Here is a 286,977-nt window from a genome sequence, read left to right on the forward strand (position 1 = left end):
CCAACATCCTGGGCCCATTTTTAGCCACCCAGCTCTCTTAAAAAAGCAACCACAAGAGGCAGCTGTGGGGCCCACTGGCCTGCTTTAGTCCAAGCCCTGGGGGCAGGGGGACAGCCGAAGCCTGGAGTGCCTGGGGCTGTATTTACTTAAGGAGAAAAATAGCTTGGAGATCGAAGGCTGGTAAACAGCCAGTCGCCCAAAAACCAGCCCTGTCCGTTAGAGGGAGACTAAAAATACCCCCTATGATTATGCTATTAAAACTACCAACACACACAAAAAATTACCCAGCCCTACTCAACAGAAATCTTTCAAGCAAGGCTAGGAGGTGGGGGTGGGTGGGGGATGGGGATGGGGGTAGGGGGTAGGGGGAGAGAGGGCTGGAGGCCCAGGCTATAGGGCTCCTGTTGTGTACCGGGAGGGCACAGAGCAGGCCAGAACCCGGCGGGCACTGACTGACCAGAAGGAGAAGCCCAGCCTTTCTGCACTTAGGACCCAGTGACTTCTGTGACTCAGTTCCTCTTCCTCCAAAGCCCAGCTAGTCCAGGCTAATCCCAAAGGGCTTCCACAAGTCAAGAGTCAGGAGGATGAGCTTAACCACCAGCCCCTCAGCTCAGTTTCCCTTCCCCCTGTGTGTTGGGGTCCTGCCAACTCCATCCCACTTCGGATCAGGCCCTTCCTCCCTCTCTCCCTCCCAAAGTGGAAGGTGCCTAGCTACCTCCGGACCTGAAGAGGAAGGAAGTCAGGCTGATTATGCAGAGGCCTTATGCCAGGGGGCTACCAGAGTCACCCCTCCCTAGAAAGGTTCACCCGGACATGCTCAAAGACCTTCACTGGCTCCCTATTAATTATAGGCTTAAGTTCAAACTCTTCCTGGCAACCAAAGGAGCCAGTGTAGTGAAAACAGTGTTGGAAAACCTACATCCTGCTCTCTCTCCAACCAATGCCTCCTGCTCCCTGACTCTCAGCTCCCCACCTCCTCCCCACACTCCCCATCCAAACACAGCTTCTCCCAGAGCCCTAGCACGTGTCATGCTCAGCCCATGTCCCCCCTCTATCAAGTTTGAACCCCCAGCTCTCTCCTATCTCCCCCTTTTCTGGACTACAGCCACCTCCTGTTCAGAGTCTGCAGATAAGCATTTAATCATTCACTGACTTACATGATGGGCCACACGACTACAATAATACACGGTGCTTTCAGGTTCACACAGTCAGTTGTATATCCTTTGGCGCTTAGGACAGCCTTATGAGGAAGCTATTATGATTGTGCCCACATTACAGATGAGGGAACAGAGGCTAGGAAAGTGTCCCGTCTGGGGTCGAACAGCTAGTAAGCGTCTAAGACAAGATTCAAACTCAGGAGTCCCTGAGTCCAAGTCCAGCACTCTACCCACTGCCGCCCCTGCCCCCAGCTGCTTCCATTTGGAGGGATGAGATGTACCCAAGTAAATATACACAAAATATAATAAATATAAATATGAACAAAATACATGCCAGGTAAATGGTGGGGGAAGTCACCCCAAATCTAGGAGAGGGCCGCATCCATAGATAAGCATCCAATAAATACTTGCAATTACAGAACCACGGGATGTTGCATCTAAAAGAAATAGTCTATTAGATTCCAAACCTCTTGAGGGCAGGGTCTGGGTCCTATCTCTTTTGGCTCCCCAGTGCCTAGCTCAGAGGCTACCATACAATAGGTGGCTTGTAAATGGCAATCAAAATGAGTCCAGTACAAATCCTTAATTGTGGGGGCAGCTAGGTGGCAGAGTGGATAAAGCACCGGCCCTGGATTCAGGAGGACCTAAGTTCAAATCTGGCTTCAGACACTTGACACTTATTAGCTGTGTGACCCTGGGCAAGTCACTTAACCCTCACTGCCCCACCTAAAAAACCCCCCAAAACAACAAATCCTTAATTGTAGAGATAAGGACACTGAGATCCAGAGAGAGAATGATTCCCAAGTTCCCACAATTAATGTCAAAGGAGGATAAGAAAACAGTTGTCCTACATCCAAGCTACCTCACTGAGTAATCGAATGAATTCAGAAAAGGCCAAAGAAATGTCCTGACATGTCTAGGCAGACATCTCTATGACTAAGGAAAGTTCATGTGGAATCCTGGAGTACCGGTGGGGGACTATAGTATCCCACAGTCACCTGCCCCAGTGCTGCCAAACTTCTCTCTGGGACTTGCTAGCTGACTCCTTTCCCTCTTTTTTTTTTTTTTTTTTTGTGGGGCAATGGGGGTTAAGTGACTTGCCCAGGGTCACACAGCTAGTAAGTATTAAGTGTCTGAGGCCGGATTTGAACTCAGGTACTCCTGAATCCAGGGCTGGTGCTCTATCCACTGCGCCACCTAGCTGCCCCACTCCTTTCCCTCTTACGTCCGTGAAGCCAAGATGTGTTTCCACGGTCCTCGGGGACCAGGAAAAGACTCTTGAGCCATGTCAAACTCCCTCCACTCAGAGAGTCCCTAGCATTTGCCGCACGCCCAGGCCCCAGAGCAGATGCTGCAGCTGTTTCAGACTCAGAGGCCTTAGGGAAAGCAACATGGGAATCCTCTCCCAGTGACGACCCAGAGTCTAGCCTGTTTCCCCAAAGGGGAGGGCTCTGTCGTATGGGTGACTCAATGTCCAACAGATGAATCACCGAGAAGCCAGGGAACATGGATGAAGTATATTCATGGGTCCCTGAAGACTTCCAAGTCTTTCCTCAAGGTGGCTTTGAAACATCTTTCAAGGGTGGAAATCAGCTACATCAATCAGGAAGTCAGGAGAGAGTTTCTTTGCTCTGAGCCCAAGAAAGGAACTCCCACATTCTTAGCATCTTTTCTACGCTTGAAGGAGCAGTTACAGGCCACAGCCTCTGATCTCTAGCAACAGAGGCTGTAAGAAATGGCCCCAGTCTACCCAGAGAACATAAAAACAACACCAGGGTCTCTCCCACATGAAACCTGCCCTTTGGTCCTGCCATCAAACTTACACCTAAGGTTTTGGGGGCTGCTGAGTGCCTAGAGACCTAGGGAAGCAGCCGTGGTGCTGACCCTCCCTAGAGAGGAGAAAAAAAGGAAATGAAGCAGCCCTTCTCCTCCAGGTCTCCGAGTCAGACTTCCAGAGACTGCCAAGTGCCGAGGCGCTAGGGAGTCTGAAACTCTTAAGGACCAGTCTCCTCTGATGGGATCTTTTCCTGAAAATCAATCAAAAGACTTTTTCTTCCTAAAATCTATTTATTTATTTTTATATGCATTTATAATCTGTCCATTTCGCTCTCTCCCCCCATTGGAACAAAAAACAAAAACAAAATCTTCATCATATGCATGATGTCCAGCTAAACAGATTCCCACACTGGCCATGCCTGAAAACACAATGTCTTTGTTTTGAATTCATCACCTACTTCTCCAGCAGGAAGTGAGAAAAAAACTTATGGAGCAATTCATGAAATACAAGTCACTATTCTGGATATCATCAAGAGATGAGAAAAGAAAAGACCTGTATATGTGTGTGTGCATGTATGTATGTATGCTTTATATATATATATATATATATATATATATATATATATGGGTTGTGTATGTGTATATATATACATACACACACACATACATACACACACACACACACAGAGTCAAGGTATAATGTAAAAAATGAATGAGGGAACAGTTTCCAAGAATCCACAGAAGACTTGAATGAACTGATGCAGAGTGAAATGAACAGGACCAGGAGGACAACAGAAGACAACTATGCTAATGTGAAAGAAAACAACAAGGACTCTGATGATACAATGACCTCTCCTTATTCCAGAAGACTGATGATGACAAGTCTTGCTTTCCACTTGTCAGCAGAGGGAATGGACTAGATAAGAGATGTTAGGGGCAGCTAAGTGGCGCAGTGGATAAAGCACCAGCCCTGGAGTCAGGAGTACCTGAGTTCAAATCCAGCCTCAGACACTTAACACTTACTAGCTGTGTGACCCTGGGCAAGTCACTTAACCCCAATTGCCTCAGTAAAATATATATATATATATATATATATTTGGGAATATCTAACAAAATAAATTAAAATACAGTAGAACATAGACAATATTAATATGTTGTTTTTGAAGTCAATATACAACCTTCAGAGGTCCTTGTGCAAGGTTTAATAGCCCCCTTTTCACTGGGCTTGACACTGCAGAACAAGATTAGAGGTTCTCAACCTGGGGTCAGGCAACATGCTTTTAAACAAATATTCCAATAATTCTATTTTGATATAATTGGTTTCTATTGTAGTCCTATAAATCTTATTTTATGCATTTAAAAGTATTATTCTGGAAAGAGGGGGAAGCTAGGTGGTACAGTGGATAGAGCCCTGGACTTCAAATTAGGAAGATTCATCTTCCTGAATTCAAATTCAGCCTCAGGCACTTATTAGCTGTGTGACCCTGGGCAAGTCACTGTACCCTGTCTACCTCAGTTTCCTCATCTGTCAAATGAGCTGGAGAAGGAAATGGCAAACTACTCTAGTACCTTTGCCAAGAAAACTCCAAATGGGGTCACAAAGACCCCAAAGACACAATTTAATAACAAATTCTGGGAAGAGATCCATAGGCTTCACCAGACTACAAAAAGAGGGCATGACCAAAAAAAAAAAAAAAAGATGAAGAATCCTTGAGCTAGAGAGGTGTGTTTTCAGACATGAACAATGTGTGGATTTGTTTTGTTTGACTGCCCTTTTTTTGTAATAAAGGAGAGCTTTAATTTGGGGGCAAGGGGGAAGGAGCAAGAGGAAGGGAGTTCAGATGTGGAGTGGGTAGGAAGGGTGAGAATGATTCTGAATGAAACATTTTAAAAATACACAGAAGTCGGTAAAAGTAAGTTTAGAAAGAGACCCAGACAAGCTGGATCACGTTGATATTTCTGTGTCAAAGAAGTATATGCTTTCAGCCAAAAAGCTGAAGCTATAGTTTCATACACAATCCTCTACATGTTCTCATATATGGAAATGCTCTTGTTGGTTGGCGTTTGTAAAGTTGACTTGACAATTGGACAGATGGATAAGGCAGCACCTCTGCCTTCAACTTGCTAAGAGTCTGAATGTTGGAAGATGATAAAAATGCCAACGAGAAGATACCAGAAGAAGGCCATGGTAAGCGGGATGGATTATAAATGCTGTGCGAGCTGAGTATGGACTTTGGTGCTTAGGGAGGGCTTCCTGGAAGAGGCATTGGAGTTTGAGCTTGCTTTTGAAGGATGGGTAGGATGTAGCCAGGGAGAGAGGACAGGAAGGAGAGAGGGAAGTGAAGCCACCAAGCCATCTTTTTCTTTTTGCAGGGCAATGAGGGTTAAGGGACTTGCCCAGGGTCACCCAGCTGAGGCAAATAAGCAGCTCCTTCTGGCTGATTCCCTCCACAATCTGGCTCTAGTCCACCTTTTCAGAGTTTTTTTTTGTCACATTGCATTACTCTCCTTGTGGAACTTAAGACTCCCTAGTCTTGTAGGGGACTCTCGGATCCCAAGGGCATCCATACAGCCCTTGGCAGGCTGAGTGGGAAAGAGAAAACACACACTGGCTTTAGAGTCAGAGGACCTGGGTTCCGATTCTGCTTCTGATGCTTACTACCTACCTGACCTCAAATGCATCATGGCACTATCCCTGGGCCTCAGTTTTCTCATCTGTAAAAGGAAGAGGGTGAACTACATAGCCTTGGAGGCCACTTCTGGCTCGAAATCTGACAATCTTCCAGAATCCTCCCCTTGGAGTCCAGTTCAAATGACACTCCCTCCAAGCTTCCTTCCCCCATTACCACCCCACCCCTCGAGCTGCTAGTGCTTTGTCCCTCTTCAGTTCTTTCCACTCCCGCACAATTTAACCTATACTTGTATATATGTTGTACCCCTTACTAGTATTTCCGACTCAACAAACACTTATTAAGCACCCACTGTGTGCCATGCAACCTAATAAGAAAAGACAACATGCAAAGGGAGGCTGAGATGCAAAGGAGGGGAGGGAGATGGGACCCCAGAGAGTACCCATCCAGGAGGCATCTTGTGCCATGTAATTGAAACCAAGTAAGGCTACAAAGTAAGGATGCAAAGCAGACCGGCAAAGTCCAGTTTCTGTCCTCTATAAAGGAAGGCTGTGGGGGAGCTCAGGGCTCAGCCCTCCCATCAGAGGGGAGAGAAGGAAGAGGGACATGGGAAGGGGGGTAGATCACAGTAAGCTCCCAGAAGACAGGTCTTGCTTCCATTGTTGATTCTCCCTTTTATATTCCCAGGGTCCCCAAAGTGTGGAAGCTTGATAAAAAAAATTGCCCAGTTTTAGTTTATTGCTATTTATTTCTCAGTTTCTTTTCCTTTGAAGAAAGTGTGAATCATTTAGGGGTTTATGTATTATCTGAGTCCTTATTTTGTTTCACTTTTTAATTTTGTTGATGAACATAAGGAAATAAAGATGAAACAAGACTGAAGGCGAAATTGACCACCTTGGCATTGAAAAGGTAAAACTGGAAGGGGTCTTAGACTGTCTTCTAGTCCAACCCCTTCATTTTACAAATGAGGAAACTGAGGCCCAAAGAGGTGATGACTTGATCCCCAGTTTGGAAGCAGCAGAACTGGGGTTGGTACAGAGGCAGGTTCCCACCATGGCACACTGCCTTCCAAGTGTAGTAAGGCGTTGCCCACAATGGGAACGTGACTGCTGTTTTGCAGGAAAGGAAATGAAAGTCATCAGATTCAAAAGACAACCCTGCAGGAAGCTGCCTGCAGCTAGGGTAGTCCAGTTATCGCCTGCCCACCCCAAGCCCCCACACCTTCTTCAGTTCTTCCCTGTAAGGGCGGGACACTCACAGACCACGCTTACTTCCACACTCCTCTGCCCTCCACACCCACCTCCCATCAGCCTCCAATGGTGGGGGGAGGAGAAGTGATGAGAAGTGGGAAGTTAGGACCTCTTATGGTCAGGTGACCCATGAGGAATCTCAGAGATTAAACCCTCTCAGTGGGCGCAGAATTTTGGACTGAGAATCTGGATTCACTAAACTCTAGGTAACCTCTCTAAGAAGCAGCTAGATAATGGGATGGTTCTACATTCAGGAAGATCTGTGTTCAAATCCTGCATCTCACACTTAATAGCTGTGTGACTTTGGTTAAGTCACTTAACTGTTGTCTGTCTCAGTTTCCTCATCTTAAAAATGGGGGATAGGGGGGCAGCTAGGTGGCGCAGTGGATAGAGCACCAGCCCTGGAGTCAGGAGTACCTGGGTTCAAATCTGGCCTCAGACACTTAACACTTACTAGCTGTGTGACCCTGGGCAAGTCGCTTAACCCCAATTGCCTCACTAAAAAATAAAAAATAAAAAAAATGGGGGATAGGGGCAGCTAGGTGGCACATTGGAAAAAGCACCAGCCCTGGATTCAGGAGTACCTGAGTTCAAATCCGGCCTCAGACACTTGACACTTACTAGCTGTGTGACCCTGGGCAAGTCACTTAACCCCAATTGCCCCACCAAAAAAAAAAAAAAATGGAGGATAAAATTCGTATCTGCCTCCCAGGCTGTCATAAAGATCAAGTGAGATAGTATTTGCAAAGTGTTTAGCACCATGTCTGGTAAATAGTAGGTACTATAAAAAATGTTAGCTATTATTTAACTACTAGTTATGGGTAATTTATTTAACCTCTGCCTGCCTCGGTTTCCTCAATTGTAAAATGGGATAATAATATCACCTATTATTTCCCAGGGTGTTGTGAGGACCAAAGAGGTAATATCTGTAAAGAGCTTAGTGCAGTGTCTGGCACATAGTAGGCACTTAATAAATGCTCATATCCTACCCTACTCCTTAAGTTTCCCATAGTTCAAAGTATCTGGGGGGGGGCAGGGCAATGAGGGTTAAGTGACTTGTCCCGGGTCACACAGCTAGTGTCAAGTGTCTGAGGCCGGATTTGAACTCAGGCTCTCCTGAATCCAGTGCTGGTGCTTTATCCACTGCACCACCTAGCTGCTCCCACTTTCCCATAGTTCAAATGGGGATCCTTGTATCATTTACCTCACTCAAAGAGTAGATGCGTATAAAGTGTTTTGTAAACCGTAAAGTGTTCTCTAAATGTGGTCTGTTATTAATATCAGAAGTATGAGAACTAGTTTCTCCCTAACCACTACCTTGCTGTGTTATCTAGGGATAGTCGTTTAACTACTCTGAGTCTCTGTTTCTTTGTCTGTAAAATGGGTTAATAATACCCTGCCTACCTCTAAGGTTTCTGTGAGAATCCAAAGAGAAAATGTAACTTCAAGGACAGAAAAGGCCAACTTACGGCAGGAGGGTGTCAGATGAATGCTTTGCTGCCCCAAACGTTCCCGTGATGTGAGGAGGCATTGCAGCTGACTGAACCCATGCCTACACACCCAAGCCCCGCCCCCCTCCACACACCCCCTCCTGAAAAGCAGGAGGTGGATTTTTTACAACCCAATCTGATCTAGCCTGAGAAGTTAGTAAACAGCAGTGACAAGTGAGCAGAGCTGGGAGAACATTGTGCATAGAGATAGCAGTACTGTTCAATGAGCAATTGTGAATGATTTAACTACTCTCAGCAGTGCAATGATCCAAGACAATCCCAAGGGTCTAATGAGGAAGCTTACTATCCACCCCCATAGAAAGAACTGATAAAAAGAGCACTTGTGGATTGTACATATATAACCTGGTTGCTGTCTTGGGGAGGGGGAAGGAAAGGGAGGGAGGGAGAAAAAATTAGAATTCTAAATCTGATGAAAATGAATGTTGAAAACTACCCTTACATGCAACTGGAAAAATTAAATAAATGTTTGTTGTTGCTAAAAAACCAAATCAAAACAAAAACAAAGACTATACCTTACTCACCAAAAAAAAAAAAAAAAAAGGAAAGAAAAAAGAAACAGCAGAGATAGGCTAACTGCTTTCTAACCACTGATTTGTCTTTCCGCCCCTTAGCAAAGCTGTATTTCTGCCTACCTCACCAGTGCCCTAGTCATGTCTGTCTTTCCTATCTAGCTATTGTGGCTTTGGGGCCTGCCCCAACACAGGGAACCTGGCCCCTCTTGAGAAACGTCATTTCAGAAGATGGGTTCAAAGCCACAGGCTCCTCCAAGGGGTGGAGAGAATACTTACTCAGGTAGGACTGAAACCAGCTGGCTTAGACCAAGAGACTAGCATCCCGAATGGGCCCTAGGACCTGAGCCAGGAGCCATATTTCTCTCTTCCTTCTGATTCTTGAGTGCCCTTCGGTTCCAGATCCCTGAGTGACAGGAGCCCTGGTGAGTGGTATCAGGTGTTCTAGCACCCGCCTGCTATTAGGCAGAGATGCCTTATAGGGAGTGGAGCAAGGGCCTGCGGACTCACGGCCAAGATGAGTCAAACCTGCACCCTCAACGATTGCCTAAGCTCATGCAGTGCAAATTTTCTGACTAATATCTTCTGACTGATGGCCTCACTCAAGAAGAGTTATTCATTTCCAAAGCACTACAGTGGCCAGGAATTGTCTGAAGGGGGCGGTGATTCTAGGGGACCAGGAAAACTAGGGTGTCCAGAACAGCTACTCAACCCTTTGCTCAACCCTGCTACTTAGCAAGCATTAATCATATCGGGAACTTCCAGTCACAGACTCCTAGGTGCTAGAATTGGAATGGAAGGGATTTGGAAATAAACAAATTCAATCCCTTCATTTCTAGATGAGGAAAGTTAAGACCTAATCTAAAATGAATTGTATATGCCCCAGGCAAATGGCTTTCCTTTTCTAGGCCTCACTCTTCCTGATCTGGAAACTGGGGCAACAATAGTGGTATTACCTTCCTCCCAGAGTTATTGTGAGGAAAGCATTCTGAAAAGGAAGCTTTTTAAAGTGTCATAGAAATGGGAGTGGTCACCACCACCGCCACCACCATCATTAGGGAGAGAATCAGGTTTAGAACTCAGATGCTCTGCCTCCCAGTACAGTGCTGGCCTCCCACCGGATGCTGCCTCCACAATACTGGGGTTGATTGCAGTGTCATTAGCACCCTGTCTGTAGTACGGATTCCCATCTATCCATAATCCTTTTACAGGCTCAAGGCTTTCCCCTTCCATCTCTCCATATCGCCCCTCCCCCAGTCTAATACTGCTAGTTTCTGACACTTAAATAAACTTAGGATCCGTCAATATCTTGTCTCAAAATATAACTTCAATGATAAAGGCACCCGAGGCTTTTTTTAAAAAGAGCTCTTTATTTCCTATCCCTCAACTTAAAAACTTCCAAATGACCAGTTTTTTTTTTTCTCCAGCTTGTTTTTACCTTTTCCCCCCTCAGAAGGCAGAAAGCAAACAAGACAGCTCTGTTTACCGTCCCATTCGCCTTTTTGGTTCAGGCAAATGGTTAGTTCAGGGCTGTTCTGTCCAAAGACTAAGCAGAGGAAAGTTTTTAAAAGCCTCTCCCTCCCCTTCAATGGTCTTCAATGAGTCTTTTTTTTTCAGCACATGAAAATGTTCCCAAGGTTAGGCGAGATTTCTCTCCTACAAACCAAACCAAAGGTAGCCCTGTCTGAGGGCTAGACTGGGACACTCATCTTCCCCTACAGCCCCATTTTCTTGGGTTGCTACCCAGGACAGGTCTTAACCATTGTGCCTCAAATTCCAGCCTCATTAAAGTCAAGAAGTGTTTCTCTCTGAAAATTAAAATATTACCTTACCACTGGTGTGAATTAGTTTAATGAGTTTGCTTTCCTTAGTGGAACTTGGTTCCACTTAGAGACTGAGTGTCTGGGGTGGGGGAAAGCCTGGAGGTAGTTTTAGGGCACAGAGGAGAGAAAGGACTAGACTAGCTTGGCTTTAGGAAAGAGCATTGTAATTTGAAATCAAGGGAACTAGGATTCAAGTCACTGCCTCTGATATCTATCAGCTGGGAGACAGGACAAGGTAGGTAAGGTCTTGTAAACTTTAAAGGGCTACACAAAGGTGACTTGTTATTATCACCAGCAAGGTGGAAGAAAATGGGGTACTAAGAGTGGGAGAAGGACCCGAAAGAAAGGTGGGAAGAACCTTTTCTATTTCTACTAAGGTGGGTCCCAGAACTAGGTTAGCGCTCTAAGGACCAAGCTTTTTCTGACAACTCAAGAGGAGCAAGAGATGGAGAGTGGGGAAATTGACAAGTTCAGAGACTCAGGGCCTTCTGGGGGCAAGTCCCCATGGGAAAAGGGACTGGATTTAGGACTTAAGGCGCATGCCTCCTTTGTCTAACCAGCCAGAGAGTGAAGCCCTTTATCACTCTTGGGGCTTCCCCAAGGCTAGCTTACATCCCCTCCCCCAAGTACTGATTGCCAGAGCAGAAGCACTGCAAGACTACCCAAAGAGGCTGCTCCTACCCCACACCCTTCGCCTCCTCCGCTGACCCAACCTGCAGCAGTAGGAGGCCCTCAGGCCAGGACCGGGAGGGCTCGGGGGCAGACTTGACTGTTTTTTCCAAAGGAGGGGACACCACCAGTTCTGCATGTCCAGCTTGGGGTGGGAAGGAGCAGGGTTAGTGACGGTAGGAGCAGGCGCGGGAATAGACGTTAGTTTTGGACGGGAGGGTCCAAATTAAACAGTTCCAGGCAGGAAACCCGCCTTCTCCCAGATTGGTCAGGAAGTAGTGATGCAAGTTGGCAATTTTTTTTTAGGAGAGTGAGAAAGAAAGCCCCCCACAGAGATCCTATAATACTGGGTGCCCACCGGGCCGTTCCCCTACTCTCCAGAGAGATCCCCGCTTTAAGACCCCGGGACCGACTGAAGAGCCTCTATCGGTTTCCCCGTGGGCCTCTCAGTAGGGCGCCTCCCCCTTGGCTTGACAGCAACTCCCAGGGGATCTCAGAGGGGTGAAGACTGGGGACCCCACAGCGGCCCCAAGGGTGCAACCCTGGAATGCGGAGAGTCAGGAGCCTCACGAAAGTGCACCTCCTCCACGAGCCTTTCCGGGGACCCGTGCTGCCACCTCCCCACACCAGGAGATCTGAGTCACGCCCTGAGGAGGGGGCTGCCGAGAGCGGGGAGGGCTGCCTGGGGCTCAGAGCCTGCGGTGCATGCCGACAAGCTCTGGAGTAACTTTGCTGCCGGGGCCCCCCACCATGCTTTGTTTTATGACTCACTAAAGCACTTAGCGTGAAGGATAGTTAGCTGTGTTCGCCGAGGGTTGGGGGAAGAGAGGGAGGTCTTAGCCCCCGCCGGACAGTAAACTCTTCTGGGGCAGAAACTAGGTCTTGGCTAAACTTTGTATCTTCCCCAGTGCCTCACACACAGTAGGTGCAAAACAAACCTTTAGTTTTATTTGTCTGCTTTAGACGCAGGTTATTGGAAACGTCTCCCCCCCCCCCAAGGAAACTGGGCCCAGAGCAGGTCCCAGGGCCTAGGACCCTCCCTCCTTCTCTCTCCCACCGCCCACCTACTCTCCCCCTCCAGGGGACTCACCCGCTAGAAGGGAGAGCGGCAGCAGCAGCCAGTACAGGAATCCACAGAGCGCGTGCAACTCCATGCCGGGGCCGCCCCCGACCCTCCGGCTCCGGCGGCTAGCGAGAGGACTAGGAGGCCGCCTGAGCTCCGCGAGTCCCGAGGAGCAGGGGTGAGGGGCTAAGGATCCGGGTCTGCAGCCGGGGAGCAGCGCCCCATGGTGCGCAGGGCTCCCGGGAGCGCTCACTCCATGTGCCAGGCGCCGCTTCCAGGAAACTCAGCTCCCCGGCTTTCCCCTGCTCCTCCCGCGCTGAAAAGTAGTCGAGGGCGCCGCCCGCCGCGGTCCCGGAGACTGGGGGGGGGGGCGGGGGCTCCCCGATTTAACGAGAAGTTTGTGCACCAGGCGTTGTTCAGTGCCCGGCGGCCCTGGCCCCTGGTCCCGAGCCGAGCCGAGCCGAGCGAGCGTGTCCCGGGTGCAGCACGAGGCGCAGCGCCTAGCTCCCCGGCTGCGCTTCGGACCCCGAGGTGTCTGCTTCTCGGCTCCCCCAAGCAAGCGCCTCTTCTGCCGCCGCCGCCGCCGCCGCCTGTCGGCCGCCTCCCGCCCTCCTCGCAGCCTTTTATAGGCTCTGCCCCCTCCCGCGGCCGCCCCACCACCGCCTCTTCTGTTTCCCTGTGACAGCCCCACTGGCCAGGCTGGCTCTGCGCCCCGGCAATCCCCCGCCTTCTTTCTCTAGTGCCGCGTTCGGACGGTTCTCCAACTCCCCGAGTCTGTGTCCTCTCGGCTCGGAGCCACCCGGACGGGGCAGAGGTGGCTCGGGACGCTCGCCCTTTCCTACAACTGCCCGAGAAGAGGCAGACGCCCAGATGGCTCAGCTGCCCACCAGAGTGCGCCTGGGGAGTTCGGCGAGGCCCCGAGACCCCCTGGCACCAGCCTCTAACTCGTGGGTGGAGGAGGATCTTGCCCAGTTTCCCGCTCCTCCTCACTGGCCTAGATGCGAGCAGGTAGAGGGACTTCTATTCGTCCCGTGGGTAGATCCTAACCCCACTGGCCTGGCCCGAGTGCTAGTGTTAACCCGACACCCCAATCCAAGGCCCCCAACCCGGGGCTGGAGAAGTCAGGGCCAGGAACCGAATAACTTTCACTTTGCTCCCCGGGCTACGGAGGCGGAGAAGCAGCGCTCCCTAGAGCCGGAGGGGAGACCTACACAATTCAGCACCGGTCTACCTTCTTGCTGCCCCAAACCCTGGAATTTAGAACCGCAAGTGACCCTACAGATCACCCCCTGCAACTCCGCTTTTACAGAGAAATTATATAAGGTCCAGATGCCCCAGTATATCTGCCCAACAGGGACCCACCTGCTGGTCTCTGTTCGTCGATTTGTCCTCTGTTTTTCCGGCCCAATGGTGACTAGGAGGTACAGGGGTGTGTAGCCCCGGGGAACTCTGGGGTGACCCACAGGACCTTGGGATTTTTCTTCGAGGAAAAGCTAGACAGTGTAGTTTCCTAGGCCGACGAAGGTGTGAGTTACTTTTGCAGTGTGAGCTCCTGATCCAGCTCGGTTTCTGCCGCGGTCTGGCGACCACAAATCACTTTTCTTCATTGCTAAATTTTCTTCCATATAAGATAGGTACAATCATGACTAATTCACGAGAAAGAGGCAACAGCAATGTCATTCACTTAACATACCCTATCTGTGAAAAACATAATATCCCGGGTTCTATCTGTGTGGGTAAGCCTGCCAAATACAGCTAGTGGGGTGCCTAACTTTAGAGCCAGAAAAATCTGGGTTCAAGTCCCTTTAACAAATCGCTTCATCTCTCTTGAATCCTAGTTCCCTTGATTTCTAGCCAACACTCACATGTTACAATTCACAAGGAAGTTCAGCCTGTATCGGTAGGGGTTTCCTTCCCCTGGAGATCTTCCATCAGGGAAATCACAGGTCCACTTCCCATTCCTGTCCCTACTCCTTCCATCTCGTTGCTCCTACTCCTCCTATTCAATAGAGGCTCTTCCTGAGTTGCTGTGGCCACAACTTTCGCCATGCAGTGATCAGAATCTTCTAATGAGGAGTTTCTTCAAGCTTAGCTGGTCTGGTTCTTACCTCCGGCCCTTCCTGTTTGTACCTTTGAGAACCCAGGACCATCCCAGGACTACACAGGAACATAGAAGGACTTTGATGGAAGCTGCCTATCTTTATCTTTCCAACGACATTCTCCCCCAATTGCCTTATCATGACGTGGAGGGTTTTCTGACTACTCAGATTGTGTGTCAGCAGAAGGCAAAAGCGTACAGGTCTGGCCTCACAGGAAAGGTTCTGGGTGCAGCCAGCAATGGACAATGTGTTTGACCTCTGGAAATATCCCAGCTAAGTTTCCAAAGGCTCTTCTCCCCAAAACCTGGCCACCAGATGATTTTTCCCCCTAACTATAGCAACTTAAGAAAACTGCTACTAACAGGTTTCGATCTGTGTTGATTGAGGAAGTGAAGAAATAATGTATCCTTTAAGTACTGAAGCTGAGGGTGGTCTGGACGAGTGGATAGAGGTCAAGTCCTGAAGGTAGGAAGACCTTGTAGTTAGATGGGACCTCTGACCCTTTAACCTTGTGACTATAAACAAGTCATTAGCCTCTCAGCACTCCACACACCCCGATAAGATTACTCTCTCTTTTTCTCTCTACATAAATATGTATATATGGATATATAGCCACATCTACATCCACATCTATATCTATATCTACATATACATAATACACACTATATATGTGTTTGTTCCATTTATATTAATGGAATTTCCACACAGCATCTCCTACCTACACTGATGAACTCATGGGTTTGAACCCCTTCCCCCCCCCAAAAAAAAAGAAAAGAAAAAGAAATATAGCCTTATAAATGTCTCCTGTTTTTATTCAAAGTATGTTTGTGTATTTATATCCCAATCTTTGTGCTGACTGTCTCAAGGGCTTTCCCATGCTGTGCTAGAAGGTGCTCTGTCCAAAGGGGATCCCAAACCTAGTGTGTTCCGTGTACTCAAAACGCTATCTCCCATTGCTATGCCTTTGCACTCCAAGCCTTGAATGTACTCTCTCTCACTTCTACCTCTCATCATACCTAGCTTCCTTCAAGGCTTGACTCACATGCCAGTTCCCAGAGGAAACCTGTTCTAATGCATCCAGTTGCTTCTGCCCTTCCCCCCCAGAAATTACATTGTATTTATAAATAATAATAGCATTTATTATAGCACTTTGAGGTTTGCAAAGTGGTTTACAAACATCTGATTTTATCCTCACAACAACCCAGAGAGGTAAGTGCATTGGTTTCCCTCTTTTACAGATGAGGAAACTGAGGCAGACAGTGGTTAAGTGACTTGCCCAGGATCACACAGCTAATAAATGTCTGTGGTAGTATTTGAACTCAGGTCTTCCTGACTCCAATTTCCATGGCTTCACTTAGCTGCCCATCTAATTTATTTGTTTATCTTATACATATCTTCTTTCCACACCCCCGAAACGTAAGCTCCTTGAAGGCAGGTGCCTTCTTCGTATCTCTAGGGCCTAGCACACTGACTGCTTATAGATGCTTTATAATGTTCATTGGTGCAAGATGATTCCAAAGGACTCATGATGAAAAATGCTATCCACCTCTAGAGAAAGAACTGCTGGAGTCTGAATGCATATTGGAGTATACTTTTTTTAACTTTATTTTCTTGTTTTGTTTTATTTTATTTTTAGTCTGTATTTTCTTTTGTAATTATGGGAGTGTGTTTTACATGACTGCAGAAGTATCTAGATCAATTGCTTGCTTTCTCAAGGAGGAGGTAGGAGTGGGAGTGAGGAAGGAAATATGGAACTTAAAATTTCTTTTTTTTTGAATATTTTATTTTTCCACTTACATGTAAAAACAATTATTAACATTAGTGGTTTTTTTCAAAATTTGAGTTTGAAACTATTCCCCTACCTATATAACCTGTCCACTTCCTCAAGACAATTTTTATAGAATTTATACATTTGTAATTATATTTAAAATCATATTAATAATGGTTTTTAAAGAAAACACAGACCACGAAAGAATGAGAAAAAAAAGTGAAAAACTAGTTTCTATCTGCAGTCTTACTCCATGAGTTATTTCTCGGTAGGTGGATGGCAATTTTTCATCATGAGTCCTTGGAATTGTCTTGGATCATTGTCTTTATCAGAGTAGTTAAGTCTTTTTTTTTTTAATAGAATTTTATTTTCCAAAATACATGCAAAAACAAAATTTTAACATCAATTCTTTAAAAACTTTGTGTTCCAACTTCTCTTCCCCCCTCCATTCCCACCCCCCCCCCCACAAGAACTCAAGCAATTCAAAACAAGTTATACATGAGTAGTCATGGAGAAATTCCCATATTATCTAGTTGTGAGAGAAAACAGTAAAAAAAACCCCAAAACTTCAGATTAAGGAATTCTCAAAGAGGAAATGAAAAAAAATTTTTTTTAATGTGTTTCCATCTGTCTTCAGATACTATCAGTTCTTTCTCTGCAGATGGGCTGCAATCTTCATAAGTCTTTCAGGGTTATATTGGATCATTGCCTTGCTGAAAATAACCACATGCTTCCCAGCAGATCATCCCCCACTATTGCTGTTATTTTGTATACAGTACATTTCACTCTGCTTCAGTTCATGTAGGTCTTTCCAGGTTTTTCTGATAGTATCCTGTTCATCATAACCTTTATATAGTACCTTAAGCTTGACAGAATTTTCTTCATAAAAGCCCAGAAAAGTAGGTACCATACGTTTTGCCATTATAATCAATCATCATAACTTTTCCCCTCCATCCCACTCCCTTCCCATGACATTTACTCTATCTTCTTTTTACCTATTCCTCCTCAGAGGTGTTTTACTTCTGACTATCCTCTCCCTCACTCTGCACTCCCTTTTTTCACCCTTCCTTCCTTATCCCCTTCCCCTCCTATTTTCCTGCTGGGTTAAATAGATTGCTCCTCCCAATTGGGTATGAAAGCTATTCCCTCCATGAGCCCACTCCAATGAGATCAGGGTCCCTGAGCTAATTCTGTGTTCTAAATTTTTCTTCCTCCCTCCCTTCTTAACCCTCCCTATGAGATCAAGCAATTCAATATGTCATACTGGTGCAGTAATGCAGAACATCTTCATCTTCCTTGAAAGTGTTTTGCTTTTTACTGCTCTCTTCCCAAATGTGCCCTTTCCTCCTTCCCTTCTTCCCCCACCCCAGGGCAAAAATATATTACTATACCTACTAGAGTATGTATATTAGTGCTTCTTTGAGCCAATTCTGATGAAATTAAGGTTCACTCACTCCCCAACTCCTTCCCCCTCTTCTACTCTCCTCCATAAGCTTTCTTCTTGTTTCCTTCATGTGAACTACCTCTCCCCAGACGATCTCTCCCCTTCTCCCTCCCCCAGTTTATTCCTCCTACACCTCAACCCTATTTTAATGATGTCATCATGGATACTCAAAATTTCTTTAAAAATGTTAAAAATTAATTGATAAAAACAAAAGGGAAAATGCTCATTGAATGAGAATGAATATCACTATGGAATGATAAAGAGCCATCTCTCAACCATCCTCGCTCCTGTCTCTATAGCTGGGCTGGCTGCTCTCCTGTCCTTCCCAGTATCCTCTTTTGTTTATGTTGAAGCCACTCCAAGACTTCCGCATGTCTTTCTTCCTTGTCACCTTTCAAGGAATTGCAAAAGGAAACTTAGATGCTTGCCCCAGCTCAGGAGCAAGCTCCTACTGTGCCTTCTGCAGAGGAAAAATATGAGGCTTAGGTGTATACATAAAGAGGCCAGGCTCAGCCTGGTCCAAGCCTTCCCCAATGATGTAGGAGTTTGGACCCGGAGGTTATAATTAGAAGCATAGCATTCCAAACTGGAAGAAGTCTTAGAAATCTTTTTTGGGAGGCAATCGGGATCAAGTGACTTGCCCAGGGTCACACAGCTAGTATGAGTCTGAGGTCAGTTTTGAACTCAAGTCTTTCTGACTTCAGGGCCAGTGCTCTATCTACTATAGCACACCACCTAGAAATCATTTCTGATGGGAGAACAGAGTAGTCAGAGCTTCTGGGTTCAGCTCCCACCTCTGATGTATATTGCTCATATGACCTTGGACAAGCCAATTTCTCGGAACTTCAGCTTCCTCATCCATTAAATGAAAGGGGGAGGAGACCATTAAATTAGGTGGCTTCTGCATTTCTTTCCAGCTCTGGCTCTATGATCCTTAGCACTATTGTCTCATTGGACAGATGAGTCTCAGAGGAGGGAAGAGATTTGCCCAAGGTCATAGAGATCAATTGTAGCTAAGGCTAGAAGGTAGGTTTTCTGGCTCACATGACTCGTTGAAAAGGTAGACCTTCAGGGATCTGACAAAAGAAAAGCCAGAATGTAGAATTTCTTGTATGTCTTCTCAGCCCAGTTACTGTTCTCTGTGCTCTGCTCTGCCCATCCTTCCAATGGAGATCATAATTACATCTTCCTGTACCTTCCTCATCTTCCCCTCAGGAAGGTAGAGCTCTGACCACTCACATCCCTGTCACTCCACTCTCTTAGGGCTCCCCGGAGCATCCATACTTAGTTGCTTCCTAAGACACAACATGCTAGTTAATCTACTGACCATATCCAATTTATCCTGTCTCTATCTTCTTTGTACATAGATATTTGTGAGTGAGATCCTCAAGAGTAGAGATGTAGTTTGCCTTATCTTATACCCCCAAGGCTTAGCACAGTGTCTGGAATACAGTAGGTATATAATAAGTATTTACTGACTGATAAAACTTCACCCAGGTCTCCTTTATTTGACAAGACTTGAATAGAAATAAGAGAAATAGGGGGCAGCTAGGTGGCACAGTGGATAAAGCACCGGTCCTGGATTCAGGAGGACCTGAGTTCAAATCCAGCCTCAGACACTTGACACTTACTAGCTGTGTGACCCTGGACAAGTCACTTAACGTTCACTGCCCTGCAAAAAAAAGAAGAAGAAGAAGAAGAGAAATATGAGGTATGAATCTACCCTGAACCCTATCCCAATAACCTCAATTCCTTTAACTGACCATTTAGAGTCTGGAAGAGAGGCAGAAAAGAAGAGGAGAGGAAGGAAGAGAAGAAGATGGACTTCCAAAGAAGATGGACACTGGATAGAAAGATGGGAACAGGAGAGGGTCTATAACCACTCATGCTTCTGAAGAGGGATCTAGGGTAGGGGAGTTGCATTTTGGGGAATTAGAATTTTCAGAGTCCAAACCTAAGATTTCAACCTGTGAAAAAATCAAACAAAGAGGGAAAGGATTTTCTGTTCAATAAATGTCTAGGTAATTAGAAGCCAGCATGGAGAAAAATGCCCATGCATCTATACTTTGCATTATATATGACAATACATTCCAGATGAGTCAAAGAATTAAATCTAAAATCTATTTCATAAGGGGAAAAAACGATGGAAATGGATCAGCAAATGTATCCCAGATGTGGAGGGGTGTATGTGTGGAATATGGTTGCTGACTATGGAAAAGAATGGAAGATACCATCAAAGGCCAGATGGATATGTCTGAATATATAAAAATGAAAAAATTTCACACGATGAAATGTAATCAAATAGTCTTTTCCAAGATCTCTTTTTAGCTCTAAAAGCATGATTCTATTGAGAGGAAGAATAATAATACAGTGGAAGACTCTGGATTTAAATTCAGAGGACCTGAGTTCAAATCCCAGCCCTGCCACTTACTACTTAGTCACTGACTCTCTGAGCCTCAATTTTCTCATCTGTAAAATAAGAGGGAGGGGAGTACTCAATGACTTTTAAGATCCCTTTAAGCTCTAAGTCTATAATGCTATTCTTTCACGCTCTAAATATGTGATTCTATGACCTATACTAACCAAGATGCAGGGTAACATAGGATAACACATAGAGGGAACTCAACTCAGAGTCAAGAAAGATCAGGATTTAAGCCCTAGCTCTGATACATATTGACCTTGTGACTTTGGGCAAGCAACTCAACCACTCAGTGCCCCTAGCCAATTCTCTAAGACTCTTAAATTGCAGAGGAGGTGCTGACCAATCAGCTCTGGCAGAGGAAGTAAACTCTACCCCTCCATGCTTCCCCCCACCCCCATACACAAACAGTTGAAATCACAGGTCTTATTATTTTTAAAGTCCTTTAGGGGCAGCTAGGTGGCGAAGTGGATGAAGCACCAGCCCCGGATTCAGGAGTATCTGAGTTCAAATCTGGCCTCAGACACTTGACACTTACTAGTTGTGTGACCCTGATCAAGTCACTTAACCCCCATTGCCTCACCAAAAAAAAAAGTCCTTTATAATAATAACTGACATTCATATAATAAGTGCTTCAAAGTTTGTAAAATATTTAATGAATATTTTATCTCATCATCTCATTAGCCTGACAAAATATTTAAACTATGGCTTTAATATTTGACCTTCCAATAGATAGTCTGAATTAATTTCTTTTTTTTTTTTTTTTTTTGGTGAGGCAGTTGGGGTTAAGTGACTTGCCCAGGGTCATACCGCTAATAAGTGTCAAGTGCCTGAGGCCAGATTTGAACTCAGGTCCTCCTGACTCCAGGGCCGGTGCTCTATCCACTGCGCCACTTAGCTGCCCCATTAATTTCTTTAAGTATTGACTGAGTTGATCTCCTTGCTGTCCAAGGGACTCTCAAAAGTCTTTTCCAGCACCATAGTTAGAAAGCATCAATTCTGTGGCATTCAGCTTTCCTTATAGTCCAACTCTCATAGTCATACATTGTGACTGGAAGAAACATAGCTTTCACTAAATAGACATTTGTCAGCAAGGTGATATCTCAGCTTTTTAGTATGCTGTCCAGATTTCCCATAGCTTTCCTGCCAAGGAGTAAGCATCTTTTGATTTCATGGCTGCAGTCACTGTCAATAGTGATTTTGGAGTGCAATCTGACACTGCTTCCATTTCTTTTCCACTTGCCAGGAAGTGATGGGACCAGTTGTCAAACTCTGAAATGGGGGGGTGGGGGAGCTTAAGCTTCAAGCCAGCTTTTATACTTTCCTCTTTCACCCTCATCAAGAGCCTTCTTAATTTTTCATTTTCTATTAGCAGTGTGGTATCATATGTGTATCTGAGATTGTTGATACTTCTCCTGGCAACCTTATTTCTAGCTTTTGATTCATCTAACCCTGCAATTTTCATAATGTAATCTGCATATAAGTTAAATAAATAAGGCAACAGTATACAGCCCAGTCATACTCCTCTTCCAATCTTAAACCTCTCAGTTGTTCCTTGTTCAGTTCTCACTGTTGCTTTTGACTCACATATGGGCTCCTCAGGAGGCAAGTAAGATGATCTGGTACTCCCATCTCTGAGGATTTGCCACATCGTGTTGTGATCCACACAGTCAAAGGCTTAAATGTAGTCAATGAAGCAGAAATAGATGATTTTCTGGAACTTCTTTGCTGTCTCCATAATATAGTGAATATTGGCAATTTGGTCTCTAGTTCCTTTGCCTCTTTGAAAACCAGCCTGTTCTTCTGGTAATTCTCAGTTCTCATATTGCTGGAGCCTAGCTTGCAGAATCTTAAGCATAACTTTGTTGGCATTTGAAATGAGTGCATTTGTTCAGTAATTCAAACATTCCCTGGCATTGCCCTTCTTTAGGAATGAGATGTTATCTTTTCCAGTCCAGTGGCCATGGTTGAGTTTTCCAAATTTGCTGGCATATTGAGTATGACACTTTAACAGCATCATCTTTTAGAGTTTTAAATAGCTCATCTGGAATGCCATCACCTCCACTAGCCTTATTGTTAACAATGCTTCCAAAGGCCCACTCTACTTCATTCTTCAGGTTGTCTGGCTCTAGATCAGTAACCACACCATCATGGTTATCGGTGATATTAAGGTCTTTCTTGCCATTTTACAGATAAAGAAATTGAGGCTGAGGCTGATTTAGTGGTAAACTGAGAGATTCTTCCAGGTAGGAAGTATCAGAGACATAATAAAACCTAGGTCTTCCTGACTCCAATTCCAATGCTCTATTCATTGCCTCAAGGACAAAAGAGAGGGTTTGGGGGAAAGAGCAGGAACATGCTACAAATGTAACAGGTCAAATCTTGCTCTCTAAAATACATCAAGCATTGATACAAAGTCCACTTAATAAGTGATTAAAGAAGAACTGCCAGTTTCATAGGTGGAAATATAAACAGTTCTACCAAGAATAAATATTCAGGCTCACTAACTAAACTAACTAAAGAGAGAAAAATTAAAACTAAGCAGATGTGCCATTTTATGTTGATTAAATAAAAAGAAAATTTTTTCAATGGGAAAAAGAAGGGAATGTGGGGGGGGGGGAGCATAAAAACCTTACAGACAAATGCAGAAAGGCAGAAATATTGGACATGTTACTTATTGATCACAATGCAATAAATTATATTAAATAGATAAAAAATTAATTGGGAAATAAGCAAGTTAATCATAAAGAATTAATGGGTGAAAGAACATATCAGAATCAGTAGAACATTTTATCCAAGAAAATGAAAATAATAGGGCAGCTAGGTGGAGCAGTGGATAAAGCACCAGCCCTGGATTCAGGAAGACCTGAGTTCAAATCTGGCCTCAGACACTTACTAGCTGTGTGACCCTGGGCAAGTCACTTAACCCTCATTACCCCACAAAAAAAAAAAGAAAGAAAAGAAAATGAAAATAAGGATTTAACATACCAAAACTTATGGGATGAATCTAAAGCAGTCCTTAGGGGAGAAATTATATTTCTAAATACTTCATCAACAAAAGAGAAAGAACAGATCAATGAATGTGATTTTAAAGAAACTAGAAATTGAAAACCTAACTAGATACCAAAGTAGAAATTTTTTTTTAAAAATCAAATAATATTAATAAAATGTAAATCAACCCCCATTGAATTATTTAAATGAACCTATAAGATTTTTTAAAATTAATATAACAAACAGCGAAGAAGTTGGACTACATTGTCTCTGAGGTCCCTCCTAACTTCACCTTTAGGATTCTAGGATCCTCCCTCGCCATGGGGTCAATGTTTCAAATCCAGTTATCCTCACTTCAATATGTCCACAGATCCATGAATTCACCCATGTGGTTATTTCCTGAATAGTTCTATATCTTGGGCATCTTTTCATCCATGTTCCTCGTGCCCAACAACCTTTGCTTCCTATCCACTAAACCTTTCCCAACACTCTATAATAATAAAAATGCTAAGTCACATTTATATACCACTTTAAGGCTTGCAAATCATTTTACAAATGTTATTTCTTTTGATCCTGACAACAGCCTTGTGAGATAAATGTTGTTATTTATTATCCCCATATTACAGTTGTAGGAAACTGAGACTCAGAGAAGTTAGGTGATTTGCCTTCACTGAGGTGGTGTCTTGTCTAAAGTCAAATAACTAATGTCACATAAATCTTTGAGGATTCAAACCTAGGTCTTCCTGACTTTCAGCCCAGCAGTATATGAATTACCACATGCCCCCTTAAGAAGAAATTGATCTTAAAATCCATATGAGAAAAACTAAGTGGATGATCAACCAATGACTTGCAGATGAATGGTCAACCCATTAACTCAGTACATCAGATGGTTTTCTTAAGTAGTTCATCTGCAAAGGAGAGGAGAGACAGGATAGCTATCAGGGATGGATTAATCAAATGAGTTGAGGTGGGTTTTTTTTGTTTTTTTTTTTTGAGGATGGAGGAAACATGGCCATGATGGTAAGCCATAGGAAAGCAGCCAGTAGACAGGGAGAGATTGAAGATAAGTGAGAGGGTGGAGGTGGTAGAGGAAGCAATCTGTTTGGAAAAGTCAGGATGAAATGGAATCATGTTTGCCTTGATAAGAAGAGTCACTTGTTTTTCTTGCTTTTTCTTTTCTTTGCTTTTTTTTTTCAGGGCAATGAGAGTCAAGTGACTTGCCCAGGGTCACACAGCTAGTAAGTGTCAATTGTCTGAGGCCAGATTTGAACTCAGGTCCTCCTAAATCCAGGGCCAGTGCTTTATCTAGTGTGCCACGTAGCTGCCTCAAGAGTCACTTCTTTATGTACAACAGGGGTGATGGAAGAGATAGTGGCAAAAAACATCTGGTAAAAGTGGGTTGAGGAAGAGGGGAGTACAGGAAGCTATTGGCAAATGGCCTTAATTTTTTCAGTGAAATATGAGGCTTGACTCTCAGTTGAGAGGGTTGGGGAACAGGGAGCCCTGGGAGATTTGAAGAGGAATAAAAAGGTTTGGAAACGGTGATATAGTGAGTGAGATAATGAATCCATTATGGAAGTTTTAAAGGATTGCTTTGCTGCAGTGGGGGCCTAGCCGAGATTACATAACATTTCTTTCTAGTAGACCTGTTAAACACAGTTTTGAGATTTTCTCTAGTTTTGTTCAGTAGCATGTGAATGGGATCAAAGGTAGTAGATGGTGGGAGTAATCCAAGGCTGAGGCTTGGCAATGCAAGATTGGCAAGGGTATGAGGGGGCAAGGGACTCAAGGGAGGAGGACCATGTAGAGCTGAACTGGTTCACTGTGGGGATAAAATGGGCTAAAGAGTTGAAAGCAGCCACTGTATGGGTGATGGACTGGGGAAGAACTGTGATGTGTAGGGATTAGAGATCATGGTGAGGATGAAGAAACATGGTTTAGGGTTATAAGGTAGAGGGAGAGATAGAATGACAACAGAATGAGATCAACTAAAGGAATTTTAGAGTTCATAAACATGGAAGTGGGACACTTATGGGTGATAGCAAGGTGAAAGGTATGATCATGTCTCTGTGTAGCTGGGGTAAGGTAGAATCATAGGAAATGAATAATTTGAGGAAATGAGAAGTTAAGGTTATTGAAGGAGAATCAATATACATATTGAAGTCCCTTAGTGTGAGGGTAGGAGTTGGGGAGGAAAAACTGTGAGCAAGACATTGGTCTCATTGAGGAAAGAACGGGAGTAGTGTCCTGTAGGCTGGTAGAAAATAGCTACCAGAGGCAGCTAGGTGGCACAGTGGATAGAGCACAGGCCCTGGAGTCAGGAGGACCTGAGTTCAAATCCGACCTCAGACACTTGACACTCACTAGCTGTGTGACCCTAGGTGAGTCACTTAACCCCAATTGCCTCACACACACACACACACACACACACAAAATAGCTACCAGAATTTTGATTGGCTGAGAGATATAGATTGAGTGAATCTCAAAGGAGAGATTACTGAGTGATGATATAGAGGGTGAGTTTCAAAGTGACAAAAGGCAGCAAGGGATATATTCCAATTTCCCCACCTTGAAAGTGTAACCAGTCCTGGAAAGGGAGGCCAAGAAGTCTGTGTCATCAAGAGGAAGCCAGGTTTCAGAGAAAGAGGCAGAAAATGGAAGGAATGGGAAAGGTAAAGATTTAAGATGAAAGCATATTTGTTACTTATGGAACAAGTATTCCAAAGAGCACAGTGGAAGGGCTGAGTAGCTTTAGAGCAGGACACTGGGGAGAGTGGTAGATGGAAGGGGATAGAAATAAGGGAGCAGGAAATGGTGGTGAAGAATGAACTTTGAATAGTGACAGCTGGGAATTCAAAATCATGGGAAGTGGAGAGTATGACCAAGTGGGAGTTTGTTAATCCTTGAGGAATTAATTCAGAGTTCTGGGCTCATGCACAGACTCAGTTAAGTCCTGAGGGAGCATGGCTTCCAAAGCCAGCTTCTTTTTCATTATCCCCATCACTTCATGCCCCTTAGCCAGAGCTTTGAGGACAATGATTTAAAGCTTAGGTATAACTGTGATAGACATAACTCTTCTCAGCAATACAATGATCCAAGACAATACCAAAAGACTTATGGTAGAAAATGGTCTCCACATGCAGAACTATGGAGTCTGAATGCAGACTGAAGCATACTATTTTCACTTTTGTTGTTGCTTTTTTGTTATTGTTCTTGTCTAATCTTTCTTGCATTTTTTCCTTTTGTTCTGATTAATGTGGAAATATGTTTAATATGATAGTAATGTATAACCTATATCAAATTGCTCATTGGCCTTGGGAGGGGGAAGGAAAGGGAGGGTAGGAGAAAAATTCAGAACTCAAAAAATATCTTTACATGTAATTGAGAAAAATTAAAAATAAATAAATGAATGAAAATAAGAATGAGAGAAAAAGAAAACAACTTATGTATAACTCACGTGTAGCATCTTCCAAAAAGGAAGAGAAATGTAGATAAGGTATAGGACAGCTGTTTATTTCATCCACATACACAAAAATGCTTGCAACACAAAGGACTGACAAAAAGCACTCACTGATAAAGACTGAAAGCATGATATAATAACCTGTAACTCTTGTTATGCTCTTTCAAAAGACTGATACTTAAAACATTGAATCATGTACTATTTGTGGAACTGTGAATAGTCATTTTGCCTTCATCTCAACTTAGCACTATCTGAACATTTCCCTCAATATCTGTCTTCTAGTTTAGCAGACCAGGGCTTGGACTCATCATCCCTTCAGTTTTTTCTGAGAAGCACATAGTTCTAGAAACTTCTTCCTCCTCCTCCTGCTAGTCAACTGAGGAAGCAAGGGCTCTCAGTCTCGAAAATTGACTTCAAGGCTTTTGAAACATCCATCTCATATCACTGTTAGGTAACCTATGCTCAGGGAAAGAAACTAGCAACAGGGGCATCCATAAACACATATGTGTGTTCTGCCATGTGTAAAGAGTTGAATTCCTGGGAAGTTTGAGACAAAGACAGAGACACACACACACATACACATGTTGAGAGGGAGAGAGAGAGGGAGAGGGAGGGAGGGGGGAGAGAGAGAGAGAGAGAGAGAGAGAGAGAGAGAGAGAGAAAGAGAGAGAGAGAGAGGAGCTGTATGTTACATATTCTCACATTCTAGAAAGAAGGTTAGAACAGAAATTGCTTTTTTTTTTCCTTTTTTTTTCAGGGCAATGAGGATTAAGTGACTTGCCCAGGGTCACACAGCTGGTAAATGTCAAGTGTCTGAGGCCAGATTTGAACTGAATTTGAATGCAGGGCCAGTGCTTTATCCACTATTCCACCTAGCTGCTCCCCCCCCCCCCCCGCCCCGGAATTGCCTATTTTTAAAAAATGTATTGAGTGGGCTGTTATTTCTGGATCAAGGTTCAATCTGGGGAAGGTGGGCCCCACAAGTGTAGGAAGACTCCACATGAAAGGAGAGGGGACTATCCTGTGTGTCTTGAAGAGAGGCAGAATAGACATTTCTAGATTTTGTTCTCCCTCCACCCTTCTCCAAAGGAGACTTTTACCATCCTTATCCTATTTAACCTATTTCTCCTCACCTCCCCACTGCTGTTTTACTTTTACCCTCTATTTTGCCCTCCTATTCCTTACCCTATCCACCCCTATAAGAGTCCTTCCCTTATCTTCCCCTCTCCCTATCCCTTTTAAACCTATTCATGATGAGTTAGGTTCCATCATTATCCAACTTCCCCCCTACTAGCTTCTTCTGTATCAATTTTTCCCTTTGTGCCTCATAATTGTATAAGATAATTACTCCTTTTAATCTCTCCCTACAGAGTTTTCTTTTTTTAGAATCACCCCATCACATTCAGGTCAGTCAAAGCCTTTCTATCAAACTATCCAAATAATAATGATAATCATAAAAGTATTGCTAATATTTTCACACATAAGGAAGTAAACACTTTGTCCTTATTGAGTCCCTTATAATTGGTCTTTAATGTTTACCTTATATTTCTCCTGAATATTATATGTTGAATTTTTCCTTAAGTTCTGGTGGGTTTTGTCACAAAAAACTGAAAGCATTTCTATTTATTAAATATCCTTTTTTTGTTCAGGATTATACTTAACTTTTCTGAGTAAATTACTCTTGGTTATAACTCCAGCTCTTTTGCTTCATGGAATATAGTATTCCAAGATTTTTAGTCCTTCATTGTAGTAGCTGCTGGGTCTTGTGTAATCTTTATTGTAACTCCATAATATTTGAATTGTTTTTTCCTTCTTGCTTCCAATATTTTCTCCTTAACCTGATAACTTTGAAACTTGGCTATGTACTTTTTCTATTTCTGCTTTGCCTTCTTGTTCTAGAACTTCATAGCAATTTTCCTTGATAATTTCTTGTAATATTATATCAATCTTCCTTTTTTATCATGGTTTTCAGGTAGTCTGATTATTCTTATATTATTTCTCCTTGATCCATTCTCCAGATTAGTTGTTTTTCTGATGAGATGTTTCACTTTCTCTTCTATTTTTTCATTCTTTGGGTTTTGTTTTATTATTTCTTGTTGTCTTAGAATTTCATTATCTTCCCCTTGCTGGATTCTAATTTTCAAGGAATTATTTTCTTGGTTCTCTCTTTCAAGTTGGTTGACTTTCTTTTCATACTTTTCTTGATTTTCTTGGATTGCTCTTATTTTTTTCCCTAATTTTTCCTCAATCTCTCTTATTATTATTTTTTTTTTGGTGAGGCAATTGGGGTTAAGTGACTTGCCTAGTGTCACACAGCTAGTAATTATTAAGTGTCTGAGGCCAAATTTGAACTCAGGTCCTCCTGAATCCAAGCCTGGTGCTCTATCCACTGTGCCACCTAGCTGTCCCTCTTATTTGGTTTTTAAGTTCTTCCAAGAATTCTTTTTGTGCTTGGTCATTTGATGTTTCTAATTGAAAAAGGAGTGGCTTTTTTAGCTCCATTATCTTTCTCTGAATATGAACCCAGATCTTCTCTATCCCCATAGTAACCTTCTATGATTGAGTTCTTTCTCCTTTGCTTACTCATTTTCATTTCTTTATTTGTTGGTTTTATTTTGTTTTTAGCAGTTATTTTCTGAAGTCTGTCTCAGGACCCAACCTTGGTCTCTCTTCTTCACTCCTAAGACACGGCTAGGCCCCCCAGCCACACTGTCCTACAAATGATCTTGCTCCCTGCCATCCCTCCAGTGACTTCAAACTATAGCTGTCCTCTCTGCCCTGGAACTGAAACTAGGAACTCTGCTCTCCTGCAAGTACTCACAGTCCCCAGGGTCCCTGCCCCTCACTACTGTACTCACCAGGTGTGTGCTAGGTCCTTCTCCCCACAATCCCAGCCCCGGATGCATCTGGTCAGCACAGCTGTGCTTGGCATCTCTTGACAGTGGAAGGTCTTTCAATCTTCTCCTACTGAACTGTCAGACCCCCCACACTATTTGTGAGATGAAAGTTTCTAAGGCGAGGCTGCCTCCCCAGCAGCCTCTAAGACGTATTTGTTGATTCTGCAGAGTCAGCCTGGAGGTGTTTACACTACACTCAGGAGCAACCTCCATCCCTGGAGACTGGGTCTTTCCTGGAGTCTTCTCATATTGTTTGAGGAGGACATCTGCTTTACCCCCATGTTTATTTCTGCTGCTCTGAGGTGATATTTTATCTTTTTTGTGGAAGAAATTTGGAGAGCTAAAAGTTTTCCGACAATCTTCCCAGAATCCTCTCCCCATCTTCACTCTTAAAGCTAGAAGCCAACCCAAACACTTGAAGAAACCATGAAGCCTGACTGGTCTCTGAGGGGGGACCAGCCCCCAAGAGTCTGAAAAGGAGATCACTATTTGAAGAATCCCCAAAGCGAACCAGCCTTTGGAGGGTCCCAAAGGATATTGAAAAGGGATTTTCACTTGGAGAGTCTCCAAAGAGACTGGCTGAGAACTGGAACTCTCTCTTCTCACCAGTTTTGCACCACCCCTCACATGGGGTAGGGCCTTCATCTCTACCATACCAATGGACTTTGCGATAGGAGTTACATACAATTTCTCTCATAACTCTTTTGCTATGATTTGGATGAATGGGTTTCTTTGCTACTTGCTATGTGTTTTCATTGTGGAATTAGAATCTGGTGGGAAAGGAGTCAAGTCTTGGATATAGAACTTGGGTCCTCCTTTTCCCATTAAGAAGCAGCAATCTGCCAAATCCGGCCTAGACACTTGACACTTACTAGCTGTGTGACCCTGGGCAAGTCACTTAACTCCCATTGGTCTGCAAAAAAAAGAAAAAGCAATCTGATTGTAGTCTGAACTTTAAAATCAAATCCCCTAGACTATCCATATTTAAGGGAGCTGGGGCAGCTAGATGGTGCAGTGGATAGAGCACTGGTCCTGGAGTCAGGAGGACCTGAGTTCAAAGCCAGCCTCAGACACTTAACACTTACTAGCTGTGTGACCTTGGGCAAGTCACTTAACCCCAATTGCCTCAGCAAAAAAAACAAAAAACGAAAAACAAACAAACAAACAAAAATATTTAAGGGAGCAGACAGATAGCCCAGTCCCCCTCTCTCTGGTGAATGCAGAGTGATAAATCTCTGCCATCTACCTCCTGCTTCTCCTCTTGGCAGGAATTAAAGTCTCCCTTAGGGAAGGGTTAGAGGACAAGATGCTAGACATGTCTATTTTGCCTCCCTTCAAACCACATAATGATACCCCATACTACATGTGGGGACAGTCTTTACTACATAAATAATAACATTTATATAGCATTTTTGAATTTACAAAGGTTATATCATTTGATCCTACAAGAACCCAGTGAAGTAGGTGCTATTATTATCCCCATTTTACAGATGAGGATACTGAGGCTGAGAGGTTAAGTGATATGGGGGGGGTGTCACACAGCTAGTAAGTGTATAGGGGTAAGATTTGAACTCCAAGTCCATTAAAACACCTAGCTGTTTCTAAATGCTTGTTGGGTTGAATTGGCTTATCATTTATTACCGGAGTCTATCCTGTGCCTGGCATTGAGGGGCTGGGGGGATAGAGGAGGAAGCAAGAGGAAAAAAAGAATCTTTTCTCAGTCCCAGAAGGACTAGCAGCAGTCTAGCTGGACAGACAAAACACACACACACACACACACACACACACACACACACACACATACGTCAAACAACTGCCAAAATCTACGACTGATGATGTTGGTGATGAGTTGGAAGAGACTTTAGCCTAACTTTCCACCCAGTGCAGGAATCCCCTCTATGACAACCTTCACAAGTGTTCATTTAATTTCTGTTCAGAGCATGGTGTTATTTTCATGACCTCTTGCCAGATGCTTGATGAATTTCCTGTCTTGGTATTTTGTTCCAATACTTAGGCTGCTGAAGAGGTTTCCAGTTCTCCTCTTCTGTGAAAAAAGCAACAGAAATTCTTCCACCAGAACATAAGCATTTCCCCATGGGGAAGAAAATCTACCACTTGGCCCACTTCTGAGAAGTCTCTGCCTCCAGACTTCTAGGTTTCCCTGGATTCTTTGGGTAAACAGGTCCCTTGGCCCTGCAGAACTGAGCCGAGGCTAGTTCTAACAGAGACACTCTTTATTCAAGCGATAGATTGCTTTTCCGTGCAGACAATGGATATGTGACTCCTACCTGAGATCAGAGCCCAAGATGTTCTGAAAATCCCCTCTGCATGGTTCCTTTCTCAGCTTCAGGCCAGTTGTAGACAGGGCCCTCCCTAGGTATGGGTGCCTCTTAATCCATCGTTAAAGCAATCGTTGATGGGGAAAGGTTCCTGGCTGGATTCTGTCCAAACCCATCTTCTGCTCCAATCCTGCGGTCATCCTCAGCTAGGTATGGCTAATCCCAAAGTGCCCCACAGATTGAAATCCTGGGATTGGGGGCAGCTAGGTGGCGCAGTGCATAGAGCACTGGCCCTGGATTCAGGAGGACCTGAGTTCAAATCCGGCCCCAGACACTTAACACTTACTAGCTGTGTGACCCTGGGCAAGTCACTTAACCCCAATTGCCTCACTTAAAAAAAAAAAAAAAAGAAATCCTGGGATTGGTCCTTGACCTGGCAGGGAGTAGGAGGAGGCACCAGGCTAAGACCAAGTTTGTCTCAGGTTTGTGGTGCTGGATTCTCACTTATTGGTCCTGACTTCACTAACCTGTCTACTTGGGCTCTGACCATTTTGGTCTATCCTGACTCCCGACACTGCCTGCCTGGCCCACTGACCTCCTGTGTGTTCCCATCTCTTGCCTGGCTCTCCTGACTGTAGGATTTAGAGATACAAGGGACCCTAAAGATCAGCTGACCTCCTCACTTCACAGAGAAGGAAACTGAGAGCTGGGGAGGGGAAGTGATTTACCCAAGGTCAGTGGCCAAACCGGAATCTGACCCCAGGTCTCTGTGTTTTTGCCACTACTTTACAGCTGTCTTTTTGGAAAACTCCTTGAGGCTGGCCTTTGCCAGCGAGAGGGTTCTAAGAAATGGGTGGAGAAGGGGGGAAAACAGAAGGGAATCCAGAGATTGATGTTTTTCTTCCTAACCCTGGACGTCTTGGGAAATTCATAGAGTCTGGCTGTCAGACCCATGGAAAACTACTGCAGAAATGAGGGATGGTGCTAGAGAAAATTCACCTTCAAACTTCTCTGGCCAGAGAGTGCAGGCAGCTTCCTAAAGCGTAGGCAGAGAGAGGCTAAAGTGAGTGGACAGGGGCCTTTCGGAGTGATACAATTCTGCCTTCTTTCCCACCGGAAGACTAGGGTGTGGTGAGAGGTAGAAAAGAAGGGATGAGGGGAAGAGCCTTGGGTCTGTATTCAAAGCACCCAAGGGTACAACCCTGATTTTGCTACATGGGGCAGCTGGTGCACAATGGATAAAGCACTGATCCTGAAATCAGGAGGACCTGGGTTCAAATCTCACCTCAGACATTTACTAGCTGTGTGACCCTGGGGAAGTCACTTAACCCCAATTGCCTTAAACAGCCAGAGCCATATTTCCAGTCATGCTGATGTATATCTTGCCACTGGACCCAGATGGTTTTGGAGGAAAGAATGAGGTTGGTGACCTTGCACAGCCCTCCACTTAAATACAATTCAGAACAAGTCATGATAACCCCCTGATGTCATGGTTCTCTCTGAGAAAGAAGGACAAACAACAATAACAATTTTTGCTGCATGCTAACTATCTGACCTTGGACAGGGAACTTACCTCTCCAGGTATCAGCTTCCTTTTCTGTAAAATGTGAAAGAAGGCACTGTGCAGTGATGGACAGTCAGCAACTCAAGTCAGAAGACCCAGGCTTAATCTTATCTCTGATGTACACTAGGTGTTTGACCATGGGCAAGTCACTTAAATCTCTCAACTTCCAGCAACTCTCTAAGACTATAATTTATAAACGGTTCAGCCAATCAACTAGCATTAATTAACCACCTACTATGTGCAAATGTAGGTAAAAAGACAAAAATCAAACACTTTTGCCCTCAAGGAGTTTACCTTCTATTAGGGAAGATAAAAGCTGGCAGGAAGGAAAGGGTTGAGGGCCAGAGATTGTGCTTTTCTCATATCCCCAGGGGATCAGTCAACAGCCAATTAAAAGTGCCATTATGGCCAGTAGGAAGCAGTTCTAGGATATATCTTCTGCTGCTCTGAAATGGGATTGGGGGGAAAGGCTTCTCCATCAAACTTCTCCAAGGGGGTGTTATGTAATTATACATAAAATATATGCTTTTCATAAAAAAAAAAACTATGGTTGCCAACTTATTTAACATTCTTCCATTGTGCAAGCTTTCCAATCAGCCCAGGCTATGGTATGAAGAGAACAGAATTGGGAAGTCACATCCTGGAAGATTTCTAAACATCCTGGAAGATTTCTAAGTGACTTTCACAGAAAATAATCAGGCAATCACAAACCTTCCTGGAAGGATTTTTAGAAGGAGGCACAGGGGGCAGCTAGGTGGCTCAGTGGATAAAGCACTGGCCCTGGATTCAGGAGGACCTGAGTTCAAATCTGGTCTCAGACACTTGACACTTACTAGCTGTGTGACCCTGGGCAAGTCACTTAGCCCTCATTGCCCCACCAAAAAAAGAAAGAAAGAAATGTAACTTAAAAGGAGGCCCGATACAGCATGCTTCAACTTTTTTTTTTTTTTTAACACCAGTGGTCTCTTGGTGATACCCTGTGGCATCAATCACAGAACAATGTAATGTCAGAGGAATCATAATTACAGGTGTCTCTAAGAGCAAGGAAAGAGGTATAGTATATGTAAGTAGGCTGTGGTATTGTGGAAAAAATATTGACTCTGAAGTCAGAAGACATGAGTTCAAATTCCACCACTGATGCATACTTATGCAGCTTTGGGCAAATATTTTAACATCCTTTGGCTACAGTTTCCTTATCTATAAAGCGAAGTAGTTGGACTACCTGGCCTCTGACATCTTTTCTAGGTGGAGAAATATCTCCTAAGGGGTATAAAAGCAGGAGTGTACTAGAGCTAGCTCGGACCTCAAGAGCTAATTGTTAAATTTTCAAGATGAGCATTTACACCTTGAAAATTGGCAAATGCTACAAATCAGAGCTTGCTTTATTGTCTTCTCGATTGTCTAGATTTTAGAAAGTGACAAAGAAAATGTTAGTAATGCAAAAATAAACTTTAAAGTGTGCTGTGTGTATAGTTTTTTTTTGAGATCTAGTTGTTGGGGCAGCTAGGTGGCACAGTGGATAGAACACTGGCCCTGGATTCAGGAGGAAGTGACTTCAAATCTGGCCTCAGACCCTTGACACTAGCAGTGTGACCCTGGGCAAGTCACTTAACCCCAATTGCCTCACCAAAAAAAAAAAAAAAAGACTATTTTGCCTCCAAAACTGTGATTCATTATTGGGGTAACATCTGGGTAAATGTAACAGGGTAGTGAGGATGGTCTAAGAAGAACTTCAATCTTCAATAAGCATTTGTCTCATTGTTACAACTGTAAGGTAGCATTCTATCAGAATCAATGACTAGGTAAAAAAGTGTTTACTAAGCCATGTACCAGACACAACAGAATGTGCTGAAACTATGGACAAGAGTGAAACAATTACTGAATTAAAAGTCTACAGAGAGAGACAGTATATAACTATATGGAGTGTCCCAAAAGTCTTAGTGCAATTGTAAACTTTAACAACATCAGAAGTATAAATGCTACAAACTTAAAAAAAAATCAGTTGGGGAGGCAGCTAGGTGGTACAGTGTATAAAGCACCGGCCCTGGATTCAGGAGGACCTGAGTTCAAATCCGGCCTCAGACACTTGACACTTACTAGCTGTGTGACCCTGGGCAAGTCACTTCACCCTCATTGCCAGGTAAAAAATAAATAAATAAAAATCAGTCGAAAGTTTTGTTATTTAAATTTGTCTTATACTTATTGGGTTTAGTGAATTTTGAATAATAAATTTTTAATTTTAATTTTAATAAGAGATCTTGTCATTATGTATGTGACACTTTCTCATACCAGAAGAAGTTTTCTTGCTTGGCCATTTTGGTCACCTGATCTACCTCCATTAGACTTTTTCTTGTGGGGTCATGTCAAAATGATCATGTATACATTGAAACCTTTTTCTTTGGATCCTCTTAAGTCTAGGATTGCAAATGCAAACTTAACATTAGCTTATGAAAATTTTTCCAAAATTAAAAAATTGAGTAGACTAATATATAGGAAAAAATGGTGGTTATGATTACTTTGAATAAACAAAACACAATATTTTAAATTCATAAATAAATATAATTTTAAAATACTCAATTATTAATAATAAAACCACAATTTAAAATGTTGGATAATTATTCATTAAATTACTAAATATTTATTCATTTATAATTAAAATATATTTTTAAAATAACATCAATAATTTAACATTTTAAATAATTAACCTTTCAAAAATTTTGGTGAGTTTGTAGCATTTACACTAAAGTTATTAAAGTTTAAAACTGCTCTAAGACTTTTGGGACAGCCTGTATAGAGTTCTAGCCATCATTCCACTAGGCCCATAAGTTCTGGAGCACTCAACTCTCCTTGCCCTGCACCTAACCAAGTGGTTTAGACTGGGTTCAGTCCTGGAGATCCCACCTCTGGGGAAAGGAGGCTACTTTTTCTCACATTAATTGGCATATTAAGTCTCCCACCCTGGTGACCCTGGGGACCATTTACTTATAACTCATGTCTAGAACATTAACCCTCCCCCCAAAATAAAGAGATAATGCATAATATGAATCAGAGTATGGGACAAATGATTTATTCCTACTCACAGAATATTAGGTATAAAAGAACCACAACATGCATTAACAGAAAGATTAACACCGAATTCAGTAACAACATATAACTACTGTTGTAATCTTCTGAGAGTCAAATATTTAAACCTAAAAAAAATAATAAAGCAATTTTTCAAAGGCTAATCTGGCATTTTACATTTCACTTACTATCACTATTTCACTTACTATCATTCTACTCCAAACCAAAGCCTTCTCTGAACTTCATGCTCAGCCTCTTCCACAGCCAACCGCCCTACCCCCTGTACCCCATCTGACATTCTGATGAACACGGCCACCAGACCCGAAGATCTCTGCACCTTTCAAACTCACAAGGACACCTACTGAGGAAAGGAAACACAAAGCAGAAAAGTCCAGAGGGGATCCAGGTGCAAGCTCACCTCCTTGACTCTAATCTGCACCTGGGGTCAGCAGGGTGGGGAGAAAGAGTTCTGCCCATTTCTCTACTCCCTGCATAGGAGAGTCAGAGTGGGAGGCTGTCACAGGGGAAAAAAAACCCAAACATTGAGAAGCCAATCTGCAAGCTGGTTTTCATTTGAACAAATACAACACCTTATTTCCCCCTCCACTGTCAAGAGTTGGGGGGAGGACCAAGGGACTGCCATATTTGGCTGGTAAGTAAGCATGTTCCAAATGCCTAAGCACTGAGCACTGTCTCCTGGGAGATATAACAGTCAATAAATGTTTATTGATTATTGGAATCCCTAGAAATTTCCAAGGAATGGACCCTATAGGTCCATTCAGCTTCTGCTACCTAAGTATATATAATATTTATTTAAAATAAATACAGGGGCAGCTAGATGGTGCAGTGGATAGAGCACTGGCCCTGAAGTCAGGAGGACCTGAGTTCAAATCCAGCCTCAGACATTTAACACTTGCTAGCTGTGTGACCCTGGGCAAGTCACTTAACCCCAATTGCCTCACTAAAAAAAATAATAATAAATAAAAAATAAATACAAAGTAATTTTGAGAGGGAGGCATTAGACATTGAGGGATTGGGAAAGGAGGTAAGCTTTGAAGGAACCTGGGACTTCCAAGAGGCCTCTTTCAGTGAGGAGGGAGGACATCCCAGAGACCATCTGTGCAAAGTCATGGATGCAGGAGTATTAGCCATGAGGAACAAGCAGAAGGCCAATCTGGCTGGACCGCAGGGTACGTACAGCAAAGTGGTGTATAATAAGGCTGGGGAAGGTAGGCTGGAGCCAGGTTCTGAAAGGCTTTAAATGTAAAATAAAGGAAATCTAATCAGGGCAGTTTCCTAGTGCCATTAAAGGAAATGATTGGGTTTTCTTACTTGGGGGGGCTGGAAGCTGTTCCTGGTGATGATGGTTGATGATGACAGGTGTAGGAGAAGGTCAGCGGTCGCATTAACTTTGAAAGCTCTTGGAAAAGTTATCTCTTCCATCCTTCTGCCTAAAGAAGCCCAGACAGGCTGCGTTGCTTCTATTAGCGGAGGTCCCCTGGGAAGGAGAAGTTTGTACCAGCTCCTTCAAGAGCCCATTAAGAGCATAGAGTTTGAGCTGGAAGGGACTTTAGAAGAGAGCCAGCCCATCTATGACATAAAAGGCTTTCTGAAGGAGAGAGGAGCGCTAGGACTGGAGCCACTGAAGGCAAGGAAGCATTTTCCCCTCTCAGTTCCCATCAAGCACTAATAATAATAAGTGTGGTAGGTCAGAGTTCTATAATATTTGATGGTTTATAGAATCCAGTAACACTGAGAGGTGGATAGTGAATGGAGGAATGGATCCAAAAAGCATTTTTTGGGGGGCAGCTAGGTGGCGCTGCAGTGGATAAAGCATCTGCCCTGGATTCAGGAGGACCTGAGTTCAAATCTAACCTCAGACACTTGACACTAGCTGTGTGACCCTGAGCAAGTCACTTAACCCTCATAGCCCCACCAAAAAAAAGAAATTAAATTAAAATTTTAAAATTAAAAAAAAAATTGTTAAGCTCTTACTATATGCCAAGAACCATTCTAAACACTGGAGATACAAAGACAAAAACTAGGAACCCTGTCCTTAAGATTACGTTCTTTCTTTTCTTTTTCTTTTTTTTGGTGGGGCAATGAGGGTTAAGTGACTTGCCTAGGGTCACACAGCTAGTAAATGTCAATTGTCTGAGGCCAGATTTGAACTCAGATCCTCCTGAATCCAGGGCTGGTGCTTTATCCAGTGCACCACTAAGCTGCCCCAAGATTCCATTCTAATAGGGAAAGACAACACACATGAGGGGAATGGTAGCTAGAAGAGAAGTGTGTGCTCTGCCGGCTGATGGGGAAGAGTATATGGGCATCAGCCTGGCACGAAGATGGAAACCCACAGTTTAAGAAGCTTTGACCTAGCCCAACCACCTCATTTTACAGATGTGGAAACTGAGGTACAGGAAGGTGATGTGATTTGCAGGAAGCATTTCAAGATCCTTCGGAGAGCCAGGGTCTCCAATAAACCTAGATAAGAGGTGAGAGACTGAGATGAGGTGAATGGTGGGTTCTGGACAGCAGTGCATCCTCCTCCCTCTTCCATCTCCAACCACATGAGGAAAGAGGACCAACAAGACTAATGTGCCCACCTGCTCTGCCCGCAGGCTGACTTCACAGGGGCAAAGCAATGGAGAGGAATCTGGCTGGTGGGACAGGGGCAGTGGCAGCATGAACAAATCACTTAACTCTCCAGGCTGCTGTAAAATCAGGAGGGTGGACTGGATGACCTTGAGGTCCTGTCTCCTCCAGAATCTGTGTCTGGGTGACCTTTCCTATGAGGCAGCATTGGGCTATGGATGATGGATGGACCTGAATTTGAATCCTGCCTCTGATTGTTACTAGCTGAGTGACTTTCCTCAGGCACTTCTCTAATTCTATCTGAGGGAGAGTCCCTGAATTCAATGTTTCCATCAGATTATAAACTCCTTGAGGGCAGGCTTTGCTTTTTCCTTTTATATTCCCAATACTTAGCACAGTGCCTGGCACATAGAAGATGCTTAATAAATACACCTTGTGGGGGGCAGCGAGGTGGCACAGTGGATAGAGCACCGGCCCTAGAGTCAGGAGGAACTGAGTTCAAATCCAGCCTCAGACACTTGACACGTACTAGCTGTGAGACTCTGGACGAGCCACTTAACCCCAATTGTCCCACCTGAATGAATGAATAAATAAATAAATAAACAAACGAATGAATGAATAAATGAATAAATAAATAAGCAGAATGAATGAACAAAGAAACAAATGAATGAGTGAATAAATATAAATAAATGGATAGATAGATAGATAGATAGATAGATAGATAGATAGATAGATAGATAGATAGATAGATAGATAGATAAATGTGCCCATCTTGTTGACTATTCTCATTGGCCCCTAGAAGTAGAGGCAGCTGGGCTAACAGGGAGTGTACCTCTTGATGAAATGCCTAGCTAATAAGCTTTAAATATACCGACTGTCTGAACATCAAGAAAGGAAACTAGGGGTATGTAGCCTGTAGAAGAGAGAAATCAGGGGATTTGAGCATCTGACAATTTAGGGTGGAAACCTTCCAGACAAGTCTCTGAGAAAGAGAAAGGTGTTTGGAGAAAGAGGAGAAGGCCAAGGCAGAGACTTCCACCATGAGCCACCAGATTCTGGAATCCCTGGGTTCCAATCTGGGCTGTTATTTTATATAAAAACCTATGGTATGTGTCTGAGGCTCCCTAGCCAATACCAACGTGCTTGTCATTTCTCTTCATCCAATCACTTTCAAGGATTTCTCCCATCTACTCTAAAACCTTTGGCTGGAGGAGCAGAATTTAAGGATACCATAAAGTACCAAACTACATCAGTTGACACAGTGAATTTTTTAAAAATTCATAAGGCAAAGAAAATAGCAATAGTAGATGAATGTTTTTATTTCAAGGTAAAATTATAATATCTACTTGTAATCATTTGTATTCAAAGTGCATTTGTACAGACAGGAGAAATTATATTACTATATATTATATAGTAAATTACAGTAAAAATTATTTTTTAAAACCTCTTACCTTAATTGAGACACCTGGTTCTTCTAGTGTTAACCGATTGACTGATTCAAGAGAGAAATTCAGGTCCTCTTAAAGTCAGTCAATAAACATTTATGAAGCACCTACTGTATACCAATTGCTGTACTAAGTGCTAGGGATATAAAGAAATGCAAAAGACAGTATACTATGTTTCCTCAAGGAACTCACAGTCTAATGGAGAAAACAGCATGCAAGCATACTTAAGAAAGCTATCTACGGGATAAATTGGGGACAGCTGACAGAGGGAAGGCACCAGAATTAGGAGGAGGTGGGAAAAGCTTTTTGGAGAAGGCAAGATTTTCTCCAGGATGTGAAGGATGCCAGAGAAACCCAGAGATGGAGGAGAGAGAGCATTCCAGGCATGAGGGCTGGCTAATTTAAAGGCATAGAGAAGGAAGATGGAGTTCATTTCTCTGATGGATTCAGTCAAGAAGACTTAGCTCTCTGTAATCCAAAGGACACACCTCTTCCACAAATATTCAAGGGCTATTACAAAGAAAAGGGATTAAACATGTTCTGGCTTGGCCTTGGAGAGCTGAGTCAGGAGCAAGAAGTAGATGGTTTGTTTTGTTTTGTTTTTGTGAGGCAATGGGGGTTAAGTGACTTGCCCAGGGTCACACAGCTAGTAAGTGTCAAGGGTCTGAGGCCAGATTTGAACTCAGGTCCTCCCAAATCCAGAGTCGGTGCTCAATCCATTGCACCACCTAGCTGCCCCTTGAAGTAGATGTTTTAAAGAGGCAACTCGAAGCTTTTCCTCAAACTGTTAAAGGCAGCATCAAGGCACAGGAAGACTCCAGGGACAATTGTAGGCAGGGAGACCCCTCCCTTCCATTCCAGAGCAAGTTCTGTGCTCTTTCTCTATGAATTTGTAGATCTTTTGTGATGTGGGTTCTCTGGAAGACACACATCCTGTGCTTTTTTTTTTCTTTTTCTGTATTCTTCTCCACTTTTTTTCTTGAATAAATTAAAAGGCAAAATTCACCGGCCCAGAATATACTCCATGGAAAGAAGAAATACGTGCCCCCAAAGAGCAGAGTCCTAACTGGGGCCTGGAGCATAAACTCCACACAGTGGCGCTAAGAAGGTGTGTGTTCACACTTCAGCAGCAGGTGCAAAGCATCTAGGGACATGTGGAACTGCTGTTTTACAGCTGAGTCTGTCCCACATTCCTGCCGCCTGGCTCCTTGCCTCAATCATTGCCCCTGGAGGTTACAGCCCCATTTCTCACCTCAGACCTGGGCCAATCCCTTTCCAAATTCTCCCCCTCACTGTCACAGGCTTCTCTACCGGTACTTCCCCATCATGGACACCAGGAGTGATCATAGACAGAGGCTGGAGCCCAAGAAAGGCAAGAGTTGATCGTGCTGCACCCTTGGGTGACTTGTTATCATGAAGTGGAGGAAGATCTTCCCAAAGTAGACAGGGAATGTTCCTATGGCCAGTCTATGAAGCTGAGTTTTCAGATCAGGTCCTTGATCAGGGCCACATCGGGAGTCAAACACCAACTCTCTGGCTCCTGCCTCTAAGAGAGTAGAGGTGAGGAAGCGGCTAGAGTACTGGCCCCAGAGCCAGGAGGTCCTGAATTCAAATTTGGCCTTTTATACGTACAAGTCATGTGACCCTGGAAAAGTCACTTACCTCCATTGCCAACAGACAGAGAGAGACAGAAAGAGAGAGAGACAGAGACAGAGAGAAAGAGACAGAGACAGAGACAGAGAGGAGAGAGACAGAAACAGAGAGACAGAGAGATACAGAGAGAGACACAAACAGAGAGACAGAGAGAGTATGTGTAGAGGTAACCAACAGGTAACAAGATTGCCCTTTGCAGCAGTTTCAAGTTACAGCTTCCTCCTATCACCTTCTCTTCACTTTCTCCTCCTCTGGTTTCTTCCCCAACCCCATCTTTTATTCCCCACTCCCCGGCATCATTCCTCACCCATTCAGGACTCACTTCTGTTTATGCTTCTCCTGCTGGCTGCCTCTTTCTCCAAAGAGTCAACATTCCCAACACATACTTTCTCAATTCCACAAGCCCTGTTCCTTTCTCCCCTTTACCCACCCAGTCTTTCCCTTGTTCCGTCTTTTCTAATGAAGGAATGGCTGGATGGATGAAAAGGCACTTATTAAGCATGCTGTATGTACCTGGGAATACAAATATAAAAAGAGAGATATTCTCTGTCTTTGTGGATCTTACATTTAAAACAGGGGAAACGGAGAAGAAAGGGGGAGTAGTGAAAGTGGAGACCAGAGAAGGGAACTTCGGTCCAGAAGCAGTGGTGGTGTTGACTTGCTTCCTATATCCAAAGTGTGCCAGAGGAGTGGGAGTGGGGAAGCTGAAGGGTCCACATCTGCTGTGCACAATGATCATCCAGACGAGGAGGACTGGGTCATTGGTGGCAGACCTATGGCAAGATGGCTGCAAGGACAGCTGGACAGCTGAATGGGATGTGAAGATGTAGTAGAAGGTGCCGGGACCAACTAGTGGATATGATGAGGGGCAGCTAGGTGGTGCAGTGGATAAAGCACCAGCCCTGGATTCAGGAGGACCTGAGTTCAAATCCAGCCTCAGACACTTGACACACTTACTAGCTGTGTGACCCTGGGCAAGTCACTTAATCCTCATTGCCCCACAAAACCCCCGCAAAAAAACAAAAACAAACAAAAAACTGGTCAAGAAGATAATCCAGGAAACTGGAGGTTTATCCTTACCTTCAACATGGGGATACCATAGAAAGAACACTGGATTTGAGAAGTCTGGATTTTCTCATACTAGTTGTGCCAATAACTCAACATGAATCTAGGTAAGATACTTATTTCCCTTCTCATGTCTTCAGTTTCCTCTTTAGTAAAATGTGGGGTTTGCAGGGAGGAGGACCCACGTGTACAAAAATATTTCTAGCTGTTCTTTTTGTGGTGGCAAAGAATTGGAAATTGAGGGGATGCCCATCAACTGGGGAATGGCTGAACAAGTTGTGGTATATGAATGTAATGGAATATTATTGTGCTGTAAGAAATGATGAGCAGGAGGACTTCAGAGAAACCTGGAAAGACTGACATGAACTGATGCTGAGTGAGATGAGCAGAACCAGGAGAACTTTGTACACGGTATCAACAACATTGTGTGATGATCAACTATGACAGACTTAACTCTTCTCAGCAATACAATGGTCCAAGATAATTCGAAAGGATTCATGATGGAAAATGCTCTCCGTATCCAGAAAAAAAGAACTGTGTTATCTAGATGCAGATTGAACCATAACGTTTCTACTTTTTTTGTTTTTGTTTTTTCTTTTTTGAGGTTTTTCCCTTTTGTTCTGATTCTTCTTTCACAACATGACTAATGCAGAAGTATGTTTAATGTGATTGTTTATCTATAACTTATATCAGATTGCTTGCTGTCTTGGGGAGGGGGGAAGGAAGGAAGGGAGAGAGAAAAATTTGGAACTAGAGATCTTATAAAAACAAATAGAAAATAATAAAATACTTTTATGATTAAAAAACATGGGGTTTGGGACAGCTAGGTGGCGCAGTGGATAGAGCACCGGCCCTGGAGTCAGGAGTACCTGAGTTCAAATCTGGCCTCAGACACTTAACACTTACTAGCTGTGTGACCCTGGGCAAGTCACTTAACCCTAATTGCCTCACTAAAAAAACAAAAACAAAAACAACAAACAAAAAAAACAAAACCTGGGGTTCACACTAGGAATTAAAGTCTATTCTAGCTCTAACCTTTTTTCTAAGGCTCTGATATTCTCTACATTGGCCATAAAATACTTTGGCACTTAAAATATATTAATGGAATCTCTAAGTGCTGGTCCTGGAAGGAGCCTAGAATGCTTACTTCAATATGAGGTGGGTTGCATGTTTTTACTGGTATGGGCAAGAAACATTAACATCAGGCCAGTGGGGCTTTGTCCCTTGGTGCCAAACCCTACAAGGGCATTATTCCTTTTTGTAGAAGTTATCATTCTCATGCCTGGTCCTTTGCTGGCCCCTGTGCACACCCCTCTGCAGGTGTCCTGGTTCTGGGGGACCCCTCTCTCAGGTTCTCTCTTCTCAACTTTTCCAAGTTGCTCCTCTATTGCATAACTCCACCTGAATTTTGACTGTCTTCTTCATCAGTCCTGCCACCCAACCCACCAAACTGTTTGTGCCCCAGGTGAAAAAAATGTTCCCTTTTTCCACTGGTGAGTTTCTTTTGGGGCCTCTCTTTTAGGGATGGGCCCAACTCTCATGCTTCCTTCCTTCCTGGCTGCACTTCTGACCATAGATTTTGACACCAAGCAGTGGGTACCCATCATTCCACCCTTCCCCACTTCTGCTCCCTTTTATGTATTGTCTTTACCCCTTAGAATGTAAGTTCCTTGAGGGCAGGACTACTTTTCTTTTTGCTTGTATTTGTATCTCCAGTACTTAGCACAGTGCCTGGCACATAGTAAGTGGTTAATAGAACCTTGTTAACCTATCCATCTACCTCTTCATGTCCTTGTCTTATCTGTTAAATGGTCTACAGAAATCTCATTTCATTCTAATCCTGGACATGAAGCACTAAACTAAAGCCTGAATCGGACCTAGCCTACAACAGTCCCCAACTCCGACAAAGGCAGTGCACTCAAGAAAAATCATGTCAAGATAGCTTTTGTTGTGACCCTGGGCAAGTCACTTAACCCCAATTGCCTCGCCCCCCCCCCAAAAGATAGCTTTTGTTTCATCCCAGAGATGGTATGTTAGATGCAGAGAACCCATGGCATAGATCCAGAAACATGAAGTGTACAAATAGCCTGTTGCATTCCTCCTAGAAAGTGAGTACACGTTGAGGGAAAAACAATCTGACCTCACATTGGACCTGAACCAAAGCAGCTCATGCAATAGTGGGAGTCGGCAAGGTCCAGATCTCCTGGACCCCATAACGTGGCTCTAGTCCTCCAACTACAAGGGCTGTAATGATCATTGTTCTCATTCTCCAAAAAGCATGATATTGGGGCATTTTGCTCCTTCGAGGCCAGTTCCTAACTCTCAAACTCAGAAACTTTCAAAGTTTTGATCGCCTATGATGTAATTCCCAGGAAGAGGACTTCATATCAAAAGAGACGATTTGGAGACTGTACAACTGTATATTGCCTAATTGTGGCTTGGCCTATAGAAATGTGGATTTTGTCTTCTCTGTTTTAGAGGTGAGTTGTTTCACACAAGAGACACTGCTCAGGGTTAGTAGGGATGGTCAAGACCACACCTGTCAGTGAGTCTGAGAGACTCCTCAGAGGTGGGTCACAGAACGAGCTCAGAACCTGCACCCCTACCTGCTGTTGAGATGATCCAACTATAGAGGAAAGGTTTTTATCTCCCTTTTCTTCCATTGCTATCTATTGCCTGAGAGGTGGAGATTCCTCAGAGCACGGCCAAGAGACTAAGATGTGGGAAAGCGTTGCAGATCCTACGCTTAAGGAAACTGCTTTTGCTGAAAAAAATGTAATTGTGCCTCGGAGTCCAGAAAAAGAAGGATACTCAGAAAAGCTTTGCAGGCTTAGGGTTTCTGTTTGGGTTAAAAGAATTATTATCTCTATAGCCCAGAGGAGCAAGAGCCTCCTGTAGCTAACAGGGAAGTGGCCTCATTCATGAGGCAGACAGAGAGGTCCAAAGGAAGAATGACCTTACCCATCTGTGAACTATTTGTTCATGACTTTTCTTGAGAGGAACAAAGGATACCAAACACTATGTATATGTATAATTGAGAGTCGCTCTAGTCATGTTGCCATGCTTGCTGTGCAGTCATGTTTGACTCTTCATGAGCCTTTTTTTTGGGGGGGGGGTCTTGGAAGAGATACTAGAGTGGTTTGCCATTTCCAGCTCATTTGACAGATGAGGAAACTGAGGCAAAGAGGGTAAAGTGACTTGTCCAGGGTCATGAAGCTAGTAATTGTCTGAGACTTGATTTGCATTCAGGTCTTCTTGACTCTAGGCTTGGCGCTCCATCCACGGTGCCACCCAGCTGCCCTCCATACTGTGTGTTCTGTAAATTTGTGCCCACTTTTCCCAACAGACACTATGTCCATGGATGGGAGAATGTGTCCTAGGTTCATGGGTAGAATATTACATTTTAGTTATTCTTGCTTTGCCTTATGCTTAGTAAATATTTCTGGTTCAAAGGTAATGGTCTCACTTCAGCTGACTTAGTAAATTGAGAGTACACTAGTTGGGGGGGCAGCTAGGTGGCACAGTAGATAAAGCATTGGCCCTGGATTCAGGAGGGCCTGAGTTCAAAATCTGACCCTCAGACACTGACACTTACTAGCTGTGTGACCTTAGGCAAGTCACTTAACCCTCATTGTTCACCCCCCCCCCCCCCGCCCCAAAAAAGTACACCAGTTGGGACTCAGCAACTATAGTTAGGAGTAGAAATCTAATTCTCACACACTTCCATAATGGGTTAGTTGCAGCAATGTGGCTGCTGTCTCTAGGAAAAATAGTCAGCCCTGCTAGCATGGGTGAAAGCTGGGTCAGTGAGCCAACCTGAAGAGGGAGTTTAGAGAGAAGGTCAGGGCTGGGCATCACGACCACAGCCACACTAACTACATATAATAATCAAGTATATATCATTGCCCTCAAGGAAATAGCCATTTAAAGAGAATCACGGGGGCAGCTAAGTGGCACAGTGGATAAAGCACCGGCCTTGGATTCAGGACGACCTGAGTTCCAATCCGGCCCCACCCACTTGACACTTACTAGCTGTGTGACCCTGGGCAAGTCACTTAACCCTCATTGCCCCACAAAACAAACAAAACAAAAAAAATAAAGAGAATCACAGTGAATCTTTTGTAGAGTAAAGCATTCCTCCATCCTACCGCCCATTTTTCATGTAAAGCCAGATTTTCATCTACTGGGATTCTTGTAAAGAAAAATAAGAAGTTCCACTTCAAATTCTCTTTGAACCTATAATGATAATAACTTTGGTTTTCTATAGTGTTCCACAGTTTTCGAAGTGCTTTCATATCCATTACTCCATCTGAACTGCCCAATGACTCTTTGAGGGCATCAGATAATTAAGTACTCAATAGATGTAGAAATGGAGCCTAGGGTGGTTGAGTGGCCCCAAAGACATAGAACTGGTGAGCTGTAGATGGACAGGTACATGCTGTGTCATCCCATTCATCTTTAGTGTCTCTGAAGGTTACCTGTGGGCAGATGGATCAAATCCAGATTGATTCAGGCCAAGAGCCAAATGTATTCATGGAAGGCAACATGTGTGACCAGATGCAACCACAGAATTTCTCATTAGAGGCCAGAAGCAGCTCCCTCAAACCCACAGGAGCCTGGCAGCAGAGCCCTATCAGAGAATTAATTTACCTTGAAATTCTTTAGAGGTTTCCAGGACTGCCACCTTACCAACACCAAGAGGCCTCTTTGACAGTAATGACCTTGAAGGGGTCATTTAGGGACGGATTTCAAACCTTTTGCCTTGATACAACTTCATGTTTAATGAAATTCAATAAGTATTCATTAAGCACCTACTATATGCCAGGTATTGTGCTGGGCACTGGCAATACAAATGCAATGAATGAAAAAATCCCTACTTGCAAGGATTTTACTTTCTAGTAGGTTAAATGTGCATATATATATATATATATCTATATATCTCCCTCCCCACCTCTGTATCTTTCTCCCATTTTCTTCTCTCTCTCTGTCTCTCTCTGTCTTTCCTTTTTCTCTCTGTCTCTCTGTCTCTGTCTCTCTCTCTCTCTCTCTCCTTGGAATCAGTAAGACTCATCTTCCTGAGTCTAAATCTGACATCAAATACTGACTAGCTGTGTGACCCTGGACAAGTCACTTGACCTTGTTTGCCTCAGTTTCCTCATCTATCAAATGAACCAGAGAAGAAAATGGCAAACTACTTTAGTATCTTTGCCAAGAAAACCCCAAATGGGGTCACCAAGAGTTGGATATGACTGAGCAACAACAACAACAAAAGACAAAGTCCAGTGGAGATGTCATCGGGTGCAGCCTGGACAGGGATGAAGAAGACGTCTTTGGCCTGGTTCTTCTCCTTAAACTGGAAAGAAATAATCAGTCAGAAGGTTAGGCACCAGCTGTCGAGGAGAGCAGGAAGGGCTTCATGTAGAAACGGGTGTTTTGGGTCTAAAAGGAAGAGAGAGATTCTATGAGGCATAGGGTAGGTAGGAGAGCTTCCCAGGCCTTGAGGGGCTGCCACTGAAAAGGCATTGAATGGGGGCAGCTAGATGGCGCAGTGGATAAGCACCGGCCCTGGATTCAGGAGTACCTGAGTTCGGATCCGGCCTCAGACACTTACTGGCTATGTGACCCTGGGCAAGTCACTTAACCCCAATTGCCTCACCAAAAACCAAAAGAAACAAACAAAAAAAGAAAAGGCATTGAATGTCACATGCGGAGATGTTAGGATGAATAATAATAAGCTTGCATATTCGTATATAATTTGTATATATTTGTAAATAAGTAGGCATATTGGGTGCATTATATATATTATCTCATTTTATCCTCACAATAATGTTTGGAAGGTAAATGCTATTATTATCCCTGTTTCACAAGTGAAGAAACTGGCCTTCCTGAGTCTAGACTACCTAGGTGCTGGATTGTAAAGTGCATTGTTGCTGTTGGTCAGTTGTGTCCGACTTTTGGTGACCCCATTTGGGGGTTTCTTGGCAGAGATACTAGAGAGGTTTGCCATTTCCTTCTCCAGCTCATTTGACAGATGAAGAAACTGAGGCAAACAGGGTGAAGTGGCTCACCCAGGGTCATACAGCTAGTAAGTATCTGAGGCTAAATTTGAGCTCAGGAAGATGAGGCTTGACTCCAGACCCACCCAGCACTCTGTGCACTATGGCGCCACCTAGCTGTCCAGACTTTGTCTACTGTACCCTAGGCTTCAGACAAACTGAGACCTGGGGAAAGACCTAGGCTGGAAAAAGAAGTTAGGGTAAGGTTGTAAAAGAGGGAGTTGGGGGTTGGGGGATAATTGAGATTGCAATGTGCTGGAGGATGTGAGAGGGGATGGGATCAAGGGTTTCAGCAGAGCAGTTGGGCAAGGAGAAGGGCTACCTCATTCTCAGAGGCCGGACAAGAGAGTGAAGGGTGGTATCAAGGGGTTTTGAGGATGTGCCAAGGAGTTGAATGTCTACCACCAATATGTAGAGGGATAAGCCTAACCAGCAACTTAGAGGTAGTAGATGAAGACTGTTCTAAGGTGAAGAATTTCCCCTTTCTGCTAAATTCCTTCCCACTGCTTACCACAGTATTAAAAATTCCACCATGCATCAACTCCCTCTTTTGGGTTAAGACATCAAATGTCCCTACTAAGCCATTATCACTTAATCATGAGTTAATTGATCAGATTAGCACTAGCAGAGAATGAGGGGTCCTGACAGAATGGAAATTGGAATAAATTTGGATGAGGAGGGGGGTCAGGAAAGGATAACAAAATGGATTAGTGCCCAGGCAGGGTGCCTGATAGATGTCCAGAAGGAGAAAGGAAGTCTTGTGTTAGTGGAAATAATGCTGGACTGGGGGAATCAGGAAATGTGGGTTTGAAACCCAGACCTGCCTCTCACTAGCTGGTAACTTTGAACAATTAAATTCTTCTCTCTGGGCTTCCCTTTTTTCCTATGGAAAATGAAGAGGCTGGGTGGCAAGATTATGAACTGATAAAGAGTGTAATGAGCGGAATCAGGAGAGCAATATATGCAATGACTTGTCATTGAGTCATTTCAGTCTTGTCTTACTCTTTGTGACCCCATTCGGGGTTTTCTTGGCAAAGATACTCGAGTGGTTTTGTCATTTCCTTCTCTGACTCACTTTACAGATGAGGAAACTGAGGCAAACAGGGTAAAGTGACTTGCCCAGGGTCACACAGCTAGGAAGGCCAGTTTTGGACTCAGGAAAACGAGTCTTCCGGATTCCAAGACTAGTGCTCGATCCACTTCGCCATCTAGTGGCCCTTAACATAAATGAAAAGAACAGAAATAGAATCTGAGTGAGATGACTAGTTTTGGCACCACGGTAACAGTGAAATTAATTTCCTACTTTTTGGTAAAGAAAAGAGGGCCTAAGGATGTGGAGTGTTGCATATACTGTTATATATGGTATATGTGTTGATTGGTTTTGCTTAATGATTTCTCTTTGTTTCAAGATGCTCATTGGGAGTGTGTAGGGCATTCCCTGTTTTATACATATATTAATCAGATATAATTAATAAATAGAATTATAACTACATAAATAATAAACTACAATTACATAAATATAATTATATATTTATATCATTTTGATTATATAAACATGTTCATTTAAATTTATACTATAGGGGCAGCTAGGTGGTGCGGTGGATAGAGCACCGGCCCTGGAGTCAGGAGGACCTGAGTTCAAATCTAGCCTCAGACACTTGACACTTACTAGCTGTGTGACCCTGGACAAGTCACTTAACCTCAATTGCCTCACCAAAAAAAAATTATACTATAGACAAAATATACATAATATACAACACACACACACTCACATATAAATGACTATGATGTAAAAAGAAAAGGCAGCATTAATTTTTTAAAAATGAGGATTTTGGACTCAAGTGTCGTCTCTAAAGATCCTTCCAATTCTATCGTTCAATGACGGGAAAAAAAATAGGCTGAGGAAGAACACCCGTGATCTCATTAGGTCCCATGTATTCAATTATCATCTCTGTGCAGATGACTCCCCCATCCATATACCCAGCCCTAATCTCTCTTCTCAACCAACTGCCAGCTAGACTCTCCCATTTGGGTATTTCCTGGTCATCTTCAATATAATATGCCTGAAATGGGTCTCATATTTCCTTCCAAACCCATCTCTTCTCCAGACTTCTCTGTTTCTGTTGAGAGCCCCACCATTCTTCAGGTCCTGGACTCTTGGACTCTTTCCTTTCCCTCTCCTCAGCTCTCCCACATCTTATCAGTGGTTGAGTGTTCTCCCCTATATCTCTTCACTTCTGTCCTCTTCTCTCCAATCAAACAACCACCGAGGTCCTCAGCATTTCTGGCCTAGATGAGTGTCTCCTAATTGATCTCTACTCTAATCCATTTACCCCTAAACTACCAAACTAATATTCCCAAAACTTAGCTCTGTTCATATTGCTCTCCTACTCAAAAATCTCTAGTTGCTCTCTAGTGTATCCAAAATAAATACAAAATTCTCACCCTTTCATTTCTTTTTTATTCTTTTTTTGCTTTGTTTTGGTCAGACTGACATTTAAGGCCTTCCTCAGTCTGGTTCCCACCTACCTTTCTAAGCCATATTATTCACCTTCATGCATTTTCCATTCCGGTTAGATTAGTTTGCTAGATGTTTCCCATATGCCGTGTCCCCTCTTCTGCTTCTGCGTCTTTGGAAATGTCTGGAGGGCACTCCCTCTAAACTTTAGCATTGGGGGGGGGCAGCTAGGTGGCGCAGTGGATAAAGCACCAGCCCTGGATTCAGGAGGACCTGAGTTCAAATCCCACCTCAGACACTTGATGCTTACTAGCTGTGTGACCCTGGGCAAGTCACTTAACCCCCACTGCCCTGCCAAAATAAGAAAAGAAAAGAAACTTTAGCTTTATATAATCCATAACTTTTTTCCAAACACAGAGGAGGTGCCACCCTGTATGAAGCCTTAGCCGATTCTCCTCCTCGAGAACCCTCGTCCTCTTGAAATAACAACGATAATCACAGCTAACATTTATCTAGTGCTTCCTATGTGGCAGGCACTGTGCTCAGTAAGGACTTCACAACTATTATTTTGTTTGATTCTCACAACAGCCCTGGGAGGTAGGTGCTATTATTCCACCCATTTACAGATCAGAAAAAACTGAGGCAGACAGACAGAGGCTAAGTAACTTGCCCAGGACCACACAGCTAGTAAGTGTCAAGTGTCTGAGGCTGGATTTGAACTCAGGTTCCTCCTGACTCCAGGGCCGGTGCTTTATCTACTGAGCCACCTAGCTGCACCCCCAGGATACATGTTTTGCAATGGAAATTTAAGGCCCCTAGTACTGCAGGAACAGGAAGACCTTTCTCTCCTCCTTGTCCACATGTGGTTCCCTTTGGGTGCTGTATCCTTGCTGGATGTGTTGTTAGGCTGGGTTCCATTTCTCTCCACAGCTGGCTCTCTTCTCTACTTTCATGGGTCTCATTCCTTAATGATGTTCCCTTCCTCAAAGGATGGCCTCTCTGCATTTGTGTCCACTTAGGAAAGGGTGACCTTGCACCCTCCTGGATGCAGTATCTCTTACTCATTCTTTCTTTCTTTCTTTCTTTCTTTTTTTTTTGTGGGGCAGTGAGGGTTAAGTGACTTGCCCAGGGTCACACAGCTAGTGTCAAGTGTCTGAGGCCGGATTTGAACTCAGCTATTCCTGAATCTAGGGCTGGCGCTTTATCCACTGCACCACCTAGCTGCCCTCTCTTACTTATTGAATAACTCCATTTCAAAGTGATATGACCCAGGGGAGAAAGAGAGAACCCTCTCACCCCCATGAGCATGTCTCCCTCAGCTATAGGCTCCTCCTCCATGGCTGACTTGAACTGAGATCCTCTAACACCTCAGGGCTTACCTATTTAAAGTCACTAGCTGTAAAATTATTATTATTATTATTACTATTTTGCTTAGCCAATCAGTTTGTTTCCATCTGATTGAGATCAGACACCTGGTAAAAGGATCACTCGAAGGTAACCATTAATACCTTATTACTGTGGTCTTTGCTGTTTGTGACTATGTAACCTAAATTGGGAAGGGGGAATCATATCCACCCCCTTCCATTACACTTACTTACAAAAGGCCAAAGCTCCTTCCGCTCACCAGGAGTTCAAAAGGCTAAACTCTATAACCCTGGACCTGATCATAGTCACCTAGCCCAAATTGTAGTCAATTCTCCAGGTGATGGGGTCATGGAAGCACAGACTCTCAGTGTGGGAAGGTACCTCCAAGGATATCAAGTCCAGCTTGCATTTAGGCAACCCTTTTTCCTCTTCTCCTATGCATAATGTCTCTCAACCTTTTCTCTCATTACTTTTCCTTTGTCCTCATTATCCCTTTGCCATAAGATAGATAGCAGCTAGGTGGTGGTTAGAGCACCTGCCCCGAGTCAGGAGGAAGAGTTCAAATCTTGCCTCATACATTTACTAGTTGTATGACCCTGGACAAGTCACTTAACCCTGTTTGCCTCAGTTTCCTCATCTGTCAAATGAGTTGAAGACAGAAATGGCCAACCACTCTAGCCTCTTTGCCAAGAAAACCCCAAATGGGGTCACAGGGAGCTGGAAACGACTGAAAATGACTCAACAACAAAGTACTTTTAAAAATCACAACACTTTAAATCTTTTAAAAATACATAAACCACTTCCTCATAGCCCAGGAGAATGGTGTTTCCAGTAAATAGGGGTTGGTTTCTTTTTCGCTTTCTTTTTTTGGCTTAGGTGCTCTTAGCATTTTGTAAAGCTGCCCAAATACCAACCCCTACATTTGGCCAACAGTGCTTCCACTTTCAGGGCTAGGAAGGCAGAGAAGGGAGACACCACCCACCCAGCAGCCGGGCTGAGGATTTGAGACATTTATGAATTTTTAGAGGGAACTGAAGACACGTAGCATTTGACTTGAAGGTGCTTTTCTCATCTTACATCTTTGGATTCTCTTTTGCTTTGGTGCCTGAAAAATCCCACCCTTGATTGTATTAAAATCTGTCCTCCAAAGGGTCTCGCTTACCTTCATCATATCTGCATGCAGATTTTCCTCTTTAAAGCAATATAAGGTGGCGGCTAGATGGCACAGTGGATAAAGCACCAGCCCTGGATTCAGGATGACCAGAGTTCAAATGGTGACCTCAGACATTTGACACTAGCTGTGTGACCCTGGTCAAGTCACTTAACCCTCATTGTCCTGCAAAAAAACAACAGAAAAAACAAAAGTAATATAAGGACAAATATACACCAACAGGGCAGGGACCCTGTGAGGGGCTGGAAATACATAAATGAAACATGGCAGGCCCTGACTTCAAGGATATGACATTTTATTGCGGGGTGGGGGGTGGGGTATGGTGGTGGAAGGAGGGAGATAATGAATCAGAGTCATAAGCAGGAATTCTAGTCATGGGGACAAATTCAGTCTTGGAGGTAGGGCTGGGAGAGAGGAAGTAGCAGTTGTTCTTTAGTCATTTCAGTTGTGTTCCAGATTTTGTGACCCCATTTGGGGTTTTCTTGGCAGAGATACTGGACTGGTTTGCCATTTCCTTCTCCAGCTCATTTTACAGAGCAAACAGGGTGAAGTGACTTGCCCAGGGTCACACAGCTAGTTAGTGTCAAGTGTCTGAGGCCAGATTTGAACTCAGGTCCTTCTGAATCCAGGGCAGGTGCTTTATCCACTACACCACCTAGCTGCCCCGGAATTTGTTGTTAATAGAAGAGGGTTTGAGAGAGTGTATGGAGAAGGGAAGGGAACTTATTTAGCACCTGCTGTGTACCAGGCACTTTATCTCATTTGATTCTCACAACAACCTTGGGAAGTAAGTGCTATTATGATTCCCATTCTACAGTTTAGAAAACTGAGGCAGAGAGAGATAAAGTGAGTTACCCAGGACCATACAGCAACTAAGGTTCAAAGATGGATTTGAATTCAGTTTTTCATGACTCCAGGGATAGGATTTTATCCATGGTACCCTGGCTGTTGCCTTTTCTGATTTCTGTTTTGTTTTCAACTTGGATAAATGAATTTGTCTGCTACTTGCTATGTGTTGGTGGAAAGGGAGTCAGGCCTTGGATCTATAACTTGGGGCCCTCCTTTCCCATTAAGGAATAATAATTAATCAGGAGTATAGCTTGAACCTAAAAATTAACTTCCATAAACCAATGAGCAGCTAGGTGGTGCCAAAGTGCACAGAGTGCCTGGCCTAGAGTCGGGAAGATTCATCTTCCTGAGTTCATATCAGACCTCAGATACTAACTTTGTGACCCTAGGCAAGTCACTTCACCCTGTTTGCCTCAGTTTCCTCATCTGTAAAATGAGCTGGTGAAGGAAATGGCAAACCGTTCCAGTGTCTTTGCCAAGAAAACCCCAAATGGGGTCATGAAGGGTCAGCCGATCTAATACTCTCTGCAGAGTAGCCTCTAGCTCCATCCTCTTGCTTAGCCTCCCAGCTGGAATCAAGGTCTCCTTTGGAATAGGAGAGGGTGGACATGTTACTAGAAATATCTACACTTGCCTTTCTTTGAGCCACATGTGGACAGACCTAACCTACATGGGCAAACACAAATTCACACAAAACCCTTTATGTGCTCGGACACATATATCCCGCATAGGCAAAATAAGCAACAAAACGACCTACCCACCCCCTGCCTCCTTACATGAGTTCATATTGTAGGTTCATTCTTTTTTTTTTGGTGAGGCAATTGGGGTTAAGTGACTTCCCCAGGGTCACACAGCTAGTGTCAAGTGTCTGAAGCCGGATTTGAATTCAGGTCCTCCTGACTCCAGGGCCAGTGCTTTATCCACTGCACCACCCAGCTGCCCCCAGGTTCATTCTTTTTTTTTTTTTTTTTTTTGCTGAGGCAATTGGGGTTAAGTGACTTGCCCAAGGTCACACAGCTAGTAAGTGTTAAGTGTCTGAAGTTAGATTTGAACTCAGGTCCTCCTGACTTCAGGGCCAGTGCTTTATCCACTGCACCACCTAGCTGCCCCTCATTCTTTTTTATAACAAACGTACACAGGAGATTCACATATAATTCTCCGGTTATATCCATATGACCCTTTCCCAAAGCAAAAACACAATAAGTAAAAGAAAGGCTATTTGAGGAGGGAAAGAACATATCAACAACTGGGAAGGCTTGGGAGATTTTCCCAGAGGAAGGGGAATACCTGGGTTGAGCACAGGGCCAACCCAGTGGTTAGCATACTTCCTGCTTCCTGTGGCCACTCTTGAAGGCCTTCCTTCTGCCACTAATTACTTAGCAACCTCCCCCTCCTCCTTTAGAGTTCACTTCATAGTTTGAAGGAAGATGGGGCTCAGGAGAACATTGCAGGTCTGAGGGACTGTAGAGAAAGGAACTGGAATATTGAGTTTGGCCAACAGATCATTGCAGTCACCTCACCTCACTGGGTGTTATCGGAAGACTTAAAAACAATTATTTTTAACATTCCTTTTTTAAATTTTGAGTTCCAGGGGCAGCTAGATGGCACAGTGGATAGAGCACCGGCCCTGGAGTCAGGAGTACCTGAGTTCAAATCCGGCCTCAGACACTTAACACTTACTAGCTGTGTGACCCTGGCCAAGTCACTTAACCCCAATTGCCTCACTAAAAAAAAAAAAAATTGAGTTCCAAATTCTGTCCCTCCCTCCGGCCTCTCTCCCACCTGTTGAGAAAGCAAACACTATGAAACCCATTAAACCCAGGTGGAATCATAAAAAGTATATTTCCTTATTAGCCATGTTGTCAAAAAAAAAGGCAAGAAAAATAAAGAATGTGAAAAAATATGCTTAAATTTGAACTCAGAGTTCATCAGTTCTTTTTCTGTAGTAGATAGCATTTTTCATCATGGGTTCTGTAGAACTGTCTTGGATCATTGTCTAGATCAGGGCTTCTTAAACTATTTCCACTTGAGACCCCTTTTCTCCTGAGAAATTTTTTGTTGTTGTTTTTTGTTTGTTTTTTGCAGGGGCAACGAGGGTTAAGTGACTTACCCTGGGTCACACAGCTAGTAAGTGTTAATTGTCTGAAGCTAGATTTGAACTCAGGTCCTCCTGAATCCAGGGCTGGTGTTTTATCCACTGCTCCACCTAGCTGCCCCTTTTCCTGAGAAATTTTTATACAGCCCTGGATATATAGGTATATAAAATAGGTATACATAACCTTTTATTGTTGCCAAATTTTTTGTGACCCCCAACTTCAGGCAACCCACAGTTTAAGAAGCTAGGGTATAGGAGATAAGCCCCATGGTTGGCTAATCTGGGGGGTGGGTGGGGATTGGGATCCCCACTTTGGAGAATACTGATAGAATCTTCTAAAGTTATCCAAAGACACCTCATTGTACCGGTTTGGAAAGGTATCATAGCACAGAGAATGCTCTACAGGTACCAAGAGGCAGTGTGGGTCAAGGGACTTGGAACCAGGAAAACGTGGATTCAAAAATCCTTCCTCAAATAAACAAGATACAAACTCCCTCTCTAGGCTGCAGTCTTCTGATCTGTAAAGTGGGGATAATAATAGGCGTGTGGTCGAGCCTCAAATGACATAACGGGTATGGAGCAGTTCATACACACCAGTCGTCTTTACAACGTTGGGAAGGATTCCAGTACAGACTGAGGGTTAAAGTGTAGATCTCTTGTCCAAGGATCAGCCAAGCTAAGTTCTGAAGGGATCATTAGAAGAGGTTTGGCTGCCAGGAAATTAATTGCTTTGACCACATCTTTTTAAATTGTTCATTAAGGCAGAGAGAGAGAAAGTCTGATTCTCTTTGGAAATGCCCTCTTCACGTTTACAGAATGCGGAAAAAAGCCCAAACTGACCTTGAGAATCAATTCCACTCCAATTGTTTCCCTGCCCTACCCAAGAACTAGTCTTATGTAGTGCTTTAGAAACCATTCAACCAAACTGTCAAAGTCGGGAGTGTAGAGAAGACAGAGCAGTGAACGTGAAGTCAGGAAGACTTGAGTTCAAATCCTGTTTCAGATTGTTACCGGCCTTGTGACGTTGGGCAAGTCACTTAATCTCTCTGAGCCTCAGTTTCCTTATCTGTAAAAGGAGGTGGTTGGACTGCATTGGCCTCTCAAGTCCCTTTTAGCACTAGCCCTAGGCTCCCATATCTATTCCGTCTTCATGATTATTATTATCCCATAAGCATGAAATCCAAGGCATGTCTGCATTACTTTACTAGAATGGAATTTCCTTAGAAGGAATAACTTGTACGTTCAACACATTTAGGGAATGAATGGCCCCATGGAGAAAGCAAAGTGTGCAAGGAGCTGATGTTCGTGTCCCTAAGCACCCAAACGTAAGCATTTTAGACATTTACGTATCGCCCCAGATCTAGGAGCCACACCCGCGGTAGGATGTTCGGGAGAGGTAGGTTTCTGCCCTACGTCAGAACAAATCTCCAGATTGGAGCGATCTAAAAGAGAAACTACTCTGGGGGCGGGGTTGAGGGTTGGGGTGGGACGCGGGAGGATTCTTCGGCTTCTAGGTCGGGTCTACTTTTATCTGGTGCATGTTCTAGATGGTAGGGGTCGCTAGATAATGGAGGCATTAGATATTGAATTGCATTTGAATGAATTCGATTCCACCAATTCTGTGCCTGTTATATGAAAGGCTCTGTCAAAGGCATAATGAATATCACGTGGGATAAGTGGCTGTCCACTGGATCTTGGAAATCTTTGATGAGTGTTTGTTGTGAAGGTTTGCAGAGGGGAAGGGGTGTTGACTTTAGGGTGAGGGAGAGAGGAGATCGGCTTCAGGGAAGGCAATGATTCTCCAGGGAGGGGGAATCTGAGATTTTTGCCTGGCAACATTTCTCAGGTAAACAGGAAGGGCTGATGGGTGGAAAGAGAACATTCTGAATTCTTCCATGTACTCAGCTCCCAAGCACAGTCTTAAGGAGGAGGTTGGGGCAGATGAGAGAACGTTGGGGTTTGTCCTGCCCAGTCAGGGGTCAACCCAGGGGCACTGAGACAGAGGCAGAGGGGAATTCTGGGGAGAGCTGGAAAAACCAATTTCATCCTGGGTTCATAGCATTTAGAGCTAAAGAATAAAACACGGTAAAGTGGATAGAACGCAGGGCCTGATGCCTGGACAGACCCGGGTTAAAAGTAAAGTCTCAGTGCCTCAGTTTCCTCATCTGTAAAAAGAGGGGGTTGATTTTGATTGCTTCTAATGGCCTCTACTTCTAAAGCTTTGGTTTAGTCCAATTTGTTCATTTAAAACATAGATGAATCGGGCGCTAGGTGGCCCAGTGGATAAAGAACCGTTCAAATCCAGCCTTAGATACTTCACTAGCTGTGTGACCCTGGGCAAGTCACTTAACCCTCACTGTCCCGCAAAAACAATAGATGAATCAATAATCGGTTATTAAGCAGCTAACACGTGCAGTCGCTGCCCTCAAGGAGAGAACCAACATGTACGGATGAATATAAAATAAAGGTATATAAAAGACATATCCAGGGACAGAACTATTACCTGGGGAAGCCCATGAAACCTCATCATTGGAGCCAAATCTTGATGGAAACCGAGTTCTTCTAGGGAGGACTGGTGACCTTCCAGTCAGAGGGGGAGGGGGAAAGATTGGAACGACAAATAGGAGTCTACTCCCCCTCCTCCCCATGAGCAGTGATGAGAGCCTCAACTAGGCTGTGATGGAGAGAAACTGAGGTTCAGAGAGAGGAGACACCCCAAGTCACACAAATGTTTAACAACTTTGCTCGAACAAGTTCCAATGTCCATTTAATTTTGAAGTTTCGTTTTGTATCCGAGTTCTCCCTAGACACCAGGATTCCTTTCCTTTTGTTATGGGGGAAAATGGAGTATGGGGTAGGATTAGGGGTAGGGGTTGGGGTTCTTAGGAATTCCTCTTTAAAGAATTACACCAACCCCAATTGCCTCACAAAAAACAAACAAACAAACAAAAGAATTATACCTCTTGCACACAAAAGCAGTTAGAATAAGGTGGTAGTTTATTTGGGGGCATGGGAAGGGAAGGGGGGGAAGGGAAACCATGAAAGAAATCCTTGGATTTCTCATGGGGAGATAGGTATGGAACAAAGCACATGGCTCTGAGGTACCAATCTCAAGCAGGAGACTGGCAGGTACTTTTATAGAGGACTGATGAGGGGAGGGGGTGACCAGTTGACTGTGGAAAGTTCCTTTAGTGAGGGAGGACCATCCCCCACTGGTGGTAGCTGGGGGAATTGGGTGAGGGGTGGCTACAGATCTCTCTAGCCATCTCTCCCTTCAGGATACAAAGGCAGCAGCCACACCCAAATTTATCTCCCCAGGGGTAAGGGAGATCAGAATGAAGGGTGGAGGTCCTGAAGCTAGCTCTGTCTGATCTGGTTCCGCTCATCTCTAGGCCTATCTGTCCTCTGGTTTCGTTTCTCTAGGAGAAGATTCCTTGATGTACCCCAGAGAACTTCTGGGGTACTCTGGGCCCCATGACACTTTTAAGACAATGAGTGAGGTATTCGCTGCAGATGGTCATGTGAATTGGCTCCAGCCTCCCTCATTTTCCAAGTTTTTTTTTTTGTTTGTTTGTTTTTTGTTTTTTGGTGAGGCAATTGGGATTAAGTGACTTGCCCAGGGTCACACAGCTAGTAAGTGTTAAGTGTCTGAGGCTGGATTTGAACTCAGGTCCTCCTGAATCCAGGGCCAGTGCTCTATCCACTGCGCCACCTAGCTGCCCTCCTTCATTTTCCATGTTGAACCTGCACTGGCTAACGATTTAATGCCTGCATTCCTTTTGAAGGAGGACACCCGGGGCCAACCAAATCTTCATTCCCCTCTAGATGACACTCCTGATTCTCCGGGATTTTCTCCACTAGATTCCAGAGATCTCTTTCAATTTGGAAACTCAACTCAGTCTGGACTTTCTCCCTGCACCTTCTTCCCTCTGATTTGCCAGTTCTTCCCCCAACTCCCACTGTTTGGAGGAGGCTCAGGCCAATCCTCTCGGGCCTTTCATTACATTGCCTATTATCGAGGCTTCTTCTCTCCTCTCTCCACCCCGCCTCGATTCAGCTCCCTTTTATCTTTAAGCTTCTTTTAATCTTTTATTTGATTGTAAACTCCTAGAAGGCAGGGACTATTTTTCTTTCTGCTTTTACTTGTATTCCCTACCTTGTTAGGACTTAATATAACCAGGGCACCTTGGAGAGGAGTTCGTTTAGAGATTTGACTTTGTGTATATTCTCATTTCAATTTCAGACAACCAGTAAACATTTATTATGTGCTTACTGTTGAGAATCAAATGAGATAATGCTGTAATTGTGCTTACTACTGTGTCTGACCCATAGTGAACTCTACATAAATATGAGCTATTATTTTTAGTTATTATTTAGTTCTGGTTTGGGTTTCTTTACTGTCAGTTCAGTTTCTCTGAATTCCTTGTTATTAGGTTTGTTTTTTTTTTTTGTTTGGCAGGGCAATGGGGGTTAAGTGACTTGCCCAGGGTCACACAGCTAGTGTTAAGTGTCTGAGGCTGGATTTGAACTCAAGTACTCCTGAATCCAGGGCCGGTGTTTTATCCACTGTGCCACCTAGCCGCCCCCGTTATTAGTTTTTAAAAGGTAGTTTAATGTTACATCACAACCAATCCCCAATCCATGGGTCCTTATTTCAGGTCTTTTAAAATTTTTTGCTACTACACAAGTAAAATATATTGGTGTACACAAGCCTCACCTTTGCCTTTGACCTCTCCTTAGTGGGAGCTCTGAGTTATGGGGAATGAACCGTTTACTTAATCACTTTTCTCCAGCGACATTCCTACCGCCCCAAACTTCCTCCCCTCCTCTTCCTCCTCCCTCGGACCTATAAGAGAAACTGCCCAGACCTAAACCCAAGGGGTGGGAGGCGGAGGGGAGGGGCCAAATGGCTTCAAGGAAGCCTGGGATTGGTCTGCGTCGGTCTCCACTTCCTAATTCACCTGGCCGAGCTCGCGCCGCCGGGGGCGGGCCCTAGCCGGAAGAGGCGGGGCTCCGCGCAGTGGCGCGAAAGTGCGCGCGAGCCGAGCTGCGGCTTCCATTTAGAACGTTGTGTATCCTTTTGTATCTTTCTGTGGCCTCAGCGTTCCATCCGTGGCCCTCGGCCTGCGGTCGCAATGGCGCAGCGCCGAGTCACCGACTTCTTCGCCATGCGCAAGGGCTCGCGGACCGGAGCCTCGGCCCTCCGCGGCCCCTTGAAGCTCCGCAGCAGCCCCGCCAAGTCGGAGGGGGCCCTGGACACTGGGGCGCGCGCCCGGCCCCGACTGGTCTCCCCACGCACCCCGGCCCGGGCCCCCGGCGCCCCGGACCCGGTCCCGACAGGCACCCCGAGCGGCAGCGGCAGGAAGCGGAGCCGCCAGGTCTCGGACCCGGCCCAGGAAGCGGAGGCCCCGCCTGTGCGGCGCGCGGCCCGCAGGAGGCTGCTGCTATCCGCCGACCCCGGAGCCCCGGAGGTCACGGTGAGCGAGCTCCCGGGGGGTCGGGGCTGGAGGTTGCAGGGACCCCCGGGGTCTTCGAAACCGGGCTTTGTGGATTCAACAAGCCCTAGGTCCAAGTTGGGCTCAGCCAGCTTTGGCTCGGTTTCTCCAGATACTTACCACAGGGCATGCAGTAGGCGCTTAATAAATACATGCTTCTTGAGTGATTGATTGACTCCAAAATGGAAACCCTAAACAGTGCCTGCGGAGGTTGCTGGGTGGTTGGACCAAGTGAAGTCACTCGTCATGAGCTTTGCACACCTTAAAGCGCACCATGCGTCCTCCCTCCCAACCTCTTTTAAAGATGGGGAAAAAGTTTCCCAGGGTCACCCCCGGTGAGTTGCATGGCCTAGCCTGAAGGATTGAGCACCCCAGAGCTGGCTCAGCCTCGGGGTTCGGGCTAAGCAGCAGCCGTGGGGAGGGGCCGGCAGCTGGGGCTACTTCGGGAGGCCACGCCTTGACTTAGTCCTGGTACTGATTGGGCGCTGGGCCAAAGTCGGGGTCACCTGGTTTTGAATCCCACCCCAGAGCGGTTAGTTTTTTGTACAAGTCTCTTTTTTGTGTCTCAGATTCCTCCCTTACAAAATGAGAGGGTTGGACAGTCCCCAGGGCCCATCCTTGTCTGCCTGGCCCCAGGGGGCAGAAATGGAACCAAATAGTTAGCGGAGTCCTTTCAAAGAAGTTAATTTTAGCTTTGTCGTTTTTCTTCCATTGTTCGTTGTGGTGTCCAAAAGTGCAATGGGCTGCCTCCTCAGCTAGTAAAGTAAGTTTCCTGATACTGGAGGTCTTTGGGTTAGAGGCTGGATCAAAGGACTGGGGATCCCCCGATTGGGATTTTGCAGAATAGATTTCTGGTCACGGTGCCTTGTCCCAGAGCAGGGCAGAAGGCTTTCAAATTCAGTTTAGACTAGGCAAGCCGGCTTACACTAATGTGTTTTCCTTACAACCCCAGTGTGGGATAGACTGGGCACAGATATGTTATCTCTGTTTGACACATGAGGAAACTGAGACCCACAGAGGCGAGGTTACTAGTCCTTGATCACACAGTGTTAGGAATGGCGGCATGGCCGGGACCTGGACCTCCTGATTGCCCTTCAAGTGGTTTGTTTGTTTATTTAATACCACAGTTTCTCCCTTAAGTAAAAAGATGAGAAAGCTAAATGTGTGAACGGGGAGTGGTGGAAGGGGTAATTTACTGAGCAGATGAGCTCTTCTCCCTCTTTACAAAGGGGAGAGTGGATTTCTTGTGTTGACCTTGTGGGCGGGGAGAGGGGCCACTTCACTCCTTTATTCACCGGACTCTAAGCTCCCAGCATAGGCTCCACCCAAACTAGAGAAGTTGGCCCCAGACTAGACAGTCCGCGCTCACTGTCATAGACACAAAGAGGGGGCAGACAGTGGCTCGCAGGAACCTGGGATTGAAGGCCCGGCGCTGCCACATCTTTTGTGATTTGGGGCACATCTCTACATCTTTCCCAGCCTCAATTTTCTCATCTTCAGAATGGGGACACAAATCATCCGACAGGGTTGTTGTAGGCATGGAATGAGATGTTTGCTACCAGCCTTATAAACCAGAAGGTGGTATCCAAGGGTGAGTACTTTCTCTCTGGGTCTCATCATGCACTTGGTGTGACCCTAAGTAAGGTCCATGAGGTCAGGGAAGTGCTGTTCATCACCCCTTTCCTGCTCTCTTAGGTTTTAGGAGGAGGGCTTTGAAAATAGGGCTTGGGCCCCCCAGCCCCAGGCAGAGAAATGCTCAGCTGCTGACCTGGACTTGCCATTTTTTCCCTCCCTTATAGGTTTCTAGCTCATGTTCATCCACTTCCCCCTCTCTGGGGGAGGAGGCAAAGACTGTTCCCCTCTCACCAGCCTCGAAGCCCAGCCTGGGGTCCTCAGAGGGCATCGTAAGTAGACCCCTGCAGGGATGAGTATTTTCTGTGCACCTGATCCTCAGCCCTGGTAGTTTTGTAATCCTGCCTGTCCTGGGTGGTCCCTTCTGGCCAAGGAAGTTGAAGGACCTGTCTGTGAAAGTGGAGATAAGACTCTATAGGTGGATGTTGACATTGGACCCCCTTTCAAATTAAGTTGATTCATCCGTACAATGGAAATAATGATGCTTTTAACAACTCAGGTGTTGCTGAAATAACACCTGGGAAAGGATTTTACAAATTACATAGTGCCCTGTCTATGTGAGATATTGCATTCTATTATTATTATTATCATTATTATTATTATTATTATATCAGAATCTGTTTAAACTTGGGGAGCTGCTTGCTTTATGGAGCCCATGGGTTTTTGGTTTTGTTTTGTTTGAAAATAAGCCTTCTATAAATAAAGGCATGCCCTCCACTGATATTGTCTAAATTTGAATTTTTTTATATGGGCTCTGCCCCTCTCTACTCTCATCTGTCTGCTCAAAGCTGCTCCGTAAGCCTGTTGTTCAGCCTCTTCCTCTCATGGGGCTTAGGGAGTGTTTCTGGGTGTCTCTGGTTGTCCCTTCTCACTCTTGACCCTGTCCCCCAGGGCCACTCAAAGCCAAACCTTGTTGAACTCAAGTCTCGGCTGCAGAAGGTTCGGGAGCTGACCCACAAAGCCGCACCCCTCACCTCTACCCCAACTGCCGCAAATGCCAGCATCAACCTCAAAAACCGACTGCAGCGAGCCCGGGAACTGGGGGCCCGGATCCAGGATCGGGCTTCTGGTGGTGGGAAGAAAACTGAAGAGCCAGGTCCCCTGGAGGTCGGGGAGCCCACTGACGCTGAGCCATGGTGAGATCCTGGTGGGGAAGGGAGAAGAGGGACAAGAGCCCAAGAGGCATAGCATTCTCCAGGGTCTAACCTACCATGAAACTGGGAACCCAGCCATATACCCACCCATCCTGGTGATTTCCCGTTCCCCCCACCAAAAGAGTCTTTGTCTGCAGGGACAGAAGTTCATGGTAGGTAGAGTTGGCACCCGATTGGACATTCCCAATTTGCAGTCTCTTTTTTTAAACACGGGGTATCCCAAAAGTCTTAGTGACATTTTAAACCATTAAAACTTTAATAGCTTTTAAAATAATTTAATCAAAATAAAAACTTTAATTTTAAAACACTTAAATAGTTTTAAAAATGAAAAATGTTGAATTAAATCAAATTTTGACCTAATTATAGAAGATATTTATATAAATATATATTAAAATACATTTAAAGTGCTATTTTCATTTTTGTTAAATATTTTATTCAATTCTTTTAATTTATATAAATATGTATTTATATGAAACATTTGTGACATATACTTATATAACATAAATGCAAATAATATACTTTAAAATTTAATTAAAAACCTATTTTAATAAATAAAGCTTTAATGGCTTAAAAATGCATTAAGACTTAGGACACCCTTCTATTTTTGTTTTTTGGTTTTTTTTGGTTTTTTGCAGGGCAGTTGGGGTTAAGTGACTCCCCCAGGGTCACACAGCTAGTACATGTCAAGTATCTGAGGCCGGATTTGAACTCAGGTTCTCCTGACCAGGGCCAGTGCTTTATCCACTGAGCCACCTAGCTGCCCCCAACACCCTTCTATTTTTATTGCTGCCTTTTGTTTTTACATGGCCTGGATGCTCCCCTTACAATAAAGAATTTTTTTTTTAAGAGAAAAAAGGAAATCAGTAAATCCAGTGAACCCATTGAACAATATGACATTTAATGCAGTGTCTGCACCCATAGACTCTCTCCTGTGCAAGGAGCCACACTTTTTTTTTTTAAATCTTGAAAGTATTTTACTCTTTTTCAGTTACATGTAAAGATAGTTTACAACATTTGTTTTCATAAGATTTTTAGTTCCAAATTTTTCTCCCTCTCTTCCCCCTCCCCAAGACAGCAAGCAATCTGATATAGGTTATATATGTACAATCACATTAAACATATTTCTGCCTTAGTCATGTTGTGAAAGAAGAATCAGAACACAAGGGAAAAAACCTGAAAAAAGAAAAAACAAAAGTAGAAACAGTATGCTTCAATCTGCATCCAGATTCCACAGTTCTTTTTTCTGGATGTGGAGAACACTTTCCATCATGGGTCCTTTGGAATTGTCTTGAATCACTGTATTGCTGAGAAGAGTTTAGTCTATCACAGTTGATCATCACACAGTGTTGAAGGAGCCATACTTCTTAGGCCCCTGGCCTGGGCTGTACTCCTGGGCTTGGGCCAGAGCCGGGCCAGCCTTCAGGGGTGAGGAGGGGAGGGCGGTTCCCTTTGGAGGCTAACAGGCCTGCTTTGATTTTGCCCTAGCACCTCAAAGACCCCTGCACCTGCCTACGAGCGGTTCCACACCCTTGCCCAGGCCGGCCCCCCAGGCCTCACACTGCCCTACAAGTACAAGGTGTTGGCTGAGATGTTCCGCAGCATGGACACCATTGTGAGCATGCTCTTCAATCGGTCGCAGACGGTGACTTTTGCCAAGGTCAAGCAGGGCGTCCAGGACATGATGCGCAAGTGAGTCTCCTTAGGCTGTTGGGGTCCTTGGATGAGGGGTTCCCTAGAGGGCTGGAGCCCGGCATCCGTCCTGGTGCTCAGTTGCCGTGGACATCATCTCTCTTTGTTTTCTTCTGTTCCTCCCTGGACCCAGCCAAAACCAAAGAGGCAGCCGTCACATAGTCATTTCACTTAGATATGCACACATGAGCGAGGGGGCTACTGACTGTCATTAGTAGTGGCAGTGGAATTCTAATAAAAGGGATTGAGTGTTTATTAAGTGCCTGCCATGTGCTAGGCACAAACTAAGTGCTTTATCAATATCTTGGTTGTGTCATCTTATGATTACTAGCCTCTCTGGTGCTTTGTTTGCAAAGCGCTTTCTATGTGTTATCTTGTTTGATCCTTGTGAGGTAGGTGCTGCTATTCCCATTTCACAAATGAGGAAACTGAAGCAGTTGACTTGCCCAGGGTCACACAGCTAGTTACTGTCTGATGCCAGCTTTGAGCTCAGGTTTCCCTGACTGAGTCAATCCATTGCATTTGGCTGCCTGTTTTCTCCATCATCTCCGTTGGGTGAAACTAGAGATGTTTTGCACCCATGGTTGGCACCAGGGGTGGGTTTTCTGCAGAAGCTATTTTGATGCATGGGTGGTGCTATAATGGGGCGGGGCTTGGTGACAGATGCCCGATGACTCTCTGGTCCCAGGCCTCTCAGTCACCCAGTACCCTCTGCTTGCCTTTGCCAGGAGGTTTGAGGAGCGAAATGTGGGGCAGATCAAGACTGTCTACCCAACCTCATACCAGTTCCGGCAGGAGCGGAACATCCCCACGTTTAATGACAGCGTGAAGCGATCAGATTATCAGCTTACCATTGAGCCTCTGCTGGAGAAGGGTGGGTGAGCCCCTGGGGAAGGAGGAAGGTTGTAGGAGTCCGTGCCCATGAGCATTACCAGCCGAAGCTCAGCCCTGAGCCTTGCAAGAAACCCGTGTCTTTGGCTGAGCCGGCGTCCTAGCTACCTGCCCTGTGCATTGTCTCCGGTCCTGCCTTCACATCTGCAGCTGTTCACTCAGGCAGGATCAGTGCAGCTGGGACTTCCCTGCTGTGGATTGCAATGACGTGGAGTGGGCAGATACCCTGATTGGGGCAGGAGCCAGGGGCCCTTGGGTGGGTGGGTGGAGAGGGGGGTGCGGCTCGGAGCTAAGGGGCTACCTAGTAACAGGCTGTGGTTTCTCTCCCCAGAGGAGGGTGGGGAGGGAGCTCCCACGCTGTCAGCCTCCTGCCTTGTGCAGCGCCGTCATACCTTCAGCAGGAACTTGGTAGACACTGGTCAAGGAACACCACAAGGTGAGCGAGGAAGGATGCGTAGCGGGGAGGGTGGGCAAGGCTCTCTGACTCCATCTTGCCTAGTTCTTTTGGTGATCTATCACGGATGCCCAGAAGAGGGGTCATAGAGCTAGCGACGCCGGACAAATGGGGATTCGAACTGGAGTTTGGGACCTCTCTGTCCTTCTCTTGCAGACCCCAGGCTCTCAGTGGCTCTGCCTTTTCTGTACCCGAGTCCATGTGGCGTCTTGGTGGTGACTTGGGTCATGACCCAAGGTGACAAGGACCCAGGGTCCCTTGGAGGTGGGCATGGTGCAGAGAAGGATGCAGTTACCCAGGAGAATACGAGTTTAATCCATGGGATCATTGGCTTGGGAGGCTGGGACCAGGCTCCAGGAGAGTGGTGTAGAGCTCAAATAGAAACAGGGGTCACTCATCCATACCCCAAGTCTCTGTGGGCCGGCCCGCACAGTGGCTTAGTTTTAACATGTAATGTTATTTGTGTTTTATTACATTTTAATTTTTGGTTTAAATAATTCCCAGCTATAGTTTAATCAGGTTTCTGGTTTAAGAGATCTCATTGGTCTCTCCCTCACACCTTTCCCCTCCCTCCCCTTCATCTGATAGTCAGCAAGCTTCTCTGAGACCCTTCCTTCCTTCCTGTGTGTGGGCAAGGAGACTGAGGTCTCCAGAGAGGTCACACACGGGGGGCTGAGCTAGGCCTGGTGCCTAGCGCTGCTGGGTCATTGTTCCCTCCACATACCAGGCTCCTTGTGTTGATGTGTTTAAGACGTGTAACCCCTAAGCTGAGAGGGGCATAAGCTTGCAGCTTTGTCCCCTGTAGGACGGCAGTTGAAGCTGTATGTCTCCCCAGGAGCCTTGGGTTTGTGGTGAGCCACCTGTATTTTTTTTTCTCCTATTTTAAAAAATGTTCTACTATGAGAATTATTTTTACATGACTTCTGCTTTTGTTTCCCCCATCATTGTCCTCTTCCACCTTTTTCACAAATAGCCGTGGCATTAGTTAATATTCCTCCCACACTGGCAGCAGCCCAAATACCCAGCACTGGGGAAAGAATCTTTTTTTTCCCCCTTTAATAGGTTTTTTTTTTGGGCTGGGGCAATGAGGGTTAAGTGACTTGCCCAGGGTCACACAGCTAGTAAGTGTCAAGTGTCTGAGGCTGGATTTAAACTCAGGTCCTCCTGAATCCAGGGCTGGTGCTTTATCTACTGCACCACCTAGCTGCCCCAATAGTATTTTATTTTATTGTCCAATTACAGGTAAAGCTAGTTTTCAACATTCATTTTTGTAAGATTTTGAGTTCCAAGTGATTCTCCTTCCCTTCCTCCCCAAGATGGCAAGCATTCTGATAGAGGTTCTCTCTCTCTCTCTCTCTCTTTTTTTTTTTTTAGTGAGGCAATTGGGGTTAAGTGACTTGCCCAGGGTCACACAGCTAGTAAGTGTTAAGTGTCTGAGGTCAGATTTGAACTCAGGTCCTCCTGACTCCAGGGCCAGTGCTCTATCCACTGCACCACCTAGCTGCCCCCCATAGAGGTTCTCTATGTACAATCATGTTAAATATATTGGGGGAAGAGTCTTAATGTTGGAATATATCCGGATGAGAGAATGCTGTTGAGACCAACAAGTGAGGACAACAAGGACAGTGGATCAAACCTTTATGACATGATACTGAGTGGAAACAGAATCAGGAGGAGAGTCGAGTGCAGTGCAGGCGGGCAGGACCCTGGGGCTCTCCTGAGGCTGTGGTTGGAGGAACCTCCATTGATTGTGATCATCAGAAAGCAGGGGTGGCTCAAACAAAGGGAACGAAGAATGGGGTTGTGGGGGAAGGTGTGGCCAGACTCTGCTCCGTTAGGCAGAAACATTTCCCGTCCAGCTCTTCCCTGTCCCCCAGCTGTCGCACTCACCTCTGACACAAGCCAGCTGCCTTCATGGCTTCTTGCTTGGTGCCCTGACAGTCTTTCATCTCCCTCCTCTGTCTCCTCGGCTCTGATTTGTGGCCACTGGTTCGGAGGGTGCTTGGTCCCAGCAGCAGAGGATAGAGGGCTGTGTGGGGGGTGCTGGCCTCAGCTTCTATTCATTTCCTCCTAGGTTTTCCTCGCCTCCCTGAGCCCGCCGTTGGTGGTGCCAGACGACCAGCTAACCAGGTGGCACCCCAGATTTAATGTGGACGAGGTGCCGGACATTGTCCCCGCCGAGCTGCCGAAGCCACCTCACACAGACAAGATCACGACCGCACAGGAGATGCTGGCCAGAGCTCGGACAATGCTGACGCCTAAGGTGAGGGTGCGGCCCTTTGGGTACTCTATAGGCCCCCAGGGGGTGGAGAGAAGTGATATATGGAGGGGGGGTATCTACTTCCTAGTGGAAGCAGAGATGCCCTAATAATTGTGTGTGTTTGTCTGTTTTCATGTGTGGGCGTAGATGGAAAAGGCTTTGGCTCACCTGGCCCTGAAAACAGCTGCCAATAGCAGTCCCGCCTCGCCAGATCTCAGCAGCCCCCCCAAACCAGGGTCACCCAGTCTCAGCAGCCCCCTGAACCTAGCTTCACCCTCCAGCTCCCCCAGTGCCCTGAAGGGCGTCTCCCAGGCTCTGCTGGAGCGGGTGAGTAGTAAGCCAAGGGCACAGGTGATGGGGGGAGGGACCCCAGCCCCTTCTAGGCCTGGTGTGGCTGACCACTCGCCTCCCTCCCTCCACAGATCCGTGCCAAGGAAACTCAGAAACTGCAGGCGATGATGACCCGCAAACCCCAGCAGGAAGAGCGGTTGCTGGTGCTGTCCAGGCTGCCTGAGCTGGCACGCATCCTTCGGAGCGTCTTTGTGGCTGAGAAGAAGCCGGCGCTGACCATGGAGGTGGCCTGTGCCAGGATGTCCAGCAGCTACCGCTCGTCTATGCCACCAGGTGTGTGCGGGGCCATGTCCCTCCCCTATCCCCAGGGGTGCCCTGGGAACTCACCTGCCCTACTCTCTGTGTCTTCAGAGTTGTGACACGTCTCCCCATTGACCATGAGCTCAAGAGCAGACGGGCTGTTCTTTATCCCCTGTGCTTAGCAGTGCCTGACATAAAGTAGGCACTAATAAAGACTCATTAGCTGACAAGACAGTTGGACTGAGTCACAGCTAAGCTGACCCCTGGCCTTTTGGGGGGCTTGTCCCACTACAAGGGTTCATTCTGAGTCTTTTGTGAGACTGACACCAGTATTTACATGCTAAAACAGGAAGGAGACAACAGGAGATAAATTCCCCTTGATTAAAGTTGAGGGCTCCATTGGTAGCTGATATTTTAAGTCCTTTTATTTGCATCCTCATCTCACCCAATAGGTGCTTAATAAATGTTTGGGCAGCTAGGTGGTAGTGGGGTAGAGCCCAGACCTGAACGTAAGAAAACCCATCTTCTTGAGTTCAAATCTGGCCCGGTGGTTTTATTTCCACAAGATTGGCTTCAGAAAGAATCGTCCCTTTCCCAAGGGCAGCCGTCCCAGGGGTTGGGAGAAGCTGGCTTGTGTGTCATCTGCTGGCAGGGTCTGGGGGCTGTGGCTTTCTGGCCACTCATGCTGTCTGTCATCTCTCCCCAGGAGAAATGGAGAAGCACCTGCAGGTCCTCTCAGAGCTGCTTCCTGACTGGCTCAGTCTCCACCACATCAGGACGGACACCTACCTGAAGCTGGACAAGTCTGTGGACCTGGGGCACATTACCCAGAGACTTGCCCGAATTACCCAGGAGGAGGAGAAGCTGTAATGAATTCAGGCCCTTCCTTCGAGATGTGGCTGGACTCTGAACACTGGAGAAGGAAGTTAAGGTTTTGGGTGGAGAGAGAGAGAGAGAGAGAGAGAGAGAGAGAGAGAGAGAGAGAGTGAGAGAGAAAGACTGACTAAATCCCAGGATACGGGACCTTCTTCTATTTTATCCTCAGTGGAAAATAAAGATTTTTCTTTGTAGATGGAGGGTGTTATAAAAGTTGGACACCCTGTTCTGATCTGTTTGCAGCCTCTGGGCCATGTCTGTCCTCACCACCTCCCCCCTGGGCTTGGGGCAGATGACCAAAAAGAACCCATGAGCAAGGTTTGACTTACTACACAGGATGGGCCTCTGGCCTCACTTCCTATGCTCAGGGTGCAATCCACTACTAAAGGCCCAGCGAACGGCCTGCCACAGCCTGTGTGTCGTGTCTACTTTTGCTGGATGTTAAATGTGTTAGCATTAAACTTTTATGGAGTTTTCTTTTGTTTGTTGAATGCTAGAATTAAGCATCTCAGAGCTGCTGTGTTCTCCTTGGTGTCGGCTTGGGCCCAGAAGAAAGACAACTGCCGGGCATTTGTGAATAAATGATTTAATTATCAGATACAGATGGCATCGGGCAGGATTCCCTAGGACAGACAAGGCTACTGTTCCACAGACGTCCTCAACTCAATTCCAGGTGTAGCGTTCCCATTTTGCCACATCTGGCCAGCTGGTTCTTCCCCCTTGTACAACGGCCCCATCAGGGCCTAAATCTGTCATCTAAAGGGATCAAGACCGAGTTTTGTGACACATGAGATTGTGCGTTGCATGAAAAACGAAAATGTGTAAAAAGTTCAGGAGTTGAGCCTTGAGTGGTCTCACTTATTGGCACAGGCCCCAGGGATCTGATGTGGCACAAGTTGGGAAGAATTCCATCTGCCAGGGTTGTAGACAAGGGGAGCAGAGGCTATGGCTTTGTATGGGAGGGAGATGATCTCCCATGGCCCCTCCCACCATATTCCATTTGGGTTACAGCTCTGGGGGTTTGGGGCAGCCCCCTCTAGAGATGTAGCTCAGCCTGGGGCAAAGGGAGGTGAAGGTCATAGAGCTAGGAAACTAACTGATTGTATTCCAAATTCTAAACCATAAAACCTGCTTTTCATTGGTACCAAATTAAGAGTCTTGAGTGTCCTCAGAGCAGGAGGAAGGCGGCCCAAGCAGAGAGCCCTTCTCTGGAAGCTGGTCTCCACCCTCCAGGCAGGAGTGACAGACAATGGCAGGAAGGTCCTTGGCTACAGGGGCCAAAATGGCACCCCATGCTGCCTTCAGGCGGAAGAGGGATGGGAGCCACCGCGGGCCTTTGGAGCCCTCTGGTGGTGTGAGGAGGAAGTGCCTCTCCCCAAGGAGGGCTGGCTTACATCTCCACTTGCATAGCTGGACAGTTGGAGGCACTTGGAGTGAGACTGAGAGCCCGTCCAGGCAGGGAATACGCTGACTGCGGCCTGGCCTCAGTTGTACTGCAGCAAGGAGAAGAAGGGCACGGGGGCCACCTTCTCCCTCCCCTTCAGGGAGGTCAGCTCCACCAGGGTCAGGCACTCCAGCACCTCAGCCTTGAGGCTCTGCAGAAGTTTGCAGGCGGCTTCCATGGTACCTGTGGGTGACAAGGGCAGAGTCAGAATGGCTGCAGGGCCCCCCACCTGTCCTGGCTCACTGGAGGAGGGCCGGCCAGCACCTTCCCCCACAGCTCGAGGTGCCGGGTCAGGCCCCGGCAGACACAGGTGGCACACTGGCTGAAAGGGCGGTGTTATCTGTTTCATGGCCTCTGGGGTTCAAGAACTACTTCGCCAGGACAGTTTCATCTGCCCCCCGCTGATCTGTCCAGGACTTGGACTCTTTCCTCATTAGGACCTGATTTCCCAGCATTCCCGTGCCGAGCAGAGAGCAAGCACTTAACAAAATGACCACTGACCGACTCTCCAATGTGCCTCGTTTTACAGAGGATGCTGAGGTTTGGGAGGCTGACCAGGATGCCCATCATCACACAGATGGTCAGTGCCCGGTACCCAGAGTCATCAGCCGGGTCTGGCATCTGTGAGCAGCCTGTCTCAACTGGGTCTTAAGGGAAAGGCGGGGGGATGCCTCGGGAGCCCTTCCCAATACTGGGCATCCTGGGGATGAGGAAGAGTCAGGGTCCAGGGTGGAGGGTGATGGGACCAAGTCTGACTTGGCCACAGACAGAGCCAGAGTGATGGCAGAAAGGGCATCGGGTCAAGCCTGGCTTTGGGTGGAGAGACGGTGGGGTAGAGGGGGTATGTCATCTGTTTGGATCAACAACTTTCCTAAGTAGGAGAAAACCCAGGAGAGGCTCTGAAGGCTTCTTTCTGTCCCCCCTCCACCCCCCAGGAGGATAGGGGCTGTTTCTGCCCCTCCTCTTGTTTCCAGCACCTGGCACATAGTAGGAATTTTATAAGTGCCTGCTGACATATAGCAGCTAGCAAGCAGAGACTTCTGGGCTGCCTGTGGGGCCCATAACCCTGCTTTTATCCCCTGCACTGATACGGGCAGCTTGTTGGCACAATAGAGAGGGTACTGGGCCTGGGGTTGGGAAGACCCAACTTCAGAACCAAACTGACTCACTGTGTGACCCTGGGCAGGTCACTTAATTCCTCTCAGCCTCAGTTTCCTCATCTGTAAAGTGGAAACTACCAGCCCCTCCCTCAGAGGGTTGGTATGAAGCTCCAGAGATCCCCCAAGTGAATGCCACTTGTCCAGAACTAACCGTGGCTGCCTGGTCCAAAAGCCCAGCCACCTGTAAGCGAGGCTGACCTTCCTTATGTCTGTACCAACACCCACATACCTCCGGTGGCCAGCAGATCATCCACAATCACCACCTTCTGGCCTGGCTCAACGGCGTCTTTCTGGATCTCCAATTCTGCCTGAAGAATGAAAGGCTGGGTCACGGAGTGCAGAGGAGCAGACCCCCACCTGAGAGGAGACCACCCCGGCCCACATCAGAAGCACTGGACCCACGCTAGAGGCGGCCAAGTGGATCAAGTTCAGAAGACCGAGGTTCAAATCCTGCCTCAGACCCTTGCTAGCTGTGCAGCCCTGGCCAAGTCACTTATTTCACCACTGTCTGCCTCAGTTTCCTCATTTGTAAAATGGGGAAAATAACAGGACCTTCCTCCCAGAGTTGTTGTAAAGCACTATGTTAGGTTATTATTATTATCATCCCCAAATTTCCACTCAGGACCCCACAGCTCTCAGCAGCCACTGGCCACAAGTGAAAACATTCAACAGACGTCTGGGGACCTCTTCTGGTTGGGTCTTTCTCTGCCCGTTCTGGGCCTGCTTCTGAACTGTGGAAATGGAGAGCAAAATCAGGGAGATCAGTGCTAACGCCCATCTGGTAGAGCCCCGAGCCTGGCAGCAAGACCAAACCCCTTTCCTTGTGTCCTCACCAAGTATGAGGGGAGGAAGCGTCACTCCTGTCTCTGTCATCTGGCCTCCCCTTGAAGCCCTCAGGCCACAAGGATTGTGGTGGTCACTCAGCCTGTGCCCACAGAGCCCCGGTGCCAGGCCTTCTCTTCTTTTTTTTTGCAGGGCAATGGGGGTTAAGCGATTTGCCCAGGGTCACACAGTAAGTGTCAAGTGTCTGAGGCTAGATTAGAACTCAGGTCCTCCTGTATCCAGGGCTGGAGCTTTATCCACTGCACCACCTAGCTGCCCCCACCAGGCCCTGACTGGTGTGGCTGTCCTTGTACTATTAACTTCAAAATGTCTTTGTTTTTTCCACTACTTTCACTTCCAAATATTTATGACTTTTTTATCTCTTCACTCCTAGCCGCTCCCTCATCCCACCCCAATTCCTGTGCCAACAGACTTGATCCTTTCCCTGGTGGCCACTGGTGGGTAGGGTTGGGGGGGGCAGCTCTCTCCTGATTGGTGGTTGTCTTATTAGTCAGTCACTATATTTAGGGTCATGCTCTACTGCAGTGTCCTACCAGCTAATCACTGGTTCCTGCCTGCTTAGAATCCCCCTCCCCCCCACTAGCCATCATTGCTCCTGGAAAGCCTAGGGGACTAGTTCTCATCCCTGCACATTCCTAAACCTATGGAAGTCTACCCCTATGAGAATGTATCCAGCCCTCCCTCCCTCCCTCCCTCCCCATCTCCTACCTAGGGAACCTTCTGTCACATCAAGACCACTGACCATGTCTGACGCTTTCTGCAGCATTCAATGCCCACCCCTCTGACACTGTCTGCAGCTTTCAATGCCCACCCCTCTGACACTGTCTGCAGCATTCAATGCCCACCCCTCTGACACTGTCTGCAGTGTTCAATGCCCACCCCTTTGACACTGCAGTGTTCAATGCCCACCCATCTGACACTGTCTGCAGTGTTCAATGCCCACCCCTTTGACACTGCAGTGTTCAATGCCCACCCCTCTGACACTGTCTGCAGCGTTCAATGCCCATAGGCAGTACATCTCGTCTCCTCTAGGACTAGGTCAGTCATGATAATACCCCCATATTCAGATCTGTTTTGCTATTCTTTTCATTCACACTGTTAGGATTGCTGTGTATCAGGAAAGTGGCAGCTTTCACAAAACTCCACTGGCTCCCACAGAGATGGGATCAGTACCAAATGTGCACCGGACTGCGTCATCTGGAGGGACACACAGTGGCCTCGGGTCCGTCCTGGTTCCACCACAGACTTAGCCGTGTGGCCCAGGAGACACAGGTCATCTCACGTCTGGGCCTTGGCTTCCTGTCTCTAAAACACAGGCCGTGGGCTTGGATGATAATGGAATACGTAATTATGTATCTTCACAATTCTTACCCATGGGCCAATTGCAATTAAAGTTTATGTAAAATGAGATGATCAGTTAGTTTCCTAATGTGTAAAAGTGGGGGGCTGGGCTAGGTGACCCCCAGAAGCCCTGCATGGCTCTGAGACTCGACACACTCTGCTGCGGATGGCCCAGTGGTCCTTTGGTTTCATATGGTAGGTGGGAGCAACAACTGACCCAAGGTCTGTCCCCTTTATGGTTCTCCAAGTTTGGTTAAAACCAGTTCCCTCTTCTGAGTTTCTGTGGAGCACAGACTTTGGTAGCACTGACTACAACGAGCCATCCCTACTGCTCCTCCCAGCCCAGCCCAGCCCAGCCCAGCCCAGCCCAGCTCTGCCTGCCTCACTCTCTGCCCTCCACCCCCCAGTTGTCATGGGCACCTCCCCTGCTCTCCCACTTCCCCATTAGAATGTATGCCCTCTTGCTTGCCTCTGCATCCCCGGTGCTCAGCACACTGGCTGGCATGCAGTAAGTGCCTAATTAATGCTTCTTGACTTGACACCTAAGGTCAGTCCGATGAGCTATGCTGGAATCTTCTGTGAAAAGGTGACCCTGAGACACAAGGACTTGGGCCTGGGAGGACCCTTAGAGATTGTCTGCCGAGGCCTTCAGGAATGATGAGCAAACAGGACCAGACAAGAACAATGACCTGCCTGAGGTGGTCAAGCTTTCTGACTCAGAATGCAGAGTCCTTTCCATCAGTCTCAGAAGAGGGCCTTCCCCACCCCACGCCTGACGTACCTGACCATATTCCAGAGAGTAAGTGGTGGACACCGTGGGCCCTGGGAGCTTCCCTTGCTTCCGAATGAGCACAAACCCGATGCCAAGTTTCTGGGCCAGGGAGGGACCAAACAGGAAGCCCCGAGCATCCAAACCTGGGAGGAAGAAAACTGGAGATGTTTAAATGATCCCCCTCCCTTCCTCCTGGGGCAGTTTTTTTGACCTGCTCGCTTCAGGGGAGCAAAGCACCAGGCACTAGGGTTAGCAGCCACTATCCCACCTGGTGCCAAAGGGGAGAGGCCACACCCATCAACCTGGGCCCCAAGATGGAAAATGATTTGTCCAAGGTCAAAGAACTGGTGAGGTTGGGAGTACAAGGACAAACTCAGGTCTCCCTCAATTCCCAATCCTTTTCTTGGACTCTACCCTACCAAGAGGGTGCCAGCTTCATTAATGAGCACACGCCCGTGGAGTGCTTCCAGCTCAGTACTGAAGGTCTGAGGAATATGGCCCCCGGGGACTCCAGTGGAGGGAGACAGTCCAATTCAATACTTATTAAATATCTATAGGTCCAAGGTAATGGGAACAAACACAAAAGTGACAAAGTTCTTGCCCCTGGGGCTCGCATTTAGCTTTCTGGTGTGTTTATGTGTGCGTCTCTTCAACACGTCCCAGATAAATATGTTATAAGGTGATGGGTGGGATGGGAGCAAGGGAAAGAGGGGGACAGACCTGGAAACCGGAGGCCAAAGGAAGGCTTCCTTACACGTTGTGCCCCCATCCCAGTGCCTTTGGAACAGAGACGGAAATGCCATAGTCCTTGTTCTCAGGGACTGAGAACATTCTGGGGGAGGGAATGACGACATCCATATAGGAGGATGGAAATATACAAGACAGTAAAAGATGCAGGTAACCTGGGGGCTGGGGCAACATTAGCAGCAGGGAGATCAGTCTCATGTAGGAGGCAGAACTAAGCCAGGGAACCTAAGAGGCAAAGGTGAGAAGGGAGACCCCAGGGCAAAGGTGCAGAGATGGGGGCGGGTGGGTGGGGCAGGGCAGACTTGGGAGCTATTGTGGAGCTGGCCACCCTTTAGATGGGGGAGTGGGGAAGAGTCAATGAGGCTTCCTCTCCAACCTGGAAGTGTGGTGGTGTCCTCAGCAGGGACAGGAAGGGCTTGTGGGGAAGGAGAGGAAGCTCTGCTTTGGACATGCTGAGTTTGGAATACCTCCAGGACATCCCCTTGGAGAGGTCAAGCAGACAGCAAGTACACAAACAGATAATGAGATCAAGAGCTGTTTCCTAAACGGTTTGTGTGTGATCAAAGGACATGAACAAATACTTTTTAAAAAATCAAGTTAGGGGCAGCTAGGTGGTGCAGCGGATAAAGCACAGGCCCTGGATTCAGGAGGACCTGAGGTCAAATCCGGTCTCAGACACTTGACACTTACTAGCTGTGTGACCTTGGGCAAGTCACTTAACCCTCATTGCCCTGCCCACCCCCCCCCCCCAAAAAAAAATCAAGTTATCAATGAGTATATGATAAAATGAGATCCAAAGCAAGATGATACTGAATTTCACTGAACATCCATTTAACTGGGAAAGTGGATAATGGATGGGAGCAGTCAAAGATGGTGGACAATGGATGGGAGCAGTCAAAGATGGAAGGTAGTAGGAAGACAGGTATACCCTGTTGGTGGAAATGAGAACTAGCCCAACCATTCAGAAACAAACCGCGACAGAAATCTAACGAAACATCACTGTGCAGTAAGGAATAGCAAACGTGAAGAATTCAGAGACTTGTACAAAGTGCTGAATGTGGAGGTTGGAGGATCTGAGTCTGGTCTCTGGTTTTTCAAGTGCACCTGTGTAACCTCAGGGAGGTCGCTTTGTGAACTCTCTGTGTCTCAGTTTCCTCATCTGCCAAACTGAGGGGGCCAGACCCAGGACCCTAAATGACGCAGACGGAAAAAAGCAAAGCCAGGAGAATACTGACGAGGATTATAATAATGCAAGCGAAAGGAACGTGAGGTGACCTGGTTAAAATGTAAGGAATGCTTCAGAAAAAAACAAAAACAAAAGTAATGCAAGTTCCCAGTTTATCATACAACCTCCTTCATTTACACTGAAGTGTGTGGACGTTTATCGTTATGTACATAATAAAAATGAAATGTAATTTAAAAAATGTTAGAAGCAAGCCAAACTTTGAGTAATCATCATAATCCATCTTGGACTCAGAGAACAGAGATTGAAACATTCCTGCCCCTTGCCAGAGGAAGGGATTATGGGGCAGAATGTTATCTGCATCATCCTACTTTGGTTGCTTTTACTGTTCAGGGTTCAAGGGAGGGTTTGGCCCCTCATAATAGAGGGAGGGTTGGGGGCGGCTAGGTGGTGCAGTGGATGGAGCACCAGCCCTGGAGTCAGGAGTACCTGAGTTCAAATCCGGCCTCAGACACTTAATACTTACTAGCTGTGTGACCCTGGGCAAGTCACTTAACCCCAACTGCCTCACTTAAAAAAAAATAATAATAATAGAGGGAGGGTTTGCTACGTATCTGGAAATAACTGTGAGGCAAATACAAAAGGAATCCATAGAACTGATTTTTAAAAATGTAAATGTATTCACACGATCTAAGAAATTCCGAAGCCCTTCTGATGATCTGGGACACACCTGCTCCATTCCAGGAACTGTTGTCTACAGATATTATCTCATCTGTGACCAGGAGGGTCAGCTAGCGCTGGACTTCCCTCAATATAGGAGCAGGAGGAGAGGCAGGGGAAGCATCAGGTTGGATGGAATCAGAAGATGTGGGTGTGAATTCAGGTCCTGCTCTTTATGGCCTGGGATCAAGGTGCTTTGCCTCTGTTGGCAGGGACAGGGCCCTCCAGTGACTCCAATGGAAACACAAAAGGCATCAATTAAGTTTCTTTTTTATGTTTTTTTTTTTTTGGTGGAGCAATGGGGGTTAAGTGACTTGCCCAAGGTCACACAGCTAGTATCAAGTGTCTGAAGTGGGATTTGAACTCAGGTACTCCTGAATCCAGGGCCAGTGCTCTATCCACCTCAACACCTAGCTGCCCCTTCTATGTCACTTTCATTAAGTGCCAACAAAGGGGTACACAGAGATGAAAGCAGGCACGAAGTAGGGCTTGCTTATATTGATTGATAGGCGAAAGCTCTAGGTTAAGGTGGCAGAGAGGCAAATTTAGGGTTGGGGCACATCAAACACCTCCTAGGCCTCAGTCGTCCCAAAGTGGTTCGGGGCCTGGCCTGGAGCTCGCTCCAGGAAATGACTGCACAGTCTCTTGTGGGGGATCCTGGGGGGGTGGGGGTCGAAGGTTGAAGAGGGGATTCCTTTTGGTTAGAGGCCAGAGTGGCCAGCTGTTGTCAGGGGTTTGGCAACCAGGGCAAGAAATACTGTGGTGGAGACAAGACCCAAGACATGGAGCCAGGGCTGCAGGTGGCCGAAGGTCTCACTGTGGAAAGGGAGAGTCCAGGAAGTCAAGATGGTGCCTGAGCCATGTTGGGGCACTGACTTTTGTCTGTGCTGCTTCCCATGACCTGAAGGAAGCAGGACAGATCTGGGTTCAAATCCAGCCTCAGACTCTTACTAGTGGTTTGACCCTGGGCAAGTCCTTTAACCTGGCTGCCTCAGCGGCCTCATCTGTGAAATAGGGGTAACACACAACACATCTGGAGAGTGCTCTGCAAACCTTAAGTGAAGTGAAAAATATGATTGTCTGAATATTGAGCCAAGCAGTTCCTAGCCTGGGGGCATGTGAGCAATGTAGAGTGCTTAGCACAGTGTCTGACAGAGAGGAGGGGAGACTAATTAATGCTTATTGACAGATTGACAAGACATACTTCTTTTTTTTTTTTTTTGGTGAGGCAATTGGGGTTAAGTGACTTGCCCAGGCTCACACAGCTAGTAAGTGTTAAGTGTCTGAGGTGGGATTTGAACTCAGGTCCTTCTGAATCCAGGGCCGGTGCTTTATCCACTGCGCCACCTAGCTGCCAAGACATACTTCTTACCCCCATTTTCCACCTGGCACCAGACTTCTCTGGACCTCCCCATCCAACCCTCTTCTCTCAGGAAACTCAACATGGGGAAATCTCATTATCTGGACAAGGCTGGTTCATGGGCTTCAGGGCCTCTTTGAAAGGAGGGGGCCGCAGGGTCTTCTCCCCATCTCCCACCAGCTGCACTTCTGAGCCCCATTACCTTCTCCCCTCCCCCTCCCCACTCACCTGCAATATAATCGATCTTTGTCTTGTGATTTTCTTTCAGGTGATGGGCCAGAAGCTCAATGCTGGCCTTGAAAGCATCTGGGTCCTTCAGCAAAGGCGTGATGTCCCTAAGGTTGAAAGGACCGGATTGGCAACCAGGTCCCCAGGACACAGGCACCACAACCCCCAGGGAGCCCAGACAAAAGGGAGCCCCGCCCCCAGCAGAGACTTGGAAGGACTCCTGGGAAGAACAATGACTCCTGGCCTCCTCAGAGCACTGGCAAAGCCTGTCCCCATCGGCTACTCACAAACCCCTGGGCGATTGGCAGGGCACAGATCACCAGGATGCCTTGCTCAAGGTCACAGGCTACAGCCCTAAGCCCATAGGCAGGTGTTTCTGGCACTGGCGTAGGTGTGTGTGTGTGTGTGGGGGGTGGGGTCTGGATGGTCATCAGTGACCCACTTTGTGGATTCACCCCATAAGAGCTCAGAATTCAATGAGCAGGTATCATCGCAAAGGATCCTGGCCCTCCAGAATCTTGCTTAGCTCGGGTGATTTAGCCAGGTACTAAGAGGAACAAACAGCTGGTGATGATTCAGAGGTCCTCTGAGACCCGAGGGCTGCCAGGGGTCCTTAATCTATGGGGGAGGCACCAACAAGCTCAGGGCAGGATAACTGGACAGAATCCACAGGGGGAGGCTGTGGCATTAAGGGGGGTCACGGAGGCTTCCTGCGGAAGTGAGATCTTAGCGGGGCAGACGGGTCCCGGCACCGACACAAATAACCAGGAGGGTAAGAGATGCCAAAGGTGGGGCGCTCATGTCCTGGGTGGGGCAGGAGGGGCTAAGATCGCTTCTAGCCCCAAACCTGGGATGCTCCGGCTTACACATGGGGGGCAGGGTTAGAGTTCAGGGTTCAGGTTCAAGTTGGGCAAGCATTCAGGGAAGGCTCTGACCCATGGTCGGAGAGGCTTCCGGGAGGAGGCAGGTCGGAGGGAGTCCAGTTTGGGGAGGCTTGAGTAACTCTGCTTAGGAGGGGCGCAGGAAGGAGGGGGCTGGGGGCCAAGCCAGAGGTTGGAGGGTGGGCGGGCGGGACTGCTCCTGGCCAGTGCTGGCCCTGAGCCTGGTCAGTTGCACCAACAAGCTCGCTCGCTCGCACGCAAGGTTTGCGGGAGAGGCGGCTGCGGAGTGGGGTTCGTATCCGGCCGGGACTTCTGATCCAGCCCGCTTCGGCTTGGGGGCATAGAGGGGGACGTGGGGGGAAGGTGGGGGGCCGGGGGCGAAGTTACCCCGGTCACTTAGGCAGCAAGTGAGCAGCCGTGCCAGGGTCAGAGCAGAGCACACCAGGAGGCTCGGCAGGGGAGCTGCCAAGGACCCGCAGCTCCAACGGACCCACAGCAGTGATTTACTTTGGACTGCGGCTCTCCAGTCCTGGGTTCTAATCGGGCTCTGCAGGTTGATGTCCATGCGCCCGAAGGCATGTGACCTCCCCTCTCTGGACCTCAGTTTCCCCCTCTTTAAACTTAAAAAAAAAATCTGTGAAATCAGCTAAGGGTGTAGAGGGCAGGCATTTGGGAAGCGAGGTCCTGGGTTCGAATCCCCACTCCACAGCACCGGGCAGGTCAGAACTCGAAGCGATGCCTTCACCTAGCCCGGACCCCCCCCCCCCCCCGGCAACCTCGCCCCCCGCCCCCAGCCCCCCTCCCAGCCTCAGCTCTCACCGGAATAGAATGCCGGGTTTCGGGAAGTCAGGGAAGCTCCGGACCCGCCCGGCCACGAGCTGCAGCTGAGACTCCATGCCTGCTCTGCGAAGTGGCGCTGACTGCGCAGGCTCGGGAAGGGGCCGGGGAGAGGGAAGGAGGCCCCGCCCCCTTCGCGGGCCAAGGCTCTCGAACGTTTGGTCTTTAGCGGCTAGAAGGCGCTGTGGTCTACCCTGGGACGAGCGCTTCGCTCTCCCAGCCCCGGTGTCCCCATCTGCAAAATGGGGACAGTAATGATGATGATGATAATTAATAATAATATCAGTAAATAAAAATAACATTACAGATAGCATTATGCAGCGATAGTTTTTGCCAGGTTATGTTTATATGGCACACAAACAGCTAGCATTCATATCGCACCTACTATGTGCTGGGCACTGTAATAATAACAATAATAACAATATCCTTTATATAGCACCTACTATGTTCTAGGCACTGTCATAATAATTAATAGCAACAACAACAATAATAGCATTTATGTAGTGCCTACCATGTGCCAGGCATTACTATAATATTAATAGTTAGCATTTATAAAGCACCTACTATGTTCCAGGAACTATAATAATAAGTAAAATAGCATTTATGTAGTACCTACTATGTTTCAGGTGCTATCATAAGAATATTAATAGCACTTATAAAGCACCTACTATGTGTCAGGTGACGTTAGCTAACGTTTACATACCATGTGCCAGGCACTGAGCTAAGCATTTTACCATTATCATTTCAAAACTTGATTCTCAACAACACTGTGAAGTAGGTGCTATTACTCTCCCCATTTTATACTTAAGAAAATTAAGCAGACAGAGGTAAAGTGACTCACCCAGGGTCACTCAGCAAGTGTCTGAGACCCTTAGCTAACTCAACTCATTTTGCCCTTCCAAGCAAACATTAAGGAGCTATGTAAATGCTAGCCATTATTATTATAGGAGATGTGGGACAAAGGCTTGTTGAACCCCTTTGCCTTACAGATGAGGTGTCTGAGGCCCCCTTGTCCAAGGGCAGGCAGTTGATGAGCAGAAGAGCCAGGATGAACTCCAGGTTCTTTTTCTTTCTTTGTTTCTCTCTTTCTCTCCCTCCCTCCCTTCCTTCCTTATTTCCACATTAGTCATGTTGTAAGAGAAGAATCAAAACAAAAGGAAAAAAACGCAAGAAAGAATAAAAAAGAACAAAAAACCCCAATAAAAGTGAAACTAGTATGCTTCAATCTGCATTCAGACTCCCAGTTTTTTCTGAATGTGGAGAGCATTTCCCACCATAATTCTTTTGGCATTGTCTTGTATCATTGTATTGCTGAGAAGAGTTAAGTCTATCAGCTGATCATCACGCAATACTGTTGTTACTGTGTACAATGTTCTCTTGGTTCTGCTCATTTCACTCAGCATCAATTCGAGTAAGTCTTTCCAGGTTTTTCTGAAATCCATCTACTTATCATTTCTTACAGCACAATAGTATTCCATTACATTCATATACTATAATTTGTTCAGTCATTCCCAATTGATGGGCATCCACTCATTTTCCAATTCTTTGCTACCACAAAAAGAGCAGCTATAAACATTTTTGTACATGTGGGTCCTTTTCCCTTTATTATGATCTCTTTGGGAAAAAGACCCAATAGTGGTATTGCTGGGTCAAAGGGTATGCACAGTTTTATAGCCCTTTGGGCATGGTTCCAAATTGCTCTCCAGAATGGTTGGATCAGTTCACAGCTCCACCAACAGTGCATTAGTGTTCCAATTTCCCCACATTTTCTCCAACATTAATTTCCTTTTTTGTCATATTAGCCAATTCGATAGGTGTGAGGTGGTACCTCAGAGTAGTTTTAATTTGCATTTCTCTAATCAGTAGTGATTTGTAAAGTGCTGAGCACAATGTCTGACACACTGGCACTTTTGTTTTCATTCATTCATTCTTTCTTTCTTTCTTTCTTTTTTTTTTTAGTGAGGCAATTGGGGTTAAGTGACTTGCCCAGGGTCACACAGCTAGTAAGTGTTAAGTGTCTGAGGCCAGATTTGAACTCAGGTCCTCCTGAATCCAGGGCCAGTGCTCTATCCACACATGCATTCATTTTTGTGGGACAATGAGGGTTAAGTGACTTGCCCAGGGTCATCAGTAGTGATTGAGAACATTTTCTTATATGGCTATAGATAGCTTTAATTTTTTCACCTAAAAACTGCCTGTTCATATCCTTTGACCATTTCTCAATTGGGGAATGATTTGTATTCTTATATATTTGATTCAGTTCTCTACATATTTTAGATATGAGGCCTTTATCAGAAATACTGGTTGTAAAAATGATTTCCCGGCCTTCTAGGTTCTTTCTGCTAAGCTGTACTGACTGTTCATTCAGCAAGGTCAAAAGCTTCAACATGAAAGGTATCAGGTAACTCCCATGATGTCCTTGACTCTCTGTGGGACATAAAGGTGAATATTAAATGATTCTTGCACTCCTAACCCAGTAGGGAGGATTGGTGCAGTGGATAGAGCACCGGCCCTGGAGTCAGGCCTCAGACACTTAACACTTACTAGCTGTGTGACCCTGGGCAAGTCACTTAACCCCCAATTGCCTTAAAAAAAAATATGGAATACAAGCGCTTTCTCTTCTTCGTAAAGGGAGTTCAGATCACCCCTAGCTGTAGGTCTCAGGGAAAGCTTCTTGGAGGGAGGGGTGATTTGAAGGCTGGCACAGATGAGGCTAAAGGAGGGACAAGAGGCAAAGGTGAGTTGGGAAGCACAGTGTGGTGCCTTGTAGACTTTGTCTGGGGCACGGGTAGGCGATGTGGTAAAAATTATCGGAGTTTTAGCTGACTCATTTGGGAGGGGCCCCCCTGACCCCCCCTGAAGTTACCCATGCTACTGAGGTCAGAAGGAGAACCCTCCATAGGCAGTTTTTGAAGGACCTTCCCTTTTTTTTGGGGGGGGGGAGGAGACTGAACGCTCTCTGAAGGGAAGCAGAGGACTTCTGGTTTTGGTGAGGGAACAACAGAAAACCCTAAATTCCTTTGAATTAGCTTAATTGGAAATGATCTGGGGATTGCATAGGCTAAATTTAGAGTTAAGAGTATTTATCTGTATTTCTTTTTTTCCTATTTCCTTATCTTTGATTTTTATTAGTTTCACCTTTGTTGTTAAATTAATTCCCAAGTAATAAAATCTTATCCTTCTGTGAATTAAAGCTGACTCCTTTCTTATTGGCCTGGGAGAAATATCTAAATAGAGCAGTTCAGAGGGGAGGGTGAACCTAAAGGTCCCTCATATTTCTGGGACCCCAACATTCTGGCGAGTCACCCAATTAATGCTCTGTATATCAAATTTTGGCCTTCACAATGGTAAGGCTAGGTTTGGGAGTGTGGGCCCTATGGGGGTCTAAACCCTTGGAGAGGATTCTCAGCTCCAGGATGGCAACCCTCTTTGAGACTCAAACATTTATTAATCGGGACAGCTAGGTGGCACAGTGGATAAAACACCAGCCCTGGATTCAGGAGGACTTGAGTTGAAATCTGGCCTCAGACACTTAACACTTACTAGCTGTGTGACCCTGGGCAAGTCACTTAACCCCAATTGCCTTACCAAAACAAACAAACAAAACCATTTATTAATCACCTACTATGTGACTGTGTGACCTTGGGCAAATCACTGCATCTTCCCTGGCATCCACTTCCTCAACTCTAAAATGCGGTGTGTGTGGGGGGGGGGGGTAGGGGTTGGACCAGACATCCTCCGAGGTTTCTCCCAACCCCAACTCTAGGGTCTTGTGCTGCCATAGCTGTCCTTCAAAGAGCTGGCATTCCACTTGGGCCTAGAGATAAGGAGGGAGGGAGGCAACATGTATGCTGGGAAAGGAAGAAGGATGAGAAGGATCTGAGCAGAATCTTGAAGAAAGCTGATTCTAAGAGGCAGAGCGTAGAGGGGATGAGCTGTACAGAGACCTGGAGGCAGGGGCCCACTTGCCTGGAACATAAGAGTTTTTTGTTTTTGTTTTTTTTTTGCAGGGCAATGAGGGTTAAGTGACTTGCTCAGGGTCACACAGCTACCAAGTGTCAAGTGTCTGAGGCCGAATTTGAACTCAAGTCCTCCTGAATCCAGGGCTGGTGCTTTATCCACTGCGCCACCTAGCTGCCCCCAACATAAGAGTTTGTAAAGGGGAATCCTGGGAGTCAGACTGTGGAGGGCTTTAAGAGCTGGCTTGAGTGGTGCCCTCTGAAATTCCTGTCCTATGGTGAACTGTCCTTCCCATCAGGTCTGTTTTCTCCCTTGAAAAATGACTTTGGTTGCGCATGTTATTTCTCATCTATAAGCAGAACCCCTAAGCTCTCTGATGACCTCCAGTCTCACATCTCCAACTGGCTACGGGACGTCTGGAATAAAACGTGTCTTAAACTCAACAAGTGCCAACGGTCTTGTCTTTACTGTAGAGGGCAAGATCTCCCTCCAGTCCGACCTGGGCTCCTCACTATTTCTCATCCCCTATGTCCTGTCCATTTTACCTCAGCGACATCTCCTGAATATGCCCCCTTCTACTCCACCCCTGTAGTGTAGACCCTCATCATCACAAGCCTGGGCTGTTACAAAAGCCTGCTGGGGGGTATGTGTGTCTTCCTACCTTGTCTCCTCCCACTCCAGTCCATTCTGCCTCCAAAGTGATTTCTCCTAAAGCACAGGTGTGAATATAACACCTCCTTACTCAATAAACCCAAGTGGACCAATACAGTCTCCGGGATCAGATACAAAACGCTGTGTCTGGTGTTCAAAGCCCTTTGTAAAAATCTGGCTTCCTCCCCAGCCCCCGTTTTCTTCCACCTTTCTCCTCTGCCCCAAAGCCAAACACACTGTAACTGTAACCCAGGACCAATGGCTTCCCAGCTGCTCCTCACACAACTCTGTCTCCCACCTCCGTGCATCTCTCCCCACCCCCACCCCCCACCCACCTGGAATTCTCTTCCTCATCTTCATCTTCTAGGCTTCCTTCAATCCCAACTAAAAATCCCCCTTCTATAGAACGCCTTACTCAAGTCCCCTTAATACTCGTGCCTTATTTCAGTTGATTTCCTCCAGTTTAACCCGGCTTTATCTTGTTTGTAATTGTTTCCCTCTTTAGACTGAGTTCCCTGAGGGCAGGGACATTTAAAAAACTTTGCCTTTGGGGCAGCTAGGTGGCGCAGTGGATAGAGCACAGGCCCTGGAGTCAGGAGGACCTGGGTTCAAATCCAGCCGTAAACACTTGATACTAGCTGTGTGACCTTGGGCAAGTCACTTAACCCCAATTGCCTCACTAAAAACAAAAACAACCCCGCCGCCCCCCCCCAAAAAAAAACCTTTGCCTTTCCTTGTATCCCCAGTGCTTGCCACCTAGCAGGTGCTTAATGTTTACTGACTGTTGAAGGTAAATTCCTTGAAGCCAGGGGACCATTCTGAGTTTGTATACAGTGCTGGTACACAGCAGGCACTTAATAAATGCTTGTTGACTTGAGCTTGCATTTTATCCTAGATGTAACAGGATCTCTTTTCACTCCTGTCCTCTTCCACTGACCCACTCACTCTCCCAGTCCTTGTCTCCAAAGTTTGGATTTTATTTGGCAGGCAGTGGAGAATTCTTCAAGTTCAGTTTGGGCATTTATTAAATGTCTACTGTGGTGCTAGGGATACAATATGTTTATTGGCATCCTGGGGAGATCCCAAGGGTGGGGATAATAAGAAGTATGTACAAGATAAACACAGAGCAGGTTAACCTGAAGGTGCCAGTGGGACCGTCGGGGGGAGGGAGGCCAAGTGTCCCAGGCACAGTTGGAGATGACAATCTTATTAACCGATTCATAATCAGATGTTGCGTTGGAAAGGCCCAAGGTGGGGGGCAAGCCTGTGAAACCCTCAAATGCTACCAGAACCTGATTAAAATGTAATTGGGTGGGGCAGCTAGGTGGTGTAGTAGATAGAGCACCGGTCCTGGATTCAGGAGGACCTGAGTTCAAATTCAGCCTCAGACACTTGATACTTACTAGCTGTGTGACTCTGGACAAGTCACTTAACCCCAATTACCTATTAAAAAAACATGTAATTGGGCATTGTTTAACAGAAAAAACCAAACACACCATCCGACACAGATCATGTCAATTTGTGGTTTTCTAAGTCAAGATGGGATCCATTTCTTCTTGAGTTTGAAACCATCGATCTTGTCCAATACCATTGTTTTCAGTTGAGGCAACTGAAGCACAGAGAATCTCAGTGACTGGCCAAGGACAGCAGGGAATAATTGGCAGGACCAAGATGGGGCCCAGGTCCTGGGACCAAGCTCTGGGCTCTGAGGTGATGGGGGCTGAAAGAGGGGCATCGTACAGAGAGAAGGGGTGTGTGTGTTTCTCCCTCTTTTGATACAACCCTGGGGAAGGGCTATGATCAGAGCTGCCTTAACTGTCTTCCCCTATGAAGGAGAAAGGAAAGGCCCAGGAAGCTAGAGAAAATGATTGACCCTAACTCACAAACAACAGTCTGTTAACCTTCCCCTCCTGCCTCTCAGTCTGATGTTCCGGTCACTTCCTCCCGTGTCTGGGGCATCTTTCTGCTGTGCTAGCTCCTGTCTCCCAGGAGGCCTTCAGTTTGGGGAGAGGGGCAGGCTGCTCGAACTTCATTCTCCTCCCAGCTCTGCTTGTGATTTTCATCCCTCCCTCCCACCCCGGGGGTACTTGTCTCCCCCTCTCACCCCAGCTTTTCAGTTCCCTTTTGTGTTATTTTCTTCCATTAAAAGTGTAAGCTCCTTGAGGGAAAGGCCTGTCTTTCTTCTCGCTTGTATCTGTAACCACTGCACTTGGCACAGTGCCCAACACATAGTAAGTGCTTAATAAAAGCTCACTGCCTTGGGGAGGGAGGTGGGAAGGGAGGGAGAAAAATTTGAAACGAGAAATCTTATAAAAACAAATGTTGAAAACGATTTCTACATGTAACTGGAAAACAATAAAATACTTTTATGATAAAATAAACAAATAAACAAGTGCTCACTGCCTTGTGGTTAACCCCCAACCTTCAAATCAGACAGAAAAAAAACAAAAGACATTCAGCTAAGCAGAAGTGGCTGTTTCCTTGTGTGGTAAAAAGTATGCCAGTTTTTGAAGGACTACCCTTTGGGGAGGAGACCGTGACCAACGGCTGTGCATGGGTCACTCCACGCCGTCTGCTAAGCACTCCACTTCCGGGGTGCTAGTTTAAAAGGCAAGGAGAAAACGGAAGTGAGGTCTTTGGTCCGTTCTCCTCGTCCGCTGGTTGCGCGGCACACACAGACACTGACTGAAGTGTGATTCGGCCCGGTTAGCCGTAACAGCACGTGCTTGACGTGGCTCTCAGCTTCAGAGGTGGCCTTGGGTTTTTTGGTGAGCCCTATACGGGTTTTTGGTGAGTTTTATACGGAATATAGACTAAGCTTAGATTTAAGATTATTTGTTTGTATTTCTACTTTCCTATCTCTTTAATCAACATCACCTTGTAATTTCCAAACAATAAAAGCTCTAACTAAAGATCTGAGGCTTCTTTAACTTACTGATCTGGGAGATAAACAAGGGAAAGGCTAAAAGGGGAGGTTAATGCTCTAGTATCCAATTTTAAATCTCACACTTGGAATCATTTATTTTACATCCTGAACAGAAAATGATTATTCTTATGACCACCAAATACTGTTTTTAATCCAATACTTACTTTACACCCTTAAAAGAAGCATTATGGGTGTTTAAAAATCATTAGCTGAAATCTCTGGCAGGGCATCAGTAGTCCTGAATAACATAATGGATAAATAAATAGTGGGCGTTACTCTGGCAGAATGGGGAAGGAGTTACATATGGCAGAAACAACCAGATTTGGCAAGGGACTGACTGGCTACGTGGGGTTGACGAGAGTGAGGGGTCAAGGACCACACAAAAGGAGGGAACTTGGCCAAGGGGGAGAATGGTTTGTGGGCAAAGGCGATGCCCAGAGACCTCCCATTGGAGCTGTCTCGTAAGCAGCTGGAGATGTAGAAATGAACCCAGGAGATAGAGGTTGGGACTGAAGTTCAGACCCAGAAATTGTGGGAGCACAGAGTGAGAAGAAAGAGGGACCAAGATGGGGCATCGGGAGACCACACCAGTCGAGGGGCATGTTGGCTATGAAGAGACAGTGAAGGAGAATGAAGGGGGAGTGTCCTAGAGGTAGTAAGAGACCCCAGAGGAGGCAGTGCTGTCGTGTTATCCTACATGGTTCCTCCTGCCTCGGTGATAGTGAGGTCAGGGAGCCAGACACACACGCACCCAACAAACAGCTCCCGGTCTGTGAAGGACACCTAAGGATGGGAGGGAGGAAGGCGTGGTTCGGGGCCCTCCTAAAGTCTGGCAAGCACTGAGGACCAGCTTTGTGAGTCCCCACGGGCTACTCCAGAGCAAGGAGAGAGGAGGAGAAAGCCTGCTCTGAAGATGGGAAGCACTGCCTTTGGTGCCACCAATGTCTTTGGGAGGAGGAGATGGAAAGATCCCGGGCTCCTGCTTCCCATCCTTGAGGTCCTGCCTCTGAGGACAGAAAGCCTATCTCCCACCCAAGAGGAAACCAGGAAGCCTTGGGGCAGGATGTGCTGGGCTAGATGGCAAACGTATGCCTCTCTCTGCAATGCCCCAGGTTCCTTCCTCTATCTGCTATCTTTAGTAACCGAATCTCAAGTTTGGCAGCTGCACAGTTAGAGCTGGGATTGAAAGACAAGGGAGAAGGAAGATAGAGCTTGGTTCTCTCTCTCTCTCTCTCTCTCTCTCTCTCTCTCTCTCTCTCTCTCTCTCTCTCTCTCTCTCTCTCTCTCTCTCTCTCTCTCACAACTTGGGTTCTAGGCCCTAGAGGAAGCTTGTCAAGAAGGTAATTAGAACCACTGGGGATAATAATACCTGTTCCTTCACAGCACCAATGTGAAGATAAATGAGATTCACATGTCAGAAAGCGTTGGGAGGTTTGCAGAGGAAAAGAGAACAGAAATACAAGGTATTTGTTATTTCCTCCTTATCTATCGCCAGTTAGGGACACGGGGTGATATGGGTGTGGTGCCTTGGTGGAGGTTTCGGGGCAAGTTGCAAGTTCAAGCCCTTCCCTGCGCTCAGATGCCGGCCTTTGGGAAACATGATTTTTCAGAGGGAGAGAAGGCAGTTCCACGTTTCTCTCTCCTGGGTGGTCATTCCTCTGGGCCACTGTCCTTCACTCACTGAAGAAATGTGACGGAGGAATTTAACACTGGGCAACAGATTGCAAAGACAGGCATATGCTCCAGTCTCTCACCAGGGAGCTGACGAAAATCACTGCTGGAACCGAGGGATGTGACAACTTGTCTTTCTGCATTTAATGTTCTTGCCTTGATGATGATCCCCATCGGGCAGATGTGCTCCCCACATCTGCCGGGTGGGCTTCTGGGATCCACGAGGAGGAAGGGCAGCTAGTGGGGCCAAAAGCACTTCTTTGGTTTGGACTCTGGCGGGGTCAAGCACCTCCCCAACTTCTCACAACCAGGGGGGGCCCAGTTCTGACAAACGAAAATAGAAAGGGAGAAGATGAGATTAGTCCAGATCTACTCCCTGATTCAGCGGTAGGTAGGACCAGCACCTCTTCTCGAGGCCCATGGAAGCTGGTGGTGACTCAGGGCCGAGACCCCCTGTGATCAGCGTACCCCAACAAAGCTGGGAGGAACAGGAAAGATGAGGAAAGGTTTTGGGTCAAGTCAACAAATGAAAAGCAAGTCCTGGAGTGCACGCCACCCAGCTGGCATTGTGTTAGATGCTACCAAGTCCCATCAAGACTGACAAGGCAAGGGGCAGCTAGGTGGTGCAATGGATAAAGCACCGGCCCTGGATTCAGGAGGACCTGAGTTCAAATCCGACCTCAGACACTTGACACTTACTAGCTGTGTGACCCTGGGCAAGTCACTTAACCCCCATTGCCCCACAAAAAAAAAAAAAAAAAAAAAAAAAAAAGACTGACAAGGCATGGCCAAGATGACTTTTCTCCAAGACACATGCCTGGCTCTGTCCCTATCTTCTGTGTGTCCACGACATTTCGATGAGAGTCCAATTTTCTTCCAGAGCCTTTCAAAAATACCCTACAGGAATAATGATCCCAACAAATGAACTAGCTAAGGTCCCTAATGCATGGTAATAAGATCTCTTATTGAGTTCAAACACAGTAAGTTAAAAAAAATTCGGTTAATAAAATCTTCTTGTAAAATTGGCACTGCTGTTCAAGTGGTATTCGGAATTGAAAGTAACTAGTTACGATCAGAACAATCATTAATGTAATTTTAACTGAATTTTCAAATATTCATTAACGTCTATATTATCTCCTACCACTGTTCAAATCGATTTCTTCCCCCACTTAGGGCACTCTGCCAATGGGGAAAAAAATGGAATGACCTCCGTTGCAATGCCTTCTATAAAAGGGCCTGCCCTTTTCATTTCCTACCTTTTGTCCTAGGAATTATTTATACTCTGTCTCTGGAAACAAAGGTTCTGAAGGAGGCCTAATTCTAGAAAGGCTCCCCTCTGCTAAAACAGTCATGCTCAGGTTCACTCTCTCTCCCTTTTCTGGCTGGCCGTTCAACACACATTTATTAATCTAATTCAATCCAAGGAGCATCCATTAAGCGCCTATTAGGTTCCAGGTGGCGGGGGAGATCCAAAGTAGGACAATGACCCACTCCTCTAATACCTGCCAAACCTCAGCTATTGGTGAAATCCTCTATCAAAATACAGCAAATTCTTCCCACTGAACTGAAATACGATGGCCTAGACAATGAGGATAAAGAGTAGCACAGTCACGCTGTGGAGAGAGGGCTGGTCCCGGAGAGAGGAAGATCCAGGTTCAAATCTGGCCTCCGATACTGTATTTTGAGCCTGGGCACTTCTTGGTCTCAACTTTCTCATCTGTGAAGTGGGGCTCACAAGGGCATCTACCTCTCGGCCCAGTTGTGAGGATCAGAGGAGATATATTGCTTGCCATTATCATTATGGGTAGGGTTAAATGCAATAGAGAGGGATAGGGGTGAGACCTGTGCTTTCATTGGTACAATGTGCTCCCAGATGAGAAAACTCCCGCTCCCTGTGCAGGTCAGCACCTCCTCTGTAATTCACGTAGACTTAGAGAGCTGATGAGAGCACAGAGAGGTTAAGTACTTACTCAGGGTCACAGAGGCAGTGCCTGTCAGAGGCCAGACTTGAACCCAAGTCTCTAGCTCTGAGGCCGGTTCTCTATCCACCACCACGTATCAACTTTCAGAGACCATAAAAGTTTATTTACGGTAACTGTTTTTTTCTTAAAAAGGCCCTGGGCGGGGCGGGGAGGGGGGGCAGTGCAGCTAGGTGGTGAAGTGGATAAAGCCCTGGCCCTGGATTCAGGAAGACCTGAGTTCAAATCTGGCCTCAGACACTTGACACTTACTAGCCGTGTGACCCTGGGCAAGTCATTTAACCCTCGTTGCCCCACCAAAAATAAATTTTAAAAAAAGGCCCCGGATTATACTTTTTAATTTTGTATTTAAACAGGAGGTAGCTGTCAATGTGCAGAGAGATCATCCCATTTCCAAAAAGGTTATTTTCTGCAGCTGTGCAGTTAACATATTCATAATGAGGATTTTTCTTTTGTTGTGCAGAACATAGCACAACACAGTAGTAAACATCCTGATACTCTTTATAATCTAGATGTGCTTTAGGAGATCCACCAGCGTGCAGGAGCCTACACGCAAGTAAGTCACCGGACTGTGGGAGGAAGATGAAGTTTTATGCCAAGTGAAGTTCTTGGGGGATGGTCGGGGGGAGGGTCCAGAACTATACTATGATGAAAAAATGCAGGACACAGAAATACTTCTAAGTGTACACATGATGTCACAAACAGGAAATCTAGCGTTTAACTCGGCAGTTCAATTCTGGAGAATCTTCCCTTTAAACTCAGTTCCCCAGTTGGTGGACATCAACAGTCCACCATTTTTGAGATCTGATATGGGCAGTTCCTTCGAGAGAACAGAAGATGGCAGTGGTGGACCAGCAAAGGCCCCATCTTCCTAACGAGGGCTGTGTTTTCACATCAATGATCTGCATGACAGAAAGTAGAACTTGTCACAGAGTAGGCATTGGGTGGGGCCGCTAACACCTTGAGAGACAAAAATAGCCTTCTAAGTGACAAAGCCAAGACGTGGCCTGTCAAACATGGGATTAAGCTCCATAGGAAAAAGGGCAAGTCGGGCACCGGGAAGGGCAGGCCAGGAGGCCATGGGCTTGTACCAACGACTGGAGAGGCTGGATGAACAACGTGGCAAGGGAAGAGCACGTTGTCTCCTGACAAGCAAATGCTGCCCCAGGAAGGAGGGTGCGTGTGTGTGCGTGCATGTGTGCGGGTGTGTGTGTGTGTGTGTGTGTGTGTGTGTGTGGTGGCAGTTCTGACACAGCAGACATTTTCAGAGATGCCAAAGAGGCTGAGATCTCACGGATGCTCCAAGAACATCTCCGCCCAAGCCGAATCCCAAGGGTTAACTCTGCCACCTGAGCCTTTTATTAAAGCGAGGAAGAAAAGCGCGGGGCTAACCCGCGGCTCTCAGAGTGTTTTTGCCGCGGAACACGAATCAAAAGCACCAGACACAGCAAAGACCTATTAAGTGAGCTTGTTACTCCCCTGGCTCCCATCTAACCAAGGAAGGCTTGTTTCCTACGGCCTGTTCCTCTGGGCTTTGTCCAGTTCGGTTTTAAATGACTCAATCAGTGGGGCATCTGCCGCTACCTTGGAGGGGACTATTCCACCACCTCAGAGACCTTGCTGCTAGGAAAATATTCCTCACATTCAGCCTACATTTTCCTTTGCCCAATTTCTTCCCATTACTCCTCATTATTCACTCCTGGATTGCTCTAAACAATGATTTACCCCTTCAGTACATGTGCCCATCTGGGCTCACCCACAATACAGAGCCCAAATCTCTGGCTTTCAGGGAAGCTTAGGAGCCCTCTAAATCAGGCCCTCTCAACATAAAAGGCAGCTTGCAGTTACCAAGTCTGCAATTTAGTTTGATCCTGGAATTTGATCTTAATTTATTTCTCCTAAACAGAACCCAAGTTTAAAGAACCATGTGAACCGGACAAAGTGGGAAGGAACCCCTGGGGCCCCAGCAAGGCACTCATCCCACGGAGCCTGGCATTATGGTTATCTGTGCACAGGTCCCCTCTCTTCTGCTGCTGATAAGGGCTGAGACAGTGCCTGCATCATCTTTGGGTCCCCCAAAACACGGTTCTTTCCATCTAATAGATGCTCAGTAAATAGCTGGTGAAGGAATAAATGTTTGTCTATGGCTTAAAAAGCAGATGAAGGATCTGAGGCTGTGTTTCAGGGATATGTTGTAGCAGCCAAATGACAGAAATGCAGCTCTGTTGGTCAATGAGCATTTATTAGGCGCCTACCATGTACCATTGTGCTAAGCGCCGGGGATGATACAAAGAAAAGCAAAAGCAGTCCCCGCTCTCCAAGAGCTCACTTGCTAACCCCATGTCTCAGTCTCGAGCAGGGTAAGGTAGTGGTGCTGGAGGAGGGGAGAAGAAGGCAAAGGGGAGATGTGGAAGAAAAAAGCCACTTTGCAGAGGGAGACTCGAAGCTGGAGTCAGCGAGTCAGTCTGGGAAGAGCGAGAGGCGCCAGGTCTGAGGAAGTGGTGTCACGGGACCCTCCTATATTAGAACTGGAAAAACCTCGAGAGATCATGTGGTTCAGCCACCAGACTGCCCGGGCCCCTGCTCCCTGTGCCCTTGACAGAGGAGACACAGGCTGGGGAAATTAAGGGAGACTTGTCCAAGGTTATACAGCTCATTAGAAACAGGGTGATTAGAAAGTCAGGACAAGAAGGGAGAGTCTTGAATTGACTGGCCAGACTGAGCATGCTCTCAGGGTCTGGATGCTGGTTGTCTATGCTTTGTCAGGTGGTCCTGGGAGTCCCTGGAGCCCCAGGCTGCTTAGGCTATGTGGACAGCCTGCACAATCTATCCGAACCTCCCAGGGGCCTTTGCAACCCTAGACTTAACAGGTCTATTCTTTTTTTTTTTTTTTTTTTTTGCTGGGCAGTGGGGGTTAAGTGACTTGCCCAGGGTCACACAGCTAGTAAGTATCAAGTGTCTGAGGTCGGATTTGAACTCAGGTACTCCTGACTCCAGGACCGGTGCTTTATCCACTGCGCCATCTAGCTGCCCCCTACAGGTCTATTCTTTTAGGAAAGTTGGAAAAATTGTCTTCAAATGTACTTCTTGGTTTAAAAGTGGTATTGATTTAAATTATTTTGGATTATTTTGTGTTACTTTTATTCTAATGTTTTTCTCCTGATTTCAACATGATTGGGTTTTTACGGGGGAAAAAAAAATCCATCTTTTGAATTATTTTGAACACAGATGACAATTTATGTGAAAATGAATGGAAAAAAGGAAAGAGCTAGTGAAGCCACAGAAAAGAGAAATAGACAAACACAAAACAATTTGAAAAATTCATAACCATAACAGTGTCTGTGTGAACGGGCTGTAGCCCGGCTGAGAGGAGTCAGGCAGCTTACTCCTGGCTTTGGGTAGTTAAGAGCCAACACTAAGAGTGGGAGGAATCCAGAAAGGAACTGTCGAGTCCTGGGAAAGACACCCAGACTTTGGGGCAGAACAAAAGACAAAAGTGAATGCGCATCATGACCAGCGGGTGAACAGAATGTGGATTTCTAGTCCAGGGCTTGGCCTGGACTAGATCAGGCTTAGGTTTGTCTAATGAAGCCTGCCTGAGAAGAATACATTTACCTGAGGTTTCGATAATCTGATGAATGACGAATAATAATCAATTATTAATAATTGATACAATGAATCAGTTACAAAGAGTTATCAAAAATAAAATGATCCATAATCCGGTAATCTGATAAACGATAAAAAAGGTGGCTATCTGCCTCAGAGGAGGGTGTTTTCACATTGGGAGCTCCTTTCACTGATGAACTCTCTCTAATCTGGCCAGATGGACAGTAATATTCATGTATGACTTCTGATGCGCACACACACGAATGTACAGAGAATGAGTAACAAGCCAACCTACTGAAGCAAGAAGCTAAATTGGATCTCCTAGGCATAACTGAGGTTTGGGGGAATCAGAGCCCTATGACCATTGGCCTAAGATGTAATAAATTCCACTGATGGGGCGTCTCTGGTAGACAGCACCATGGGGCTCTGTTCTCTTTAAGGGCTTTACAATGACCTGGATGAAGGAATGGCAAGTGGACATTTACATATGGCTTTAAAGGTTACAAAAAATGGGACCCACAACAGACCTGTGAGGCAGGCAGCATAAACATTATTCTCCCCAATTTATAGTTAAGGAAACTGAAGGAGCTCAAGTGAGTTGTCATAATCACAGAGCTGTCAAGGATCAGAGCTGAGACATAAACCCCCGGATCTCTCCATGACCCCAGGCTGCAAGGGGGAGGTGACCTAAGAGATCATCTGGGGCAGCTAGGTGGCGCAGTGGATAAAGCACTGGCCCTGGATCCAGGAGGACTTGAGTTCAAATCTGGCCTCAAACACTTGACACTTACTAGCTGTGTGACCCTGGGCAAGTCACTTAACCCTCAATGCCCTGTAAAAACAAAACAAAACAAACAAACAAAAAGAAATCATCTGGTCAGGGACATGCCCAACATCATGCAGACAGGCAGTAACAGCCTCCCCATCATGCCACATTGCCCCCACACTCAACAAATCTGAGGATGGTGAAAAGCAGGGAAGAATAACTAACCCAAAAGGTGACAGAGCTGCGCCCAACTGAACAAAAATGAAATATGGATAAGGTATAATTCTATACTTGGGTTCAGAAAGCCAACTACTCAGGCACAGGGTCAGGGGGCAGGGGTGTGGCTGGACCACAGTTTGTATAGAAAAGCATCTGAATGAACTATCAAGGTCTGTGCACACCCGCTGTGTGGCATGGAAGCCAGACAAGCTGATCATCTCTTAGACTTCATTAGAGAGGCACCATGAGTTCAAATCTGGCTTCAGACACTTACCAGCGGTATGACCCTGGACAGGTCACTTAACCCTGCTTGCCTCAGTTTCCTCCTCTGTAAAATGAGCTGGAGAAGGAAATGGTAAACCACTCCAGTATCTTTGCCAAGAAAACCCCAAATTGGGTCACAAAGAGTTGGACACAACTGAAATGACTGAACAACAACATGGTGCCCACAATGAGGGAGTAATGAGAGTTCTGCCTTCTTTACTCAGCGCTTGTAGAATGAGGTTTGTTTCTACGTGCTGTATTTTGGGAAAAACTCAAGCTCGAGTACGTGTCCAATAGGCAGCTGGTGATTTGGGGCTGAAGCTCAGAAGAGAGACTGGGCCTGGATACACAGATCCAGGAATCGCCTGCATAGAGATAATGGAACACATGGGAGTTGATGAGCTCAATGAGTGAGACAGTCTAGAGGGAGAAGAGGGAGGCCCCCGAACAGAACCTTGGAAGGTGACCCCAAGTGGGAGTGACCTGGGTGAAGATCCAGAAAGGGCCACTGAGTGGTCAGGCATGTAGGAGAATCAGAGACAGCAGCTGGCCAGAGAGAGGAACACATCCAGGAGCAGGTGATCCACAGCGTCAGAGACTACAGAGAGATCCAGAAAGATGAGGACTGAGAACAGGTCATGAGACTGGGCACTTAAGAGGTAGCTGCCAACTTCAGAGAGAATGTTTCCATTTGAATGAGATCAGAAGCCCCAATGAGGGGATTTGGAAGAGACTGAGAAAAAAGGAATGAGAAGCACTTGGGAGCTGAGATGAGAAGGCGATGCTGAGAGATTAGGATAACAGTTGGTAGGCATGAGGATCTAGGGGAGATTTTCTTAAGGATGGGGGGGGGCGGGAGACATGAGCGTGCTTGTAGACTGCAAGGAAGAAGTGAGTAGATAGTGAGCAAATGAAGATGATAGGGGGCAGTCTGCTGAAGAACTTGGGAGGGGGTGGCCTTGGTAAGAAGGGTAACCTCTTCAGAAGGACGAGAGATGGGGAGAAGAGGGAGTTCTCAGGGAACGGCTTCAGTTTTTTCCAAGGAAATCTCCTGCAACAAACTGCTTTTTCCTTTAGAAAAAGTTCATGGGAGGAGCAGCTGGGTGGTGCAGTGGATAAAGTGTTGGCCCTGGATTCAGGAGGACCTGAGTTCAAGTCTGGCCTCAGACACTTGACACTAGCTGTGTGACCCTGGGAAAGTCACTTAACCCTCATTATACCCCCAAAAAACAAACACCCCCCCCAAACAAAACAAAACCAGAAAAAGTACATGGCACAAACCTTCATATCTAAGCACTTCCTAACCTAAGCTGCTGGATCTCCTCTGCGTAAATGTGTTATTTTCTTCTGACGGGTCCTAAAACCTTGGCCTCACAGTATTACTCTCTTGCTCAAGAACCTATAATGGCCATGGGTCACCTACTGGATCCAGAGCCCTAGTATTGATTGATGTTACTCCTCCACGTCCCACCTGGCCTCCAGTCAGACTGATTTACTTACTGTCCTCCCTCCTTCTGCACCCCTACCTCACAGAAGGATACTCAGCGTTGTTTCCAGGTCCTTGCTCACTTCCCTTCGTCTGCTCGGTTCATCTTAGTCTTCTGTCCCTTCTATAAACTCAGCTCCCTCCTTTCCCATGAAATCTCCTGTGAGAGAACATTCTCTATCACACAGCCAGGTTCTGGGCTATTTGTTCTGCTTCCCGAGTTTCTGTCTCGTCTCCTGCACCAACATGTTAAGCTCCTTGAGTGTGAGCGACATGTCTTAGACTGCTCTTGTACCTGCCCCCTCATTGTGCTTAGCACAGGGTGGCATACACAAACAGGTGTACTCGATAAGCACTCCCAGACTTTGTGAGTTGAGCTGTTTTGGTCTTAGAGAGGAACTGCAAGGCTTGAGGTGGGGAGGGATTCAGGGGAAGGTAAAATTACGGCTGATGGGCCGTCCAAGAACAACAGAGAAGCTGCGGAGCCCTGGTCCACTGGGTCTCTGTTGTGTATTTTCACCTTTCTGTGTCTTCTTCTAAAACTTTACTCTGGGGTCAAATGAGAGGGAGGGGAGTGAATATGTCCCAAGAAACAAAACTGGGCAGCAACTCCTACCCCCTCTTTGTATCCTTAAAACAAACACAACTGCTTTCCAGGCTTCAAGTGAGCATTTGAGAACTGGTGAGGGATGAATGAACCCGAGGGGCAGCAGCTGGGGGACCGAGCTATTGAACGCCAGAGCTTGGCCGGAAAGAGCAAGACAAATGTGTTTTGCCAACCAGAGTTTCTCAATATGGGTCAATATTACCAGTTGGTAAACCTGCTAGGTTACTTAATAGAGTGATTTACAGACTGTGGACTGAGAGAGTGATCTCTGTGCTGGATTCTCTACAGCAGGAAAATCTGTTGTTGTTCAACCCACAAAGGACTCTGCTTGAAATTGGGAAATGCCATTGGAACTGAACGGCAAGCCTTGGATCATCCTGGTGAGGTTAGAGGTCATGTAACCTGTCCTCACAGGCCACAGGGGGTCGGGTGGCCCCTGGTGAAGACAGGATGAGGCAATTGGGGTTAAGTGACTTGCCCAAGGTCACACAGCTAGTTAAGTGTTAAGTGTCTGAGGCTGGATTTGAACTCAGGTATTCCTGACTCTAGGGCCGGTGCTCTATCCACTACGCCACCTAGCTGCCCCCGAAGACCAACTTTTCAGGGCCATCTTTAATGAGTGTACCCAACAAACATGGGATAAGTTCTATTAGCCTGAGTAGGCTGGAGCTCCCATACCCATGCCTGGGAACTAAGGGAAGGAGAGAGGGAGGTGTGATGCTGGAGATTCTGTGGCATCTGCACGTAGGCAGCTACCCCCATTATCACTAACCATGGGCTGACAGATTTACCAGCATTCCTTGCTGGCCCCCTCATCCTGCCACACCCGGAAGATAGTGCTCCAAGTCTGCTACTTCAGCCTTCTTCGCTTTTTGCGGTTTCACCAAAGCCCGGAGATGGTTTGTTTTCATGCTACTCACCATGACGGCCGGGTTGCACACGTTGAGCTGAGGTTCTGCTGGTATCATGGTCTTCTTGTGTTCTTCGACCACTGGGACTATTTTAAGGAGAGCATCCTGATACTCGGGGCTGGAAACCCTGGTCACAAGAAGAACTAATGAGTAAAGGTTATTCCCACTTTATAAGATGTCTCTTGGCTGAATTCCCCCAGCCACTGGGGCCTTCATATAGTTAAAGGTCACGTTGTGTAACATTCATAGGCTTTTTGTTTTGCTTTCCAAATAGAATACACATTTTTTTATCATAAAACATCTATACATATATGAAAAATAATAATATATATATAGGTGTGATACTTTTAATGAGACTATAAGAGAGGTCTATTTGCTATAGTTCATCATTTTTAACTGAGAAAGCACCGAATAGAAATTGGAAAGATTATAACTTCCACATGGGTCACTGGGTGTTATTTTTCCAATATATTTTTATTTAACCAAATATTTCCCAATTATATGTAAAAAAAATTTAATTTTTTTTTTGGGGGGGCATGGTAATGAGGGTTAAGTGACTTGTCACACAGTTAGTAAGTGTCAAGTGTCTGAGGCCTGATTTGAACTCAGGTACTCCTGAATCCAGGGCCGGTGCTTTATCCACTGCGCCACCTAACTGCCCCCCCCCAACATTCATTCTTTAAAAATTTGGAGTTCCAAATTATCCCCTTCCATCCCACACCTCTCCCCTTCTTGAAAAGGCAAGCAATTTGATATTGATTATACATGTGAAGTAATTTCCATATTAGTGATGTTGTAAAGAAAACAGAGACAAAAAGGGAGAAAAATAAAGTTAAAAAGTTTGCTACAATCTGCATTCAGAGTTCATCAGTTTTCTCTCTGGAGGTGGAGAGCATTTTTTATCACAAGTCCTTTGGAAATGTCTTGGATCATTGTATTGCTGAGAATAGCTAAGTCATTCACAGTTGATCACCTTTACAATATTGCTATGTATGATATTCTCCTGGTTCTGTTCACTTAATTTTGCATCCGTTCATGTAAGTCTTCCTAGTTTTTTTTTTTTTACCACCCTGTCCATAGTTTCTTATAGCACAATTAGTATTCCATCATAATCATATACCACAACTTGTTCGGCCATTCCCTAGCTGATGGACATCCACCACAAAAAATGCTGCTCTAAATATTTTTGTACAAATAGGTCCTGTTCCCTTTTGGGTATCATTCTTTTTTTTTTTTTTTTTTTTTTTTTTTTTTTTTGCAGGGCAATGGGGGCTAAGTGACTTGCCCAGGGTCACACAGCTAGTAAGTGTCAAGTGTCTGAGGCCGGATTTGAACTCAGGTACTCCTGAATCCAGGGCCGGTGCTTTATCCACTGCGCCACCTAGGCGCCCCTTGGGTATCATTCTTGCTAGAGGAATCCTTAGTAAATAATAATGGGTTATGGAGGTGGCAACGAAATGTTAATACTGGAATATTAGAACACCATACAAATGGCATCGGACACTGGTATCTCTCCAGTAAAAATAATCTTCTCTCCAATGCTAATAATATCTCAGAAGAAATAAGCTAACACGTCTTTACTATGCTACCATGAAATTATGGAAGTCATTGTGAGATTTCAGTCGTCTCAGTCACATTTTCTTTACAGGAGAGTCTAGCTGGCCTTCCTGAAGTGAAATTCTCTTTTAGATAATAATTTATCACCTCAACAGTAAATTCCAGGCAGGGTAACTTGTGAGATGTAGTATATCCTTGCTAAGTCTCAAAGGAGTCAAAAGCCCATGCTACTCCTTCTCCCCAAAACTTTAGAAACACCCTAGAAATTCACTATTTGGGAACATTGGTCTTTGGTTTTTTAAAAATTTTATCAACATATTTTATTTTTCTAACACTGTCACTATGAATATATTTTTCCCCTATCTAGTGTGTTCCATCCCTTATAGTAAGAGTAAAAAGAAAAAAAATCAGTCACTGAGTATAATGCTTTTTTTTTTTAACCAATTCACTCTACCTCATTTCATGTGTTCCCATTTTTATCTGAATTCCTCAACCCGTTTCTTACAGCACAGTAATACTCCACTACATTCACGCACCCTGGCTTGCTTCACTGTTTCCCGAGCACTGAGTGTTAATCAATCAAGTATTTGGGAAGTACACATCAAGGACGAGGCACTGTGTTAGCTGCTGGGAGTACAAACATAAGGAAAAAGGGGGGTGGGAGATACAGAAAGAAGGCCAGGTTGGCTTTATCTCAGAGTGTGGAAAAAAATGCGGGGTGAAGGTGAAGGTTGAGGCCTGGCTGGAAAGGGCCTTAAAAAGCAAAATAGTTAAGATTTTATCTTAAGAGAGTTTAAGGAATCAGCAGTTGTCATATCTGCACTTAAGGAAAATCATTTCAGCAGCAGTGTAGAGGACAGACTGGAAGCCACTTCGACAGGCTGAGGGAGAGGTGAGGAGGGCTGGAATTCAGGTGGTATCTGGGTGAATATAGAGAAGGCAACACAGGTGAGAGATGCTGAATGTGGTGCCTTTGACAGAAATAGGAAAGTCTGAACGAGGGGCAGGAAGGAAAATGAAGACTTCTGTTTGGGGGTAGGAGACATCATTGGAAATGTCCAATAGGCAACTGGTAACGTGAGATGAAGCTTAGGGGAATCTGGGAATGGATGCAGACATCTGTGAATCAATGATGATAATTAAACCCATGGGAGCTGATGAGGTCATCGAGAGAGTACAGGGAAAAACGTAAAGAGGAAGGGCACTGGGATGGCACCTTGGGGAACACCTATAGTTAAGGGGTCCGATCTGGATGATGAACCAGTAAAAGAGTCTAAGAAAGAGGGAGACCAGGGGACGATATTATTGTGAGACTCCAGAGAGGAGAGAGCATCCCAGAGGAGAGAGAGGTCAACTGTAAGAAATGCAGGAGGGGCAGCTAGATGGCGCAGTGGATAGAGCACTGGCCCTGGATTCAGGAGTACCTGAGTTCAAATCCGGCCTCAGACACTTAACACTTACTAGCTGTGTGACCCTGGGCAAGTCACTTAACCCCAATTGCCTCACTAAAAAAAAAAAAAAAAGAAAAAAAAAAAAGAAATGCAGGAGACTGGTGGAGGAGAAGAACTGCAATCCTTTGCTACCTCAAAAAGGACCCCTGTGAATCCGCGTCTACATGAGACCCTTCTAGTTTCTGTCTTTTTGGTGTGTGTGTGTGTGTGTGTGTGTGTGTGTGTGTGTGTGTGTGTGTGTGTGTGTGTGTGTATGTCTCCTAGTGGGATCTCCGGGTCAAAGAGTTTGGATATCCTTGTCATTCTTGCACACTTTTGTCATTTTCAAGCATAATTCTTAGTGATTTTCTAAATTAGCAGGACCAATTCTCAGCTTCGGCAACAGTGTATTAGCGACCCTGTCAATCTGTAGCCCCTCTAACAGGAACTATTTTCAAGTTTCGCCATTTTTGCCAATCTCCTGGGTGTGAGGGGAAACCTCAGAGCTGCTTCGGACTTGTATTTCTCTTATTATTAGTGATTTTGAGCAGTCTTTTGTATTTCTATGGTTCTAAATAGTCTGTGATTCTTTTCAGCACTGTGCACATCTTCTAACTCCTTTGCCCACTGGGGAATGGCTTATATGTTGGTGTTAATTCCTTTAGATAACAGACCCTTACCCTTATCAGATGGATCTGATGCAAAGATTTCTTCCCCCCACCCCCAATCAGCCAACTTCCCTTCTTAGCCTAGTGGAGCTGATTTTGCTCATGCAAAAGCTTTTGAATTCATGTAATAGAAATTATGTATTTAATCTGTTGTGATCACCTCTATCTCTTGAATGGATAAGGATTCTCCCTTTAGCCAGAGTGGTGAAAAAAATGGCTCTCTTCTCATTTTTGTTTTGTTTTGTTTTTTTGGTCAGGGCAATGAGGGTTAAGTGACTTGCCCAGGGTCACACAGCTAGTAAGTGTCAAGTGTCTGAGGCTGGATTTGAACTCAGGTCCTCCTGAATCCAGGGCCGGTGCTCTATCCACTGCGCCACCTAGCTGCCCCAATACTTTTTTATTATACTAAAAACGACCCTTTGATGCTGGTGCTTTGTAGGGTTGATAGTATAAATACGCATTACATTTTGTCAAACACTTCTTCTGGAACATGAATTTTCAACAAAACCTTCCTAAGGGATGAGCAAGTCTTCTGAGCAGGGGGATGATCTGTTTTAGGGAGACCAATCTAGGGGCGGGGACATAAATGAGAAAGCTACCTGCACATTTCACTAAGGTCATCCAAAGAGATGCTACAAAGCACCAAGGGCACTTTGAGACGGATTGAAAATAGACTAGATGAGGGATAACAAAAGTACAAGCTAAAATCTGTATAGTCCTTAATGGTTTAAAAAGTGTCTACAGAGGGGGCAGCTAGATGGCGCAGTGGATAAAGCACCGGCCCTGAATTCAGGAGGACCTGGGTTCAAATCTGGCCTCAGACACTTGACATTTACTAGCTGTGTGACCTTAGGCAAGTCACTTAACCCTCACTGTCCTGCAAAAATAAATAAAAGTTAAAAAAAAGTGCCTACATATTAATTATTTGAGTCACACAAGAACCCTACAAAGCTCCTGTTTTCCCAATAAGGGAACTGAACTTTAAAGATTTCAACATCTTGCCTAAGGCCATATAGCCATTAATGCACAGTAGTACTTGAACCTGGGCCTCAATTCCAAACCCAAACTTCTTTTCTTTTCTTTTTTTTTTTTTTTTTTGCAGGGCAATGAGGGCTACATGACTTGTCCAGGGTCACACAGTTAATTGTCAAGTGTCTGAGGCTGGATTTGAACTCAGGTCCTCCTGAATCCAAGGCCAGTGCTTTATCCACTGTGCCATCTAGCTGCCCCCCAAACTTCTTTTCATTACATAATGTGGTCAGGGAGTGAAAGATGGTTGTGAGCCTGAGTACCTGGGTGGGGGGAGATAACTGCACCCCACTAATAGAAGTGGGAAAGTCAGGTGGAAGAGGATGAACTCCACTGTCCAAAAAGGAAACGTCCAATGTCTGGAGTTCAGGACCAGAGATATGGATCTGGAAGGTATGGAGGTGATCCCAGAAGAAAAGAGAGTAGAGAAAAGCAGAGCATGGAAGTTCGGGAGTAGAGGGAAGGAAGAAGCTAGTCTCCTTTGGGACAGATCTTGAGGATAATTTGTCATTCACTATGTGCCTGACAGTTCAGGGTCTGGTCAAGGGTATATGGTCTCTTATTGGGCCCTTCCCTTCTTATGACCCCTGTCTTCTGAGACAGTACCATCTCGGATGAAGTAGGCCTCAAGGATTCTGCTTTGGTCTGGGCCACCATGAAGAATATTCAAGGGGTCTAGGAACCCTTGTAAGTTTTGAAGATCAAATGGCTTCACTATCCCATGAGCCATGAAGGTCCAAGGCAAACAGCCTACCTTAAACCAGGTTCAGAAGCCATTTGTTTTCAAGGCCCCCTCTGGGTCTCACTATTGGTCTCCCAAGCTTAGTCAAGTCTAGTCTACTTCCTCACTCTGATGACTTAATGGGAAATGGGCTGGTTTTCTTGAAACAAAGAGTCTCATGCCATCCTCTCGCACCCAGCACAGAATGGTTGGAGAGCAGGCATTAGTCCCCAGATAGATTTAGTCTGAAGACTCAAGGCTTAAGTTTCCACTAGTTTTCACTAAGAGTAAGGGATATTTCCAACCTCATGAACCCTCTCTATTAGGCAGGTTTGTATTTACACTAATTTTGTCACGGTAATACTCCAAGCACTTCTCAGACGAGGGATTAATGATCTCACTTTGCCTATCACACTAAGTCACTGTGGGGGGAAAAATCCAAGAAATGAATTGTTTCTAAGTAAAAACAAAACTACTATTATGACACCTATTCCTGTATTGATCGTCTACAGTGGCTCCAATTCTCTGTTCAAGTCCTCCTTGACAAAAAACAAAACAAAGTAACACCCAATCTGCAGCCCAGCAATGGGCAAGCAGCTCCCAGTAAGCTTTCTAAACATCACGTCTATTAGACAGTACTCCAAGGGAAGAAGAGTGGAAAAATGGGCACACAGTAATTGGCAGAGAAAGGGGAGGGAACTTTTGGTCCTAAACACATTGAGGTTGGCTCCTGCTTCAATCTTCTGCTATCAGGTATTACTTGCACCATATAATCAATGGGGATGGGGCTACTCAGTCTCTCTGTTGGAAGCAGTCAGATATTTGCCACCATGAGCCATAGGTATGAGGAGGTATTAAAGATGAGCAAATTTGTCAAGTATATCTGGGATTGTCCCTTTTCTCTCTCTCTCTGTCTCTTTTTTTTTTTTTCGTGAGGCAATTGGGGTTAAGTGACTTGCCCAGGGTCACACAGCTAGTAAGTGTTAAGTGTCTGAGGACGGATTTGAACTCAGGTACTCCTGACTCCAGGGCCAGTGCTCTATCCACTGCGCCATTTAGCTGCCCCTGTCCCTTTTCTCTCTTTTTTTTTTTTTAATTTTTTTTTTGTCCCTTTTCTCTTAAAAAAAAAAGCTCAACTTTTTATAAAAGAGGACCCAACTCAATGCTTTTCATCCTTTAAGAAGCACAACAGTAACCTAAGCGTTCTAAAAAAATGTTAAGTTTTGTTGTAAATCCAGACAGTTCTTTGAACACTCCATGGCTCACGGCCAACTGATCTAGACACATATGACTAATTCACGTTCAGCTTCATGCTGATTTGAATGACAAGATCATGGGGTTTTAGAATTGGAAGAGAATCTGGAGCTCACTGAGCTTTGTCCCTCAGTCCTACAGCGCTGGAGTGACCTGCTCAAGGTCACAGAGGAAATCACCAGCAGCTCTCTCATCCCAGTTAAACTGTCTGCTTTATACTTTTATCTGCTTATCCAAAGTCCCTTCAAGCTCAGCATTTCCCAAACTAAATTCGCTACCTCCTGATCTCGGCCACTTCTCCTGACTTCTCTCTCTCCCAAACCCTTAGAATTTCTAGAGGGAGCACGGTGTGGCAGATCTGGGCAGCTTTGGAGTCAGGAATACCTGGGTTCAATCCCTGACTCAGATACTCATTGGTTCTGTGACGCCGGGTGAGCCATCTTTCTTAGAGTCCTTCTACCTGATAAGAATTCCCCTTGGATAGCCAAATACTCCCCTTTGAAACAGTTTCAAAGTGCACATCTGCAATGTTTCTGCTTCCTGTAGGACAGATACCTTTATTTTTTATTTATTTTTTTTGGTGAGGCAATTGGGGTTAAGTGACTTGCCCAGGGTCACACAGCTAGTGAGTATCAAGTGTCTGAGGCTGGATTTGAACTCAGGTCCTCCTGACTCCAGGGCCGGTGCTCTATCCACTGCGCCACCTAGCTGCCCTGATTCCTTTAGCTTTTTGCATTCATTCACTGGACTGCGCACTGAGTTTACTGTCGTCTCCAGCTACCTACAGAAGCTGGTTTGGCCTCCCCCGAAGTCACAACTACTTGTTGCTGCCATTTCTGATGGACAGGGGTCCCTTTTCACATGTCCCCCAAACCACAGCAATGCCACCATCTCCTTGCACATGGAGACAAGGGAATGAGAAGGAAGCTTTCTCTTCTGCTGATCCTGACGAGATAACCATTAGATTTCATTTGCTCTGTTGGAAGGGGCCATTGGGGGTAGCTAGGTGGTGCTGTGGTGGATAAAGCACCGGCCCTGGATCCAGGAGGACCTGAATCTCAGATACTTGACACTTACTAGCTGTGCGATCCTGGGCAAATCACTTAACCCTCACTGTCCCACCAAAAAAAAAAAAAAGGGTCCATGAAAGACTGGCTGGTCACTAGTACAACAGTCTTGTCTTAAACACTTCCCTACAGTACATTATGTGCTCTAAACACAAACTAAACACATTGAACAGTACATTTAAATATTCGAGCAAAACTCATTTTTACCCATGGTTCAATAGATCAGCTCTACCCAATAGCCATGTCTTGCTGGCAAACATGTGCAGACTGCTTAATAAACTATAGCAGGAACAGGGTTGGTAGGTGAAGGAGCCAGTGAGGTTTTACTCAGGTTACAGACTGAGATGTCTTCACAGAGGAGTAAACACTGATGCCTGCTAACTAACGGAAAACACAGGACACATTGGGTTCTGTATAGGTTTTCCATCAACTAGTCTAGGATGCTCTAAGGTAGCATCCCATCCCACTTCATACTTGTGTTCTTGTTCAAATGGGCACATCCATAATATAATATGATATACCATGCTAATATAATGTAAATATAACAATATAATATTTCTAGAAAACATAAAAACACATGTATTATAATATATAGATTATAGAGAAACAGAGAAAGGGAAAATAGGCTAATTAGGCCCAAATTACTTTTATTTGACTTCAGTGGGAAATGCAAGACTTTGAAGGCTTAGCAGATAAAGTCTCTTTGCAACTAAACTTAAAAGTACCAGTAAGCCTCAGGGTTCTTGGCCTTTCAAAGAGCCATCCTTCTCTGCAGAGTCGGCTTTAAAAATAATGATACATTTTCAGATCCTGAAGGTGTCTGAACCTCAATGACTAAAGATTTTCAACTACAGCTCCCCCAGGGAAAGTTGGAATTTTGTATTCTATCACAACAGCCGGCTGAAGGAGAGTCAGGAATAGCAATGAAAAAGAGAGAACCAGAGAAAAAAGGGTGAACAGGTGTTGCTGAGAGGAGTTATCGGGAAAAAAATCCCCCTGTGTACATAAAATTATTCCATGCACTGAACAGCGGAACTGAGTGGACCAAGTCCAGGGTCATTACATTAATTGACACTTTTAACCTCTAGGTACTCCCTGGAGAGCCAATCAGGCCTGGGCTGGAAGCCCTTAGTCCCAGTCCCAGGTGTGGCCTGGGCTTCGTTCATTTAATGTAATTGGGCCTTGGCAATCCACTCCGCTCCCCTCCTCCTCCAAACAACTCAATGTGGAGCCCGCTGTGTTATTAACACCGCCATCCAAGCCCTACAGTGACATTCCTGTTGGGGGAGGTTAACGAGGAGGGGAAGGGGGGCCAGGGGAAACACGGCCTTTAACACATTGCTTTTTCCTGCTCCCCCAACCTCATTTTAATCTTCCAAATCTCATCGCCATGTGGTCCTTAGCTCTGAGGTCTCCAGTGCAGGCTTGTTACTAATTGTGAGTCCTTCAAAGGGAAATTAAGATGCCTCATTGCCTCCCATTTTTCTTTACACTCACTTCTAATGGAAATGGTCACTGAGTGCCTTGGCAAAGAGAAGCAGGGTCTGTTTGATGGAGACAAAGCGGGGAAAGCCAGAAGGAAGGATGCTAAGAGAGATCTCTAAGAAGGAGGCATCCCCCAAGTGTCTTAGGACAGAGTCAGAGCTCCACATCTGGGGACATATGGCAAAGGGGCTCTCTAAAGTGGGGTCCACAGAGCCTGGAGCTCTCCAGCAAGGCTGGTGAGGGGAGCGGGTGAATCACAGCCAGGGGGACGACCAAACCAAGGACTGAGGATGGCTGGGAAAGCCCCCTCCATCCTCACTCAGAGGTCATCACTGTTCTGACTGGAGGGGCAGGCGCTGAGCCGTCCCATCCCCTTCCTTCTCTCTTGGTTTGTCCTACTAGCCCTAAGTCAGAAGGAAGGTGGGGGGGGGTTGTTCCTGCCCACCATGGGTAGTATGAACCATGGACCTGAAGCCTCTCGTTGAACAGGGGTGGCTCTCTTTACCAAAACTCAGCATTCAAACCAACAACAAAACTAGCAGGTCTCAGAATAACAAACAAGAAAAGGGTCGAATAAACTTTAGTCCATTGCGTTCCAGACATTTACAGAGTACCTGGCCTGAGGTAAAAGGTGATGAGTTTCCAAAGGGAGTGAGGAAATGCTTGGGATATCAGAACAGCTTTGGATTCTTCTGCCTGTCCCTGAAAAGGGCCAGGAGCTCAGCAATGTCCTACAGCGTCTGCATTTCTAACACCTCTGCAGGTGGGCTGCTAGGTGGCACAGTGGATAGAGCACCAGCCTTGGATTCAGGAGGACCTGAGTTCAACTCTGACCTCAGACACTTGACACTTACTTAGCTGTGTGACCCTGGGCAAGTCACTTAACCCCAATTGCCTCACCAAAAAAAAAATTATCTAACACCCCTGCAGGGACAGGACCAGCCCAGTCACGATGGGTCATTGGCAATCACAAATGTTGGATGTAGATGCCCCTCTTTATTACCCTCCCATGGAGGGTCTCTCTCGGGAGAAACCTGGTGTCCCCATTGCGCCAGAAGGCAAGTAACTCAAACAATACACACAGGAAAGACTATGAGGACCAGAGGGCTCCGTGAGGGTCATTTCCCTACTGCTAAGAGGGGTCACAACTAAGCGATGACCCGTGGCCGACAATCCTGGTTGAGCTCCTGAGGCATGAGTGATGTCCCAGCTCTCCGCAGTGCCGCATGAGCCACGGAGGGCTGCCTTTCGCCTTTCCAGTTGGTGCGCTAATTGATGGGAACTGTTTATCTGCCGCGTCTTCCTCTCAACGTTTTTTTATTGAGTCACACTCGGCTGGACCTTGTTACTGGAGCCTGGCGCCCTTCAGAGGCTTCTTCTTTTGTCCAGATCATTTGAGATTTCTCTGCTTCACTTTCCCTGTAAAGGATGGGGGCGATGCATTTGGACCTTACAGATCCAATTAACGGTCTGTGCTATGCCCCACTAGCTGCCAGAGATAGCTGTCTCAATAAGCCATCGTCATCGTTGCCATCAGACAGGGTCGACTTTGGGAAGCTCCGGCCTCTGGGAAGTGAGCTCTCTCCCCGTGCCGAGGGCACCCCGTTGGGCCGCCTTTCCAAGGCCTACTCCGAGGGACTTAGACTGGCCCTGGCCCGGGGCTCTTAGATTCATGAGCATGTTTGGTTTCCATGAAGCAGTGGTTTCTTCAACCACAGCCTCTGGCCCTGGGTTTTCCAGTTCTTACTTAAAGTCCAATTGGGACCGGGACCCAGATTTCCTGATCCAGGCCCAGGGCTCTTTCACTAGACTGTGCTTCTGTGGGGAGAGGCTGAATTCCTTGCCCCAGCCTTAATTTAGCACTCTCTCTCTCCTCTGGCTTCTGACGCCTCCGAGGAGGACCATGCCCAGTGATCGCCTCGGATAGAGGCCAGTCACTTTACCCTCAGCATCCTCATCTGTAAAATGGGGTTAGGAACACAGGTACTGCCTGCCTCACAGGGCTGTGGTGAAGAAAGCCCCTGGCAACCCCCTAAAGCACTCTACTAATGTGAGCTATTGTTATGAACCATATTAAAAGCAACAAAGGGAGAAGAATCTATCCATCAGGGCAGGTTATCCTAAAAGGATCCCAAGGACCAAAAGATAGATAAGGTTTTTCATTCCCCAAGGGGAGAAAGTAACCACAGAGACGATCCTCCTTATGCAAAGAATCCTGATGCAAGGTCCCTAAACCTTAGTTAATCACCAACAGCACAGCACATTGAACTAGTGCTTCAAGATTTGCAAAAGGTGGGCGGCTAGGTGGTGCAGTGGATAGAGCACCAGCCCTGGATTCAGGAGAACCTGAGTTCAAATCCAACCTCAGACACTTAATTACTAGCTGTGTGACCCTGGGCAAGTCACTTAACTCCAACTGCCCCCCCCCAAAAAAAAGATTTGCAAAAGGGTTCATGAGCATTATCTGATTTCATCTTCAATAAAACCATGAGAATACTGGGAATGGGAATACCATCGTTCCCATTTGACACATGAGGAGACTGAGGAGCAGTTTTTCAGTGACTTTACCAGGTCACGCAGTAAGTGTCTGCAGCAGGATTGGAACTCGGGTTTTCCTGATGCCAAGTCCAACAGTCTAGTGGCACTAACCCACCCTTCTTTGACAGCAGAAGAGTCCCAATTAATTTCCCTCTGTTGGGCCTTTTCTTTTCTTTTTTTTGTTTTGTTTTTTTTTTAGTGAGGCAATTGGGGTTAAGTGACTTACCTAAGGTCACACAGCTAGTAAGTGTTAAGTGTCTGAGGCTGGATTTGAACTCAGGTCCTCCTGATTCCAGGGCCGGTGCTCTATCCATTGCGCCACCTAGCTGCCCCTGTTGGGCCTTTTCATCATCTTCTGGAGGCAGCAGAAATGGGTTGGGAAGAAGAAGTGTCCAAGGGGGCAAAATGATGGTAGATTTAAAAAGAAATGCACTTACCGGATTGGGAATTTCTCCCCTGGGTCTCTTCCCAGGTGGAAAAGCAGCAGCAGCTTGGTATGTTCCTCTTGGCTGTGGGTGGTTACTCCAGAGACATTCTGCCCAGGGCAGAAATCAATGCCCTGCAAGAGAGACAACAGGTTGAAGGGAGGATGCTGACTCTACTGTGCCCAATTACCCGGGAAAAGACAAAAGACGCTGCCCAGTCCCACAGCTGATTGGGAAAAAAAAGAGATACCTGACCTGCGCCAAGGCCTTTCCTGTCTATCCCCCAGCACCCAGAAGGCAGAGAGGACGGGGCAGAGGGAACTGGGACAGCGGAACCAGACAGACATCATTCACTTCAGAAATTAAGACCATCCCAAAGTGAGCTAATCAGCCCCATTGGCACAAGCCTGGACAAAGGACAACCTCACCAGTCCTTTGGAAATGTTTTGTTTTCTGGAACTCAGGGTCCTCCTTCTTCATCCTTACCTGTTTCCCTAGATACCCACAGAGAGTAGGTTCTAAAGAGAGAGAAAGAGAGAGACAGAGACAGGGACAGAAAGACAGAGAAACAGAGAGACAGAGATAGAGACAGAGACAGAGAGAACTTGAAGGAGAATGGAACACTGGTCCCAGTGATGAGGCAGAGGGACAGAAGGTGCCTGGGGGCTTCAGTTGGGAATCAAGTCCTCTTGTATGTATGGGGAAAGGAAAGAAGGCAGAGGTCTGTAAAGATGTGACAAGAAAGAAATCCAGGCACTGGAGAATGAGGGACCAGAATCCTAAGGACCAGGCCCGCCCTCTATGCATGAGACTCCAAAAGCAGTCTGGAAATGTGAATAAAGGCGTGTATGGCTGAGCACTGGAAAGCCCCAATGCTTAATTCCAAATTGGAGATTTGCTTTGAAACTAACTCCTTGGAATTCTGCTGAGGAGAATGAAAGCCCACGAGCTAGTCTTTCTATTAGGGATTTTGTACGGCAAGAGTGCTGGACCTGGGAGTCGGGAAGCCCTGAATTCAAATTACTTACTTACTGTGTGACTCTGGGCAAGTCCCTTTAACTCTCTCAACCTCAGTTTCCTCCTCTGTAAAATGGGGTAATACTAGCACCCCCTCCCTGGCTTGTTGTGAGGGTCACTTGGCACAGTGTCTGGCACATAGTGCGATATTATTGCTGTCGGAGCCTATATCCACATTTATTAGGACTCAGCAGAAAAGAAACACCAAGGCCTTTGGGCATACGGCCAGAGAGGCACCCAGACTTCTCAGGCCCCAGAAAATCAGCCGCCTGCCCCACAGAAGGAGACCCCATGAACCTTGGATCTTTCTGCTATGGGACCCTTCTGCCTGCCGGGGAGGTGCTGATGCCTGACCTTGTGCAGGCCCTGCCTGCTTCTGGGATCTGTTCTTACTCACTCTGTGTGTCACTCACGACACGGCCTCTGGGGCACGGTCCTGCTGGGGACCAGTAGATCGGGTAATTGTTATGGGCTCCGTGCCGGCCTTAAAAGCCACAGAGGGGGGGGCTCCTCAACAAAGCTGTGGGGTGGGGAGAGTGGGAGTTCTTGGGGACACCTGGAAAAAGGCACTGGGGCCAGGCGGAGGGGGAGGGGCCGCTGTTGGGGGAAGAAGAAATCACTCCCACCAGCTGGCACCAAAAAGACAATCTCAGTTTCAAGGACACATAACATCAACCCAGAACCGGGGTCCCCCCTGTCTGCCCCATTAATCATCAAGGCAAGGCAGGGAGCAAAAATCCCCTGCTCCCCAGCTGTCTGTTGGCCTTCACCCCTTGAGGTAACCCTGGGTGGTTTCCCTTGTAGTAAAAATATTTGGGGTAGGTGACAGAGGAACCAGGGTGGAAAAGAGATTGAGTCTGGTTTGGTCTGAGCCCCACGTGGCTCTGGAACCCACGTGCCCCTTGGGACCAATCTGTCTAATGGGGGGTCCGAGGCTCCTTAATGCCATCCTAGGGGGTAAAGGGCGGGCTCGATATGTTTTTTAACCTCTGAGCTCACAGGTGTAGGAGAATGATACTTATTCTAGGAAAGGGGAAAAGCCCCCCAGAAATGCAAGCCCACTCATACATTGGAAGGGAGATGATGATGCAAAAAGTGGTCCCCAGGCTCACCAGGAATTAGCAAGTCAAAGAGGTTTTTTTAAGCCATCCTTTAAAAAACCAAACCAAACCAAACCCAAAAACCAATTTCAGCTAACACAGTGAACTATTTATTATAGTCGGTTACCCCAAGAGGGAATGAACTGCCAGCCTGACATGTGGCGAGTAGTAATGTTTAAATGGGGGGTTTGGGGTGACGGGGGTGAAGCAGCTGGGGCACGTACTCACTGAGCAAAACCCACCACAAATGCTTTCTGCGGACCTGGGCGGGATGTGATTGGCAAACGATTTTCTAAAATATCCTGTGTTTTTAAATGGACAGCTGGTCAGTGGAGCAGTTAATATTCTGCTTTTCAATAAAGCAAGAAGGTGAAAAGCCTGTGAAATCCCATTTATCTGCACTGAGCTATGGATTCCTGAATCAGTGGCTGGAAAAATCAGGGGGCCGGCTTGATTGGTTGGACAGGGGGGCCAGTGATGGATTTTAAATGGATACAAAAACAGATGCCCTTTTCCCCTCTTGGTAGTTGGGGTCCTTGGAGACCAAATAAAGATTGAATGGTGTGGGGAAATAGCAGAATTTAATGTAAAAGGTAAGCTGAGCAGTTAACAGAGAGATATCAAAGCCAAGGCTCAATGTACAAATTATAATTTGGATGCAAATCAAATAAGCTATTTAATTAAGATGCCTGCTAATTGGTACAGGATTTCTCTCTCACAAATACGGTAGTCTGAGGGAAGACCTTGTCCTCTGGGGTATTAGTGTCTGATCCGTTTCTGTTTACAGTACCTTCCCCTCCCCCCACACCCCCTCACTTGTCATGTAAGGAAAGTCACACAAGCGGTTCCAGATCATTTCACCATTGTCCTGGTGGCTAAAGAGCAGGAAGGGGGAAGGGGGGAAGACCTCGGGGAAAGTCTCTGTTCCTCTTAGAACCTCAGTCTCCTCATCAGTAACAGGATGATGATGCACCATCTAAAGATGGCAGTGTCTTCCAGGCCACAATTTCCAAGAACCCCAAAGGGGCTCAGGAGCATAAGCTCCCTACAGTTTCTGAGAACTCTAAGAGAGCGTCCGGGTCAAAAATCACAATTTACTGAGAATTTACAGAGAAGGGAACGATCGGCCCTTGGCCACGCCAGTACTGGTGTCCAAACTGGCATCCAAACTGGCGTCCTCTCCTTTCAAACCCATCATAATCTCCACAACTTCACGCCGACTGTCAGAGCTCAGCTCTCCTGGGCATAGAGGAATGTGTGGGACGGAAAAGCAAGATCATTTGGCCTAATTGGCTTGTATTTTAATTAACAAACTAGGAAGGAAGGAAAAGAAAAAGGGAGGGAGGGAGGGAATAAGGAAAAGAGAGGAAGAGAGAAAGGAAAAAAGGAGGCAGGAAGGGAGAAAAGAAGGGAGGGAGGAAGGAAAGAAATAAACATTACATGCCTTCTGTGTGCTAGGCACTGGGCTGAGTGCTTTACAAAGATTATTCACCAGATCCTCACGACTTTGGCGGTAGGTGCTATCATGAATAGCAACATTAATAGCTAGCATTGAGCTAGTCCCTACTATGTGTCACACACTTTATAAATATTGTTTCATTTTGTCCGCATAATAGTCACATGGCATAATAGTCTTGGGAGGTGGGTCCTATTAGAACCCCCACTTTAGAGATGAGGAAATAGATGCAGGTGGAGGTGTCAAGTGACTTGTCCAGGGTGACACAGCTACTTCTATAGTAGTTCAGAGGAGGAGAGGACTAATGTGGGGTGGGTAAGGAAAGTCTCTTAAAAGAGATGGGGTTTGACTTAAGACTTTGAAGCACGGGCAGCACTTGCAGACAGAGGGAAGAAGAAAAGCTATTTGAGAGGGAAGAGAAGAGGTAGTGGAGGCTTATGGTCAAGAACAAACCCACTGAGGAAACAAGCCTCGTTGGAGCAAGGGGTTCACCTTAGGGAGTCACGGTAGATGACACTGGACATGAGATGGGGCTGCCCTGGACGTTTCTGCATGGCAGAGCAGCGTGATGAAATATGGGGTTTTTTTGTTTTGTTATTTTTTGGTGGGGCAATAGGGGTTAAGTGGCTTGCCCAGGGTCACACAACTAGTAAGTGTCAAGTGTCTGAGGCTGGATTTGAACTCAGGTCCTCCTGAATCCAGGGTCAGTGCTTTATCCACTGCGCCACCTAGCTGCCCCATGAAATATGTTTTAAAGAAGATCCAACCATTCAACACCCGGGCCTTGTTTCCTCGCCTGTAAAGGAGAGGGTGGGCCAAGATGCCCCAAGTACCTTGCGATTCTCTTTCCTGAGCAGCTCCCCTATGCGGGGCCCTCTGCCGGGCATCAGCACTGGCGTGAAAGCAGATGAAAGCTCTGTCTTGCCCAGGGCTGACGACGCAGACAGATATTAATAACCGAAATGCTGAGCAGAACGAGGAAGTATGATGACAAGAGGCAGCAGGAGATGTGGAAGGAATGTGGGATTTTTGGATCCAGGGAGCCTGGGGTTCAAATGCCAGCTCTGTCCTTTACTGTGCTATCTTGAAGAAGCCATTGGAACTTGGCCGGAACTCAGTGTCCCCAAGTGTTGAATGAAGGGAGGAGTTGGGTCTAGTTGGCTTCTGAGGTCCCCAAGTGCACAAATTCTAGGTGGGGTATCAGAGGACATTCGGGTAAGGGGGAGGTCATTTTTGGTGAGGGGTAGTAGGGAAGCAAAGGTGGCATTTGAGAGATGATGTGGGGAGAGATCTGGAGCCGGAGTCACAGAGACCTGGTGTGAACCTCGCATCTAGGACTTGGCAGCCATGTGACCAAACCTTTCGCTATCTCCGAGCCTATTTCTTTATCTGCAAATGGAGATATAAATGCCCCCAGTGCATCGATGATCTTCCAGGGCTGGCTTTCACACTCAAATGAGATAATGCACATAGAGTGTATGGGAGATTTGAAGTTACTGTTGTTACTAATAAGCAGGAAGCAGCTAGGTGACTCAATGGATAGAGCACAAGGTCAGTCATGTGTGACTCTTTTGACCCCATTTGGGGTTTTCTGGGCAAAGACACTGGAGCGGTTTGCCATTTCCTTCTCCAGCTCATTTGGCAAATGAGGAAACTGAGGCAAACCGGGTGAAGTGACTTGCCCAGGGTCATATAACTGTCTGAGGCTGGGTTTGAATTCAGGAAGATGAGTCTTTCTGATTCCAAACCCAGTGCTCTTCCCACTATGCCATCTAGCTGACTGGAGTCAGAAAGACCCGAGTTCAAATCCTGCCTCATACACTACCTGTGTGGCTCTGGGCATGTCATTTAACCTCTGTTTGCCTTAATCCATTGCAGAAGGAAATGGCAAGCCACTCCAGTATCTTTGCCAAGAAAACCCCATGGGCAGCATGATCCACAGGTTCAGAAAGAGTCGGACATGAATGAATGACTGAGAAAAACAAAGAAAGGTTTTAACAAGGTGTTTTCACCAGACCTTGAAGGATGGTGTGGATCACAACAGGAGGAAACTAGGGGTGTGGGAGAGGGTATTCTAGGCAAAAGAAAGAGTCTGAGCAAAGGCTCTGAGGGAGTGGGCTGAGTCTGAAGAAGATCTGTCCTCCTTCTTCCATCCCTGTGACAGGAGGGACCACATAGAAAGTCATGGGTATGCAGAGATGGTCCCATAAGCCCAGGGCCTGAAAACAGGTGTTCAGACAGACTCAGGACATTGGCCACTTTCACATGACAATGGTCTGATCATCTGGTCCAATCCCTTCATGCTGCTGATGGGGAGGGATGTGAGTTGCCCAAGGTCATGCAGGTAAGCGACAGAGGGAGACAGGAGAAAAAGGACAAAGACTCACTCAGTGCCTGGCACATCATGGGCACTGAACAATGCCAGCCAATCGGCGAGATACCCCTGAACCGTTGAGATCCACGTCAGAGAATGCCAACCAGAGGCACGAGAGAAAGTTCATGGGTGACTCGGAGACAAGCCTGAAGCCAGTCTAGTGTCGAGAGGCTGTCCAAGATGTCCTGGTTATTACACAAGAGCACCCTCCTCAAGCCTCTCCCCCTCAGACAAAACTACTGCTCTGGGCCCATGGAATGTGGCTCCCTCATCTCTGGAGAGAAGAACCATTAATACCTGGATGCCAAGACAGACATGAGGCCCGACAGCCCCACAGGTTCTCGAGTGTCACTGGGAGGGGAGAGGGGCCCAACACTGGACCCTGTGTATGGGTCAGTGTCTCCAGGCATCAAAGGGAAGTTGACATACCCCGGGAAGGAGGATCCTCCTGGGACAGGAGGTGATGCCACAGGACCAGGAAGCCCACCCTCCCCCACTGCTGCCCTTTGCAGCAGGGCCGGACATGAGAAAGTGCTTCAGTTAGTCAGCCTTGGCAGCCGCGTCAGCCCCACTGAACAAAAATCGCTTCTAATGTGTTAACTGTCTGGAAGGGCCTGGAAAAAGGGGGCGAATCGAAAAGTCTCTATCGGCTCTCAAGCAGAAGGGATCGATGGCTGCCTGGCAGGCTCGGAGGACCACAATCAAATGTCATTATTTGTGTGGCTGTACTTGACTTCACAGCTCCCTCCTCTCCACTCCCCCACCTCCCCTCTTCTAGTTTATTGATCCCTGGATGCAGAGGAGAAGGGCAATCAAAATAGACTGGAGCAGGAATAACCCCGTTGGCATTTTACATGAGAACAATGGTGTCTTCAGAAGGAGGGAGGGGGCCGAGCAGACTGGCGGGCGATGGTGGGAAGAGAGGAACCTTGTAGGGACACAGCAGCCTTTCTGCAAACTGGAGATCTGGAGAATCAGACCTAGTGCCTACCGGACATTCCAAGGCTTGTCTTTCTCTTGGATTGAAGATGCTCTCTCACATGGCCAACCGTACAGATGCAATTTTATTAAAAAACAAAACAACAAAAAACCCCTCCTAGTCATTTGGCCTCACTGGAAGCTTGGTATAGCAAACATTCAACAAATGCTTATTATTAGTAAGCACCTACTCGCCTCTAGCTTCCTCCCACGCTAGCTCAGGTGCCTACTATTAGAAACATGTCGACCAAACACGCAATCATTTCTACAAGACCTTTGAGGCTCCTTCCTCTTAAAACTCATTTTGCTATGCGTTTGCTTAAAAAACATTTTTTTTTTTTACTTATTTCATTAGATATTTCCTAAATAGGGCAGCTAGGTGGCACAGTGGATAAAGCACGGCCCCGGATTCAGGAGTACCTGAGTTCAAATCCAGCCTCAGATACTTGACACTTACTAGCTATGTGACCCTGGGCAAGTCACTTAACCCCACCATTGCCCCACCAAAAAAAAAAAAAGATATTTTCTAAGTACATGTAAAAAAAAATTTAAACACTTAAAAAAAACCGTTGAGTTCGTAATTCTCTCCCACCCCTCATTCTTTTTTTTCTTTTTTTTTTTAGTGAGGCAATTGGGGTTAAGTGACTTGCCCAGGGTCACACCGCTAGTGAGCGTTAAGTGTCTGAGGCCGGATTTGAACTCAGGTACTCCTGACTCCAGGGCCGGTGCTATATGCACTGCTCCATCTAGCTGCCCCACCCCCCACCCCTCATTCTTGAGAAGACAAGCAATGTGATTTCGATTGCACATGTCAGGTCTTGCCAAACAAATTTCCACGGTACCCACGTAAACTACTCATTATATACTCTGGGTTTTCTTGTCTATGTACACAGTGGATTCCCCTCACCCCAAGAGAACACAGGTCCCTTGAGGGCTGTGACTATTTTCTGTCCTCACATCCCTAGCACCTAGAATAACAAACACCTTGCGCGTAGTAGGTGCTTAATAAATAGTTCAATTCGATTGAACAAGCAATGGGGAGAAATAGCTGTGGTGAACTGACAAGAGAAATAAACTTGTAGTCAGAAAACCCTCCTTTAAATCCCAAGTTTGATTCACCCTCTCAGACTTCAGTTTCCTCCTTCAGAAAATGGGCAGGATAATACTTTGCACTATCAACTCAATGGACTAGTAAGAGGAAAATTAGGATGTAAACCTCAAAGCATTATCTAATTCTGGGCTGTGATTATCCATTGCAAATGGAACGATATTCAATAGGGTTCATTATAAAGTGCTCTCCTCTAGTTCCCCAAATCATCCTCCGAAGTACAGAAAGACAGAAATGCGGCCAAAAAAAGGCGCCTACAAAGACAACCTGGAGCTGGTTCATACTCTGCCCTAACCTGATCACACCTGGAACACAACACCTGGTTTTGGGCAGCACATCTTAGGACTGACGAGGCAGGCCATAAAGTGACTCTTAAAGTTACTAGGGATGTGTAGCCCAAAGATAACAGTTACTGGAAAATAAAAGCAGTCACTTAACAAGCATTTATTAGGCACTTACTGTGTACCAGGCATTAAGCAAAACAAAAGTCCCCCCCCAAAAAGCAAAACAAAACAACTCTGCCCTCAAGGGTCTTAGTTTTCCAATGGGGTAGATAGGGCCCAAAGGAGGCAAAGAAAACGTAGGTACTTTCAGTCATTTGTCGATTCCCAGATAGAAAAAGAAAAGAAATCCCCTCTCTTCCCTCCCGGTCTTCTGCTGCTCTCTCTGGTTTTTCCTGCTCTCCCCAAGGCACTGCCCCTGATGTTCTCATCTCCATCCCCCATTTCACCCCCAGCTATTCCTGTCCCCTTACCTGGTCTTCCTTAAGGTCTTGGGAAATGCTTCCCAGGCATCTCCTTTCTCTTATCCCATTAAGGACAAGGGAAGTCAAAGTTCAAAAGGGTTTCTGAAAACCTATGTAATTAAGCTGATGATGGCTCAGGTTTCCTTCTGGCTAACTGGTCCCCTGGCCGGGGATACAGAGTCAGAGTGTGTACTTTGTCTTCTTAAAAAAAATAAAATAAAACAAAGTTTTCCAGGTCACAGCCCTGATGTCCCACAAAAGCAGGCTCTGGGCTTCCCTTGTAATGAGATCGGCTTGTGAAACCGGTCACTCGGGATCGGCTAGGATAATGCAAGCCCCATCAATAATATTGATAACAGACCCACCAGTAACAAGGATGGGAGTCAGCAGCAATTAAGTCTGGTGAAAGCGGGGGAAAAGGAGGAAAATGGGGGGGGGGAAGGAGCAGAATGGTGAAATAGCCAGTGTTCTGAAATCTTTTCCATGTAAGAGCTGTAATTAATGTCTGGGAGACATGAGAAGAATTGGAACAAATTTCAGCTCCTGCCTCCTCTGCGTGTTGTTAATGGCTATTTTGTCCACTAATGTGTTCCAATTTTACCCCCATCAACCACATGTGATACAAACTGCAGGAAATCAAATGAATTTTTAATCATTTCTCTGATGTACAGTATAATTGCTGACTTTTATCAGCCAGTAGTTAAACAAAGACTTGGAAAGAAATAAATATTGCTTAATTGCACAACTGCCACCGCTCACAGTGGGAGAATCTTTGAAATGAATAACTGGCCCCGGTTATTGTACTTCTGTATGGATTCAGATGGATATGGGCAGGCTTATGCTGATTTTTGTCTTCTGAAGGGTGTTTAGGTAGAAAAATATTCTCATTTTATTTTTTTCATGCTATGCAGAGAAATAAAATGCATTTCTGAAACAAGTCTGCCCTCTGACATGTAAACAACTTTATCCTGGTGAGAAGAGAGAGGGGAACAAGACAAATTTCCTTCATTCTTTGTTTGCCCAAGATCGGAGGTTAACTTGTAGGCTGCAGTTTGAATGCATTAATTCATCCTTGCAGAACACAAATGCGACTCTACCTCATATTTCTGCATCACTGGCACATAACGAATCAGAACCTTTGTGCTAAACCAGCTACCCCTAAACCCCCATATCCTGTCTGGGCCCAGTGACCTAAAGAACCACTGCTCTCCAATACACTTCTTCCTTCTTTCCAATCTATTCCCAACTGTGGAAGTTATACGTTTGTTTTCATATTAACAGATGCCGCTGGCGTTTAAAAAAATAGATTTTGCCCCGAGGGCTTACCGGTTCTAATAAAAAATATAACATAGTTGTAATAATTATGGTCACAATGACCTTGCAGCACCAATTACCCTGCCATAGAAATTATTCCAAGCGGTCCCCTAACACGCCGGCTTCATTTCTGAGAATATAATCATCTCGGTGTACTTACAGTTCAACCTTAATGGCGAGAAGGCCTGCAAATTAGTCACCAAATATACAAGTGAGAAATGTACCGATGCAAGGCACGAGCAGCATGTGGCTTACAACCCATGACCTAGGAAAACATGTGGAAATGGAAATGGAAAAGATTTTTTTTTTTGTGAAGAACTCTCAAAACTCAGAAATGTTTGGACCCAAGATTTACAAAATAATAGTGTGTCCTTCTAAATAAGTAAAGAGGAAACTGAGACAAAGCATCTGGGGAATTTTTTGCCATCTCTAAGGAAGTCTAGGTAATTTTTCAGCTCGAGGGATCGGGCAGGTTTCCTGGACCAAGCAGTACCGGGCTGGGTTGTGGGAGGAGGATGAAGAGTTTAGTGGGGAGAGAGGAGGACAGAAAGCGTTTCAAGCAATGGCCCGACCAGGTGGGCGGAAGAAGGGGCAGGCGGGCTGAGGTTAGGGGACCCTTTGTCTGGAATACAGAATCAGTGAGGGGAATAGGTTGGGACCAGACTGAGGGATATAACACGTTTGGAAAAGTTGTGCTTTTTATCCCTCAGATCGGCACCAGGGAACCACCAAACTCGTTTTAAGCCCAGGTCAGAGCAGTGCATCACAAAGATTATTCTGGTAGCGGGGCTCAGTGAGGACAGACAGGAGAAGGGAGATACTGGAGGGAGGGAGCCCAGTTAGGAGGTCACAGGTGGCGAAGGCCGAGAATAGGGAAGGTGGCGGCGATATGCAGGACGAGAGAATGATGGGGAAGAGACGGTGAAGACAGAATGGACAGGACATGGTGAAGGACCACGTGTGCAGGGTGAAGGGGATGGAGGTGTCCTGGATGACTTAGGGTTTACCCCGGAGTGTCAACCATCAATGGAGAGGGGGAAGTTGTAAGGAGGGTCAGTTGGGGTCAGAGAGAAGAGCCCCAGGTCAGTTATGGGCAGAGGCTCCTTAGTGCAATAGTTATTATGGCCTGTTTGGAGGTACTAGAGACACAAAGGCAAAGCCCAAACGGCCTGTGCCAGGGGAGCGGCCCTACCCTCTTTTGCATTTCTTTCCCTTTGTCACAAGCTTAAACATCCATCACGACGACGTATCTCACATCCTCAGTTACTGAGTGGCGGGAAAATACCCACACCAACAAAATGAAGAAACCTGGGGTGCTGAGCCCACTCACCGCCGGGCTGGAACCATGCATGGCATTGTTCTCATTTTAAAGATGGCAGGGCAGTGTCGAGGAGAGAAAGGCTGAGGACCGGCGCCCTACTAGGAGGCTGGAGGCGGAGGATGAATGAGGGAAGGAGGCTGAGGGAGAGAGCAAAGTCACTGCGAGCGAGGGCAGAAAAAGTATCTGGAAGGAGGGGGAGGCCAAGTGTTAAACGCTACAGAAATATCAGAAGGGGAGATTAAGAAAAGGTTGGATTTAGCCATCAGGCCCTCAGAGACCCGTCCCCACCTACACCACGACCACCCGAGGTGACTATCTCGAGAAGGTTAGCAGAAAAGACGATGTGACAACATGTCCAGGAACATTCTGTTTCGGAACAGGGAAGACAGGAGCATGTTTGTAGGCAGTGGAGAGAGAAGGAGATTGTGGGAGGGATGGGGTCAAGGGTCCAATGGAATAGTTTGGCCTTGGCAGAGAGAGAGGCCTCGTGTCCCCCTGCCCCAGAACAAGCAAGATGGAGAACATGCCGCAAGGGCGTCATGGGGGAATCAAGGAAAACAATTAGCTTGCAATGTGTAATCTTCATACCTCTCTCAGGGAGAGGCCCGGTCACCTGACGGGAGAGATAAACGAGGGTACGACTGGAACCAAACAGGGTTCAAGCTCACGAGAGAACCCACAGGGCCCCCACGTTCTTGCAGGGAGGGCATTTCCGGGGTGTCTGAGAAGACAAATGCTCTGTTCAGCTGCTGATGACCAGCACTAGCCAGGAGGGTTGACACTCAGCCTGGTGGCAAAGAATGCCACCAGCACTGGGCTACCTCTTCTCCCAAGGTCTCTGAGGCAAAAATGGGCCACCCACGAGGATCGAGGACTGAGGACTGAGGACTGAGGACTGAAGATCGAGAATTTCAGATTCTCTACTCCTGGCTCCGGGAAGTGAAGTTCTGGGTCCCAGAGCTTTCATCCATTAAAATGGCCTTTTCCCCCAATTAGGCCAAAAGAATGAAGTTTCATTGTATGTAAGAACCTTCAAGCCAGCAAAAAACCCCAGAGAGACTCTGCTGAGGAGCACTAAAAACACTGAGGGAAAGAAGGAAACGTAGGGGGAGATCAGGAGGAGAAAGGGAAGAGCAGGGGGAATCAAGGGGGGCAAAGAGAGAAGGAAGGAGGGAGAGAAAGCAAGGGAGAGGAGAGGTAGACATTGAGAAAGACAAAGAGAGAGAGAGAGGTCAGGAGGAAGAGGTCAGAGCAAGAATGAGCAAAGCTGAGAGGAGGCAGGGAGAGGCAAGACAACAAGATGAGACAGCAATGAGGAATGTGTCTGTGCTAGACCCGGTGCCTGGAAGGCCTGGGTTCTCTGCCCCAGGAAAAATGAGGGAGAAGCCGGGATGAGACACAGCTCTGGGCTGCAGCTAGGGCTGAAGAAAGGAGACCCCTCAGCAGGGTCAGACACAACCAGTGTCTCTGAGTGAGTGAGAGAGGCAGAGATGCTTCTGAGCCAAGGAAGGGAGGGGACGCCTTGGGGGTGAGCTAAGGGACAGAAAGGAGACCTCAGAAGGCTTCGCTCGACCAGGGTTCCCTGACAGGGACTCCCCGGCCTGAGAACCACATGAGTGACCCATATGGATGAGGTGGGGACACCTTCTGAGGAGGCAGCTCCCTGGGGTGGGGGCCCAGATAATCATCACTGACCAGGCTGAGAGCCCTCTGGCCCTTCGTCCCAGGATGAAGCTCTTTCCCATTGGTATCGGGTGACCGAGCCCAGGCTTCATAATCGCTCTAGCTGCCTGGTCGGGACAGGCACCCCCAGCAGGGGGGTTTTCCATTCAATTAAGGACAGACCCGAGACAAGACTCATCTGCTCAGCCATTTTACCAAAGGCTCTCCCGGTCTGTCTGTCCAGATCTTCAAGCGCCTGATTGTGGTGTTCGGGGAGTCCCCCAACCCAGGGGCAAGCACCCAGACCCCAAACAGCGGGAGGCTACCTGGGTGAACTCTTCCCACGAGTTGCTCCAAGTCCAGTAGTGAGCCTTGTACTGCCCCACTCTGACTGCCATCATTTCATTGCCGCGGTAATAGAAGATGGGCCTGTCACAGAAAGAGAGTGGGATGGGGATGGGGGAGGGCAGGGGGAAGACACCGTGTCTACACAAGAGGCTTCAGGAGGCGGTACCTCAATGGAAGCTGCCTCCTGGGTCAAAGACAGAGTAGGGCCAGGCCGCCTGCTAACAGTTAGCAATACAACAAACATTTTGGAAATCCGTTCATTAAGTTGGGATCATCTTGGGCTATGACCCACTGGGGCTGTGAGTGACTGCTGGGCTCGGTGCCCCCCGTCTGGCACTCTTAACTAAACGGGGAACGACGTCTCACAAGAGAGAGGGGTCCGTGGTCAAGGCCAGCAGAGATGGTCATACAAACTAGAGGAAGCCCAGCCTCCCATGGGTGGCAGCAGCACATGGGTGAGCTGAGGAAAGGAAGATCCAGGCAGAATGAGTCAGGAGACCAAACTGCTTATGTGTCTCCACCCAATTAAATGAGGAATTGTGGGACTCCCCACTCCCCCTGAACCAGGAATTTTGACAGAGGGTAAACAAGCATTTCAGAAACTGCAAAATCCTTCCCAGGCCACACGGTCAGTGAAAGTCGTCTAATTTCCCTTACTAAGAACTGGCTCTCTGCCCCATCTCATCCTCAGCTCTCAAATTCCTCCAAAAGCTGCCTAGGAATTTCGATTCTCTGTTTAAATAATTCCTGCCGGGCAAATGAGCAGGGTCTCCCAGGTCCTAAGGAGAGAAAGGCTTTGGGCAAATAAAAATTCAGACAAAAGCGCCAAACCCTGTATGAGGAGGTGGTATTTGAGGGATTTTGGGGAATGGCAGGGCCTTTGGAAGCCCCCATCACCAGGCTGCTTGAACTCGGTGGTTTCCCTTAGGCCTCTCTCATATTTACAGCAAAGAGGCGAGTCTAAACGCCCGCCCAGAGTGAAGCAGAACCCGGGGGTGCTGGGGGTGCCTGGCCTGGACCAGGCAGCCAGAGGGATAACAAAGGCTGGGCTCAGTCACCCAGACTCCAATGGGGCTTTCCCGGACATCACAGGCAGACGAGGTCCAAGAGCACGTGGCGCACTTTCCTCCTGCCCCACTGCGGTTGGGAGACTTCCCTACTTAAGCTCGACTCTTACACACTCCGCCAGGTTTGCACACAACCCCAATGCCGCCAACAGCCCAGGGACTCATTACTGCCAATATGTTTTGTGCCTGAAAATCCCAGCGCTCTCATTGTGTCCCCCCCCCCCCCCCCATTCATCTGCCCGGGGAACGAACAGCTTCTCGCTCCCAAGTCACAATCAGCAGGCAGGGTTTTAAAGCCTTGGTTCTGTACAGCTTCAGGAGCTGGGGCAGGGGCTGGCAGGGGGAGGGGATGTGCACGGGGGCTCCGGAGCGCCCCTCTGCCTCTAACTAACCTGTCAATCAGCTCGCCCCGCACAATGGCTGGGAGAAGGTCAATGCCGTCAATCTCGCGGTCGCTGGGAGGCTTCAGGCCCGCTAGGGACAGGCTGGTGGTGAAGAGATCCATCACGCTGCCCAGCTGGTAACTCACCTGTAATCGACCCACAAACATCGTGAGCAGCCCAAGGGCACGCGGCCCTGACCCCCCCCCCCCCACTATCCCAACATCTCGGCCTGTTATGGCCAAGCACACACACGCGCGCGCGCACACACACACACACACACAGCCTCCTCTCCACGTTCCAAGCTGCCTCTAGCCCTGAGCCGGCATGTATGAAGCACTTCTCTTCCCCACACCACGCTGAGGGTCAGCACACAGAACATCTTACCCCACCGTCTCACCCTCCTCCAGAGACCAGCCCTCCTTTGGCCCAGGCGTAGGGGAAGAGTCTGGCTTCAAAGCGCTCCCCTCCCCCATCCCAAGCCTGGCCTGGTCCCCAGGATCTGAACAGGACCCCTGAGTGCCACCGGGTTCCCAAGTGTGGGTCTCTTTCAAGGGGAGCGAGAACTGGCCCTCTGGATGCTGGAAGGCATCGCTGGCCCTGCCCTGCTGAGGGCCAACCAACATTCCTCAGGACTCGCCTGCACAGGGAGCCGTGCAGGACAGTTACCTCCACGTCAGGGGGACCCTTGGCACTCTGGACTTTGGAGGCTGGGATGAAAAGGCCCAGTTTCGGGGCAGCTAGGTGGCACAGTGGATAGAGCACCGGCCCTGGATTCAGGAGGACCTGAGTTCAAATCCGGCCTCAGACACTTGACATTTACTAGCTGTGTGACCCTGGGCAAGTCACTTAACCCCAATTGCCTCACTAAAAAAAAAAAAAAAAGGCCCAGTTTCTTGGGATAAGACTCACGTTTCATTACACTTCCCCCCCTCTCCCCCTTGCCTACCCTTCTGGCGCCCCACCCTGCCTAACTGCAGGTTTCCACAGTCTCCTAGCTCCCCCCTCCCAGGGGGGCACAGGGGGCAAGAGGGAGAGTGCCGGGTGAGTCTTTAGAAGCCGAGTCATCAGTAGAGACAGAGAGAGAAGGGCCTTCCCATCAGGCCTACGATGCAGCCTCAGAAAGCCTGATGGGCATCAGTCCCTGCACAAGGAGGGGAAGGAGATGATTTGACACAAGTGTGAGTGTGACATATATTGGCCAGCGGCCAATATTTTCTAATGAAATGACCATCCATGGCTGAGCTCTGTCCATTAAGCCACCTGCAGTCTGACTGGCGGACAGAGGTTGATAATTTAAACAAGGTAGCGACCTCACCGGGGTTGATATTTCCTACAACCCAGGCTTGGCCACACCCAGCTTTCTGCTTCCAAGGTGAGGTTAGAGGCCTGGACAGTCATCCAGCTAACAAAGGGGACACTGAGGCAAGGTCACAAGAATGTAAAGTCACCGACTTAAAATGGGAATCTGTCAGTGACTGACCACATCCCACCTTTATCCCTAAAGCTCCAAGGGAACTGCTGCTGTTTAAAAAATTTCTGCTGCTAAGAAATCTTTTTTTTTTTTTTTGGTGGGGCAATGAGGGTTAAGTGACTTGCCCAGGGTCACACAGCTAGTAAATGTCAAGTGTCTGAGGCCAGATTTGAACTCAGGTCCTCCTGAATCTAGGGCCAGTGCTTAAAAATCCTCTGTGACCCTGGGCAACTCACTTAACCCTCACTGCTCTGCAAAAAAAAAAAAAAAAAGAAAAAGAGAAATCATCATTTGTTTTTTTCCAAGAAAGCAGAACAAACTCCCTCTCCATGGCAAAGACAGGCCACAGGAGTCAGTCACGCTGATGGGCCCCGTTTGCCCCAGAAGAATCCTTTTGAACATGGGCTTATTTAAAGCCCCTGCCAACAGTCGGCCCCAGGAGGCCTGGGGAGCCAGGGAACACTCTCACCTCTCGGCTTTGGAAAACAAGATACAAAGCCACAAGCAGGAGGGGCCCGTGCAGAGCTGGGCTGGTGGCTGGCCTGGGTGCTCACCCCTCCACCAGGCCTGATTACTGCACCAAGGCCGGCCTGGAAAGGGCCCGGAGAAGCTGGCCAGCCCAGCCTCGATGCCACAACTAACTGCCCAATGCCAAGCCTCCAGGCCTAAAACCTGAACACTTTGGACAATGCCATCAGCCACAGCTTCTGTACTTGAATGAATTCTGAGAAACAAAGAGGACGGCAGCTCCCTTGTAGGGCTGGAATCGTTCCTGCATGATGCCTCATGGCGAAACCAAGCCCTGTGTATCCTAGCGGGCCCTTGGAGGACGTTTGCCAATGCTCTGAAACACAGAGAGGCAAAAAGGGACTTCCGTCTGTCTGAAAACTCCTCCTGTGCTGGAATTCCTCAGTGGCCAGACATAATCCTCTGATCGACTTTTTCCCCTCTGGGAGGTGGGTGAGGTCTGATGGATGTGCCCTCCTCCAAGAGCCAGGGCTTCCCTTTCGAGCAGGGCTGATCCCTCTCTGCTCCCCCATTCGGAGGATCAGAGAGAAGGTAGCCCCACTGGGGAAGCCCCCTAGTGAAAGGGAGTCATGGCCCAGAAACCAATCCTGGTTTGTTATTCATCAGAGCCCCCCCCCCCCCCCCCCCCCCCCCCCCCCCCCCCGTCTTGTCCTTTCCCATCTCGAGCTCTAACAGGTAGGGTCCGCCCAAAGACCCCGCATTCACAAAACCATTCTTAGCAGCCAGGCCGGGGCTATTATCTAATTTATACAATGCGCTGTGACAGTCCTGTGGGGCCATCACCGATTCCTTGTCCTGGCCCTCATTAAACATAACCAGATGGCCATCGCCGGTTTTAATCATCTAGTTACGTCCCTGGTCTCTGATGAACATTCCTCTACACAGAGGAGAAACTTCTTAAGGAAATTAAATGCACATGCCACAGTCACTTAGATTTATCTGCGTGTTGCAGCACCCTGTGGAGGAGGGGGAAATAGAGGCAACTGCATTAAAAAAAAAAGTAAATAAATAGTATTTCAAGGAAAAAAAATTAAATCCCTATGTTTTTGGTCAACCTCTTACCTAAACTTTTTTTTAAAGGGGAAAAAATCCAGATAATATCGGTGCAAGAAAAAAAAAATAAAGAAAGAACGAGAGATTGGGGGGGAGGAGGGGAGGAAAGAAGGAGAGAGAGGGAGGGTGGGGAGGAGAGGGAGAGAGAGATCAGATATTCCTCATATCAGGACGGAACAGCTGGTAGTACTCACGTAAGAACCTCTCTTTTTTTAATACAAACTCTCAGTGTACACATCACATCTTTAAGAAAATGAAATCCTTTCGCGGTGGGCCCTGCAGTGAGAATAGCCACCATTGCTGTTATCGGGGCTTTCAAGCTTTAACTCTGAATCAAAGGCAACAATTAATAAAGTCACCCCCGCCAGGAACGGAATGGGGAGAAAGCTAAATATTTGAAACTGGGTGAACAAATGTCAGGGTGTTTTTAAATAAAACCCTTTCACAGTTATCACAGCGAGCAGGCCTGATATCCCTGTCTAATTCAATTTCAGTCTGCGCCCCATGGGAGACGGGGAGGGAAAGGTTGCCACGCTGTCTTTGGCTAGACGGGCTCTCTTCTTTTTCAGGGAGCAAGAATCAGAGAGGGAGGTGTGGCGGCGGGGGCAAAAACACCAGAAGGCAGACAAGGCACAGGGAATTTTGAGATGTTTGCTTGCTATGAATTCATCTGGAAGATGGAGCTGGAAGAGGAGAAAGGGACTTTGACAGGGCATATGGGTGTGAAGAAGCATCCACAGGCTGTTGGGTACACGCAAGGCTGCTGTGTGGAGCCTTGGGACCAAATGTGACACAGAGGCCACTGGAGATTTAGACAACGAACCCTCTCAATTCCTGTTATTGGGGAGCTGGGAAAACTGAGTCTTAGGGAAGCAGGGACGTGCAGCAGAAGACGCAGAGGACCAGGGGGCAGGAACGACTAAGAGAGGGCCTTAGATGGGCATCGCCACAATTCTGCTCCCACTTCCATAGAACCTTTTTTTTTTTTTTGTGGAACAATGAGGGTTAAGTGACTTGCCCAAGGTCACAAAGTTAGTAAGTGTCAAGTGTCTGAGCCAGGATTTGAACTCAGGTCCTCCTGAATCCAGGGCCAGTGCTTTATCCACTGCGCCACCTAGCTGCCCCTTCTATAGAACCTTGCTGGGCCTCAGTGTCCTGATCTGAAAAACCAATTCGTCAGACCAGATTATCTCCAAGGCCCCTCCTAGGTCTGGATTCTCCGCTCTTCAGAGTCACGGTTCTTATCTCAAACGGGTCATTTGACCATGGACAAAAGTAATAATGAGAGCCCATATTTATTAAGGTTTGTAAAGGCCCTCAGGTGGGTTATCTCATTTGATGCTCCCAACAACCCTGGGAGGTAGGGTACAGCAATTACCTCCACTTGATAGAGGAGGAAACTGAGGCAAACAAAGGTTAAGTGACTTGCTTAGGGTTATACAGCTAGTAAGCTTCTGAGGCAGGATTTGAACTCAAGTCTTTCTGACTCCAAGCCTGTCACCAAGTCCACTAAACTGCATACATTAGGCTCTTCATTTCTCTGGGTCCTGATTTCTTGACTGGACTCCAAAATGCCAATGATTCCTCACAATTAGAGCTAAAGTAGAATGGGGAGAATGCCAGGGAAGAGGGGGTTCCTCCACCTTGGGGAAGATGGAAAGAGGCTCCTGGCCTGGGTCCCTGCCAACTCAGACATCCCTAAGGAGGCCCCTTCGAGGTCCCAGGGTCTATGCTTCTCACCACCACCACTACCAGCTAAGGATGGGGAAATAACTACCTGCATGTGGTATTGCACAAGTCAAGCCAGACAGATACAGACCTGCCTTCTGAGAGCTTATAATCAGACAGACAGCAACACACACACAGAGGGAGGGAGGGAGGGAGAGAGACAGAGACAGAGACAGAGAGAGACAGAGAGTGAGAGTGTGAGAACAAGAGAGCGAGAGAGAGAGAGATGAAGAGGAGAATGGGAGGAAGGGAGGGGACATAAAAGCAAGCAAGTATTTGAGAATGGGTCCCTCCACAGTTCCGTGACTTGCCCCAACTATCCTCATAATGACTGGGCACAGCCAGGGCAGCAGCATGGTTAGCATAGTGAAAAGAGGGGCCAGTAGACATGGGCTCCAGTCCATGTGGCCCCCCCCACCCCAGGGACTCTGGGCTCCTCCAAGAGCTTCAGAGAAGGGCCTATACTTAATCCCTGCCAGAGGACAAGGTGCTGTCTATGTCCTTTTCCCTGCACAGTGAATTGGTGACCTTGAGGACATGCCATCTGCCCAAGAGTGGTGAGGGTGCAAGTGCTCCCTACAGCTGACGGCAAGGGGGGACCCAGGCAGGAAGCTGGATCAGGGGCCGGGCGTGACCTGCAAGACCGGTCAAGGGCAGAAAGAGGAGCTGCCACTCTACTGAACTGATCTGTTCATGTCACAAGTCCCCCTGTATAAATCCTATTCTGCAAACGTTCGTTAAGTGCTCTCTGTATACTCAGGGCACATGCTGCTGGGGACACCAAACCAAGACCAGATATGAGGCAGTCCCTGCCGAGTCCTCATTTTTAAGCCCTCTGTTATTGGCAACAGTCCCTAAGAGCGTCACTCAAAACTCTCGAGAGAAGCATCGCTTGTGATCTAAAACAACAAACAGGTAAATAAACGTCTGACAACCGAGGAATGGTTAAATAAGCCGCGATGCCTGGCTGCAAACAGACAGAATAATTCTGAGTGAGAAAAGGAGTCCAGGAAGCAGAGTGGGTATGCGACGTACAAGCAGGGAGGATGAAGGGGAAGGCACAAGTGTTGGCACAGCACCGACTGTGGGCCAGGCACAGGTCCGGGAACAAGTGGACAGGGAATCCCAATGGGGATGGGTGGAGAGCGACTCCAAAGGGCCAAACTTTATGCATCTAAATAGTTGTAAAAGGAGCATAATTGATTGTAGGGACGTTTACTCTTGAGTTTATCATGATCACTAAAAATAAGGACTGGTTATTCCTCTGACAGGTTGGGCTTTTATTAGAATAGCTTATTGATCCATCTCGGAACAAGACGTGGAGAATCTCAAGGAGGTTGTGAAAAAGGGAAGGTCAAGGTCAGGTAGCTAATCAAAGGGGACACCTCAGTAAAGGGGGGCAAAGGAGGAAAGGTGGCAGGAGCTGGGTGCTTTAGGCTGGAGAAGGTGACGAGAAGAGAAGGGATGACCTAAGGCAGCATTCAAAGGTATCACTTGAAGGACGATCTTACAGAAGGCAACCATTGCCCAGCAGTGACGTACAGAAATTCTGTCCCTTTCCAGTGTTGGTGGGGGATGGACGGGGGGTTATGTAGGAATGAGAGGACGAGGATTCTCATTTGAAAGGAGAGAAAAGGCAGAGCACTAAGTAGTAATGCCCACATAAGCACACATCACTGAGGACACCTTCATAAGGCTGGCACAAACACAAATACTTGAGGGGTGAGAAGGAGCGCTAGATGGGGAGGAGTTAGTGATGTGCTGGGCTGGGCTTGGCCACAGAGGATCCAGAGAAGGACAGAGTTCGTCTCTCTTTGGCCATCCCTATTTACACGTCTGCAGGCTCTGCCGCCGTGACTCGGTGCCTTCTCACTCTAGAACATTCCTTGACACACTGGCCCCCTCCTCCCACCAGAGAGGTCCTTCCAGGTCCTTCTTCTGGGGCTTGGGCCTAGGCTGGCTGGGCTTCTTTCCTCTCCCTGCCCGGCCTCTGATTGTCCGACTGTCCCTGTGTGGGTGGGTATCTTCTTCCCCCTCCCTGCCTCCAGCGTGGCCTTCCACTGTGGGAACACAATCTCCTTAAGGACAGGAACTGATCTGTCTTGTTGCATCTATTTTTATCTCCAGCACTGGGGGCAGGGCCTGGCCCCTACTGTTGCCAATTTGGATAGCGGACCAAATACCGCCGTAAAATGGTTTCTCCAAAAGGCCTGGAGACGGAAGCAGGGGCCAGAAATCTGGAGCAAGTGAGCAGCAGGAGTGGGGGTTCCTTGGCAGCATGGGCTCCAGGCGACAGGTAGGTAGGGCTGCTCGTCCTCATCCCTTCCTCGTTCTTCCCTCACGCCCACCTTCTCCACCTTTGCCAGCCAGGAATAGCATCATCTCTCCTTCCATCTGCTAAGCCATCTTCCCCTCTTCCTTAAAAACACAGCTTAACTATTAATACCTTTATTAAGTACTCCCAAATTAACCGCACCTGGGTCCCAAGATGACTCCACCAGTACCAGGAGCATCTGGGTAGAGCTAAAATTTGCTATGCACGGTACTGACATATGGTAAGGTTTTTTTTTTATGTCTTTACATTTTTATTTGGCCTCTCCCCCTTATTAAATTCTTTGAAGGCATGTATGTTGTCTACTCTTCTTTTAGTCCCCCACAATTCAATCCATAAACAAATATTTCTCAAGCACCCCTGTCCGACACTGTACATAGATGGAGCCTATTAAGTGGGAAATATCCCAGATGACACATTCTCAGAGCCTCACTGAGAGACAAAAAAAGCCTGACAGAGAAGGAGATCAGAAGTCAGGATTTCATAATGTTTTAGTTGCCATCTCACCAATTTTGAGAAGCGAGAAAACACTGAAAGCTGGCATAAGAACCGTCGATTCATTTGATCATTCTCCCCCCAAACCAATACTCCAGATCCCTGGCCCCGACCTGCTCATCTCTAGTGTGGTCTGGATCTTATCTGAAGACTTTTCTCTACATGGCGCGGTGCCTTCTTTAGAATGTGTCCCTCTCCAACAGGAAGGGGGCTCCTGGCCACAGTAAGCCCTAAGTCAATCTTGTTAACCGGCTAGCTCACACAATGAAGGGTTTGCTTCTGAGGAAGGAAGGAGGGAGGGAGAACCGGGCAGGGGAAGAGAGGGAAGAGAGCCTGGAAACGACTTCTGACCACGGCAATTTGGAGGGACTGAAAAGGATGGAGGCTTGGTCAGGGAAGGTCAACAGGAAAGAGAGAGCAAAGATCAGCCATGGTTCAAGATGACCCTTGGTGTGGCTTTCTTTTTGGAAAGTTGTCACAGGCTGCAGTGGCCCAAGTCACTGACCCAAGCAACTTACTTGTCCAGCTGGTATATGTCCAGGCCACCAGGCAATTGCAGGTTCTCTCATGCCACCTTCAAAGGTGGTTTGTTTCCCACATAGGAAGGGCCCGTTACTGCCACCTGGAAGGAAGGAAAATTCCAGGAAAATCGCTGGGTCAGATGATCTGAACCAGTGGTCTCCCAACACCCAATCAGTGGCCAAGTCTCGTTAGGCCTACCTGCCCAGCATCTCTTGCAGTCACCCACACAACCCCTGACCTAGCCCAGTGCACAGGCAAAGAGAAGGCCAAGGACAGAGCTTGGTGGTGGTGGGGACACTGGGGAAGACAAACTGACAAATTAGGATTAATCACCTCTTCTCTGAACTATCGCAGTTGACTCCTCGTTGGTCTCCTTGTCTCTCCCTACTTCACCCCAAAATAATTCTCCTAAACCAGAGGTCTGTCTGGGTTACCTCCTAGTCAATCAATTATAGTGGCTTCCTACTGACTCTAGGTAGGATCAAATATAATTTCATCTTGATCTCATCCTTTTAAAATGCCGATTTTAAGGTAAGTTTTGTAATGTACACAATTGTTAGCACCACAGTACATGACTGTAATTCATTGATTAATCGCTACTTTATTGTGGATACTTGCCCAAAAGTTCTTTTACTGAAAAGGGCATCAGATCAAAAGAGGTCGAGGATGACCCCACTGTTACTGTCCCCTATTTAGGACCACCCTACCTTCCTGCTCCTCCCCACCCCAAAAAAAACCAAATGAATAAAGGAACTAATAAAAGGAAGCCAAAATTGGGCTTCTAAGCAGGAGACAAATCCAGGACTTCTAGAATTGGGCTTTCTAAGGTATGGTCAACATTTATTGGGGGAGAGGGAACATTTAAATTTTGACAAGAGAGCTATGACAAATATTGGCATTAGCTGGAAAAACATGGAAAGGAACAGTGAACGGAAAGTCTACAGATTTGTTTGTTGAGAGAACATTCACCAAATTCCCATTATCCTACAATCCTACAACCCCTTGGCTTAAAAGAAGTTTTAGGGAAAAGACAAGGAAGTACTACTTTGCCTAGAAGGTATCACCCTCAGGAATTCTCTAAGGTCTTTCTCCAGCTTCTAAGGTTTACGGTAGAATGAGTGACTATCCTAAGAGGCAGCAGAGGTTGAAAATATAAGTTTAAAAAATGATTCTTGATAACCTTAGGAATGAAAGGCCCCCAACGGCTCATTAAAAGATACCTGAAGGGGCAGCTAGGTGGCACAGTGGATAGAGCACTGGCCCTGGAGTCAGGAGGACCTGAGTTCAAATCTGGCCTCAGACACTTAACACTTACTAGCTGTGTGACCCTGGGCAAGTCACTTAACCCCAATTGCCACACTAAAAAAAAAAAAAAGATACCTGAATTTTTAGGAGTGGGAAGTAGGGTCCTCTAAACTCTGAGGCTGATATCATGGAGGACAATCATATGACCCTAGGAAGCATCCCCTAGAATCATGGCCCTGGGTCTGGACCAGGGTAGTTTTTAGTGTGGGCTTTAGGGCAGACCATAAAGAAATTAAAATCTAAACCTATGATCTTATCGACGGGTATAAAGTTATGGGAAGAGTTATCCTGAACCACTTACCTTGATTGGGAGCAGAAATGAGAGCAGCTCCATTATCAGATGTGAAAAACACAAATGTGTTCTCTTCAATACCCAGGTCCTGAAGCAGTTTCAGTATTTTCCCAATGCTATCATCAATTTCTCGAACAGCATCTCCATATCTATAAAGGGGAATTGCAAACTTTGAGTGATTAACTCCGGGCAAATACCAGTTTGACAACTAAAATCATATTAAATACTAATCCTATGGCTTTAATGAAATGGATTGGCCAATGTCATTATCTCTCTCTCTCTTTTTTTTTTAAAAGAAGAGGGGAGGGGCAGCTATGTGGTACAGTGGATAAAGCACCTGCCCTAGATTCAGGAAGACCTGAGTTCAAATCTGGCCTCAGATACTTGACACTTACTAGCTATGTGACCCTGGGAAAGTCACTAAATCCTCACTGCCTGCAAAAAACCCCCCAATAATAATAAAATGGGCAAAAAACAACAACAAAAGCACTTCACTATCTACTTCATAGGGTTGCTGTGAAATGAGTACTTAGTAAAGAAGAGGGGAAAAATCAAAGGTACGTAAGTTCAAGATCACACAGCTAATGAAAGGTGAAGCCAATACCACTGCTCATCTTCCAACAGACCCAGATGAGAAATACTACTGAAATTTTCTGGCATTATAAAATAATAAACATAAAATTACTTACCGCCCTCTCTGACTGGTACCCAAGAAAGATTCTGAAGCATAAACAGGTGCGTGGGTGGCATCAATGGCCCAATAGAGAAAAAAGGGCTGTTGATGGGCTTGTTGCTTCTTAATAAAATCCACTGCTTCCTGCAAATAAAAACGAATTCTTTTCCTGTCCCTGGAGCCAAACCCCCCATTTTAACTGCAGGCACTGAGTAGCCCACCCCACACTCAGCTCCCCAGTACCTTTAAGTAGATCTGAGTTAGATTAGCCTCTCCCGTCTTGAGATTAATGGGGAAATCTTCATAGAATCTGAAAATAATGCAAAATAAGAAATGCCAGCAGACCCAGGATGGGAAGGCCTCTCTCCTCCCTGGGTCTTATGATTAAGCAAAAGGAAGGAAACGTATAACTTATGAATCCTATCCAAAAGGACCCTATAAATCAACCCTATAAACTCAATTCTAGTTTAAACACTTTAGGGAAATGAGTTATATTGTTAAGAGGTTAAAAAGTGCTGAGTAGGTTCTCTCCCTTGATCCTTCATTAGGTGATGACAGGTAAGGGAGAAAGAGATGATGTGAGGATGATTCTCTACGCTGGTTTGGGGCGCCCCCTGCCAATGAGGATCCTTTCCAGGCTGACTTCCCATCATCTCAGAGCAGGGTGTGCTTGCTCTGGATGCTCTATGCAGAGATGACCTAACAAGCTCACTGCTGCCTTCGTAGCGTGGAAGCTGAACGTGCCCCGGACTGAATGTGAATCCACCGACCCACATAAGAGGGGAAAACAGATCATTACAGAAACTCTGAGCCAGACCCAGAGGAAAAGGAAGCGGAGTGGGACCCAAGCCTTCACTCACAAGAGCCGCCATGACAGTTTGGAAAGAATAAGCGAGTTTCAAACCCCAATCACACATTGGGAAGGAAAGCGAAGGGAATGATTCACACAAAGGGAAAGGATGAGGGAGAAAAAGCTCTATTACCTGCCAACCATCTCCCAATTCCTGTAAACAGGAATGTTAGGCTTGGCCTTGTTGTCATAGGGTCCAAAATGACAGTTGGGGGATCCAAACCACTCATCAAATCCATGCTTCAAGGGGTGAAACTGGGGCCTGTGACCCAGATGCCTAGAAACAGGAACCCAAGCCATTTCAGGGACTCGCAAAATACCGTGGATTACGAATTAAAAAAAAAAAAAAGATCTTGAATTGGATCAAAGGCTTAATAATCTGGCAACCCCGCCCCCCACCTCAAAATCAGGCTACTCCCAAGGGCTTAGCTACTCAAATGCTATCCCCACATACCTTTGCTTCCTTCTCACCCAAAACCCAGGCCACAAGAAGAAGACAAGATAGTACAAAACTCTGAATTTCCCATAACTCTCTGGTTTTTCTAATATTAACGATGACAACAGACATTTATGTAGCCCCTTCGGAAGAAACCTTTTGCTGACAAGGTGACCCAGAGCTCCAATAATCTCTTCTTCCAGTCCTGGATGGTCGCTGTTCAGAGACAGCCCCAAAAGGTCACTGGAGGTTTAAGCGGGCACACTGAGCTTACGTGCCAGAGGTTCATCACGTATGAGGCTTGATTCCATGTAACAGACTGGAACGGCTCCAGGATCTGCTAACTATGCACTTATAATTTCCCCCAAAGCCCTGTATTATTTATGTAGATTTGAGTGATTAGAAGATAAAACGGGCAAAGTGCCCACTTTGGTGATAACTGTGAAATCTGTTCCAAAGAACGAAGATCATCTGCTTGGAGTCAAGAGAGAGAGGGGGGATTTCCAGTTTGCAAACCCCCAGCACACATTGGAGGCGTCAATCTAAGCTGTGGAGAACTTCCTGCCAGGCTCTGTTCCTCTCGAGCTTTATCAAGCCTCCTTCCTCCCTTTGGGGAACAGTTAATCCTAACGGCTCCTCCAGCCAGGAGAGAGAGCCTGGGCGGCAGGGCTCCCACCTGAGCCAGCCCCAGCCTCCTCCAGGCGACTACCCAGCACGCTTGTCCCACTTCTGCAGTCTGCTGTCCCCGAGATCTCTGCAAACACCCCAACCTCTGAGGAAACTGAGTCTAGCACCTGAAGGCACAGATCCTTCGAGATGATAATATGAATATCACTATCGACAGCTGCCGCTTACACAGCTTTGTAAAGCCATAGAGGGTGAGACACACCCTCACTGGCACCTCAGAGCTGCACAGTGGGGCGGGTGCTCAAGGTAGTATTCCCCCCATTTTGCAGATGAGCTCAGAACAGTTAGATCTGCTCAAGGTCACAAAGACAGGGCAGGGGGTGGTGGTGGTAGTGGTAGTGGTGGAGGATTCGAATCCAGCCTTCTCAGTTCCAAGTCCAACCTACACCACCAAGGCGCTTCTCCAGAGGGGCTCCCAGAGGTCCTGGAGGGCCTATGGCCTCGCCCTCAATCTTCGGAGGTTTCAAAGAATGCATACGACCTGCTGGTGCGCACAGTCAGGCGCACACATGTGCTCCCTCTTCTCTGCACGTGTGGCTTTGTCTCTCCAGGACCTACAAGAGAAGCTGCCCCTATGCGGGTACTTAACACACGTGGAATTACTGAATGGATGCGTGGGTCTGGGTCACCTCCATCCAGACGGGATGTCCACAGGGGCAGTCAGCACTTCCTCCCAAACCTAGTACACAGAACTCAGCACAGGTGAGTCTCGATTAACCACTTTGTGCATGATCTATGTAAAAGTTCATCCATTTAATAAGTCAATCCAGGTGGTGACTGGAGGTACATTGGGAGGTGAGCCGGGAGACCCAGTGAGTTCCATCGCTGAGACTTTAAGGAAGTCACTCAGCTTTCCTGGGCTTCGGTTTCTCCAACTACAACATGGAGTTCTCCGAGTCCCACCTCTGAGATTGTACTGATTGTTTGAGGCCTCTGGGGCTTTGGTCTTTTCAATCTTCATGTTTTATATTCATTGAGGAGAGAACTTGGCTCCATCCATTTCATTTTCACTTCCTCACTCAGATCTAGCCTTTAATGGCTTTGCATTATCTCACAGGAACACTCTCTGCTGGCCCCAGGATTCTTATTCTCCCTACAGGACCCAATCCATTCATTTCTGGGCTAGGGAGTCGTTTTGGTTCATACACAACTCGTCAGGATACATTCTGATTTAGCATGAAAGCCAACAATCTTTCCTGGACGAAATCACAGAATGAAGATGCAAACTTCTCTTCCTTCTAAAATGATAATAATGATGATGGTGGTAATGATAATAATCAACTTTTCAACACCCCTTAGGTGCTTTTACATTCTTATCTGAGCCTTGGAACAACCTTTTGAGACAGGAAGGACAGGTACTACTAACCCTTTTTTACAGACCAGAAAATCTATAAAGAGACTGGTCTAATTGTTCTCTGTCTAAACCTACTTCCCTTCAGGTGCTGTAACTTAGTAGACAGAGTGGTGGGCTCCGAGCTAGCTGCACAATGCTGGGCAAGTCGCTTACCTGCTCTCAGCCTCAGTCTCCTCATTTGTAAAATGAGGACCTCAGCATCTAACGACAAAACATGGGTAAAAAGCTTTGCACACCTTAAAGCACTATAGGAATGCTAGCAGAGGGGGGCAAAGTTAGCTTCAGCTGAACCAGGCTAAAATGCAATCAGTAAATGCTTGAGAAACAGAACTTGGACAACACAGATTGTGTTCATTTGTGGGTTTAAGAGCCAATTTGGGGCTAGAAGATTGACACCACTGCCCCATGGAACCCAGGGGCTAGACAGGAAGATCTCTGAGGCCCCCTCCAGTCCCAATGCCCTGATTCCCCCAGTGGCTGTGGCCAAGGTGGGGCTTCCTCGTCGGGAGTGGCCAGTCACCCCCTTGCTGTCTGTTTTCTGCACATCCGTACTTTGAGCCTACTTTTTGCAAGGACACTGTATTTGTGGGAAAGGGCACCCCAGGCTTCTAGAAACACTGTTTTTGTAACTCCTGCCCTAAGGCCCAACCATTCCTAGAATTCTCTTGGCACAGGATCTTCCAGAATCCAGGCCCTGGGCCTTGGGGAAATTTATCTGTTTATCTCCGAGCTCCCGCCTTAGGGCCCAAGCCAGATGGCTGGGCACCAGACCATCCCACCATCTGCCTGCTTCTCTATTTTGTGCCCTCCTTCCCATAACCAACCCCCCTCTCCCTGGTCACCAGTCCCTAGAGGCCCTACCTTCTTCTACCAGAATGTAGGCTCCCTGAGGGGCAGAGCGTCTCTCTTTCTCTTTTTCTCTCTCTTCATAGTTATGAAGGAAATATGTATTTCACATCTCTCTTTTTTTGTTTGTTTGTTTTTGCAGGGCAATGAGGGTTAAGTGACTTGCCCAGGGTCACACAGTATATGTCAAGCATCTAAGGCTGGATTTGAACTCAGGTCCTCCTGAATCCAGGGCCAGTGCTCTTTCCACTGTGCCACCTAGCTGCCCCCTCCCATCTCTTTTAATATTTTCATATTGTGTCTTCCCAGCACTTAAACAGTATGTGGCAAATAACAAATGTTCCCTCCCTTCCTTCCCTCCATTCACCCTATCCCTCCCAACAACCTTCGGAGTGGTTCTCATGCACAAAAACACAAGGTACCTGTTTCCTAGGGAGCGATTCCCCAGTCCCCCCCCCTTCTTTTGTAGAGGATTTCACTGGGGTAGTATTTCTTCTCGTCACTTACTAATAACTTTTTGAGAATCCTAGATGTGGCCTGTTTCCTCCCTGTTCAGCTTTGGCGGAGGCACATCTGAATGAACTAATCCATCTGCACCCACAATCTCTTGTGTTTTATTCCAGCCCTGCTCATTCTGCACTGTGATCCACGGCAGAACAGGGGCCGCCCTGCTGCCCGTTAACTGTTCTTGATTAGATCAGTCATTCTTCTGGGTGCCGCCCAATTCCTCATGCTGGTTTTGGCCCTTTTTTCTCAGGTTGCTCCACTTTCTCGACTACAAAGATCAGCCCAGAAGCCTGATGGGGCTCAATTCCATCAGACAAAGTCTTTCCAAGGCCCCCAGTGGGTTGTCCCCTTGCCTCTACTCACTGACTAAACCGGTAACCACTTTAGGGCCGACTGGCCTGGCATGGGCAGGGTTTTTTCCAGTCATCAGGAAGCCTCCGGACAACCAGGCTTTTCCAAAGAGGATAACTTCTGATGCCCTTTATTCATTTTAGTCACCATCATCGGACACTCGGTGAGCACCTGCTCTGAGCAAAGTCACTGTGCTCCATGCTCTGCCGCCACAGCAATTCACCAAGACCATCTACTAAGACAAAGACGGTGGCTGCCTTTGTGGAGGAAACATGAGCACTGACAACACGGCTGATGCATTTATGGAAACCAGAGTATATTTGCAGCAAGGGCCCCTGTGGGAGGGACAGGAGGCAGCAGAGGTCAGAGCAGGCCAAACACCTCCTCCCTCTTCACCACCATCTCTCCTCCATCTCCCCAGGGTCCTGCGCCCAACAGCCTCAAGAGTGGCTGAGCTTCAAGCCCAGAGCCCTCGGCCACCATCCTGGGAAGCAGCTGGGGAGGGGCTACAGTCACTGACGACCCAGAGAAAAAGTTCTTGCCCCCAAGTCCCTGACCTCATCAGAAACAGATTTGGTTTTTATCAGTAGAAATGATGTTAAGAGGCTTCAGTGTTTCTTAATCTGCCCCCTAAGGACCAGGACACTTTTCCATCCAACTTTGTAGCTGACACACCTTTCGTGTGCATTAAAATGTGGGCCCTCCGAGAGCAAGAACTTCCTGTTCTATTTGCACACAGTATGTGCTTAATAAATGCTTCATTCACTCATCTGGACCAGAATAGTAATGGCACTGTTTGGATTCTAAACCACAATGTAATTTTTTGGTTCTATAATACGGGATTCATTCCATTACCAAGTCTCGTGACCTCTACTCAAACCGTCTCCCCCCTCCCCCCCAAAGCAATTACATGTCAGATTTTATCTGGGTTAGAATATAAAGTTTTTCCATTTCCAACCTAACAAATTTTCCTTGTTAGGAAATTTTAGTCATGATCACTTGGAAAATGTTTACGTCTTGGGCCTTAAGGTACATACCCAAAAATGGGGCGGGGGGAAGGGACTCAAGCCAAACTTACCACTTGCCAACAATCTTATTGACATAGCCTGCTTTCTTCAGCAGCTCAGGAAGGAGGAACTCCGAATCTGGGATTCCTCCGACTATTTCCTGAGGTGTGTAAGCTGGGGAGAACAAAACGGCTCTGTATTCTTATTTGCACCCACAGGCAAGCTGCAAATCAGGTGGTCCTTCAGAAATGTTACTTTGATTGAAAACAATTCTGAGATCTGGGCTCCCAAGACACACCGTGACAGCAACAGCTAGGCACGAGGCACGGAAACACCGGTGGAAAGATGGTGTGATCAGGGAGCCCCCCTCCAAGCAAGTGCCACAAAGACAGGGCTGGTGACAGGGCGCTCCCCAAAGGGCCCCTCTAACTGGTGCTGCCGCCCCCTCTGTGGGTGGCCCCCTCCCGTGTCTCAGGGGCTGTAGTCCGACCACCACCCTGCACTTCCTCCTCCCTCCCTGACCATTCCAGTCAAGCCCCATGAGACGCAGGTGGAGTTCTTGGAGTCTTGGGCCTGTGCTGCGCTCTCCTCCCTCTGAGATGTCACCCTCGGTCACAGCCTCACTCCTTCCTTCTCCACAGATGACCCACAGGGGTTGGGCAGGTTCCGTGGTGTCCTTCTCCCAGCTATATGGTCGGGGTGTGTGTGTGTGTGTGTGTGTGTGTGTCTGTGTCTATGTCGTGAAGCCTCTCCAAATGCTCTTATGTCACCTTCAACAGAAGGACCGACACGAGGAAGGCGACAAGTCTCCTTTGGCTAAAAATGTTCTCGTCTTATCTCAAGGGAAACAATCTTTTACAAATTGTGTCTACATCCCATCCCCTTCCACCCAGGTGCTCCCACTGAGTCTGGCATCCCCTAAGCCGGGGTCTTCAGCGCTCTGCTTTCCCACCTGGGCCTTTAGAAGTTCCTAGGCCCCATCCCCAGGGTCCATGGTGCCCATCCTGCCCCGCCCTGGTTGGCACACGGCTCGCACTTCAAGAGCCAGCTCACACGGTAGGCCCTGCAGGCAGTCTCTGGCGCCTCCGGGCTCCCACAGTACTTGGCCCATAGGTCCTTCCTGCACATTTTGTTTCATACTAGAGCCATCTGGTGTGCATGTCCCACCTACCTCTCCCACTAGGTTCTGTGGGAAGGAGCCCCGCTCGTTCCCCCTGTGCCCCTCTATGTGCCTGACATCCATTAGGCCCAGAGACTTTCGGATGGGCTGCCCAGGGACCAACCCCACCCTTGGGGCACCAAGCAGAGAGAATGAATCCCAAGGGTGGTGGGGAATCAGGACTCAGGCAGCAGAAGAGATGCACGCAAGAAGCCAAAGAATATTGTTCAGGGATGGGGATCTCAGCACTTGCCGGCCCCCTGCCTCACCCGGCCCTGCCAGATTTCACTCTAGCTCAGCCAGGATGTCATCAGGCCTGAGAAGGAGGAAGGGGAAGGACAACGCTGGGTGGAGTTAGCTCTCTGTCTGCTTGGGGCAAGGTTGTCAATGTGGCATCTGCTCAACTTCCCCAAAATACACATTCAGCCCCCAAAATCACATGGCTAAAGAACAGTTTAGTCGGACCCCTCTCTCCCCCCCACCCCCAGACCCCTTCTGAAAAGACCCATCTTTTGGCCCTTCTTCCTAATCCTTTTGGGAAAGCTCCTTAACACAGGGAGTGGAGAGCCAGGAGGGGCTTCTGAAGGGTAAGAGGAGGACAAACAAACATCCTTACCATTGCGGGCGTGCCCATTGGTCGTGTAGAACCCATTGCGGATGGGAAGGCGGCCGGTGAGCAGCGCTGCTCTTGCTACGGAGACAAGAAACGGTTTAATGGCATGACTTCTGTGGAAACATGCTTTGCATGACTGTGCATGGATAACCTGTGACAAACTGCTTGTCTCCTCGAGGGAGGGAGGGAGGGAGGAAATGGGGAACTCAAAATTTTGAAAAACAAATGTTAAATTTTTTTTACATGGAATTGGAGAAAAAAAAATACCTGGGGCGGGGGGGGGGGGGAAGATTGGCACATTAGGATTGGAAAAAGTAACTGACGTTGGAAAAAAAAAAAAAAAGAAAGAAATGGCGGGCAGCTAGTGGTGCTGCAGTGGATAAAACACCAGCCCTGGATTCAGGAGGACCTGAGTTTAAATCCAACCTCAGACATGATACTTACTAGCTGTGTGACCCTGGGCAAGTCACTTAACCTTCATTGCCCCACAAAAAAGAAAAGAAATGGTTTAATGGGCCCAGATCCTTTCAAATGGATAGGAAGCAGTTAATGCAGAAATGTTTTCCCTGGCTTCATGTGTGTAATGGGTATTATATTCCTTCCCTTCTCAATGGGTGGAGGAGGGGATGAAGGGAGGGAGAGAATTTGGAATTGAAAATAAAAATAACATTTTTAAAAAAGATTTAAAAAATAAAATAAATCGGACATGAAGGCAGGATTCCCCAACGAGGGGATGGAGATCTTTGAGAGCCAGGGAATGCCACTGTACCTCCCTCTTATGGGCTTATGGGATCTTGAGGTGGTCCTCAAAGCCACCCTCCTAGTCCTACAGAGTGGAGAAGACCTCCACTCTCCTTTTTTTTTTTTTGTTCAATGATCATAACATTCTGTGAAGAATACAGAGTAATTTCTTATCAGGAAAAGAAGAGAGACTTATGCTCTCAATACCCACTAATAATCTTGATGATAATGAAAAATGCCACATGATATTTACCTAAGTGACTGAAGGTCTACAAAGCATTTTACACACATCACCTCACTCATCCCTCCCAACAACTCAGTGAGGTAGCTACCATAAGTACCAGCATCATGATTTTAGACATGAGAAAACAGGCTGAGGATTTAAGTGACTTGGTCACGCAGCTATGCAAAGTCAGGGGTGGGATTTGAACCCAGATCTGTCCTGACTGTAAGTCCAGTGCTCTTTCTACTAGCCCGCCTGCCTCCAGACTGTACTCCCTGTAAACACAGAAACACCGGCTCTTTGCTGGTGTTTTCAAAACATGGTGGTCACTCAGATAGACCCAACAGAAAAGGGGAAGCAGTAGAGTTCTCTGAGATACCCGGGCCTGGCTGGGCAGTCACTTGCTGTCAGGGAGCACAAAGACAGTGCCTGCATTCCCAGGCCTGGGAGCTGCCCGTTCTGCAACCCTGGAGTAGCACAAGCTAGTTTACTTACATGGAGAGCACAGGGGGTTGGCAGTGTAGAAATTGGGGAAGAGCATCCCTTCGGCAGCCATTTGGTCCAGATGAGGGGTCTCTCTAGAAGGCTCTCCAAACACGCCCAGGTCACCCCAGCCCATCTGCAGGAGGGAACAACAGGGCAGGTGAACAACCCTCCTCCTCTTCCACCAGGCAGACCCCAGAATGGCCAGCATGACCTCGGTGCGGATGGCCCGCTCACTACCACCATTTTATCAGCTGCGTGCTGGGTTCAGAAGCACTTGGCTTTTTGCAACACATGGGAGTGCCAACCCCTCACATCTTCTCATCCCCTCACATTCTAATTTCAGAAGTGTTTCACCTCCATTTCTGGTTGATCTTCCATTGATAGTGACACACTGTTTCTGACAGGTCTGATATGTTAAAAACAAAAAAACAAAAAACCAAAACCAAAAAAACCCCTCTGCAATGCACAGGGAGCTATTTTTAAAAAATCTTTTTGTAATGAAAAGCACTCTCCTAGGCATTCTTTTGTATACAAATGTAGAATTTCTTAAAATGAAGTCTAGGAAGCAGCTAGGTAGCACAGTGGATAAAGCACTGGCCCTAGATTCAGGAGGACCTGAGTTCAAATCTGGCCTCAGACACTTGACACTTACTAGCTGTGTGACCCTGGGTAAGTCACTTAACCCCCACTGCCCTGCCCAAAAAAAAAAAAAAAAAAAAAGAAGGGAGGGACAGCTAGGTAGTGCAGTGGATAGAGCACTGGCCCTGGAGTCAGGAGGACCTGAGTTCAAATCTGGCCTCAGACACTTAACACTAGTTGTGTGACCCTGGGCAAGTCACTTAACCCCAATTGCCTCACCAAAAAAAAAAAAAAAAGAAGAAGTAAGGGAGACAAGCCCATTACGCATGCCTGCTGCCTGGTCATTGCCAGGGGACAGAGATAACTCCAGAAATCAGAACAACCACCCCTCACCTGACTTCTCCCAACCTACCCCCAATATGGGCCCAGGTGATCACCCCATCTACCATCTATAAAAGCTTTTGCCTTTCTCCTGTTTGAGGAGATAGGGATCTAGAGAATCGTCTCTGAATTATCTCCCCTTGAGAGAAGTCCTTGGCTCTTCTCTTGGTCTCCTTTCTCTAGTGCCTAAATAAAAGATTATTTTATTCCAATTTGATTTGTGTGTGAGAGGGTGTAATTCTTTAAAGAGGAATACCTAAGGACCCCCCCCCCCAATTTCCCCTGTGACAGTATTATTATTATTATTTCACTACGCCTCTACAAGATATTTTCAGGATTGTATACTATCTATAAAGTACTATGAAAGTATCACATAAACATAAGGTATTATTATTATTACTACAATTATTATTTCAATAATATTCCTCTTAAAGCCCTAGAGGGGAAAAGGAAAAAATCCCAGGAGTCTGGTTAAATGTCAGGTGCTCTTGCTCCCCATTTTGTCCAGTCCATTAATTTCTCAACCCCTTCCTACAATCCAGGGGGAGAAAAAAAAAAGATCCACCAAGCCATTTCCCCTCTCTTTAGTGTTCTATCTGCCTCCTAAACCGACAAAATACATTTATGCATGGAAAATGATTTATGGGGGAAACGGATGAGACGGCTTGGATATGCTGAAATTTACACTAAGGAAAGCACAGATCCATCGAAATCAGTCAAAATAAGCATTTATCAAGCAACTACTTCCTATGTTCCAGGCACTACGATAAGTAATTCTAAGAAAGTATATGTGTGTGTATACATACATACTGTAGATTATATGTGTGTATAGACGTGTGTATGTGTGTGTACGTGTGTATGACTGTGTGCATATGTGTGCTCTCTTAGCAAATGCCCTACACTGTTGGCCAAATTCTATCAGTGAATATTCTGTAAGATTGAGACTTCATTTTAAGAAAATCCACATTTGTATAAAAAAAGCAAACTCTAGGAGAGGGATCTGCATTTCAGAACGATTTTTAAAAAACAGCTTGCTGTACATTCCAGATGTGGAGACATAGAGAAAGGCAAGACAGTCCTGCCTTCACAGAGCTTAAAATCTAAGGGGTATCTAAATGTGTAGTCAAGTTTTAAAAGACAATTATTTTTAAAATAAAAAATTTTTATTTAAAGTTTTGAGCTCCAAATTCTATCCCTCCTCCCCTCCCTCATTCCCTTCCCCCTCCCCAAGGTGGTAAGCAATCAGATATAGGTTATACGTGTGCCATTATGTAAAGCATTACCATATTAGTAAAAGACAAATTTTAAAAGACAGAATCCAATGGGGCGCTTTTCTCCCTCAAACCTGTTGTGTCTGTATTTAGACAGGGGCTTAGAAGAAAAAGTCCCCTCTACTCTTTGTGAAGGTTGCCCGCCCCCTCCCCCCCCCCTCCCAGGATCACCTTGGTATCAACCCTTGTACATTTTCTGCCTCTGGGATTTGAAGTCTCCCTTCCTTCTTGTCCAGGGACAGAACCCTACTGCTTTTATGACAGAATTTGTTAGAATTCAGACAAAGCCAGGAGCCGAATATCTCTCTCCCCCACCCCCCACCCCCCATCTCTCTCTCTCTCTCTCTCTCTCTCTCTCTCTCTCTCTCTCTCTCTCTCTCTCTCTCTCTCTCTCTCAGCTACAAAAAAGTATGTCAGGGGAAGGAGTCCAGAAAGAGGAAACAAGTCATCTTAAATGAGTAACACAGAGAAGCACAAGAAAGGCAAGCATGAGCCAGCAGACACTGACAAATATTTGAAAAGGCGAGTTTTAAACTTAGGGAGCAGGAAAACTTAACCAGGAAGGTCACTGACTCAGAATCTCTACAGGGTGTCAGAGAAGACACTATTTTGAGGCTGACATTATCCGGAGGGGAAAAATAATCCACACGAGGCTGGCCAAAAAGCTTTCCTCTCGGGCTGCTTCTGCATTTTAGATTTTTTTGAACCTAATAACCAAGAAAGTTTCTGAGATACTAGAGGCCCAGGTCTGTCAAATTTTCATAATCTATTTATGAGAAAAATCAAATGTGTTAAGACTGTATGTGCATATTTATTCTATAAATATATCATATATTTTCATTTCATATATATATATATATATATATATATATATATATATATATATATATTTTAATTTACCTGGTGTCTTTTGTGAAGCTTCATTTCTCCCTTCATGTCTCCCTCGCCTTTTTTGAATTTTATGTTTTGGGGAAACTGTTAACTAGAGCAATAACCTGAAACATACATGGGGATCTTCATATAGCTACACAAATATTTTGGGGATGGGTTGGAGGCGGACTGGATGTAAATTAAGACTGGTAGATAAAGAGGGAATTTCTCTTATTTTCTAGGGCAGTAGTCTCTAAATTTTTTGTCTCCCACACTGCTATCAAAAAAAAAATTTGGGGGGGGGCAGCTAGGTGGTACAGTGGATAAAGCACAGGCCCTGGATTCAGGAGGACCTAAGTTCAAATGTGACCTCAGATACCTGACATTTACTAGCTGTGTGACCCTGGGGATGTCACTTGACCCTCATTGCCCCACTCCCCCCCCAAATAAAAATTGAGCATGTATTCCCAATATGGGTATGTTTACTTTACTTATTTGCAAATTATATACACCAACTACTGATCATCATAAAATTTACACGAAAATAGAAATTAAAAAAGATGAGATAAGGATGAAGTAATATTTGATCCTAGACCAATAGGAAGCTACAGGGGTTTACTGAAGAGTGACAAGAGCAGACCTGAGCTTGGTTAGTCACTGGGAAGCTGTTATGCAGCTTAGTGTCCTGAGGGCCCGGCCTGGAGTCAGTAAAATGTAACCTCGGATCAGGGTCCCAAAGCTGTGTGACCATGGACAAGTCACTTAATCTCTGTTTGTCTTGGAGGCAGCCCGAGAGTAAGGAAGACCTGAGTTTAAATCCAACCTCAGACACCAGCTCTGTGGCCCTGGGTAAGTCATTTAACTTCTGTTTGCCTTAATCTGCAAGAGAAGGAAATGGCAAACCACTCCACTGTCTTTGCCAAGAAAACCCCATGAACCACATGGTCCATGAGGTCATGAGGTCGTGAGTCTGAACAACAACAAATCACTTGGGGGAGCTATGTGGAGAAGAGATCAGATGGGAGATAAGCGAAGCTCAGAGCCAGTCAAACTGTTGCAGTGATCCGGATAAAAGCTGGGTGAAGAGAGAAGGGGGCAGACAGACGTGGGGAAGCAGGACTGACAAGATCTGGCCCTGAGTGAGGAAGCTGAGAAGGCTCTCGGGCTGTGAGTTTGGGTGGATGCACAGAGCAGACACGCAGCCAACACGCAACCTGGGAGTCGGAGGCTCATTTGTAACCATCCTTAGCACAGTGCCTGGCACGTAGGGAGGGAAGTTCATAAACCCTTATTTCCCTTTCCTTTCCCCCTTCCTCTGGGACTCAGTTTTCTCTTCCCCATCTGAGAAATGGTATCCCCAGCATTAATGGGAAGTTGAGAAGAAGCATGGGTTTGGGGGAGAAGATAATGCAATGAGATCTGCAGGGGAACCGCAACCTCTTCTCCATCTGGGCCTGCACCTCCTGTGCAATCCACTGACTCACCCAAAAGGAAGAAGGGAGAAGCAGGGGGGCTCTTCTTCACTGACCACGGTCCCCAGAATACATGCAGGGGGCCTCTGTGGCGAGGGCTGGGGAAGCTGGGAGCATGCACAGGTGAGGGAGGAGGTGGAGGCGGAGAGTCAGGAAAGAATATAGGCTGGAGACAAGCCCCACAATTGTGATCTGAGGGATGGTGGGACGTGATCCCTCTGCCCACCGTCCGAGGGGCAGACTCCCCCAAACCCCTACTTTGGTAACTGCTATCGGAGAGTCCCCCTCATTTTGAATCTCTTTTCTTTTTTTTTTTTTTTTTTTAGTGAGGCAATTGGGGTTAAGTGACTTGCCCAGGGACACACAGCTAGTAAGTGTTAAGTGTCTGAGGCTGGATTTGAACTCAGGTACTCCTGACTCCAGGGCCGGTGCTCTATCCACTGCGCCATCTAGCTGCCCCCCTCATTTTGAATCTCAATCAAATATACCTTCCTTTCTCCTTCAGGGGCCCAGAGTGCTGGATGAGATTAAATGAAGACTGTCTGCCTCCCTTTACATAGGTAAAGTAAGGGGGAAAACTACAGTGGATGTAAATACAGGTAAAGACGAGTTTTTCCCCCAATGTAATTAAACTAAAGGGTAATATCACATGGGTTTTATGTCCCAGCTTTGATAGGATTAGGACTGCCCCCCTAGCCTGGTGTCTGAGACCTGCTGTTTCAGACTGAATCCAGCCTTGAGGCCAGGCTAAAAGAGTAAGGAATTCAGGGTGGGCAATAAGGAAAAAACAGAAGTCCAGGGTGGCGCCCTGCTAAACCTGCTCTGGTCCCATCTGGTTGCTGGAAGAGCTGCCTGGGAGAAAGTGGAAACTCTACCTTGGAGAGCCTGCCCTCATCCCCAGGTGACTTGTATCAGGGCGCATGCTGGGGAGTGGTCTGCCTAGTCTCCTGCTAAGTTCCTTTCTGCCTATTTCCCCCTTCCCTTTTCTGCTTTCTCCTCCACTGCCTCCTGCACCAGAAACTCTACAAATGTAAGCGAGCGTCTTGTGGGCATGATGCCAGGCGCTGGGGGTACAAAGACGAAAGCCCGCTGGGATCCTACATTCCATTGACGCCTACGGATGGAGAGAGAGCTCAGGACAATATCCACAAGAGGAGGTGCTATTGGGTTTAAACTTCTTTCTGGGTCAGAAATCTAGGATGCAGTCCCTCCAACATCCTACTTCATTCTCCGGTGCCTGCCCAGAGAAGACATGGACAAAGCACTGGACCTGGGAGAACCAGTCATTTAGTAGGGGTGGACAAGTCACTAGAGGCAGAGGGGCTGTTTGCCTCAGTTTCCCCAACTGTCAAATGGGGATAATAACAGCACCTACCTTGAAGGGTTGCTGAGGAAAAAATGATATAATATTGGTAAAAGTCCTTAGCACAATGCCTGGCACATAGGAGGCACTGGGACCCAGTTTCCTCTTCCTCATTAGAGAAATAGAGGTTGAATCAGATGATCATTAGGGCCCCTTCTGGCTTTAAATCCTATTATCTTCCATGGACAAGTTTTTAAAAATTCCTCCAAGCCTCAGTTTATTCATCTGTCAAATGGGGATAAGAAGACACCACATACCTCACTAGGTTATAGAGAGAAAAAGAGCTTTTCGAACCTCCATTCTTTCACTCCAACAAGAAATATTTATTAAGAGCTTACAGGATGAACAGCATTATGCAAGGTGCTGGGGGAACACCCAGCTAACACAGAAACAGGAATAGAGGAGGTTGGATAATCTGATAGCTAAGGCCCTTTCCAACTCTAAAGCTACGATTCTATAAAATATGTTACAGGAGAAGGCCAACAGAGATTTTAAAAAGTGATGTGTGGGGAAGCTAGATGGCGCAGTGGTTAAAGCACCGGCCCTGGATTCAGGAGTACCTGAGTTCAAATCCAGCCTCAGACACTTAACACTTACTAGCTGTGTGACCCTGGGCAAGTCACTTAACCCCCATTGCCCCGCAAAAAAAAAAAAAGTGATGTGTGAGGCCCGAGGATGTCCCGGGCTCTCTTCTCTTTGTGATCTCTCTCACCCGCTACTATGGGTTCAATGACCATCTCTAAACAGATTACTCCCATCCTGTCATCTCTAGCCCAAATTTCTCCCTCCTTAATTTTAGACATGCATTACCAACTGCCAGTCGGGCACTGCCGCCTTGCTGTCCCATATGCATCTCAAACACAACATGTCTCGAACAGAACTCTTACTTTCTGCCAGACCCATCTCTCCTTCCAGGTTGGCAATCTTGGGAGTCATCCTTGGCTCTCTGTCTCCCTCGCTTCCCAAATCTAATCAGCTGCCATCTTGTTGTGGCAGGAGAAACCGCAATATGTCACATGGGTGTTACTTTCTTACCTAATCTCCTGCCCTTCCTGCCAGGGCTCTCGGTCTCCCTGCCTGTAATCTCTCCCCTCTCCCATTCATTCCCCAGTTTTATCTTAAAATCTAGATCTGGTCCAGTTAGTCCTTCCTGGCTCACCACTGCTATTCTTGGCATCTAGAGACCCATCCAGTCCCATCTCCAGCTACCTTTCCAATTCCTCCTTAGTTGCACTGGACTGCTGACCTGCTCTTGGCACATAGCAGCCCCTCACCCGACTTTTTACCTTCGCACAAGTAGTCTCTCGTGCCTGGAATCCACTCACTCACTGTTCAGGAGCCTTTTCAAAAGACCTCACCACTTGCCAACACTAGTTTCCTCTTGAAATTACTTTATTATTGACACAGCTTGCCCCAGAACAATGGAAGTTAAAGATCAGGCCAAGTTTTGGTTTTGTCTCTGCACCATCAAAACTTAGCAGCACCGAACTAGTGAGTGCTTGAGCGGGTTTAACTGCAATTGAGGACTTTGTTAAAAGTAATCAGGTTGGGGGCGGCTAGGTGGCGCAGGGGATAAAGCACCGGCCCTGGATTCAGGAGTACCTGAGTTCAAATCTGGCCTCAGACACCTGACACTTACTAGCTGTGTGACTCTGGGCAAGTCACTTAACCCCCATTGCCCCACAAAAAAAAAAAAGTAATCAGGCAACAATACAATGATCCAAGATAATCCCAAAGGACTACTGATGAAACATACTATCCACCTCCAAAGAAAGAACCGATATTGATGGAGCACAGACTAAAGCCTGATATTTTTCACTTTCTTTCATCTTTTTTCTTTTACTCAAGTTGTCTTGTACAAAATGATTAATATGGTAATGTTTTACATAATCATACATGTATAACCCATATCTGGTTGCTTACAGTCTCAAGGAGGGGGGAGGGGAAGGAGGAATTAAAAAAATAGAACCCCAAACTATAAATAAAAATGTTTATTACTTGAAAAAAAAATACTTGAAGTAACTAGCTCAGAGTGTTCTTTTGTTATAAGGCCCAAGTGAAAAAAATGTACACAGAACACTTTGCAAGCTTTAGAGTATTATATGGGGTGTCCCAAATGTTTTAGTGCAATTTTACGCTATTAAAATGTTTAAATTATCCAAAAAGAATGTAAGTAATCAAGGAAGGAACAGGATTTGGAATCAGCCAACACCCTTATTTAGCAGAAGGGAAAAGGGACAGGACATGGGAAGGTGAAAGAGAAGTTAAAGGATTTGCCAAAGACTAAAGTGGGGCTCTGAACCTCGTTTCTATGACTGGTACAGCAGAAAAAAGTACTGTGTCTGAGTCAGAAGGATGGGGTTCTGGTGCCAATTCCTTCAGCTTCAATGGGCCCCAGGCTCCTCCTCAGTAAAATGAGGGGATTATGCATGTTGGCCCCTAAATCCTATAACTTCAACACATCCATAAGCATTTAGGAAGTGCCAGTTGTGCACGGGGTTCTGTGCTAAGCATTGGGGATACAAATAAAAAGTAAAGGATGGTCCCTGGCCTCAAGAAGGTCCACATCTAATGGGGGGGGGGCACACAAATAACTATGCACAAACAAGATACTGACAAGACAGGATATAGACGAGATATTGTTGTGGTTTGTCCTTCATTCTCCAAGAGGACCCCGACAAATGTCAAGACTTGTAATGAACTGGATTTAAGTGAGGGAGGGCTGTGCAAGGTGACCGACCTCACATAGAGAAGATATAGATAAGAAAAGCTGATCTCAGAAGGAAGTGACTGGGAAGGGTTTCTAGTGGAGGTTACATGTTAGCCAGGACTCAGGCCCTCTCCTCTCTCTCTTGCTTTCTTTCTCCCTCCTTCTTCCCCCTTCATCCCTCTCTCCCCTCCCTGGGGTGGGGTGGGGGTAATTTGATTTGGGCCAGAAAGAACAGAGTATTCAGGACTTGGTGCTTGCAGGGACATCAGAGGCCATCCATCCAGTCCATTTTACAGATTAAGAAACTGAGGCCTGTGGTGGGCCAGAAAATTTCAAAAGGACTCCTAGACAGAGCAGAGAGTATGGATCTGAACCCAGGACCTCCCCAAGCCATCCCATTGTATTATTTTTGTAGGGGAGGCGCATGGAGCAGACCTCTCCCTGGAGAAGTTCAAGCCAATCCTGGCTTGCTGGGTGACCCGGGGCTGGCCCCTTGGCCTCTCTGAGCGCCGGGCCACTTTAAGGCTTTAGGCGGCAGGATGCAGCCCCGCACCGGTGGAGGGTGTTTCCTCGCCCAGAAGTCCCGTGTACCACTGGGGGGTGGGGCTACTCTGGGAAGGGGTGCCCGTCTCTGCCTTCCTACCGCCCGGGCCCCCGTTCAGTGTCCGCGGACCCTGGCCCCGACCCCCGCCCCAGACTCACGTCGTCCATGAGAAGTAACACGATGTTCGGGGGCTGGGGGGCGGCCCCCGCCCCCAGCAGGGCCCAGCCGAACAGGCTCACGCCGAGCGCCATGGCAACCGTCGCCATGGCAACCGCCGACGCCGGAGCAGCGCCGAGTCCGGCGCGTCGTAGCGGGCCCGGGGCGGAGGAGTCCCGGGGTAGCGAGGGCGGAGGCGGGAGGAGGGAGAGCCGAGCGAGAGCTTGGCTGGAAGCGCGCGCTTGCGCACCCCGGAGGACTCACGGTCTTCAAAGCCTGCTCGGGTGGGGGCGGAGCGAGGCTCTAGTCGGGCACGTGATAGGGCCGGGAAGTGGGAGGGCGGTCACATGACTGGACTCTCCGTTTTCCCCCTACCAAGATGGCGGTGTGTATCGCAGTGATAGCCAAAGAGGTGAGTGCTGCCGAGCGTCGAGTCTCAGGGCTTCCGGGAGGGTGGCGGCAGTCTGGGTTCCTGCTCTTGCCTCCGCCGAGGCTCCACTGAGCAGCCAGGATCTCCCCACGGACGGACGGGGTGGGCCTCCGCCAGTGGGCCCCGAGCTCGGCCCTGCTCCGCCCCCCTCTCTGTAGCGCTTCGACCGCCCCGAGAGCTTTCCGGCCCCGCCCTAGGGGCCTGCGGGAACTGACGGGGGCGGGGGCGCCCCAAAGTCCAGTGGTCCTGGTCACGCGACCCGCGGGGTGCTGGGCCTCCCCCTGGACAGGTGGGCCCCTTCTTGGAACGGAGCCCTGAAGGTTAAAGCCACGAGACTTCTGCCAGCTGGCCTTGATGGAGGTCTGGAGAGGCGGCCGCTGCCGTGATCACCCCCGTTTGATAGATGGGGAAACTGAGGCAGGCGGCCGGCAAGTGACCGAGTCTCCGAGCCAGCAAGTGGCTGGGACAGGATTTGAACCTAGCTCTTTACCCCGCGTCCGTGGGACTTACCAAAACTTTATTAAGCTCCTACTATGTGCGGGTGCACTCAGCTAAGAGCTGGGGATAAAAAAGGAGCCGGAAGACAAGCCCCGCCCTCAAGGGGCTTACAGTCTAATATGGGGGGGGGGCAGGGGAACAACGCACAGACAAATGACACACAAATAGTAATATCCAGGATAAACAGGGAGTAATTAACAGAGGGAAAGCACTGGGATGAGGAGGGTCTGGGAGGGGCGGCCAGTGGGAGATGGTGGGGACTTACAGGAGACCGGCTGGAGGGGCAGAAAAGAGGGAGCATCAGCCGCCTGAGGCACAGACAGAGAAGAAGCCTGGGGATGGGGGCGGGGGGCTTGTTCGGGTCGTAATTGGGGGGCCGGGGTCACTGCATCCAAGTATGTGTGTGCCCTGAGTAAGGAAGGTATGGGAGAGCTGCGCTCAGCTGCCCCTCAGAGACCCCCCCCCACCATCTGCCCCCCAGCTGCCACTGGTGACTTCTCCAGTGATACACCATCATTAAATGTCAGAGGCAGTTTTGGGTGCTGCTCTTCCTATAATAACTCTGGAACCTAAAAAAAAATGTGTAAGCATTATTATTATTATTGTAGTTATTATTACTATTGGCAGTGGAAGTTTAAGTTAGAACAGTTACCCCCAAACCTAACACCCATGGCAGTACCGAATGGTGATAAATATTAGGAAGGGAAGGGACTTTAGGAATCAATCTACTCCCCTGGTGAGTAGCAGCTCCCAGATTAGCGTTCTTTCTTCTGCTAGGATGAGGCGTTATAAAAAGATTCCAGCTAGGTAGAGTGCTGAGCCTGGAGTCCGGAAGACCTGAGTTGAAATTCAGCCTCAGACACTTACCTGGGCTTAAGTTAACACGACTTAACCAACATTGGTCTGCCTCAGTTTCCTCAACTGTAAAATGGGAATGATAATAATAGCACCTACCTCCAGGGTTGTTGTGAAGATCAAACGAAATAGTATTTGTAAAAAGCTCTTGACATAGTGCTTGGCACAAAGTAAAGCACTATATAAATGTTAGCTATTATCATTATTTCATAAATGTGGATTCCCTTACAGACTCTAGGTAGGACATGAGGAAGTTAGAGCCTTGGTTTTGAGGAATGCTGCATTGGGAGAAAATGGTCCATCATGTTGTTACTTCAAACAGGTGAGGGAGTAGATTTTTGGAATTCAAACTTGACTGTATTGTGACTGGAGCCGTATTCTCCATTGCAGAACTACCCGCTCTACATCCGGAGCATCCCTGCGGAGCAGGAGCTGAAGTTCCATTACACGGTGCACACGTCTCTCGATGTGGTCGACGAGAAGGTTTCTGCGATGGGAAAAGCCCTCGTGGATCAGAGGGAGCTCTACCTGGGACTCCTGTACCCTACGGAAGACTACAAAGTGTATCTTTTGATGCCCAACAGGGTGTCTCAGAAATGAAAGGGGCTGCTCTGTGCGTCCACATATGGAGCTTTGACTCCGTCCTGCACTAGTGGGAGATTGTTTAGGGCTGCTGGATCTTGGTGTGTATTTCATGCCACTATAAGTTTGAGCATTAGTCGTTATCCAGTTGCTTAAGACCATGCAAATAGTCTGCTAATTCAGGCCTCCTTTTCCCCAGTTGGGTAATTCAAATCTTCTTTGCCTGGGTGACATCCTCAATGCCTTACTTTCCCTTTCCACCATATCCAATCTGTTGATAAATCCATTTTGCCCCCTAAGATTTTTCTCTGTTCTCCTCTTTTCTCCACTCATAGCCTTGATCATTCTTGAGCTCTTGCCCAGATTTCTCCCTCTCTGTGGTCTGTCTTCCGCACAGCTGCCAGTTATTTCCCTAACATGCACCTATGACAGCTGCAGCTCCCTGCTCAGTAAACTCAGGTGATTCCCTGTCACCTCTGGGATCTGATGTTAGCAGGTCTCTGGCATTTACAATTCATTTCACGACTTGGCCCCTTCTCGCCTTAATGTATAAACAACACCCCCCCCCCCCATCTTATGGTCCAGCCTGGTGTATGCAGGCAACCAGCCCCATTTGTTCCTCCTGGAATAAGACACTCCCCATCCCCTCTCCATGTCTCTGCCCTGGTGCTCCCCATTTCTGGAATGTTCCTCTGCCTTACTCCTACCTCTTAGATTCCCTCACTTCCTTCAAGACTCAGCCCAAGTGCCATCTTCTGCATGAAGCCTTCTCCAGACTCCCCATTTGCCTCTTCCTCACAATAACTTTGTATCTGTTTTGTTTATCTCCGTATATGTGCATATTGTTTCTATTAGACTATAAACTCCTTAAGGACAAGGGTTCTCAGTTTTAATTGTTTTATTCCCTATGTCTGAAACATATTAGTCCCTTGGTGTTTGTTGATTGATTCAAGAAAAAGCAAGGCTTGCATTCCCCAGGTAGCTGCATTATAGAACCAGCATTAATATAATTTATAAGGGACTGGGGGACTTGGACTCCTTTTTCCTGGGCCAGGGCATCTCATTTTATCAATAAGGAAATCGAGTCCTATGGGGTGACATGAGGTGACTTTCACACATTCATATAGGCAGGAAATGTGGCTGAGATTCAACATAAGGTCTTCTAATTCGGAAGGGCTTCATTGCTTTTCCCAGTACACCGTGCTTTTATTCTGTTGATATTTTCTGATGGGGACACCACATTTGGTGAGGGGTCCATTTCATCTCCTCATACAGCATTCTGAATAACCAATAACTCGGTTCACTTGCTATCTGTATTCTGGAAAAGTCACTTCACTTTTCTTCATGTAGATTTCCTTATGTATAAAATCAGATGAGCGCCAGGACTCCCTTCAGTGCTAGATCCTGTTACAAGGAGCCCCTATCTTCTGGGGTACAGGACAGTATAAAGCACAGTGCCTGGCCCAGAGGGAGCATTTAATGAATCCTTGCTGACGAGAGGCAGAGAAAGGACTAGAAGGATTCTGGATTCCCGAAGCCTTGAGGTTTGCAGTTATGATGCTCAGGTCTGGAAACATGTTTTGAAATGGAAGCACTTTCCAATTTTACAGGGAGGCGGTGGATTTCTGATAGCTCAGCCCTCTAAATTCTTCCTCTTCCTACATTCAACAACAGTTTAAAAAAAAAAAATCAGCAAACATTAGTTAAGCACCCCTGGTGGCCAGGGTGCTGGAGCAGGCCCTCAGGAAAATATGAAGATAAATGAGACCTGGTCCCTACCCTCCAAACCTCAGACTCTGAAAGGGGGAGATGTCAGGCCCAGGTGGGTTCATCCCAGGCACACGTGTATCATCAATGCACATGGACTGGACAGGTCACCATGGCCCAGTCAGGCCTGTTGTGGGATATTTTATTGCAAGGTTGTCACTTTGTTTTTCCAAAGTGGTTTTGTCAGGGAGCTGTGAAAGTGTGAACAGATGGACACACGCTTGCATATTCTTCATGTTGATGCTTTGTTTCATTTGCAATCACAGCAGTCCCTGTGTTAAAAGCATGTTCCCTAACCAGCTGCACAGATATGGCTATGTGACGAATTCCAAGGTGAAATTTGTTATGGTGGTGGATTCCTCCAACACAGCACTTCGAGACAACGAGATCCGCAGTGTGAGTGTAGGAAATTTGAAAGCAACTTGCTACATCAGTATCTTTTTCTTTTTTTTTCCATTCTCATAAAATGCTGAGAAGCTAGAAATCCAGCCTGGTGGTCGCTTTGTACATGTTAATTAAAAACCCTGTTGTCTCTCTTTCAGATGTTTCGAAAGCTACATAATTCCTACACAGATGTCATGTGTAACCCCTTCTATAACCCTGGAGACCGTATTCATTCTAGGTGAGTGGGTTGCTTCCCGTCAGCTTTTTGTGGGCCATTGCTTGACTACAGAGATTTAGCTATTTGGAAAGTAATTTCAGGACAAGACACTTACCACCAAATCAGAAACTTCCTTCTCTTAGGGGGTAGGAGCTTTGAATGAAGGCCAGCTGTTGATGACCCTGTGCCATCAAGTACCTCCATCCCTGGCCACTTCAGTAACCAAGAAATGGTACAAATCTTCCTCTTTACTCTTTTTTTTTTTGGTGAGGCAGTTGGGGCTAAGTGACTTGCCCAGGGTCACACAGCTAGTAAGTGTCCAGTGTCTGAGGCTGGATTTGAACTCAGGTCTTCCTGAATCCAGGGCCAGTGCTCTATCCATTGTGCCACCTAGCTGCCCCTCCTCTTTACTCTTTGTTGAATATACAAAGGGAACTGAAACTTTAGGTTTCTTTCAAATCGCCTTACAACTAAAATCATTACAGATTTCACAGCTCAAGATAGCTTGGTGTTCATATATCACTCTAAAATGACTTGAAAGTTGGAGTCATTACCCAGAAAAGGGTTCTAGAGAAGCTATTTAATCTAGCACATTCCTGAACAAGGAACCTGTGAGCCACATCTCACCCAGTGTGAGACTGGTCACCTGTTCTGGAGGGAGCCATCGACATTCAGGTGTCAGAATTTTCCTTACAGCATGCCTGAGTTTGTTCCTTTAGGCTTCTTCCCGCTATTCGTATTTATTCAGATCATTAAATGATCCAGTGAGATGATATTCAAAAAGCCCTTTGCACAGTACCTGGACACAGAGGATGCTTAACAAATGTTTGTTCCTTCCTCTTTCCCTTATCCCTCGGGTCAAACAGAGAAAGTCTGATTTTTTTTTTTTTTTTTTAGTGAGGCAATTGGGGTTAAGTGACTTGCCTAGGGTCACACAGCTAGTAAGTGTTAAGTGTCTGAGGCCGGATTTGAACTCAGGTACTCCTGACTCCAGGGCCGGTGCTCTATCCACTGCGCCATCTAGCTGCCCCTAGTCTGATCTTTCTTAAACATGACAGCCCTTCAGACACTTCAAGAGAACCATGATGTCCTTCACTCTAAGTCTTTTCTTGACTTTTCTTCAAGCAAAACATTTCCAGGGGCTTCAACCAATCCCCACGTCACCATCTCCAGGCTCTTCCTCTTCCTGGGCTCCCTCCTCGGTTGGCTTTTCAGCTTATCTGTGTCCTTCCTAAAACAGGACACCAAAGATTGACTTGAATGATGGTTTTCATAGGGTCAGTTTAGGACATTGTGGTAGAATATCCTCCCTGATCCTAGACACGAGGCCTCTCTTGGTGCAGCTGAGATTGCACCAGCTTCTTTGGGTCAGCACCACACCAACTCATATTGAACTGGTAACCCACTTGAACCTCTTAGCCACCTGGCCATCTTTTGTGTGAGGCCGATTTGTTGCAAATGGATGTCCCGTGGGTCAGTTCTTTCAGGACCCTGAGATGGACAGTTCCTTGTGCCTGGTGACTTGAACTCAGGATCAGCTAAATATTCTCTCTTCTCTCCTGCCCTCCCTCACCTCTCCTTTCCTCTCTTTGTCTCTCTGGGTATCAGCTTCCAGCATGCCATGTTTTCTCTGTCTTTGCCATTCAAAAGCTCTTACTTGACAGAGAAAATGAGCAGAGGAGAGCCTAGAACTGTAGATTTACAGCTGGAAGGGAGCTGAGAGGCTCTCAAGCCTTCTCGTTCATTAGCTCTCATCCTCTCCACTCCTGTGATCCCTCCTGCCCTCTCTTGGATACTTCTCTTTGGTCACATGTGGCTTTAAAAATGCCTTGTTGTTAGCCTTCCTCATTCTGCACGTGAGCCCTCCCGATCAGGCCGTGTTTCAGCATTCTTCCTTTCTTTACCCTCGCTCTCATCCTCTGCACCTATTCTCCTTCAGTATAAGCTGATTGATGGTTCTCTCCCCCCCCCCCCCCCCCACCGCCCACCCCCATCAAAATGTTTTCTTTATGTCTTCAGCATTAAGTTACAGAGAGCTTTCCATCCATCCTGGACTGACTTTGCCTGTAGAATTTTAGCCTCTAGAATCTGCCCGTCCTTTCAGCGGCCTCTTTGAGATAGGGCGAGTGTCAGGCTCTGCTGACGGCCACTCCCCTTCTGGGTCACAAAGGTGAGGATGCAGGGGGCCCTGTTCCCAGAACGTCCCTCCATTGTTGGTTACAGTCATCTTCAGGAGAATTGTCTGCCTCGTTGGGCTCCCACCTTTAGAATTATCTGTAAGGCAAGTCAGGAAGCTCTTGGCTCTGTGAGGTGAACTCCGTCCCTTGCCAGGAGCCTGTATTTGAAGCCATGATCCAGTCATGCTGTCAGAGCATGAGGTGACTTCTGACCAGCCTTGCTGCAAAAGATTTTGTGGATTCCTTACATTAGACTTCCCACGCATCTCCTTTCCCACACGGAAACCAACCGCTATTGTAGATCAGCCTCATCCCTGTAGTCCTGGGGTCATTCTAGGCCTCAGGTTTACTCAGGCGGGCAGGCAGCTTTCTCTGGACTCCCTCCCTTTGCTCTGAGCCTCAGTTTCCTCCTCTGTAAAGTAGGGTGAACTCAGTGATGCACATGAAAGCTTTCACAACTTGTGACGCCGTACAGCTTGTCAGGTGTTGCTGTGGAAAAAAGTCAGTGACATACCGCCAACGAGAAACACTTAAGGATTTCCCTAGTCATCATCATGGCATTCACTCCAAGCTTCTCCTCCTCTGAATTGATCCCTTCTCTGTTGCAGGGCCTTTGATAACATGGTGACTTCCATGATGGTGCAGGGTTGCTGAGAGAATGAATAGTTTCCAGTGATTTCTGAACCGTGCCATTTTGTACAGAATTGCGTCATGCAGATGTATGTATATATTGTATATAATATGAAAGCCGCGCTCTTTGGATGTCCAGAAACTCTTGTGTAAAGCGAAAGACTGTAGAGAGCTTGTCTCAATAAAAACCTGAATCAGCTGAAGCTTCCGTGTCTCTTCCCATACACTCCAGGGTCCAAGGCCTCCACGTGCTCTGGGCTGCCCAGCAGAGCCAGTGGTCACATTTCCTGTTCAGGTGTTTTCAGGATGACAGTAAGGACAGGCCTTCCCGAGAGGAGCCTGCATAGCTCTCACCTCTTAGGGACCCCAGTGGAAGCTCAGCCAGCCCCTGGGGAGAGTGTCGGAGCTTAGCGAAGGGTTTGCGTCAAAGCTGCCATACGTAAGTGAAACCTGGCGCTGGTGGTGACCCACGCACCTGCTCTCAGCTGCGCTGGAGGATCCCGAACTGCTCTAGGCAGTGCTGATACGGCACCTGCATTGGGTTGGTGAGCCCCTGGTGGGGCACCAGATTGCCTAAGGAGGCTCAGATTGGTTCCAGACTAAACTGAGCAGGCTCGTCAGTGGTGGGCTCTGCCCTTGACTAGTTCCTGTGCAAGATGGTGAGGCCCAACCTTCAAATCAAAAAAAAAAAAGAAAGAAAAGCAAACTTTCTCTGATCACTGAGAACGTTGTCTAAGGGCGCTCACTCTGATTTCTGCCGGTTAAAATGCAGCCAAAGTGGCAGTGCCCCTCACTCCCAGCCATGTTTGCTTTTCCCTTAGTCTAGAGCCCATTACCTCTCAGTAATATACTTTTTTGTTTTTTTGTGGGGCAATGGAGGTTAAGTGACTTGCCCAGGGTCACACAGCTAGTAAGTGCCAAGTGTCTGAGGCCGGATTTGAACTCAGGAACTCCTGAATCTAGGGCTGGTGCTTTATCCACTGCGCCACCTAGCCGCCCCACCCATTACCTCTCAATCTCAAATTCCCCCTCCAAGATTTACTCTCCAGGGTTCAGGAACGACTGCTGAGGAGGAAAGAGGTTAGGATTGCTTTGCTCCCCACTCCCCCCAGCCTCTTTGACTCTACTAGGCTGAGAAAGTTACGAAGAGGCGAGTTCAGGTTTGATGCAAGAAAAAAAGCTTCCTAACAATCTGAGCTCTCCCCAAATAGCATAGGCCTCTTTAGAAAGCAGTGGGTGCCTGGCCCCTTGTTGGTGGGCTTTGAACAAAGGCCAGAGGATGGCCACTGGGTATGTTGGAGAGGTATGGATCAGATTAAGGTGGCCTCTATTTGCTCCCACTTTAGGAATTCTATGATTTGGGGATATTTCTCCCGCAGGTTCTGAGGATTTAAGAAAACCCTTTGTAGATGGTGTTAATGTACTTACTAGGTAATCTCAAAGGTTTCTTTGATTTGGGGGGGTGGGGGGTCAGGGCAGTGAGGGTTAAGTGACTTGCCCAGGGTCATACAGCTAGTAAGTGTCAAGTGTCTGAGGCCAGATTTGAACTCAGGTCCTCCTGAATCCAGGGCCGGTGCTTTATCCACTGTGCCACCTAGCTACCTCGGTTTCTTTGATTTTTAATACAATAACATTTTCCTTATTTCAGCTTAATAGGGTTCTTTGGCCCTTCAATCAGGTATCTCCATCTAGAGCTAAAGTTGTTAACTTAGGGTCCCCAGACCCTTTCAAGGGGTCTGGGAACTTAGATGGGAAAAGAAAATGACTTCATCTTCACTAACCCTAACCCTAATTTAGCATTTCCTTAATTAAGAATGAAAGAAGAGATTCTAAAAGGGTCCCTAGGCTTTCCCAACACTGCCAGAGGTGTCTATCACACAAAAATGGTCAAGAATCCCTGGATTAGAATATCATTTCTTTAGTCCATTTTGTTGGAATGAGGGATCCCTTTGGGGGGGGGGGCTTGTTTTAGTCATAATCTTCATATATACCTTTAGCCAAAGACCTCACATCTCATTTCTGTTACTATAGGAATCCTTATAGCTTCAAAGGGTTTTGTTTGCTTCTTTGAAAGTAAACTCTGGGGCAGCTAGGTGGTGCAGTAGATAGAGCACCGAGCTTGGATTCAGGAGGACCTGAGTTCAAATGCAACCTCAGACACTTGACACTTACTAGCTGTGTGACTGGACAAGTCACAACTCCAATTGCCTCACCCAAAAAAAAAAAAAGTAAACTCTTCAGTATGCTCAGACATTCAAGGTTAAAGCCTCCCAGGCCCAGTTAGGGGGGCTTCTCCTAGTTCTTACCTAAGACTACCACAAGATCCTGCAAAACTCCTGGGGCCTGAGCTGTTGGTGGGGAGGTTGTCAGCGCTGATCAATCCCATGGTGATTACTCCAATTGATTTCTTTCCCTGCTTTAGTCGTGGCAAGTTTAGGAGAAGGGAAGTGGCAGTTGGCCCTTCTTCAGCCACCATTATCCATTCACAGTGTTAATGAACCCCCCCAGCAATTAGATACTGCTCTAACATTTGGAGTTAATGGTCATATCAGGAAAATTAAAGTCCTTCCTCCGTCCAAAGCAGTTAGAGATTCTTGACCAGCGGGGCTCTGTAAACTTGGCAGCCGTGATAGGAACTCAAGTGAGCTAACCAATGGCATTGATTCCCTGGAGTCCTCAGAAATGTAGGAAGAAGCACGGAGCCTCCCCCTCTTAGGCCAGATGCACGGCTCCCTCCAAAGCTAGGTTTCAAGTTTTAGGAGTAGTGCATAGCAAGGGGACAAGAGCATCCTGGCTTTCCGGATCGATGACATACATTATCTCCTTCACGTGTTCTGTGTGTTCTCCATGGCGGGTCTTGGGGCTATTCAAGCTACCTTTTCTGATTTCCCAGCTGCTGGTGTATTATCCATCCTCACACCTCCCCGCCCTGTTAATTTTGTATATTCTTAGGTTGTCTCCCCTCCCGTCCAGGAACTGCCTCGTTTTTGCATTTGTAGGCATAGTGATTGGCACATAGTGTTGAGCTTAAATAGTTGTTTATTAATCCAGTTCTTTTTTTTTTAGAGTAGGAAGATTTTAAATTTTATTTATTTGTTTTAATAATAAACATTTATTTTGTACTTTTGGATTCCATTTTTTATCGCCTCCCTGAGGCGGTAAGCAATCAGATATGGGTTATACATGTACACGATTAATCCAGTTCTTACCCCTTCTTCCTCTTACAGTGGAAGCCTGTAGAAAATCTAAGTCTCAGTTGCCCCCAGGTTTGCTTAGGAGACCCCTCTCCCCCCAAAAAACTCCAGCCCAGACGTGGGATAAAAGTAGAGTGGACAGCACGGAGACTAATAGGGAAAGACACACCCAACCATCACAAGTACATTATTGTATCCAACATCTAGTGAGATTTTTTTTGGGTACATACTTGGGAATGGAAACAAATTCTGAAAGACAAGAGTTAAAGGACACAGGGGGGTGAGAGAAATGGAGAGAAGAGGATATGGTGGCAAATCCCTTTATGTTGCTTATGTTAAGAGGTTAAGACCAGCATATATGTTGTAAGCAATATCAGTTATTCTATGTACAACTTGGTAGGTAGGGCAGCTAGGTACCATAGTGCACAGAGTGCTGGGCCTGGAGTCTTCATCTTCCTGACTTCAAATCTGGCCACAGACATTTCCTAGCTGTGTGACCCTGGGCAAGTCACTTCACCCTATTTGCCCCCGTTTACTCATCTGTCAAATGAGTTGGAGAAGGAAATGGCAAACCACTCCAGTATCTTGCCAAGAAAATCACAACTGGGGTCACAAAGAGTTGGACACAATAACAAAAGAAGCAAGAATGCTGTCTTTTCGGTCAGAGGCCCTGAATTCAAATTCCTCTTCTGCCACTTACTACCTAAATGATCTCGGGCAAGACATCAGTTTCCTCAAATGTAAAATGAGAAGGTTGGACCAGGAAGGAAACAAGCATTTATTAAACACCTACTATGTGCAAGGCACTATGCTAATTAAGCATTTTACAGATCTCATTTGATCCTCACAATAACAACCCTGGGAGGTAGATACCATTATCCTCATTTTACAGTTGAGGAAACTGAGGCAGAGGTTAAGTGAGTAGCCCAGAATCACACAGTGTCTGAGGGCACATTTGAACTCAGATCTTCTCAGCTATTGCACCCGTAGCTGCCTCTCTTGGCAGAAGTTGCCAAGTAGGCTTATCTACTTGCTTCCAATTCTAAATTTAGGAACCTATGATTCCCAGGTTAGCATTATATTAGAGTTTTCTCATCTTTTGCCAGATCTTTAGAATCTTGTGGAAGGTTTGTCAATTTGCTTCCTGTCGATCAAATGTTCATCTAGTACCTACTATGTGCTAGGCACTGCTAGGTGTTAGGGATCTAAAATCAGTTTCTACTCTTAATCTCATAGCCTAATCAGGGGAGACTCATTTATATAAAACATAAAATGGATACCAGTAGAGGTGTGTGTGTGTGTGGGGGGGGGCAGTGATGGGAAGTACTAGTAGCCAGGGTTGGGGAGGGAATTGTTTAACAAGCATTAAGTACCTATAGGGAGAGGGTAAGGCCTCATCTAAAAGGTATCGATCACTTGACCTGAACCTTGAAGGAAAGATGGATTATAGAAGGTGGGAAGGGACCATTGCTTAGGCAGCTAAGGCAGGAAAACTGGAGTTCAGATCTGCCCCCAGACACGAGCCTTGTGACCCTGAGAGAGTCATTTAGCCTCCATTTGCTTCAGTTTCCTCAACTGCAAAATAGGTGGTATTATTATTCTTATCTCCCAGGGTTGTGCAGTTCTGAAAAGAATTGGACATCGAGGGGATGTGCCCATCAATTGGGGAAATAGCTAAACAAGTTGTGGCATATGATTGTGATGAAATTCTATTGTGCTATGAGAAACAATGAGAGGGATGATTTCAGAAAAACCTAAGACTTATATGAATGGATAGAAAGTGAAGTGAACAGAACCAGGAGACCACTGTACCCAGCAACAGCAGTATTGGAATGATGATCAGTTTTGAAAGATTTAGCTATTCTGATCAATATAATGATCCCAGATCATTCTGAAGGGCTCATGATGCCATCCACCCCCAGAGACAGAACTGATGATGAACTCTGATTTCAGATTGGAGCATACTTTTCTCTTTGTTTCTTGCTCTTTATTTTTATTTTTTTGCAACATGGCTAATGTGGAAGTATGCTTTTGGATATATCAAAATATATGTAGAATTGATATATTGCTTGCTTCTCAATGGGTGGGGAAAGTAGGGGAGAAGATTTGGAACTCAATTTTTAAAGTGTTAAAAAATTGGAAAATATTTAACAAAATAAATAAAAAATATATTTAGAAAATAAAGGGTAGTGCCCAGCACATAGTAGGCACTTAATATTTGATTGCCGGTGCCTAGCACATAGTAGGTACTGCATGAATGCTATCAATGCTGATTGTTATATACAGACAGAATGGAAGTGATAATCACTTGTGATTGATCAAGGAGCAGATAGAACTTGACGTTGCACTGGGCAAGAAGCCAAGAAGGTTTTCCATTCGTGGCACCAGTGCCCTCTTCCCAGGACCATCATTTATGAGGGAGGACTTGATTTTACCTGTAGGATTCCTCTGCTTTGATCACATCCCAAAGATTGCTATTAAAGGTTGTCCTAAGCAGGCAGAGCTAAGCTAGAGTTTACCTCTCCTGTCCCTTGTGATTATTTATTTTAGAGGGGCAGTGAGGGTTAAGTGGCTTGCCCAGGGTCACACAGCTAGTAAGCATCAAGTATCTCAATTCTTTACAATTTGAACTCAGGTCCTCCTGAATCCAGGGCAGGTGCTTTATCCACTGCACCACCTAGCTGCCCCCTGTACCTTATAATTATTAACAAAGAACGAACACCAACAGTTTTGTAGGAAATGGGGTATTGAAACCAGAGCAGGAACTCAACTCATATCTAGTTCCCATGAAAGAGAGAAACAAGTTTTGATTAAGCACCTATTATGAACCACATACAAATGCTTTACAACTAAATCATCTGAATGCAAGGAAAGCACTCCAATCCAGAGCCAGGAAGATCCCATCATCCTTCTCATAAATGAAGCAGATCTTGTAGGCTTTTCTAGGGGCAGGAAGAGCTGGGCTCCAATTGGGCAGCACGTACCTGTCAGAAGGTCACAGCGGGCACCTGGCTCACCTGCTAAGCCCTTCGATGTCTATTAGAACCTGCCAGAGAGTCTATTCTGAGGCAGACCGAGACTTTGAGGACTAGTGCCAAGAAGAGAAAGCACTGAAAGCAGACATTAGCAGGAAAGTGTTGAAAGAGCAATTCTTAATCAGAGCTGTTATTAAATTAGTAGAGACCAGGGCTTCTGGTAAGGCCCAGCTGCGGACACTAGCCTACCTGGAAGTGGGCAGATCAACCAGCAAGCATTTATTAAAGCACTACTCTGTGCCTGGCCCTGAGCTAGACAAAGGAGATGAAAATAACCCAAGCAATGGGGGAAACAGCTTGATTTGGCACGTGATCAAAAGTTTAATTAACAAACTAAATAGTAAATAGATTAATAAATTACAAAAGGTTCAGCAAGTATACATTCAAGAGTTTCACTCCTAAATTCAAAGTGTTAGTGATTCATTAAATCCAGAATCAGCTTTCGCTGAACTAGGCCAGGAACCACCTGCCAGCCCGTAGACCAAGAAGTGAAAACCCACATATCCAAAAAAAGTCAACCCTATTCCCATCCCCAGATGGATTCTAAGTGAACAGAAAATACTTGACATCTGCCAAAGAAGATCTTAGGGTTTCTATGTTCCCTAAAAGACAAGACATTTTTCATTATAATGAAAGGTGCTCTTGCCTCTTTTTTCTTTTTTTTTTTTTTGTTTTTTTTGAGTGGCAATTGGGGTTAAGTGACTTGCCCAGGGTCACACAGCTAGTAAGTATTAAGTGTCTGAGGCTGGATTTGAACTCAGGTACTCCTGACTCCAGGGCCGGTGCTCTATCCACTGCGCCATCTAGCTGCCCCTTGCCTCTTTCTTTAGGTGTCTGTATTTACAGTAGGAAGAGGAACTACTGTCACTCAATGGGTGAATAAAAGGAAAACATCCATGCTTTTAAAAGATATATTTATAAATTTAATTATTTATATTATTAAGAAAACATCCTGTACATTTGTTTCTGTTAAAATTTGGTGATTTGAACTACAAGCCGAGGTAGGTTAAAGCTTCATCTTATTCCCCCTTTCCCTTCCCCCCCCACCTCAAACCCCAATCCTGCACTGGTGGTCACCCTATTTACCGTCCCAAACCTAAGTTGTGGTGCTATGAAAATGGAAAAGAGTTAGGGAATGGTTTGCCAGAGGCCTGAAACCCAGATACTTCCATTTAGCATGACAGTGCTTGGAGGCTTTGGCTGGAAACATCCTGCCATCCATGGTCCAAGGGGCTAAAAAGTCAATGGTCTAAAACCAGACTAGCTCTAACAAGTTGGCCATCTGTACTCAGTACCAGATTTATTCCACATCCCTCCTCCCCCTCCCCCCCCCCCCCCCCCCGCAATAATCTCAGCTGAGCACCCCGGTCATGTAGTTAAGATGGTCCCAGATTTCAGTCGTTCTGTTTTCTTCACGGCCCACCTCTCCAGTTCAACCCTCTAGTATGGCTCAAACCATTGAGAGAATCTTCCATGCCCCCTATCAGAGAAAAATGGATCAAGAGTTGTGTACTGTCAGAGTGGGCAGAGCCTTCAAAAGCAAGGACATGGATTGGCTTGGGCTGTTTCAGTATGACCCACTTGCTCATCACTGGCTTACTCTCCTAGTCCCTACCTCTATGGCCATGCTCTGTAGGAATTCAGTATTGGCCTCCCTGATGGAAATTACTGAGTGGCTTGGGACTCCTTTACTGCCAGGCTGATCAACCTTGCAGGAAATGAATCCAACCAACCAGCATTTTGTCACATTGCAGGACAAACTCAATGACAGCGATGTCAAAGGAAAGACCATCCGTGACTAAAAGGTTAGATATTCTCCTTCCCTAAAATGAGCAGCTAAAATCTCTTGACTTGCTCTCCCAACTCAGCCCTGTCCTTCCCATCCCAGACATGGCTCTGCTATTAGGGTGGCAAGAATTATCCAGCCTGTTCCAAAGAGGGGTGTATTGGTCTCCCTCACCTCCCCGACCACACCAGACTTCTTCCACCCCAAAATATCATCAAGGATGAGGACCTGGAAATATGGGCAACAGTGGTACAGCCTGAGGGTGAAAACTAGGCCTGGATTTTGATCTGGCCTACCCCCATGCCCCATCTGAGACTCCCCGAGACATCCCTTACCTGTGATTTCTCCCTCTTGGCCTCTGTCGGTCCCCAAGATAAAGGCCATACCGGTGAGGAGGGCCTCCTCTGCCAGAATGTCGAGGCCTCAGGCCCCCTCGGTCTGTGGTGCTGATCCCAGGAAAGTTGGTTCTTTTGGGTAGAACCTGGAATGACCCAAGGGGTCATTGTTAAAGATGAAGTTGGAAAAAAGGCCGAGATGTCTCCGAGACTCCAAGATGACACAATTGCTGGGACCCCACTGCAAACTCCAAAAAAAGGCTCTGCTTCTAGACCTGCCTTGAGTCAAGGTTGGCCTAGCTCTCTGTTACTTTGTGGGATATGAGGACTACCACAAAGTCTTACCTTCCTCTAAATCTTTCCCCTCCTGCTGTTTGTCTATCACTAGCATCTGTTTGGGTTGGGACAATCTCCAGAAGGCCCGGTAAGATGAACACATTTTTACCAGGAGGGTAATTCCGCCAATTTTTCAGTCATTTTTAGTCGTGTCCAACCCCATTTGGGTTTTTCTTGGCATAGATACTGGAATGGTTTTCCATTCTCATTTGACAGACGAGGAAACTGAGGCAAGCAGGCTTAAGTGACTTGCCTAGGGTCTTACAGCTACTAAGTGTCTGAGGCCAGATTTGAACTCAGGAATATGAGCCTTCCTGATTCTAGGACCAGCACTATGGCGCCACCTAGCTGCCACTATTCCATGAATAAATATATTAACTACCTGATATGTATATAAAAGACACCAGAGATACCAAGATGGTAACAAAAACATCCGTATCCTCAAGGAGCTTATATTCTATTTGGGGTGAGTGAGGAATAGGACCTTTATCTAGATAAGAATAAAAGAAGGCACTTTGAGGAGAGATAAACCATTAGTTAATTCAGTGAAGGTAGACAATTTATGGGCAGTGGCTTGTATGAATGCCCAGAGGAATGAGATGGAGTATTAAATTTAGGGAACAGATAGCTGTACTGTTTGACTAAAATGTAGAACGCACGAAGGGGTGTACCGCAGAGTTGGGCTCCGGCCTATCCTTCTCGCCTTACTGGGAAGAATTTTAAATGTCAAATTAACTAGTCTATATTTTATGCTAGAGGCAATAGAAAACCTCTAAAAATTTCTGGTCAAAGCTGTACCGTAGGCAGATTTTGGCAGTGTAGTAGAAGGGAGAAAAGAGAGACTGGAAGGAGAGAGACCAATTAGATAGTTGTTCTGATCATCCATGGAGGAAGGAATTGGGGCTTGAACTCTTTTTTTTTTTTTTTAGTGAGGCAATTGGGGTTAAGTGACTTGCCCAGGGTCACACAGCTAGTAAGTGTGTGTTAAGTGTCTGAGGCCGGATTTGAACTCAGGTACTCCTGACTCCAGGGCCGGTGCTCTATCCACTGCGCCACCTAGCTGCCCCTAGGGCTTGAACTCTAAGGGTGACCGGTGCAGAGAGATCTAAGAGATGGTCAACAACTGGACTTGGCAACTGATTTTATGTGGGACAATCAAGGACAATTCAAGAAGTAACAAACTTGGGTGACACGGAAGACAATAATGGCTTTAGTGAAAATAGGGAAGTTTAGAGAGAGACTGGATTTGGACAAAAAGATAGAACTCCTGGGGCAGCTAGGTGGAGCCATAGAGCATAGATCGCTGGGCCCTGAGTCAGGAAGACTCATCTTCCAGAGTTCAAATCCAGCCTCAGACACTCACTAGCTGTGAGACCCAGGGCAGGTCACTTAGGCCTGTTTGCCTCAGTTTCCTCATCTGTCAAATGAGCTAGAGAAGGAAATGTATCTCCAGTATCTTTGCCAAGAAAACCCCCAGATAACACCACAAAGAGTTGGATATGACTGAACAACATAGAATTCCTATTTATGATGAATAGCTCCCTTTTCTCTAAAGAAATATCCCAAATCTTTTTATGTACTTCTGATTTCCATCAAGGGTTACCATCGTTTTCTTAGCACCCCAGAATGGAAACTAAAGTTCTCTTTGGACATAGGGAACAGAGAAGAGAGAAGGAAGTGTCCTATTGACTCTACTTCCCAAAGGGTCTCATATCTGTCCCCTTCCCTTCACAAATCTACTCCTTCTCCTCCTATCCCTTCAATCCATATCACTGAGCTATGTAACAGTGAGAGGCTTACTAAACATCTTTCGATTTAGCTGGTGTTTCACATCCATCCATCTTCCAACTACTTGCCTCTGATAAACTCACCTTGATTATTCGGCCTCTAAAAGTGGTTTCATCCAGATCCATCGCAGTCTTCACTGAATCCTTATAGGCAAATTCAATGTAGGCATAGCTAAGGGGTGATAAAGGTCAGGGTCAGGGTTAGGGCCAAAGGTTCCAAGAAGGGGAGGAAGATGATGATGACCTGACTCTTGCCTGGGCCCAAGATTATCACACGACAGTGACTCAGAGGGAAGAATTAGTATCTAGGCATTTAACCAACCTCAGGAGCTTGGTGAGGCTAGAATTAACGCTAACCCAATCCAACACACTCCCCCCTCCCTTTCCCCACCAGCCCCAGCACTGACCCCTTGGGGTGTCCAGAGTACTTGTCACAGAGGATGGTAACCCTATTGATTTCACCGCAGCAATTAAAGTGGGACTCCAGCTCCTTGGCTGTGCCGCTGTAATCCACCTGGAAAAATTGGTCGTCAGAGCTCAGCTCGTGAGTGTGTGTGTGTGTGTGTGTGTGTGTGTATTCCCACTCACACCCCTCCCTCCCTCTGTCTGTCCCCATCAGGGAGACTTCTCCATCCAGCCTTTATTCCCTCTGCTGCAGGGCCTTCCTCATGACCTAATGCCCCTCTGCTCATCAAGGGCCCCATCATAAGAGAAGAAGACCTTCCTGATACTTTTATCTAATCAGCCCATGCATAGACTGGGCAGCTATCATAAAAGATGCTCATCTCATCCACCCTCTCACCTCATCCTGGGGTCCCTCACCCTCGGTGCCTTTTCCAACCACTCACATTGCCTACGTAGACAGATCTGTGATCAGCCTCTATCTTCTCCATGGGTGTCCCTTGGAAGGGCATGCCTGGAATGAGAAAATATTCACAGGAGGAAGGGGTGGGAGTACCACTGTGCAGTTCAGGGGGAAGGGGGCCCGAGCCAAGAAGCCATGGGTCAGAGGTTGGGTCTCCCAGACACTTCCCAGCTAGCCGGGCTCCTAGATCCGTGCAGACAAATGGGTGTCTCTTCCCGTGCCAGGCTCTCTTCTCCTACTTCCTTTCCCCCTCCCCAAAGCCTGGGCGACCGGTAGAGTGTGGGTTCCGAGGGCCTTGTTCCTACCATCCTCTGGGCTGGGTGGATGCCTGGCTTCGGGGTCAAGCGGGGCTGGGGATGGCACCGGGCTGGCTGCGTCTGTCTCAGGTGGCTGTGGCTGTTCTGTCTCTTCCATGCCCTTGAGCTCCTCTTGTCTCTCGTGCGCCTCCTCTATTTTCTGCAGCTTGGTTTTGATATCTTCCAGCTCCCACCCATCTGCTTGAGGCCCATGGGCGGAAACACCTGCCTCCTGTTAAAGCCAGGCTCCCTCATCACACACCAGTTTCCTCCTAGTGCCAGTGGGGGGGGCAGGGGAGGAGAGGGGAACCCCTGGGAAGACACCAGCGGCCTGGCTCTTTCACCTCATCATCCGTCTGACCCCCTCAGTCACTTGTTCTCATTCAAGGACTCCCTAGAACCCCCTGGGGTTCTGTAGGGGAGGGCATACTCTATTGCTTTTGCCTTCCCTCCTCCCTTCCACCTCCCCCCTTCTCAAAAGGCTACAAGGCAGTGCCTACACTGAACATGCCTGTGAGGATTCAGTGGACAGTGCCCTGGACCCGGAGGAGACCACTGTCAGGGACTGGATAATCAAGACAAATTTGTTAAAGGATGGATAGGTGTAAATCTCAGAGTCTCAGGAATATGAACCCACACAGAGGGAGCTAGTTTCCTCCCCACCTTCATTTCTCAGATGAAGAAAGTGGAGGGGAGGCCCTTGTTCAAAGTCTTCAGCCAGTCCATGTCTTTCTGCCTCACTGGATCCCTTTAAGGCCTGAGCTCAAACCTCACCTTCTACAGGAGGCATTTCTGGGTGTCTCCAGCTGCCTTCCCTCTGAGATTACCTTCTGTTTACCCTGAACATACCTTGTATAGACCTAGAGATTTATATGTCCCGCCCCCCCCCAACTCCCATCAGAATGGAAGCTGAGGGCAGGGTCTTCCTAGTATTGATGACTGCCTGGCCCATAAAAAGTGAGTTCTAGGGGCAGCTAGGTGGCGCAGTGGATAGAGCACCGGCCCTGGAGTCAGGAGGACCTGAGTTCAAATCCAGCCTCAGACACTTAACACTTACTAGCTGTGTGACCCTGGGCAAGTCACTTAACCCCAAGTGCCTCACTAAAAAAAAAAAAAAAGTGAGCTCTAATTAAATGTTTGTTCACTGCCTGCTCCTGCCTCAGCGGGGAGAAGGGGATTCTACTTACTAAGTCAGGCCCCAGGGTCTCCTCCAATTTTCCTCTGTCCAGGAGAGAGAGCAGAGCACTCTCTTCTTCCTTCTCTTCCTCCTCTGTTGGGCACATCTTCAACATCTTCCCTGCAGGTTGTCCCTTACCCCCCCAACCTAGCCCTTCAGGGTCTGAGAGAGCATTCTGGAGCCAGTCCTTGGAAGGAGGGGAGAAGAGAGAGCTGCTGCTAATGGCCAACCACATGGGTGAACCCCTGGCTCTAGCACTCCCAGTGCTAGCTAGGGCTACTGACTCAATTCCCCCAGGCCTGAGATCAGCTGGGCTCAGGACCCAGGGATTTTAATCCCTCCCAAGCCTTCCAGCTGTTTTCATTTAAGCTCTTTAAAGGGCCCTGGGCCAGAAATCCAGACTGACCAGCTCATCCTCCGCAGGGATCCCCATCTCAGTAGTTAAAGCTCAAAGGCCTGGCTGGCCTCCCTCCCCAGCAAGGTCAAGTGTTCTATCCCCAACTCTTTCTAAAGGCTGGGCAAGGTCTCACATCTGGCCTCTCCTTCTTTAATCTGATCTGGGAAACAAGAGTGCCAAGATAGACACCCTAAGCACTAGGGTCCCTTTAAGATCTAACAAATGCAATGAATTATTATTTTACCCACCCTTCAAGGTCCACCTCCTCCATGACAGATATCGACTGCAGCCATCCATCCCTCATCCTTTCCATCCCTGGAATGCTTACCAAATTTAGAATCTATGGCACATAGATTACACTCGATTACATTCTGGTTTGAGTTGCTCAGATCTAATCTCTTGTGCTGGATGTTTACTGGGCTATTGGTTCCTTGGTGGAAGGGATCATCAGATTTATCTTTTTTATTCCTTCAATTAAATTTTTTGGGGTGGGGCAATGAGGGTTAAGTGACTTGCCCAGGGTCACACAGCTAGTAAGTGTCAGGTGTCTGAGGTCAGATTTGAGCTTAGGTCCTCCCGAATCCAGGTCCTGTGCTTTATCCACTGCACCACCTAGCTGCCCCCTTAATTTTTTTTTTCTGTTACCAAACATTTATTTTTCTCCTCTTATCTTTTCCCATCCACACCCCAAAGAAAAACAAAACCCTCCTAACAAATGAGCACAGTCAAGGAAAACAAAATCTTACATTGGCCTTGTCCAAAAATGTGGGCCTCATTCTGCAACCTGAATCCATCACCTCCCTGGGAGGAGCCAGGTAGCATGCTTCATCATTGGTCCTCTGGAAATCATGGTTGGTCACTGTGTTCATCAGAGTTCTTAAGTCCTTGAAAAGCATTCATTTTTACAATGTTGCCATTATGGTATACATTTTTCTCCTAGTTTTGCTCATTTCACTCTGCATCAGTCCATAAAAATCTTCCCAGGTTTCACTAACACTGTCCCTTTCATCATTTCTTATAACCCAATAGTACTCCATTACAGTTATATATCGTATCTCATTCGGTCATTCCCCAATTGATTGGGCACCCCCTTAGTTTCTAGTTCCTTACCACTATGAAAAAAGGTCACTCTAAATATTTTTTTTTACCTAGAGGTCCTTCTCTTTGATTTCTTAAAGTGTCATTGTTTGGTCCGAGGGTACGCACAGTTTAGAATCTTTCTTCTCTTCATATCTCCCCAGTCATCTGCCACATACTAGATGCTTAATGATTGTTTCTGAATTGAATGCCAGAAGAAGGTAAATTAATCTCATTTCCTTACTAGACTTTAATCATTTGGAAGGAAGGAACCACATCACATGTGTCTATATCTCCCTCAACTTAGCACAGGGCAGGGCACGGGACACTTGTTGAAAATGTTGTTGTCCATCTTTGTTCTCTCAAAGAGGACCAATGATATTGGGAGGGTGATGTCTTGAGTTGCAAGTAAATTGGATTTAAGTGAGGCCGAGATGGGCAAAGCCACTCTCTCCTCCAGAGTCATCAGAGTCCAGTGGCAAGACTGGCGATGGCCCATTGTGAGCTATTTGAATGATAGATGGGTCCTTAGAAGAGGAAATTTTCATCAACAGAGGGAAGAGAATAAGGGAGAACAGCCCCAATCTGGGGATGTGAGGCCATTGGAGCCAGTAGAACTTTTTTTTTTTTTTTTTTGCGGGGCAATTGGGGTTAAATGACTTGCCCAGGGTCACACAGCTAATAAGTATTAAGTGTCTGAGGCCGGATTTGAACTCAGGTCCTCCTGAATCCAGGGCCGGTGCTCTATCCACTGCGCCATCTAGCTGCCCCGGAGCCAGTAGCATCTTGATTCTTGGATGGACCTTGAAAGAAAGTCAATTCAATTCAGTGAAACATTTATTAGATCTCTACCAAATGTAAGGATCTTGCGATAAGGGCGAGGGGTACAAAGATGGAAAAGGATATCACCTCAGCCCTCTCAGAGTTTAAAGTCTAGTTTGTAGAGATGTGCAAAAAAACAACTAACTCTATTAAGTGCCTAGGAGAGTTCAAACAGAGATGTCTATGAACAAAGGTTCTTAATCTTTTTGGTGTCATGGGACTGTGGAGCCTCTTTTCAAAATCATGTTTTTAAATAATGCTTTAAAAACATGATTCTGAAAAAACCTAGGTGGCATAGTTAATAGAGTACTGGGCTCAGAGTCAGGAAGATCTGAGTTCAAATCTGGCTTCAGACACTCATTGGCTGTGTCATTCTGGACAAGTTATTTAACCTCTTTTTGCCTCAGTTTCTTCTTATGTAAAATGGGGATAATGATAGCACTTACTTCCCAGGGTTGTTGTGAGGATCAAATGAGATAATAATTGTAAAATACTTAGCATGTACCTGGCATGTAGTTAAGGGCTGTAAGGGGCTAAAATTCTAGCTAGTCTGTCTAAAATATCTAATGAGTGGTCACCAATAAATTATAAGCTTTAGCAAGAGTTAGACTTTTAAGCATTTATTAAGGAGAATAAGAATTTGGTGAAGAGAGAGAAAAGGCCTAGATTCATCTATCTATCAAAGGGAGAGCACATTTTAGCCTCCACTCTCCATGAGAGTCCTCACAAAAAAGCGTGAACCACACCTTCCTCAATCCCACAAGCCTCCTGTGAAAACTGGAAATGTCCTGTCCCCACACACAGCTCCAAGCTAATTGGCCAATAGCTTGGATCGACAGTACCCACAAGCAAATGTCACTTCCTGATGCCAAGGACCTGACCGCACGGCTTGCCCTCAGACGCCTTCTCCTCATGGCGGAGCTTTCCTACAGTAGCTCTCCACCTCCACCACCACTATCATCATCATTGCCATTGTCATATAATATGGGGAGGGCAGCTAGGTAGCACCATAGTGTGCATAGAGCTCCAGGCCTGGAGTCAGGAAGACTCATTTTCCTGAGTTCAAGTCTGGCCTCAGACACTAGCTGTCAAATGAGCTGGAGAAGGAAATGGCAAACCACTCCAAGTACCTTTGCCAAGAAAGCCCCAAATGGGGTCACAAAGAGTCAGATAAGACTGAACAACAGCAAAAAAGCCTTTCTATGTTATTTTAAGATTTGTAGAGTGCTTTGCATATGTAATTGAAGGAAATGCTAAATTTCAGTTAGAGGTTAGTAAAAATAATGATGAATTTCCCCCCTATCCAAATTCATCGATTCCCTGAAATCTATCCATGAACTCTCTTAGCCCCCAGGTTAAGAACCCCTTGGTTTAGAGATTCAGGAAGGGAGAGAAAGAGAATCATTTCAAGTTAAGAGGGATTAGGGACAGCTTCATTAAGGAAGTAATGAGAAGCAGCCTGGATTAATGGATAAAATACTTTTCTCAGTTTCAGTTTCTTTAACTGTAAACTAAGGAGAACGTTAGTACCTTCCTCACAGGGCTTCTGTGAGGATCAAATAAAATAATAAGCTTTTTCTATATAGCCATCCTTTCCACATCATGGGGGTTAGGAGGATGGCACCCCCACAGTCTGGAAAAAACATTTCAAATTTTTGGCCCTCCCACTGTACCGGAGAAGTCTGGATTGTTTATTTTTCTTTTATGGGGTGTTTACAGCATATTATTATAAAATTTGGGTTGTGCATTTCTGAATTTCTTAACTTTTCTATGTCATCTGTTAGCCTTCATATGTCATCTGTGGCTTTCACAAAACTCCCCCCAAATTCCCATTTAATTTCTTAGGCTGACCTGTGATATATGGAAACCATGATGGGGAAAGTCTCCATGTGAGAGGGACAACTGTATATTTAAATGGCACTTGAGCTAGGGCCTGACAGAAGGAAAGCATTTCCTTTTCTGGTGGAGACCACTCCAGGCATGTGGGATAATCTATTCAGATCCAACATGAAGGAGACAGGATAATGGAGCAGCAGGAAGCAGGGTAGCCAAGCTCCTCTTCACAAAACTCCTTAAAACAGACCTAGAAAATGCAGCAGACCAGGGGCAGCTAGGTGATGCAGTGGATAAAGCACCAGCCTCGGATTCAGAAGGACCTGAGTTCAAATATGGCCTTAAACACTTGACACTTACTAGCTGTGTGACCCTGGGCAAGTCACTTAACTCTCATTGCCCCACCCAAAAACCAAAAACAAAACAAGATATGTAAAATGCAGCAGACCGAGGCTTGATGTGAAAATTCAGAAAAAGGGACAGTGAGTCATTTGTCCAGACCAAGTCAGCATAGGGAGACAGTCAAGGAGGTCTGCGGGTGCTGAAGACTTGATGGAGCCAGGGGCACACTGATCATAGAGAGCATGGCAGCATCACTTGTGCACTTGGCAAAAGTAAGTCCCAGATTCATGCCAGGGCATTGTGAAGAAGACAGATGCCAACTGGAAGCTTCGTTGCCCCACCCCCAGTTCTGGGTCACATCCAGGGACGACTGAGGAGACCTACTCCTAAGGGTGGCACTCAGGTGAAGAAGCCATGGGCAGTACGGTACACCAGTGTGCCTGACAAGGAGGAAGGTCAGAAGCAAGTAACAGCAACATGGCTCAGACCCCAGGAACACAGTAGGGTATCAGTTCCGGTATCTATCCCAGTTTCTAGAGGAATTATCAAGACAGGTAACCTAAACCAAAGGAGAGTTACAATTTTGCCACTCTGAACCAGCAGAACTTCCCCGCTTCCTGATAGGGACTGAGTCTGGCATCATCTACTCTTTCTCAAGCCCAAACCCAGGTCAGGAACTTGCAGAGCTCAGAGCCGGGTGGAGGAGGAGGAGGAGGAGGCAACAATCAAACTTTGCCCTTGGTCAAACCACTTGGGTGGCACTGAAAGCTTTCAGGTCCCCAGTCTCTGAGACTGGGGAAGAACCCAATCCTCAATATCCTAGGAAGATAGCACCAGGATCAGCCGAGAGCTTCCCTCCAGAAGTATGTCAGATCCCAGCCCAACCGTCAAGTCTGAAGTCAGGCTGGAAGAACGAGCAAATAGAAAATCCCGCCAGGCAGGGACGTTCAAGACACTAAACCCCAAAGAAGAGAATGATTCCAAAACCCATGTACAAACAATACCTCAGAGAAAGACAGCTTGAACACAAACTCAGCTAGAATTCCCGGAAAAGGTGCAGCAAGAATTAAGAAGAGATTTTTTAAAAAGTTTTTATAAGTGGGATGAGAGTACTTGAGGAAAAAACTGGAAAAGAAATGAGCACTATGGAAGAAAGAATTGGAAAAGGAATTAACAACTTGGCACAAGAAGTACAAAATCTTGTGCAAGCAACAAAATCCCTGAAAATTAGAATGGATTAAATGGAAACCAATGGTTCCACGAGGCAAAACAAAATATTAAAATAATGTCAAAAGTTTGAAAAGACAGAAGAAAATGTAAAATATCTCATATCAAGAACAAGAACAACCCTAGCCAAATCCCCAAAACCCTGCCCTGAAAAGCAGATTTAAGGGAAAACATTTAAGAATAATTGAACTATCTGAACACCATGACCAAAAAAATAATGTCTAGACATTATATTTCAAGAAATCTTAAAAATATTAAATATTAAAAAGAAAACTGTCCAGGTCCCTAAGAACCAGAGGGAAACATGGAAATAGAAAAAAATCCACTGTCACTTCCTTAAAGAAAGCCCCAAATGAGCATTCCCAGGAATATTGTACAAAAAATCCAGAGTTTCCAGGTTAAAGCAGCCAGAGAGAAAGAATTCAAGTACCAAGAAGCTAGTCAGGATCAAAAAATGATTTAGTGGCCACCTCTATAAAGGAGTAAAGAACTTGGAATATGATATTCCAGAAGGCAAAGGAATTGCTTTCAGCCAAGCATAACTTACCCAGCAAAACATTACAATGCTTTAGGGAGAAAATTTACCTTTAATGAAATAGAGGACTTCCAAACATTCTTGATGAAAAAACCAGAGCTTTGGAAAAACTTTTGAAGTACAAATACAGTAGTAAAGAGAAACATTAAAAAAGACAAACAATAATAAAAGACTAAACAAAGGTAAAGTTACATTTAAACAGGGGTAAATGATACATATGTCCCCTATAAACTCTATCATGATCAGGAGTCATAGAGGGAATCCAGTTAGACAAGGTCTGGGATTGGTTCTGTTATGTCTTGATGGTCTTAAGAGAAGAATGGAAAAAGGAGAGAAGAGAAATACAATGGGGGTGAGGTGGAGGGAAAGGAAAGTTAGGGAAGATTAGCACACATAATTAGGGCATGCAAGTAGACATGCCATAAACGAGGAGGAGAGAGTGATGGAGGGGAACAGCTGACGTTTTACCCTTACTCTCATCTGAATTGGTTAAAGTGATGAAGAAGACACACACACATAGTTTGGTATAGAAATATATTTCATGTCTTTCATATATGAAGAAGGGAAAAGGGAGAAAGGGGGAATGAGGAATTAGAGTGAGGGTAGCTTAAGGGAGATATTAGTCCTAAGTAAAACAAACTCTAAAAATATATAAAAATATTTATAGTTCCTTTTAAGGTGGCAAAGAATGGGAATCTTAGGGGATGCCCACAAATTGGGGAATGGCTGAACAAGTTATGACCTATTAATGTGAGGGGTTTTTGTTTGTTTTTGGTTTTGGCAGGGAAATGGGAGTTAAGTGACTTGCCCAGAGTCACACAGCTAGTAAGTGTCAAGTGTCTGAGGCCAGATTTGAACTCAGATCCTCCTGAATCCAGGGCCAGTGCTTTATCCACTGCATCACCTAGCTGCCCCTTATGACATATTAATGTGATGAAATACTATTATGATGCAAGAAATGATGGAGAGGATTTCAGAGAAACCTTAGAAGACTTGAATGAACTGATGTAGAATAAAGTACATAGAACCAGGAGAACAATTTATACAATTTATGACAATATGGAAAAGGCAGATAATTTTTTGGGAAAAAGGAATTCTGAACAGTATAATGCTACCCACTTCCTGCAAAATGAGCACTTAAAAAAAACTTTTGGAAATGGCCAATGTAGAAATTTGTGTTGGTTAACTATACATGTTTGTAACAAGAGTTTTGTTTTTCTTTTATTCTCAATTAAGGGTGGGGTGGGAAGATGAGAAGGTGAATTTTTGCTGATTGAAAAAATAACTAAAAATAATAAAACATAAGGGGGAAGACAAAATGAGGGAAGGCCTGCATCACAAGGGCTTCTGGGTGAAGGAGTGGATATTTCATTCAGTTGGCAATGCGGATCCATGGAAAATTTTGGAAGAGCAGAATTATGTGATCAGAGTTATGCTTTTGGAAGATGACTTTAGTGGTTGTGTGAAGAAAATCTGTCACGCTTTTAAAGACAATATTCCTTCTCCACCAGCCCTCATATTAGAAGATGTGCCGCCCCATACCCAGAGAAGGAAATGCTCCAGGTTAGGACAGTCACTCAACTAACAACTTTACTCCTTAGGAAGTTTTTCTTTTTGTCTACCCTGATCCCTTTGTGCTATGGATTAAATAAACCCCGTCCTCACCAGAGGATTGAAAACTCTTTTTTCCACTGTTGACTCTTCATGGTCCCCATTGAGCAGGTTCCCATGCAATGTCAAAGGATAGTGGTAGATCTGATCTGAAAGCCTGCAGCGTCAGTGGTTGGGATCTACTGAATATAAGGTTTGCTTTCAGGTGCTATTATGACCCAGTGCTGGCCCTATGAACTGGTGCACATTTGCATGACTTGGCCAGAGCAGTGTGAGGCTCCCTGGGAAAGATGTCCAGTGATGGGGTATTCTTCCCCCCACCTTTGCAGGGTAATGAGGGTTAAATGACTTGCCCAGGGTCACACAGCTAGTAAGTGTCAAGTGTCTGAGGCTGGATTTGAACTCAGGTCCTCATGAATCCAGGGCCGGTGCTTTATCCACTGCGCCACCTAGCTGCCCCCTGATGGGGTATTCTATGATGAGACTTAGGAGCTGGTGAGTAAGATTAAGGAATGGCATAGTGACCCTTAGTACCATAGGTCTGGTCTTCAACAGTCACCAACTCCCAGCATCAACTCCCCCAACTCTGACTTTTCATGGCCATGGTCAGACCTTGGCAAAACAACAACAGCAGCATCAAAATCAGCTCTTATTTACGTAGGATGTATTGATCTTCACAACAACCCAGTGAGGTAGATTGCATGAGTGGTTTTACTCCCATCTTATGAGTGGGGACACTGAGTTTTCCTTTCCTTTTAGCCTACTTTTTTTTTTTTTTGGTGAGGCAGTTGGGGGTAAGTGACTTGCCCAGGGTCACACAGCTAGTAAGTATCAAGTGTCTGAGGCCAGATTTGAACTCAGGTCCTCCTGACTCCAGGGCTGGTGCTCTATCCACCGTACCACCTAGCTGCCCCTCCTTTTAGCCTACTTTTGTAGGGCCTCACAGTTATATACTAGGGTTGAAAGGGACCTCAAGAAGTCATCAATTCTATCTCTTTTATCAACTACTTTCTGCTGAGGGGGCGATAACTTTAGTATTGACATCTTACTAGGGAATCATAAAGATGAGTAATCCTTTAAGACCCCAAGGAATAAAACATTAAGGGTGGAATTTCAGGCACTGAAAAATATTTAGGGAGACTTAAGGGCATCTTCTCAGCATCCCTCAAATCATGCCATATAGATAGCTGTCCATGCTCCCTATACCCAAGACTGGTTCAGTCTCTTTTATTCCCCATCCCTACACTGCTCTCCCCCCTGCCAAGTTCCCAGATAACCACTATCTTCTCTCCTCCTCCTCTTACTGATAGCCTTTAGCTTGGGTTCCATGTTATTTTCCCCTGTTGGTATTCAGGAAACAGTTGTAGGTCACACAAGGACCAAGGAGGTAGCCAGACACCTCCCTGGTTCATATCTCTTGAACTCAAGAAGTGGTGTCTGAGGCCAGATTTGAACTCAGATCCTCCTGAATCCAGGGCCAGTGCTTTATCCACTGCATCACCTAGCTGCCCCTTATGACATATTAATGTGATGAAATACTGCTTGATCAAGGCTCAGCCTTGATGAATAAGAAGCACCTAGCGCTTCCCTCTGGTTCCCTGTGGGTGGCTGACATTGGATAATACTTTGAAATAACACCTATCAAGTTGCAGTGTGATAGGATGGAAGGGGCAGTGGATATTTTTTTTTTTTTTTTGCGGGGCAATGGGGGTTAAGTGACTTGCCCAGGGTCGCACAGCTAGTAAGTGTCAAGTGTCTGAGGCCGGATTTGAACTCAGGTACTCCTGAATCCAGGGCCGGTGCTTTATCCACTGCGCCACCTAGCCGCCCCCAGGGGCACTGGATTTTAAGCCAGAGTACCTCACGGTTTACTTACTACCTGCATGAGCTTGGGTAAATCACATACAAAGTAGATTTATTCACCTATAAAATAAGGGGGTCAAACTAGATGATCTCATGATTCTATGATATTTTGAATTGAATCCTACTTTAGGGAAAACTTAAGCCCTTCTCTCAACTAAACCTTTTTTATTTCAGCTGGTGATATTGCTGTACTATTAATATTTCTCCCTAGAGCTCCCTACATCTCAGACAACTAGGGATCTATGTACCTGAATATATAGGTAGGGCTGACAAAGGAAACTGCTGATTCTAGGAGTGTCGATTCTATTGTTCTTGACTCCAGTCCCCTTGTTGGGACCAGGAGTGAATTTCTCTCCATTTTTGCCCCTTTCCCCCATTGGAAGCCTCATGGGAGGGATTCTGGGATACTTACTATGCTCCATGGGTAAATTTATACTCTGAGGGTTACAAGGGACCTCAATAGGTCATTAGTTCCATCTCTTTGCTTTGAGTGATCATTCAGTCCCACTCGTAGAAATGACTGGACTTAACAGTTCCATGTGTGGTCTTGAACTTGACCCCAGCTTCCAGGGGATGGTCTTGAAGATGATGCCTTCATCCTTTGAAATGAAGGCGGCTCTCAGAAAGCTTTCTAGTGTCTCAGCAGGAGTCAGCATCCAAGGACGGGTCTGAGCCATGTGATAATTAAATTTTTGTTTTATTACACAGATACAGAGTTAAGAACAGACATAACCTGAATCATAATGTTTTACAGCTTCCACAGGTCAAACATACAGTACATTTAGAGAAAGCAGGACATAGCAAAGGGGAGGGAACAGCATGCCATAGACTCCTAACACAGCGTCATTTCTCTAGAGAGGCCAAGGGGCCCAAAGAACAGCAGGGGGATAAGGGCTTTTTATTAAAATTCTATTTTTCTTAAAAATTATCTTTCAACTCTTGTGGGAGAGGGGAAGAGTGGTGGCCCCAAACCAATCATTTACCAATCTTCCATATCAAGGCTCTTTCCCATCCTCCCCACCTCTCCCTGGCCCCTTCCTGTTCCTGCCTCATCCCGTTAGGACCTTTAGTTCAAGTATTGCATTTTGGTAGGTTGTATAGTATGTCTCTTGGCTGGAATTCTGGGGGAGCAGTTTGCACCCCCTCACCCCCACCCTCCCATTTCCCACCAGGAGACTCTCAGAGGGAATCCATCCAGGGGAAGAATGCCGAGGGAAGGACCTAGGAAGGGAGGGAAGCCCAGGGGAAAGAGAGGCCAGTCTAGAAACACCAAGTGCTTTCACGTCTATTTAGAAGGAAATCAGGTCCAATTAGAGTTGAAACAATTAACTGCTGCTGTTGAGGCATCTTTGGGACTCAGATTTGTCAGGCTTGGAAGGGAGCCCAGGACTTGCTGAATTGAGACGACTAGAGCAGAAAAGTCTGTGAAGCAATGTTTTCTCTTAATTTAAGACTTTGCTTGATAATTATGATTATGATGGATATTTATTATTATTATTATTATTATTTTGGGTGTTTCTTTTCTGACATTCAGAGCATACACATCATGGCTATGAGATCAATGCTGTGCCTCTTTCAGAAGCAAGCAAGCAAGCAGGCAGGCAGGCAGGTCCCTCTGCTGAATGGAATAGCTAATGGTCCCCCCTGGTCTCTCTCTCCTACCTCTCCCCTCATCTTTGATTCCTGTTCATCTTCACTCTATGAGAAAAGGGCCTTACGCCAGCCCTGCTTTGGGATGAGCTCCTACACTGAGGAGCCCCAAGGTCAGCTAGCTGTTGGGCCCTGCCCCTCAGAAGCCCTAAACGGGAGGGAAAGAGGGAATGAAAAGGTCATTCAGACCTCAGAACAGGGACAGCCCATCGGAACACAGGTAATGAGGGTGCCCAAGAGAAAGGACTAAGGTCCAGGGGGAGGGAAGGAAAGGGGGTACCAAGGGGTGACCAGTCTGAGACAGAAGTCATCTGGATTCCCAGGGAATAAGCGGCATCACCCTTCATTAGGCCAATAGCTTCTTTCTATAACAATTTCCCTTACTAACTGTGTGACTTAAGAGGGTCTCCTCTCCCTGATTCTAAGGGAAGAAGACAAGATTCAAACTGCCATCCCCGTATGAAAAGTCGATGGGCATAGGGATGAACTGAGGCGAACCTTCTCTACTATACTCCAGGGAAGTTCAGCAGCTGCTAAGGAGGGGAGGCCTGGCCTGACACCCCACTTGCTGTGCAGCACCATCTTGAAAGAGGAAGGTTGTCACTCAATTTACCCTCTGGTCCCGGGAGCAGCGACCCTTAAGGACGTGAGTGGGAGAGAAAGGGATCTCATCCAACCAGTGTCAGATTTCTTGCCAGGGAATGTGCCAGCCAGAAGAGACAAGCCTGAGGCGGGGGTGGGGGTAAAGGGGGTGCTTGTGTATTATAGGGCCTCTCAGCAGGTGTGTGGGCTGCCTCCCAAGACAGCAAGTCTGAGTGCCTCCTCCATCAACACCAACCAGCCCCCAAGGAAGGCACCCTTGTTCTTTCCAGCCAGGCCCACGTCGGTCTCAATGCTAAGCAGTTGTTAGCCGGGCCTGGGCTCCTCTCCTCTGACTAAAAGACGGGGAATAAACTATCCTTAACCTTTTCAAGGGAAGCCTCATCCTTGGAGACATTGAAAATCAGCCTGGACCAGTCAAAGATCAAAGCAATATCATAACTCCCAGAGGGAAAATTGCCTTGTTTTCTATCCCCAGTGCTTAGCAGGGGCCCTGCTACATAGCAAGTGCTTGATAAATGCTTGTTGACCGACAGACTCACTGTGTGATTGCTCAGGGGTCATTAATGGGAGATCGCTAAGGAGCTTTTCCTGCGCAGGTTGGTGACTTCTGGTCCTAAAAGCCGATGAATGGGGTCAACAACCAGGTGTTCAGAGCCTGTGCCCCCTTTGGGCTCCAGGAACAGGGGTCTCTCACAGATCATTTGGGATGGTGGGGAATATGTTGACCCTAATTTGGGAGGGAAGGATGGATGGATGGATGGATGGATGCCAGAAATGGGTGCTTTGGTGTCAGCCTGAGTGTCTATTTGGAATAATCAATGAACAGGACCAACCACAGGTCCCGTCCCACTAAAAAACAAGAACCGAAATAAAACCCCAACCACCAAGAAACCCAAACAAATCCAAAACCAATTCTTAGTTTTACCCTTCCCTTTCTTCCTGCCTCTGACCAGCAAGCTGTTCTGGGTCCCTCACTTTGGGGGGACCCAAGGACTCCTGGGCAGTGAGCGCTGTTCTCAGCTTGCTGGCTGCCCCCAGGTCAATGGCCAACACATTGACCTGAGTTTTCTCCCCCACCCCCTTCCCCCTTCCCCTTAGGTCAGGGCAACATTCCAGCAAGGAGCCAGGAGCAGGTACAAACACGGCTTCTTCCTCACTCCTACTCCACGTGTGGCCTTCTGGGTACACATTCCTCATCGTCTCCTAATTCCACAAAGTTGTGAACTAAGTTCTATTCCCTATCATCTGATTCGCATCAGTCACTGAAAGGAGGGTCCAAGCCATGAGAAGGAGGGAGCCCAGGTGACGTTTCTGGGCTCTCGGGGTCTCTGCTTTTGGATTGAGGTCCCTTGAGCATCTGTTTTGATAAACTAAGAGAAGACACGAACAGCTGAGTAAGTCCAGCCCTTCACCCTTTGCATCTCTCAGAAGTCAGGAAAAGGGCATTCTCTTCTACCTTATTTGGTCTGAGCTTCTCCCAGTCCACCTTTGTGTAATAGTCCGTAGGGTCCCCAGTTCTGGGTTCATTCAGCTGAGGGAACATGCCCTAGGATCCATGACCTAGTAGTAATTTCAAATCCTACAAGCTGAGCAAACTGAAGACTTCAGAGACACCATCATTACTGCTGCCCAGCCCACCACTGAGGTCCCTGGTAGCAATGGAAAGAGAAAGAACGACTATGCCAACCTTGAGAAACTGTGGCCTGGGGGATGGTGAGAGAGGGGAAATTCCGAAGCTCTGTGGGTAAGAGTGGGGGATCATGCAATTAAGAGTGAGGGGACTTAGCTCAAGCTGCCCTGGATGCAAAGGAAAGGCGGGGAATACATAAACATAAGTAGCCTCCACCCAGTTGTTTATCTGCCCCTTGGAAATGGATGGTGTTCTCATTCTGAATGACCTGGGTGAGAAGAATCCCTTTCTATCACCATGCCTAACTGTCCATCTCTGAGATCCTGCCTGACCACTGTCTCCTGCCTTCGGCTTTGGCCTCTGAACGCTAGTTAAAGCTGTCGTTTGAGTTTGGGATTCTGCTGGGGGCTCTGGGAGCAGTAGCATCTCACAGAGCTTTTGGTTCAATGGCGAGTGTGATCTTGACTAGTGGCTTTAAAGGAAAAACAAGTGAGCAAACCACACCTCTTAGTCTATGGTCCTTAAGCACATTGGAGGTAGCAAGGCAGGATACAGCTTCTGAGCAGGGGCGAGGAAGCAGAGGCAGGGACAGAGAGGCATGGGAAGGCCAGGGTTCAGACAGAAGAGAATGCTTAAAAAGTCAAACCAGCAGCACTCACGACTAACAGGTTCCTTCACCAGCTCACATGGGAAATGCTTCTTTACATATAATCTGTTTTTCATGACATAAAAATGGGTGATGACCAGTACACAGATCAGAGGAGGTATCAATGACAATGGTTACATGGCATTCTAACGTTGCTCAATTTCTCCCAAACCAACCCCAGAAAACACACTATTGCTGACAATTCAGAAAGCAAAATTACCAACATCCCTCCTTGCCACACTTTTTTCTCCCCAAAGTGTTGGGATTTCAGGTTTGGTTCCATGAAAAGGTCTTTGGCTGAACTAGCTTGGGACCAGGGTGGTGAGGGGCAAACTCTGAAGATGAATTCCTAATCATTTAAGGAAAAGGGCCTTCCAACAACCTGCCTCTCTTTAGGATGAAGTCACCTGAGTCTTCCACTTGGAATCAACCAAAGCCTTCCCAGGGGACTAGCCTTTCCTCAATGCACCCTGGTTGGTTACTAACCCAAGGGGATCTCATGTTAGCTCAACCATTCTTTAGGAAGAGGTCCTCAAAACAGAGATTGGGGGCTGGGGTCAGGGCAGCTCTGTCCAAATAACCTGAGCATTCACCCTTTCTCCTTGATACCACGTTCCTCTAGAACCAAGGAACTATGTTCTGATGGTCACTTGCCAAGAATAGGCAAATATTTTGTCTTCCTGTGCTACCGGAGGGGCACCCTGCAACAGAACCAGCCAATTTGCTGGATGGCTTGTGGGGCGACTTATAGATTTCTCTATTTTTTAACTTTCCTGGGGTGGGGAGGAGGGAGGAGAAAGGGAGAGCGCAATAATGGCTGGATAAATGGCCTGGCACCATGGGATGTATGAAGGGTGTCCAGCTCTAGCTGGCCAAGAAGCTGCTTCTTTCCATGGATTCTCTGAATCTAGGGCCTGACGGAGAGGAAGTAGCCTCATGGAAATGATTAGGATTTTGCACTGGAAATGCACTCTGGGCACCTTAGTAAATGAGGATGCCACAGGGCCTACCCTGGAACAGATCTGCTGGGGGGAGGGTTTCCTGGTTTCCTTTCTAGATGCTGGGTTCCTCTATCCAAAAAAGATACAATTTAACTCAAACTGCTTGTCCTGAGGGTAGGAGAGGACAGTGCTTCTACTCAAGTAGAGCGGGAAATTTGCCAATACCTATCGATTGATTCCACCTTATAAGGTCGGGCCTCTGACACCTTGAGCTGTCAGTGCCTTCTTTCTCCAAGTCATAACGGCTAATTACTTGGGGTCAGTGAGAATACTGTCCTGAAAAACCAAGCCCTGCTGCTCTCCAAAGGATACTCCCACCGGCCAAAATCAAGGCCTGAGCTCTCTGTCTCTCCTTGAGGCAGAAGCTAGGCAGGCACTAATCCATCTGAACTGAACACACAGCCTCACTGACTTTGCTCCTGGAAATCAGGACAGAAGATACTGTTAGGTTTTCATCCAGATCGAGATGCTCAGCAAAATAGCGGCCACTTCCTTATCCCTAGCGGCCTAGTGATCTTTTTAAACCAAGGCACCAAAATCCATCCTTCAAACCCTGCAGCCCAGATGGAAACAGACCTGTTCCCAAAGTAAATGGGCTTTGGAACACCAAGGCATTTCAAAGGACTCAGATACGGGGGGAGGGGGGGGGGAGGGGGAAGGCAGAAGACAAGGAATCAAGGGTCATGAGGGAAGAGGATACATGAGAGGATGAACTGGGAGAGGTAGTGGGAGACTCGATCTATATAACATACACATCTGATACTGGTACAGTCAACAAGCTTAGTGCTTGGGAGAAGAATGGAGGTCAAAAACTGAGGAAACTGCGGAAAAAGTTTAGCCCTGCATTTCCCTAAAGAGCTATTTTAATTTTAAAGAAGTTCTAGCTCTTGGGATACCTATGGAACCTTTCAGCCTTTATATATGTACTCAATGGTCAGGCAAGCAGAGCCCTGCACTACAGGAGTGTGTGTGTGTGTGTGTGTGTGTGTGTGTGTGTGTATAAAGATATTACTATCTTCTTATTCCACCCAATACACCCAATTTGCTTTCTGGATTCAAGTTTCATCTACCAGTATTTCCTTTGGACAATGACCCTGCTGGCAGTGACTCAATTTACTCCTCCCTTTCCATTACAAAAAGAACAGATTTTCGTGACTCTGGGATATAACAACAATAAAAAACAAAACAAAAACGAAACGAAACAACAACAAAAAATCCATCACTTCCCCAAGGACCAACTTCGTATTATTTTTTTTTCCTTAAAACCTGTTTCCTAAACTTTACATACTTCAGTGGTTTTTCTTAATTTTATTTGGCAAACATCTTTTCTTTATTATCATCATCATTAATATCATTATTTGGACCTCTGCAAATACTATATACATTCACATTAACGTACAATATTGACTTGACTCCTGTCTGGGAATCTTTTGGAAACCCCCATATTTCAGTAGCTGGGCCACTCTCCATATTGCACTCCCGTCCTCTGTACTTTGTACAATGATACAAGAAAATGCAAAATAGTCTACATTGTCTCTCTTTTGTTTTTCTTCCATTAAGTACAAGTATTAATTTTCTTTCTCCTTCATTTCCTCCTAGGAATCCTTGTGAGAGTTGGAAGGGGCAGAAAGGGGGCAAGGGAAGGGGGCAAAAGGGTGCTAGTGATAGGGAAAATGTTCAAATGAAAAGACCTATCATGTTCCGTCAAGGGAGCAGAGGAAAAAACATCTGGGGAACAACTGGACGCAAAAGCAAGGGATTATATACAGGCAATCAAAATAGTCTTCAGAAGGTAGGATGGGGGCAGAATACAAAGGTGGGTTTTTTTCTGTTGTTGTTGTTGTTTGTTTTGTTGTATTTTCCTGCAAAAGTGTGGAAGAGAGGAGAAGAGTGATGAGATACTGTGACAAGGGGTGGGGGGGGGGGAAATGGAGAGAAGAGAGGTAGAGGAGGAAAACGAGAAGCAGAAAGTATTGGTATAAGTTGCTATCTGCTCATGATCTGAAAAGCAGTCAAGAATCAATCCAAAAGATTGTCACAGTTTTGTTTGTTTGTTTGTTTGTTTTCGGAACAATGCTCTCTCTGGAAAGAAACACTTTTGTACTTTTTTTTTCATCGTTGGAAAAATTAAATGCGTTGGAAATCCATCGAGGGTGGGAAAATAGAGGTATCTTCCCCTTGCACATACATACACACATTCACACATATATGCACACACCCACCCACACACACACCCATGCCCAAACACATACTGGGTTTTTAATTGTTTTTCCTGGGCTCGGCTTGGTCAATCCTGATGATTTTTTTTTCCTTTTACTTTATTCATGTTTAATAACCAAACTCTGAAGCCACGGATGCAAATCCCATAGTCTGGCAGAAAGGGGAATGGGGGAAATCCAAAGCCTGAGAGCTGAGCTGGTAAAACAGGGCTGGGGGGGGCCTCATTCTTCACTGATGGTGCCAACGACTCACCAGCTGAGCAGTCACCATTGTTTGGTTGGGACAAAAGAGTGTCCTTGTTTGACAAAAAAGAGCTGGGGCCTTCCCCCCACTCTGAAAAACACAAAAGCCCAACCAAAAAGCAAAACCCAACCAACCAGCCCCAAATCAAACAAACCCAAGAGTAATGAAACAGAAAAAAAATACTTTGGCAGTGACAAAAAGAAGTCTGGATTGGTTTTCTTGTGAGAGTTTGCTTTTGGATTTCCTTTGGAGCAGAGGTGTATCTGGTATTCTTGGCTAGCTAGCAAGGTAGTTTACAAGTAAGCTTCCTTTACTTTTGTTTTTAAAAATCTTTTTGGATTTTTACTTAAAGCCAAAGAGTTTGACGTTAAAAAAATAAAAAATAAAACCAAAAACATTTCTTGCATCAGAAATTGTAATCCTTCTTACTGTCTTTGCTGCACCTGCCCCCTCCCATCACACAGGGGGCAATTTGGCAGAATATCCAGCTATAAAAAGAACAGTTCTCTTTTTCCCTTTTCATTGAAAAAAAAAACCACACTCAAAAATGAAAACCCCACAGTTTTCTTTGTCCATTTCTGAGTAGCTCTTTTGGGGAAAAACAAACACAAGCCCAAACCAAGGAAAAAGCTCCCCTCCACCCACCCTCCCCAAACAAAATTCTTCACTGAAAATATAAGCCACCAAATTATGTTTTTTTTAAAAAAATTTAAAACAAGAAAGTGTGTGAGAGAGAACTAGAGAGAAAAGAGAGAGAGAGAGAGAGAGAGAGAGAAAGAGACCAGAGAGAAAAAGACAAGAGAAAGAGACAAGAGGGAAATTGACAAGACAGAGAGAGAAAGACAGATTTAACGGAGAAGAAGGTTTGTACTTTCTTTGTGAAATCCACTTTTAAAGCCCAGTTTTGAAGATCTGTGAGGATCACTCGAAGAGATAGAGGTCGTTTGGAGGTCGAATGAAATCGTCAGGTAGCTGAGGAAGTTGCATTGAATGCAGTTTTTTTTTTCTTTTGGAGAAAAGCAGTAGCAGCAGTGACTTCTGTAGGTTCTCGGATTCCGTTGTGTCTTCCTTCCCCTGGATGGGGCTAGCGGGAGGCAGTTTCCAGGGGGGCTGGGGTGGCCGGGGTGCCCGAGCGGGAGGCGGCTGCTGAGCTGGTCTCGCTGGGGCTGGTGGCCACAGCCACGGCTACTACGTCCGGCTGGGTGGGGCCCACCCCATTTGGCTGGGGTGGGGCCCGTGGCTGCCATGGAGGCCCTGCAGTGTCTGGCCACACACGTGGTGGTGTTTCTCCCAGTCCTTGTGCTGGCAGAAGGAGCCGCAGTAGCGGGCAGTGTTGCAGCCGCTGCAGGTCTCGCTGGCTTTGCGCCCACAGTTCCAACAGCTCTGGGGGTGGGGGGGACAGAGGGCAGTATCAGGTGTGTGTGCAGGGAGAGCCTTGGCTGACCTAACAGTTGCAAGCGGGCACCTCCCCTATTCCTCTCCTCTAAGGATGCCCAGAGATCCCGAGGAGAGCGTGGGCAAAAGGCTATCTGGAGTCTCAGGACACAAGAAACGATGGCCTGCCAACCAAAAAGAGCACTGAATCTCCACGACTCTGATCTACTTGGAGGACCTGGGGGAAGATACTCTTTGGCCTCAGTTTCCTTCTCTGTAAAATGGGAATAACTGCTTTATGGGGGTAGTTTTGAGTCAAATCAGTCAGCAGAAGTGCTATAGATAATGGGCAAAGCCCCACCTGGGTCTCAAGCTTCCCCCTCTTGCACGAGATGCTGGCCGAGTGCCTTCCCAGTTTTAATAATTAGCTTGGGAAGTGCTCTGTACTTGGACCCACAGGGCCTGAGGCCAAGTCCTGCCTCTTCTCTTTTCCACCAGTTTTCCCAAGAGCTTAGATCAGATGCCCCCCGCCCCCATCTAGGGTTCTGTGGTCTCTTCAAGCTCTAGAACCCAATACAAGGTAGTTCCCCTTTTTTTCTTTCAGTGACAGTCTGGGGAAGGCCGAGAACATCTGTGGGTTTCACACATTGTTGCTTTCCAAAGTCTTAGGTATGACTGGCCTGACCTGGTTGGGGAACAAAGAGGCAAGAAGCCTAGAGAGGGACTGTGGGCTCCTTAATGGGCCACCCTAATTAGGAGCCCTACGGGAGCCACTAACAGCTATACCCCAGGAGCTGAGGGGAGGGGGCAGTGCTGGGCCCCAGGTGTCAGAGTGGTAAGAACCAGATTAAAACGTAATTGGGAACTATTGAACAAAATATGTAAAATACAATGAAACAAAGATGACCTTAGATTTGAAAACTAAGTCAACATGCTGCTCATAGGAATCCTTATGTATAGATTTTGTTGTTCAGTTGTTTTCAGTTGTGTTCGACTCTTTGTGACCCCATTTGGGGTTTTCTTGGTAGAGATACTAGAGTGGTTCACCATTTCCTTCTCAGATCACTTTACAGATGAGGAAACTGAGGCAAACAGAGTCAAGTGACTTGCCCAGGATCACACAGTTAAGAAGTATCTGGGGCCAGATTTGAATTCAGGTCTTCTGACTCCAGGAGCTCTATCCACCGCTCCCCCTATGTATGGATCAATGACACCCTTTTCTATTTGAGTTTGACACCCCTGGTCTAGGCTGTATGCAGTGGTGCTCTTCAGGGAAGGTGGTTCTCTCAAAGAAGGAAGGAAGATGGGGAGAGGAGGAAGCCCAGGAAGTAAAGATGGGGGCAGCAATGAAGTGGGGGGACTCTAGAGAATAGACTCATTGAGTTGGAAAAGCCATTACTATCTCTACTTTCCCAACAAAGGACTGAGGCCTGGAGGAGGTGAGGGGAGTGTCCAAGTTCCCATGAGGCACAAGCATCAGAGGTAAGATTTGAATCCAGGTCCTTCAGAGAATGATGGGGGGACACCCTGGGCTGGGGAGCTATAGCCCTGCAGAGTCAGGAGCTCTATCCACTATTGATCCCCCATCAGGAAAGGGGGAAGGGAAAACCCTCCTTCAGATACTTCAGGCTTTTACTCTCACTTCTTCTTTAACAAAGAAGAAAGAAGACAATTCCCATCAATCCACAGAGTACCACTCTGCATACCCACTTTGTTAGCCTTGTCAAGCCCAGTGCTTGTGGACACTGAGGAGAGAGGAAGGAAAAGAGCACGACCAGAACTCCAAGAAGTCAGAAAAGGGAAGAGGAGAAGATGAGAGGGAGAAGAGCATCCAGGAGTCCCCATTGCCCATCCCTGTGTCTGAGGCTGAACAAGCCTCTGGATAGAGGTGGGGGCTGTTCCTACGCTTGGTCCCTGTACCATGAGAGTGGATCTGGTAGAAGAGAGGAATGCGTGGCCCTACCTCGCTGGAGTCTTCCTGCTGGTTGACGACGGTCAGGGCGTCCTCGGAGGCCTGCCGCTTGGCCTCCGCCAGGGCCCGCTCCATCTTTGCCCTCTCGGTTGTGATGAGCTCATGGGCTTTGCGTTCTGCGTCGGACACAGCTTTCTGCAGCTCGGACATTGCCTGACGCTTTACCTCGTTCACAGCTTCCTCTGAAAAGCAGTGCGAGACGAGGGCCACCAAGTCAGTCTTCTGGGCTGGCCATGTGTGGGGGGCTACTCTGGGGTGGGGGGGCACTCGGGATTGAGGTGTGAGCGTGTGTGGGCACAGGCATGCATGTGATCACTAAGGATCACAGAATCAGAGCTAGCAGGGACCTGGGAGGTCATTAAGTCTAACCCCCCTCATTTTACAGATGAAGAAACTGAGACTCAGGAAGGGAAGGGCCCAGGATCACACAGGCAATGGACCCCAGGGGCAGAATTTGAACCCAGGTCCTCTTGGAACAGGAACAGGTAGGTGGTGTAGTGGATAAAGTGAAGCAGGAAGATGTGAGTTCAGATCCAGCCTCAGATATTTATTAGCTGTGTGACTCTAGGCAAGTCATCTCTCTCTGCCTCAGTTTCCTCAACTGTAAGATGGGGATCATAACAGCACCTCCCTTTCAGGGTTGTTGTGAGGATCAAATAAGATAACATTTGTCAAGAGCTTAGCACAGTGCCTGGCGCATAGTTGGTGCTATAAATGCTAACTATTCTTCTGACTCTAAAATCAGTCTCTTCCTACTACACCACACTGCCTTCCATGCACATATATGTCCATAGTCACAAAGGTGCACGGATACAGGCAGGTACCAACACACTGGGACTTATTTGAAAGCTTGTGTGTATGTGTGTATGTGTGTGTGTGTGTGTGTGTGTGTGTGTGTGTGTGTGTGTGTGTGTGTATGTATGTGTGTGTTACAGATATCATCTCACTGAATCCTTATAAAAACCCTGGGAGGTAAGTACTATTTTTCTCATCCCCTTTTACAATTGAGGAAAACGAGCAGAGAGAGGTTAAGCGACTTGCCCAGAGCTGTACAGTTAGTAAGTGTCTGAGGCGGGATTTGAACACAAGTCTTCCTGCCACCAGGTCCAATGCCACATTCACTCTGAAATGGGATCCTTCCAGCCTATGGTCACACCCTACTCTCCAACCCGGGGTGATTCCAGGCTTCTGGACAAGCCCCATCACTCATTCCAGTTGGGCAGCTGTTTCACGGTGTCTGTACAATTCTCTGGCTCACCCTGTGGCACCGTGACTAAATTAGCAGGTTCTAGGAACCCGGAACATCTTAAGGGACAACAACAGAAAGTCCCCTTGGAAAGAACTCGTCTTTCAAGAGGACAGCTTATTGCAGGGGATGAAAAGCTCAGTCTGTTGAAAGAGACCAGAGCTGCCCATCTTGAGGTGTGGGTCTGAACGGGCTGGATCCCACTGAACAGGCCCATTCAGAGTCGGTCTCTTCATATAGCTAATGAGAGCATGGAATTTGATGATTTTCAAGATCCCTTCCATGTCAAACCTCTTCGAGGGGCCACACGTACCAAGCCCATCTCAGGATCCTATAAAACGGAGATGGGAGGGTAGGTGGTGGGGGAAGAGCCTGTGTGAGGAGACCTGGGGTCTCTAGGCCTGGGAGTCTTGTGTTAAAAAAAAAAAAAAAAAGGACTGGGGCAGCTAGGTGGCGCAGTGGATAAAGCACCAGCCCTGGATTCAGGAGGACTTGAGTTCAAATCCGGTCTCAGACACTTGACACTTACTAGCTGTGTGACCCTGGGCAAGTCACTTAACCCCCATTGCCCAGCAAAAAAAACCAAAACCAAAAACAAACAAACAAACAAAAAAATAGGACTTAGAATGGGAGGGAACCCAGGAGATAATTGAGAGTCAGAGTGATGGTGTATATCCTAGCAAAAATGGCAGACTCAGAATCAGAAGACCTGGGTTTTATATCCCACCTAGGGTGGTCACCTAATGACCAACTTCCAGAGCCTCAGTTTCCCCATTTGTGAGATGGGCATAAGAACGACGGCACTCCCTGTTTCACAGGCTTGGTGTGAGGAAATCATGGTTCAAATCTTAGAGTTCTTTGGAGGTGGCAAATATTTATTTTAACAAGTGAAAACACTAATTAGATGAGGAGATTGGGGTCAAGGATCCCCCCATCCCCACCCCTCTGTCTCCAAATCCAGCATTCTGTCCACCACAGTACAGTGCTGGTGGCTTTAAGCCAGTCATATGTTGTAGTTGTGTGTGTGTGTGTGTGTGAGTGAGATGATCCAGGGGTAGCCCTGACCTGCTCCTTCCTCCCAATGCCTGGGATGCCCAAACAGGGGGCTCCCCACACATCTCTCTCTTTAACACTCACCAGCTTTCCTCCAGATTTCCTCCGGCATATAACCGGACAGAGGCCGGGGAACAAACTCCCGGTGACTTTCTGAAAAAGCAAGGATGAAAAGAGATCAGCTCTGGAGACCAAAGGCATAAGCTCGCAAGCCCTAAGGGGGAACCCGGCTTCCCCTCAGGAGGGCAATGCTGGGCCCTTGTACCACCTACACTGAAAGGCAGGAGGCCACCGCCAGGGCTCTGTTCTTGGGCAGAGTTAGACGCAGGCTTTGGCTGAAGAAGGTTCTCCTGGGGATGGGCTCTGGGCACTGGTGGCTCATGGTGGAATCTTGTTACAGATCCACATCATTGTTGCAGTCTTGTGGCTGGGTACCGGCCCAGAACAACATGGGCCCCATACAGACCAGGATGACTTAGAATCATGAAATCATAGGATTCAGATTCCAGGACAACTGGAAGGGGACCTAAGAGATCAGCTAGAACCCACTGGGATTCTCCGTCCCAGGGCCTAGGCCAGACTGGCTTCCAACAGCAACCAAGCTGGCATGGGGGTAATGTTAGGTTCCAGTCTTAGTGCAAGCCTTTCTGTCCACTTGTTTCTGGGTGACTTTGGTAAGTCCCTAATTGGGGTCCTGGGGAGCTTGGGCCTTGCTCTCTCTGTCCCCGGCCCCTCCCTGCCCCAGCCCAGACCCATGTCAGTACCTAACTGGGGACCCTCTGAGTTGGAGGAGCTATTGTGTGGGCGGGATGGGGCAGAGATGGGGCCCTTCTTCATGTCCTCGGCATCGCTATAGCGCCGGATCCAGTGGTTGAGCTCCTCCCGGTCAGCCTCCTGGCATCGGCGCAGCACCGTGAGAGAACGCCGCGTCTTCTCCACCATATCCATGATACAGTTCAGGAGCTATCAGGGGACAGGGGACACAGAGATGAGCTGCAGGAGAGGGCTGACCCAATATGTGAATGCTTAACTTAGCTATTTGAAAGGCCAAGGTCTTAGTTCAGCATCCATGGAGGCCAGTTGGCTTTGCTCTAATGAGTGGAGCATGGTGTCTTGGGCTAGAGGGAGCGTAGTGCTGGTTAATGTTTAACAACCAGCTCTCAGGAAAAAAAATGTACAAATTAATGTTTAACAACCAGCTTTCAGAGGGGGAAATGTATGTGTGTCACACTTTTAAATTTAATCTGCATTTGCATTTTTCTCCATCACTTTCTTAAGTCTAGACAACCAACAAAACAATAAATCAAGCCCCTGATAGGTAACATTTGCCAACTTCTGAAGTGTAAATGCTCACACTGAAAATTTAACAATTGACTCTCTCAAGCCAGTACCAGCTGTGGCTAGAAGGAACCTTCAACATCATCTAGTTGAACTCCTTCATTTTACAGATGGAAATGATCCAGGAAAACAGACAGCCCAGGTAGCTGCCCCTCTTTCAAAAGAGTACCTTTGGGGGCAGCTAGGTGGCGCAGTGGATAAAACACCGGGCCTGGATTTGGGAGGGCCTGAGTTCAAATCCAGCCTCAGACACTTGACACTAGCTATGTGACCCTGGGCAAGTCACTTAACCCTCATTGCTCCCCCCCCCCAAATTGGGGACAATAATGGCTGTACTAACTTCTTTATAGGGTTTGCTGTGAGGATAAATGAGAGAATGCAAATGTCATGGCTTTGTGTAAGGTTGGAGGCAATAAGTAAAGAGTTATAGAGACACGTGTAAGGTTGGAGGCCATACTTTTCCTCAATGAAGAATGGTGGTATTTTACTATTTATTTTATGTTACAGGGAGATATTTTTATATTTATTTTCTATGGCATAGTTTGGGACAAGAATGTACATCTATGGCTACCACATTCCCCTCATCCTATTGTCTTCCACTCCAATATAACAGAATAATAGCAACACAAGAGAATGGGCTGTATTTTTATTTCTTTTCTCTGCTCCTCCCAGAATGCCTAAGGCAGGATGGTACCCGTAACTGACCCTCAATAAATGATGCTGACTGGTTAGTCAGTTGGAGGCTAAGGCTGAACCCCTTGGGGTTGAGGACTAAATTCTTTAAATTCTCAAGTCTTGGGCAGGGAATCTAGGGCATGGGTTTGACCCAAGGAACCCTGAAGAGGCCTCAGAGATCTCAGAAGGTGCCCTGGCCTGTGTTCACTGCACCCCCATGTAGGGAAGCCCACCACGAACCTACAAGGCAGCGCCATCTGTTTCCTGTTGGCCCTACATGTGTGAGCGGACACGCTGGTGCCCGCTGACATGTCTTGGTCCGTGTATGTTTTCAGACCCAAGCCCACCCAAGGCCTCCATGCTTCGCCTTGGGGTTACCTACATTGTTGAGATGCTTCCACTCCTCTGCCCACTCTCGGTCTGTGAGCCTGTGGTCAATCACTTCTTCTTGCCGGGAGCCATGTACAGCTGGGAGAGAAGGAAAGGTGGGGCATTGAGAACGCAGCTCCAGGGAGAAGGGTCCTGCTGGACTGACCCATCCTGCCCAGGCTGACCTGCCTAGACCTAAAGCAGCTCTTGTATCCTGCCCTTCTCTGGGTCAAAAGCTTTTAAAGGCTCTCCTCTCTCTCTTCTGCCTTCCTCTCTTCCTCCTCAATTTCCTCCTCTTCTTTCCTCTCCTCCTTTTCCTCTTCCTTCTTTCTCCTCCTCCCCTTCTTTTCCTCTTCCTCTTTCTCCTCCTCTTCCTTCTCTCTTTCTCCTCTCCTTCTTCTTCTCTTCCTCCTCTTGCTTCTTCTCTTTCCTCTCCTCCTCTTTCTCCTCTCTTCCTTCTCCTTTACTCTTCTTCCTCTTTACTCTCCCCCTATTCTTCTCTCTCCTCCCCCTTTTCCTCTTTCTTCCTCCTCTTCCTTTTCTTCCATTTCCTCTTCCTCTTTCCTCTCCTCTCTTCTTTCCTCTCCTCCTCTTCTTCCCTCTCTTTCTCCTCCTCCTTTCTGCCTCCTCTTCCTTTCTTCCTCCTCCTCTTCCTCCTCTTCCTCCTCCTTTCTTCCTTCTCTTCCCTCTCTTTCTCCTCCTCCTCCTCCTCCTCTTCCTCTTTCTCTTTCCTTTCTTCCTCCCTGCCTTTCCCCTCCCTCTGGTGCCTAGGACGATGTCTTTCACAAGCTAAGTGCTCAGTACAGGTGGGTTGTGGCTCCCTTGGCCAGAGCAGACAGAGGGGCACACTCACCCCACACCCTCTTAGGGCCTGGCCGGTTTCCCTGGCCTCCCCTGCTCATGACTCACCCTCTTGCAAGGTTGGGGGAGGGGTATGGGGAGGAGGAGGGGGAGGAGGTGGCGCTCCCTGAGTTGTGCCGGGCCACCCTGTCCTACTTTGTGTGTCACCAGGAACTTGAGCCAGCACTTCAACCAAAATAGTGGCTGGAATCTGGAGGGACAGCTGGCATTTATTTTTGCATTAGCAAGAGCTGGTGGGAATTAGCACCTGCCTGACCCTGGGACTCAAGGAGCCAGACACCATCACCTGCTGCCTGGGCCGGGAACCCCGAAGGAAGGAGGACAGTCAGCTCGCTGGCCCATCTAGGGAGGGGGGGGTGTGCTGCTCCTTCCCAGGAGCGAGGCTCCAGCCGCTCCCCTTTGCTCCCGACCCCTCAGTCTGTCGGCACAGCCCCAGCAGACAGCCGACACTCACTTGGATATTCCTGGGGAGGTTCTGACATTTTTTTAGATTTAAATACATTTATTAAGCCTTTACTATATGCCAGGCACCTCATGGGTGAGTTGGGCGATACCCCTCCCCGACCAGATTTTCACAGTCTCGTGGGAAGGGCCTGTTTGTCTTCTTTGTGCTGGGGAGCCCACTGTAGTGGTGCTCTGTTTGAAGAAAATGGGGAGCAGATAAGCGGAGAGTCCATCCTGAAAAAGACCGGCACCGCCTGCCTGGATGTGGCCTATTAGCTGGATGTCTCTGCGCCTAAGGGGTCTAGGGCCAGGCAGTGGGTGATGGTGTCTGGCTTGGGAATTCTTCTGTTTGAATTTCATACATTGCTTACCCACATCATGCCCAGGCTATGTACAGTGTCAGAAGGCTTATGGGGCTCTAGGCTGCCCCATCCCCAGGATTTAGAGAGTCTGGATCCCCTCCCTAGAGCTGCCCAGGGTTCCTGACACCACCCACGTGCTTTGCAATAGTTAGCTCGGGGTTGGGGGGATGGGAATATGGGGAGGAATGTGAGACACTAGGAAAGTTGTCACTTATGAGCTCTTCCTCCGTGGGCTGCACTTCTGATTCTGTTCCTAAGGGATTCTCTTTTATTACAGCAGGTAGAAGGTTGGCCGATTTCTGGCAGGGCTCAGAGATACTATACTCCTGGGCACTCATGAATCCTGGACTCTGGTCTTATTTCTTATACAAAGGACAACACTCAACATCAGGGTCTTTCCTTCACCCCCCTGGCAGCTTCTCCCTCCTGTTTCATCCCTTCTGGGGTCCTAAGCATTTTAGTGACCTTCCTTTCTTTCCTTCTCATCTGGGTGCTTCCTATTCTATGTACCCCAGAGGGCCGTCTCTTCCCCAGGAAGCCCTCCCTCACCCCCAGCCAAGCCCCTACCCTTGGCCCAGGGTATGGAGGGCACGTGGGGTTTGCTCACCGACTTGCCGATGGCGCTCCCGCAGCTCTCGGGGGTCAGGGGGCCGGTACGTGTCCCTGTAGTGGTGGGCCACGGCCATGTCCTCGAGGCGGTAGTGCTGAGGTGGGGGAGGTGTAGGGTGGGGCAGCCCATTGGGTTGATGGCTCAGCCCATTGCTAGGGCTGTACCGCTGGGCGGGGCTCAGGGTGCATGGCCGTTTACTGAGGTGTTCGGGGTGTAGTGGGTCTCGGTCTAACCCATTCTCTTTGGTCCTGGCCCAGTGTGAAGGGAGGCAAATAGATGAACAGAGGCCAAGATGGCAGAAGCAGACACAGGAACAAGCAGGTGCAGGCCAAGATAAGAGGTATGAAGGAGAACAAATGAGAGAAATAAAGAGACAAGGAAAGAGGGAGAAAGAGGAGAAGGGAGAGGGAGAAGGGAAAAAAAGAAGAAGGAAGAAGAGGAGAAGGAGGAGGAGGAGGAGGAGGTGAGGAAGAAGAGGAGAAGGAAGAAGAGAAGGAGGAGAAGGAAGAAGGGAAGGAGGGAGAGAGAGAGAAATATGTGAATCATGTTCCTGGTCAAACCAGCCCAGCAGTTCTGGTCTGTCCCCTAGTCAGGGGCCAGGGCAGGGGGTGGGCCAGCCTCAATAAAACCCTGCTCCCTGGTGCTTATGAGATACAGGTCTTCATTAAGAAGTCTGACCCTCCATGGGAGGGAGCCAGGGAGAGGGAGCCGCTCCGCCGCTGGTAACCAGACACCCTTCTAGGCTTTGAGCTGTAGCATGTGCTACTTGGGGACAGCTACCTCTGTGACCCTGCAGGGAAGGCCCAGGTCCTGGTGACCCTACCCCCACTCTCTACCACTCAGCTCTCAGGCAGAGAGGCCCCTTGTAGGCTCTGGGGATCCCCTCTGGCATTCAGACCATCCCAGGTGAGAAAGCCTCACTACCTGGAGGCTGACCTTTTCTAGAAGAAACACCCTTATCTACCCAAAACATCCTTTGCCTCCACTTTCCATCATTTACCCTCAATTGGCCATGTGCCTTTTGGGAGGGCTCCTGGGGGGGTGGTAAGGTGGGGGGGTCTTTTAAGACCTGATAATGATTAGCATAAAAGGCCAGGCTTTCCAAAAATAGGGAAACTTGAGGGACCGTCTAAGTCAACTTTTTAATTTCACAAATGAAGAAACCAAGGCTCAGTGAAGTGACTTGACTAAAGTCACACAGCTAGTAAATGGAAGAGATGGAATTTGAACTCAGGGCTTCTGTGTTCAACTTAAACCAGCCTGTTCTTTCCTGGTCTTGTGCTCTCTGAAGTGTAAAAGAAGACTAACCAGTCCGCTTTATAATTCACTTGTCCTTTACCATGACTGGTCCCAGATAAATTGTAATGTGGAAAGGTGGGGATAATAATGATAATAATAACAGATATTTAAATAGTGTGCATTGTATGCCAGGCACTGTGCTAAGTGCTTTACAGATATAGTATTATCTATTATTATCCCCGCTGAACAGATGAGGAAACTGAGACACACAGGTTAAGTGACTTGCCCAAGGTCACACAGCTAGTTAAGTGTCTGATTCCTGACTCCAGGCCCAGTGCTCTATCCCACTGTTCTATCTTGATGTCTCTAGATCATAGATTTAGGGCTGGAACAGACCTTGGGCCTGACTGCCTCATTTTGCAGATGAAGATACCAAAACCCAGGGAAGTGAAATGATTAGAAAATAACAGAGGTGAGATTAGAACTCATGTCCTCTGACTCCAGGTCAGTGTTCATTCCACTGAACCACACTGCCTCTTCCCTTGAGCTGAAATGTACATTTAAAAATGCTGAGTTGAGTTGGAGCAATGACTGACCTGTCCACGCCCAACTCTTTTCCTTCTTCCCCCGTTTCAGAACTACAGAGGGGATGCCCCCTCTCACCTGTCTGGTGTCCTCCTCTTGCCATTCTCATTGACTTCCAGGAGAAGCTCAGAGGAGTCGATAGGAGAAGAAGCGTTGGCATCTAGCAGGAGCTGCTCGTGTTGGGCCAGGTACTGGGCTGGGGTCTGCTTGGCCAAGCGGGCACAGTGGAGGAGTTCCCGCTGCAGCAAGGGCAGGTTTGCCTGTGGAAGAGAAGAGGGTTCAATTCACTGATGGGGAGGTAGTGGTAGGGGAGGTCAATCTCCCTCCCTAGGCCTTGGTTTCTTTTCTTGTAAAATGAGGGTTTCTTTCTTTCTTTTTTTTTTTTAGTGAGGCAATGGGGGTTAAGTGACTTGCCCAGGGTCACACAGCTAGTAAGTGTCAAGTGTCTGAGGCCAGATTTGAACTCAGGTAGTCCTGAATCCAGGGCCAGTGCTTTAACCACTGCACCATCTAGCTGCCCCATAAAATGAGGGTTTCAACCAGATAATCTTTAAATTCCCTTTCATCTCTCTATCTTGCAATTCTAAGGGTCTCTCTACTACTTCATGCTTTGGTTTCCCTAGAGAACTTGATTACTATTATCATTACCAATACCACTACTACTACCATTAGTGATTCTACTACTACTATCACCACCACCACCACTATCACCACTGTTACTATTACCAGTATGACTACCACTACCATTACTATTACTACCAGCACTACTACTGCCACACTACTACTGGTATTACTACTATTATTATCACTACTGCTACCAGTTTCACTACTATCACTACTACCACTACCATTACTATTACTACTACCACTACTAGCACTACTACTGGTATTACTACTATTATAACCACTACTATTATTATCACTAATACTAGTAGCATTTACTACTACTATTACTATTACTACTACCATTACTATTACTACTACTACTACCACCACAGTACTACTACCACCACTCACACTACTACTGGCATTACTATTATTCCTACCACTACTATTACTACTATTATTATCACTAATACTAGTAGCATTACTACTACTGTTACTACTACCATTACTACTACTACCACCACTACTATTACTGTTATGACTATCACTACCATTACTACTACTACTAACACCACTCACACTACTACTGGCATTACTATTATTACTACCACTACTATTACTACTACCATCACTACTACCACAATTGTTACTACTATCACTATTACTAGTATTACTACTACTACTACCACCACTAAACATTTATATAAAGCTTACTTTGTGCCAAGCACTTTACAATTATTTCATTTGGTCCTTAAAACAAGCCTGGTGGCGGTGGGGGTTGGGGAGGGTGGGGGTAGGTGCTATTGTTATCCCCATTTTACAGATGAGAAAACTGATCATAATTCATCTGACATGAGACTTCTGGAAGAACCTCCTTTCCCTGCCTACCCTCCAACCTCCATATGCCTTTGCTCACATCATTTCCCTATTCTAGAATGTTGTACCCTACACCCATTTATGACCTATCAAAATCCTCTCTACTGTTCAGTCAATCAATAAGCATTTGTTACATGCCTACTATGTGCCAAGCACTGTGCTAAGCCCTGGAGATATGAAAAGAGGCAAAGACAGGCCCATCTCAGCTCTTGCTTCCTCCAAAAAGCTTATCCAAAGATCCATCTGTATGATCTGTGAACTCCTGGGATACTTGTCTGTGCTGCTCTTAATAATAACATAATAACAGCTGACATTTCTATACTGCTTTAAGATTGGCCAAGGTTTTTGTATTTATATATAGTTATTTACAAATTATATCTATATGTGTACATATATATTATCTCATCTGATCCTCATAACAACTCTATTATTATTATTATTATTATTATTATTATTTTTGCAGGGCATTGAGGGTGACTTGCCCAGGGTCACACAGCTAGCGTCAAGTGTCTGAGGTCAGATTTGAACTCAGGTCCTCCTGAATCCAGGGCCAGTGCTTTATCCACTGCTCCATCTAGCTGCCCCCTAACAAATGCTTCTTAATTAATTGTTATAGATAAAAAAACTGAGACTCAGAGATACTGAATGATTTGCTCTTGGTTACTCATTTAAGATACATCTATTATTCAAACTATCCTTGTGGACAAGAATGGAAAGATGTAGATCAGACACTGATGGAAATCAGAACTGTTTAAATGACTAGACTCAGGGTGTGGCCATTAATTGATTGATGATGACTTAGAGGGAGGTCTTAAGTGAAATTTCACTAAATGCTGGGGGATAGTTAATATGTTATATGACAGAGTCTGGACAGACTAAAATGATGGACCAAATAAGCAAGATGAAATTCTATAGAGATGAATGGAAAACTGTATACTTACATGAAAAAAAAAAGTCAATATTTGGGTAAAAGATATTTAGGAGTTAGAGTAGATTACAAGACAAAGGGAAATTCAGCAACTGAAAAAGGTAAATAGAGTTCTATGGCAGCTAGGTGGCGCCATAGTGCATGGAGTGCTGAGCCTGGAGTCAGGAAGACTCATCATCATGAGTTCAAATCCAGCCTCAGACACTAGCTGTGACCCTGGGCAAGTCGCTTCACCCTGTTTGTCTCAGTTTCCTCATCTGGAGAAGGAAATGGCAAACTGGTCCAGAAGCTTTGCCAGAAAGCCCCAAATGGGGTCACAGAGAGTGGGATGTGACTGAACCACACCAAAATATCCTAGGCTGCATTGAGAGTTTGCCTACCTAGTGTTTAGAATGACTCTATAGGGGCAGCTAGGTGGCACAGTGGATAGAGCACCAGCCCTGGAGTCAGGAGGACCTGAGTTCAAATCCCATCTAGACACTTGACACTTACTAGCTGTGTGACCCTGGGCAAGTCACTTAACCCCAATTGCTACCAAAAAAAAAAAAAAAGAATGACTCTATATTGGTCAGACCACCCTTCAGGAAGGGCATTACAAGGTGGAACTTGTCCAGAGAAGGACAATCAGCATGGTGAGCGGGCTAGAGGTCATATCGCTTGAAGATTGATAGAAGGAACTGGGGGCATTGAGCCAAGAGAAGAAAAGACACCAAAAGGCAGGCGAATAGGGGGAAGATCACGAGAGCTTGTTTCCAAGTATTTAAAGGGCTTTCCCATAGAAGCTGATTCAAACTTACCCCGCTTGGCCCTCAAGGGCAGAACCAGGAACAATGGGCAATGGCAGAATGTCAGAGGGGACCCGGTCACTCTTGTCTGTGTCTCTCCAGGTGCTTAATTCATGGTGATTTGTTTGAATTAGTATAGTTGAGAGGCTGGTTTGGGTTTCAAGGAAGAAAAGCTTCCTAGAGATGAGAACTGTCCAAAAGTGGACTATCTTGGGAGATTTCCTCCTTATTACAAGATTTCCAGGAGAAGCTAGATGCGCAGTGGATAGAGCACCGGCCCTGGAGTCAGGAGTACCTGAGTTCAAATCCGACCTCAGACACTTAACACTTACTAGCTGTGTGACCTGGGCAAGTCACTTAACCCCAATTGCCTCACTAAAAAAAAAAAAAAAAAAAAAATTTTCAGGAGAAGCTAGATGACCATTTGTTGGAAACCTATATCTGGGATTCCTGTTCAACATGAATTGGGCTATATGGCCAACCATATACCTCATGGTCCCCAATACAGGCTTTGTATTAGTAAGTAATAAAACATAACTAAAGTGGGGCAAGTGGGGCCTTGCCTCAGGGTGCCAAAACTTGGAGAGGGTTGCTAAAATTACTTGCAACAGCATAAAAACCATTGACCTTAGTATCCAGTTAGCAAGAACTGCTAGTTTATTATTATTTTTTTTTGTGTTAGGCAATTGGGGTTAATGACTAGCCCAGGGTCACACAGCTATTAAGTGTCAAGTGTCTGAGGCGGGATTTGAACTCAGGTCCTCCTGACTCCAGGGCTGGTGTTCTATCTGCTGTGCCACTAGCTGCCCCTAGTTTATTTATTTTTTTTTGATGGGATAAGTGACTTGCCCAGGGTCATACACCTAGTGAGTGTCAAGTGTCTGAGGCCGAATTTGAACTCAGGTCCTCCTGAATCCAGGGCCAGGGCTTTATCTACTGCGCCACCTAGCTGTCCCTAGTTTATTATTCTTTTAGCCGTTTCTCCCCACCCCCTACATTGCTACCATGGCATGTCCATATCTCAAGGGTTCTCCTCCCTGGCCTATCCCTATTCCCCCTCCCCAGCTGCCTCGCAGCATCTTTGGGTTCCTACTTCCAACTAAACTGAGAGGTTTTTCGCTGCTTGCCCTCCAAGCAAAAATCTCCAGTTCTAGCTCTGGCATCTAATGAATATGTGAGTGACTGTGCTGGTCGTGGCTGGCAACCTCTTCTTCTGGTGAGGACTAAGTGGGGTCCTCTAGTGGCTACTCCTCTCTCCCAGTCTGGGGGAGAGGCCAAGGCGATTCCTGGTCCCAGAGTCGTTCTGGGGGGACAGAACATGAGAGCTGCTGGCACCGATCAAACGACATAAAGCCACCTTGAGGCCTCCTACCTTCTGCGTACATATTACAGACCCCCTCTGGGCCCTTCCTAGAGCCTTCTACCAAAACTGGGGGATTCCCAGGTGAAGAATTATTGCCATGGGTTTGTGCTCACAGCACAGAGAATTCTGGAGGCCTACCACCCAGGACAATCCTTCTTCCTCCCCCAGCCCTGGGTCTGGCTCTCTGCCTGCGTGTTTCCCAAGACCTCTTGAGTCCTTCCCCACCCACTCCCCCAGAGAGGATAGAAATCTCCAAGCTATGCCTCTCCTTACCAGATCATCAAATGGTCCTCCCAGGGCAGCCCCTGTCCCCCCCCTTCCAGGCCCTCCACCCAGCTAGGCTCTGGGGAAGGCACTAGCAGAGAAACAACCTCTAGGGTAGGTGAGGCAGGCCTGGGAAGAGAAGAAGGCCATGTGGAAGAGTCAGTGGTTTTTAAGTATTTGTAAATAAATAAATTCTCCCAGCCCCCACACAGACTTTAACTTTCTCATGACTTCCAAAGCGCCTCTTCCCCGCCTCCCCATGGCAGCATCCAGCCCAGAGCCGATTAAGCGGCAGAATGCATTTTTGTCAAGCTGCTCTCCCTGCCTGGTTCCTGTTTTTCTATTTAGATAGCTGAACGCCAGCCAAACCTCCATCTGTTGAACCTGTTAAGAGTGTGAGCTGAGGAAATGTGGTACTGTAGGATTTGAAGGCTACAAAACATCCTCCATCCCTCTCCCCCATCTCCTTGTCTCCTAACCAGCCTCCCCTTTTGCCACTAAAAAGGGGAGGAATAGGACTAATAATAATTAGGAGAGAGAGAGTATGGAAACAAAACCGGGCCGGCTGGTTGCCGTTAGGATAATAGAAAAAGCATCTGGATCCCTGGCTGGAAACAGCTTGGAAACAGGGTGGCCAACTGAAGCAAGGGGACCGGGGAACTCGTGTAAAGTGATTTCCCTGGCTCCAGAAAGGCAAACTCCATTCAACAAACGTGTTCAATGAGGCACTTTCTGAAAAGGGATGGGCCGAGGCAAACCTAAAACACGTAGGAAGGGAACCCGGGGCAGGCAGCGGGGGGAAGGGAAGAGAGGGCGGAGGACCGTGACATCCAAGGCCAGGCCTTGGGCTTCAGGTCAGAAGGCAAACCGCGTCTGCCTGGAGATCCCCTGGGTCCCCCTCGCAGGGAAGTGAAAAACCCTCCTTTCCCGCAGGGCCAAGATGGGGAGGTTGGCACGGAATGCCGCATTTTGCCACGCTACAGGAAGGGGAGGGGGCACTTGGTGAGGCCTGGGTAGCCTTGCCCTTCGGACCCTATCTATGGCAAGAGGAGCCCTCTGATGAGAGGAGTCACTTATGCCCGGGAAACTAGGGTCTAGGCTGGTGGCAGAAAGGGGGGAAGGGTGGCTCACATGAAGACATCCTCTACTAGGAGGACTGCGAGGGGACTCAGCTAGTGATGGCAGGGACCAGGATCCCAGACAGAGCCCACAGTGAGTTTACAAAGAGGCTCTGACAACACAACTGGAAACATTTTGTGGTGGTAGTTGTTTGTTTTGTCTTTGCCTAACCATGGTTTCACCCCCATAGAGCCACATGGGGTGAAATACAGCTCCTTCTTGTCTGTTCCCTTGGGCGTGTCATAGCCCTGGGCAACTGACAACTTCTGGAGAAGGTCAACATGGGAAAGCCGAGTTTAGCCTAGCTAATGTATGTCTGGAAGAAAGCCCAAAGGCCAGAAAGCTCCTGTGACATCATTGTGTTCTTTTTACAGATGGGGACATTGAGGCACAGGAGCTTAAGGGTCACATATAGGAGTAGAGGAAGCATCAGTCAAGTCAAGTCAAGAAACAAACCGTGATACACCTACTGTGGGCTAGGAAACCCTACTATGGGGCAAGCCAGACTCTGTGCTGATCACTGGAGATAGGGTTGATGCTCAGGGTGGCAATGAATGTCCTTTCCCCTGCCCTACCTTCAGGTCTTTTCAGCCAGCTCTTGCCACTTTAGCAGCTGGCGTGGATTCTCTGACATGCTTCCTGTACAAAGAGGAAGGAATATGGCGGTGGCCTTTTAGGGGGACCTGGAGTATTTCTGAGGTCCTGCTGAGAGCGGGCTGGGAAGTCATGGGAAGCCCTAACTGATGAGGGGAAGGGGGTCAGGAGAAAAAGAGAAAGAATAATAAAGATGCAAAAGATTGTTTTCCCTTCCTCTATTCCTCTGATAAACAAGGGCAGCTGAAGCCAGACCCAGAACATCTGCTGTAAATATTTGATCTGACAGAAATGCTAGCGCGTTGTGTGTCCCCAAAGATGGGGAGGAGGCAGACTCAGCATTAAGTTAAAAGAAGAAAAGGAGAAAAGGGAAGGGTTTTAATGAATTGCAAATGATTACCAGATGGGCCTAAACCCTCACTTTATTGCAAACAGCTCCAGCTTTGCCTTCGGCTTATGAGTGTGTGAGCAAGGCAGTGAGTGGGTGTGTGTGCAGGAAGGAGAAAAAACGAGGGAGGAACCCAGCGCGTGTGCAAAACAGAGCCACAGCTAGCGGTGGTGGAGACGAGCCCTTGGAGGGGGAAAAATGTGGGTGAGGAGCTTCCCTGAAAACAAAAGGAAAAGATGAAGGGGCACCCTTGGGATGGGACCCTGGACAACTTCCATGGTGGATCTGTGCCTAAGAGCACATTATATGTCTCAAGCTGAAATCAGTGTCTCCTTAAGACCACCTAGAAGGTCCTATTGAATGTGGGTGGGGCCAAAGCAAATTTGGAAGGCCAGATGGAATGTTGTAGCCTTTAGAATTCTGAAAACTCCTTACATCTTTAGTATAGCCCAATAGGACACTGACACAGAGGATGAGGCAGGACCCTCCCTGGCCAGATCAAGAAAGGATGGAAAAATGGGAAGGAATGGAGTTAGAAGAAGATCTCATCTCTCTGCTACCTAAGACCTGGGTGTCTTCAGGGCAAGGGAATGAGCATTTATTAAGTCCCTACTATGTGCCAGGCACTGTGCTAAACGCTTTGCAAATATAATCTCATTGAGAAGGCAAGCAATTTGATAAACATTATACATGTTCACATGTTTATACATGTGAACGCATAGAATCTATATCAAATTGCTTGTTTTCTCAAGGAGGGGGGAGGGGAAGGAGGGAGAAGATTTGGAACTCAAAAATTTCAAAAAAACCAAATGTTAACATCTTTTATATGTAATTGAGAAAAACATTTTAAAAAGAGTGGGAAAAAATAAAGAAAAAGCCCAAATATTATCTCATTTGATCCTCACAACAACCCTCAGGAGGTCGGGGCTATTTGGATCCTCATTTTAAAGTTGAAGAAATTGAGGCACACAGAGCTTAAGTGATTTGCCAAGCCAGAATCACACGGCCTAAGGCAAGATGATTTTCTGGGGGTTTCAGTTTCTTCATCTGTAAAAGGAGGGAGATAGGTTAGACCATCTCTAAAGTCCTCTCCATAGCTATATCCAATGGTGCTATGATTTCTAAAAAGCGAGTCTGGAGTATCCCAGCAGATGAAGGAGCCAAATGTTAGACAACAAAGCCTTCTCAGGGCAATGGCAGGGACTGGGTCTGTGTTGGGTCAAACCCATTAAAAAAGGTCTTCAGTAGCTCCCACTGGTTGCAATTGGTTTGAAGCAACTATGACTTATTAGAATGAATAGAACACAACCTAGAACTGCAAGTCTTCTAATTGGTCTCCCTGCCTCAAGTCTTTTGCCAGTCAAATCCATCCTCCACTCATGGCCAAAGGGATTTTCCTAAAGTTCAGGTCTGACCATGTCACATCCCAATAAACTGCAGCATCGGGTAATTACCCTGTTACCTTTTGGGATCAAGTATAAAGTCATTGGTTTGGCACTAAAGCTTATTTACAATATGCTCTCTTGAAATCTTCTGGCTTTCCCCACATTCCAATCCTCTACCTTGATCATTATTCTTGAGTTAATCTAAACGCTTTGTGATGTCATTGGCCCTCTTTGAGGACAAAGAAAATGAAGAGGAAGACGAAGAGGGAGATGGAGACGGAGAAGAAGGAGGAGAAGAAGGAGGAGGAGGAAGAAGAGGGGGAGGAAGGAGGAGCAAGAAGAACACCCCCCACCCCGCTTTTTACAACCTGACAATTTCCCAGCTCTCCTGTCTTACATCTTCTTCCCTCCGCATACTCTAGGGTCCAACAGGAGCCTGCTGCTCCTGCTGTATAATAAGGCCCATCTCTCAGGTCCGTGACTTTGCCCTGACCGTCCCTCATGTCCTCCTCCTCTCAGCCTCATGGAATCCTGGGCTTCCTTCAAGACACAGCTCCAATTCTCCTTTCTGAGGGAGGCCCTTCTCAGTCCCCTCCCCATTAGCTAGATCCTTCCTCTCCAATGACATCATCCATCCCCTCGTCTGGCCCTATTTATGTATATTTTCTCCTAGTATAAGACAGAGACTGAGTTTTCTTTTTCTATCACCAGAACTTAGCCCAGTTCCTGGGCTAACATAGTAAGTACTTAAATAATGCTCATGGATTCATTTAATTTTCACAGTGCCCGCTACACCTGTTAAAATAACAAATGATACTGAAAGGCATCGGAGTCGTCTGTGACCAATTGTGATTCAGAGGAAACTGATCACAAATCATGTCTCGTCTCTCTTGGCAGAGAAGTGGTGCACTCTAGGTGAGGAGTGAGGGAGACATGATATGTGCGTGTTGGGGGATGGAGTCCCTGGAAAGTGAAAGTGAAGTCCAAAAAAAGAAAAGGGTAGGGGCATCAATAGAGCAGACACTACAAAATACACATACGTAGTACACAACACAATATACCACACATGTACACACACCCATATATGTGCATGCATGCATACATACATGCCTGTTCACATACATATACAACTATAGACAGACAGACAGATAGAAAATTGAGAGGGATAGGCGGGTCTTGCCCTTCCCTAGCAACAAAGGCGATCAGAAGTCTTTACCTTCAGGAGGGAATGACGAATGGCCGCAGAGGAAAGTTTGTGGCTTCTTGAGTTTGGAATGGCAACTCCTCAATGGTCAGGGTTGAATTCTGGAGGAAAGGGGGGAAAAAGGGCGCAATTCAGTCCCACCAAAGGTGCCCATATCCAAGACGATTCACATTTGCTTCTTCTGGTAAGCCCGTGATGGAAGGTGCCATCCTCCATCTTGTGAAGGAGGCAGGGGTAGTACACGGGGGGTGCTACTTTTTGCAGGAGAGAACAACCCCGTGCCCATTTGCTTGTGTCCTGCCTTCTCGGGTCACCTTCCTTCTACTTTGTAGAAGCAACTTGCCTAAGGTCTTACACTACTACTTCATGGGGGCTGGCATCCTCCTGCTCATTTCTTTTCCTCATACTCTGCCTCTCCTGGGGCTGGCTTCACTCCCTTTGGGAATCGTTTATAACTAAGCTCCCAGCAGCCAGGTATGAGGCTGGCCTCTGTGAACAACTGCTTAGATTGCTCTCCAGAAATGGAAAAAGAAAAATGGTGGGCTTAGTTGATCTTCTCAAGAGCCTCCCTGTGCTGCTTGACAACAAGGTCTTATTGCCAGAGGGGGCGGGGTCTAATGGTACCTCCTCCAAAGGTTTCTCTCCTAAGTTCAGAGGTAAGTGGGGCTTGGACTCCTCTAGTCAAGAAATAGGGGCATGAAGCATCGTCTTCACTGGTCAGTCTGGCTAATGATGGCTTTGGTCATGGTGCCCAAGTGGGATGGGAGGGGAAGTTGCTCACCCAATCTCATCTGTCCAGAAAACTCAAGCATAATTTGCATGGCGTCTTTTCTTCTCGAAATTCTGCCCAGGCTCTTAGAAGCCTAGAGGTATCTCCCAGATGCCAGACCAGTCCTCCCATCCCACTCTCATCTCTTTCTTTGTAGACAGGAAATAGTCTCACAGGACACGTCAGTAGGCATTTAAGGCAGCTCTGGAAACATGTCAGGCAAACGAAATGAAGGAGTGTGCAGAAAATCAGTCCTGTGGGGAACCCTGGACTTGAAGTCAGATGACCCTGGCTAAATTTCTTCCCCATATGTGGACCCCATTTCCTTATTGGTAAAGCAAGTTGGGAGGACTAGGTAATTTCTTTCTTTCTTTTTTTCTTTTCTTTTCTTTTTCTTTTGTAGGGCAATGGGGGTTCAGTGACTTTGCCCAGGGTCACACAGCTCGTAAAGTGTCAAGTGTCTGAGGCCAGATTTGACTCAGGTCCTTCTGACTTCCAGGGCCAGTGCTATATCCACTGCGCCACCTTAGCGCCCCCGGACTAGGTAATTTCTAAGGACCCTTCACCCCTAACATTTTGGGATCCTAGAAAAGAAGCAGAAGAGAGAAAAGGAATACACTGATATGAGGGATTCTAATACAGAGCATTATTCTCTGTTTTCACTGAGGGTAAAAATAAGAGGAATCATCATCACCTCCCATTTATGTACTGTCTTAAGGCTTGCAAAGCACTTGACACATACATGATCTCATCTGAGACAAGCACGTCAGTAGTTGTAATCATCATTCCCATTTTACAAAGGGCAAACCAAGCCTCAGAGAAATTGAATATTCACACTGCTATTTAGTATCTGAGGGAGGAACTGCAACTTGTCTCCTGAGCCCAAATTCAGTACTCTATCTAAATACTAGGATTATGTTAGGTGAAAAGTAGGGAGAGTTTTCTTGAGTAACAGGAGGCAAATTATGGACAGGCACTGAAATTTCTTTGTAAAACCATTTCAGAAAGAGAATATGGTTTCATTTTTCTGGGATGTTTTTGCTAGAAGGAGAGGCCATGGATTATATGGTCTCCTCAAATCCTTCTATAAGACTGAAAAAAGAGCCCAACCTGGGGGTGCAGGGAGGGTCGCTCTGGATGTAGTTTAAGAGAGAATGGTTGCTCTCAATTAGCAGGGTCAGGAGCATAGCAGTAGGCAGGTAAGTGAAAGTGATTCCTTGGTGGAATGAAAGCAGGGGACCACAAAGGCCAGGAGGGACCACTGAGCCACCCCACCTCCTTGTGGGGTTAGGCTGGGCTCTCGGAGCTTCTGAGGTTATAAGGCAAGAAGTGTGCCTTGGCTGGTACCCATGCCCCCTGATGCCAAGGACCCTTGGCACTGCTCTGAGCATGAGATTAGGTGGATGACCTCCCCTCAACAAAATAAAATCCACCTGTCCCTGAAACGTGAACCAAAGCTTACCACCAGCCCCAGCACCAAGGTGCGGACCCGCTCCCCGATCTCCGGAGAAATGTCATTCCCAAACTGCTGCAGGGTGGTAAGGAAGCGTTTGAGTTTGCTGAGCTGTCGTGCGCCACAGGCTGGCGGGAGCTGCTGGTTGGGACAGTGAGGCTGTAGAAGAGGTGGCAGGGCCATTGGCTGAACCCGTTGGGGGTCGATGGGGCTCCGTTGATCGCCGTCGGGGAATGGCTACTTCCATTCATCACTGTAAGGAGAGAGGGGGCCCAATGAGTCAGTTGGTGCTGGGTTTTGGGGGTAGAACTGATGGGGTGGAGGTAGGGATGCAGAGACATTCATGGCAAATGCGTAATGAGGAGTCAGGTTTTCCTGAACTCAGGTCATTTCAACACCCATTTATTGAGTATCTATTATGTGCAAAGCAGTGGGTTTCCTACCTTAAATGTTTTATAAAACAGAGGTTGTAAGCTTCATCATTTGGGGGATGTTCTGCTCTAAGCATTCAAGGTCTCCATCCTATGGGATAACTTACAGGTCCTTGAACTGTCTCTCTTCCACTCCATACCCATGACAACATTCACAGTCACACTTGAGGCTCAGCCACCAGAAGATCAGGCTCTCTAGGTAAATCTTTATTTATTATTAATTTTTTTTGTGAGGTCTCTAGGTAAATTTTGAGGTATAACTGGTACTCTGCAAGCCATTTACTTCTGTCCTACTCCTTTCTCCACCTCACCTTCCTCTCTGTGGTTTGCCAAAATTCCCGAGTGTGGGAGGGAGAACAGTCATTTGGTGAGTCCCCTCCTGCCAGATCTAGGAGTTTAGTCAGCACTTTTCCTGACACCTACAGGTGTATGTAGGGCGTTCAGAGAAAGGAAAGGAGCTTCAGTATAAAAAGATGGGACAACCCATGGGCATTCCTATTCTTTCCTATACATCTTCCCATCAACATGGACAATATTATGATAATTGATCATCAACAATTATTAATAATGTAATTTATTAGAATTAGTAACTAAAACCTCACATTCACTAAGTACTTTAAGGTTTACAAAGCAGTTTTAATTTTATAGGTAGTAAGAAAGTTCAGGGAAGTTCCCTGGCACCAAGACATTACCATGTTTTGTTATCTTTTTTTGAAACCTGTTGACTAAAGACAGGGAACTCTTACAGAGTTGGGTTTTTTTTTTGGGGGGGGTAATGAGGATTAAGTGACTTGCCCAGGGTCACACAGCTAGTAAGTGTCAAGTGTCTGAGGCCGGATTTGAACTCAGGTCCTCCTGAATCCAAGACCAGTGCTTTATCCACTGCGCCACATAGCTGCTCTCTTAGGGAGTTTTGAGGGTCTGAGTCAGATCACAGGCAGGGGGCTACATACTCCCAGCCTGCAGTGAAGAAACCTTGAAAACACACTACATTCAAAGTCAGGAATGTGGGTTTGAATCCTAACTCACACCTCGCTAGCTGTGTGCCCTGGCCAATGTGCACACGAGCCTCAGTTTCCTCATCTGTAAAATGGGAGGGTAATAATACTTGCACTTCCAAACATACGGGGTTGTATGATTATACTGTAAATCTCCAAAGCCTGACATCTCTCGGAAATGTGTGTGAGTTCTGAAGGTGAAACTATAGGTGAGAAAACGCTAGGGGTGAGGAGGAAATCTGGCTTATGCTGGAAATTGCCCACTGGGTGTACTTTCCTTTTGTTGTGGGTCCTGGCATGCGCATGGTTAATCTATTGCTGAGTCATGCACATATTTAGGCACTCAAGTACATGTCTGAAATGTTGATCAAGGGAGATTATATATACATAGCGCTTTCTTAACTAACAAAGCATTAGACAAATAGATGGTGATGGTGGTGAAGAGGATGATGACGAAGATGAAACATGCAGGAGGGAAAAGAGGAGCTTCTCTAGGTATGGGAACCATATCATTAACCAGGGACCGAAGGGAGATCCAACTTTAGTTGCTCAGCTCACATTGCTAAGGGAACCCCTTTCCTCCCATCTCCTTGCCAGTAGATACTTCTCAGAGGTTCTGGTACCTTAGACTCAGATACTCGGGATTAATGGGTTAGATTCCAATCCCATGAGCTTTCCATCTACCTCCACTGGCCCATCATTGGGGTGGGTTGGGATGGCTTAGGTTGTCAAGGGATCTGGGTGATCCCAGGAGACCAAAGACTCCATCACTGGAACTGTTCTTTACATCTGTAGCATTTTCCCCTTCCACTCTCCAACTCCTACCCATCCATTCTGAGCTCAACTCCAAATGCCCCTTCTCAATGAAACCTTCCATATTTTTCCCTCTAGCTGGTAATAAACATCCCCCACCTGCCACCTCGTGTCGCCACTGTATTTTACCATTCTCTAATGCACAGATCACGCAATGTTATCTGGTCTCTCCTGGCAGAATGCATGCTTCTTGAGGGCAGGATTCTCACTGTTGTCTTAACGCCCCACAGTTCTTGGCCCACAATAGGCGTTTCATCAATGCTTGTAGGTTGACTGATTGCTTCCTTCAACAGACAGTCAACTCCGTGAGGGGTTGACTAGTTTACCTAAGCTCCATACCTCCTGAAACACCTAGCAATGCAATATTACTCTCAGCAGGCACTTAATGCATGCTCGTGGAATAGAAGACTTTCCCAGGGGGGATCGGGGAGCATCACATCACCTCTCCTCTCTTTCAGGCTCCTTCCTTTTTAACAGCACACGATTCCATGACCTTCATCCTCTGCCTACATCTGACTCTCACCCCCAGCTAGCCTCAGAGTCTCTAGGCTGGCAGAGCACCAGGCCCCAGGAGCCACCAGGTACACAAGCTCGAAGCAAGAGTCAAAGGACCAATGGAGAGTCAGAGAGCGAACAGAGAAGAGATGGCTGGACCCCTTGAAGTCCTCTTTCTATGGCTGTCCATGGAGAGAGCTGGGCTCAGCAGGAACTACAACAGGAAGGTCAGGGACCAGAGCCTTCCTTGGGGAAAACCCAAGACATCCAGGGAGGCCTGAAGCAGATGCTTCCAGGCGATGGATAAGCGACTCCCTACCTCAGCACAGGGTGGGATGAGGTCCCCCTAATGCTACTCACATCACCCACCCCTCACCTCAGCACACAGATGACCTAGTATGCAATCACCCATCCTCTCATTAGGGGGTCACGTTCCTTCCAATCTCAGGCCAAGAGCGTTATCAGCCTATATTTGGGTATCTTATTACTGCCCGAGAGACTGCCTGATGTAGTGGACCGAGTGGGTGGCCTTGGAGTTGAGAAGATGTGGGTTCAAATCTGACCCTCTGACACATACAAGTTATGTGACATAAGCAGATCATTCTATGTGACTGAGCCCCAAGTGTCTCTTGAAAGCTTAGCAGCCAAGCTCCAATCTACACAACAGTGAGATCACGGGTCTTGGACAGTGTGTTAACATGTATCCACAATGCTGTTTTCAGTGTGTCTGCCGGGGATACTTTTTCCCCCTAGAAGTCAACCTTGAGACGATTCAGTCTTTGGTCCCCAGAGAAAGCTGCATGACATTCTGAGCTCAGCTAGGGAGCTAACAAGTGAGTATTCTCTCAAGGATGAGGTTGACTGAAGGGGAGCTAGCTTCATTTTCCTCCTCTGGAGGACTCCTTTGATGAATCTATGTCATAGTTAAAGAGTCATGTTTTCCCCACATCTGCTGGGGATAGGCAATGGACAGACAGGTCCACAGTGGCTCAATGCACTGAAATCACTTTACTCCTGTCCACTTCCCTTCCTGCTTAAAACACGGCTGGTTTATTGACCACCTTACTGCTGTCAGATAAGACAACTAGCTTTCTTCTCCTGCCTTATGAAAACTGCATCATTTGGCTTGGGGATCCTGACTTTTTTGGGGGCTGTGTTCATGCATTTTCTGATCTGGTCTAACTGTCCTTGACATATCAGGGAAGCCTCTCTGTAGGAACAGTCCCATTAGGAGAGGCAGGTCCTTGGATCCACACAACATGGCCATTCAGATGACACAACAATGCCTCAAGGCACCTGGGTGCTATAGTGGATAGAAAGGTGGACTTGGAATCAGGAAGACCCGAGTTCAAATCCTGACCAAATCCTGGGCAAATCGCTGTATAAGCTGGGTTACTGGAATCAGGGTGTATATAAGGCATGGATGTGCCTTGTGTGTTCATGAACTCTTGGGCATGTGACATGAGCAGAGAACTAGGGATCACAGGACCTTAAAACAATCAAATCTAACACTTTTGAGGCACAGAGCTGTTAAATGATTTGTTCACTGACACACAGCTATTAGTTATCTTTAGAGGAAATTTGGGTCTGGGGCAGGGGCAGCTGCCTTCCCACCTTACATTGATCCTCAACCGTTATTACCAAGAGGGCCAGAGGGAGTAGTCTTTCTGACACTTTGATGACTGACATGATGTTCATTTTCACTTCCAGGGTGATGGTGAGTCTCCCCGAATCCCTCCAGCCCCAAACAACCTTTTAGTCTGGTTTGATCACTTCCTGGGTGGGGCCAATGACAGAGGTCCCTAACCACTGTCCAACCTTAGTAGCGTGTGACACTGGCAAAATCATTTCCCTATTTCTGGGCCCGTTTTCTCAATTTCTGAATGTGTGTGTTAGATGAGGTGACCACAAAGGTTCTTGCTTGTTTCTAAGGTCTGTGATCCCATGCATAAAGCAGGAAGAGTCATGGGCTCTTGCAATAGGAATCGTGGTGTTGGGAGTGGGAGGAGGAAGACCTCCGCTATACCCTGCTCTGAGCTTCAGGGACTGACGTGGGTCAGCATCATCCTGTGATCTGACTTGAGCTATTGACTGTCCAGCCAGTCAGCTGCAAGCCCCAGTCTAGGGCCAACTGACCATCAGCCAGGACTGTCCATGACTCCTGGCAGGAGGGGGAGGGGCTGGACTGATTGTCAGGGTTTTATCTAAGAACAGGGGCTCTTAACCCCTTCTTGTGTCATGGACTCCTCAGAATGATGTTTTTAAGTGATTAAAAGAGATGTTAGTTTCAGTTGCAGGTTAATGAAAATAAAGGCATAATTCACCCCCCTCAAGTTAATGAAATCTATTCACATACCCTTTGGGAATTCTGTGGACCCCAGATTAAGAACCTCTGTCCTAAAACCCTGTAGACGGAGGGTCCATTAATGGTTTTATTAACTGAACCAACCCTCTCCTCCCTTTTTTTTTTTTTTTTGGACCCTGGCTCATGATTTAATTAATGTGTTTGAGAAACTTCCCTACCAATGAAGATTGGTACCTGCTCAATTAGAGGGTTGACTGGAGACATTTTATCGATTGAAAATGCCTAATTGAGAATCAGTCAATAAACATTAGAAGTGCCTACTATGTTCCAGGCACTGTGCTAAGCACTTGGGATACAAAAAGAGGCAAAAGGACAGTCCCTGCCCCTCAAGGTGCTCACAATCTAATGGGGGGAGACAATGAGCAAATATGTACAAATAAGCTGCATATGGAAAAAAACAGGAAATAGAAAAGGGAAGGGAGAGATTGAGTGACTTGCCCAAGATGACAGAGTCAGGAAGTATCAGATGTGGAATTTGAACTCGGGGTCTCCCTGATGTTGAGGCGACTCTTTACCCACTTCTTCCTTGATGCCTTTCTCTATTGCTTGCTTTCTAGGGGTTTTCTGTCCCAATGTCTGGTGTGGCTAGCTTGAATGTTATCTGAACAGTCCTATGTATCTTCTCTCATGGTATTAGTGTGTTGTGTTGATACATTAAAAGTGACTTGGTCTTAATGTGGCTTGGAAGAGGGGTGTGTGTGTGTGTGTGTGTGTGTGTGTGTGTGTGTGTGTGTGTGTGTGTGTGTGTGTGTGTGTCAGGGTTAGATTAGGTGACATCAAGATGGCCCTTAGTTTGGGGTTTGGATGACTCTAAGACATAGGAATTTAGTCAGGTGAAGTAGAAAGAACCTGGAATCAGGAGGTGTAGGCTCTAGTCTCCACTCTTTCCTCCTCTCTGCTCTTTGAACCCTTCTCTGTGAATGGGGGGGGGGCTCAATTAAATGATCTTTGAGTGTGGAAGACCTCCTCTGGTTCCGACATTCCACCCAGGTATGGATCAGGTCTTCCAGGGAACATGGAGGCTCTCATATGCAGGGACTAGCTAAGGAGGGATTCTCTCTTATCAAGAGTTCCATTCCAGTTCTAGGGTCACTAAAGTGTACCCACAGCCACATCAGATGAAGGAAAGAAAGGTCCCATTAGTCCTGCTCGGCTCCTCTACTTCCCTCTTCAAGGTTTTGTCCAGAGTAGTTTTTAAATAGACTTGGAAGACCCTTCACTGATAAGCTCATTATCTCTCCCTGTATCTCTCTCCAATCCAAACCACTAGAAACACAGACATACATTAATGTGTGTGCACACGCACACAGACACACGCACACATATCCCGAGGCATGACCAGCAACTGTGAAGCCGCAGCTAAGAGATACTCATCCTTGCCCAAAGGAGACCTCAGCAGAAGAAGAACGGAGTTCCCACTGCTTTGCTCAGATGCTAATTCTAAGAAGGGTGGCCGCCACTGTGTCCAGACTGGTCTGTCCCCTCCCAGAAGACGCCCTCCCATCCCGTGGCTCCTAGGAGCTGTCCTCTGATGGCCCAAGGGCAGGACATGTCTGCTGGGGACTGGTGCTACCTTGGGGTTCTTTCCCTCCCTTCTGCTCGCTTACTAACCTTGCCCGCCGTGTTTGGGTCGTCCTGGAAGCCAGCAGCCCTGCCTCTCCCGTGCCTGCTCAGGTTCGCTCCCGCTCGCACTCGCTCTCTCGCTCGCTCTAGCTGCGGGGTAATATCAGCAACTTGCTAAAGAGACGCCGAAAATAACCACATGGCCACAACTGCTTTTATTCCAGTGACAGGTGTGTTACTAAGTTAAACTCCACACATGTCCCCTGGCTGAAAGTCGGTGAACACAAACTTGCATCCTGGTGACTCTCCCAATACCGCCCGTGCCTGGAGTCCAATCTAAAGGGGGGGGGGGCAGATTGGAAACTGGGAAACCCACAAGGTGCCTGGTTAGTCAGCTCTGCTAAGCTGAAGGTTTCAATCGACCCTTGCCATCGACCCTGTCACCTCCTCTCCTAACGTGTGTCAGCTGAATGCTCCTCCCTGACCAGGGTTAGATCATTTTCAAGGAGTTCTGAGGGAGGAGAGTCTGGCCTCAGCTCGATCACAAACATCCCTTCCCTCTCTGCCAGAGACCGAAGATAAGAGCATTCACATCCAGAAAGCCAACGGGGACCAAGAGAATAACTACTCTTCCCCCTCACCCCCCAATGCCAATGACCTTGCTGTGTCCTACTGTTCTCTCCCTGCTCATTCTGATGGGCAGAGGATCAGAATTTAGCTCTGCAGGCCTTGGCCCAAATGGACGTCCGGTTAAGGCCACTCCCTCGGCTCTTGGAGGTGCTTGGGGATGGGGATGAAGGCATGGGAGGGTGGGCGGGTGTCAGAAGGATTTTTGCTCTTGCCCTCGTTCAGTGGGGATGTTGCAGAGGTATGTCCCACTTGGGTCTCCCTCAGCCCCTTCTCCGGGGGATTAGTTTTTATTATTTTACTTACAGAGACAGACCATAGACCATTTCAAGCAAGCCGTGAAAGCGGCCAGGGGGCAGAAACGTGGAGGCCCATCTTCTCGATCTGTAAGCAAAATAAAAATAAAAAACAAAAACAAACAAAAAACTGCTGTCAGGAAAGGTTAGGAGAGGCGGGGTGGGGGATGGGGCTAACTGCGCCTGATGGGGACAGTGCCAACACTTCCCTGCCCTCCCTGCCCCCACCCCTTGCCTGGACAGCATTTTGGGAATATGGAGGAGAATCACAGGTGTCTTTGTTAGTGAGGATGGGGGGCGGGCCTGGTGGCTAGTGTCTTTGGGGGTCTGAGCCTTGATATGAGGTACAGGGCCCTGGATGGGACAGGAGAAGAGGAAGGTGGATCTCTGAAATGCTCTGCAAAGCTGAAAAATATTCTCCCCTCTACTGGGACCCTTGTGATAAGCGGCCCTCACATTACCTGCCCCACAAACCGTCTCTCTCTGTGTCTCTGTCTGTCTGTCTGTTTCTCTCTGTCTCTGTCCTCTCTTGGCATTTCTCTTAAAATTAAGTAGATTTCTAAACAACTATCCCCTGGGAATTGGGATTTATGGGTCTCATTCAGGGCCAGGTAAGTCTGGGTTGCACACAGCACAAAGAATTCTGGGAGGTTGTGCTGACATCTGGATGGACTCAGGTGGTATTCAGAGAGAATTTTAGAAAATATTTGTCCCAAGAAGAGAGGCCAAGGAAGGAAGGTAACTTCTGCGTGTAATGCCCAGCCTGGTGCCCAGCATGGAGATGCTCTGATTTCTTTCTTTTTTGGGGGGGGGGACAGGGAAATGAGGGTTAAGTGACTTGCCCAGGGTCACACAGCTAGTAAGTGTCATGTATCTGAGGTCGGATTTGAACTCAGGTCTTCCTGAATCCAGGACCAGTTCTCTATTCACTGCACCACCTAGCTGCCCGAGATGCTCTGATTTCACTGGCACAGAGAACTCCTAAATGGGGAAGTTTGCTCCGCCCATGGAGGGCAACACCTCTGCATCTCATTGTCTTAGAAACACATTTTTGGACACAGACAATGTGAGAACTTGTTTTGTTTGACTCTACATATGCGGGTTTCTTTCTTTCTTTTTTTTTTTTTTTAAGTGAGGCAATTGGGGTTAAGTGACTTGCCCAGGGTCACACAGCTAGTGAGTATTGTGTCTGAGGCCGGATTTGAACTCAGGTCCTCCTGACTCCAGGGCCAGTGCTCTATCCACTGCGCCACCTAGCTGCCCCACTCTGGGTCTTTTTGACTCCCATCTTCCCTCCTCTCTTCCATCATTGCTACCCTCTCAAAGCTGCCCATTACACTATAAATCAAAGGGAGAGGCAGTGTGGACCACACTGCCTTCCTATCTTCACCACACCTTCTTTCCTCTACCTCTTGGAGTCTGTCCTCTGAACCCTCAACTGCGCTGAGACTGTTCTCTCAAAGGTCACTGATGACCTTTTGATTGTTAAATCTGACAGGCCTCAGCCCTGACCTTTCCATTGACTGCCCCCTCCTCTTGGATACTTTGTCAGCTCTGGGCATCTCCCCTGGCTCTCTCCCTTTGTGTCTGACCGCTCCTTCTCAGCCCCTTCCATTATTCCATTCTTGTCTAGGAAATACGGGCATCCCTCATCCCTCTGTCTCCCAACTCTTCTCTCTTCTCCCTTGGTAGTTTCTTCCTCAGAGGTCTGATCTACTTCTGTAGAACTAATCTCCACAAGCACAATAAGTCATTCACCCTCCACTTAAACACCGTAAAAGAACTAGGATAATTGCACAAAGTAGGCACTCAACTAATACACAGGTGCCAGGTGGCTCTAGGGCTGGAATCAGGAAGAACCGAGTTCAAATGTGGCTTCGGCATTTAGTAGCTGTGTGACCCTGGGCAAGTCACTTAACCTCCATTTGCCTCAGTCTCCTTATCTATAAAATGAGGCTAAAAATAACACCTCCCTATAGATTCATCCCGAGTCTTGCCTCTGAACTTCATTCAGGCATTTTCAACTGCCTGCTGGACATTTCCACCTGGGTGTTTCACTCGTACTTCAAACTCGATATCACCCTAATAAACTCTTCTTCATTTCCCCAACCTTCTTTTCCCCAACTTCCCTCTGTCATCTCCTATATCCAATGAGTTGCTAAGACCTGTCAACTCTGCCTCCTCCATATTTCTTGCATCTGTCCCCTTTGTCAGCTACTATATCTGAATGACAGTAACAGACTCCTAAGACACTGGATCATTGTTTTTTGTTTTGTTTTGTTTTTGTTGGTCAGTTATTTCAGTCACGACTGACTCTTCAGGACCCCATTTGGGTTTTCTTGGCAAAGATACTGGAGTGGTTTGCCATTTCCTTTTCCCCATTTTGCAGATGAAGAACTGAGGCAAATAGAGGTGAGGTGACTTGCCCAGGGTCACATAGCTAGTAAGTGTCTATGGTCTGATTTGAACTCAGATCTTCCTGTCTCCAAGTCTGGTACTTTATCCACTGAACCACATAGCTGCTGCTCAGTGGATCATGTTCCTGCTCAGAAATCTTTAGTGATTTCCTGTTTCTTCCAAGATTATCTGGCCCAGCATTTAAAACTCTCCCACTTACTTTTCTAGCCTTCTTCCATGTCACTACCATTCACATATTGTATAGCCCAGTGCAATTGGGCTAATAGCAATTCTCCGAACTCGGCATGTGGTTTCCTGGCCAACCCTGTGCCCAGTCCCAGTCCCTGGGATGCACTCTCTTCTCAACCCTGACCTTCAGAATTCTTCTCCACCTTTAAGGCTTGGCTCAGGTGCACCCTCTTTGGCCATGCCTTCTCCAGACTCACCAGCTGAAAGTATTGTCTCCTGTTTCAGATTTTCCTGGAACACTTTGGATTTCTCCCTTGATCCCATCACTACCTGTCCTGTATCATACTTAACTGCGTACATTGGGCATCTCTCTCTATTAGAATATAAGCTCTTTGAGGGAAGGGTCATGGAATTTAAAAATCTTTGTATCAGCAGAGCCTTGAGCATACTACAAGTGTAATCCAAGAGGACTGAATGAAATTGTTGAATTCTAGTCTTGGGGAGCACCTGCCCATTCTCTGAAACTGCTCCCCCAATAATCCATCCCTGAGCTGTTTTCAGCCTTCTGGGCATCCAGGCGCCTGAAGTGGTTAACCACTAGGCTTTTAGGGTATTAAATGATTTAGAGAACAAATCTCTGGCCAGCTCCAAGACAGTCTGTGGCTGGGGTAGAGGCAGCAGATTTTCAATGTTCACCATAAAAGAGAGAAAAACACCCATTTAGGAAAGGACCACCTGTCTATTTTTTCCTTGCCCCCGTGCACTTTAATCACAGTGTCCTGGCTCCAGTAAATTGGCTGCAGAGAACATGGGGGCTGAATGTGTGAAATTCAGAAGGGGAAACATTCAGGGAGGAAGGAACAGGGGGAAGGGAGAGGATGAGAGGGGCATGGACCCAGGGACATCTCCACACACACAGAGCCATCACATCTGTTCCAAAGCTTGGATTAAATGTAAAACCCATCAGATCACAGCTTATCAGAACTCAATTCCTAATTAGGGAACATCTGGCTTCCAGAGTAACATTTGCACTGACTTAGACCACTGGCCAGGCAGGGGGAGGAGAGAAGAGGAAGCAGGGAAAAGACCCCCACAATACTCCTTGGAATCAGAGATTCATGGTATTATGGAAGGAAAAAAAACACCCCTGGCTTTGGAGGCAGAACACCTGGGTTCAAATCCTGGAACTGACCCTTGCTGGGGCAGATTTTTTCATCTCTCTGAGCCTCAAGTCCTTTATGTGTGAAATGAGGGGGTTGGATTATAGCCAGGGTTCTTAATCCTTTTTGTGTTGTGGACCCCTTTAGGAGGCTGGTGAAGCCTCCGGACCCCTTCTCAGAATCACATTTTTAAATATATAAAATGAAATACATAAAGTTATAAAGGAAACTGATTAAATTGAAATATATTTATCAAATTAAAAAAAAAAGTTCACAGATCCCCAGGCTAAATACCCTTGGACTAGACAATTGCTAAGGCTCTGTCCTAGCTCTGAAATTCTCAGATCCTGTGATTGATGCTCTGAGTAGGAAGGGTCCAAGGACACTCACTCCAACCCCTGCTCAAAGCATCCTTTTCAAGTGTTCATTCAGCTTCCACTTAAAGACCTTAAAAGAACTTGGATAACTGCACATCATCGGCACTTAAGTAATACAGAAGTGCCTGTGTGGTGTTGCTAGACTTCTAGGACTGGAATAAGGAAGACCTGAATTCATATCTGGCCTCAGACATTTATTAGTAGTATGACCTTGGGCAGGTCACTTAAACCACCGTTTGCCTCCGTTTCCTTTTCTGTAAAATGGGACTAATGATAGCACTTACTTTCCAGGGTTGTTGTGAAGATCAAATGAGAGAATATTCATAATGTGCTTAGCACAGTACCTGGAATATAGTGGGTGTTTAATAAATGTTTATTCCCCTTTCTTTGCCATTCTAATGCATTCTCAGTGAATGAATTTAACTGCCAAAGTGTTATTCAGACGCAGCCCCGCCTCTCCTCCCCTGCCCTATGCCCAATATTTCTCCTTGGAATTTTTAACAAGCAAAGAGAAATCGAATTTGATCTTGAGCTGTGATGTTCTTCATTTTGAATGATTTTTCTTTCCATTGCTACCCAAAGGTTACTGTTATATTGCAGAAGAAATTGGGAGTGCTTTCAAGAGCACCCAGGGACCAGAGCACGGCTCCTAGGCTGCTGCTAAGGCAGATGAATGTGGGCTACCTTCTGTCTTCATCTTCCTAAGCATCTGGTGCAATTGTAGCAGCAAGGACTCTTGGATGGGAGAGTCAGGAAATGCGGTTTCTAATCTATGAAACCATCATTAGTGTCCATGTGGTTCTGCCTTATCAGACTGTAGGCTTCCTGAGGACATGCTCTGGGAAAGTGTGTCTCCTATTAGAACATTGCATCCCACACAGTAGGAGCTGAATAAATGAGCTGATTTGGCCGTCCTGGCTCAGCCACATACTTGCTGTGTGGCCTCGGGCAAGCTTGTTTCCCCTCCCCGGGTCTGTTTTCCCATCTTAATTTCTTTCTTTCTTTTCTTTCTTTCTTCTCTCTCTCTCTCTCTCTCTCTCTCTCTCTCCTCTCTTTCCTTCTTTTCTTTCTTTTTCTTTCTGGGACAATGAGGGTTAAGTGACTTGCCCAGGGTCACACAGCTAGTAAGTGTAAGTGCCTGAATCCGGATTTGAACTCAGGTCCTCCTGAATCCAGGGCCTGTGCTTTATCCACTGCGCCACCTAGCTGTCCTTTCCCCATCTTTAAAATGAAGGGGTAGGACTGGAGGACAAATCCTATAACTGTGGCACCGTCAAAGCCTTCCCTAAAAGGGCCCTGCCGGAGACTGCAAGTGCGGTTGACTAGCCTCCTTTTACAGAAGACAAGAAACTAAGGCCCAGAAGGTCACTTGCCCATGGTCACATAGGGAGTGAGTGGTAGGGCCCAGGTTGGGTCTCCTGACTCTAAGCCTCGTGCCTTCCCCTTTCTACCAGGCCCTTGAAGGATGCTTACAGATTGACTAGTCTATAGCCTAAGTGTTCTCCCAGCCCGGCACTCTCTCTCTCTTCTAAGTCCTTTCCTAGCATTGACATTCTATGTTCCAAGGTCCCATCCAGTTCTTAACCTTCTAGGAGACTTTGGAAATTCCTCAGGGACATTGAAAACTGAAGCGGTTTTGCAGAAACTCCCTTTCCCAGCCAACAGAGGAGAGAAGGGAGGATAAGGCACCGCGCTTAGCAATTTGGGGGCACGTGACTCTCGAGGGGACCTCGGATCTCTAAAAGGAGTCTGAAAAGTAGGAGAAGGCTCAGCTCATCCCAGTGTACCTAGGGCCCATGATCTCCTGCCAAGCTGCCTCTCTACCAGAAGGCGGAGGGTGTTGCCAGAACCACCCGAAGCGGTCTAATTGCTTATTTGGGCTGCCTTCCTGTATCGATTCAAATGTTGGTTGGTGAAGCCCATTCAATAAAGCTCTTCTTTCAATTATCTCTGTAAACTTGATGCCTCTAACACAGCGGGGCGCAGGAGCCTGGGGGGTGGGATGGAGGAGTGGAGGAGGGAAGATGCTCTAGTCTATCCATCAATAGCCCTTCTGGAGTCAGAGGCCCAGACAGTTGCCAAGGCAGATTTGCAGAACCTAGAGATGGGAGGGACCTCACAGCAACTGTGTGTAACTTAACAAGTCACTTATCCACTGTACGCCTCAGTTTCCTCATCTTAAACTGGTGGGGGGAGGTGGAGGGTAATGAACCAGTGATTTCCAAAGACCTTTTCTGGAGGTTTAGAATCCTATTTCTCAGGGCCAACTCTCTGTTGTTCCTAAGTATGCTCCACAAAAGGATCCGAGGAGGGTAGGGGACTTGGTGAGATCAGAATGAACCAATGATCTAAATATTAGTTAGAGATGGAAGGGACCCTGCAAGGAGTCGATGGAGGGAGATTCACAGACCAGAGATGATGGTATGAATTCTGTTCCCACTTTTGCTATGGTGACCGATGGGATGCTATGGGCTCATTGCTAATAACTCTTGCCTTATTTTTTCCTCCTCTGTAAAATGACATTTTGGGTCAGGCAAGGCATTTATGAGGAACAACTGACCCAGGTAACCACGATAGCTAACATTGGTTTTGTGTTTTAACGTTTGCAAAATGTACCTTGATATCTACCTAGCATCTCATTGGATGCTCCCAGCAACTCTGGGAGGTAGGTGTTATTGTTATCTCCATTTTACAGATAAGGAAACTGAGGCTGAGGAAGGATTAGAACTCAGGTCTTCCTGACTCCCAGCTGGATACTCCACTATGCCACCTAGGTAGGTGGGGATTCCAATCCCCAAGGGCTTTTTCAATTTCAGGTCATTTTACTAATCCACAAAGGGGTAGCTCTTCTCTGATAAGGGGGAGGTGTGTGGAGAAGCCTTTGATGGATGATTGATTATTCTCTTCAAAAAGAGCTTCCATAGCCATCATCCTTTCTACAAAGGTGGCAGACGGGTTCTCCTCTGTTAATGTCACCATTAAATGCTTCATTCTACTTCACTCTTCATGGTAAAAAGGTCAATTTTGATATAAAGGTAAAATAGAATCCTTTCTTTCATTCTCTTGGAAATTGCCAAAGAATGATTTTGATACCTAGAACCCAGGTAGGGATATGGAAGACAGAAGTGCTTCTGGGAGATCCACTCACTTATTGGGAATGGGAATAGGGGCCCACTGGGTACATGTCCCAAGGAAGTCAAAGACAGAAAGTTTCCCTATGTACCCCCAATATTAATAGTAAATGGGAAACAACAAAGTGGATGCTCACTGATCAGGGCTGAACCAATAGTGACAGATGAATGGGACCAGAATGTTATCATTGTAAGAATGATGAATAGGAAGATTCAGAGAAGTCTAGGAAGAGCTGACACAGTGAAAGAAGAAAACCCGTTCAAACCAACATCATCAGTGACATAAGAAAAAGAATCCTGATTTGGTCAACTGTAACGACTCATCCTGACCTAGGAGAACAGATGTAGAAGCAGCACCTTTCCCTCCCTTCTGCTGAGTGGGCAAACCAAAGGTGGGGGAAGGTCACCCCACACATACAACATACACATACACATACACATACATACACACACACACCACACACACACACACACTCTTTCTCTCTCACGCACGCAGGTGCTGTGTTTCATTGTTTCATTGTTTTCCTTCGTTACAAGGCAGTTTTCAGCTCTCCCATTCTAATGGGGGGGGAGACAACACATGACCAAGAGCTGAAAAAGGGTAGAAGATACATAGTCACATGATATAGAGATGGCTGGAATCCTGGTTCAGAACAAGATGAAATTTAAAAACAACACCTCCTTAGCACATCCATCTGTCCAACGCAGAGGACCTTGGGCAACCTTATGCTATAGGTGAGGAGACTGAATTCCCATAGCTCGGCAGGTCTGGTCAGGAAGAATGATTTAACCCAGCATCAGACTGGGAACCAGGAGACCCTGTCTTTGTCTCACTAGCTGTGTGCCTTTTAGCATATTACTTCCTCTTTCTGGGCCTCAGTTTCCTTAACTGTAAAGTTCTCTCTGATGTCCCCTGCCATGTCTGACACTCTATTGGGTTATAAATGTCTCACCATCATGGTGGTCCCTGCCTTGGCCTCCCCCCTCCATGAAGGTGGGTATGGTGTGACTACTTACTTGTGTTTGGTGTGAAGGAAGGGTGACGTGTGGCTCCCTGGGTGACAGCTGGGGTGGGGGCGGCATGCTGGGTGGGGTCGATCTGGACTGCGTCTTCACCTCAGCCGGTGAGTCTGGCATCGTTGCTGCCTTCTTCTCTGTACTATCTGCTAGAGGTGTTGAAAGAGGGTGGGAAGGGATAAGAGAGGAGAGAGAAGGAGAATAAGTCAGTGAGAGCCGCCAAGGAGAAGGTGGAAATCCCCCCCTCTCACCTCCTCCCCTCTGCCAGGTGTAGCCAGGAGTCATCCAGAGTGTTAGCTTTCAGGTGGCCATTCCCTGGTACATACCATATACACCTGGGCTTCCAGCAATAGACAAACCCGCCCCGGCTCTTAATGAAAGGATTCTTCCCGCCCATCATCTTAATTAAGTGTGCTCATGCTACACCCAAGATAAGCACCAGGTGTTCTCGAACAGGCCTCCTGGATGGCCAGGCTGCTGCCAGGCCTGGGCTCCAGGTGACAGCTTGGGGATTAGAGACTCAGATTTTTCTTAATGACTGGGGAGGCAGGAGCCACCGGTGGGTCTGGTGTTAACTCCTTCCCTGCTGTGGGCACATGCTTCTCCCTTCTGGAGCTTGACTCTCTGGGCAGCTGAGCAAATTCTAGGGTGTGAAAGCCCAAGGGGGCTGAGGCAACCCGGGTGGATGGAGACCACGGGAGCTGAGGAGGCGATAGAGCTAAAGCAGACCAGTGTTCATCCCTTGGTGGTGGCATGTAGTAGAGAGGACCCTGGCCTTGAAGGCTTGTGTTTGATCTTGATTTGATACTTGTTCTATCCATCTATAAAATGGGGTGGGGGTATTGGGTTGGATTACCTCTAAGGACATTCTAGCTTTGATGACTGGTGGGACACAGATAATTCCTTAAAGTCTTCCCAGAAATAAAGCTAATGACTCCTCCTTGTCACACTTTAAAGTTTCCTTTCTACACAACTACACAGGGTAGTTAAGAATAACCCACATCTTATCTGAGAGGGAGCTGGGACAGTAGATGAAGACTGGCCTCAGAGGCAAGAAGACCGGAGTTTGAGCCCTGCCTCAGAGGGCTATGTAACCCTGGGAAAACCGTTTAATCTTTCAGTACCCTAGACCAGTGGAGATGAATTCAAGTGAAAACCCAGGCCACAAAATGAAACACAAGGATCCCTGTGGGCTGCATATTGACTTAGAAACCCATATATTAAGATTATCCTGATTTTGTTGAATTTTTACTTATTTTGTTAACTATTTCCCAATAACAGTGGGCTTCACTTGAGTGTTGTGGGCCTCCCTTGAGTCAAAGGCCCACATCTCTGCCCTAGGCAACCCTAAAACCACAAGTTGGAATTGTTGTTCAGTTGTGTCTGATTCTCTGTGACCCCACTGGGGTTTTTTTGGCACTTGTTTGCCATTTCCTTCTCCAGCTCCAGACGAGGGAACTGAGGCAAACAGGATTAAGTGGCTGGTCCAGGGTCACACAGCCAGTAAGTGTCTGGGGCCCATTGGAACTCAGGTAGGTCTTCCTGACTCCAAGCCTGGAACTCTATCCACTGTGCCACCTAGCTGCCCATCAAATTGGAGAGAAGGTATCAATCTACATCGGTAGGGGTTGCTCCTTATCTGAGAGGTTCTCGTGTCAATGGAAATCATCCATCTCATTTTACAGATGACAAAAATGATTGTCAAGAGAAGCGAAGTGCTCTCTCTGATCCTGGCTACTGGGAGGGAGAGAAGCCTGCTAATCTGACTTTGTGTTGGCACCCACAGACCTCCTTGTGGGGGAGGCAGCTGGCGGAAGACTGCGTGTAGGTCGGCGCAGGCTAGTTCCTGAATCACAGAATGAATCTCAGAGCTGGAAGAAGTCTCAGAAAGCATGTAGTCTAACCCTGATTTAGCAAAATCCCAACCAGAGATCAACCAGCTTTTGCTTTTAAAACCTCCAGAAACGACAAACCAATTCCATTTTTGGAGATCTCTCGATGTTGGAGTTTTTTCCTTATGTGGAATCTGCTAAATCTGCTTTTATTGCTCCTAGGTCAAGCAGAAAAGTACATCTAAACAGCTCCATTTCTTTTTCTTTCTTTTTCTTTTTTTTTTTTTTTTTTGCAGGGCAATGAGGGTTAAGTGACTTGCCCAGGGTCAAGTGTCTGAGGGCAGATTTGAACTCAGGTCTTCCTGAATCCAAGGCCAGTGCTTTATCCACTTTGCCCCCTAGCTGCCCTAAACAGCCCCACTTCCTTCAACTGATCACTTGTAGAGTGAGGTCCCCAGGCCCACCGACATCTTGTTGTCTTCGGGATACACTTCAACTTTTTTTTTTTTTGCTGGGCAAATGGGGGTTAAGTGACTGCCAGGGTCACCACCCAGCTTGTAAGTCAAGTGTCTGAGGCCGGATTTGAACTCAGGTACTCCTGAATCCAGGGCCAGTACTCTATCCACTGCGCCACCTAGCCGCCCCCTACACTTCAACTTTTAAGAGGTTGCTTAATGTGCAACCAACCCTTGGCCTACACTTTTTGTGAGGAGGGAAGAACAGGGCTGGCTTTTCAGGGATGATTATCTCTCTCTCCTCCTGGACTCAATAAAAGGTCCTGTTTGGGGCAGGCACAAAATGGGGAACTGAGTCAGTCAGTGAAGGGAAGCCTCAAATCTTCAATAACTCTTCTACTAAGGGGATGCACAGGTTTAACACCTTCCTCCCCCCCCCAAATGCATATGAGAACACCTGATTGTAGTGAGTTCACACTTATATAACCTGCCTGGCCCCTGGCCCCTATGATACTGGCTCTTCCCCCTCCCCCTTTTGTGTATACCTGGGCACATGTTCTCTTGCTGCTAGGTGGTACACTGGATTGAATGTTGACCATGGAGGCCTGAAAGACCCAAGTTCAAATCTGCCTCAGACGCTGTCTGTGTGAATCTGGGGCAAGTCAAGATTTGTCTGCCTCAGTTTCTTCATCACTTACCTCCTGTGCCTCAGTTTCCTCACTGTAAAATAGGAAGGTGGGGGAAGGGTTGGACTAGATGCCTTTAAGATCCCTTCTAGTTTGAAGGACATGAGGATAACTCACATTTATGGAGAATTTTCAGATTTATGAAGTAGTTCCCCCACAATAGCCCTCTGAAGGAACCTCCCTAGGATATTATTATCCCTATTCTACAGAGAAGTAAACTGAGTCCCTGTCAGGCTCAGTGGAAGGGATTCCTACAATGGCGTGGGGGGAGGCGGGATCGATCTCCTGATACCCTTCCACCTTCCCATCAGGATAATAAACTCGGTGAGGGCAGGGAAGGCCTAGGGCAATTTTGAGCCCACAGTAGGCCCCAGAGGTGGACACGCCTGCTCCGTGGGATGGACATCTGCCTGGCTGGGTGAGGCCCTGGAGCAGAAGCCTGGAGGAGGGCACCGAGAGAGGAGAGACCGGTAAACAGATCCCAGCTAAACAAGCTCTGGCCCCAGCACCTGCTGCCCTGATCAGCTGCAGCCGAGCCGCTCGCCTGCCCTCCCTCCCTCCCTCCCTGCTGACCGCCTTGCTGTCCTCCTCCCTCCGGCCCTCCCTCCAACCCTCCCTCCCTCTCTCTGTCTCCTGTCTGTGAGGACTTGCTGCTCTGATGGCTCAGCACATGTGTGGCCACAGCTGTGGGGATCTGTCAAAGGGTTATTCGGCTGGACCCGGGCCTGCAGAGTCCCACTGAGGACCAAACATGGAAAACCTCGCCTCGCCTTGCCCAGCCGGCCAGGAGGGCCCTGCCAGCATCTGGGAGAAGGTGTTCACTGCCCTTATGGGGCCCACAGTCCCCTGGGGCTTGTTCCTGGCCTGGACGCCACTTAAATCTAACCTGGTCTTCATCTGACCCAGGTGCTGCTGCTGGCTCAACAGCCCCCAGGGAGGTCCTGGTCTTGCCTGGTCTCTAGGCTTCTCCAAAGCAAGACCTCTCTTCTCTGTCTCCTCTCTCCTTTCCTTTCTTCCCCCTCTTTCTCTCATTTCCCCTCGTCTTCTCTCTCCCATCTCCTCTCTTCATTTCTTCTCTCTCCTCCCTCTCTTCTTCCTCCTCCTCCTCCTCCTCTCTCTCCTTTCTTCTCTCTGTCTGTGTCTGTCCCTGTGTGTGTCTCTGTCTGTCTCTGGTGTCTCTCTGGCTGTGTCTGTCTCTGTGTGTGTCTCTCTGTCTCTGTGTGTCTCTCTGTCCTCTGTCTCTCTCTGCCAGGTTTGACTGGAGAATAGCCTTCCGTTTTATCCCTTTTAAGGGCACCTTTAAGACTTGACTTTCATTTTACAAAGCCCATGGGAACAGGCAGTGATGCATCCTATTTCACAATGAGGAAAGTGAGCTCAGGAGGTGTGGGGGGACAGTATACAGAATGGAAAGAGCAGTGGATATAAGGAACCCTCATTCAACAATCACAGGTGACTTTAATAATTAAAAAACCCCTTACCACATTATCGTCATTTGGGACCCAACAACCCTGTGAGACTGAGGATAATACAGTGGGTATTTTTACCCTTGTTTTACAGATGCAGTAATTGAGGCTCAGAGAGTTACCTGACTTGCCCAGAGTGACCCTGCTTGTAAGTGGGAATGGGCACGGGTTCTTCCCTGGCTGGCATCAAATCCACACACTTTGATACTACACCAATGGCATGTGAGCCCATGAGCTCCAGAAATGGCAACCCCTCCCCCGCCTCCACCTGCCCTACTTCCAGTCTTGGCCCGGCAGCCAACATCCAGAGAAGCAAGGCTGCCATCTTCACCACCCACCACTACCACCTGCTGACCAATGCCACCTTTAGGGGAAGGGCTAGTCAGCTTAGCTGGAGGCAATGGAGAGACGTCGGGTAGCATGTGGTAGGTCATCTGATTTAGCCCAGGTGGTTACATTTAACTCAATTACTACTTCTCCAAAGTCCCTAGTGGAGAGAGCCCAGCACTCTGAGCCCAAGAACCCCTGGGCATAGCAGAGCCCTGCACTACCATCTGTCCCGCTTCCAGTTCATCCCCCTGCAAACAATGACAACATTACCATTACCACCACCACCATTATCGCCATTACTACTATTACCACCACCATCTTCATCATCATCACTAGTATTTAGATAACACCTTAAGGTTTGCAAAGCACTTTACCATGTTATCTCAAAGGATCCTTACAACAACCCTGTGTGTATTATTACTCCCATTTTATAGGTGTGTAGAAACTGAGGCTGAGACAAGCTAAGCAATTTGTCACCCAGCTAATAAGCATATAAAGCAGGACTGCATGTGGGTCTTCCTAATTCCAAGTCTGGGGTTCTGTCACCATACCACAGCAATGGAGGGAGTAACCCTGGTGAGTAAGTGGTGAACCATTCCCTACTACTACAGACACTAACCACTGACCAATCAGTGACTGCCACTAATGGATAGGTAAGCCCAAGAGCCCTAGCAGCATTATTATCGCCATTTTGCAGATGAGAAAACTGAGGCTTAGAAAATGGAAATTGACAGTCAAGATCACACAGGTAATAAGTTTCCATTAGCAGCAGCTTCCCCAGGGACCATGGCCCTAATTCCAGCTGTCTCCTAGAGCCACCGTTCGGGGAAGCCACCCTTGTAAGGTTGGACTTGGCAACTGCTCCGATGGGTGGTGCTATCCTCACCACCCCAACAACCATGGCCACTGAGGACCTGGAATGGAGAGTTCTGGTCCCAAGGTCCTTGTTAATGTCAAATGGCCACCATAAGAAATAGATTTGTTTTTATTAATGAAAAAGACATTAAAGAGATCATTACCATCTACTTTGCCACTGCTCCCTAAGGAGCAAAGGCCGGTTCATCTGACTTGTAGCTGAAACCGTCCATATATCGTTTCCTTTGTTGGAATGTGAGCTCCTTGAAAGCAAAAATTATTGTCTTTCTATTTGTACCTGGCCCTTTTCACCATGCTTTGCATATAATGAATTCTAGATACACGATTTTTTCTTTCATTCTTCATTCATTCATTATTCATTGAATGATGAAATCATTCATTCATTCATGCATTTCAATGATTCAGTACCCTAGCCTAGCTCTGATATAATTTAGCATATAACCTTGGACAAAGTCATTGTCCTCAGTGGTTTCTTACCCTGTTAAATGACAGGTTGGGCTAGATGGTCTCTGGAGGTCTCTTCCAGATCTAACATTCTGTTTTCCAGGGAAGGTCAGGTAAAACTCTCGATTGGGAACCCAAGACTCCTGACTCCTAGACCAGCATTATTTCCCATTATATCATCTCACTGCAATTCTCTCTAAAAGCTACTTCCTTTGTCTCCTCCACTCAAAAAACCTTAGTGGATCCCTATTTCTTTCTTTTTTAAAAATATTGTATTTTTCAATTATATGTAAAAGGAAATGTTTAACATTTATCTTTTAAAAAAAGTTTTTGAGTTCCAATTCTCTCCCACCTTATCCTTTCCTGACACTTCATTGCGAAGACAATTTGATACTCTGTTTCTTTTTTTAATTGTTATTTTTATCTTTTTTAAAAATATCACCTTCATTTTCAATGTGTCTCCTCTGCTTCCCTACCCAAAAAACTACTCCCCTGTGACACAAAGAATAACAAAGTAAAAGAGAAAACCGCAACTCAGCAAAACTAACCAATAAACTAATGGAACCTAACAATATATACAGCATTTTGCACCCATTGTCCCCCCACCTTTACAAAGAGGGGAGAGAGGTTCATAATCATATCTCTTCTTCATAGCCAAGGTTGGTCATTATCCTTTTTCAAAGTTAATTTAAAAAATTCTGAAACTAACACCAAAAAATGGATATTTTCATAGACAAAGTAGAGAGAAGCCATGATTGAGATGTGAAATGATGAATCTGTATTACATACAGCCCTGCTTTTAAAAAGTATATAATAAATTCATCATGTTACTTTTGAAGTGGCTTGGGCTTGGAAGTATTTTCCTTTTCAAACTTCCTTCTGTTCTCTTCTGCGCATTTAACAAAATGCTTCAGTGACCGTACTTTGGGGAGGGGGGGAGGCAACATTATTATTAGCTCCCCTTCCCATAAATCTTTCTCTCCTCCTTCAATCGTGAAGAAAAACAAGATCTTTATAACCAATATGCATACAGAGTTAAGCAAAACAAATCTACATGTTGGCCACGTCTAATCTTGTGCATCATACTCTGCACCTTGAGTCCATCACCTCTGACAGGAAGTGGGTAGGATTATTTCTCAATCCCACTTTCTACAAGAAGCCTTTCCCAATTCCATTTAATGCTAGTCCCTTCCTTCTGAGTATATTCCCCAATTTACCAAATGGGCATCTGGGTGGCACAGTGGATGGAGCACCAAGTCTAGAGTCAGGACGACTCATCTTCATGAATTCAAATCTGGGCCCAGATACTTCCTGGATGTGTGACCCTGGGCAAGTCATTTAACCCTGGTTGCCTCAGTTTCCTCATCTGTAAAATGAGCTGGAGAGGAAAATGGCAAATCACTTCAGCATCTTTGCCAAGAAAACCCCAAATGGGGTCACAAAGAGTTGGACATGACTGAAATGACTGAAGCAAAAAAAGTGTATGTGTATATATACACACATGTATATATGTGTCTGTGTACATATAATCTCTATCCACCCATATATACATATATGTGTGTATAACACACACACACACACACACACATATATGTATATATATTTTCCTGTTGTTTGAATGTTTTCTCCCACATTAGATCATCAACTCCTTGAAGACAAGGAATTTTTGACTTATTTTGTATTCCCAGTTCGTACCACAGTGCCTGGTGCATAGTAGGCATTTAAAAAGTGCTTGACTGGAGTCAGGATTGTATACCATCGATCAGAGTTCTTACCTCTTTTAAAGTTATTGGTCTCTAAAATATTGTTATTAAAACATTGTAGGACTTGTTTTCCTGGTTCTGCTCATTCCACCTGGCATCAATTCTGGGTCCCTATTTTTATTCTATGAAGTATAAACCTTTGTTCCTGGAATTCAAGCTCCTCCAAAACTCTGAGATTATTTTTCACTCTTCCTCCCCTCCCTCAATCACAGCCCATTTGTAGTGAAGCCAGTCTCCTCCACTTCCCATGAATACTCCATGTTTGTCCCTGCCTTCCACCCTCAAATTCACATTGGTCCATGCCTAGCATGCCTTTCCCTCTCTCCTCTGCTTATTTATCTCTCCTTTCAGGCCCTCCTTCCTTGACTCCTCTGGCCTTCAGCAATTTCTCTCTCTTCTGGACTAGTCTGTACCCTGTACTCTTCATCACCAAGTTAGCCCTTGTCTTTATTATCTGCCAATTAATTTCATAAGTCACATGTAAACTCCTTGAGGTCAAGGATCATGTCTTAGACATTCACAGATTTCCCACAAGTCCTAATGGAGAGCCTTGCTCCAGTAAATGCCCAGTGACTACCCACTGATCAATTGCTAAGCTTCTTGGCGGATCAATCTGTGGCCTGTGTCCTATTCTTGTGGCCCTGGCCTGGTCCAGGGTCTGGGAGCCCTCAAGGACCAAACCGAAGAGAAGGAACTTTTTGGGAGGCAGATGAAGCCAAGGGTTTGTCCTAGCCAGCTGTTTTTTCCCCTCTGGTCAGTGTGCTGTATGTAACCAGAGATGTCACGAGCCCAAGCTGTGGTCAGCAAAGTGATCCCCAAGGGTGGATGGGAGTCACACCAGAGGACTCACGCACCTCCTTCCCCACAGGCTCTCTTGCCCCTGATTCCAAGGCAGTGTTGCTTTAAAAGGAAGGCAGAGGCTGCCACTGACTCCTTGCTTATGGACAGGGTCACAGCTGACCTCTCACTGTACTTCAGTGAGGAACAGGCCCTCCCCCTTTCCCCCCCCAATAGCAGAACTCATTGGATGGGTGCTTCTCCTCAGAACCTGGGCTTAATCCTGACACTTGTGTGTGGGATCCAGGGTTTGTGCCGAGGGCCCCAGATATCCCTCAGTGATGGATTATACAAGGGAGCCTGACATGGGGACAATCTGGCCCGAAAGGTTCAGGGAAAAGGACACAGACCTATTCCAATGCCTGGTCTGACCATATCTGATTTCCAGCCTTCCTTCATTCATTCCACAAATACTTCTGGAGCTCAAAATATGTGCGGGGAGGTGGAAAGAGTGTTGACCCCAGAGCGCTGAACTAGGAATCCTGAGTTTGAATCTTACTTGGTTCAAAAGTTACTTAGCCCTTCTGGGTCTCAGTTTCCACATCTGTAAAGAGAGGTTTTTATTAGATGACTTCTAAGCTCCCTTATGGACGGTGATCTACATTCACATGTAAGGGGCCCTCACAGATCCTGTCATACTTCAGAGATCATTATGGGTACATTCTATCTCTCCTGATGGAATATAAGCTCGCTGAAGGCAGGGATTATTTGCTTTTGTCTTTGTATCCCCAGTGCCTAGCGCAGTCACCGGCACACAGGAGACTATTATTATTATTATTATTGTTATTGTTATTATTATTATTATTATTTTTGGTGAGGCAATTGGGGTTAAGTGACTTGCCCAGGGTCATACAACTAGTAAGTGTCAAGGGTCTGAGGCCAGATTTGAACTCAGGTCCTCCTGAATCCAGGGCCGGTGCTCTATCCACTTTGCCACCTTACTGCCCCTGCAGGAGACACTTAAAAGGTGCCTGCAGATTGGCCAACTGATGGACTGATCTTGGGTGTGGGCAAGTTCTTCAGTGAGAGATTGGAAGTTTTCAATGATAATCTTTGAGGGTTTCTGTGAAGGAAAAAGCCATCCCCATTCATCCAACCTGGTGGCAATTCTCTCCAGACTTAGTTGAAGACAGGGACATTGATGGTAAGTTCATCACCAGGCCCATACCCAAAGCCTTACCAGGTTGGGGAGCCTGACAGACATCATCTATGTCTAATCTGAGGCTACTCAGGGCTTTAGCTGAGTTGCTAAAGGACCAGGTAAGTTAAGTGGCTTTCTATAAATGGATAAGTCATTTGCCCTAACAGCTTCAATTTCTTTCTCTGCGGTTCGTGTTTGTCCTTTGTTTTCAGTGGACCCATGACATGAAGGGGTGATGTCTTGACTTGCACATGAATTGGATTTAAGTGAGGAAGAGTTGCACAGTCATCAGCCTCGAACTCATTTCCAGAGTCATCGGAGTCCCAGCGGCAGGACAAAAGTTCAGGAGGACTGGCAATGGCTGGGGATTCGGTGGATGAACTTGGTGTTCTCAAAGGCTGACCAAGCTCTAAGCACTCCACAGCCCCTGCTTCATTCCCCCCATCTCACCCCACTTCATGGCTCTTGGAACACATTGTTCCCCTCTGTCCTTTCTGCCGGGGGAAGCTTCACATGCTTGGGGCAGATGTCCCTCTAGCTCACTGACGGGTCTGAGGCTGTCAGTTACCCTCAACCCAGCTTAGCCCATCAGGGGAGACAGTTTACCTGGGTGTAGCTGCTGGACAAAGCCATAGGTGAATCAGGTGGACACCAAAGGTGATGAGCAGCCCTGAAAAGGGCTCAGTGAGCCCTCACACCAGAGGAGCTAGTCCTTCCTGAATACCTCCCCACACTCCCTACATCCTCATCTATAAAATGGATCTAATGATGCCTAGAGAATCTACCTCTCATGCCTGTTGTGAAGTGCAGTAGAAATGGCATGTAAAACTTTTTAAACCTTAGGGTGCCACGTAAATGTCACCTACTTTTACTATGACCCTCTCCTGTATTTTAGAATGACTTTTCCCCTCATGGGTTGGTCTCTTCTCCCCAACTGGGCTGCAAGGAGAGCTGACACCAGGATTTATTTTTTCTGTATTCCTAATGTCGAATGGGCAGACAGTGCTTACTCAACAAATACTTAATTGCTTCACTGATTGATTGATTGATGTCCATTTAGGAAATTTCTCTCATTAAGTTGCTGGTTTCTCCCCCTTAACTATAAATAAACACCTTTTTCTTAGTGAGCAAGAGAGCCTCCTTCCTTCCCTTCTCTTCCCCATTCTGGGGAAATCTTTTCCTGCATTTATTTGCTTACCACTGAGAAAGTGACAGCAGGCCCCCGAGCTGATCCAAGTTCAACAGACCTCAGGGGGACAGGCTGCCATCGAGGGCCCCCCCCCCCCAGGCTCCATCCCTCCACTCGAGTCCCAGAGCTAGGGACTGGGGAAGGGCCAAACAGCAGCCCCACTCTCCTAGGTCTTCTAATGAGTTTCCCAGACAGTAGTAGCCTTGTCCTGGGCTTCGGCCCCCCTGTTTTCCTGCCCCCCTCTACCTCTTTTAAGTGCCCCTCCCCTCCCAGCTCTTCAGCCATGGTCAGTTTCCACGTCTGGTGAAAGCTCCCACTTTCCAGACCCCAAAGCATCCTGCTGTAGAGAAGGCTTTGGACTGGGGCCAAGCCCCGAGTCTCAGTTCCTGGACAACCTCGCCACCCTGTCGGCCAGCAGACGGCTGACTGCCATCCAAAGGCGGGTTGGTTTTACTGTTATAAATCAGCCTGAACAGTGACTTTGGCTCTGGCTTGGGGCACATTACCCACCGGCAGACACTGCTTTCCCAGCTGCATTCTCTGTTATTTCCACACTTGCAAGCTGGGACAGGGGGGGAGGGGGGAGGAGGAGGAGGAGGAGGAGGAGGAGAAGCCGGGCAGCTCGGCCGCCTGGGTTCTTTTGGAGGAGGTCAAAACGGCATCCAGAGAATGAAGTGCTAGTCTTCTGGGACACTGCCTGGAGGGAGGGCCCCACTTTCCATGACCAGTTTTCCCACTGGGCTGAGAGGAACGGGAGGTCCTAGAACTGCGTTGCATAAACTCAGGCCTGGCCTGAGTTCCTGGAGGCCCCTTCCCTTCCTCTTTTTCCCTGGGTGTAACCCTCTTCCATGCTGCATTAGGTTAAAACTGAACTCAACATCTGCCCCCCTAAAACCCTTCTTCGCTCTTTCCAACTTCCTGGTTGCATATCACTGAAACCAATGCCTTCCAAATGACCAGGCTCCTCACCGTGGAGACTTCTTGGGGCTCACTTCCCATCTATCCCAAAAGTCTACTAGGTGAAGGGTGAGAAGGAAGGGGTGGGGTGGAAAGACTGACAGGCTAGAGGATCATACAGGATCACAGGAAGCTAGGAAGGTCCCTCCTGGATCATTTAACTCAAGGATTCTTAATCTCAGGCCCGTGGACCCCCAAGAGCTCTGGAGCTTTCCAGGGCTCCGTGAATTTAGTTTTTAAAAATATTTTGACAACTGTTATTTCAATATAATTTGTTTCCTTCTGTAATCTCATGCATTAAAAAGAAAAAAAAAACATTATTCTGAGAAGGGAGCCATGGGCTGCACTAAAGTGCCTAAGGGTTAAGAACACCTGATCTAAGCCAATCTTTCTTTTTTTTTTTTTAGCGGGGCAATGGGGGTGAAGTGACTTGCCCAGGGTCACATAGCTAGTAAGTGTTAAGTGTCTGAGGCCGGATTTGAGCTCAGGTCCTCCTGACTCCAGGGCCGGTGCTCTATTCACTGCGCCACCTAGCTGCCCCCTAAGCCAATCTTATTCTACAGAGCTAGAGAACAGTGGGCCAGAGAGGGTAAGTGCCCTAAGATTCCAGACTTGGGATTTGAACCCATGTCTTTTAATTCCAAATCAGTCACTCTTTCCACACTCAAGCAATCAATGACCATTTATAAAGCACCTACTATGTGCCTGGAAAGGTGCTGAGCACAAAACCAGACTGCTGTGAAGTGAAATTTTGTACATCCTGCTTCAGAGGGAGGAGAAACAGGTTCAAACCATGGCCTACAAGAAGCAAGCAGAAGCAATGGCGGCGAGTCCTCCCCCTGTCCACAGCTGCCCTTGCCCAATGCCCGCTGATTTCCATGGAGAGCATCCAATGAGAGGTCCTGGCCAAGGATCGCCCTGGGCACTGAGAGAGCAAGTTTTCAGTGCTGGGAGAACCTGGTGCCAGCTGGCGAGGGCACTGTGAGAACGGGCAGAGGAACATTTTACTGAAGGGCGTCATGCTTTAAAAAGCCAGCCTGGTGGTAGAAGTGGGAGTGATGAATATTGGATTGAGAACATGGACGAAAGAAGAAGGTGGGGCCTAGGTGTGGGAATGCAGCTTCCTCTAGTTGGCTGTATTCAAGTAGACGAAAGAGGTTATGCCCATGCTCATCTGCATATCCCCACATGCAATTTCAATACACCCACGCAGAAGTTCTCAAAGGGAATGCCGGGTCCTCCTAAATTCTCTTTCACCTAGTGACTATGATTAACCTAGATCTTTTTGCCATGGGCCATATTAAAAAAAATGGAGCAGGGAGGAGGGAGACATAGAACCCATGGAAGAACCACGTAAGGCATCACCAGTAAATACAGAGTAGACACTGGCTGCAGGCTGGAGAGCAGTTATATCTTAGCTCTATGTCTAGAGGTTGCTTCCCGCCCCCCCACCCCAGGGCCTTAGATCTTTGACAGGTGGGCCACTGCAGCCTTGAATAGGTGAGTGGGGTTGGAGAGCAACATTCAGGAGAAGGAGAGTTCTTAGGTCAGGCCCCAAATTCAGCATTATCTAATTGGCTGCACCAAGATCAGAGAGGCTGGTGTACTATAGAGGGATGTCACTAGGAGGGATCCTTAAGAGTAGAGACCCCATTTGGAGTGACAGATGTGGGCATCAGTGATAAGTTCAGGAGCAATGTCGGAGAAAAAATATAATATTTAGGTGTAGATTCTTGACTGAATGGGTCTACTGTCAGAGCTATGCCCATCCCTGTCCCTTCCCTCTGGTAGCTGTCTTTAGGGCTGGGGGAGGAGGGGAAAAAGGAGACGGTGACGAGAACAAATACTACCACCAGTTGGAAGGCAGGATAAGTATAGATTGCTTCATCCTGGATGACTGGGTAGGTCATGAAGAATGAAGTCTATGGATGGGGAGTGGGATCAAGTTTAGAAGTAGCCCTTTACTCAACCCACCTTGGCCCTGGAAGAAGACAGCAAAGGGAATGACCATGGAGAGGATGACCAAAGTAAAGGGCAGGAGTTACATTCATCCCTGTGTAACTATTGACAAGATACCCATCCCTTCTGAGACTCAGTTTTCTCAGCTGTAAAGCACTTGTTCTATCTACCTAGTCAGCCTCCTAGAATCCAGTGGCTCCTTATTACCTCCATGATCAAAAAGAAAATCTTGTTTGGCTTTGAAAGTCCTTCATAACCAGCCCCTATCAATCTTTTGTTTGTTTTTATTTTTGTTTTTGTGGGGCAATGGGGTGAAGTGATTTGTCCAGGGTCACACAGCCAGTGAGTGTCAAGTGTCTGAGGCCAGATTTGAACTGAGTTACTCCTGAATCCAGGGCCGAAGCTTTATCTGCTGCGTCACCTAGTTGTCCCTATCAACATTTCTAGTCTTCTACCTTACTCCCCTCTATGTACTCTATGTAATATTTGTTTTTGTTTTTGTTTTGCAGGGCAATGAGGGTTAAGTGACTTTCCTAGGGTCACATAGCTAGTTAGTGTCAAGTGTCTGAGGTCAGATTTGAACTCAGGTCCTCCTGAATTCAGGGCTGCTGCTTTATCCACTGGACCACCTAGCTGCCCCTTCTATGTACTCTATGATCCAGTGACACTGGCCTCCTGGATGTTCCTACGCTCTACTTCCCAACCCTGTCTGCCATGCTTGGAATTCACCCCTTCCTCATTGCTCCCTCCTGGCCTCCCTGGCTTCCTTCCAGTTTTAGGTAAAGCCCTTCCTTCTCCAAGAAGCCTTTTCCAGTTCTCCTTAGTCTTAGTGCCTTCTCTTTGAGAGTACCTCGAACAGATACTGTCCCTATCTTATCTGTCCAGAGATGCTTTCAAATTGCCTCTCCCTTAAGACTCAGAGCTCCATAAGAGTAGAATTCTTTTTTTATATTTATTTATATTTATTTTTTTTTATATTTCCCTAGCACTTGGCACAGTACATGGCACATTGTAGGCACCTAATAAATATAGCTGACTGATTATCTTACAAGGCTATTGTGAGAATCAATCATAAAAACTTATTATACTTGTAAGACTTCCAAGGTTGCAAGAGATTTCCCCACAACAACCCTATGAAGTATTATTCCCATTTTACAGATTGAGGTGCAAGAAGTCAACTACCACCCTTCTACTTGTGCCCTTGATTCCACCTCCTGCTGTCTTCTTTTTTTTTTGTTTTTTTTTTTTGTTTTTTTAGTGAGGCAATTGGGTTTAAGTGACTTGCCCAGGGTCACACAGCTAGTAAGTGTTAAGGGTCTGAGGCCGGATTTGAACTCAGGTACTCCTGACTCCAGGGCCGGAGCTCTATCCACTTCGCCATCTAGCTGCCCCTTCTGCTGTCTTCTTCAGTAGTTTGTCCCTCCAATTATTGCTCTCCTCTCTTTAATCTTTAATCACTCATTCCCTCTATATGTCCCTTCTCTGATGTCTATATGTGTCCAAGTCTCTCCCATCCTTAAAAAAATTCACTTGACCGTACTCTCCCTTCAAGCTATTGTCCCTATCTTTTCTCACTTTTACTGCCATTTCTGTTTGAAATTCTATCCTGTTCTATACTTCTCGACTCCTGGCAATCTGGTTTCTGCCTTCACCACTCACCTGAAGAAGATTCTGAGATTACCACTGATCTGTTCATTGCTACATCTGGTGACCTGTTCTCCGTTTTCGACTTTCTTCCCCTCCATCCCTGTGGTTATGCCTTCCTCCCTGAATTTTTATGTCCTTGATCTCTCTTTGTTCTTTGCCCACCTGGCCAAATCCTCCTTCCCAGTTTCCTTGCTAAAACATCGGATGTTTCTCTCTTTCTTCTATCCTGAGTCTCCTTCTTTTCTCCCTCTTCAACTCTCACTGATCTCTGGAACTACCATGAGTACAGTTCTCATCTCTATGTAGATGACTCCCAGATACGAGCATACCTTGGAGATATTGTGGATTTGGTTCCCGACCACCACAATAAAGTAAATATTGCAATAAAGCAAGCCACAGAAATTTTTTCGGTTTCCCAAAAAGGTTATAAAAGTTGTTTTTTACACTATGCGGTAGTCTCTTAAAAGTGCAATAGTATCATGTCTAAAAAAATGCACATACCTTAATTAAAATACTTTATTGCTAAAAAAGTGCTAACCACGATTTGAGCCTTCAGGGAGTCCTAATCTTTTTGCTGGTGCGGAGTGTTGCCTTGATGCTGATGGCTGCTGACTGATCAAGGTGATGATTTCTGAAAGTTGGGGTGGCTGTGGTGATTTCTTAAAATTAGACAATGAAATCTCCCACATTGATTGAGTTCATTTGAATGCTTGGGAGGCCATCGTATGGTTATTAATTGGCCTGATTTCAATATTGTGTCTCAGGGAATAGGGAAGCCCAAGAAGAGGTGGATATATGGGGGAAGAGCCAGTCAGTGGAGCAGTTAGAACACACGTGACATTTGTGGATTAAGTTCATCATCTTTTATGGGAGCAGTTCGTGGTAGCCCTACCCCCCAAATAATTACAATAGTAACATCAGAGATCACCATAACGAAAAAGTTTGAAATTATTGCCAGAATTAACAAAATGCGATAGAGTCATGACGTGAGCACATGCTGTTGATATGTCGACATGATGCTGATAGATTTGCTTGACACAGAGTTATTACAAGCCTTCAATTTGTAAAAAATGTAGTATCTGTGAGGAGCGGTAAAACACATGCCTGTATATACCTCCAACTCTGCCCAATACTCTTTCCTAAGCTCTAGACCCACATCACAAACCGCCACTGGTAGGTCCTGTAGGCATCTCAAACTCGAAGGTTCAAAATTCCCCTGTTAACTGTTCCCTGAAACCCACCCCCCTCTTGGCTTCCAGTTTGTCCCCTCTCCAATATACCTTCCACATTATTGCCCAAATCACCTTCCTGAAGCACACTTTCCTGATTAAGAACCTTTAAGACCTATTTCAGGCTTCTGGGAGAAAATACAAAAACATCAGTGCCACATTTAAAGCCCTTCCCAACCTGATTCCAGCTTTCTTTGCCAAGCTTTGGGCACACAATGCTCCTTTACATCCTGTTCCAACCAAACTGGCTGATTTACTCTTCCCTGAGCTGTCCTTCCATCCCCTGTCTTCTATCTCCATACCTTTCTACAAGCTGTCTCTCATGCCTGGAGCACACTTATCTTTCCAATTTGCCTCTTAAGATCTCAAGCTTCCTCCAAGGTTCAGCTCATGTTCCACCACTATGGGGAACCTTGGTTGTTTGTGTTCTTGTTTATCTCAATTAATCACATATATACTCACCTGTTTACAAGTTGTATTGTCTTGGTAGAAAATAAGGTGGGAAGAGGAGAAGACTGGACAGGAGAGGGGAGGAGAAGTTGGGATGGGAGGGGAAAGGAGGGGAGAGAAGAGAGAAAAGAAGAGGAGGGAAGGGAAGGAAGGGAGAAAAGAAGAGATGGAGGGGGGGGAAAAGAATGAAAATGAGAGATAGAGGGAAGAGAGAGGAGAAAGGAGAGAAGGATAGAGGAGGAGAAGATGGAATGGGAGGGGAACGGAAGGAAGATAAACAAAAGGAGAGGTGGAGAGAAGAGGGGAAAGGAGAGGAGGGAGAGGATGGGGGAGAAGAGGAGATGGAAAGGAAAAGGGAGGGAGATAAATGAAAGGAGAGGTGGTGGGAAGGGAGAAAAGAAGGGAAAGGATAGGAGGAAGAGAGGGTAGGGGAAAAGAGGGGCTGGGAGGGGAAAGAAGGGGAGAAAAGGAGAGGAGAAACGCAAGAAAAGGAAAGGAGGCAGGAGTGGAGAGAAGAGGGGAAAAGAGAAATAGAGGGAGAGGAGAGAAGATGGAGAAAGGAGAGGACGAGGAGGGAGAGAAGGATGGGGCAGAAGGGAGGAGAGAAGAGAAGAGGAGAGGGGAGGGGGTGGGGAAGCACTGGAAGACCGGAGGAAGGAATGGAAAGGAAGGAAGGAAAGGAACACCAAGGAAGGGGGATGACCATGGAGAAGAGAACTAAAGGAAAGGGCAGGGGTTACATTCATCCCTGTGCGACTAAGAGAGGGGAAGGGAGGGGGGAGAAAAAGGAGCAGAAAATCCCTCAGACTGGAATTTGAATAATGACAGATAAATGAAGAGCAATTCTTTCAGCCTCTTTTGAAATCTTTCCAGATCTCAAAGCACTCACCAAGCGTAATAAAGCATGGCTACCCCAATGTTCATTTGAGATAAGTCTCCATTCGGATCCACCTTCCTTCCCCCTCCCCAAGACACACAATCAAGGAGCGGACCGAGGGAGTGTATTCTCTCCCAGCTTTTGCGGGGCCAATTAACCGGGATCCGCTACAATGTTAAAACCTCACTTTGTCTCACCCAGCACAGCGGAGAAGAGAATTGTAATTGTGTTACCCGGCAAAGATGCCGGTGGGAAGCGGCTGCGTAAATTCCACTGCCGCTTTGTCAACCAATCCAAACAGTGGCGTTCTTGGCGGGGAGGGCGGGCCGTCTGAACCGCCTATCCCCTCCCCCGCTTTTGATTCTTACACTGATTCACATGATATAAAAATAACGTCTCTGCCAGGACGAATTTTTGTTGCCCCTCGGGTTCCCGAACTCAGGACTCTTTCCCAGAAGTTCCTTGGGCTAGTAGTGAGACTGCTGGGAAGTTGGGAAGCCTCTCTGTCTCTATCCCTCTCATGCTCATCGGAGACACAGAACAGTAAGACAACCTAAAAGCAGGACCTCGGGGAGACCACTAAATGGTCCGGGGAAGCACAGAATGTTAATAGCTAATAATAGTAGCTACTACTCAGAGTTCTAAGGTTTGCAAAGCACTTTACAAATATCACCCCATTTGATCTTATGTGGGAGATAGATTGCTATTATGATGACCCTCCGTTTAACAGATGAAGAAACGGAGGCAAACAGGGTGAAGTGATTTGCCCAGAGTCACACAGCTAGTAAGTGGCTGAGCATAGGTTTGAACTCAGGTCCTGGGACTTCAAGTTTACATTTGTTCCGTTGCCCCATGCTGCCTACCCATCTCTGGAAGGGGTCATGTTCAGCCATTATCAGGCATTTGTACCTCATGGAGGAAAGGGAAATGACATCAGGTTTGGAGTAGGGTCACTAAGCAAGAAGAGGGCAAGAGTATAGAAAGGGTTCAATCTGGTCACCAGCGTTCTAGATGTGATGATAACTACTCACAGCATACACCGGAAAATCTTCTCACAACTGAGATAAGTTGCATCAGTATTATTATCCCAGTTTTACAGATGGGGAAAGGGAGGCATAAAGAAGGGAAATGACTTGTCCAGGTTCACAATAAATGGTAGAAAATGGGACTTGAACCCATATCCTCTGGCCCCAAACTCAGGATCCTTTCCCTTGCTACCCCAAAAGACATTGAAATCTTTAAAGAAGAAAATGAGTAGACTCTTGGGAAGACAGTATCATGTCTTGGCTCCATGGTTTCTTTCCTGAGATGGTTCTTGTGGACTTGGTTACATCTTTCTGACTGATTTTAGTGATCCTCAGACTCCTCCTTCCCTTTCTGCTCTCTCTCAGGCTGCCAGACCAAGATTCTTTCGTGCCTTGAGACGGAGGAAGGCAGGCAGCTTTCTTGGACTCTCCCACCACTATGAAAAAATTCCCATAGCCACAAGACCCTGACGCACAGCTCCCCAGGGGCCTCAGGGAGACCCTTTTCCTTTCCCAGACATCTGATCCAGTTCCCAGGCAAATATCGCTCAGCATTAATCTGTCCATGGAGGACAACGGATTTCAAATGCCGGGGTGGAGGGGACGGGAAATAACTTGGAATGTGCCTTTTCGAGTCTCCTCATCAATCATCTGGTCCCTTGCTACCTCCTACTTTTTTTTTTTAAAGGCAGCATGTATATAATAGCATGAGCATTGCCTATGGAATCAGAGGACCTCAGCTTGAATCCTAGCTCTGTCGCTTATTATTGTTTCGGTGACTTTGGACAAGTCACTTTGTCTGTCTGGGCCTCAGCTTCCTCCTATGTAAAATGAGAGGATTGGGCTAGACCAGGGCTTCTGAACCTTTTTGGTGTCATATCCTCCTTTAACGGACCAAACAAACCTACAGACATCGTCTCAGCATAATGCTTTTTGTTTGTTTGTTTTCGGTGAGGCAATTGGGGTTAAGTGACTTGCCCAGGGTCACACAGCTAGTAAGTGTTACGTGTCTGAGGCTAGATTTGAACTCAGGTCCTCCTGACTCCAGGGCCACCTAGCTGCCCCCTCAGCATAATGCTTTTAAATGTATAAGATAAAATATAAGGGATTACAAAGGAAGCCAATTATATTGCAATGTGACTATCAATTAAAAAAAATTGGTTCTAAGTCCCCAGGTTCAGAATCCTTGGTAGATGATCTCACAGGTCTCTTCCCACTCCCCATTCTATTTACCACTGTTCTATAGTACCAAATTTATGACACTACTCTGTCTCCACCTCCTAGCCCCTCAAAGTGACCAACAGTCAGCGTTACACACTCACCTAGTAACATCTCACTGTGGCCCAGCTCTTGGAGATTCAGGTATTTGCAAGAAAGTTTCACAAGTGAGCACAGCTGATCTCTTAATCCTGCTTCTCTGCACACATGCACGACCAATACTTTGATTAGATAACTCTGAGCACTCCTTGGGCGCAATACCATGGACTCTTTTAGCCCATGAAGTAAAGGCTTTTGAATGGGCTGTTTCGAGACCTGGCTCCCATAATTCCTCTTGCCTCTCACAACACTTTTGATAGAATGCAGCTAAATGTGTATAATGGATGTGATCGTATTTAGTGTTCAAAAGCTTGATTAAGAGAGGTCTTCAGGTCTTCCACCAGCTGGCCTTGCCCTATCTAGCCACTCTTAGCTCCCCTCCTTCTCCATCCCTACTAATCCCTGCTGATTTGGTCAGGCTAGCCTTCTCCCAGGTGCAATGACTTGCTCATCTCCATCTAACTGCCACCTCTTGGAATATCTGGTTTCCTTCAAGACTCAGTTCAAGTACTAGCTTCTGCACAAGACCCTTCCTGGTCCTCCCAGTTACTAGTGCTTCCCCTCTACAAGTTACCTTGGAATTACTTTCTCTCTCTGTCTCTGTCTCTCTCTGTCTCTCTCTCTCTCTCTCTCTGTCTCTCCTACCCCCTCTCTCCTCTCTCTCTCTCACACACATTCTCTTTCCCATCCATCCATCCATCCATCCATCCATCCATCCATCCATCCATCCATCCATCCATCCATCCATCCATCCATCCATCCATCCATCCATCTATCTATCTATCTATCTATCACAATAGATTGAGTACCAGGCCTAGAGTCAGGAAGACTCATCTTCCTGAATTCAAATCTGGCCTCAGATTACTTATTAGCTGTGTGACCCAGGGCATGTCACTTAACCTTGTTGGCCTCGGTTTCCTTATCTATAAAATGTGCTGGAAAAAGAAATGGGAAACCACTCCAGTATCTCTGCCAAGAAAACCCCAAATGGGTCACAAAGAGTAGGACATGACTGAAAATCAAAATCTTTCTGCATGTTGTCTCTTCTATTAAAATGTAAACTCTTTGAAAGCAGGGACAGCTTTTGTTTTTGTCTTTGTATCTTTAGCACTTAGCATAGTGCCTGGAATTCAGTAAGTGCTTAATAAATGTTTGATTTCAGAACTTTTCCCCAAGCTTTCTCTCACCCATGAAATGAATAGGAGGGAGGACTCCTTGCTTACAGTCTCTCTGGAGGAGTCACAGAAAGACATGAACAAAGACTGTGCCAGACAAAAAGGCAAGAATGGGTTGAGATCCACACCAATGAAGGAAATGCCTGCACTGATGAGATCCAGATCCTTCGAAATATGGATTCCCCACACATGAAAGCCCCCCCTCCTTCCTATTCCATAAACCACATCTCACAGCCTTCAAATCTAAGCTCAACCCTGTCTCCCCTAACTCCTGGTGACTCAGTGACCAGTCCGGATGATCCAAACCCAGTGTCAAATCTCTTCCCCACTCGATGCAGCTGATCAATTATCTGCACATGCCCCTCTCTGCAGCACTGTCTACCACAAAGAATTTGAGTGGATACACAAATATAAAAGGTCATGGCATTAAAAAACTAAAAGGAAATAGCTAGAGGTATCTTTCACAGAATTCTTAACCAGACAAAGGATAAACACAGTCACAGAAGATTTTTTTTAAAAGATGAAAGTGGAATTTTTTGCCAATAGCTAAGAAAGGAAAGAGAAATTGGTGATGGGGTGGGCGGGGGGGGGGGGCACTTTGCATCGAACACCTCTAACAAGGGTCTCATTTTCTTGGATTTTGGACCAGACTTGTGATTTCAGTGGTATAAGAAACTTCCAGTGAATAAAGTTGCTCAACCAAAAATTTGTCCCTTTTCTTCAGTGGAGGGTCTTAGAGACTCAGAATATTGAGACGTGCCCCAGGTTATAGATGTGTCAGAGAGAGAAATTAAACCCTAGTTTTCCTGCCTCCTAGGAGAGCTCTTTATCTACTATGCCACACTTCCTCTCTGATATCCAACATCTACAGGGAATTAACCTAAATATATGACCAAGGGTCATTCTCTGGTCAATAGTATGTCAAAGGATAATAATAGTTCTCAAAAGGAATGCGAACTATCAATAACTCTAAGAAAGATTGCTCTAAATCACTAATAATAAGAGAAATACAAATCCGAACAACTCAGAGATTTCACCTTTCCACCCAGGAAAGTGGCAAAGATATTCTCTTTGCTGGGACTAGCAAGAGGCCGAACCATTCTCCAAAGCAATTTGGAATTATGATTTTAAAAATTAATAGAATGTCCATATCCTTTGACTCAGAGATTCTGCTGTTAGGTATATAGCGTCAAGGAATTTTTAAAAATTGAGAAATTGGGCAGCTGGGTGGCAGAATAGATAGCACACCAGCCCTGTAGTCAGGAGGACCTGAGTTCAAATCCAGCCTCAGACTAGCTATGTGACCCTGGGCAAATCATTTAACCCAGAATGACTCCAAAACAAAACAACAAAAACAGAGAATGTCCCATAGTTGCAAAAATATTAATTTGCAACACTGGGACCGTGGGTTCTGATAGGTAAGTTTTATTTTATTTAGTCTGGAACCAAGCCTCTGCCATTTCCTGGCCATTTTCTTTCTTTCTTTTCTTTTCTTTTCTTTTTTTTCCTTTCCTTTTTTTTTTTTTTTGCAGGGCATTGGGGGTTAAGTGTCTTGCCCAGGGTCACACAGCTAGTAAGTGTCAAGTGTCCGAGGCCAGATCTGAACTCAGGTACTCCTGAATCCAGGGCCAGTGCTTTATCCACTGCGCCACCTAGTTGGCCTTTCCTGGCCATATTCAAACCACACCTCTACTTGCATACCTCCTGTTTCTAGTTTCTAGTTCCCATTATGATTTGCCTTCCCTAATTAGAATGTAAGCTCCTTGAGGGCAAGGACTGTATTGCTTCTTTATGTTTGTATACCCAATGCCTGGCACATAGTATGCACGTAAGAAATGCTTTTTCTATCCATTCATATTAGGGAATAAATGAACTAGAAACAAAGTTGGTGCCCATCTACTAGAAAAGTGGCTAAACAAATGATGGTACATGAATATAATGGAATATTACTGTATCATTAGAAATGTGAGAATTCAGAAAACATGGGAAGACTCAACTGAACTGATACAGAGTGAAGAAGGAAGAAAAAATTTGTGAATAGAAAAACTAGCTACAGTGTAGATGGAGAGCTCAAGAAAATGAATTTGAATGCTGTTTAGTAAGAATGACCAAGTTTAAGAGTTGAGAAAATGTATTTCCTTTCTTTCATCACAGAGGTGGTCTATGGGAATAAAATGGCACATAGAATTCCCAGTGCAAAAATTCAGTTGCTGTTTTTGGTTGATTTTGCCAAACTTTTTTTTGTCTTTTTCTTTTAAAAGTCTATTAGAGGGGCGGCTAGGTGGTGCAGTGGATAGAGCACTGGCCCTGGAGTCAGGAGTACCTGGGTTCAAATCCGGCCTCAGACACTTAACACTTACTAGCTGTGTGACCCTGGGCAAGTCACTTAACCCCAATTGCCTCACTAAAAAAAAAAAAAAAAAAAAAAAGTCTATTAGAAGTATACCTTATGGGGGCAGCTAGGTGGCACTACAGTGGATAAAGCACCAGCCCTTCATTCAGGAGAACCTGAGTTCAAATTCAGCGTCAGACACTTGACACTTACTAGCTGTGTGACCTTGGGCAAGTCACTTCACCCTCATTGCCCCACAAAAAAAAACAAAACAAAAACCTAAAAAACAAAAGTACACCTTATGTAAAAATAAATGGCATTCATAAAAATAAAACAAAATAGCATGATACAGATCAAATGCCCAAGTCTTCTCCTCCATTCAATATAGTCCTTTCAATTTATCATTAGAATTTGATCAGCACCTTCTCTAGCATCAACTGGAATGGGGGTGTTGGCTTTGATTTTCAAATTAGACCATGAGATCCTTGATATCAGTTACTGTGTATACTCTTTGTTTAATAACTCCTAAATCTAGAAAAGGGTCATTCATTCATTTGATGAATACTTATCAAGTATCAAGCACTTTGCTAGGTCTGGAGATGTAGATACACAGCTAAAGTGCCACACAGAACTGGGTTATCACTTGAAAAAGAAAATGAGGATACATCATTGAAACAGAAGGAAAATGAGGAAGAAGGAAGAATCCAGATCCTGTGACTGAACACTGTGAGACTTTATAACAATGGGAGCTTCCCTAGCATCTGTCCTTTTTGGGAAATAATAAGGACCTCGTTCAGCCCCTCCAGAGATCCACATTTCCAGAGATTTCCAGAAGGGGTCAGTGAGACAGATTTATATCTGCCATGTGATTGGTTTTTAAAGAAAAAAAAACCAATGGCACCTTTCCAGTCGACCTTAAAGGGACAGCTGGACCCCTGGGATGTCATGTCCATGAAATAAGAGCTATAGTGTTCCAAACTTTTCCAAGATTCCTGCTTATGCCTACCCCCGGGAAAGAGACATTTCCCAGAAACCCCCCAAAGCCGTTATTGCTTTAGTTATACATGAAGGACTGAGTGATTGATAGCAGCTCACAGAAGCTAACGATAAGGATGCAACAAGGTTCAGTGGTTTACAAAACGCTTTTCTGGAAACCCCACTTTGGGGTAGGTAGGATAAACTGTGGCGAATTTTCTTCATCTTCCTGAAACTCAGTCTACTCTTCTGCAAAAGAGGGATCATACATAATACTTGTTCTACCTCCAAGCACCAACTTTCATGGAAAAGCCCTTTGTAAAAAATTAAAACTCTGTGGAAGTATGAGGCATTATTATTCTCATTTTATCCAGCAGGTGACCTTCCACAGGAGTGCTCATGCATGTAGGAGTGTGGGTTCCTGTATGTGTATTTATGTGTTTGTGTCTGTATGTATGCGCCCTACCCCTGATGGTGAGCATGGGGTAGGTTCAAGGTGAACAACACCACAGGCATTTGTCCTATCTGTTGATAGAGAAGAAGGATCCTGCCATAAGAATCATGGGACGTCGGAATTGGAAAGGATCTACCCCAGAGGTCAGCTAGTTCAACTCATACCAGAACAATAATCCCTTTGATAACAGTCCTGACAAGGAAGGTATCATTCAGGCTTTGCTGGAACACCTTGAGGGAGATGAAAGCTCCTCCTTCCCCAGGCAACTCATTTCACTTTGGGGCTGCTCTAATTGTTGGAAGTCCCTCCCCCCCCAAGACCCACTGCAGCCCCCATACAGGGCTCCTTGTTCTGTCCTCTTGCATGTGAATGAGAGCTCCTCAGATGTTCTCTCTCAGTGCTGCTCATACCTCTCTGGATTTCTCCTCCATGCCTCCCATATGGATACCCCCCTCCAACCCCACTCCCACACTTTATAATGCAGTGCCTACCATAGACTAAGTGCTTAATAAATGCTGGTTGATTTAACTTGAATGGAAAATGAGCTTCCAGAGGCTGGTGGCCTATATAACCCAAGGACCACTGGCATGAAGCTTCTCCATCAAACACACGCCAACAGCCTTTCATTACCCACTGTCCCAAACTCTACTGTTTGTCTTCCAAAGCTCTTCTCAATCTGGCCTTGCTCTCCAGTTCCAGTATTACCAACATACTCTGCTGTAATCAAGTCAGTCTCCTGAAACAGCTTGATTTTCCTGTCTGTCCTCCATCCTTGGAATACCCATGCCTCTTTCCTCAGTGTGAACTAGTAGAGACTCCCATAAAGAGCAGAAAGTACCTTCAGAACCAGGAACTAATGCCTAGCTCCCCGACTGGGTCGGGTTGGGGAGAAGGCTTTTTTTTTTTTTTTTTTTTTTTTTTTTTTTTAGTGAGGCAATTGGGTTTAAGTGACTTGCCCAGGGTCACACAGCTAGTAAGTGTTAAGTGTCTGAGGCCAAATTTGAACTCAGGTACTCCTGACTCCAGGGCTGGTGCTACATCCACTGTGCACCTAGCTGCCCCGGGGAGAAGGCTTTTTAGCAACCACTTTAAGTTGAAACCCAACCTTCCCAGAGATTGAGTAGGTGTGTAAAGTGGAGAATGTGCCTCTAGTCAGGAGGATCCTGCTATACTCTTCTCAGTAAATATTCTCCTGTAAAAGCTAATTGCTGCTAATTGGGGGGAAACCCTTGTGGGGGTTATACTGGATTGGGGTTCATGAATGATAACCCTTAAGTATTACCCCTAAAACACTGAGAGGAGTAGTAGTAGCTTACTTCTGGAGACCCAATATAGGAGTCTAAGTGGGAGTTGGGAGGAGCCAAGAGTTTGTGCTACATCTATTCATGGACTTGAACTTGTCTCCTTTGTGTATTGTTTTTGGTTAGATGAAATAAATCCTCTTTTGTATTTGATATATTGCTAGCCTGAATGCTTTCACAGGAGTTGGGGTGGATTTATCTTTTCTATAAAGGCCTATACATAAAATCACATTCCCACATTCCCATACTCCCATTGGCGATCCTAGGTAGGGTTTGCACCCAATTCTAGTTCTTTGCAAAGAGTATCATATGGTGTGATTATCAAAAAGAGAGTGATTATTGAGGCAGCTAGGTGGCGCAGTGAATAAAGCACCAGCCCTGGATTCAGGAGGACCTGAGTTCAAATCGGCCTCAGACATTTGACACTAGCTGTTGTGACCCTGGGCAAGTCACTTAACCCTCATTGCCCTGCAAAAACAAAACAAAACAAACCAACAACAACGACAAAAAACCAACAACAAAACAAACAAACAAAAAAAAGAGAGAGAGCGATTATTGGGATGTTCCCAAGATTGAACTTGGTTCTTGTAAGCCCAGAGGTTTTTTGGGGGCCACGGGTTCCACATGTAAACTGGTTTAGGCCAACAACTGCCTTGCTCTTTGATCTGATGGGATCTTGCCCCTCCATCATGTAACTTATATAGGCTTTCTTATGGGACATAATACATTCTCTTTTCCCATGCCTGCTCTACTGTGTCTACAAGTAGCATCAATACTACCCCATATGATGATAAAATCTAGACCATGGCCATGGGCTGCCTCATTCATGCCATTGTCATCTACCCCCACTATGCCTCTGCTTATCAGTAGGCTTCTGACCATTTGTTTTGATTAAAATGTTTTATTGGTGTTCATTTTAAAGAACCAATGCTGTCAATTCTCAGTGACTCCCCCTACCTCTCTAGGACCTTCTCTTGTAACAAAGCAGTACAATTAAGCAAAACAAATGTCTGAAAAAATGTATGCCTGTGGTCCTTCACAACGGAGCCACCAGGAGGTGAGAGGCCTGCTTCATCTTAGGTCCTCTGACGGTGACATCTTCAAAGGGCTATCATAGTGGCCATTACCTTCCCCTGGCAAAACAAGTCAGAGGCCGGGGATGAAGCAACACCCTCACCTACAGAGAAAAAAGGTGGCCTAGAAAAGGAAGTGACCCAGGCTCACCAGCACACAGCAAGTCCCTGGTATATTCACTCTTTCCTCTGCTGACCTCACTGAAGTCAAGGCTCTTGCTTTCTGTGGCCCTGGAGTGCTGCCAACCCCAACACTTTGGGTTCCTTAGCTGGAATGCAGATGTTTAACCTTTCCTTTTAACCCTGATGTCTCGGTGGCCAAGCCTGCCTCCTTCTCTGAGCACGGGGGCAAAGTTGGAAGCCGACCTCCTTTGGCAGGAGTCTGTGTCCCAGAGGAGGGACATCTAAATTACTCTCAAAGTTATTCAATATTAAATCCTTAAAATCCAATTCATTAATGTGTATGAGGAGGGCCAGACAGGGTGGGAACTTTCTACTTTGGGGTGAAATGGCAGGATTTTTTCCCACCCTTGATGTCTTAATGAACTCCTCTTGCTTGAAGTCCCTCTTTCCCTACTCCCAAGGTCAGTGTCAGAAAGGGTGGCTACTCATGACGCAGATCTTTGATCGACTTGATTCTGGAGGATTTTTTTTTTTTTGGGTGTGTGGGGGTGGGGATAAAGGGTATAATATGTCCCAGTTGCTGCAGCCTTAGTCAGTTTTCCTACATCTGGTTTCCATTAAGGCTCGTACAGTCCAGATGAATAAGTAATAATAGAAAAATAAAAGGATTAGTATTTTCGATTCCATTGGTCCAGATGGGTCTTCCCCCCCCCCCCCCCTTAACTCCCACTACCCGAAGAGAACCCAATGCCAAAGCCGGATCCTTCTCCCACCCCACCCCCAGCTCTGTGCTTCACTGTGACCTAGAGTCCCTCGAGTTGTTTCACTGGTGCCTTTAACCCTCTGTCTTCTGATGCCTAGGATAGATGGAGCATAGATTTAGAGCGGGAGGAGACTTTAGAGGTAAGAGAGTCTAATTCTACCATTTTAGAGATAAGGAAACTGAGGCCCAGAGAGAAATGGCATGCTCAAGGTCACACAGGATGTTGGGGGCAGATCTGGGATCTGAACCTAGGTCCTAAGGACCCAAATCTAGTGTTCTTATCACTGTTTAATGATGCCTTCCTTAACAAAGAGCAGCCCAAACAGAGCTGTGAGCCAATAGTCCCACAGCAACTTTGCTGCTTCCTGCCCCCCTGGGGTGAAGGCAGTACCCATGACCTGGTTTCTTCCCCTTTCTTGGAAGTCACTATGACCCCTACCTGGGGGATCGCAGAGAAAGGGACTGGCACTGCCTGGTGGCAGGTGGTGGTGGTGGTGATGAGAAGGGCTAATCCTTTCTAGCTACTGTATGTCCTCTTTCTTTCTTTCTTTCTCTCTTTCTTTCTTTCTTTCTTTCTTTCTTTCTTTCTTTCTTTCTTTCTTTCTTTCTTTCTTTCTTTCTTTCTTTGTGAGGCAATTGGGGTTAAGTGACTTGCCCAGGGTCACACAGCTAGTAAGTGTCAAGTGTCTGAGGTTGGATTTGAACTCAGGTCCTCCTGACTCCAGGGCCAGTGCTCTATCCACTGCACGACCTAACTGCCCCATTGTATGTCCTATTTCTAATGGAGCAACTTTCTTTTTTCCAGTGTCTTTTTCCAGAAAGGAAGAAAATCTGGGTCATGCCCCTGCCACTCTGACTTCTCCAGGACCCTGGCTCCAAATCATTGGTTTTGCCTCTTGGCCCATGGGGAGGAGAGCAGCTTCCCCTATTCACTGCTTCCTTCCCTCTGCCTCTCTTGAAATGGAGATTTTATATGGCAGAGGAACAGCCTTTCTGGAGAAGATAAGATTCTGTGGGGCCAGCGGTGTTCAGGTGCTTGAAGGGCCATCATGTGGAAGAGAGAGTGGGGAAGGAAGGGAAAGGAATAAGTTTTCTTAAGTGCCTCCTGTGTGCCAGGCGACATGATAAACCCTTACAAATATTATCTCATTTGACTAGACCTTTGTGGTAGTTTTACAGGGCAGATCAATGGGTTGTGGTTAGAGGAAGGCAGATTTCAGCATTGTGGAATCAATTGGTCAATGATTCCATAAACATTTATCAAGTGTTTACTATTCACCAGGCTCTATGAATACAAGACAAAAACACAACCTTCCTTACTGTCAAGGAGCTTATATTCAATAGGAGAAGACGACATGTGCATATAAAAATATGGTAATTTGGGGGCAGGGAGGCACTTTCTAAAGATGAGAATTTTTCAAGAGTCCAAAGGGTGGCCTCATTAAGTAGGTAATTCCCTGTTACTCTAGGTTTTTTTTTCTCTTTTATTTTTTTTCACTCTATAGTTTTTTAAATCCATGTTGGATGGTCATGGTCCAGAGCAGAGGTATCAAACTCAAATGGAAATGAGGGGGCCCTTAAACCCGATATAATGATCCCTGTGGACCACTTGTTGCCTTGAAAACCACATATCAACATATATGTTTTATCGTATTATTTCTTATTTTGTAAAATATTTTCCAATAACATGTTAATCTAGTTCAGGCCACACTGGGGAGTGTTGTGGGAAACGTGTTCAACATCTCTGCTCTAGAGGGAATCTTGCAATGGGTGGGTGAATGGATTAAATGACCTTTAAAGTCTCCTTCAGCCCTAAGATATATTAGCCTCTAAAATTAGGTATAATTTAATTGTTTCTGTACCCCCGGAGGGAAATGGAGGTATCAACACTTTCCTATGACTTTTTCCTTTCTGCTGATAGATTTTCCCATCAGACTCTTTTATACCTAAAGGGTGGAAAAAGCTAAAAAGGGTAATTCTCATTGTACCTAAAGGATCGGTGGCATGTGTCTTGATCAGGCATAAATGGATCAAGGACAAAAGATTCATCAGGCTGATTTAAGTCATTTCTAGACTGGTTCCTCATGATTCTAAAGCTGAGTTTCAGGAATAAAGTAACTGAGAGAGACCACTTTTCATTTTCCCATAGAACCCTACCCAGGGGCTGAAGAGTTCTTTTTTTTTTGCAGGGCAATGAGGGTTTTTAGATTTTTTTTTGAAGAGTTCTTAATCAATCCATTTAGTCCCATCCTCCAGCAGGATACCATCTAAATAAACCATGCCAAACAGAATAAGTCATCTTGGGTCTATTGATTTCTAGGGAAGTCTCTTGCACGAAAGATTTATTCATCCATTCTCCATACATCCAAAAGTCTAGGCATTCAAATCTTGGAAAATGATAAGCTACCACAAAGTATTATAATGTAGCATGAGTTAATATAAGGGACACTAGACTTGGTGTCAAGGGATCTGGGTGTGAACCCTGGTCCACACACATTACCTGTAAGGCCTGGGTCTTCAGTATCCTCCTTTGTAAAATGAAGGGTTTGAACTATTTGTTCTCTAAGGCTCCCTATGATACCTAAGCCATCTCAAGGAATAAGACCAAAAGCTCATGAATCTAGAGCTGGAAGAGAACTTAGAGACCATCAAGACCAACCTCTGCAATTTACATAAGAAGAAACTGAGGCACAGAGAGAGTAAAGAAATGGACTCAAAGTCACACAAGTAGTCAATAGTAGAATTGGTATCTGAAATCAGGTCTTCGGCTCTAATTTCAGAAATCTTTCCACTGCACCATTCTATTTCCCATCAAAAAACTTAAAGATTATGCCTCAGAGAGGAACCATCTTCCCTTCCTTTCTTCCTTTCTTCCTTCCCTCCCTCCCTCCCTTTTTTCTTCCTCCCCTCATTTCCTCCTTTCTTCCTTCCCTCCCTTCTTTTCATCATTCCCTCATTTGCTTCTTCCTTCCTTCCCTTCATCCTTTCATCTTTCTCTTCTTTCTTCTCTCCCTTCTTTCCTCTTTCCCTTATTTTTTCCTTTCTTTCCTCCTTCTCAGGCTGCCCATTATGTATGCTAAGGACAATAATAAAGATCATTAACAGTACAGTGTAATGTAAAGAGTACTAGAAGATGAAATCCGGGTTCTAGCTCCAGCTTTGTTACTAACTAGCCTCTTGATTTGAGGCAAGACCCTCTCTGGACTTCAGCATCCTTATCCATCAAACGAGGAGTTGGTACTAGATGATGTCTGAGGCCCCTTCCATCTTAAGTCCTATGACCCTTCTTGGAAAGGTCCTTCAAATAAACTTGAAAGATAATGATGCTCACAGCCTCCCTGCTGCTCCATCTTATTCATCTGCCAGAGGCGAGACACCATATCTCATCAACTAAGATCCTCACCTTCACATTTCCTGCTCTTTCTTTCACTCCACTCACTGGAATTCCTGGGGGGTTCAATTCTGACCTTGAAGGAGAGTTTTCCACCTTTCCTTTAAGAGTCATCCTTACTGGGACCAGTAGAAACTAAGAATTCAGCACCCAATTCCCTTCTTCCCTCCTTTGCATTCCTATACTATATAGCAAAGTGAGAAAGTGTCAGAGAAGGAATGAAGTCTAGTCCATATTTGGGTGTGGGTAGCACAGCCTTTGTCCTCTCATCAAACAAAAGTCAAGGGTGGAGAAAATTTATTGAATGAACTATGAGAGGAGGTTAGTATGATCCCTGGGGACCAGTGAGTCAGGAATCCAGGGTCTATAAGGGAGCCGAAGCTGGAGGCATAGATGCTGACAAATGCTCCCTAGGAGATGAATGGTTTTGTTGAGAGTTAGTGTGGTGTGGAGAAAGTCATTAGACCAGAAATTACAAGACTTGGGTCCCTATTCTGTTACTAATTTAGCTGCACCAGACCGAGCAAGTGACCTATACCTCTGTTTCCTTACCTATAAAATGAGGAAGTTTGGCTAGACCAGGTGCATCATGGACCCCTTGGGCAGTCTAGTGAAGCTCAAGGACCTCTTCTTAGAATTCTGTTTGTAAATAATTGAAGGAAATGCTAAGTAAGCTTCAGTTAGTGGTTAGTAAAAATGAAGGTGTATTTTTTCCATCAAAGTTCATGGACCCCAGAAATCTGTTGGCTGGATGATCATTAACTCTACCTGAAAGACAATGATATTCTCTCTCTCTCTCTCTCTCTCTCTCTCTCTCTCTCTCTCTCTCTCTCTCTCTCTCTCTCTCTCTCGGCATCCTGGGAACAAGCAAAGAGTTAACAGAGAAGGGTGGAAAGAACTAGAGGGAATTAAAATCTTCCATGCTCTCCAAATGGCTGCAAAGGAAATCCAGATGCTGGGAGCAATGTTGTCCCAGGGCTACAGTACCTCGAGTAAGGAAGAGCATTCCTCATCCTCAGCTGTTGGTGTGGCTGGAGCCAAGAACAACTCCCTGATAAGTTCGTGGGGGATGGAGCTGCTCCATCTGGACTTGCCGAGGAAGCCACTTGGAGCAGGCAGCCAAGGCAGGGCCAGGCAAAGAAGAAGGCATGTGTAAGCTGGCTGTGCAGATGATGAAGGGCTGTGTATCGCTTCAAGAGTGTGGAGGGAATCGTGCTACAACAAGGGCGTCCTGACTCTTGGGAGCTCTGCAAAGTGACATCCTGAGTGTGTAGCACAATGTCCTGGGGATCTTCGCTTACCTTTGCCAATTTTAGATTGTGGGGGGGGAGGTGGTGGGTAACCATGGTGGAGAAAGTTTTGTTCAAAGATGCATGTATATACACAGAGGTTACAGTCACATGTAAGAGCAGACCCATGTGCAAATTTATATATATGTATGTATGTATACAAATATACACACATATGTAGTGTGTGTGTGTGTGTGTGTGTGTGTGTGTGTGTGTGCATACACAGGTCTGTTTCTGTCTCTGGGCCACGAGGTGTACAGTGCATCTTGGGAACATGGATGGACAGATGGATGCACTAGGAATATATGGCTGGCTGGCCAGCAAAACGGGTTACTAGGAATATGCACAAAATGGTGAATGAGTAGATGGCTGGAGAACAAATTCACCCAGTTCACCCATAGCAGGACCATCTAATCTAGCTGCTTTATTATCTCCATGAGGCAGATGGCTTGTGTTTAGCCCACAACTGGCAGTCATTTTGGTGCCGTTCATCCAAAGAGGCCTTATTTGGGGATTCAAGGAAGTGGGGAAGGGTGGGGGTACCAGGCTAGTTTTAACTCTCATTTCCCTACCCAAACATCAATATAAATACAACTTCCACTTTCTCTGTTCTTTGAAATGAGTCAGAGGGTTCAAATCTAGGTTTTGCTATTTATTGAATTTGAACATGTAATTTAACCACCCTGGGCCTCACTTTCTTCTTTTGTGAAAAATGGCTTGTTGGGCTAGAACGGAGGTTCTCGACCTGGGGTCCATGGGCCCTGAAGCAGTCTGTGGGGAGACTTCAGAGAGTCTGTGAACTTGGATGAGGGAATTGGTTTGAAACCTATCTGTTTTATCTTATGCTCTTAAAAATGTGATTTGTAGAAAGGGAGGCTTCCCTTGACTTTCAGCCATGCGGTCCAGGACACAAAGATGGGTAAGAAGAAGCCCTGGGACTTTTCAGCACTAGGTTCTCTGGGCCTGGGAACTGCATATTTTCCAAGTCTAGATGAAACATTCATGAAATGTTCCATGGAGAAGATCCTAAGCCAGAGAGACGGGAAAATTATACAGTATTAGAGTCAGGGCTCGAATACTCAGGGGAGAGTTTTGACATCTGAACCCCTCCTTTAAAGAATCATGGTGGGGGGGGGGCAGCTAGGTGGCGCAGTGGATAAAGCACCGGCCCTAGATTCAGGAGGAACTGAGTTCAAATCCAGCCACAGACACTTGACACTTGCTAGCTGTGTGACCCTGGGCAAGTCACTTAACCCTCATTGCCCTGACACCCCCCCCAAAAAAAAATCATGGGGAATGGTACTGGCTACTTGTATGACTTAATACAGCCCCTGGCACATAGTAGGTGCTTAATTAATCCATGTGCATTGGACTGGAGTTGTTTTACCTTTCTGAGCCTATTTCTTCATCTGGTAAATGGGGCCACCTCTGCTCGCACTCCTTTCTTCACAGGGTCCTTGTGAGAAATGACATGTAGGGAAGGCTGTCTTGTCTGGCTTCAGCCTTAAGCACAACCATTATGTTCATCACACAGCAGAGATAACAGATTTGCTGATTCAGGAGACAAATGTTAGGGCGCTGCCTGGGGCCGATGGGAGCTAAGTCACTTGCTCATGATCACGTCAGTACTATTTGAACCTGTCTTCCAGACTCCAGGTCCAGCACTTTATCCATTATCAACTGTTACAGTCATAGGCTGATGGATGTAAGACTGAAAAAGATTGCAGAAGTCATCAAGTCTACAGATGAGGAATGTTTTACAGTTGAGGAAACTGAGACCAAGAGCAATGAAGTGGCTTGCTTAGGGTTGAATAGCTACTAAGTATCTGAGGCAGGATTGAAATCCAAACCTCCCTGACTCCAAACCCACCACTCTATCTTCTCTACTATGCTTCCTCCATTACAGTGAGAAAAGCATTAAAAAAAAAAATTTAAAGCTAGAAACTGAATAACAATCAACAGAAGTAAATAAGCAAGGGTACACACAATCCCTCAAATCTAACACAGGAGTATAGACTTCGTGCTGGAAGGGACCCCAAAGGTCATGTGATCCAGGCAGGGGTCCTTGGCCTGGTTAGTGTCACAGATCTCTTTGTCAGTCTGCTGAAGCCTAGGGAATCCCTTCTCAGAATCATGGTTTTAAAATAATGCTACCTTTTTGGTGAAAATGAAGTCATTTTTTTTCTGATCCAAGTTCACAGACTCCCCCCACCCTGTGAAATTTAACTCCCTTTGGGGGTATTGTAGACCCAAGTTAAAAATCCATGATCTAGGGGCGGCTAGGTGGCGCAGTGGAGAGCACCAGCCCTGGAGTCAGGAGTACCTGAGTTCAAATCTGGCCTCAGACACTTAACACTTACTAGCTGTGTGACCCTGGGCAAGTCCACTTAACCCCAATTGCCTCACTTTAAAAAAAAAAAAAAGAAAAGAAAAATCCATGATCTAGTCTAATCTCCATTTTGCACGTAAGGAATTAACTTGCTTGAAATCACTAAGTGATAGGAAGCAGAGCTGGTCTTTAGACTACATATCCAGAGCTCCCCTTCCCTGGGGCCATGTTGCCTCCCTCAAACACTTAGCATTTAAACGTGGAGAACCAAAGAATTAACAAACAACAGTAGAACACACACACAGACAGAGCCGCCCCCCTGCCCCCTCCCCCCCCCCCAACCAACTATATATGCTTTTGCTCTAGAACCCTTCCAGGCCTGGCCTATCCAGTACTTATGGCTTTAAGGAAAACATTTTATAAGCCTTAAAGAGCTAGAGGAAGAGGAGTTGTCATTCACTGTACACGTTGAGAATGAGAATCTGTGATTTCCTTGGTGTGGGTTACCCGCTCACACTGTAACTACTCTGAGCTTGGTGGATGGTCTTCAAGAATGGCTGAGATTGAAAACTGAGCAGCTGGTGGCCAGCATTCTAGAACTTAGCCAGAAGACTCCTTGGAGAGATGCTGAGCTCACCATGTTGGTAGCTGAAGGCTTATCCAGTTAGGTGGGATCTGCCAGGACCTGGGCTCTGTTGGCATCCCTTAAAGAACATGGGATTGCTTTGACACCACAAACAAGGCATCAGAGGAAGAGGACTTTGTGAATAAGTTACAATCTTTGTTATTGTCTAATCTAATTCTCTTATTTTACAACTGTAAAATTCACATTTTACAGGGCAATAGACTTGGAAAAGCCCAGTCACACACAGCTTGAATGTGGCAGAGCCTGGACTAGAGTCCGAGTTCCCTCACATTTCACCCACCGTTCTTTCTAATGTAATAATGGTCTCCAGCCCTGCACCACCCCTGTCCCCCAGTCAACCCCCTTGATCATAACACAAGTACAGAGTTTTTTTTATATGTTGTCTCCCTCCTTAGAAAAGTGAGCTGGGGGAGAGGCAGGAACTGTTTTTACCCTTCTTTGTATCCCTAGTGCTTATCACAGTGCTGTGCTGTTTGACTTACTGATTTTTTAATTTTAAATTTTTTTTTGTGGGGCAATGGGGGTTAAGTGACTTGTCCAGGGTCACACATCTAGTAAGTGTCAAGTGTCTGAGGCTGAATTTGAACTCAGGTCTTCCTGAATCCAGGGCTGGTGCTTTATCCACTGCACCACCTAGCTGCCCCAACTTACTGATTTGAGGGCTCCAAAAGCCTTATGGAAAAGGATTACTGAATTAGACTTCATTTAAGCTGCTAAGGTCCTTAGAGACAGATCTAAAGTGTCATGAACTGTTGGTGCTTGGGGAATATGGACCCTTTCACAGAATCGTGTTCCTTGGTTCCATTCACAATTAAGGGAAATTCTCCATTTCAGTTGAGGTCAGTTAAAAATAAAGATGTAATTTTCCTCCCCATCCAAGTTCACTGAAATCTATCTGGAGACCACCAAGGTTAAGAACTCCTGATTTAGCCTAATATACTCTCATTTTAAAGATAAGAAAACTAAGGCAAAGCGATTTGCCCAAGGTCACAGAAGTATAAAAGCATTAGGATGTGGATTTGAACCCACTTCCCATGCAATCGATATCTGTGCCATGAAATTCCAGTAGCTGTTCAGGTTAAGGAGGTCTCTCATTAGTCACTCACTCAATGCCTTTGGGACAATCTGTTAAGATGTGTGTGGGGGGGTAGGGAGAAAGGAACCAGAGAGGCCCCAGGGAAGTGTGGAGTTGCTTTTTTGGCTCCGAACTTGCCTTGTGACATCACCATGTGGCATTTTCTTTTGATGGTCTCCGTACTTTCCTAACCAAGTCAAATGTCTTTTCTCTTACAGCTGGGGATTTAGGGAACAGAGAAATTCTAGTGCTAACCCAGAGCCACCGACCACAGCGGGGACTGAGGAATAGAAGAAGTAGGCTTTTTAGGGCTCTGTAACTTTCATTCTGACTACTAGACCGTGCCCTCTGGCTAGCAAGGAACCACTCCTCCCCCCTCCCCCCCTCCCACCACACCACACTCCTTAGTTCTACATTGCTCTGTGCAAAATCCAAAGTGCCATATCTACAATAGCATTTCATTTCAAAAACTCTGGAAGGTAGATGTTATTATTGTTCCCATTTTACAGATGAGGAAACAGGCAGAAAGAGGTTAAGGACTCACCCAGGGTCATACAGCTAGTAAATGTTTGAGGCCAGCCAAATCTCTAAATCTTCCATGGGTTCTTAACTGGACAGATGTCCCACATTGAAATGAAGGCCATCCCATCTGTCTTCAACAGCCTTTTTAAGGCTTAAAAATGCACCACTTAGATCTGAGGAAGGGCAAGCATCCTATGTGAACAATGGGAGATGTGATACTATCGATATGATAAATGTGGTTCTCTCAGAACAGCAGACGTGGCAAACCTCTGGTCACATAAATCTTGAGCATGGGAAGGTGTGCAGATGAGAAATGGGCCCCCAAGGGAGCTTCATTTCACTTGTCTATGTGGAAAAGAGCTGGTCAGGTCCAAAAGAAAATACCATAGACCTGGAGTCAGGAGTTTAAATCCAGTATGACATTTAGTAGCTGTGAGATCCTAAGCAAGTCACTTAACCTGTCTACCTCACTTTCCTCGTCTGTAAAATGGGAAAATTAATAGCACCAACCCTCCCCCCCCCCCCGCCCCCAGGTTGTCGTAAGGATCAAGTGAAATAGTATTTGTAATTATTACAGAAACATTAGCTTCTTCTTATTGTTCAGTTGTGCCTGATTCTTCATGACCCCATTTGGGGGTTTCTTAGCAAAGATACTGGAGTGGCTCAGCTCATTTTATAGATGAGGAAACTGAGGCAAAAAGAGCTAAGTACTTGCTCAGGGTCAATCATACCTTAAGTATCTGAGGCCAGATTCAAATTCAGGGAAATGAGTCTTCTGGACACCAGGTCCATCACTCTAGCCACTGTGCCACCTAAAAACTGATACTTTAATTGAGACTTGGATTTAAAGCTTCACCCAGGAAACAATGAACTTTTCTCCTAGTGACTTTAACAGTAATAACTTGCATTTACAAAATGATTTACAATTTACAAGTCACTTTCCTCACAAATACTCTGAGAGGGAGGTGAACTCAGAATTATTCCCATTTTTCAGACTAGGAAACGAGCCCAGCTAAGTAGCAGAACTGGGACTCCAACCCGGGATGTCTTCTGACTCCAATTCAGCCTTGAGTTTTCCCCGCTTACACTGTAACTGCATATTTTTCTGAAACAAACTCTTACCTTCCTTGTCTCACACCCTTCCAGCCCTTCCCCCTGGCCCTCTCCAAAGCAATTCATTTCATCTGAAGTAAACTATGGCATGGTAACCTTGACTTAAGATTTTTAGCAAACTTCTATAGTATCGAAGAGTCAGGGGGCTGCTAGGTGGTGCGGTGAATAAAGCACTGGCCCTGGATTCAGGAGGACCTGAGTTCAAATCCGGCCTCAGACACTTGACACTAGCTATGTGACCCTGGGCAAGTCACTTTAACCCACAAAAAAAGGAATGGCAATTGTTAGCTAAAGAAGGGTGACAGCAGTCACTTAAACTCCCTGTGCTTGTAGTATTGAAGAGGCAGAAAAGGTAAGAAAGAAAGAAAGCAAGCCAGCGTGCCTTAAAACAGGTCACACCCTATCAGATTGAAATAAGATGCATGGCTAGAAGGGACAGCTAACACACTGGAGAACAGAGCCAGGACCCAAAAATATCTTGAGAGGCCAGATCACTGGGCCAGATCTAAGAAGGTGAAATTTAGTAGCAAGAAATGTAACGTCTTTCACCCTTAAACATACAAGAAGGAGGAAATATACCTAGACAACTGTCTGAAAAAGATCTGAGAGTTATAGTAGACCACAATCTCAATATGAGTCTAGAGGGTCATATGACAACCAAGGAGGCAGTTGCATGCAAAAAGTAATCCTAGACCTGTTTAGGCCTTGGAGCCCAAAGGGTAGAACTGGAAAAACAGGTGGAGGTTCCAAAGAGGCAAAATTAAGCTAGACTCAAGGAAAAATTTCTCAATGATTAGATTATTTCAAAATGGAATGAGATACCTTGAGAGGTGGTAAGTTCCCTGTCACTGGAGATCTCCAAACAAAAGCTAGAAGACTACTGGTTGGGAAAGTTGTAAAAGGAGAGTCTGGCTCAGGGGTGGGTTGAACTAGGTGACCAATGAAATTCCTTTTAGCTTTCAGACTGACTAGGCTGAATTGGAGTCAGAAGACATCCTGGTTTGGAATTCCAGTTCTGCTATTTAGTCATGTAATATAGGGTAACCCAAAAGTCTTAGTGTGGTTTTAAGCCATTAAAGCTTAAAATTTAATCTATTAAAGCTTAAACCCACACAAAGACTTTTGGGGAACCCTATATAGCTATTAATGACAAGGATGGCTACTAGGTTTATATCCCAAAGACATCCCCCCAAAGAGAAAAAGACCCATTTATACAAAAATATTTATAGCAGGTTTTTTTGTGGTGGCTAATAATTGGAAAGCCAAGGAATGCCCATCACTTGGGGCTAAACAAGCTGTGGTATATGATGGTGATGGAATATTATTGTGCTATAAGAAATGACAATCAGAATGATTTCAGAAAGGCCTGGAAAGACTTGTATGAACTGATGTATAGTAAAGTAATCAGAACCAAGAGAATATTGTGCACAGTGACAGCAATATTGTTTGATGAAAAACTGTGAATGACTTAACTATTCTCAACAATACAATGATCCAAGACAATCTCAAAGGACTATTGATGAAACATACTATCCACCTCCAAAGAAAGAACTGATATTGATGGAACACAGACTGAATCATGCTATTTTTCATTTTCTTTCATTTTTTCTTTTTTTTCAAGTTTTCTTATACCAAATACTAATATGGCAATGTTTTACATAATTGTACATGTATAACCTATATCTGATTGCTTACTGCCTCAGGGAGGGGGGAGGGAAGGGGAAGGAAGGGGAAGGAGGGAAGAAGGGATAGAAAATAGAACCCCAAACTAGAAATAAAAATGTTTATTACTTTTTTGGGGGGAGCAGGGCAATGGGGGTTAAGTGACTTGCCCAGGGTCACACAGCTAGTAAGTGTCAAGTGTCTGAGGCCAGGTTTGAACTCAGGTACTCCTGAATCCAGGGACAGTGCTTTATCCACTGCATCACCTAGCTGCCCCTGTTTATTACTTTAAAAAAAATGACAAGGATGCACGCCAATGACATGTTTTGGTCAGTCACTTCTTTACTGGAGATAGGAATGTGAGAGGAGGAAGAGGAGGCACATTTCAGGATCTAGACTGTTCCTCTGCCAAACTGTAAGAAGGTATCCACATGTATACTTCCCTGCAAATGAAGGGATCTTTGCTTACCCGTCCTCTTGGCCCATTAATGGAGGCCTTATTCCAGCTCCTGATCTGGGAAATGTGTGAGAGATAGCAAGCTCTCCAAGAGGAGGCTGGATGACCACTTGAGAGGGGGCATATAATAGAAGAGGTCTTTTTTAAGGTATAGTTTAGACTGGGTGGTCCTTTCCAATGCTGAGAATCTCTTAGGAAACACAAGTGGATGAAGCCCACAGGAGCAAGATTGGGTATGTTAGCTTCATGAGTGAGGCTAAAGTCTGGGGGGAGAGGCTTGTACCTGAGACAGTCCTACTGCTTCTTTCTCCCTGATACCTCCACTGACAAAGCACTCCTTCCCCCCAAAGCTCTTTTTACCTAGGTCAATTTTGGCAAAAGACTTTTTGCTTCTGGAGAAATTGTGAAATCCACACATTACTCATAGTTCTTTACCTGTTACTGAATACACACACACATATGTAATATACACATGTATATATACACACATATATACATGTATATGTGTATACATATATATGTGCACACATGTATGTATGCGTGTGTATATTTGGAGGGGAGTGGGAAGATGGACCTGTGATTCAGGTGATATGGTAGAGTGCTGAGCTTAGAGTCAGGAAGTTCAAATTTGTTTTTGTTTTTGTTGGGCAATGAGGGTTAAGTGACTTGCCCGGGGTCACACAGCTAGTTAAGTGTCAAGTGTCTGAGGCCGGATTTGAACTCATGTCCTCCTGAATCTAGGGCTGGTGCTTTATCCACTGCACCACCTAGCTGCCCCAGGAAGTTCAAATTTGACCTCAGCCACTTACTATCTATGTGACCCTGGGGCCAATCACTTACTTTCTCTCAGCTGTTTGCTCAGCTGTAAAATAAGGGGTTAGACTCGATGGCTTCTGAGGCCCTCTTAGTTCTAAATCAATGGACTCCTCGCATAGAAACTCGCTCTACTAGTGGAGATTGCCGACAAACTTCTAATTTACAGTCTTTGAAAGTTGCCTCAGCCATCGTAAGGTTGAGTGATTTGCCCCCTTTGGAAGGATGACTTGAACCCAGACCTTCTTGCCTATACCACAAGTTTCTCAGACCATACCAATACGGAACAACAAATCCTCTCTCTGGTTTTTGGGGAAAACCCAAACCCAAATCCAAACCAAACCCCAAACCAAACCCAAAGCAAACCAAACTCCTTTGGATTTTGACCATTTTAACAGATGCTCTCTTTTGGCATTAAGCTATCTTGTTTCCCTCCACCTCCATCACTCTCCTCCCCCATCTGGGGACTGGTTGTCTTTCACAAGTTGGAGGCCAGTGCTGAGAGACGAACAAGTTATTTCAATTCTCTCTTAAAAAAAAAACAAACCAAACTCTGTTTTACAAGCTTTCATTCGCCATTGTTTATGTAAACAGGTAAATTGTTCGTGCCTCAATTAAAAACATCTGCCACATAAATGAATACCAATTAACTCATCCTGTTTTTAATTACTCTGTTAATTACACGCAGGCAGCAGAAAGGATGGCATGGGAATAGGGGAAGCCGGCTTGCAATCCCCCTCTTCTCCTCCCCACCTCAAGCTTGGCAAGAATCCGAAATATGCCTAGATAATGATGGATTAAGGTGGTTGGTGAAAACAATGGCTCCCAGCCAGCTCTAGGGATTTTGCCTTTCTTCACAACTGCTGCTTAGAGACCTCTTCCCTCGGCCCAGAATCCTCCCCTTTCAGGAAGCCCCTCTTGGAGAGTTGCATTCTTGGGCTGGAAAGGGTCATTGCTTTCAGACAATCTCTCCTAGGGCTCCGGACCACTTTCTTTCTCCCAACTTCATTCCCCCCTTGCTTTCAAGGCATAATTAGATAATGACATCCTGTCTCCACCTTAATGGCCTCTGTCCAGCCCAGCTCCTCTTTAGTGTTTAGAAGTTTTACACCCTGCTTGGTATTGGTCATTTTCAAGCCCAATTTACAAAGGGAGGTCGCCACAGTCAGAGATCCGGGAAGCAGAACCCGGAGCCATGAGGGGGAGGAAATGGTAGGGGAGGGCAGATTTGGGCATGGCACGGCCAAAGGGAAAACTTTCTAACAGTTCAGATTGGCTTAAAGTTAGAATGGGCTGCCCAGGAGGTGGTGGCTTCCCTTAAGAGAGGCAAGGCACTAGAGTGGATAGGACATGATTTAGAGTCTGGAAGACCTGGGCTTAAATCTTGCTTCAGACACAAGCTATGTGGCCCTGAGCAAATCTTTTATCTTTTTTTTTTTTTTTTTACATCACCTTACACATCTGTAAGACCACCTGGGTTGGACTCTATTGCCTCTACAATTGCTTCTAGTTCTAAATCTGTAATACTGTTATCCCTCTGGTGGCAAGTCTTCAAGTGGAGTTTGGATGACTTGGGCTGCTTGGATAGAGCACCAGGCCCGGAGTCAGGAGGACCTGAGTTCAAATGTGAACTCAGACACTAACTAGCTGTGTGACCCAGGGCAAGTCACTTCACTATTTTTCTGCCTGAGTTTCCTCAGCTGTGAAATGGAGATAATAATAGCACCCATCTTCCAGAGTTGTTGTGAGGATCAAATGAGATAATATTTGTAAAGTGCTTAGCACAGTGTCTGGCACATAGTAGGTGCTATATAAAATTCTAGTTATTATTATTGTTATTATTACTATTACCACTATTATCATTATTGTTATGGTCACTCTTCTGGAAATATGATAGAGATTTGGTTACTTAGATGATCTTTGAGGTCCTATTTTTTTTTTTTAGGGCAATGAGGGTTCAAGTGACTTGCCCAGAGTCCACACAGCTGGTAAGTGTCAAGTGTCTGAGGCTGGATTTGAACTCAGGTTACTCCTGATTCCAAGGCTGGTGCTATATCCACTGCACCACCTAGCTGCTCCCTGAGGTCCTCTTTAACTCCAAGATTCTGTAGTTTCTGAAAAGGAAACTCCTCTTCCTCCTCCTAATAATAATACTAATAATTCTATATCCCATAAAGAGGAGGTACAATAATTAAAAGGAGGTATGACTAATAGTTAAAAGGTGGCATAATAATATAACATTCATATGAACTTTAAGGTTTGTGGAGTGCTTTACACACACAATCCAATTTTTGAGCCTTAAATCAGACTGTCAGGTCGGCATAGAGCAGCAGAAGAATTAATTAGTCACTGAAAGAGCTCAGGAAATGTCTTTTAATTTCCCTCCCTTTGTGAAGAAAGATCAGAGAGCCGAGGCTTCTGGTGACTGAGTTTTCTTGGGGAAAGGTCCTGCCGATGTCCAAAGTCAAGGACAAAGGTCGGCTCTCCCACTTTGCTGGCTCAAGTACCATCTGACCTCATCATCTTTGCTACCATCCTCCAAAAGCTCTCCCTCCTTTGCCAGGGAAGGCCATAGAAGGGATTCCTGTGTCTGTTTGGAGGACAGGCTAGATAATAATTATAGTAACTCACAGGGATATAGCACTTTAGGGCTTATAATCATGCCCCTCATAACAATCCTATGAGCTAAAGATAGATTCATGGACAAGCTGGAAGGAGACATTTAATCTAGGGTCCTAACTGGGGTCTGTGAACTCATTTAAAAAATATTTTGGATAATTGTATTTTAATATAATTGGCTTCCTTTCTAAACCTATATATTTTATTTCGTGCATTTAAAAAAACCCAACATTCTCAGGAGTCTTCAGACTTCCCCAGATTTTCAGTTAGTTAATCAATAACAATTTATTAAGCACCTTCTCTGTGGCAGTCACCATGCTAAGCACTAGGATACAAAAAGAGACAAAAGACAACCTTTGCCTTCAAGGAGCTTATAATTTAGTGGGGGAGAAATCGAGAAAACAAATATGCACAAAGAGCTTGCCTAAGGGTCTAGAACACACACAAAAAAAAACAGTTAAGAACTAGGGATTGACCTAACACTTTCATTTTACAAAATAAGCATCTGAGATTTAATATAACCAGTTGTTGGTAGCAGAATTGGGACTTAAAATCAGGTTCTTGATTCAGTTCAGTTCTCTTTTTTTTTTTTTTAGCAGGGCAATGAGGGTTAAGTGACTTGCCAGGGTCACACAGCTAGTAAATGTCAAGTGTCTGAGCCCAGATTTGAACTCAGGTCCTCCTGAATCTAGGGCCAGTGCTTTATCATTGAGCCACCTAGCCACCCCCAGTTCAGTTCTTTTCACTATCTCTCCAGGGTAAGTAGTACAAAGTATTATCAGTATTTATAGAAGTATTAGAAAACAATAGAAGTATTATCAGTATTTATAAAAGTATTAGAAAGCAATAAAGTATTATATAGAAGTATTATCAATATTTATAGGAAGAAGGGGCAGCTAGGGTGGCAAAGTGGATAAAGCACCTGCCCTGGATTCAGGAGTACCTGAGTTCACAATCTGGCTCAGACACTTGACACTTACTAGCTGTGTGACCCTGGGGAAGTCACTTAACCCTCAATTGCCCCACTAAAAAATTAAAAAAAAAAATATATATATATTTATAGGAAGAAGTCTCCAAGGATGTTAGTTAAGTGATGTCAATGTCAGTCAGCACTTGAACCCGTATCTCCTGACTCCCAAAGCAGTGCTCTTCCTGACTGACCCCTAAAGTCGTTTTCAGGCCCCAAGAGTCTAAGTTATATTTGTTCTGTACCTTCTAGAAGCATTCTCATGATGAGTCTCTGTGAGGGATCCAGGCTAGTGCCCTTACGAAAAGTCAGGTTTGGTGGCTACAGATACATAAGCTAGTCTGTATCTATTTATTTAGGAACTCTTTAGAAGTTGTCTCCTCCACCCTGGAAGATCCCCAGGTGGGAAGGTGTCTACTGATAACACACCTTTCCCTTAAGAGCAAGCATGACCATAAGGGACTTGTTGATGCAAACCATGCCCAGAATCACCAACTAATCCCTGCAAGCAGATGTCATGACTGGCCACTGCTCCACTAGACTAACTAATAACCAGGGGCCCAAGTGAACCAAAGTCCAGAAAATATTTTTGGAGCACCCTTTCACAGTTGGGCAACCTTTGTGAAACATTTCCTGGGCAAGTTACACAAAAAGCTTCATTGAATATACTCTTAGGATACATTCAGTTGGGAGAAGGGAAGACAGAAATAGGGCACTCTGCTGGAAAGGGGCATGGCCAGGGAGGATGGGAGGAGGCACACAACACATGATTTCCCATTTTAACAAGTTATTCATTGGAGGCAGCTGGTGCACAGTGGAGAGAGCTGTCAGGAAGTCAGGAGTTCAAATCCAATCTCAGACACTTAGAAGTGACCTTGGGCAAGTCACTTAACCTCTGTTGTCTCAAATTCCTCAACTGTGAAATGGAGATAATGATAGCACCTGCCTTTCAGGGTTGTTGTGAGGATTCAAATGAGGTATTTAACAAAGTATTTAGCATAGTGTTTGGTACATTGTACCTGACTCTTTTCGACCTATTTGGGGTTTTACTTGGCAAAGATACTGGAATGGTTTTGCCATTTTGTCCTCCAGCTTATTTGACAGATGAACGAAACTGAGGGTAAACAGGGTTAAGTGACTTTGCCCAGGGTCACACAGCAGGAAGTAAGTATCTGAGACTGATTTGAACTCCAGGATGAATCTTCCTGATTTCAAGCAACAGTGCTCTATTACTGTATCACCTATTTTATGGGTGCTATATAAAACATTTTAATTCTTCTCCCCTCTCTTCTTCTAGTGCTGAACTGCTTGTAATGCCCTTTCCATTTCATTATGTGGGACAAAGCCCAGAGTGCCTCATCCTAGTTATGTCTCTAGTGGACACCAAACTGCTTCTCAAACCACACCAAGCAACAACGGTTATACAGGGTGGGCCAAAAAGTCATGAAAGGGTTTCAATATTTAATAAGTCCTCTATTTTTGGTTTTAATTTGCAATATCATAGTGTCATATACAGTATACATAGGAAATGAATTTACATTACATGTGAAAAATCAAAATCTTGTAAATGACACGAAATAAAGAAAAAATGTCACCGTATCTCCATGTTACTTTGTGCCCTTTTAACCACTTTCAGGGATTAGACTCATCTGTTGCCAGAATTGCTGGAATAGCAACTAAATTATTAAGAGTAGCCAGCCCCGTACAGCTTGTTCTCAGACTGCAATGGATTGCAGGGAAGAAATAGAGGTTCAGACAACTTTATCCCTCTACTCCTCACCCTGGAATAAGCTTCTGGCATCTGTTTCTTCTGATCTAAGTGCTGACATTGTTTTTACTTGAATGAGGATACAGTAGATTGGAAAGATACTGTTACTTGTGCGGGGAACACGTTAGGTTTTTTTAGGTTGCTAGGATATAGAATAGGGCTTCTTAATCTTTTCTTGTGTCATGGACCCCTTGGCATTCTAGTGAAGCCAATGGACCCCTTTTCACACTCATGGTTTCCATAATGAAATAATGTCTAAATGCATAACAGAAAGCCAAAGGGAAGAGAAAATAAAAATGTAGTTTTTCTCCCATCCAAATGTATAAATTGTCTGAAATCTATGTATATATTATCTATATATTTATATATTATCTACTATATGCCAGGCTTCTTGCTAAGCACTGGGGATAGAAAGAAAGGCAAAAATATGGCCTCTGCCCTTGATGAGTTTATATCTTTTTTTTTTTTGGTGAGGCAACTGGGTTCAGTGACTTGCCCAGGGTCACACAGCTAGTAAGTGTCAAGTGTCTGAGGTCACATTTGAACCCAGGTCCTCCTGAATCCAGGGCAGGTGCTTTATCCACTGCGCCACCTAGCTACCCTGTGATGAGTTTATATCTTAAAGGGGATAGACAACATGCAGATAGTTATGTACACTGCAGGGTAAATTGGAGGTAATTTTTGCCCCATTTTACAGGTGAGAAAACTAAGGTTCAGAGAGGGGGAAATGATCTGTCCAGGGTTATATAAATGTGGAGCCTCAATTCTAGCAAGTGTAGATTCTGAATTTGAACCCAGCTCTTTGGACTCAGATTAAGAATTCCTGGTTGCAGTTAAAAGGGACCTAAGAGGTCATCAATTCCAATAGTTTATTTTAGAAATGGGGATACTGGGGTCATGAGAGAGCATGACTTGCCCAAAGTCACAGAGGCATCAAGAATAGAGGTGGGCTTTGAACTCAGGTCCACATGTCAAATCCAGCACCTCTTCAACTACAATACACTGTCTCTTACAGGATACTCTTCTGCTTTGTGTCAGATCACATTCTGGTCCAAGCTTAAGTCAACTTAACATCATGAGGTCTCTCTGTCCCCTTTGTTCTTTGACAGATTGCTCGGGTGCTGTGGGCAGGGGGACTCTGCTCCTTGAAGGTGGGATCCACCCAAGGTGCCCATAAGATCTTCCACAGGCTAAGATGCCAGCTCTTGGGTGGCACAGATGGTACACTTGGTGTTGTGTGGTCTGTGGTCTGGCCTGAGAGATGAGCTTATACTCTAACCCGTTGGGTGTGAATCAAGTCCCAGGGGCTTAAAACTTTCCCAAATCGTCTACCTGAGAGAGAACTAGCCTCCAGTCCAGCTTCTAACTGGATGCGAGGAGCTTCTCAACCACTCCCAACCACTCTCCAATGGGCTTCCAGCCATATAGAGAGAGCAAAGCCAACCTACTTGTAATGGTAGTCTAATGTAATAAAACAGTTAATCTCACATTTCTATGCGGCTTTAAGGTTTGCAAAACCCTCCCTCAAAAGCAGCTCTGTGGAGAGAGACAGTATGTAATATAACTTTATTATTATAACTGACATTTATATGGTATTCTAGCTTCAACAAAGCATTTGCAAACAATTATCATGAGGAGAAAGTATAATCCTCATAGCAAACTATTGTGATGAAGGTCCTAGTGGTATCATTACTCCATTTTCCAAAACAGAAATTAAGTTTGAGAGAAGGGAAGTCATGTACCCAGGTCACATAACTAGTAAGTGTCTGGGGAAGGATTTGAACCCAATTCTTCCTGACTCTTTCTGGACTCTAGGTCCAAGCCTCTATCTGCTCCAGCTGATGAAGCCTACAAGTATTTAGTAGGTGCTTATGATGAGGCAGGCACTGTGCATAGGGATACAAAGAAAGGCAAAAGCAGTCCCTGCTCTCATGGGCTTTACACTCTAAGGCAATAACAAATGTACAACTACTACATACAACAAGAGAAATAGACCTGGAGATACTTTTTTTTTTTTTTGGTGAGGCAATTGGGGTTAAGTGACTTGCCCAGGGCCACACAGCTAGTAAGTGTCAAGTGTCCTGAGGTCAGGATTTGAACTAAGTCCTCCTGACTCCAGGGCCGTGCTCTATCCACTGAGCCACCTAGCTGCCTCTTGAGATACTTTTTGCCCTGGTTTTGCAGGTGAGGAAACTGAGGCTCATGAGGGGAAATGACCTGCGTCCAGGATTACATCACTGTGAAGCCTGAATTTCATTAGGCGTGGAATCTGGATTTGAAACCAGGTCTTTTTTGACCCTCAAATCCTCAAGCTCTCACTGCCACAGTACCCCATTACCTCATTCTTTAGGTATGCCAATGGTGTTCTCAAGCTCAGCCATTCCTCCAGGGCAATTCCTCTCTCCTCTGCCTTTTGCTTCTCGTCTGTCCTTTCTCCTCCTCCCAAGGATCACATTCTTGGGAAGCGGGTCCAAGGGAACAGATGGGACAAGGGAGAAAGCAGAGCGGGTGGCGGCCGGCAGCATTGGTGGGACGGCAGTCTGCCGCGGGGAGAAGAGCTCAAAGCCTGTGCTCAGCTGTTTCTAACTCTAGGTGGTGTGAACCGAACCCTCCCCGTGTTTTGACTCACTCCACCAATCCTTTGAGGCTGAACTTCAGAGGATACCTGGGGCCACCTTGCTGAGTCAACATAGCTCTATGGGAATATTCATTGAGAGGACACCTGTTGGCCAGCGAGGCTGGGATGAAAGCGATCTGGAAAATGGGTGCCTTCCAGGATGATCAAAGGAAAAAGTATTTCCTAAGTACCCACTATACTAAGTACTGAGGATACAAATAGAGAGAACAAGATAGTTCTTGCCCTCACAGTGCTTACATTCTAATGGGGCATGAGAATGGGTGGAAGGTGAGCTAGGGTGTGTGTGTGTGTGTTGTGAGTAGATGTGTGCTGAAGCAGGATTTTGAAAAGCCCAGGAAGGGACTTGCAAGCTTGCTTCAAAGGCAAAAAATAGAATGATTCAGAATTCCAGCGACTGGTGCAGGTTTCCAATTGGGATTGGAGACAAGAGGAATCAACAGATTTTGAGCCCTAAGGGACC

The 286,977-nt window shown here is 46.3% G+C and overlaps 7 protein-coding genes across 10 annotated transcripts in view; 2 read left to right on the forward strand and 5 right to left on the reverse strand.

Moving 5' to 3' along the window:
• Nucleotides 1-12,962, reverse strand: part of PIEZO1 (piezo type mechanosensitive ion channel component 1) — a 183,384-nt gene extending 170,422 nt beyond the window's left edge. For all 3 annotated transcript variants that reach the window (XM_043984200.1, XM_043984201.1, XM_043984199.1), the window contains exon 1: nucleotides 12,416-12,962. In XM_043984200.1, coding sequence (XP_043840135.1) covers nucleotides 12,416-12,479 — 64 coding nt within the window. In that variant the 5' untranslated portion in view covers nucleotides 12,480-12,962. The remainder of the gene's footprint in view (nucleotides 1-12,415) is intronic.
• A 49,183-nt stretch (nucleotides 12,963-62,145) lies between these two features.
• On the forward strand, nucleotides 62,146-72,727 carry CDT1 (chromatin licensing and DNA replication factor 1). Its single transcript, XM_043984347.1, is given in 11 exon segments — nucleotides 62,146-62,601; nucleotides 64,419-64,523; nucleotides 65,143-65,387; nucleotides 66,891-67,094; nucleotides 67,823-67,968; nucleotides 68,317-68,402; nucleotides 68,404-68,421; nucleotides 70,514-70,702; nucleotides 70,847-71,026; nucleotides 71,122-71,323; nucleotides 71,997-72,727. Coding segments are annotated over 11 exon segments (1,881 nt in total). The 5' UTR covers nucleotides 62,146-62,259; the 3' UTR covers nucleotides 72,161-72,727.
• Nucleotides 72,728-72,736: 9 nt separating this feature from the next.
• On the reverse strand, nucleotides 72,737-83,784 carry APRT (adenine phosphoribosyltransferase). The gene is made up of 5 exons (XM_043984351.1): nucleotides 83,665-83,784; nucleotides 81,965-82,071; nucleotides 77,736-77,869; nucleotides 75,000-75,078; nucleotides 72,737-73,793 (listed from the first exon to the last, which is right to left on the reverse strand). Exons 1-5 carry the CDS (start codon nucleotides 83,739-83,741, stop codon nucleotides 73,651-73,653), a joined length of 540 nt encoding a protein of 179 aa, XP_043840286.1. The 5' UTR covers nucleotides 83,742-83,784; the 3' UTR covers nucleotides 72,737-73,650.
• Nucleotides 83,754-159,030, reverse strand: GALNS (galactosamine (N-acetyl)-6-sulfatase). Of its 2 annotated transcripts, none has more exons than XM_043984350.1 (14): nucleotides 158,783-159,030; nucleotides 149,444-149,567; nucleotides 147,988-148,062; nucleotides 146,284-146,386; nucleotides 141,158-141,301; nucleotides 140,418-140,484; nucleotides 140,191-140,318; nucleotides 139,511-139,650; nucleotides 137,901-138,004; nucleotides 129,785-129,921; nucleotides 128,304-128,406; nucleotides 114,915-115,036; nucleotides 102,738-102,855; nucleotides 83,754-83,917 (listed from the first exon to the last, which is right to left on the reverse strand). In XM_043984350.1, exons 1-14 carry the CDS (start codon nucleotides 158,888-158,890, stop codon nucleotides 83,855-83,857), a joined length of 1,536 nt encoding a protein of 511 aa, XP_043840285.1. In that variant the 5' UTR covers nucleotides 158,891-159,030; the 3' UTR covers nucleotides 83,754-83,854. The 2 variants fall into 2 exon arrangements, with proteins under 2 accessions (XP_043840285.1, XP_043840284.1); XM_043984349.1 differs by lacking the exon at nucleotides 83,754-83,917 and adding an exon at nucleotides 91,216-93,214.
• Nucleotides 159,031-159,054: 24 nt separating this feature from the next.
• TRAPPC2L (trafficking protein particle complex subunit 2L) lies at nucleotides 159,055-166,515 on the forward strand. The gene is made up of 5 exons (XM_043984352.1): nucleotides 159,055-159,192; nucleotides 160,954-161,126; nucleotides 163,221-163,308; nucleotides 163,455-163,534; nucleotides 166,299-166,515. The coding sequence occupies exons 1-5, from the start codon at nucleotides 159,160-159,162 to the stop codon at nucleotides 166,342-166,344; spliced, it is 420 nt and encodes a 139-aa protein (XP_043840287.1). The 5' UTR covers nucleotides 159,055-159,159; the 3' UTR covers nucleotides 166,345-166,515.
• Nucleotides 166,516-173,899: 7,384 nt separating this feature from the next.
• On the reverse strand, nucleotides 173,900-179,366 carry PABPN1L (PABPN1 like, cytoplasmic). The gene is made up of 7 exons (XM_043983366.1): nucleotides 179,142-179,366; nucleotides 177,964-178,186; nucleotides 177,642-177,709; nucleotides 177,201-177,307; nucleotides 176,878-176,965; nucleotides 174,671-174,816; nucleotides 173,900-174,029 (listed from the first exon to the last, which is right to left on the reverse strand). The coding sequence occupies exons 1-7, from the start codon at nucleotides 179,364-179,366 to the stop codon at nucleotides 173,990-173,992; spliced, it is 897 nt and encodes a 298-aa protein (XP_043839301.1). The 3' UTR covers nucleotides 173,900-173,989.
• Nucleotides 179,367-196,093: 16,727 nt separating this feature from the next.
• Nucleotides 196,094-236,678, reverse strand: CBFA2T3 (CBFA2/RUNX1 partner transcriptional co-repressor 3). The gene is given in 15 exon segments (XM_043983368.1): nucleotides 196,094-198,073; nucleotides 198,076-198,214; nucleotides 200,169-200,359; nucleotides 202,561-202,629; nucleotides 203,241-203,439; nucleotides 204,872-204,957; nucleotides 207,133-207,383; nucleotides 209,038-209,227; nucleotides 218,491-218,572; nucleotides 220,703-220,840; nucleotides 220,842-220,877; nucleotides 220,879-220,946; nucleotides 228,292-228,369; nucleotides 236,553-236,606; nucleotides 236,609-236,678. Coding segments are annotated over 15 exon segments (1,803 nt in total). The 5' UTR covers nucleotides 236,673-236,678; the 3' UTR covers nucleotides 196,094-197,915.
• Between the last annotated feature and the right edge of the window lie 50,299 nt (nucleotides 236,679-286,977).

This window comes from Dromiciops gliroides, chromosome 2 (assembly GCF_019393635.1).
Source record: "Dromiciops gliroides isolate mDroGli1 chromosome 2, mDroGli1.pri, whole genome shotgun sequence".
NCBI classification, from domain to species: Eukaryota; Metazoa; Chordata; class Mammalia; order Microbiotheria; family Microbiotheriidae; genus Dromiciops; species Dromiciops gliroides.

Excerpts from the sequence above, each read along its gene's own strand:
- APRT (XM_043984351.1), bottom strand. The coding sequence starts at position 83,741 with ATGGAGTCTCAGCTGCAGCTCGTGGCCGGGCGGGTCCGGAGCTTCCCT. Across the intron at positions 82,072-83,664 it reads AAACCCGGCATTCTATTCCG|GGACATCACGCCTTTGCTGA; the intron begins GTGAGAGCTGAG and ends TTTCAACCTTAG. Across the intron at positions 73,794-74,999 it reads TGATCTGCTGGCCACCGGAG|GTACCATGGAAGCCGCCTGC; the intron begins GTATGTGGGTGT and ends TGTCACCCACAG.
- GALNS (XM_043984349.1), bottom strand. The coding sequence starts at position 158,890 with ATGGCGACGGTTGCCATGGCGCTCGGCGTGAGCCTGTTCGGCTGGGCC. Across the intron at positions 141,302-146,283 it reads AATAAGATTGTTGGCAAGTG|GCATCTGGGTCACAGGCCCC; the intron begins GTAAGTTTGGCT and ends TCCTGTTTCTAG. Across the intron at positions 115,037-128,303 it reads CGTGGGAAGAGTTCACCCAG|GGCATTGATTTCTGCCCTGG; the intron begins GTAGCCTCCCGC and ends TCTCTCTTGCAG.
- TRAPPC2L (XM_043984352.1), top strand. The coding sequence starts at position 159,160 with ATGGCGGTGTGTATCGCAGTGATAGCCAAAGAG. Across the intron at positions 161,127-163,220 it reads CCTACGGAAGACTACAAAGT|ATATGGCTATGTGACGAATT; the intron begins GTATCTTTTGAT and ends CCAGCTGCACAG. Across the intron at positions 163,309-163,454 it reads GAGACAACGAGATCCGCAGT|ATGTTTCGAAAGCTACATAA; the intron begins GTGAGTGTAGGA and ends TCTCTCTTTCAG.
- PABPN1L (XM_043983366.1), bottom strand. The coding sequence starts at position 179,366 with ATGTGGTTGGCCATTAGCAGCAGCTCTCTCTTCTCCCCTCCTTCCAAG. Across the intron at positions 174,817-176,877 it reads TTAGAGGCCGAATAATCAAG|GTTCTACCCAAAAGAACCAA; the intron begins GTGAGTTTATCA and ends GGGTCATTCCAG. Across the intron at positions 174,030-174,670 it reads CCAAGAGGGAGAAATCACAG|GGGGCATGGAAGATTCTCTC; the intron begins GTAAGGGATGTC and ends TTTCTCTGATAG.